This window comes from Eretmochelys imbricata, chromosome 1 (genome assembly GCF_965152235.1).
Source record: "Eretmochelys imbricata isolate rEreImb1 chromosome 1, rEreImb1.hap1, whole genome shotgun sequence".
Lineage (NCBI taxonomy): Eukaryota > Metazoa > Chordata > Testudines > Cheloniidae > Eretmochelys > Eretmochelys imbricata.
The window spans coordinates 252,872,866-253,161,223 of NC_135572.1; the positions used below are offsets into that span (position 1 = coordinate 252,872,866).

At 43.6% G+C, this 288,358-nt stretch overlaps 4 protein-coding genes across 12 annotated transcripts; 2 read left to right on the top strand and 2 right to left on the bottom strand.

Annotated features, from left to right (window-relative positions):
• The first annotated feature begins 566 nt into the window (after positions 1–566).
• On the top strand, positions 567–64,533 carry DNM1L (dynamin 1 like). 4 transcript variants are annotated; one of them, XM_077827887.1, is made up of 20 exons: positions 567–788; positions 19,557–19,704; positions 26,097–26,135; positions 27,390–27,436; positions 28,954–29,025; positions 30,460–30,546; positions 31,837–31,999; positions 34,481–34,601; positions 35,945–36,076; positions 36,621–36,827; positions 37,067–37,187; positions 38,338–38,493; positions 40,225–40,314; positions 45,257–45,349; positions 46,753–46,809; positions 47,950–48,027; positions 55,025–55,192; positions 55,845–55,954; positions 59,374–59,533; positions 61,131–64,533. In XM_077827887.1, the coding sequence occupies exons 1-20, from the start codon at positions 687–689 to the stop codon at positions 61,185–61,187; spliced, it is 2,208 nt and encodes a 735-aa protein (XP_077684013.1). In that variant the 5' UTR covers positions 567–686; the 3' UTR covers positions 61,188–64,533. The 4 variants fall into 4 exon arrangements, with proteins under 4 accessions (XP_077684013.1, XP_077683987.1, XP_077684004.1 ...); XM_077827861.1 differs by lacking the exon at positions 26,097–26,135; XM_077827878.1 differs by lacking the exons at positions 26,097–26,135; positions 47,950–48,027.
• Positions 64,534–72,102: 7,569 nt separating this feature from the next.
• Positions 72,103–79,655, bottom strand: YARS2 (tyrosyl-tRNA synthetase 2). Its single transcript, XM_077827901.1, has 5 exons — positions 78,774–79,655; positions 75,750–75,917; positions 75,064–75,219; positions 74,084–74,254; positions 72,103–72,459 (listed from the first exon to the last, which is right to left on the bottom strand). Exons 1-5 carry the CDS (start codon positions 79,553–79,555, stop codon positions 72,300–72,302), a joined length of 1,437 nt encoding a protein of 478 aa, XP_077684027.1. The 5' UTR covers positions 79,556–79,655; the 3' UTR covers positions 72,103–72,299.
• A 147-nt stretch (positions 79,656–79,802) lies between these two features.
• Positions 79,803–156,059, top strand: LOC144270937 (uncharacterized). 6 transcript variants are annotated; one of them, XM_077827909.1, is made up of 22 exons: positions 79,803–80,343; positions 84,155–84,247; positions 89,315–89,415; positions 90,874–91,060; positions 91,831–92,259; positions 94,730–94,782; positions 95,940–96,079; positions 105,249–105,390; positions 110,175–110,216; positions 110,935–110,962; positions 113,052–113,126; positions 114,270–114,394; positions 116,678–116,864; positions 118,660–119,136; positions 120,791–120,840; positions 122,190–122,311; positions 123,066–123,186; positions 127,247–127,280; positions 130,503–130,598; positions 131,036–131,151; positions 148,953–149,088; positions 155,500–156,059. In XM_077827909.1, the coding sequence occupies exons 2-22, from the start codon at positions 84,238–84,240 to the stop codon at positions 156,012–156,014; spliced, it is 3,186 nt and encodes a 1,061-aa protein (XP_077684035.1). In that variant the 5' UTR covers positions 79,803–80,343; positions 84,155–84,237; the 3' UTR covers positions 156,015–156,059. The 6 variants fall into 6 exon arrangements, with proteins under 6 accessions (XP_077684035.1, XP_077684053.1, XP_077684062.1 ...); XM_077827927.1 differs by having other exon boundaries at positions 155,503–156,059; XM_077827936.1 differs by having other exon boundaries at positions 148,956–149,088.
• Positions 156,060–222,238: 66,179 nt separating this feature from the next.
• Positions 222,239–277,108, bottom strand: PKP2 (plakophilin 2). Its single transcript, XM_077807521.1, has 13 exons — positions 276,892–277,108; positions 268,757–268,869; positions 266,698–267,407; positions 259,322–259,460; positions 249,027–249,234; positions 243,180–243,357; positions 233,444–233,561; positions 230,767–230,928; positions 230,082–230,255; positions 229,250–229,403; positions 227,415–227,604; positions 225,309–225,396; positions 222,239–222,307 (listed from the first exon to the last, which is right to left on the bottom strand). The coding sequence occupies exons 1-13, from the start codon at positions 277,106–277,108 to the stop codon at positions 222,239–222,241; spliced, it is 2,520 nt and encodes an 839-aa protein (XP_077663647.1).
• Between the last annotated feature and the right edge of the window lie 11,250 nt (positions 277,109–288,358).

Sequence of the window (288,358 nt, forward strand, 5' to 3'; positions counted from 1 at the left end):
GGTGGGGCCAAGGAGGAGCTTTGTGAGTATTGTGAGGAGCCTTTCATGGAGGGAGTGGGGAAGTTGTGTGTAAACCTGGGGGTAGTCAATACACACTGTACAGCAGGGGACGGCCTGGTGGTTTGGCTATATTTTGGTTACTTAGTGCAGGGACTTTGGGATTAGTACAGCAGAGGTGCTGGAACAATATTTATAGCAGGGGTGCTGAGGGCAGAAACCCTGTATTGGGGCTGTTACTACTTCAAGCCAGGGGGTGCAGGAGCATCCCCAGTTCCAGCACTTCCGCAGTACAGTATCTGTTGTTCTATTAAGCACAATAATTAATGACAGTTCAGGGCTGTGGTTTGTTTACTCCAGGGTTGGGGGGGCAGAGCGGGCGCTGTGGCTTCTGCGGCACCACTTCCCCCTGCTCCAGGGGCGAGGCTTGGCAGCCTGCTCCACTTCAGCCTGCCGGCGCCTCTGGGAGCCACTAGAGGGCGCGGCGGGGCGCCTGGCACTACAACTCCCGTCGGGCCTTGCGGCTGCCACCGCCCCGGGGCAGAGCGCGCACAGCCTGCTGGGGCTGGGCTGCGCGCGGGGCCGGCGCCCATGGTGGATAGTGGCCGAGGGGCAGGGAGAACCGTTGGCTGCCGGGTCCATTCATCGCCGCTGCGTCCCCGCCGCGCCCGGCCGGGCGCCCCGCCGCCATGGAGGCGCTGATCCCCGTGATCAACAAGCTGCAGGACGTCTTCAACGCCGTGGGGGCCGACATCATCCAGCTGCCGCAGATCGTGGTGGTGGGGACGCAGGTGAGCGGGGCCGGGGCCGGGGCCGGGGCCGGGAGGGAGGCGCCCAGGGAGCGCGGGGCGGCAGCCGCCCTTTTGTGAAGGGCACCGGGGGACGCGGGCCTGGGAGGGGCGCTGGCTTCGCGCGGGGCCGGGCCCCGCTCCCGCCTGGTGCCCGAGGGCTCTGCGGGGCCCCTCCGGGGCCTGCCAGCCGGCGCGGGGTGGCCCCTAGGGAGACCCGCCGGCGCCCTTCAGCGGGAGTCCCGCACGGCTGCGCCCAGCGCCCGTCAGTGACTGACTGCGCCTCAGCCCCGGGAGGCGGGGGAGGCTTGTTCCCTCTTCGGCAGGTGGCCTGAGCGAGGGGGAGGCGTGAAGCGACCGGCTCCAAATGCCCCTGTCCCGCTGAAGGTGACTGCGCTGCCCACGCCAGCATCTTGCCGTGTTGGGCCACCAGCGGGCCCCCGTTTTATTCTGGGCTCGACCTTCCTGACGGTGCTTACGCTGCATAACGCTGGAAAGGGGGTATAGTAAGAGAGGGCTGGGAAGGTAACTCCTAACACTGCATCTTTGTGACCCTGGCCCTCTGCTCTCATGTCCAGTCGTTTAACATCTCTGGCAGTTACTTGGATTGATTTCTGTTAAATGGCAATTTAGTGCAACAGCTTAAAAACTGCAAACCTGTGTTGGTTCAAAATAATTGCAGCAAATGACTGGTTTAGTCTAGCCGTGCTAGTAGGTTTTAAAAACCAAACTGATACCATATTGTTGTTTAAAGGGATGATCTCAACTTAAATGGTTTCAGAGTAGCAGCCGTGTTATTCTGTATCCACTGAATGCATCCGATGAAGTGAGCTGTAGCACACAAAAGCTTATGCTCAAATAAATTGGTTTGTCTCTAAGATGCCACTAGTACTCCTTTTCTTTTTTCTCAACTTAAATGTGACCCATAATTTTTTTTAAACCAAGTTATAAATCCATAAAAAGGTTTTACCTATCAGACTGAAAATAGTTCTTAAACAAAGGTTCCTGTGCAGTGTTTGAAACCCAAATGTTGAGCACTAGGACGCTGAAAGTAAAATGAATTAAAAGTAGTAGAACTGAATTTTTTTCTGTTGTCTACACTTGGAGAAATGCACAAAGTAAAGCGCATAAGTAATTACCAACTAAATTAGATTTTTAAAATTCTTTCATTTGTAGTAGTGTAAGGCAGTGTTGTTCTTGTAGATAAAAAAAAGTTTACCATAGCTACTTAAGGTGACCATATGCCTATGACAATAGCAACTCAAATGGAGATGAGGCCGAGCCTATGTATTTTGGCTGCACTTCTGCAGGTGGATCTACATGAACAGGCTATTGAGTCCCCATTGACTTCAGTGGAGCTTTCTGCAGGTACATCAGTCTGTCCACATGGATCCAGCTGCACAACTGGTACTTCTCCATAGCAAGCAGGATCCCATGGCAGCAAGTCTGAGCCTGTGTCTATAGACTTGGGCTTGAGCTACGGCGTTAAAAATAACTGTGTAGACATTCAGGTTCAGGCTGAATCTCTGGCTTTGAAGCTGCCTCCCCTCCCTAGGCTTCAGAGCCTGAGTTCCAGCCCAAGTCCTAATGTTTACAGCTATTTTTAGTGTCGTATCATGAGTCTGTTGGTCTGGGCTCTGAGATTCACTACTGCAACATTCTGTGTAGAAGTACCCTTTGTTAAAAATTTTGGAAGAAAGAATTTGCTTAATTTTTAGGGTTGATGGGTCTTTTTTTTGGTAAGTTATACCAAATCCAACGCAATTTCTGGATACTTGAGGATCAGTTATATTTATGTATGGGGCAGATGGGAAATAATTTTCTGAGCTACTGATATTCTATTTATTCAAGAGAGCGCTATACATTTTGAACTTTGAAATACTTGTAGTACAAAAGCAGCTGTATTGCTGAAGCACATAATAGGTCTGCTCTCTAAGCCAGTTAGAATGTAGTGGTCAAGAGAAGTACAGGAAGCAGCTGTCATTCTGTTTTACCAACATTCATCAGATAGAATAATAATACATCAGTCATTTAGTATAATAGACATAAAATACTTGTAATAGAACACTGTCAAGGGTATATTTCCTGCTCTTAGGGAAAAAGTCTATTTTGCATTTACAGTTAAGTGCCTTACTATTTTTGTAGCAGAAAGGACACCATTATCCTCTGAAAACATTTAATCTCTTCCACTGATATGCTTATTCTTAATGTAAAAGAATTGTAAAACAATAGTTACAGTATTTTTCAGGGTAATTCACTTCCCAAAACAGTTGTAATTGTGGCATTCTTCCACCTGACCCTATGTTTGAAACTTTCCTTGCTTAACTTTGTGCATTTTATTGACATGGCAGTTTGGGGGCAAGAATCTCAAAGGATTAACAGCTTTTCCTAGTTTACCATTCATAAATGCATAGAGCAAATAATGGTCTTAATATCCTTCCGTACAATGCATGTAATTTGAATAGTCCACTGTTATAAATATTCTGTTTTTATATTCTAACAGCTCTGTAGTCAATTTCATGATGATCCTACTTACCTTGTAGATAGGGGTCTCATGACACTGTATTAAAGGGCTTTGTAAAGTCCGAATAAATTGTATACTTCCTAATATTTTAACAGTAAAAATAATCATATTTGTTAGCTCTGATTGCTGTGATGTGAATCTGTGTTGTCTGCGCTCAGTGAAATTATAGCCTTTTGGGTGTGTGCTTGTTTTGTTCCTTTATTAAGGTTGGTTTATGGTTCTACAGATTTCTGGACACTCCTTAAATTTCTTCTTGAATTGTTACATTAGCTTTATTACCTTATTTTAAGTAAATTTTGAAATGAACCTCCTTCAGATTCTCTGTGTAGGCCAGTTACTTCAGAATTTTGTGGTTAAATGCCATATGGCCCTGGCATTCTTATAAGATGTCTAATTTCCTAGTAGTTTGCTGGCAGATGAAGACTTCCTTTAATATTTTGCCTTTCTTCCTTTTGACTTTTCAAATCTGTTTCTGTATTCTTCACCTGCCTCATTCGTTGTGGAAAACGGACACTGTCAAATGAAAGAGAATTTCTCTATCTACTGTCAGTGAATTGTTCTCGTTCTTTCCTTGTGTCTGTTTCTCTCCTTAAATTGCCTTTATTTTTTTTTATATACATTCTATGTGGACAGGAATATTGTTTTAATCTTCTGTAATTTCAATTTCACACTCATCACTTTTGTTCTTCTATATTATAATGGTTCCACTCTTTCTTTGTATATAATATTTCATACCTTGCTTATGCCTTCTCTTATCCATGATATATTTTGTGTTTTTCTGCATGCTGTGTGGATTCTATTTATTTCTACAACATTTTTAGCTAGAAATTGCCCATATCCCATGGGCATGCATTTAATTTATCTTTGAACGCTTTCTATTTCCCCAGTGTGCTCCTTTCCTCCATCGCTTTGTGATTCAACATTTCCTGCATTCCTTGAAAATATGCTCTGCTGAACTTCAGTGTCCTATTTTTTCCCTTTGTAAACACATTTTAGTCCTAATTATAAAATATTTCCTAACGGGCTTTGGGCACTATTATTCAGATGCCTCTGCCTCTCTAGTCATGTTCTGTGTTACTCCAAATAGTGTGAGAATTGTTCATTTTTCAGTTTTCTCTAGGTATTGCCCAGAGCAGCAATTCTGTGTCATAGTATAGATATTTTGCTAGCATTCTTGCCAGCCTTGGCAAAAGGAGTTGGGAGTTGTTACTACTGGTTTCTGCCCTTTGAACCCTTCCCATTACACTAATCTTGTGTCACTAATTCTGGTTATTCTGTCATTCCTAGCGGTGAGTATGTGGTTCTGTTTCTTCTTTGGTTTTATATGTTAGCTTTCTGCATTATCAAATTTTATGAAAAGGCACAGGCTGGAAATACTGTATAAGCAACACACGCAATACAATAGTGCAATAGCATCCAACCACTCTGATGTCTTCATCTTATATCTGTACTTTGCTCTCTGGTTAAGACTTGTTACTTATAAAGCTTTATGGAATGGCCTCAACCTAATAGCACAAAACACTACAGTAAAAAGAAAGAAGGTGTAATATTTGATTGTTCCCAAAACAATGAGTCTATTTGAATGTATATACATACAAAATACATGTGTGATAGTTATTGCTGTGGTTAATTGCCTACACTACAAAAGCGTCTGGGTTCAAGAAGCGGTCAAACATGCGGCTCATTTATACGCAATGAGAATATTATCATATTTGGCCATCTCGGTAGGGCATTAATCCAAATGGCTATGAATGAGGTAGCTTTACTCTTCCAGGTTATTGTTTGCCTTCTGCAGGGTGTTCCTAGAAATCATTGCCTCTCCCATTGATTTAAATAATGACTAGTTTAGTAGTAAACACCATTACAGAAATGCATTATGGGCAACCTATGCTATGTGTAAAATTGTGACTTTACTTGTGCATCCCAGGCATGGCTTTGGGATGGTATTTTAGGTGAGGTATTGTAATACTTAGCTGCACATATGCTCATTAGTAGCACTTCTGAAATTGCCTCTCAGACTTATGTTTGTCTTCTGACTTATTAACTATTGTTTTGTTGCTATTTTGGGGCTTCCTATTGGAAAGTGCCTAAATGTACTTCCCACTATTTAACATACAGCCTTCCTGCATGGATCTTTCAAAGAGAACAGCTGTTTTATTCTATTAATGGCTGTGAGTGTCACACTGATTTGGGATTGCCTTAAATTTATTTTACTTTCTATTGATTTTCTAATCTTGCTGAGTGGATGTGGTGTGCTTAGTACCCTAATGGTAGAACCATTCTGAATGTCATAATGTGGTATGTCAGGTTCTGCATAACAGCTGTCCTGCACATCCACTGTATTCTGTTAGATAAAGTTAAGATTATAATTCTCACAGCAAGATACTGTTGGGGGAAAAAAATGTTTGTGAAGCCAGGTGTACGCTGTCAACTACTGGGATTCAGGGGCAAGTGTACCAGATGTTATATCGGGATATCCTCCTGGAGAGTTGGTACTTGTGCTAGCCATGGTTTAGTTTGTTAAATTTGAGTTCTCCTGCTTAGCTGCTAAGGCCTTGTCTTGACTGGGGATTTGTCCCAATTTCAGCTCTCAATTATAAAACAACGTTGTGCTTGCACTGTGTTGGTGTAAACCTCTGCTTTAGATAGGTCAAGCTGCAATCTGTCATTTACCCAGGTTTCAAGCAGGGGTATGCTCCACTTGGGAAAGCTCTGGTTTTCATGTCTGTAGAAGAGGTTTGCACCTGTGCATCTACACCATTGGCTGGCCACTGATGGGATAGAACTGCAAATGCATAATGCAGACAACAACTGGCAAGGAGTGTGCGTTTGTCTCCGCAATTCCTTCCAGACCCATTGGTTTTTATCTGCTGTTCTCTGTGTCTGGTTTTATGTGTAGTTGTCTTTCTTCCTCTCAAGTGTCTCCTCCCCATGGTTCATACCCTGGCTGTTCTGGTGCCTGCTTTGAGCAGGAGCAGTGATGTGAAATTGACATTAATTAGCTGTTTATTTTACACTTTCAAGACACTGTGTAATCTACTTCTGATGTAGGTTGGATTGAGGAGTACTTGATGGTATGCTGTACTTGTGCCTCTCTGGCCCTATCATTAGTTTCTGCAGAATTTTTTTAGGGCCTTTAGGTTTGTGAAGAAAACCTTCAGAATGTGATCAATGCCTCACTGAGTCTGCAGATGGATGAATGAAAGGATAGTTGTAACAGAAGTATGAACTGTGTCCCCTTCATCTAAAGCAGTGCTACTCAAAGTGGTGGTCCGCAGGCTGGTGCCGGTCTGCGAGCCATCGGCTGCCGGTCTGCGCGCACATTGGAAAAAAAAATTGCCGGTCCCCCACATCAGATAGCTTGAGAAGCACTGAACTAAAGGATTTTAATATTGAAGCCGATGACAGTGTTAACTATATTACTGCTGATCAGTTTAGTGGATACATCTAGCTAGTTAGAGTGTGTGGGTAGAGCTGAGCATAGATAAACTTGGAAGGATTAGATTTTGATTGGTAAAAGTCAGCAAACATCAGTTTCCCCACGAATGAATGAAAAGATATTTCCATTGATGATGATAAAAATCTGTGGATAGGCAAGAGAGAAGAATGGTGTTGAGAAGTTATTAGAATTGGCTTTAAGGCAGAGTGGATAAAAATCAATGATTTAAAAAAAATCGGATTTTTTTATTTAAATCTGATTTTTTTTTGATAAAATGCTTTTTGAGGAAAAACCCTGTCTAAAGATAGTTTTAATTAAGATACGTTATAGCTCAAAGATATCTCATCATGGAATAGGGATTATACATTCTAATTCTATAGTATGAGGCCATATATTCATGTAATGTTTAAGAAAAGTTTTGTAAATGACTTCCAATAGTTCATGGATTAGGGACCCAATCTTATGGGGTTCCACAGGCTTCTGTATAGATTATTTAGGTTAATCTTTCTATCTACACAATGGGATTCAGTGCTCAGTCTAGAACAGGGATCGGCAACTTTTCAGAAGTGGTGTGCTGAGTTTTCATTTATTCACTCCAATTTAAGTTTTTGTGTGCCAGTAATACATTTTAACGTTTTTAGAAGGTCTCTTTCTAGAAGTCTATAATATATAACTAAACTATTGTTGTATGTAAAGTAAATAAGGTTTTTAAAATGTTTAAGAAGCTTCATTTAAAATTAAATTAAAATGCAGAGCCCCCCGGTGGCCAGGATCCGGGCAGTGTGAGTGACACTGAAAATCAGCTCGCATGCTGCATTTGGCATGCGTGCCATAGGTTGCCTACCCCGGTCTAAAAGATGCCATCAGAGATGCTTAGTTTTGCAGTTCTCAAACTGGATTTGTGTCTCCAGAAATAACATGCTTGTTAACAGCAAAAATGTTTTAAAATAAATAAATAAATAAATAAAATATAGAGGTGAGAAATAACAGACCTCAACCCTATTATCCCTCTGCAAATTTTGTGTACACAGATTCAATCCCTTACCTCTTTCTAAAAGTGCAAAGTTTCAAAAAGTTCAATGAATAGAAGATTGTTGGGGGGTGGAATAGATCTGGACAAGGAGTAGAAGTCTGGAGATAAATGTGGGAAGGGAGTGACAGGCAAGAGAAACAAAAATGAAACTGAGCAGTATATTCCCAAAGTCTTGTCTTTCTGAGTGTAGCCTTCATTGATTTGAGATCTACCATACCATTCTCTCACTAGAAGGGAAGACCTATAATGGCAGCAGGCCGTAAAGGAGACCCAGTTTGGGAATAAGAACCATTCAAGAAATATATGTTTGATGATGATGTTTTAAAGAAAGTCACACCAGTGAACTGGTAGAAGTCACTTAAGCACTTGGATTCAGAGACTTGAAGTGATGATCTCACTTTTAACAGCAGTAGCTGCTTCTGCCGGTGTAGAAAGAATATTTTCTTCCTTTGGATTACTTCATTCCAAATTGAGAAATTGTTTGGGTCCTGAAAAAGCAGGAAAGAGTGTTTTTCTTTTCCAGATTATGAACAAACAGGAAAATGAAGGTGAAGACAACTGAGTTAGCTGCAGAAGCCAATATTTTAAATTTCTCATATTGACCTGGCTGACAGTCAATTGATTTTTTTCTTAAATATTTCATTTAACTATTTGAGTTAAAAAAAATTTTAACAAAAACCTGATTAAAAGAAAACTTGTATGTTTAACTAAATTCAAAAATTCATATGCTTGTTTTGTTAAAATATTATGTTTGCTGTTGAAGAAAAAAATCCAGAATACATAATGTTGTGTTTTAGTTAAATAAAAAAATGTAAATGTGTGTCTGGTGATATTCTCCTCCTAATACAGCATGGCAAGAAAATCCTCCAAATATTAATCATTAACCTGTTGAATTGGAGATAGTTCACCTCCCAATGACTTCATAAATATCTGCTTCAATTACCTTTGGCCAGTGAAATAACCAAACAATCATTCATTTTCTGATATAGGTGCAAAACTAATCAGAAAAGTTTTCAAAATAAATCACTTAAAAATGTATAGTGTGTACCTTTTAAAAATGAAACCTACATCTATCTCTGAGTTGAAAAGGATATGTATTAAGGTTATAAGAATCAACAAGAATGCACTTTTATGTAGAAATCCATGATTAAATTGAGTCTTCCTGACTAGTGATTTAAATCAAATTCACCCTGCTTTAAGGATATTTACTTTCATTCCTGAGGGCATTCTGCGCCAAAAAAATAAAAATTCTGTACACAGTATTTTAAAATTCTGCGAATTTTATTTGTCAAATAAATGTGGAGGCTCCAGCATGGCATTGGGGAGCATAGGCCACTGGCTGCGCAGAGGTGGGAGATCACTGTGCATTTCCTCCTCCCCCCCCCCCCAGGGACACAGACTCAGTGGTGAGTCTGCACCCAACCCTGACATAGTGTAAGGACCGGACCTGCCCCAGAAACAACCCAGGTCCCTGCCTCTCCGGGTCAGGTGCACCAGGTGTGGGCAGGCAGGCTGAGCAAGGCAGGATCCAAGTGAGGGGGGGGGGGATCCAGGTGTGGATTGAGAGGGTTCTGTTTAGGGCATTCTGGGTGCGGGTGGCTCATTGGGGGATCCAGGTGCGGAGGGGATTGGATGCACAGGAGCTTGTTGAGGGGGAGGGAGGTTCTGGGTGCAATGGCAATAGGACTGTAGGGGGGTCCAGGTAAAGGTGGTTGGAGCTCAGCTCGGGGGAGGGTGTCTGGGAGATAGAACTTTGCAAAGGGGTCTGGGTGTGGGGGGGTCAGTGTGGGGTCCAGATGCTGGGGAAGTGGGGCTCAATGGGGTGGGGATGCAGGTGCAGCTGGTTGGGGCTCGTCAGGGTGGTCCAGGTTCAGGGGGAGTGGGGCTTGGCAAGAGGGTCTAGATATGATGGGGTCTGGGTATATGGGGGTTGGGCAGATGGGGGAGCAGCTCCCTGTACAGGGATCCCTCACCCTACAGTTGAGGAATGATAGGTTCAGGGAGCATGAAGCGGAGGTGGAGGAGGGTTGCAGAGCTTCCTGCAGCTGGGGGGGAAATCTGGAGGTGGGTCTGACCTGGCCCCAGATGCCGTGCAGGGGAAGAGGAAGTCCCATCCTCCCCAGCCCAGCCAGGACTAGCAGCCGAGCCTGACGCAGGGTAGGAGCCACCAGCCCGGTCTTCCCCAGTCCTGCCTCCTGCCACAGTGATTTACCTCTGCCGGCTGCCCTGGGCACCGAAAACATACTACTGGGGAGGGTTGCATGACCACTCTTGTGGCTTCCCTTTGTTTCCCTGTCAGAAAGTCATTTTTCTTCAAGGAAGCAAAGAAAACTGCAGGGGATGTAAATTCTGTGTATACGCAGTAGCACAGAATTCCTCCACGCGTATACTTTGTATATGTTGACATAGATGTGGACAATTTGTGTTTTAACAGTTATGAAAATTTAACTTTTTGAACTGCAACATGTCATTAAATAATTCTGCCCCCCAATTTCCTGCAACTTATGAAAATTTAAATTGATAAAAATAAAAGCTTAAAACCCATAATTTTGTACAACTGTGAAAGTTTAAAATCAATAAAGTAAAATACTTAAACATTGATATTTTCTGTTGAAATTATTTAAAAAAAAAAAAGTTCTGCCAAGCCTAAGTTTAAAGTACTGCCATTTTTTCATAAGAACATAAGAATGGCCATACTGGATCACACCAAAGGTCCATCTAGCCCAGTATCCTGTCTTCTGACTGTGCCAATGCCAGGTGCTCCAGAGGGAATGAACAGAACAGGTAATCATCAAGTGATCCCATTTCCTGTCACCCATTCTCAGCTTCTGGCAAACAGAAGCTAGGGACACCATCCCTGCCCATCCTGGCTAATAGCCATTGATGGCCTATCCTCCATGAATTTATCTAGTTCTTTTTTGAACCCTGTTATTGTCTTGGCTTTCACAACATCCTCTGGCAAAGAGTTCCGCAGGTTGACTATGCGTTGTGTGAAGAAATATTTCCTTTTGTATGTTTTAGAGATATTGTAAAAGCATTTTTTTTGTAGTTTTTCAAAACTGGAATTGTCATCTGTGAAGCTAACAAACCGAAAAGGATTATCACAATGGACTGCTCCACTAAGGATCTTCATGCTGTACCAAAAGCATTGTTAAGATTCCAACTGCACTAAGAGGCTGTGAAATTTACTTGTCTTGAATGCCTTGCATCAGTTGTGCAAAACTTTTGATTCAAGGTCAGTATCAGAGATACAATACTTGTAACTAACTGGCATCATACCTGGCAGACAGAGACTAGGGATGCCATCCCTTCCCATCCTGGCTAATAGCCATTGATGGACCTATCCTACAGGAATTTATCTAGTTCTTTTTTTGAACCTTGTTGTAGTCTTGGCTTTCATAACATCCTCTTGCAAGGAGTTCCACAGGTTGGCTGCTTTGTGTGAAGAAATACTTCCTTTTGTTTGATTTAAACATGCTGCCTATTAATTTCATTTGGTGACCCCTAGTTCTTGTGTTATGAAAAGGAGTAAATAACATTTCGTTATTTACTTTCTCCACACCAGTCATGATTTTATAGACCTCTATCATATCCCTCCTTGGTCGTCTCTTTTCCAAGCTGAAAAGTTCCAGTCTTATTAATCTCTCTTCAGATGGAAGCCATTCCATAACCCTAATTATTTTTTGCCCTTTTCTGAACCTTTTCCAATTCCAATATATCTTTTTTGACTACATCTGTTCGCAGTATTCAATATGTGGGGGCACCATGGATTTATATAGAGGCAGTATATTTTCTGTCTTCTTATCTATATCTTTCTTAACAATTCTCAACATTCTGTTTGCTTTTTGAACTTCCGCGGCAAATTGAGTGGATGTTTTCAGAGACCTATCCACAATGACTCCAAGATCTTTCTTGAGTGATAACAGCTAATTTAGACCCCATCATCTTATGTACAGTTGGGATTATGTTTTCCAATGTGCATTACTTTGAATTTATTAACACTGAATTTCATCTGCTATCTTATTGTCCAGTCACCCAGTTTTGAGAGATCCTTTAGTTGCTCTTTGCAGTCTGCTTGGGGCTTAACTATCTTGAGTAGTTTCTGCAAATTTTGTCACCTCACTGTTTACCCCTTTTTCCAGATAATTTATGAATATGTTGAATAGGACTGGGCCCACTGCAGACCCCTGGGGGACACCCTATTTACCTCTCTTCATTCTGAAAACTATTTATTCCTACCCTTTGTTTCCTATCTTTTAACCAGTTATCAATCCATGAGAGGACCTTCCCTCTTTTCCACTGACTCCTGCTTGCTGCCAGGGCTCTGTTCACCTTCTGAGTGGCAGAGTGCCTTTTCCAAATACTTGATAACGTTTTTTTTGGTTAATCTGTTTTACCCTGGTGCCTTAATCCTGCCCACACTTAAAAAAAATTGTTTCCAAAAGAGCTGAGGGGGAAAAAAAAAGTCAATTTGACAACCACAAACATACTCTCTAAATCTAGAGAAATCTGTAATGTATGTTAGAAGCTGTTGGAGAAGATTCCTACACATGATGATCAGAAGGCACAGGCTTAATGTTGTCAAATGTCTAAATAATAAATCTCTAGCAATGAGTTTTCTTGTTTGGAATTTAGAATCAGTTTAAGACTACAGTAGAACCTCAGAGTTACAAGCATCTTGGGAATGGAGGTTGTTCATAACTCTGAAATGTTCGTAACACTGAACAAAACGTTATGGTTATTTCAAAAGTTTACAACTGAACTGTGAATTTAATATAGCTTTGAAACTTTATTATGTAGAAGAAAAATGCTGCTTTCCCTTTATTTTTTTTAATAGTTTACGTCTAACAGAGTACTCTACTGTATTTGTTTTGTTTTGGTCTCTGCTACTGCCTGATTGTGTGCTTCCAGTTCCAAATGAGGTGTGTGATTGACTGGTCAGTTCACAACTCTGGTGTTTGTAACTCTGAGGTTCTTCTTCAGCTATTTTTAAGATACAAGATGGCTTGGGTTTTTTTGCTATATTGCAAAGTGGGATTTTATTGTTTTAAAAAGGTTGAGCACAACTATTGTAATATGTTTGTACAGTACTACTTATGAGTGTGGAAAGGCAGATCCATACCTTCCACTGGAACTTGTTTGAATGGTCAATATCCAACATCACTGTTTCATGACACGACTTGGAAGAATTGCAGTCAGCTGTAGTACTGAGTTGAAACTCCAGCAAAGCAGAAGAGTATACTGGCTCAATTTGTTGTTATAGAATGTATTTATTGATGAAGGATTTGCAGTTGATACCTTTTTGCTGTATCTCACCTTTCTGCCAAAAATCAGAGGGCTGTGTGTGCATATGCACAGGGGATATAGATATGGGCTACCCCTTCTGAAGCCTGCTTGGAGTGCAGTTCTACTGTAAAAAGGAACTATATGAAAACTCATGGGTCCAGCTTCCTATGTTTTTAAGAGTCCACTCTGCTGCCTTTATTAAATATGCTTTACTCTTGTTAGCCCTGTAGAGCCAATGCAACTTAGGTTTGTCTACGCAGCAAAATTGACTGGAATAGCTATTGTGTACTTAGCTATTCTGCAATACCTATTCCATAATAGTTTCCCATGTGCATACTTTATTCCAGAAATATTAATGCACTTCCAAAGTAAAGTAATTATTCTGGAATAACATCCATGTGGGGAGCTGTTCCAGAATAGCTATTGTGTAGCTACTTACTCTACAGTAGCTACCCCAGTCAATTTCCCTATGTAGACAAGTCCTTAGAAAAAGTGAACTAGATTCTATTCCTCCCTATGCATCAGCTATGGAATTGCTTACTAAATTCGGAATATGGGGCCAAATAGTTACAACAGTGCAAACTGCTGAAAGATGATGGGTTTTACACAGGTGTTACGGAGAGCATAATCTGGCCAGCTGAACTTTTACTACTGTATTTGTGATTGTATGTAAGAAGGAAAGAATGCAGCTTTGCAAATCCCACATGGAATCTCAAAGCAGGGCTGGTAAGTTAGTTTTAAGAAAATGTTGAGGAGATGATTCTGTCCTATAGTGAAAGGTTTTGCTATTTCCGAGTTCTCATTGCAGTTATCTCATATTGTAGGGAAAACTCTGATATTGACATCATTGCTTTGCTAAATCAGGGCTATAATGCCTCTGCTTTGCTCTGTGGTCCTACTTTCAGCCTAAGTTATCTCATGCATCAATTCTGTACCTTTTCCCACTACTGCAGTTGTGTGTAACTCTGCAAAAGACGATGCATTTACAAATTATCCTTATTGAGGAGTTGAAATTCCTCAATTGTTGCATTTGACAACTTATCCCTTACTGGAAACACTTTTTAAAATGAGAAACTTTATCTTGGAAGCTACAAAAGGACCTAATGATAAATTTAAAGAGCAACGATCAATTTAAACTGTTGTTTGACAATATCTACAGCTAGTACAAGTTCATTAGTGTTAATGTCTGAAATTAGGTGAGGGTGCAGTTCTTGTCTGAAAATGACTGTAAACTGATATTGTAGGGTTTGTTTTTTATGTATCATTAGTTATTGATTGAGAATGTTTCGGTCTGAGAAAAAAGATGTCTGCAAACTCATAATGGAATCTGAGTAAACCTGAGTTTATTCCTTCTTTTGTAGTCTCACTCATAATAAAGATTCTGCAGAAGAAATTCTTCTGAACCACTGCAACCCATCTGTATTGTACAAGTGTGATTTAGGAAAGAATTTGGCCCTATTTGGAACTTATGGTATGGGTACATCTACACAGCAACTGGGAGATGTGATTCCCAGCTTGGATAGACGTATGTGCACTAGTGCTGCTTGAGCTAATGCATAAAAATAGCAGTATGGCCATAGTGGTGTTGTCAGTTGTTGGCTGCATGTGTTCTCTCTGTGTGCTGCAATGGGTCTGGCCAGATGGCCCATACAGCAGACTTTGATGGAATTGTCCAAGAAGACTACAAACTTGGTTCAGTGGCAAAGGCGCTCCACCAGATTTATTGTTAAGGAAGCAGAGTCCTAATGCCCTGGCTCAATGGTTACAGGTACAATAATTAAGGCTACGTTTTTTCACGGATATTTTTAGTAAAAGTCATGGACAGGTCATGAGCAATAATGAAAAAATCACAGACGCCCGTGACCTGTCCTTGACTTTTACTAAACATACCCCTCACAAAATGGGTAGCCTGGGCAAGGGTGGTAGGGACTGGGAGCTCCAGGGTCCCCCTCTGCTGGAGGCTCCAAGTTGTGGGGGACCCTCCTGCCACCCACAGCATCCAGAAGCTCTGGGGGTCCCTCTTGCCGCCTGCTGTCTGCTGTAGATGGGCAGGGAGCAGTGGAGTCCCCTTTGCGGGTGGGGAGCAGTGGGGTCCCCTGCCTCCCATGGTGGCCAGGAGCGGTGGCAGCGTGAAGCTGCGGGGGTCCCCCCTGCCACTCTGCAGGTGGCAGGGGATCCTGCAGCTGGCGCTGGCTGAAGTCATGGAGGTCTTTGGAAGTCACGGAATCCATGACTAAATCGCAGCACTAACAATAATACATGTATGTTTGTTACAATGAACCAGCCCAGTAAGGGATGTGACTTTCCGCTCCCCCCTCAGCCAAAGACACCTCCTCTGTGACTACTCTTTTATACATTGATACAAACAAGTTACATATTGCCCCTCTGATGTGGTTAGTTACCACCCTTCACATTGTACATGTTGGTTCAATCAAACCATCTTTATCCATCACTTTGTAATCTTTAGGAGGGGTCAGTGTGTCCCCATATCATCTTCGGGGAGTGTATTTACACCATAACTTTGTATTGGGGTGTTCTGGCATGATCTTCTGGAATATGTTTTTGCAAGTGTCCAGCGCCCAGCACTTTTTAGGAGTGTTTTTGCAACACCAGCCGTGTTCTTGCCAAGTTCATGTTCCGGACAGTGAACCTGCAAGCAGGCATGTTTTGTTACAGAGCTCAACTTTTGCTCATAGCCTGACTCTTGCTAACTTTGCATTATATAAGCAGGGCCTTAGGCTTTAAAGGAGGTCTTATGTCTCCGGGCTCTCTTTTTCTACTACAAATGCTATGGGTGGCAGTTTGGGCTAGCAGCCTGAGTATAAGCTCTTCTGACCCCCAGCTACATACTTTGCGGCTTGTGTGAGCTGTCATCCATGCCAGCTTAGCCACACTGCTACTTGTAGGCACTAATGTGAGCAGAACTTGTGTGTGTGTGTGTGTGTGTGTATATATATATATATAGGTGTACCCTATATCTTTACCTCAGAGTTAATGTAAATTATCTATGCTCAAGTTAACTCCTCTTGAGTTAACCTGGTTTGAGTGAGAGCATCCATCCTGCAAAATAACACTGGAGCTACACAGAGTGCGGGATGTGAGCTGCTGATGAGTTCTGCTAACTCCAACTGTGTTCTCTTATCTCCTGGTCAGCCAGCCACCTTGAGGTAAAAACATCATCAGACTCAAGTTACGGATTTTTGTGTGTGGATAGACTTAAGCCAAGAGCTGCCTGTAACTCAGTTTAGCAGTGAAGACATCAGTTGTGGATGGACGAAGAGAAATAGAATCAAGCCCCATTTTCTAACTGTTGGCTCTGTAGAGTTGCTTGGGTAGAAAGTAGTTAAAATGTACAAATCAGAAGATATGTCCAAAATTCACACAGGGAACAGGTCTGTGGAATGAGTGCCACATTTATGTAGTTATTTTTCAGAGTGGTTCCACATTCCTATTCAGATTATTTAGGTGTGATTATTTTGGACTTTTTTTCATCATAACGTAACTCCAGCTGTGGTTTGCAAATCTGACAACAACAGCATAACTTTTAGTATGGTTTTTAAGTCTTTCTCAATTTTTGGTAAAATAGCTCTCTCCCAGAGCATGAAGCTCTTATTTTTTTTATTTTTTTTTTTAAATTAAAGTTTAGGCTGTTGAAATTCTGAGTAACGATTGAAGGTTTTGGCCCTGTATACTTGAGAAGGAGATAAATTCTAAGGTAGAAGTTGTATTCATAAATATTCTCTTTAATGCTCTCTTGCTGTCTGTTTTCTTTAGTGGGGCAGGTAGTGATTTGGTTGTCTTGTCCCATCACATCAATAAAAATCTGTTACTACTTTGCACTTTATAATTTAACCCCTTAGCAAGTCACTTTTTAATCCCATTCTTTTATCCTCCTTTCACTGTGTCCATCTCTCTCTGTGGCACCTTAATCTGCTTTTGTAAACAATGATATGGTTAGGTTCATGACCTCCATATCAGTTCTTGACTTTAAACTATTGTTAAAGAAACAGCTTTCTATGCTGAAGATAATGAAGGGTAGCAGCAGTTTATTTTGGGAATAAGACAGTTGTTACCAAATTTTATTTACTATTTTGATTTAAATAGTACCCCCGTGACAGTGTACAAACCCTGCACTGGAAAGGAAGGGGCTAAGCAGCTACTTTGGACCAAGGCAGCCCTGACCCCCCTCACCTGCAAAGCATGCATGGGCTGGAGGAGGAACTTAAAAGGGGAGCAGATCAGCTCAGTAGCTGGCTGGTGGAGAGCTGACCTACATGCTGATCTCTTGGGAAGGAGCACCGCAGGAGCTGCTACTGGCTGTACCACCTTTGCCAAACCCACAGAGAAGGGACTTGCAGCTCTCAGAAGATCTGAGACTTTTTGATTTCAGTTATTTCATATTTTTACTTTATCCATTGGGAAAAGAGGGATTTGGTAGGAAGTGATCCAGGGAGGCGAGACAGCAGGCTCGCACTTTGAGACGCAGGACTTAGCTTCTTACTACTGGGCCCTGGATTGGAACCCAGTGGAGAGGGTTCTGTAGAGCTAGTGTGTAGCAGGTAGACTTGTCAATATGCTCAACGATTATTAAATAACTACCATGATGGTGGGTGATAATTTGGGGACTCAATAATTCACTGCTTGCCAAAGAGCTTTTTAGCTCCCTGTCCTCTATTCTTATCTCCTTAACTGCAAACTACAGAGAAATTGAATAGTGTAGTATGGTTGTATTAAAACAAAACAACTCGCAAAACCAAACCCGTCAATCCAGAATTGTAGTGAATTTAGGTGATGTACCCAGGCCTAGTAAATCTTAGATGTTTAACAAGGTATTTCCTCAAACCTCTGTATATATTTGGGGTCGGGAAGGAATTCTCCTCCAGGCAGATTGGAAGAGGCCCTGGAGGTTTTTCGCCTTCCTCTGTCGCATGGGGCACAGGTCACTTGCTGGAGGATTCTCTGCTCCTTGAAGTCTTTAAACCACGATTTGAGGACTTCAGTAGCTCAGACATAGGTGAGAGGTTTTTTGCAGGAGTGGATGGGTGAGATTCTGTGGCCTGCGTTGTGTAGGAGGTCGGACTAGATGATCATAATGGTCCCTTCTGACCTTAATATCTATGAATCTATGAATATGATTTTATTGCCGATCTAAGCAGAACTCCTTTGTTACACTTCTACCAACCCCATACACAAGTTCTGCAGAGGGAAATGCCACTCAGATGGAATATAGGATTGTGCAGTCCTAGTGAAAATATTTCTTAACTGCTGTGTTTTGTCAGCTGCTGCTGGTTGATTTTCCTATAGACAAGATGCATCAGGTTTGCAGTCAGTGGAGTTATCTGCCAAAAAGTGTACAAATAGCCTTGCAAAATTCTACTTGGGATACTCCTTTTCATGTGTAAAATCCTAGTATATCGATGTAGAAAGGATAAGTACCCAGATCCAAACATCTTTTTTGGTGACACTTGTATGTTTCCATCATGGTGTAGCCAGGAAAATTAACCTTCTACTATACTGTTACTCATTGTAGTGTTACTGTGAGATGTTTAAAATAGTCACCTCAAAAGATACAGAGTTGCTTTATAGAAGTTAAAGTACAATTAAGCAACTTTTCAGTTCTTTCCAAAAGGTTGTTGTGAAGATTAACGTTCTTAAAGTGCTTTGAGATCTGTGGATGGAAAGTGCTAAAAAAGTGCAAAATATTTTCTTAAACCCAGTAAGTTTCCCAGGGCTGACTATAGGATTTTTGCCGCCCCAATCAAAAAAATGTTTGGCCGCCCCCACTTTTTTTTTGCCCCTCCCCCCCTTCCCAACCCCTTCCCCAAATCCCTGGCCCCTCCTCCTCCCCCGGGCATGCCACATTCCCCCCCCCCCATTGCTTCCTGCGGCTCCCTGCAACCCCCCGCCCTCGCTCACCTCTGCTCCGCCTGCTCCCCTGAATGCGTTGCTGCTCCGCTTCTCCCCCCTCCCTCTCAGGTGAGGGAGAGGCAGCGCGTTCAGGGGAGCAGGCGGAGTGGAGGTGAGCGAGGATGGGGGGGGAGTGCAGGAAGTAATGGGGGGGCAGAAGAACTGCTCCCCGCCCCAGCTCACCTCCACTCCATCACCGCCGCCACCTCTGAGCGCGCTGCCGCTCGGCTTCTCCCCCCTCCCTTCCAGGCTTGTTGCGCGAAAGAGCTGTTTGGCGTGCAGCAAGCCTGGGAGGGAGGGGGGAGAAGCGGAGCAGTGGCGGTGCACTCAGGGGAGTAGTCGGAGGCGAGCTGGGGCGGTGGGGGCTGGAATGCCGCCCCAAGCAACGTGCCGCCCCAAGCACCTGCTTGTTCTGCTGGTGCCTAGAGCTGGCCCTGTAAGTTCCTACTTCAAGGTTGGTGAAATAAATGAATACAATCTGTGGAGGCATTTGTTTTCCTTTAAATAAAATATAAAATATTAATATTACAGCATTGCAGTAATGGGTATATAAGAAAGTCATGGATGTGTTTCGATTTTCAGAGCAGTGGAAAGAGTTCAGTGCTGGAAAGTCTTGTGGGGAGGGATCTGCTCCCACGAGGTACTGGAATTGTCACCCGGAGACCCCTTATCCTGCAGCTGGTGCATGTCTCACCAGAGGATCGTCAGAAAACATCTGGAGATGAAAATGGTAAGAGTGATCCAAATGGGATTTTAATCTTCATGTGTTTATGTAGTTCTCCTTAAAAGGAAACACCTCGGGATATTTCTATCCTTTTTGTGCATTCAAACCAAGTGGGAAAAAATCACTTGAACTTTAAAATGTATTTGCTCATTTTTTCTTATTCCTTTGAGGCTTATTTTATACATATATTGTGTTGAAAAAACAGCCACTGTAATCCCCTTTTCTACCCATACAACAGAAGCTGCAAAAACTCTGGCAATTAGGAGAATTGGTTCTTTCAATAGCTTTTCTTCTTTAACAGTTTCATATTTGTAGTCTTACCTCTGTTCTCTCCCTTGTATTCAGTGAGCACCTTTTGAGAAGAGAGTATTCCAGTATCTGACCGGTAGTGATTGCATAGGGTGTGCAGAGCATTTTTGCTTATGTTCTCTGTTCCTGATGATAAATAAAACCTCCCCAATAAGTGCATGACTGTGGAGAGGAGTTAAAGAATGTATGTACACTGGAAAAAATAGTGGGCTGGGGAGTACAAAAACAAGCCTTTATTGGTTTAAACCTTAATTGGAACCTCCAGTGGCATATTGATATCATTTACTAAGCTGTATTGAGAAATTCTAAGCCGTGTGAAAGTAGGATGATTTAGATTATTCTAAATCTCGTCTAGTCTAAAGCGTTAGTCTCTTTTAGCGACTCCTTCTTATCCCTTGGCAGATCAAGCGTGTCACCTCAATTACCAGTTGGGAGTTGGAACAGTTTCACTTTGCATTAAGTAATACTTTTGGTCTATGTGAGAATGAGACCACTAGAATTAATCAGTCATAGCAAAAAATATTTTCATTTGACAGTGGAACCACATACACTTCTGATAGCATGATAAACTTAAATATAAATACTAGAATTGTTAGTTTTCCCTGAATTTAAATAAAGCTCCTTTAAAAACCTTTAGTTCGAAACAGATTCCTGAAAATATTAAATCAAGGCTCTAGAAGTCTGTTACTTGTTATAACACGCAGCACAAGAAACTACTCCACAAGCATGGGCTCTGATATGGATATTAAAATAGAACCACAGAACACATTTGGTTTCTTTAAAGTATCCATAAAATTTAATTTCACGTTATTTGTGTTTTATCTGCACCTAATGTGTTGGTACCCTTTCAACTGCTTTGACCTTGCGCACTGTAGAATGAGATACATGATAATTACTAGTTTGTTTGTCGTAGTCTGCAAGTTTAAGGGTAGAAAAGATGGTTTTTTAGACTAGGACAGATTATTAGGAGTTTGTAGGCATCTCTTCTGTTCTCAACTCTGTTACAAATTTCCTGTGACCTTGGGCTTCAGTCTTTTCAACTATAAAATGGGGATAATGGCACCTACTGCACAGAGATGGTAAGTTAAATAAATATTTATAAAGCCCATTGAGATCTTTGAATGAAAGCCACTACATATGTGCAAAGTGTTATATCTACATTTTTAATTTTCAGAGTAAGGTAGGCTCATCTGATCGGAATGGACAGAGCTTTATGGCTTCTATCAACAAAGTTAAAATTTCTTTACTGAGGTGCAAATAAACTGCACGGATGCTCCAAGAAGCTGGGACAAACTAAAGCAAAATACACAGACGCTTTTCAATAGATACCTTTCTTTATGTGTAGGGCCCTGCCAAATACATGGTCCGTTTTGGTCAATTTCAAGGTCATAGGATTTTAAAAGTAGTAAATTTCATGATTTCAGATATTTAAATCTGAAATTTCACAGTGTTGTAATTGTAGGGATCCTGACTCGAAAAGGAGTTGTTGGGGGGTCGTTGTACTGCTACCCTTACTTATGTGCTGCTGCTGACGGCGGCACTCCCTTCAGAGCTAGGCAGCTGGAGAGCGGTGGCTGCTGGCCAGGAACCCAGCTCTGAAGGCAGAGCTGCCACCGCCAGCAGCAGTGCAGAAGTATGGGTGGCATGGTATGGTTTTGCCACTCTCACTTCTGCGCTGCTGCCTTCAGAGCTGGGTCCTCAGTCAGCAGCTGTCCCTCTCTGGCCGCCCAGCTCTGAAGGCAGCAGCACAGAAGTAAGGGTGGCATGGTATGGTATTGCTGGCAGGGCACTGCCTTCAGAGTTGGGTACCCAGCCAACAGCTGCTGCTCTCTGGCCATCCATCTCTGAATGCAGCAAAGAAGTAAGGGTGGCAATACCGTGACACCCCTGCTTCTCCAATAACCTTGCAACCCCCCTGCAACTCCTTTTTAGGTGAGAACCCCCAGTTTGAGAAATGCTGGTCTCCCCCATGAAATTTGGTCTTTTGTGTGCTTTTACTCTATACTATACAGATTTCATGGGGGGGAGACCGGGTTTCACGGTCTGTGACACATTTTTCATGGGCGTGAATTTGATAGGGCCCTATTTGTGTGTTAGATGTAAGTACACAAACAACTGTCTGTATATAAACCTATATGTAGCTAATTATGATGATCAGATGTGTCTCTTTCATTCCAGCCTCAAGGACTAAAATGACATGAAATAAAGAATAACCATATGAACTTTGTCCTTCCATAGTAGCTGATGTGACGCATAGTTGTCCTATGATAATTTTAGGGATTTAGAGAATTTTCTTGTTTGGAAAAAATAACTCATTTTACTTTCTTTTGAATATTAACAAAATTATATGCTGCTGAGTTTGGCTGCAGTATTACTGACTGTTTCTTAAATGAGTCAGCATGGTCTGTTTCTCATACAATGTCAAAGCTGCATGCTGTCAGAGGGTCTGTTTTGCTGATATTATAAAGCAAACACTGTTAAGGAGATGAAGTCCAGAATTTGACCTACATTTAAAAAACAAAAACAAAACACTTTGGCAGGTAAATACCCTCTGCAATTTGAATTTTATGTGTAATTTTGTCACCAAACCGAGAGTATTAATATGAAGCTGAATGACAACACAGGACAAATACCAGTGGGAGAGAGGAGTGCTTAATCTATTGGACCTCTAGTACTGTTCCCTAACAAATGCTATTCTCAGAATTAAATATGTTCCTGCTGACATCATTGTGCTAGTGCATATGTAGAATTATAAAAACCATTTTAGCTTTGAAATGTAGTGTGAAAGTTTTGCCAGATGAACTAGGACTACTTGGTAGTTCATTATTAAGATTCCAAGAATAGTGCAAATAATGGATTATTTTCAAAATAATTAGAATTATATTCCACTTGCTAATAAGATGAAAGTATATGTTTCTAAAACTGACGTACAGTAGTTGCATATGGTGGCCATACAATACAGTTTGTAAATAAATCTAAGGACAGTTGCATATCTGAACTCTACACCTCTAACTCTGAAGTGCATTTCATGGAACTAACCCTGTGGCACTTGACTGTAGTTGATTAAGTTGGCTACTAGTTAGAGTGCCAGGTAATGTCACAGGCTAGCTACCAATTTTACTAAAGTTGTTAAAGGCAACTTACTAGACTTGAGAAATCTTATAATTTTTTTAAGTCCGGCCCATAATATCACAATCACCAGACAGGGCACTGGATAGCAACATATGCCGTTTTTGCAAGAATGCTGGATAATCAGGAATGCTAGACATTTATTGTATAATAAAGAAGAGTTTCATATTATCCGCAATGTTATAGCTGCTCCGGTTATTCCAGTTTAGTAAACTTGGTTTCTGTTTCAGAACTCTTGGGAATATCTGTTCTCTCAAGCATATTTTAGCATCTGGTCATTAAATAAATTGACATATTTGCTTTTACTTCTGTTTTTAAAAAAATACACGAAACTTGCAAAATCTCCAATAAAAATCAGTAGCTTGGGCAAAAAATATTATGATGCACCCCTAATTAGAGTGAATTAGAATTTGGAAAACAAACTTAATATTTGCCCGTCAAACTGACAGTGTCTTAAGTGAGGGAAGATTTTTCTGCTAGTTGAATCTTATACAAGAAGTCCTCCGTTTCTGCACCAGTGCACTGTACTATTCTGAACATACTGTTAATGAACTCTTCATGCTCATAAATGTACGAACACATAAAGGTTCCTTGTGCTTTCATTTGAATGCCTCCTTGTATTGTGCTGATCTTGACTTAACATTTTAACACCAGCTTTAGCTTGTCTATAAATCATATACATCTTGGTTCCAAAAGTGAGGCTTTGTACATGATGTTTTTATAAACAGAAATTTATCTTCAGCATGGGTATATTCACCCAGAAAATTCCTCCCTTGTTTTGTAGTTTAAAGACTTCAGAATTGTCACCTATTGTACTTGATTTCGGATCTTAATATTGTTGTGCAGAATAATTGTTTTTCAAAAACAGTTGAAGGTAAATACATTGATATAACGACTGTGCAGGCAGTTGGAAATAACCTCTACTTTCCAGTGATTCTAATTTCATCTTGATATCCTTTGACAAGAGTCAGTGTGATTTACCTGAGGAATGAGCCCATATAATTTTTCTCTGGAAGAAGCCTACCTCCTGTGTTTGAGTTTGATCCTCAGCACTCTGGTAGGGAGGATAAGTCTAAGGACCATGTAACTGACAGTGTTTCTGATTTTCTTTTGTGCCAGACCAAAGAGCAACCATTTTTTGAGTCACTTTTGAGCTTTCCCTGACATGATAAAATCATACCGCTTCACTGAAATGAAGGGATAGTAAATACGATTGCTCTTCAGTAGAGCAGAATTTGAAGCTTCCGAAGAGCTTCTAACCCAAAATACAGAAAATATATTAACACAAAGGGAATAGTCTACTCCATTAGAAGTGAGGGATTAAGCACTGCATTTTCACATCACCATATCTGACAGAGAGAGAGTGTCTCTGTAACTCTCATTTACACTGAGGTCTGAGAGAGAGAGACCCTCAAATAGTTCTGTTTGTTGACCACCATATGACTGTTTGTGGCAATAGCACACTGCATTGTTTTCTATTGAATTATAGGACAAGAAAGCAATTGAGAGAGCTCTGTGAAATTTCTGCCCCCCTTAATTATTAAATTGGCCTTGCAGCTAAGAGTCATTTTTATAATTAAACTTCATCCATTTTGTGGGAAGATGGGATGGGGGAGAGGACGTATGACAGATCAGTTTAGTAACCTTTACTGTTTGAGTATCTGAGATGGGACGTTAAATGTTGCAGTCTTATTGAACAGTTAATATGGAGCCAGAAGATAGGAGCCAGAGTCTGAATCTAGAATCTGAAGTTTACTTAAGCAACATTATTTTATCAGCTTTTCACATGAGTACCTCCAAACACAGGATGTTGTGATATCTGAAGCAAGTGCTGTTTGTATCTCAGTAGCAGGCAGAAGCCCCAGTCAGGTTTTGGGGCCCCCTGATGTGCTTGGTGTTGTACAAGCACAAAGGAAGACAGTTGCTGCTGCAAAGAGCTTACCATCTTAAAAGACAAAGTGTGGAGTAACTGGCACATCATCATCAGAGTGGGACTGGGCATGTGTCTCTTCAGTTTCATTTCTTTATTTTTATTTGTTATAGGGTGGAATGAAGGGATGAGTAAACAGGAACAATAATGTCTAGATTTCAGATTGTAATAAGTGGTCTACTGGTGTTTAGGGACTGTAAAGTACTGAAGAGGGAGAGCAGGGAGACCAGCTGGATCTCTTCATGCACCAGTGGTGCTGCTCCTGACCGTTTTGGGAAGTCCTTGCTGTCCCTGTTTCAACCTAGAAGATCTTGGGGTTCTGATGGTAGCCTTTTATGACCCTAGTGGGCTTCCTCCGCTCCCAGTAGAGGTTGGTGTGAGGAAGTAGCCTTCTTAGTGTAAAGGGAGATATAGGGTGAATAAAGTTTGTTTTTGAGATCTACATTTTTAAAGTCTAAATTACCTGGCAGTCTCTTCTTAAATAGTCTCAGATTTCTGGCCATTGTATTCTGCTTATTTTAATTTTCATGAGTTTCTCATTGATGTGCAGGAAGTTGTCATGCAGAAAAAAGTTAATACTCTCTACAGCCCATTAGCCATCTCCAGCAATACTTCAAAAAAATGCACCGATATTAAAACCTTGTTTTCAAATAGGTTTTATAGCTTATCCGGGGTGAGAAATGCCCTTCATCAAGGGAAGTTCTAGATTGCTCTGTTGAACCAAAAGGGCATTGTTCTGTGTGTTTGAAATCAAAGTACTTCAGAATAATAATTCTGAGGTGAACAGCTATAATAAAGACATGACATTACAATATATTTGGTTAATGTGTATCATTTAGTGATCAGGATCTGTTTACGGTGTATTGTGATAATGCATTAAGCATTTTCATTAATTATTGAATAGCATGCATGTCTGTATGCATGCTTTTATAATCCCTCTAAGCCTGGTACAGAAAGGTAAAGAGAATGCTATGTAAGACTTAATGGCAAATACTAAACTTTATTCGATGCTGTTTCTGTTTAACTGCAGACCCTGCTACATGGAAAAATCCAAGACACCTTACTAAAGGTTTCTTTTAGCCACTTGCTTGTTGTCCCTACACATTATCTGCATGTTTATGTATTCTAACTACCTGCATTTCATGCCACTTCATTGCTGACTGCACTTTTACTTTGACACACTGGCTACTATATTGACTGATGGTTGTTTTGGTCGGTCTTGTGGCTTTTTTTTTCAATTTCAGTCATTTCTGTCTTTGCCTGCATTAGCATCTAAGGGATGAATTTAACTTTTCTTTTGTGATGTGTTGCTTTATCATATAACTTTCATAATTTTTTAATTTACGAAATGTGTTTTTAATATGTGTTGGCGAGTGTCTTTTGGGACTCCTACCAGAATGAAATAGTTTGAATGGTACTTACTTTTAGATAAGCAGTATTTGGATGAGCAAATAGTAAGCAGAGTTCTTGTTGGTTCCTTTCTAGAACTGATTTCTATATAGAGAAACTGGGAATTTGAAATGCCACATGACTTAAAAAATGGAGATCTAGTTGAAGGAATAGAGGTGTCTACAGATATGACTAAAACTTACTTTTTTTAGTAGGAGCTTGTCATCAGATACACTCAATAACAGAAATGGCCACTTCTATATCTCCTGTTCTGTTTTGGGGCCTGATCCTAAGAAGCACAGAGTATTGTCAGCCAACATGGAAGACTTTGTGACTAAGGATGCTTGGCTGCTGGCAGAATTGGGCTTTATAAGACTTATGCCCCAAAGTTTCATTGTTAAACAGTACATAAGTGTTCTATCTGGTTTTTTTGCTTGAGCAGATTTTTCAGCTGTAATCTGATCTCGCCTCTTATGAAAAGACCACTTTTCAAAACCTACTCTGTGCACACTGTATGTATACTTAATTGTGTATATAAAAGGATGTTGCGAAAACTGTTTTTTTTTTTTTTTTGGTCACAAACTGATCTTTAAATAGGCAAGGCATTTCTGGGGACTGCTAGGATAGGGAAATGAGTCATTCTTTTAATCAAATCCATTATTCAGAGACTGGAAATTAGGCAATGGATCTACAAATTAAAATTTGGAATGAGATGCAGAGAGTTAAATATATGTATTTAGAGCCATTTAATTTCTTACAGTAGGAAGTAGATTAACTTTTGCGTTTCTGCTGCTACTTTAAAAGAAAATGTATCTTGGTTTTCAACAAACTGTGCAAGTGAAAAAGACACCAGGATACTTAGGCTCTTAGTAGGGTGTCCTTGAAAATGAAACTTTTTTTTCCTCTCTAACTCAAGTAATGGTTTTGTTTTCAGGAATTGATGCTGAAGAATGGGGTAAATTTCTTCACACCAAAAATAAGGTATGTTTATTGTGGAGTAACAGTAGCTCATTCATAGTTAAAGTGAGCTAGCTTTCCATTATAAGCCTGAAGTTCAGTCCCAACCCTTTCTTCTCCACCAATTTCCCCTAAAAGGGATGAACTCCACATGCTACATTTCATGCCAAGGTAGAATTTTTTTCTTGGGAAGTTTGTGCAGTTTTTAAGTTCAGAAAAGGAAGTTTAAAGTTATGGTGTCTCTGGGTTTTTTCTCTTCTACAGTGCTTGTCCTCACTGTGTTGGCTTGTATTGCCTGAATGGCTAGGCTTTAAAAGTTCCAAATTTGTATGTATTTTCTTTTAGTGTTTTTTGGGGAAGCATTGAGTGGAAATGGCAAAGATAAGTACATATACCATCACAAATTGTTTTTATTACTCCACGTTAAGATAGTCAGGGAAGGAGTTAACTAGAGACTTATGTGAGCAGAGATACAAGAGGAAAGTAGTGGAAGACTGTAGGAGGGGGATTGAAAGGAATAGAAAGAGCTTCCTCAGCCCTGTGGTGAACACTGAAGGACTGTAATGCTTAAGAGTCTTTCTATGTTAAGGACAGTTTGTCTCCCTTGGTTGAAGCAAGCCATCCTTGATTTGATGACTTGCTTGTTCATTTTGATTTTGATTTTTTTGGACTGGGTTGAAGAGGGCCCCAGCTCTGACTCCCTGTACTTTGGGTCAGGGAGAAGAAATTTGTTGTGAAGAGGAGTGGCAGAATGCAGTTTTTTGTCATTGTGTTTTTGCCCCCTCTTTGTGTATTGCTTGAAGCTATGGCTTAGGCCACTCATGTAGAGGTGTTTTTTCACATTTATAGAATGCTGCTTAGAAAATAATTTCATAAGTGTTTAACTATTAGTTGATTTGCTGTTGACTCCAAACTGTTTCTACAACTTCTGGCAAAGCCAGAGATGGAGAAAGATGGAGAAAGATGGGGGATACATACAGAGATGGGGAACCAGGAAGGACGGAAAACTGGATGACATAGTTCTGTGCTGCCTAGTTTTGGACTGGGGGGTGTTCTGTTTAAGGAAGGAAGAGTGGTTGCAGAGTATGGAGGCAGACCAGGGAAGATTTGCAGGGTATGGTGAAGGGGACTGGAGAGGGGGACGAACAGGGTACCTGGGAGATGCACTAACATCATGTCGCCCTCTGTATCCTACTCACATTAAAAATTCAAAGACAGAATTTTATTAGCTATAAAACTAATATAGTTTAAACACTTTATTGTGGATAAATCTTTCCCCTTGATGAGATCTTGGTATCCAGTAGTAACTCCTGCTGCCCATTGTAGCCAAAGGTGAATGTTATTACTCAATAATCAGTTAGTTTCCAGCTATTAATGTTCACTCTGATAGCATTGTAAAATAGTGCAGAAGATTATTCTTGCTTTTTATGTGCATACTTACAGTATTTATCACTTTATGTTGGCAAGAAGAACATTTTGGTGATATATACAGTAAGTACATTGCTGTCTGACTTTCAATTACTTTTGCTTCTGTATTTCAGCTCTATACAGACTTTGAGGAAATTCGACAAGAAATAGAAAATGAAACCGAGAGGATTTCAGGAAATAATAAGGTTGGTACAAGATGAACTAAACTCTAGTTCACAGAATATCATAGTTTCTGAAATTTCTTACTGTCATGGGGTCATCACTGTTGGTGGCACCTTTTCCTGGCTCTTCTGGGGATTAGCTCTCTTCCAGGTCTGACACCTCTCTTTGTGGGGTCTCAGCCTGTTGTCTTCTCTCTCGCTCTGCTGCCCCTCCCTCACTCCAGGGACTTCAGCTTCCTCTTTGTGACTCAGCCCTCCTGCCAGGTCACTGTTGTTTGCCTTTCTGGGGTATAGAGTCACAGTGGACCAGCTGTCCAGGCAATGCCACTCCATCAGTGTCTGGTAAGGGAACCTGGGCCCTCTCACAACTTTGGATTCCAGCCCAGGGACTCTACAACATGCAGTCAACTTCTGCTCAGTCCCTTCTCTCCCTGGAATGCTTCCTACTCATCTCCAACAGGCTTTCTTCTCTGCCAGTCTCTCTGCTACGTACACCCTTCTCTCGGGGCCAGGACCACAGGATCCTACTATTTCCTTAGATTCCCTCCTTTCCTCTCTAAAGCAGTGGGCTCCAAACTGGGGGTGCACTGTTTTTTTCCTTCGGCAGCAGCTCTGCATGTCCATGGCTGGTGTTCCCATCCGGCGGTGCGCCTGCAGCAGGTCTTCCAGTCCTGTTCCGTCGGTGGCATGTCTATGGCAGGTCTTCCGGTCTTCGTCCTGGGGGTGCACAAGCCAAAAAGTTTGGAGACTACTGCTCTAAAGCACAGAGGGTCGCTGCAGCCATTTTCTGCTCAGCTGAATGCCGTCTTCCAATCAGGGATTGCTTTGCCAGCCTAAACCTCTCGTGTAGCCACTAATGGGCCCTTTCTCAGCTTCCATGGCCCTTTTGGAGCTGATGTGGGGCAAACACCCTATCCAACTTGCAGAAAATCTGGGGGCTAAATGTTGGGAAGGCCTCATACAATTCCAGTGTACAGTAAATAATGTAATGGATCCACTAGCACATGTAGTTCACGTAGTTCTGAGGTGACACCAGCACTGCTATGAAATGATTGTGCTGGCAGAATTCTGGGTATCAGACTTCGCTTCAAAACTTGTTTTTTTAGTAGTTCCACAAGAAGTAGCCTCCACCTCCCTAGGTTGAACCCATATGGTGTTTATATATACAGCTTGGTGTGTATGTATGACACTTTGTTTAGCTTGTAAAATCAGCAGCCATGTTTATGTGCATATGTGCAGTTTCTGAAACTTAGTTTTATCCATCAAGTAGGAGAAGGCAGGATTACACACACAAAGAAATTGGTTGGTAAACTGATTGCTTTATTTCTGGACAAATTCTTGTGTAGAGGTCTCTGGTTCAGGAGTTTAATTTTAATAAAGAATTGGCTTTCTGAGGGGTAAGTCTAGATAAAAAAAATCTTCTAACTCTAATTCTTGGTTATATTAATGTATTTCTAGGGGATCAGTCCTGAACCTATTCACCTTAAAATTTTTTCACCGAATGTTGTCAATCTGACTCTTGTGGATTTGCCAGGAATGACAAAGGTAAGTGACTGAATTTTACCTTTTGATTTGCTGCAGGTAGGTTATTTCTGAGAGGGGTAAAATAACGTTTGTTTTGACCATTTTGTACCGTTTGATAAATCATCTAAGGTTCCCTTTAAAAACAGAAAACGTTGTTGTTCCTCAAGTTGACCAGCAATTCTGTATGGCTTTGAAATTAAGTGTCCCCACCTTGTGATTCGAATTTGGATTTTTGGTAGTGCTGTACACTGATGAGGGGAGAGGGTTTTCTTATAAAGGTTATGTCAACATTGCAGAAAACAAATGACAGCAGCGAGTCTCAGAGCCCGGGTCTGCACGCTTGGGCTTGCACTACGGCTCTAAAGATAACCATGTAGACATTCTGATTGGGTTGGAGATTGGGCTCTGAAGACTGGGGAGGGAGTTGGGCTTTAGAGGCCAAGCCAGAATGTCTACATGGCTATTTTTAATAGTGTAGTACAAGCTCCATGAGCTCATGTGTGTAGGTCTGGGCTCTGAGATGTGCTGCTGTGGGGTTTTTTTTTCCTTTTGCAGAGTAGACGTACACTAAGGGGCTTACATGACGAGGAGTCCTTGTGGCACCTTAGAGACTTCAAATTTATTTGGGCATAAACTTTCGTGGGTTAGAACCCACTTCATCAAATGCATGGAGTGGAAAATACAGGAGCAGGTATAAGAGGCTTGGAAATGTTGTGGAGGTAGCATGCTTGGCTAATAGGAGAGGTGGCACTTTAGTGTCACCAGTAACGCCTGTAGCTAATTTGGTAAATATTGACCAGAATCAAAATGACACCTCCCCCTCTTACAGAAGTGGCAATACTTGAAGAATTGCGTAAAGCAAGGAAACAGTGGAGGAAACCCTCTGAGCTCTGAAGGACACACAGGGTGCCCTGAAAGGGAGGAAATATTCAGGTCCCACATGAAAGTTTTTATTGAACAGTGACTTTTTCTAGAGGAAGGGGCTATTTTCTGGCTCCCCAATGGCAGTTAAATGCCTAACTTCCCTAGACTTGCAGTGCAAGTTAGGGGCAGAACTGCCATTTGTTCTTTTGAAAATCTCTTCAAAATTAACACGGTAAGTTGGAGTATTTGGTTTGGTTCTCATTGTGCACTGTTTTCATGTTTTTATACCTTTCTTATAGTATCTTCATTAACCTGGTTTCAAACTTGATTTTTAGTCCAGAGAAATTTCATTTTATATTGTTGTGTATTTTAATAGAGAGAAGTGTGTGATTTGGATTTGCATGATTCACTCCCCCCTTTAGTTCTGTATTGTTTGTTTCCCTTCAGGTACCTGTGGGTGATCAGCCTAAGGACATTGAACTTCAAATCAGAGAACTAATCCTTCGATTCATTAGTAACCCAAATTCAATTATTCTGGCAGTCACAGCTGCCAACACAGACATGGCTACATCAGAGGCACTTAAAATTGCACGGGAGGTAGATCCAGATGGTAAGCAGCAAGACATACTGGCGTCTGCATTTTAGTATTTCTCTTAAAATGGATTTTCCTAGGAAAAAATAAGAATCAAATTAAAGTTTTGGAGAAAATGGTACTTGTTTTTCATACTAGTGGATTTTCTCTGGAAACAGTTGTATTTTAACAAATAACATTTTCCAGTTGTAGCTTGTGCGATTCGGAAGCTGTTAACAATGCTAACATGAATTAGTGTCTAATTAAGGGCCTGCTGGCTGCCAGGCAAGGCCAGTCCAGATCCTGTTACTCTTCTAATATGGTCCTGTAATCCACTGCTGTTTCCAAAGCAATATAATTGCATTGAAGAAGGCTGCTTTCACGAGAGTTGTTATTGAGTATGGCCTGCTTACGTGATTACACATTTTATTCCTCCAAAATTGTGTCTTGTAGCAAGGAAAATGCATACTTCTATCGTTAGTAATTGGCTGTTGCATGTGGTTCTGTTCTAGTCTCAAAAGGGGAGAAAATGCATTTGGAAGCATTTGGAGTTCAGATATTGCCCACTTCAGTGCCCTGTATTTGTCTGGCAAGTCTGCTGATTTGAACTTCTTCTGCGCAGTGGATATATACTAATTTTATATTTATGCAGTGACTGATCCAAATGAGTCCTAAAGCACTCTACATACTTGCTGACTGTATTTATGTGAGAATCATTTTCACAACTGCTGAAATAGCTAAAAGTATTTTATTTATTTGAAACTACAGAAGAAATATTTAGACAGTGAATGTAGTTACTCAAGTTAAAATTATCCCAAGACACCGGGATTAACGCCCTGTCACGCAGTTGTCTTACCTGCCTTGGTTTCCCTTCTTCTTCAGGGCCCAACTCAAAGTCCCCAAACAGAGTTGAAGTTCAAAACAAAATTCTTCTCCCCTCTCCCTTCCCTGTTCTGGGGTTTCGTTTATTATTAAACAAAATATATTCAGTGCTTCATCCTTCTAATGTGGCTTCCCAAGTATTTTTCTCCTTGGTGCATGGGATTTTTTCCTCTCCATTGTGTCAGGCACAGGATCGCAGTCTCTTCTTGGGCTTCTTCAGGCAAAGCCTCTCAAGGTATGTCTACACTGTGATTAAAAACCCCCATCTGGCCTGTGGCAGCTGAGTTGGGTTTGTGGGAGTTGGGGTAAAGGGCTGCTTAATTGAGGTGTAGACATTTGGGCTCTAGGACCCTGTGAGTTGGGAAGGTCCCAGAGCTTGTGTTGCAGCCCAAGCCTGAACTTCTACATTGCAGTAAAACAGCCCCTTAGCCTGAGCCCTGTGAGCCTAAGTCAGCTGACATGGGCCAGATGCAAATGTCTAATTGTACTGTAGATGTCCCCTAAGGGGTTCCATTTCCAAGCTCCACCTTCTTAACCCCTCTGGAGAACCTCCTCCTAGGTCTTTCCTCGAACCAGGGCTGACTGACGGGGCAACAGATTCTGCTTTTTATTTATTGCCTTGTTCATATGATCAGGCATATAACCCTAGGACTACTTTCCATAATTCCCAGCCTTAAAGGTCTGAGGCCTGTAACAGGTATGCTGGTCTGCAGCTATTATTATATTTGCATATTATTACATTTGCAAAAAGTTCTATAGGTTTTTTTAATGCCTGTCGGTGGTCAGGATCTCTGATCTGCGTCCATTTGAAAGGTGGCACTTTCAATAACAGCTCAGCAACAGCTAACGGAGGGCTGAGATCCTGGCTCAGTATAGATTTGGGGACAGTACTGAATACTGAATTCTCTTCCTGCAGCACCCGGTTTGTCTACAGGAGCCTTCTATCCCAATACTTACCCAGTCAAACTCTGCTTAGTTTACCAGTTGCTATTTAAGATGTTAAGGCTCCAAGATAGTCTAAGTTTTATTTGTTTCTGAAGCATTTCACGAAGGAAGCAAATCTATTATACCGACACAGGTTTCTTTCCACCTTTGGGTCTAGAGATGTTCGTATCCAAGTATAAAGTTCTTATTTTCCTTGAGAAACATCTGATCGTATACTTTAGAAACTGGTTAAATCTGTTTCATTGTGCACAGAAGAAAATTAATAGGTTTTTTTTTGCCTCGCCATTCATATAGTGGTGGTATTGCAAGTGTAGCCCTTGTACAACTACAAACAAGTCAGGGCTAGCCCTAGGTATATACCAGGGCTCTCTTCTTTCAGCTCACACTTAAAACCTATAAGCTTGTGAGCCTAGTACTTTCTCGTATCTCTCACTCTAACCCCATCTCAGCTGACACAGTGCTTCTGTCACTGCCGTCAATTATCTGAATTTCCAGCCAACCCAGCAGTCAAACCTTTTTTTCTATGCAGGTTACTGGAGCCCCGTAGGGCCTAGAATCTTGCTCAAAGGTCTAGTCATCTTATTCTGACCATTGTGTTCAGCTAAGGACCTTCTTGAATACTCTAAGGCCTTACTAAACTGCTTGAGGCTGACAAACATCTTGTAAATGACAATTTTCCTGCTGTTTTGATAGGGCGAAGAACGCTTGCTGTTATCACAAAGCTGGATCTCATGGATGCTGGCACTGATGCTATGGATGTACTTATGGGAAGAGTGATTCCAGTTAAACTTGGCATAATTGGGGTCGTGAACCGGTGAGTGTAGGGCAGTGGTCTCCAACCTTTTTAGTACAAGATCACTTTTTGAATGTAAGTGCAACCCAGAATCTACCTCAAAGAAACTGCAGAAATAACAGTATTCACACAAACCCAAACACCTTTGCCCCGCCCCTTCTCAGAGGCTGTGTCTTGCTCACAGAGGGGTTGGGAGTGTGTGAAGGGCTCTGGGCTGAGCCTGGGGTAAGGGGTTGGAGTGCAGGAGGGGGTGCAGGGTGCGGGAGGGGGTTCAGGGCTGGGGGTGGGGTTGGGGTGCGGGAAGGGTACAGGTGCGGGCTTCAGCCAGGCGCTGCTTACCTCAGGTGAGGCATGACTAAAGCAGGCTCCCTGCCTTCCCTGGCCTTGTGCCACTCCCGGATGTGACTGGTTCCCCAGTTCCCCATTCCCGGTCAATGGGAGCTGCAGGGGTGGTGCCTGCAGGTGAGGGCAGCGCGCGAAGACCTCCTTCTCCTCCCCATCCCCCCAGGAGCTGCTGCTGGACATGCCGGCCACTTCCAGGAGCGGTGTGGTGCCAGGACAGGCAGGGAGCCTGCCTTAGCCCCCCTGCACTGCCGGGCTCTTAGCGGCTGATCTCCTGGTTTGGCTGCAGGACGGTTGGCAACGCTATCGTGATTGACTGGTCAATTGCAGAGCCTCTGACAGTGGATCTCAATCTCAATGACTGAGACTGAGATCCACTGTCAGAGGCTCCACGATCAACCAGTCGGTGACAATTAATATGTTCTTTTGAAAGCTGGATCTTTCCTTAATACGAAGGAATGCTTTGGTTTCTTAAGCATATGGGTGTGGGATTTAGAGACAATAAGAGCATCTGTATTTAATTACAGAAAGAAATAAGCAGTCGGTGGCCTAGTTTCAAAATGTTGGCTGCTGTGTGGGTACCTGGATTCAGGAGCTTACTCTTCTTCCCATCTGCTTTACCCCTCACATCTTCCATGTGAGAGCTGATACCACTTTGATGTGGAGGCTGCATGCTTAGTCTGCTGGGGATGGCTACTGCCCATACTGCTTTCCTACTTACTGTACAACACCAACCAGTCAGTCCATGGAGTAACGTTTCTAGTACCTTCAAAAGAGATGACATGTCTTCATCCCCAGCACCGAACTACCATCTTTTTTACTGTCAGAGGAAAATGTTGACCAAACTTTGGGTAAACGTGGTTAGTGAAAGAGAGAAAATGGTTGGGGAAATGAGTTAAGAATGAAGGCAAAAATGCAGATGTTCTGATGACTTAGGGATGACACTGTCAAGAAAAGTGGAAGCATGAATAAAATAATTGCACCTTACGTTTATTAACTAATAGTTCTCTTTTTTACTCTAGGAGTCAATTAGATATTAACAATAAGAAGAATGTAGCTGATTCTATCCGTGATGAATATGCTTTTCTTCAAAAGAAGTATCCATCTCTAGCCAACCGAAATGGAACCAAGTATCTCGCTAGGACACTTAACAGGTACCACAGATTAGAATCATAGAATATCAGGGTTGGAAGGGACCTCAGGAGGTCATCTAGTCCAACCCCTGCTCAAAGCAGGACCAATCCCTATTTTTTGCCCCAGATCCCTAAATGGCCCCCTCAAGGATTGAACTCACCACTCTGGGTTTAGCAGGCCAATGCTCAAACCACTGAGCTATCCCTCCCCCACAATGATTAATTGTCATGCAAAATGCAAAAAGTAAATGACAAATAAAAAGATCTAAAAAATAAGTGTGGTGGTAACACACACAATGTTTTAAAAATTATTTTTATCTTTAGCATCCCTTAAGTACTACTGCTGTACAGTGAAACATTAGGATGTCTCCCTTTGAAATTTGAAACAAAATTTAGTATCTGTGGTTACTGTACTCTTTCTTAGCAAATGTCATCTTTTTGTTCTACAAGAAGATATTTGTTTGATCATAATTGTTTATATTTTAAGTTGTGCTGGAGATAACAAAGTTTGAAGAGGATTTCTTCCCTTTTCTAACAGAGGAATTTATACTTTCTCTATTTTTAGGTTACTAATGCATCATATCAGAGATTGCTTGCCAGAACTGAAAACCAGAATAAATGTGTTAGCTGCGCAATATCAGTCTCTGCTGAACAGCTACGGGGAACCCGTAGAGGACAAGAGTGCCACTTTATTGCAACTGATTACCAAGTTTGCCACTGAATATTGCAACACCATTGAAGGAACTGCAAAATATATAGAAACTTCTGAGCTGTAAGTTTAATTGTTTATTTATAGAATCTAGATTGTGATAATTGGCATGAAACACTGGATCACATTACTTTAAAATGACACTAGTAGTATAAAAGCAAATCATAATATATTTAAAGATTTTACACTCTGATAATGTTAACTTTAAAATATTCAGTGTGTTTAGGCATAGAAAAACCTTTCAGTTAATATTTTCTCCTCTTCCTCATTTGTAACCTCAATCTTAATTTTATTTTTTTCAGATGTGGCGGAGCTAGAATCTGCTATATTTTTCATGAGACATTTGGACGAACTTTAGAATCTGTTGATCCACTAGGTGGCCTTAACACTATAGATATTTTGACTGCTATTAGAAATGCTACAGTGAGTATTATCTCAGGTTTCCTAAGGTTTTTGCTTGTTGGATTTAAAATGGGATTTTAAAAAATCTTGTCTTGATTCATGTTTGTTGTATTATGTAATTAAGGTTGTGCTTAAAGCAGGAATTCTTTATTTTGTGTGAAGAAAACAATTTATCCTCCCCACGTTTTCTGAGACCATACAAGTTAAATTAATTTTTACTGAAATTAATTAAAACCAGGTCCTTCAAGAAATGTAAAGGTGTCAGTTTTTTCTTGGTCTCAAGTAATCTTAACAGTGGAATAACACATGCACTTCAAACTTTCCTAATAGTTACAAAAATAATCAGTCTTGTGCATACTTTATAAAGCAAAGAAACTAGACTGGAATTACGATAAGATTAATGATTGGATCTCTCATGACTATGATTATTTAGGCTACAGACAGGTTCAGGTCAACAACACAAGCAACTCTTGAGTGGGGCCATTGTGGCATCAGAGGTAACTCAACCACTCACCACCTTTACAGCTAATTTGCATGCAGCAATTCTGTGGGGAAGACTGGACATCTGTCAAGAGTTTTCACTGATAGAATATTTGATACAACGGACACTGGTCTTTAAAGGTTCAATGGTCACATAATAGCTTTGACATCCCCAAATACTTGAAAGGCGCCCCGTAGCAACTCCTTTACCAGAGGAACTGAGGTATGAGCGCAGGGAAGAGACCTTAAAGCACAGAGATGTTGGGACTTGGGGACTGGGTTCTCCTTGCTTCCCCCTTCATAGTACAATTCTCACTAATCTACCCTCTGAACCTATAAATCAACTGCAGATTGAGGGCCAAATTAATCATTGGATGTTTTTTGTGCAGCGTTTGTGTACTAGTGAGCTTCTCTTTTAAAGTGAAAATGGGTTTATATTGCTTTGGATACTTATAACATCTTCCCTGTGCTGTTTTGGGGTTATTCTGTTTTTTTTTTAAACCCTTAGGTTACTGGTACATACTCTCAACCTTACCTTCAGCTGAACATAATATTTTGTTGTGAGAATAACATGATTTAATTTGGGGATTCATCAGCTAATGCCCCTTTAGGGTTCGTGGAGCACCTAGCACACTTTGGATGCTATTATCATACAAAAAAGATCTGCCCTTTTCTTCCCTTTTTCGACTAGGGTCCCCGACCTGCCTTGTTCGTGCCTGAGGTTTCATTTGAGTTGTTGGTGAAGAGGCAAATCAAACGTTTAGAGGAACCCAGCTTGCGCTGTGTGGAGCTGGTTCATGAGGAAATGCAGAGGATTATCCAACATTGTAGCAATTACAGTACACAGGTAAAAGCAGAAGTTGACTACTAAGTTTAGAAATGTGTACAGGTATTTTTTAGAAATATCATAAACTCTTAAGATCTGGCTTCAGTGCATTGCGACTTGTCTAACAGTATTGAGCAACCTCTTTTATGGTAAAAATTCAGTATCCACATTATATACCCCCCCCTTCCAAAAAATGTCAGAGTTACTCTGTCAGTGTACATAAAAATCATTCGTGAACTTGTGTAAACAGCCTTGTGAAAGTGTATTCTCTGGGAAATGTGCAAAGGATCTTATTCATAAGGTCAGACTGTCACGGTGGAAGGTATTCATTGTTGGCCTAATAAGGCACTAATGGATTTGGGCATAAGGTTCAGATGCTCTAGTTTTGATAGAAGAGATGCAGATACAGTACTATTATTGAATGCCAAAAGTTAATACAATGGTTGAGATTATTTAGACTGTGATTTTAAATGGGGTGGTCTGAAAATTCAAAGTTGTCATTCCCCACACTAGACAGAATTCTGTGTTCTTGTAGCCCTGCAAACATTGATTCTCAGGTTTTGCAGTCCTCATGAAAATGCCGTTCTCATCTCACTGATTGCTCAGAATGAGCATAGCTTTTATCTTCTTTCCCTCCACATATATCTATGCTGAATGTGTTGAAGAAACTTTATTGGAAAACTTTACAGTGTTGCTTTCAAAGACTCTCTTATTCCCTTAGAAAAAAGTTTAAATGGTTAGCAATGTGTAAGACACTTCCTGTTTTCAGTATTTTGTTGTCTGTTAATAAAGTGTAATGAAGTAAGTTAATACACTTTTGAATAATTTATTAAGCAACGAATTGCTGATGGCAGGGTTTACAGCAGATCACTAGAAACTCATGCTGTTGTGGCTTCAGAAAAATCTCCTGCTTACTAGGTCTCTTAACCTTGATAGGTTAGCCGATGTGTTGAAATTTCTCATATTCTGAATTAACACAACACGAGGGAAGGGCTGAGACTTGCAGGAAAGTGCCTAATTAAGAATAACTATTCTTCCTCCCTCTTTCATTGCGGCTTATGAGAGAAGGCACAGCAGATTTGTATGGGAGATAGGAAGGAACTTGGAGGCACAATCAGTTCGGTGGTAGGAATCAGTGTATTATTTTTGGATGAGACATAAGCGAGGTCCAAACTACTGTGCATGTGGCTATAGAAGATCTCCTCACAGCGCTATTCATTAATGGAAGTGTTAACCCCAGCATCTTGGTATGTCCTGGTTGGGTGCTTTATTCTGACTGTCTACGTTTCTCACCAATTTTAATTGGATACTGTAAACTCTGGTAACTTCAGCATCTCCAAATTGTCTGCATGTAACACTGATTTAAATTTACATTGCGGGAGACTTTCAAACACACAAATTGTAGTTAGGTGACTGCCGTTTTTGTCTTTGAAAATCTCCCCCAAATGTGCCTAGTGGGACAACAAAATCAAGCTATAGCTACAAAAATTATAAACGATAGTAGCGCATTCCCTGCTGTTAACTCTTATTGCTCACTGACTCAGTATTAACCCTGCTTTTGATTGAAATCAACAAGAACTGTAATCTGCAATTCCAACTTTAAGGGCAATTTAAGTTGTTGGGTTTTAGTGTATGAGTGCTAGGGGGTGTTGGTGGCCAGTAATATAAAGGGGGTCAGACTAGATGATCTGGTGGTCACTTCTGGCATTAGACTTTAACTCTGTTACATTGCTTTTCCTCCTTGTATTCTAGGAATTGCTGAGGTTTCCCAAACTACATGATGCCATAGTTGAAGTAGTGACCTGTCTTCTGCGTAAGAGGCTACCTGTTACAAATGAAATGGTAATTAGTGGTGTTACTTACCACCTTGTATTCCAGTCCTGCTTGCTAGCAAACCATTGTTTCTGTTGGTGGTGTACTTTCTTAGTGCTTTTGTTTACCATATAATCTTAGTTTCAAAAACGTTAGACTAAACCAAAATTTTCAAAAATAGAAGCTAAATCCATATTTAGGCACCTAACTTTAGGCTCCTGATTTTGAATACCTTGGCCTAATTTAAAAAAAAAATCCCCCTCCCCTCCAAAAAAAGTTTTACCTAGAATTCACATTTTAAACCTCTTAGCCTTCTCTTATATTTTCTTGCTAACATGGAAGCTGTGCTTTATCAGACTCAGAGATGCACAAAAATACGTTACTAAACTTACTCACTTCACTTCATAGTTGATTAGTATGCAGACACTGACGCTGCTGCTGTGGAGTGCTAATATAGCATGTACCACCATACATCTGATAGAGAAATGAAAATTCACTTTCTAGCTTCAAACAAGTCAGTGCTTGGAGAGTGTTAATGTTAAAGACTGGTTTCTTTTTGAGATTTTAAAGCAGTTTTTGGTCTAAGAGGAGGGTATTTAAGTCAGTGTAGTTAGCTATGTATGTCGAATGGCATCAGGGTCTCTGTTTCTCTTCCTTGCTGCTTTTTTGTAATTTTTTCTGAAGAAACATCAAGAAGTATAGCTTGAGGTAGGAAGGAGAAGGGAGAAGCAGAATCAAAGCAATTGAATGAGAAATTGAAGTAGTAATTGCTGTCTGAATCAGTGTACTGTTTGACCAATACAAAGCTCCAGCTTCTAAACTTCTATTCTCTTCATAGAATCGTAGAATATCAGGGTTGGAAGGGGCCTCAGCAGGTCATCTAGTCCAACCCCCTGCTCAAAGCAGGACCAATCCCCAACTAAATCATCCCAGCCAGGGCTTTGTCAAGCCTGACCTTAAAAACCTCAAAGGAAGGAGATTTCACCACCTCCCTAGGTAACGCATTCCAGTGCTTCGCTACCCTCCTAGTGAAAAAGTTTTTCCTAATATCCAACCCAAATCTTCCCCACTGCAACTTGAGACCATTACTCCTTGTTCTGTCATCTGCTACCACTGAGAACAGTCTAGAGCCATCCTATTTGGAACCCCCTTTCAGGTAGTTGAAAACAGCTATCATATCCCCCCTCATCCTTCTCTTCTGCAGACTAAACAATCCCCGTTCCCTCAGCCTCTCCTCATAAGTCATGTGTTCCAGTCCCCTAATCATTTTTGTTGCCCTCCGCTGGACGTTTTCCAATTTTTCCACATCCTTCTTGTAGTGTGGGGCCCAAAACTGGACACAGTACTCCAGATGAGGCCTCACCAATGTTGAATAGAGGGGAACGATCACGTCCCTCGATCTGTTGGCAGTGCCCCTACTTATACATCCCAAAATGCCGTTGTCCTTCTTGGCAACAAGGACACACTGTTGACTCATATCCAGCTTCTCGTCCACTGTAACCCCAGGTCCTTTTCTGCAGAACTGCTGCCTAGCCATTTGGTCCCTAGTCTGTAGCGGTGAATGGGATTCTTCTGTCCTAAGTGCAGGACTCTGCACTCCTCCTTGTTGAACCTCATCAGATTTCTTTTGGCACAATCCTCCAATTTGCCTAGGTCCCTCTGTATCCTATCCCTACCCTCCAGCGTATCTACCACTCCTCCCAGTTTAGTGTCATCCGCAAACTTGCTGAGGGTGCAGTCCACGCCAGCCTCCAGATCCTTAATGAAGATGTTGAACAAAACCAGCCCCAGGACAGACCCTTGGGGCACTCCGCTTGATACCGGCTGCCAACTAGACATGAAGCCATTGATCGCTACCCGTTGAGCCCGCCAATCTAGCCAGCTTTCTATCCACCTTATAGTCCATTCATCCAGCCCATACTTCTTTAACTTGCTGGCAAGAATACTGTGGAAGACCGTATCAGAAGCTTTGCTAAAGTCAAGGAATAACACGTCCACTGCTTTTCCCTCATCCACTGAGCCAGTTATCTCGTCATAGAAGGTAATTAGATTAGTCAGGCATGACTTGCCCTTGGTGAATCCATGCCGACTGTTCCTGATCACTTTCCTCTCGTGTAAGTGCTTCAGAATTGATTCCTTGAGGACCTGCTCCATGATTTTTCCAGGGACTGAGGTGAGGCTGACTGGCCTGTAGTTCCCCGGATCCTCCTCCTTCCCTTTTTTAAAGATGGGCACTACATTAGCCTTTTTCCAGTCGTCCGGGACCTCCCCTGATCGCCATGAGTTTCCGAGAGAATGGCCAATGGCTCTGCAATTACAACTGACGACTCCTTTAGCACCCTCAGATGCAGTGCATCTGGCCCCATGGACTTGTGCTCATCCAGCTTTTCTAAATAGTCCCGAACCACTTCTTTCTCCGCAGAGGGCTGGTCACCTCCTCCCCATGCTGTGCTGCCCAGTGCAGCAGTCTGGGAGCTGACCTTGTTCGTGAAGACAGAGGCAAAAAAAGCATTGAGTACATTAGCTTTTTCCACTTCCTCTGTCACTAGGTTGCCTCCCTCATTCAGTAAGGGGCCCACACTTTCCTTGACTTTCTTCTTGTTGCTAACATACCTGAAGAAACCCTTCTTGTTACTCTTAACATCTCTTGCTAGCTGCAACTCCAGGTGTGATTTGGCCTTCCTGATTTCACTCCTGCATGCCTGAGCAATATTTTTATACTCCTTCCTGGTCATTTGTCCAATCTTCCAGTTCTTGTAAGCTTCTTTTTTGCTCTTGATATAGCCACAGCAGTTGTCTTATTTTCCTGTTCCTAAAAGTGAGCAGAAATATGTCCGTTCTGCAGGGAGTGGTCTCCTTTACTGAATTACAGTGTCAAAGCTAAATGTGGTACTGTGCTGTTACAAATCACTGTTTTATCATTTATACAAATCTAATCAGGTGTTTGGGTAATTCAGCTCTAAATAAATGTTAGGAATTGACAGACATTTTTGTGCTAAAGACAGCCTTTTAAATCTTGTTCTCTTGTACAACTATGTGTTCCCTCTTCTTATTGATTTACAGAATTGTATAAATGTTTGTTATTAATAATTGGAATTATTAATATTGATATGGGAAATCACCAAACACAAGTTTAATCATAAATTCCTTTATTAATTCCACAGGCCAAATAATATTTATTTAGTTGCTCTAAACATGTCTAACAGCCTAACAATAAGCAGTTACTACATCCAATACAGTAACAGTATTTATAAACTTGTGATCAGGATACTTACAAATAGGCTACACCTAGGGATGACCATCACACTCTGGTATGCTCCAGCATGATCAGGTAGGGTCTGACAAAGAACCCCCAGATTCATGGCCGCCTTTATACCCTCCAGCTAATGTGCTAGCTTTAGCAAAAACCTAGTTTGAAGCAGTTTCTCCTTGCTGCTTTCCATCCTTCAGGGTCTCCCCTCTCTCCCCCGCCCCATCCTTTCTTGCACAGCAGAACAGTGGGAAGGTGTGGGTTTGTTTCTTTTGAGACAATTTCCCTTTGTCTTGTTACTGCAGCACTTTTACTCTATTTGTTACTTTTCAAACCATACATCCTTTCCTAACACTACTTCTTATTCTGACGGCCTTCACTTACTTGCTGATTGGGGCCCTTTCCCTACTGGCACAAACTAAAGTGAATGGTATTTTGTTAACCAAACTTAGGCTAACTAATTGTGTTTTTATTATCCTATGATAAATGTAAAAGATAATGCTTGGGTTGGCTTGGATTTGATTTTGTAATTTCATTTAATTGTTTAAACCTAAATGTAACGGCAGTTTTGACTGATCAAGCTTCACAATAAAGAGTGACGTAGTCAGTGCTAATGTACAAAACCCTGTTGGGCTGTTGCGCCACTGGATGGCATCAGCAATTCTGGGACAGTCTCTCAGGTTACTGGTTCAAATGTGGCGCAGATTGCATGTGATTGAAAGTTCCTATGTGGCAGCTCTTAGGTGGACAGTATGAAATGAGCTGGGACTTAGTCCAATTCCTAGTGGGCAGATGTCTGCCTGAAAGTGCCATCAAGAGTGCCAGTTTGTGGGGAGCAGGGGATTCAATACAGGGAAAAGATTAAATATGTCATGATCCGTGTTCCCTCTAATTTTTCCCATCCATGTGCGGAATGAATTTTATTATGTGCAGCAATATGGAGGTGATGTGTGGGAGGGGGCTCCGGCTGGGGGGTGGGGCCGGGGATGAGGGGCTCAGGACTGGGGCAGAGGGTTGGAGTACAGGGGTGTGAGGGCTCTGGTTAGGGTTGGGGGCTCTACAGGGGTGCGGCCAGGGATGAGGAGCTTAAGGCTGGGGCAGAGGATTGGGGTGAGGGCTCTAGGATGGGGCTGGGAATGAGAGGTTTGGGGTGCAGGAGGGTGCTCAGGGGTTATGGTGGGGAGAGAGGACCCCCCCCCAAGCTCTCTCTCCCCACTGTAGCAACTCTGGGGTTGGGGCTGCAGGATAGGTGCCCTGACCCCAGCAGGCCTGGGCTGGGGGAGGGCTGCACCGGCCACGCCAGGGACCGGGACGCCCAGCCCACACTGCAGCAGAGCTGGGTCCCGGGGTGGGGCGCCGTGGCAGGTTGGGGGCCAGGCTAGGCGGGAGCCGGGAGGGGGCGCCCCTCCCCCAACTGTGGCAGGTCCCCAGGAGGGTTCCTTGAGCACCTGTGTGGTGCTAAATACGCTGCTGCTCGGCCGCGCAGCTTACAGGGAACTTAGGTTATGATGGATGAATTACCTTCTTGCCCTAAGAATTTGTCCTTTTGGGTCAGAAATGAAATGCAGCCGCAGGGCAGTGTGGGCAAAGCCTGTGCTGTGGGTGTTTATACAGTACTGTGGATAATTAGACTGCAGTTTCTAGGGTTGCCCGTCCAGCATGGTTTCCTAGCAGTAAATTAACTCATAAAATCTTAACTATGAATGACTTTTCTCCCTGTAGGTTCATAATTTGGTGGCCATTGAGCTAGCTTATATCAACACTAAACACCCAGACTTCGCTGATGCCTGTGGGCTAATAAACAACAACATAGAGGTAAGGAAAACAGCCTTCTAAGCGATGCACTGATTATTTAGAGGGGACTTAAGTTGAACCTTTTTTTTTTTTTTTAAAAATCTGAGCATAAATTGACCTGTGCCTTTATATACTTGGTGTGAAACCCTTTGATTACAGCCCATAAATATAAACTTAAGACCATTGCTTATATGTTTGTTTGTCAAGGCATCGCTTATTCTTTCTTAAAACAGCATGTTTTTAAAATATGCAAAGCAAAATGAACTCTGATAATACATTGTAAATACTAATTCCACGTGTTTCAAAACAAAACTGATTGACAAGACGCAAACTGCACAGAACACAGACCAATACTAACTAATGTACGTTGTTTAGCACAAGTGATTGGCATTTTTCTCCCCTAAATATCTCTCTATTTCTGAGAGAGAAAATAGCCTTATAGATGTTGAGAACTGACCACTTCTCCCTACCCTAACATTCATTTCTTCTCTTACTTCTCCAATCGCATTTCTCACCGACCATTGACTTCTTATAGTCTTATCTTGTCTCTTACGTTTTGATGCTCTTTATTATTTATTTTGTGTTATATAAATGGTAAGCTGGTTTGGGGGCAAGTCTTTTACCTATGGCCCCAATTCTGCCATCAGATTTGCGCAGGTGGACTCCCACTGACTTAGTGTGGGAACAAAGTCTGTCTGTGATGATCCGATTGCAGGAATGAGGACTCTGTAAGTGCATGTAAACTTCTATGGCATCTTATACAAATTCTGAATAGCATACAATACCCCCTTTTCTAACATTTTCCTAAAAGAAATACTGGGTCTGAAATCTTTTGTTTTTTCTAAGTTTGTAATGTTTTGTCCTTACTAGTGAGAGATCTATTCTTAATCACCAGAAAAGTCCAGTCTTTCCCCTTATTCACCTTGACTTGCTTCAACTGCTACTTTGTTGTTCTATAGCTAGTGCAAGTTCTCTCCTTTTCCTGCCGTCTTTTGGACCAGTAATTATCAACCTGACCATGCTGCTCTAGTAGTCAGTTCTTTATGGATATTATTTCATAAACACACTTCTTAATGAAGACTATAGGGAATCCATCCTGATCCAAGCTGTATCTTGGTTTTTAAGGGCTGTGGCTTAGAAGCTCAGTTTCTTGAGTGTACTGCAAAGATCTGTGCCTTGAATACTTTGTTCAGTTCACATTTTATATTCCACATTAGATCTGGCCACTTAATCCTTCAAAATTGTCTTGTCCACCTAACTGGTTTTGATTTAAAACATCATAGTGTGGGATACAAGCTACTTTGCGATAAATATGAGACATGTTGCTAGCATCAATCTCTACAATTTACGTGCTTATCCCTGAAGCAAAAGAGCTTGACACAGAGTGATAGATAATCAAGGTTTTTGCTGGCTTTTTTTTAAAGGAGCAAAGGCGTAACAGGTTAGCCCGAGAATTGCCTTCTTCTGTGCCACGAGACAAGGTGAGTGAATATTGATTTAAAAAAAAAAAAATTGTTTAATGCACCATTTTTGATCCAAAGCATGAGAACTGTATTATACACTTATGGTGCATGAGCATCTTGTTAAGTAGGTGAGATTTAATGTGTTTGCAAGTGTTAAAGAAAAAGTGGGTCATAACTTGTATGCTTAAATGTGACTTGAGAGACAATCTGGAGATTTTAATCCGTCTCTATGGTGTAGTGGTGGTGGTTTTTTTTTTTTTTTTTTAAAAGAGATCTGAAAGCCAACATGATTCAAACTCTTAAAGCCACTTTTAGAGCTACAGCTGAGAATGCAGCATTTTATTCTCTGTAAGAAGAAAATTAAGCTGTAGCATGAGTTTATTCTCGGGTTTAGACATAGATCCTATCTATTCAATTTCAACCTTTTGACTAGTACTATTACATTACTGCTCTTTCAGCTGTATCCATCAGCTCGTTCAGATTTGCAAGGCTCTAAGAATAAGTTGAGTAATTGGTACACATGAGGCAGCACTAAGTGACATAGAAAAGTGCACTTAGTTGTTCAAATGGGCAGTCTGTCATTATTTTAGTGTATTTCATGCACTCTGTTTGAAATTATTATAAGCCCAGATTGGTGCAAAACATCTTTTTTCATGAGTCTCCAAAATACTGTTTAAGCTTTGCAGGAATTGTTGCAATTTGTAATGTAAAAAACAGTTAATGAACCAAACTTTAAAAAAGTGAGAAAAGCTTTCAAAATATATCCAGTATTAGTTTATAGGATCAACCTAGGATCTGTGTGAACCAGTTGGGAATGTTAAGCAGCAGTACAGAGCTTGCTTTGAATGCTGTTTGATCATGCCCATTACATCATGCTTTTCTCTGATTTCATTGTACAGTCAAATTTAAATCTGCAACATGGGAATTGGCGATGGTTTTGAGGCCAAACAAGCCAGAGGTGTTTAATTTTTAATTGGCTGCTTTTTAAGGCCTTTGGAATTCTTCTCCTGTTCATGTGGGGCTGCTTGTAAATCTACAAGTTAAAAATGTCTTTCTGGCTAGCTAAAGATGTTCGTAGAGAACAATGCATGAATGTATTAGGCACATTCAGTGTCTGCCCTTAGTTGATTTTTTTTCTGCATTTCTTACCTTCTTTAGTCTACTAAACCTGCAGGTGCATTGACACCTGCCTCCCAGGAGACCTCTACTGCTGCTTCTGCTGAGGCTGATGGCAAGGTCTGTCCTGATTCTTCCTATTAGCACTGCATGCTCATTCCTGTTGTGGTGCACCTTGGATAGTACAAAAAGTAGTTCACATGCATTGTGTTTTGTCATTGACGCAGTGTCCTCTGGGTGTGTCAGATCATGTGTCCTGTAGTGCTGAGGTTGCCTAGCATTAGTCACATTCATTAGATTGTACAGGGCAGGTAATGTGTGAGGTACACTTGGATAGAAATTTCATTGCTTTCAGTATCTGTGTATTTGTTTGCAGTGAATTGTGGTGCGAATGTGCAGAGCCATAATTTGCAGGAAATTGTTTCACCAAAATAGTCTATTCAACTGCCATACTGTAATCCAACGTTTTAAGCATTTTTGTCAGATTACGTGTTTTAATATGTCTTAACGTTTAATGGAAGAAAGAAGGTAAAATAAAAATGTGAGTCTCCTGCTGCCTTCAGGGAATCTCTCTAGGCTCTGTTCTAACTGAACCCCCTTTTTGTCATCTTAAAAATAATCCCTGCTAACCAATTTATTTGTATCTGTACAATACATCCTGCAATGGCTCTTTAACATTTCTGCTCCAGTGTTTTGCCTGTTTTGTTAAATTCACAGCACACCTGTGTGAAAAGCCTTTTTTTTTCTAGTCATCTTTATTTTACAGGCAGAAACATTTGCTGTTGAATATTTATATCACAGGAGCACCTAGAGGCTTCATCCCCCATTGTGCTAGGTGATGCACGTATATATGCAAAGACATTGTCGTGTCTCGTCCTCTCCGCCCCCCCCCCCCCCAACCCCGCTGATTAAGGAGTTAGAACCTAAAATAAATTCTAGTTGAAACTGGAGTTTTATCTGTACGCTGTAGCAAGTGATTTAGGGGATCTAATCCACCGAAGTCACCTAAACAAAAGCTGAAAACTGCTCTTCTTACACGAGGCTTTGTGTACTAGTGATGATGTGTGTTCCTTAGGCATTATGATGGCAGGATTGGTTGCAGGGGAACTGCTGAATTTTAGTATGTTCCTGTTCACTGTATAAAGTTTGTATTTGTAAGTTTGATAAGGCTATGTGCTAATCTTAATACTCTTTCTCAGTGTGTTTAACAGAATGTAGTCTTGGAAATTGTTTCTGGAATATTTTGGACAGTGATATATGTGACTGATTCTGGGCTGAAAGGGTATGGGGTGCGTTTAGAGATCACTGTTATGGAGCAATATTCTGTGTCATAGCACCTAACCTGATAGTAAAGTCATTTTTGGCAGAAGTCCTACCACTAGCAGAAAATGTAATGAGCCGCCTTAAGTCTTGTTCTGTCTTAATGTCTCCTGTTTTGTTAGCAGTTAAGATTACAACTGTAAAAATTCAAATCAGTGTGTTTTATGTACATTGACAGTTAATAGTTGTGTTTAAAAAAAATCCCCCAAACACATGTTTGAATCAGACAGTTGAGTTGCTCAGATATAAAATTGGGTTGTCTTCTGGTTAGATTGATTCATCATTAACTTGTTGAGTATATATGCCATCTTTTTTTTTTCTTTTGGCTTGTAGTTCTCTTTTGACCCATGACAAGCTTTGGTAATTAATTTTTTAATCATGAGCACAGTAGGTGGGGTTTGGCTTGTTTTCCACATGCACTTGAAACAAGATATAAGAAGTATTTCAAGGCTGTCAGTGATTCAGCTATGAGATTTAAATTTATATCTCTTCGCAGACAGTAATCGCTTTGTCAAAGGTATATGAGCAGGGTGAATAAAACCGATGGTAGGGTTATAGAGTGGTGCAGGATGGATGATCAGGTTCTGTGAATACAAGAGCATCTAGCAATGTGGACTTCCAACTAACAGCCTTCAAAGTAATGTAACAGTATTACCTACTAATAGTTTTTCATCCAGCGTCCCTAATGTGCACCCCAGAGTGGTGTTACTGGGAGATGAAGAAGAACAGCGTGCTGTCCCTTCTCTGTAAGGGAAGCTGTGCTTCCTGAGAGTGCCAGTTCTTTCCTGTCTCCCAATGGGTGGAGATTTCCTTTTGTTTTAGTGATCTGGATTATTTAATTTTGGCTTATGTCACAGTGTATGCCAGGTCTTGCACAAGGAAGGGCTGGGCAGTTGGTCCCTTGGAGACAGATCCCTAAAGCTTTGTGGCGCACACACAAGCTTTTAATACTTGGGAGCCTGAGCGCCTGGGGTTTTACAGCTGTTATTGTAAGGGACTGTTCTTGCTTCTACTTGAATTGAGGCACTAGAGAAAATCTGTTCAATAGTTTCAAGCCCTTCAGAGTTGTATAGAAATATACTTACCGAACCAAATGTGTTCAACAAAAGCTGCTCCTTTCAGGTTTCATAGGTGCCTACTGCTACAAGATAGAGGGTTACATTTTCCAAACTGTCTGAATGATTTAGGAGCCTAATTCCCATTTTCAAAATGAACTAGGTACTTAAGAGCCTAAGGCTGATCTACATGGGAAATCTTAGGCCTTGGCTACACTTGCGAATTACAGCACAATAAAGCCGCTCAGAGTGCTGTACCTCACTCCCTGTCCACGCTGACCAGGCACGTAGAGCACTCTGACTCCACAGCTACAGCACTGCTGGTACTCCACCTCGGCGAGTGGAATAACGTTTGCTGCATCCCCCGCTGGAGCACCGCCGCGCCAGTGTGGACACCCTGGCCTTACATTGCGCTCTGATTGGCTTCCAGAAGTGTCCCACAATGCCTGTTCTAGCCTCTCTGGTCATCACTTTGAACTCTACTGGGAATTCTCTGGGAATTTTGAAAATCCCCTTCTTGTTTGCTCAGCCAGGCGTGGAGTGCTCTCAGCGAATCTTTCCAGGTGACCATGCCTCCAAGCGCCAGGGGCTCCCCAGTATGGAGCAATGGTGAGGTACTGGACCTCATCAGTGTTTGGGGAAGGAGGCTGTCCAGTCGCAGCCGAGCTCTAGCCGTAGGCATTACGATACCTTTGGGCAGATATCAAGGGACATGATGGAAAGGGGCCATGAGCAGGATGCACTGCAGTGCAGGATAAAAGTGAAGGAGCTGCAGAGTGCCTACTAGAAAGCCCACGAGGCAAACCGGTGCTCCAGTGGTGCCCCCCTGACCTGCTGTTTTTACAAAGAGCTGGACGCGATACTTGAGGGTGACCCCACCTCCACTCCGAGTACCACCACGGACACCTCAGAGGCCAGTGCAACAAGGCAGGAGGAGGGGGAGCAGCAAAGCGGGAGCGAGGGTGCTCCGGCAGAGGAAGACACCCCAGAATCCCTAGATGCATGCAGCCAGGGGCTGTTCTCAAGCCAGGAGGAAGGTAGCCAGTCATGGTGGCCGGTGCTTGGGGAAGGACAAACACCAGAGGAGGTTCCCGGTAAGCGGCTTTTATTTTGGGAAGGAAGTTATTCGGTGTGGGCTCTTGGGGCGAGGAGGATTAGGCCGCATGCGTGCCTAGATGCGGAATAGGGCATTGATGTGCTCTCTCACATCGCGGTAATCGGCCTCAGTGATCTCTTCAAAGGTCTCAGCCAGAACTTGGGCAATGGGCTTGTGTAGGTTTCCTGGGAGAGCCACTGTGGACCTCATCCCAGTAAGGATACAGTGTCTGCGCCACTGTGCCCAGAGGGGCGGGGGGACCATTGGTGCACACAGGCAAGCTGCATATGTGCTAGGGCAGAATCCGCATTGCAGTAGAAGACCCTCCCTTGCTTCCCAGGTCACCCTCAGCAACAAGATATCTTCCAGGACGAACTCCTGTGGAAAATGTGGGGACAGTGTTCAGTATAGGGGCCCTCTGCCGCTGTTGGCTCTCCCCAAGGCACGGAAACCCAGAGGACAGTACAGCCATGAAACAATCAGTCACGCTTGACCCCGTGCTTACTCACCATTTTGGGGCTCCCATGGGTTATGTGCGCTCGCTTTGGGATGGCCAAATTATGCTATTGTGTAGACTGTGCTTGCCCTTAAGTATGGAGGAAGCATTGCTCTGTCTGGTGTGAACAATGCTGCCTCTGTTAAGTGTTGCATTTTGCCTAACAGATGCAACCTTGAGATCTCAGCCGTCCGTGTTATCACTGGCCAAAAGACTCCAAAGAATCAGAAAGAGGCCACATAAAAGCAAGGAAGACGTTGCATGAAGTAATGCAGCATTCAAGTAATGAAAATCGAAAAGTGCAGGAGTGGCGGGACAGTGAAAGAAGGATCTGCCAGCAGAATGTGGATTGCTGGCACCAAAGCACAGAGCGGCTGATAAGCATAATGGAGTGCCAAGCGGACTCTATCCAGGCACTCATAGCCATGCAGGCGGAGCACTACTGACCCCCCTCCCCCGCAGCCCTTGTCCCAAAAACTCTTTCCCTTGTGCCCCCATGTCACTTCCAACCCACTTTCCCCAACATCTGGGTTCTTACCGCCACCAGCTGCCTCCAACATCTGTAGCTTCACCACCCAACCCTGAAAACTACAACCCTTACCTACTGCACTCAACCCCCATCACCATGCAGTATAGCCATCCTGAAGTGCAGCACTCATTGCACAGCACTCCAGACAGGATATACGCAAATCTGTGATTTTACCGTTCACCACTCAACCCCCTTGCCCTTTCTGTTTCCCAAGCAGTTGTGTTTCTTTTCAATAAATGAATTTTCTTTTCAATAAATGGATTTTTTGGCTTTGAAAAGATTCTTTATTATTGCATAAAGTAAAAGATTCCTTAGCCCAGGAAAGAAACAGGCACTGCAAGTCAGCTTAGCAAACACAGGTTCCTATTAACATTGGAACCACTGCACTTCACTCCCGTGCAGAGCACCAGACATTACTGGTGGCTTCAGCCTCAAATTGCTGCCTCAAGGCATCCCTAATTCTTGCAGCCCCAAGCTGGGCCCCTCTAATAGCCCTGCTCTCTGGCTGCTCAAATTCAGCCTCCAGGTGTTGAATCTCAGAGTTCCATGCCTGAGTGAATCGTTCACCTTTCGCTTCACAAATGTTATGGAGGGTACAGCACGCGGATATAACCGCAGGGATGCTGTCATTGGCCAGGTCGAGCTTCCCATACAGAGAGTGCCAGCGGCCCTTTACACAGCCAAAAGCAAACTCCACAGTCATTCTGCACCGACTCAGCCTGTAGTTGAAACGCTCCTTGCTGTTGTCAAGGCTCCCTGTGTAGGGTTTCATGAGCCACAGCATCAAAGGGTAAGCGGGGTCTCCAAGGATCACAATGGGCATTTTGACGTCCCCTACAGTGATCTTCTGGTCTGGGGAAAAAAGTCCCAGCTTGCAGCTTCCTGAACAGGCCAGTGTTTTGCAAGATGCATGCATCATGCACCTTTCTGGGCCAGCCTGTGTTAATGTTTGTGAAACGCCCACGGTGATCCACAAGCGTCTGGAGAACCATAGAGAAATAGCCCTTCCAATTAACATACTCGGAGGCTAGGTGGTCTGGTGCCAGAATTGGAATATGCATGTCATCTATCGCCTCTCCGCATTTAGGGAAACCCATTTGTGCAAAGCCATCCACAATGTCCTCCATGTTACCTAGAGTCACGGTTCTTCTGAGCAGGATGTGATTAATGGCCCTGCAAACTTGCATCAACACGATTCTAACGGTCGACTTCCCCACTCCAAACTGGCTAGCGACTGATTGGTAGCTGTCTGGAGTTGCCAGTTTCCAGATTGCAATAGCCACCTACTTCTACACCGTCAGGGCAGCTCTCAATCTCATGTCTTTGTGCCGCAGGGTAGGGGCGAGCTCCTTACACGGTCCCATGAAAGTGGCTTTTCTCATCCGAAAGTTCTGCAGCCACTGCTAGTCATCTCACTGCTAGACTTGCATGACGATGTGATCCCACCACTCGGTGCTTGTTTCCCGAGCCCAAAAGTGGCGTTCCACGGTGGTGAGCATGTCCGTGAATGCCCCAACCAACTCGTGTCGTTTGCGTTACTCACGTCAATATCATCGTTAGAGTCCTCACTGTCACTTTGGATCTTAAGGAGTAACTCGACTGCCAAATGTGATGCGCTGGCGAGACTCATCAGCATATTCCTTAGCAGTTCGGGCTCCATTCCCACAGACCGAAAGGGAAGACAGAGCGTGCAGTACAAAAAACATTGAAAGATGGCGCCAAATGTGGACGGAAGCACAGGGAATGCTGGGATGCGAAGCGATGCATCCCGGGGCGTTGGGACAGGACCCAGAATGCCCCGCCCCCTTCCCACAAGCCACAGTGCCAGAATGGGGAGAGGTGCTCTGTGGGATAGCTGCCCATAATGCACCACTCCCAGTGCCGCTGCAAGTGCCGCAAATGTGGCCACGCCAGTACGCTGTCAGCTGTCAGTGTGGACACACTGCAGCACTTCCTCTGCTGCGCTGTCCGAAGGCGGGTTTAACTCTCAGCACTCTACATCTGCAAGTGTAGCCACGCCCTTAAAGTGCTATAAGAGAGAATGAGTTTAAGGCACGATAGCTATACTAGTGTAACTCCTCCTAGGGACACTCCTATTCAGAATTCTGGGGTCACTTATGTCACTGGGAGCAGTTTAAGCTAAAACCAAAAGAATATCATCCAGGCAGGGTAGTTATACCAGTATAACTATAGCTCTTCAACTGTAATAATACCTTAATATATTGGAAAAGCTTCTATGTACACAAGCTCAAGTCTCAGAGGCTTTTGTGGGATTTAGGCTCTGAAGTGCCTAATTCACTTTTTAAATTGGGATGTAGACTATTATGCATATTTGCAAAATGGTACTCAGTTTGTTTACTCTGACACTACTCAACATTGTCACATTGAATTGAACGTGTCCCCCCTACTCCATCATCCAAGATGAAAGGAGGGAGGGAAAAGTTGTTGGAAGCAAAGAATGAAATGAAGGAAGGGGCTGTACACTCGAAGTTGCAACTCTTGCCAGTGAGCCACATGTGATTGCTCAGTGGTGATGGTAGTAGTGAGCTTCACAGGAGACTGCCATGCAACGCCTGACTTTTGGCTGACCAATATTTCTTTGCATTGTCTTGTTTCTGCAGGCTGCTCCTGGGGTGGGAGATGTGACTCAAGAACCCGGAACAGGCAATTGGAGAGGAATGCTGAAACCCTCAAAAGCTGAAGAGCTATTAATGGAGGAAAAATCTAAACCAGTTACAGTCCTACCTGCCAGTCCTCAAAAAGGCCATGCTGTAAACCTGTTGGATGTGGTGAGTTGTGAAAGAGATGATACAGCGGCACCTCTCCTGATAAGCTCAGGCACAGGAAACAGGATTTTAATCTGTATGAATTCTGTACCTGTAGAATATGAAACTATTGGCATATGGACAGGTAGGTACCTTCTGAGGTCCTCTTCCATTAACACTTCCTTTCCCTGTAGTTTGTGGAACAGAACTGGGGGAACCTGACTTACTTCCACATCCATCTAAATGAAGGGATTATTTGCCTACTTCATTAATGCTATAAAAATATTAATCTCTTGTCAGAGTAGCAAAATCGCCCTAGACTTCAGCAGGATCAAGTGGACAGTCACTTTCACTGTCAGTAACCATGAGCTATTGTAAAACCTAAAGTCACTTGATTAAATTAAATTACTGCTGCCTTTTTCTCTGAGAGGTTGTTTTTTTGAGAATTTCCTGTCCTTTGTACTACTTCTCAGCTCAGTTTCAGAGCTCATGTTTTTGACTTGTCAAAACAGCTGTAGTTCTGTTTTGGGGAGAGTAAACACTTGTTGCAAGACCAGTTGGAATCAAGCTGAAAGATGAATGGAGTATCCACTCTGCCATCCAAAGTAGGTAAAGTTTTTTAAATAAAATCAACCTGTAAACATTTAAATAAGTTTGTCTTTATTTTTTCCTGTAGCCTGTACCTGTTGCACGCAGACTCTCTGCCCGTGAGCAACGAGACTGCGAAGTGATTGAACGACTTATCAAATCCTATTTCCTTATTGTCAGGAAGAACATTCAGGACAGGTAATAGCTTGCGAAACTTTGCGTGATATAGCCATGTCATTTGTTGCTGAATATAACCGTGCGTTTATATTGCTTTATCTCTCTAGGCAGAGTTTAGTAGCTCTACAAGGAGGAGCTGTGAAATTTGATTCCTTATAAAATTGAAGTCCACTTGATAGGCAAAAAGAGCACTTTTTCAAAGCCTCCCATACAAGTTCTTCTTTTTGAGTACTCTGTTGTATTGCACTTTAAACTTCATTTATTTTTAAAGAGAATGTCTGCTTTTGTATAGGATACTGCAATCTGTATTGATGGATTGGAGCAAATAATTGGCATACATCCAAGGTCCAGTCAAGCAGTCAAAGGACTTAGCTTTGCAGCCACCAGCCTTCCTTCTGAGGAGGCCCATATAGAGTTCTTTTGACTGGTGTGTTCCAATTCTCAGCCATAAGGCTAGAGGTAGTAATGCCAAAGCATGCTGCCTCTGCTGCGTAGACTGTCTTTAAAGTTGCTGTTGCCCAGTTTTGTTTTGTCATTTGGTAAGAAGAATGAAACAAAGAAGAGACTAACGGTTTTATTACTGAAGGCTTTACAGAAAAGTCAGCAATTTATCCCTTTTTTTTAATAGGCAAAGTTTTTTAATAGGCAAAGTTGGAGCTTAGATCAGGTTGTTTAACCCACACAATGACAACTGCAAGCATGTTCTCCAGTATTTAATTTTAAATGACTCAGATGGTGTTTCCTCATTTTCCATTGCAGTGCTACCCAAAAGTCCTTTTACTTCAGATGTTCAACCTTAATTTACCTCTTACTTCACTTTATCGTAGTACTCCAAGTTATATACCCTCTTATGCTCCCCTAAATAATTTTTCTCTCCCTTGTTCATGCACTTTTTTCCCCCATAGGCTCACATACTGTGTGTGTCATGGCTGTTTACTTTTGTACTGTGTAACTTCACAACATGTAAGAGCTTCTGTGTGTTCCCATGCAAAGATATCTTAGGAATTGGCCATTGAAAAGAGTACTCTATGCCGTGCGTTTCAAGTGTAGTTGCAGAGTTAACTCAGGCTCTTACTTGGATGTTTCCCCAACGCCCTATCATCCACCAATTCGCACAACCATCTGACCTGAGTTTAGTGGTGCTTTCAACTTAGGTTAGCTATCTCATCTGTGGCTGTAGGCTTAAAACCTGTTTGCACTCAGGCTACCCGCTTTGCAATGAGGACGCAGACTAAATCACTTGATTGCTCACAGTCCTACAATGTCTTCCCACGTGCCCAGAAGGACAGACAAGTTCTCCCACAATTCACTGGGAAAGAATCAGAGTAGCTTGTCTTACTGCCGCACAAAAAACCATGGGAGATGCCCCCAGAAAGTCCTAGTGACAGACACAGTATAGTGCCAGTGAGGACACATTAACTTGGGAGTGGAGTGCCCCAGGGGTCGGTCCTGGGGCCGGTTTTGTTCAATATCTTCATAAATGATCTGGAGGATGGTGTGGATTGCACTCTCAGCAAATTTGCGGATGATACTAAACTGGGAGGAGTGGTAGATACGCTGGAGGGGAGGGATAGGATACAGAAGGACCTAGACAAATTGGAGGATTGGGCCAAAAGAAATCTGATGAGGTTCAATAAGGATAAGTGCAGAGTCCTGCACTTAGGACGGAAGAATCCAATGCACCGCTACAGACTAGGGACCGAATGGCTAGGCAGCAGTTCTGCGGAAAAGGACCTAGGGGTGACAGTGGACGAGAAGCTGGATATGAGTCAGCAGTGTGCCCTTGTTGCCAAGAAGGCCAATGGCATTTTGGGATGTATAAGCAGGGGCATAGCGAGCAGATCGAGGGACGTGATCGTCCCCCTCTATTCGACATTGGTAAGGCCTCATCTGGAGTACTGTGTCCAGTTTTGAGCCCCACACTACAAGAAGGATGTGGATAAATTGGAGAGAGTCCAGCGAAGGGCAACAAAAATGATTAGGGGACTGGAACACATGACTTATGAGGAGAGGCTGAGGGAGCTGGGATTGTTTAGCCTGCAGAAGAGAAGAATGAGGGGGGATTTGATAGCTGCTTTCAACTACCTGAAAGGGGGTTCCAAAGAGGATGGCTCTAGACTGTTCTCAATGGTAGCAGATGACAGAACGAGGAGTAATGGTCTCAAGTTGCAGTGGGGGAGGTTTAGATTGGATATTAGGAAAAACTTTTTCACTAAGAGGGTGGTGAAACACTGGAATGCGTTGCCTAGGGAGGTGGTGGAATCTCCTTCCTTGGAAGTTTTTAAGGTCAGGCTTGACAAAGCCCTGGCTGGGATGATTTAACTGGGAATTGGTCCTGCTTCGAGCAGGGGGTTGGACTAGATGACCTTCAGGGGTCCCTTCCAACCCTGATATTCTATGATTCTATGGCTTTCAGTGTAGCTACTTACATCTAGGTTAGGCTATCCCAAGTGCTCCTACCTGGATGCTGATCACCTGAGTTAGGATATGTTTTCACTGCACTTATCGCTCCACAGGAAGTGCATGGTTTTTATCTTGCCAATTCCTATCTATATTGATTTTTCCACTTTGTCAGAAGAGCTCTGCTGTGCTCTGATCCTGTCAGATTCCATAAGTAAGGCAGGGACAGTACTTCGAATTTACTGCAGGAAGTTCAGGGCACATGTAACTGTGGAAATCCATATTAAACCAATGTTCCTTCTTGGTATTTCAAGTGACACATAAAACTGAAATCTTGACCACTTGTGATCATTAAAGATTTAATGGCTTCCTTTTCATGACTAGGAGTCTTGACGCTGGGTCATGGCCAAACTGTGTTTTGGGTAATTCTATTCTGTTTGTCTAAACTCTCCTTGCATTTTGAAATTCCCATCACTTCTTGCTGTGTGGTGCCTTAGAAGCAGCATCGTCCAATGTATAGGGTACTGGCAGGGAATTGGTAGACCTGTGTTCTGTTCCTAGCTCTTTCGCTGACCTGGTGTGTGACCATGGACAAGTCACTGCACTGTGCCTCCATTTCCCTTTTCATCCTTTGTATTGTCTATTTAGATACTAAGAGACAGAACCTGCTGTGAAGAGCTTAGTGTTTTTACAGTACCTAGCACAATGGGGCCTGATCTTGATTAGGGCTTCTAGGTGCTACTGTAATAAAAATAATTTAGGCCTAACAGTTGGTATAGAACCTTTCGGGGTTGTACGTATGGGATTCAGTTGTTCACTTTGAAGTGTGGCCATTTTACAGGCAATAAACTCAGCAGCTGTTGGACTTCACACAGTCACTTCACAGCTGTTTAAGACATATGGATGTAAGATTCCTGTCAACATTCTGTATAATTGCTTACACTGGAACATACAGATTTACTCAAACTGCATGTTGACTCTAGAATAGCTAATGCCCTAGCTTTATGTGGCTTGTTTGATATTTTATTTTTTGCTTGCAGTGTGCCAAAGGCAGTGATGCATTTTCTGGTGAATCATGTGAAAGACACTCTTCAGAGCGAGCTAGTTGGACAGCTGTACAAATCCTTGTTGTTAGATGACCTTCTGACGGAATCTGAGGACATGGCACAGCGCAGAAAGGAGGCAGCTGACATGTTAAAGGTATTGAAAATCAAAACACCCGATGAACAGTTAATTAAACTGAAGCATATTAAATCTGCTGGGATTTCAGGTATATAACAGTCTTCAGGTTTTTGCATGCTTTTTGGATTCAGGTCAGTTTTGTTTTGATCTAGTTCATTCTCGTATAGAAGCCCTGCATGAGCAAGAAAGCAATAATGAAATACTAGTAATGTTCACTATACATCATTAATCTAGCTTCTGGAGTAAACCCCAAACACAGCTTTGTTAGATTGGTATTATCTTTCTTTTATAAAGGAGTTTTAGAATAATGAACTTTGTTAGGTTTTCCAGCATACTCTCTTAAAGCTCTGTAACCCTCCCTTGACGGAATTTCCTTTTGAAGGTGGGGTTGAGTCGTCCCCCTCGTTTCCCCCTGCCCCCCAATTCCATGCTTATTTCTGTGAGTAGTACCAAACTATTCTGTCCTAAAGTATCCTGTCCTAAAGGTTTTGATTAGGGACATACTGCTGTGGATTTGGCTGTTACTGCAGATGCTGCACCTGTTTTTCTTGTATTGCAGTGAATTTGAACTAGTCATGAAAACAGTGAAATTGTTTTTTCCAAAGCTCTAATTTTGGGGTGTACCAAATACTGCCAGTTCCATTCCTCTGCACTGAATTGGCATAGAGAAATATGCTTTCTAAAAGATCAAATCAGCACAGTGAGGGAGAAATAGTGTGGGTCAGTTCTCTCATAGAATGCAGCAGGCATTGACTCTGGATGTTTGAGATACCAGACCCCCTAACCTGTCACTGTTCCAGGACTGGATCTAGCAAGTGTAATTTTAAATCTCTGCTCTTTCCTAACCCACATGTTTGAGTCAGAGAGAGAATCTTGTAGAGGGTAAACTCTTAGGTGAATAAGTGATCTGTCTTGTACAGTCCTGAGTGCATTGTTGGTACTTATCATAAACTGGTTTATTTGTTAAGTTTGTTTCAAATGACAGCTGTTTTAAACCTGCCAGGATTTGGACATAGTCCAGTGGTGCATGAATTAGGCAGAATGTAAGTGAAGAGGTTTAAAGGTACAAAATAAGTGCAATTTATACTTTAGTTGCAGAAAGAAACTATTTTATTCTTTATTATGATATGTGGTGGCAAATATCTTTGTAGCTTACCTAAAGATTTATTTATCCACATGGAGTGTTAATACAAATGTACTGGGGCCTTTGGGTAGGTGAGAACATCTTCAAACCAAAAGAAAAGTCTCAAAAAGTTATGACTGGAACAGAATCTTTTTGTTTTAAACTGAGATCTGTTTTGCATGAATTTCTAACACTTTCAGTTCTTGGATGAGAGGCTGGCGGGGTGACGTGGCACAACAACTGTGGGCTACAATCTTTACAATACCTTTGTGTTTTTGTCATATTTTGCACTTGTGTAGTATGCTCCATCTGGGGATCTGAGGCCTCGACAAATGTTAGTGTTGGAAGGCTTAATTCACTGTCACAATGATCTTGTTTTGTAAAACATTGCTGAATTAACATTGTCTTCCGTAGAATGATCTCCTGGTTGTCATATGAGAAGCAAATAGGGAAAAATTTAATATTTTTTCTTGTGTTTTCCCCTCTGTGCAGGCATTGCAGCGAGCCAGTCAGATTATTGCTGAGATTCGAGAGACGCACCTTTGGTGAAGGTTATCTCTACCAGCCACACTGTTTATATGAGTGGAGAATCCTGATGACTTGAAAATTTGCTAAGCATTGTATACTTGGTAGAATTTTATTTATGAACTCTTATCTGTGTACTGCAACTATGTGTAAATTTGCTCATGTAAAGACAGTTGGTTTGGCTTATGGACAGAAAAGTATGCTGTACTTCTGCAAAACAAGTCCTATTTAATCCACATAATAAATGGCTCTAAATGTTTCCTTACCAGTTTTCTGGTGCAAATAAAACAGACCAAGTTTACTGTCCTGTGACAGTCTCATTTAAACTTAGGCAAAACCATTAAAGTTCCAGTGTCTGGCTTGCTAAACAAGTTGCCTGTGGGTTAGATGGACAGCGTAGTCTTGTTGCATAGTTTTAAGCTGCTTTTACAATAGAGGTTTAAATACCATGGAGAGGAGAAAGCACCAGGTATTCTTTCATGAGTATACTGCATGCACCATGGCAAACGGAGATCTGAATTTGATAACTGGCACAGTAAAAATGTCTTCTGTATAAGTACGTGTGCACCCATTTTTTTCAGAATTTTAAAGAAAGCAGCATTATAAAACAAATTTTTGAACTAGATAAATGAATTTCACTTTAGGTGAGTTAGCCTGGAACTTTAAAAAACAAACAGGAGGACTTACTAAAGAATTGGTGCAAACCAATGAATGTGCACCAGAGTTTGCATTTCATTGCTGGAGATGATAATCAAGTGCAAGAACCCCTTCTGGGACCAAACCTCTGGACCATCCACTAGCAAAATTGTTCTCATATAATTTAAAAATAAAATGAATTTCAAAACTGTTGTGGGATAATAAGTGTTTCTTTTAAAATTTAGTTGGACAGAAAGGTGGGATTTTTTTTAGTTCTTTTAATAATTTTAGTTCTTTTCAAATAATTTTGGGATGTATGAAGGCTAAGAGTATCTGTGGAAGAGACAGCAGGACTAGAATGTTTATACCAGAGTCTACTTTAAGTACTGCTGTCTGGGGAAACAAATTTTACTGTGCTGTGAGGAATTTTTCTAAGACAACCCAATTTGTTTTAAGATAAACGTAAGATTGGGAATGAAGTTGATGGTTATTCTGGCCATATCGAGCACAGTGCACATTGATCACACTAGCCTCCTTAAAAGTTAAAATCTTGTTATACATTATATCTTCCTACAATTTGAATTTAAACTCCAGCACACTTGCATGTATTTTTTTCACACAGATTTATTTATTTGATAAAGTTGAAATGTTCACGATGCTGTTCCTGATGTTGTTTCTCTCACGTGCACATTTAATTGTAGAAGAATTAAATAGACATCACTGTCCACATTTTTATGGCTCTTCTCTGTGCATCAGGTATATAGTAAAACTGGTTTCTTCTCCCACACACACAGTTCCTTCACTATTTCATCACTTAACAGAAACTAAATTCCTGTTTGAGCTGCTAAAATTTTAAATGTACAAACCTGATCATTTGCAAACATTTAAGGGACTAGTTTACAATAATGGCTAATTCCCAGTTTTCATTTATCACTGATACATTCACACTGAATTAAGATCAACAGATGGAAACAACATTATTTGGCTTAAGAATCCTGTCTCCCTAATATGCCACCTTTAAATTCCACATTTGTAAGCAGTCTAGAACTTTACATGTTAAATACCCTATTTAATCAACATATAGAAATCAATTTAGCATTCTTAATTACCAGGGAAAAATGCTTTCTGTGGTTCTGGAAACATGAGGCCAAAAGAGGAAGGGTGTCAGACTTAGTTTTCTTACTAATTTAAGCAACAGTTATTTTAAATGCCTTAAACTTCTTTTAATTGGAATCCAATTTTAATACAGTTCAGCTCTCTCCAACTGTGCTTCTTTCTTGCCTGTGTCTCCCCATCCACCCACCTATATACCCTCTTGGTTCAGAAATGCTACTTTTCAACATGTTAATGGCTGACAGAGGTTAATCAGTGATTAATTGGCAAATATAATTTAGTCTCACATTAATCGTGAACTTTCAGAAGGTTGCACAAAGCAAATGAGTTCAGCTTACTCAAGAAATTCTCACAAGTGAAAGGTAAACTTCACAAGAAATGATACAGTTGATTAAGTGTTAATTAGCATTGGTGACCTGAATTCTTTTTGGAAATGCTGTGGTAATATTTTGGTATCACTGTAACTTGTAAATAAGCTGAGGATATATAATGATTTGAAAGAAATGAACTTGGTCTGCCATAGTCACTGCATATTTTAAAAAATCAATCCATGCTTTAACATGACTTCATCCTTTGATTAAATAAGCTATAGTGCAGTGGTTCTCAAACTATGGGTCAGGACCCCAAAGTGGGTTGCGATCCCATTTTAATGGGGTTGACAGGGTTGGCTTAGACTTGCTGGGGCCTGGGGCCAAAACCCGAGCCTCACCGCCTGGGGCTGAAGTCCAAGGGCCGTCCCACCTTGGGCGGCAGGACTCGGGCAGGCTCAGGCTTTGGTCCCTGTTCCCACCCCCCCGGGTCGTGTAGTAATTTTTGTTGTCACAAGAGGGTTGCAGTGCAATGAAGTTTGAGAACCCCTGCTATAGTGTATTGATTATACCAAATATGCAACTGTGAATTTTGAGGAACTAGGTGACATACCCATCCCTGTCTGAACTTTCGGATTCTAATGTAGCTATATTTGTACAGCTTTTTCTATATTGGGGTTTGCTCTCCCAGGATTTCCCATCACTAGTTCTAGTGCAGCAGTAGGAGTTTGTGTCAACAGGACTCGGGTGGTTGCTTATGTTTTTAGCAGTCTACAACTTGTTTAAGCAGTGCTAGATAATGGGATGGTTAAAATGCCAATAGTCACTGGCACTTTGTCTATGCTAGCACTCTGGTTGTTACTTACATCGATGGAAGAAATGGCATGGAAATTTTAGGGAAAGAAACCTAGTGTAGGCCAGGCTGTAGTTCTTTGGTTTTATTTGGTGGGGAGTAGGGAGGGAGTTTGACTTCATTTCCAACCGTTTCTATTTTTTGCTTTGTGCACATAAACTGTTCTAAGTTTTCTTCCATAGAAACCTAAATCTGTGGAAATGAAAGTCTAACACCTCTTGAGAAATGTAATTTAACATTTGTTCATCAAGAACAGCTACTATTTTTGCACACCTTGAACAAATCCATTATTCAATGAAATTACAATACTGGCATAAGCGAGTAATCAAGGGAGAAAAGTTAGAGAAATAGAAATTTGACATTTAATACCTGATGTATGTATGTTACTACTGTAAATAAAACTGCTAGTGTGAAAGACTTGCACATAGCTTTCATATCAATAAATTACTTTTTTTAAGTGGTCAGTTTTAAATTTTACTTATGTGGGGGTAGGTGGGAGTGGGATGTGTGTGTATACTTAAAGGCATTATACCCAATCAAATGGATTTTTAAAATACATGTGGTAAACACATCTGAAGTCCTACTTACGTTTATGGGAGCTTTTGCTTTTGAAGTGAGGTGCCAGTTGGGCACCACTGGAAACTGAAGTTCCTGATAGACACAGCCATATTAAAAGCAGTTTACCTGTCAATATCTGTCTCCATTTTAATTTAGAGGGACCAGCTCTAGAGGCTGTTGTTTCTGTGCCTAGTAAATCCTTGGTATTTGTTGAGACGAGTGCTAACTGGTGGCTTTTATAAGGTGGATAATAACACTTTCAAACTGGGTTGAGACCAGCTCATATCACAAACTACTGTAACTAGATGTTACCAACCAAGGTCAGGTCACTTTGAGAGGGAAGGGTTGGGATGAATTAAATTCTGAAGTCTTATAAGCCAACCTAAGAATTTCCAAATCTGTGCTTCATGTTCAAATAGTTTTGCCATCATCTTACTTCCTCTTGCTCCTCCATTGCAATACCTATACGAAGTTGAGCACTTCAGCAATTGTAAAGGTTAAGTTGGAATTTCATGTTTTGGATAGCTTAAAAATAAGCAGAAGATCAATGATTTTTCCAAATATTGAGGCTATATTACAGGCCAAGAGAACCCTCCTTTTATTGGGGCTGTCAAATCCCACTCCAAGGAGTTATCAGGGTGGTCAACTGCTTAATTAGTCCTGAATGCCTACAGTGTGCATCAGAGCTGAGCACCAAGTACTGTGAAGAGTAAGGCTATGTTTATCATAGAATCATAGAATATCAGGGTTGGAAGGGACCTCAGGAGGTCATCTAGTCCAACCCCCTGCTCAAAAGCAGGACCCATACCCAATTAAATCATCCCAGCCAGGGCTTTGTCAAGCCTGACCTTAAAAACTTCTAAGGAAGGGGATTCCACCACCTCCCTAGGTAACCCATTCCAGTGTTTCACCACCCTCCTAGTGAAATAGTTTTTCCTAATATTTAACCTAAACCTAAAGATAGATTCAGGGGAAAGGATATACAGAGATTTAAGCTTTGGGATATTTGCTGTAGTTGTTCAAAACAGCTGCCAGTTCTAACGACGCTTGATGTCACAGAGGTCATGACTTCAAGAGACCTCTATGACACTTCCTGCTTCAGTCCCAGGGGGAGGGACTGGAGCTGTAAACCAATGCAGGGACCATGTGAGGGTTCCAGCGACTCCTTCCTGAGAAGGCCCCTGCAGGGTTCTGGTGACAGGCAACAGTCTTGTGTCGGGGGAGAAGAGTGCTCAGGCAAGTGGCTGGGGTGTCCCATTTTCTCTTTGGGAAATATGGTCACCCTGCAGTTTCGAGCCACCTGGGGTGCAGGGGGAACCCTGCAGCTCCCTGCCACCACGATGGTGGGGGAAACCATGGAGTCGCAGCAGCCTTGTGTGCTGGATTCTCCCACTTCCCATTTTGTTGTTTTTTTAATAAAAGTTATGGACAGGTCACAGCTTCTGTGAATTTTGTTCATTGCCATGACATGTCCGTGACTTTTACTAAAAATAACTATGACAAAGCTCTTCACTAAGGCTAAGATTACCATCATACTTTGCTGAGAAGACCATGCACATTTGGGAAGGCTTCTCAAATAGTAAGGATCTGCTTCACCTCCACCAACCAACAGCCCACCCGCATTCACAGAGTTCAGTACAGTAACACATCAAGGAGTTCTGGACACCCTAAACGAGTCTCAACCCAAGACTTGTGAATCCAACCCATGTCCTTCCTGTCTTGTGAAAGAATCGTGAACAGCGGGCGCCACTCCTGACCAAAATAGTCAAGACCTTTTTCAGAGAATCTTCTCTTCCTCCTTCAAACACTCACTGATCCAACCAACACTGAAGAAACCCACCCTGGATACTTTAGTCCGAGCCAGCTGCCACCCAATGTTAAACCTCCCATTCCTGAGCAAGCTCATTTAAAAAAAAAAAAAAAAAATCTAGCAAAGGGCAAACTACAGGCTTGTGTAACTGAAGTTAACATTCTAGACCCAGCACATTCTGGATTCAGGCCAGGACATAGAACTGAAACTGCTTTAGTGGCACTGATGTACGATCTCTGGTTAATGGGACAGACATTCATTTTCTTCTTGCTGGACCTCTAAAGCATTCAACACTGTTAAGCATGAGATTCTGCTGTCTTGCCTGAGACAGATGGCAGGGGTCCAGAGTAATATGCTAAAATTGTTTGAATCCTTCCTAGAAGAACAGTCCCAAGAAGTAGTGATGGGTAACTGCACTTCTACCACTACACCCCATTTGTGGAGTTCTACAAGGATATATTCTCTGTTCAGTCCTTTTCAACATCTACATGCAACTACAAGGTGAACTGGTCAGATGAGACTAACTCAAGTGGATGATACACAGCTCTACGTGTCTTTCAGCACATTTCACTACATTACTCCCAGTGCTTGGATGAGATCAGCTAGTGGATAATGAACATTTGCCTGAAGCTGAACCGGAGCAAGACAAAGGTGATGCTGGTGGTTAGAGGAAAGTATTTTCAAGAGCTCATAGCCATTGTGCAGTCTCTGTTGGTTGAAGATTTATACCCACTATTGGTCAGTTCAGGAGTACTGCAGTCTAGGAGCACTCCTGGATTCCTTGCTGATGCTGAACTCTCACATAGCAGAATCTGCGAGTAACACTTTCTGCCATCTCCACTTGGCTAGAAAATTGTCCCATCTTGGCAGCTGAAGACCTAACCTCAGTTATTAGTACCTTTGACACCTCTTGACTGAATTACAGGAATGCAATATACTTGGGCATAAAGCCTTCAACATTTAGGAAACTCTAACTAGTACACAAACCTTGTAGCATGTCTCGTCAGCAATACAGGCTTCCAGGAACACATCAAAGATGTCCTATGCTCCCTATGATGGTTTCCCATAGAATCTCAAATCAAGTTCAAAGTCTCAGTCCTTATCTGCAAAGTATTCCATGACCTGGGCCAGGACATATCTAAAGCTCCAGGAGGAAGAGCGTGGTCTACAACTATGGCACAATGGAACTTTGTGTAATAAGAGTAAAGCTCATCTGTGCAAGAGACAGCTTTCTCTGGGGGTGGTGTGAGACTGCAGAATGAACTTGCCCAGGAACAAATGTCACTTTCCACTCCAAGTGCAAGGTGCATTTCTTTGACTGTGCCTTTTTGAATATAAACACACAACAGGTACATTTTATATATAAAAAGACATCCACTACTAAACTCAACCACTATTCTACACGCACGTTGCCCTCTGAGAAGACAATGAGAGAACAAACCCGTGACAGAGAGCTCAGAGACAATGGCACTGAGTGTTATAAAAACCTATATTGAATATAGGGGTTAGGGTAAGAGAACTTTTTTTTTAATTATGGCTCTTACTATAGGCGCAAGTGAGTTCAACTGTATTAAAGTCTAGAGAAAAATTAGAGGGAAACAGGTAATGGAAGGCTCAGCAAACATCATCACTCTCTAGTACTAGACAAAGGAACACTAAGGAACCTGCCCCAGCCACCAGAAGACACAGTCTCTCCCACAAAATTGAAGGAATTATTCAAACCTGCAATCTCTTTTTTCTGTAGCTATACCAAGTACAAACTTCTTGTTACCTGATTTTGAGGACTGACCTGTTCCCCTATCTCGACTATTTGTGCTTCCTCTGTGCAGGTACTGAAGGTAGTTCCAACCTGGGATGGCAGCCATCATTCTTATATTAATATTTATAATGTGGTAGCAGCTAGAGACCAGCCATACCATGGCCCTATAATCCTAGGCACTGTACAAACTAAAAAACCTGCCTCCCCCCCGCCCCGTGTTTACTGTTGCTTCTGCCCTTTCAAAGAGTATTTCTAAAGCTATATTAAACACTGAATTAGTAGAACAATTTCATTTTTTAAAAATTTATCTAACTATGAATTATACACATAGATCAATTAACCAAATTTTGAGCTAAGAAGAATATAGTCAGGATGAGATGAGTCCCAGAAAGGAAATTAGATTTCCATTATATTACATTCTGACTTTTCCACCAATGCATGCCAAACCAATCAATGAGAATTTAGATGAAGGAAACAGTGAAGGTGATTTCCTGAATTGGTCTATTTTAGAGTTCTTCATTGCCCTCAAGTCTGGTGCTATTTGCTTTCTGATGTGGCAAAATGACAGTAGTATGACTCCCATTTTGAGGCGTGAAGAGATGTGTTGATTTTGTGTAGGAATGATTCTTGAGTGCAAAGCACAACTTTTGTCTCATGCAATATGCAGTAGGGTAAAGGTCTCAGACTCTCCTTGCTGTTATGCTTACTACGCAAGCAAACGTTAACTGACAGAGTTGAAGAAAAACAAACTTGCATCGACTCCATGGGGTGAGCTGTGGAGTACTTTGTAGTATCAAGGGCAAATCTTAAGTGTGGGAAAGATTTGGCTAGGACTGCTCCAGGAACCTCACAGGTAGGGAGCAGGCAATTAGTGATTTATAATGTTGAAATCTGAAATGATGGCATGGACTTTAATGCTAAAGTCCAGACTATCCTAAAGAAAATAGAACTAGAATGTCTGCTTTCCTAGCATTATTGATTTATGTAATACACATGGGAAAATTGGAAAACTTTTTTGTTCCATGTTTATAGAACATCTACCACAATGGAGCCTTGGAACATGTCTGGGGCTCCTAGGTGGTACGATAATAAATAACTGAGTTCAGATTTTTATATAGATAATGCAGGTGGATGACCTGTGAGATGCTAGAACATCATGATGTACACTATCTGGGTTAGAAGTTGTCTACTAATTATCAGGTTCAGGTAGAGTAGGGCTATAAGAGGGTCTCTGTATCACTGCATCCAGGCTGCTTGCGATATGTACCATGCTCTTTGAGAGCTCCATATTAGCAGAAACCCATCTTCTCTTTGCCTGTTTGGACTCAGAATACCACAGAATTCACTATTTTTGCTACAACTATTCTTTGCTGCAAGTAGATGACTGACTTTTTGTCTCTTATCCTGTTACAGTTTGCTTCTTACACTCAAGCTTTCCCTATTAGTGCGAACAAATTAGATTACCATACATGCTTCCTATACTTTTCCATGGTAGCATAGGTTCTGGAAGACAAGAGTCCAGTTTATAACTATGGAATGGGGAACTGAAATCATGGGCTGGGTTTTTGGACCTTCTAGAAAACAATGCAATAGCTGCTACTCTAGGAGATGAACTGCTGAATCTGACAATGTGTTTGGTGGGAAAGAAGATGTTAAGCTACGCCATCTGCAGCACACTGTAGGAAGAGAGGAGCTAGTCTTGAGAATACAGCAAAAACCTTTCAACAAGTTTTGTCAATCATGGATCACATTCAAAACTACTCAGAAGAAACTTCACCATAATTACTTTCAAGGTTTTGTTGTTCTCCACACAGCCTAGCTATATGAATCTTGGTTACTGCTATGTTGTTCAACTCTAATTGTTATGTGCCAGGGTAGGGGGAAGCTTGAAGTTGGCTTCAGTGTCTAGAAAAAGCCCTGCATGGGACTATTTTTTAAATCCCCCTTCTGCTCCTGCATTGTTTCTTGCATTTTTAGCCCACTCCCACCCGCAAAAACATTAGCTCCCCAAATCCCAGGAGACAGATTTCCCCCATACTATTAAAAAAAAAAAAGTTAATATAATTAGAATTAAAACAAAAAATCTTGCCTAAACCATGTAAAAAATACTTTAATATAATAAATTGCAATGAGGGATAAATGTGATGTCTAAGTACTAAAACTTTTATTTAAAAAACAAAAAAACCTTACTTTACGTTGCTAACATTTTATTTATGACAAACTGCTGACGACACAGTACACTTTACCTGCGCCTTCTCATAAGGCAGCGGTACGACAGCAGCCACGGGATCCCAGTCCTGCTGCAGAACTCTAGTGCCTCGAAGTTCCTTTCGATCTGCCATGCAAACTTAATTCCCTGTGTTAAAATCATTTTAATTCCCTAGGCAGTGTAGCCAAGCCTATGCCAATGGCTCTCCCTTGCTGACGTAGGCGACACAAACTCAGTGGAAAGAGGCTGGAGTATGGGAATGAAAAGTATTTCATGGTCCTAGAGTTCTGGGTCTTTGCACTACAGGGTCTAATTACCTCCTCCCTTTTTCTTATCAACATTACTGGTAAGTGAACTGGAGGGAAGGCACATGCGTTTGCTTATGGGATCTGTCATGTGGGATAGCTGGGCTGCTTCTTTTGTGCAGAAGTGTTGCTTTTGTGTGTTGTCTGTATCCAAAGAGGCCAATTTATGGGGTCCACAATGCCACTGCTCCTGTGGAAAACATGTCTGGACAGCTTGCTTATTTGCATTGCAACAATATCTAGAGGCTCAGGTACTATAATAGACAGTACATACACAGAGATGGTCCCTGCTTCAGGCAGCTTACATTTTAAGTGAGGCTCAGCCAGTCTGCTTTTATGTTGCATCTCTTATGTAACTTGCCTGATGAAAACCAGATCTGCCCAGGAAAAGAGCTCTATTGTCTTCAAGCTTGAGCTTGTTTTGCCCTGCCAATTTACATAGACTGCTCTCTCAGGGTGAAGTCAGCTTGGCCAAGGATTGCTCATTCTGCAAGAGGACTCTGGTGGCTCTCACTTCCAATAGGTTGATGGGCTAGAATTTCTCATTCCTTGATCATGTTCCTAGGTCACGCACAAGAGCCTCCATTGGTATTCATCAGCATCTTGGGATCCAGGTTGTGGAAGGAACACATCCACTATTACATACATGGCTTCTGGCTGCCCCTGAGATCAGCTATCTTCATAAATTGGTATTTTTACATTCTTATACATATCCTCTTTACAACTGTTCCAGGAAAGAAGCAGTAGGAACCGCTGTAATTTCTCCAGTGGGATAACTCCTATGCAATCGGGTAGAAGTTGCAGGTGGTAAAGACAAACTACATCTAAGCGAATCCAACATCAGATATTTCATTCTATCCTTTACCCACACCTCTTCTCTCCAATCACCAAATACTCCATGAGTTCAGGCTTCTAAACATTTCTGTAATTTAATGTTTCCTGATGGGCTGAACAGCTACCTTCATCTCTTCACAGCTCACCTTTTTGGATAAAAGTTGATTTGCACTGGTTGAAATGAGAGCCATGTTTAAACTTTCAAATTCTGTTACTATTCAAAAACATTAAAGTCTCAAACTAGAACACAAAACACAGCTTTTCTGGAGGGGATAAGGTGGGGCAGGGAATAAATGAGTTTTTCATAACCCTGACAGCAAATGAGTAGACTGCCTTCTGGGACATATTTATTACACTGAGAATTCTGTTTTGGGGAACTGGTTCTGTGAATGATGACTGCTCTATCCCCAAAGGAATCCTGGGGTAGAATAGATGGAATATTTTGCTCCGAGTTTCTTTACTGTATTCTTCACTCCATGACTCATAGTATGTAGCAAACCTCTCCCGTTTATTAACAGTCAAAATTAAAACAAATACAAAGTTATTCATCTTCATAAATTTAGCTGCTTTTATTTGAACCATGTGTAGTAGGTAGAATCTCACATTGTGAGAAGAACGAGACAAACTACTCTCCTGTTGTGCTGTTCTTGTGAGAAGTGCAATATGCACAATATAGAAAAGACAAGGTAAAACAGAGGCTTTGGGAAATCTAGTGTGACAGTATGTTGTTTTAATTTGGTATTTCCTTTTGTCACAACTGCAACCATTTTATAATGTAGAAGTTTTTCTTTCCAATCCTAAGTAGTGACACTCCATTCTTGAGGATATGCTGCCCAATGACAAGAACAGTTTCAGGATTAGTTACTTGAATGTAGTTTATAGAGACTCCACCATCTGTAATCTTCCGGTACCTTGAAATAAAACAGTAATTACAAGATGAAACTGATTGATTGTTGCTAACTCTCAAACATTCAGTTTAGAAAAAAAATTACTGTATTAATGTTGGTGCAGGAGACTGGACAACTTGGGTAGTTCATAATGGAATATGAAACCATTTGCCTCTAGGTCACTTATTCAAGTTCATTTCAGGTCAACACTGACTGGTATCAGTCATGTTCCTAAAGGATGCACCAATCCCCACCTCTGGCAATATGCTTTTGTTGAGAGATGAGGTAAAGGAAGAAACTGACTCTACTGCTGTCTTTACATACATATACAACTCTACAGATAAAATGATGGGGTCTAAATTAGCTATTACCACTCAGGGAAGATCTCTGAATCATTGTGGATAGTTCTCTGCAAACATCCATCCAATATGCAGTGGTAGTCAAAAAAGCTAATAGGATGTTGGGGATCATTAGGAAAGGGATAGATAGTAAGAAAGTATCATATTGCCTGTATATAAACCTATGGTATGCCCACATTTGAATACTGCATGCAGATCTGGTTGCCTCATCTCAAAATGATATATTGCAATTGAAAAAGGTACAGAAAAGGGCAACAAAAATCGTTAGGGGTATGGAACAGCTTCCATATGAGAGGAGATTAATAAGACTGGGACTTTTCAGCTTGGAAAAGAGACGACTAAGGGGAAATATGAGAGGTCTATAAAATCATGACTGGTATGGAGAAACTAAATAAGGAAGTGCTACACAAGAACTAGGTATCCCCAAATGAAATTAATAGGCAGCACGTTTAAAACAAAAAAATGGAAGTATTTCTTCATACAACACAGTCAACCTATGAAACTCTTTGCCAGAGGATGTTGGGAAGGCCAAGACTGTAACAGGGTTCAAAAAAGAACGAGGTAAGTTCATGGAGAATAGGTCCGTCAATAACTATTAGCTAGGATGGGCAGGGATGGTGTTCCTCTGTCTGGCCTCTGTTTAGAAGCTGACTCTATACCAGTTCTGTTCATTCCCTCTGAAGCACCTGGCATTGGTCACTGTCAGAAAACAGGATACTGTGCTAGATGGACCATTGGTTTGATCCAGGATAGCCATTCTTATGTGCCCTTCATCATTCATGGCTCTTAATCTGGTGCATTGCACCAGCAATAAATTCACTTATTTCAATATTTTGCTCTAGCAAATCAATTCTCTTGATGACTCTTTTTCACTTCTTAGTGCATTTGGAATTCATGCATCATTCCTTTAGAACTCTAGAGAACTTTGTATGTTCTGGTGCACAGTAAAACCATACCAGACTTAGTCATTTAATGAAATTTAGCAGATAGGAACATTCTACAACTCAGATCAATAGTGTGAAGGTATTTTAGCAGCACAGTTCAGACCTATCAAATTACTTTAGATTAATTTATAAGTTAAAGTGACAGTAGTATGTTGTACAACTTTTACACCTCTGCTTTTCTCCCACCTCAGTCTGTAGTATCAACACCTCACTAATTGATTTCTCAGATGGATGACTACTAGGCGTTTTGATATAACTGAGGACTGAACAAACCAGAAATTCATTTCTAACAGAAGGTCTGCAAGTGTACAACTGCAGCCCATATAACAAACAAGTGGAACATACCCACTAGGTCCATCTGGAATGGCATTGGCTTTGTGACACAGGTCAAGTACACTCATTCCAGGTTCAAGCATCAATTCAGCAAATGGAGCTTCTCTGAAAAGTTCCTGTAATTCTTGGTCAGACATAGCCTCCAGTGCCTCCACATTGCTGTAATACAGTGCTTTCGTACATCTAAAAAAATTGTGGTTAACTAAATTAGGGTTCTCCTGTTTTCTTAATTAAAATTTTCTCCCCACACATCTTTTTACCATAGTAGCCTACCTTCCTACCCATGCCCCCCCACCCCCCCTCAAGTGAACTGAAACCCTTCAAACCTTGTCAATGCAACTCAAGGGTAACAGTATCTGCAGAATTACATAACATATGCCTTTCTCCATTTTGTTGTCCTCCCCTCCCCCACTCAACCGTTCATGAATAAGGCTACGATTTAATCACTGGTACTTTTACTAAAGTCATAGGTCATGGGCAAGAAACAAAAAAAGTCACAGCCTGTACCATAAATACCCTGACTGAATCTTGGGAAGGTGGGGGTGAGTCTGGAGGGCCCACAGCACCAGCTGCCGGGGGTAGGGGGGGAAGGGGAGTGGGGAAGCATCCTGGGGGGCCAGCCGCCGCTACAGATGCCTGGGGACTGCTGGTGGGAGTCACTGAGCTGTGACAGCCCCTGCTGCCCCCAGGTCCAGCCACAACAGCCACTGCTTAGGCAGTCCCTGGGGCCAGCTGCCTGGGGCCGCCAGAGCAGTGGCCGGTGCAGCTCCCGGGCCGCTCCAGCAGTGGCTGGCTGCAGAGCCGCTCTAGCAGCGGCCAGTGTGACTGTCCCCAGGGCCAGCTGCTTGGGTGGCCCTGGGGTCAGCCACTGGCCGCTGCTGAAGTCCCAGAGCCCTATTCATGAACGATCCACACAGTGCCTCCCTCTGGTCATGAAGAGCACTTATCCTAAATAAGCCCGTAACTGGACAGACAAATTAGTAAAACTTTACCTTTTAGCAGATTCCAGACCTTCTTTTCCATGAACAAGCTTAGTTACTTCTGCAGCAAGTCGTTTTTGGGGTCCCCACTTTTCAGGTTCTTTAGCATGCATTTCCATCATATGCTCAATCTCCGGAAGAGGAAGGAAAGTGAAGAGTTTCAGGTACCTAAGGGCAGGGAGGGAATTCTTTCATCTCTACATTGGTCAGTATATTAGATTTCCTTTCTATCTGCCATGCAAACTTAATTCCCTGTGTTAAAATTATTTTAATTAATCCAGATTGTAGATATTCTACTTTTTCAGACCTTTATTTCTGTTTGCAAAGTTAGGACAAACCATATGTTTTCTAGATTATTTCCTCAAGTGCATACTCATACACTTTCATGGTGGTGTCCCCAAGCCACTTAAAACTCAATGGTCCACTTTTCTGATGCTAACTTGTGATGCATCTACCAGTATGTGTGAATAAAGGAAGTGCTAATGTCATGTACATTTATTAATCTGATGTACGTTATTTAATCAATAAAGACATTTTCAAAAGAGTAACTTGCATGATGATAGTGGAAATCCATCTTACTGCATGATCTCATACTGTATCTATCTGTATAAAACATAGGCACATTTTCAGTGCTGCTGTTATATAGCGTTCTCTGGAGCAAATTTTGTGAGAAGTGAGGTTTAAGAAGAACTACTTGCCTTTCAACAGTGCTATCTGGCTGTCTAACAAAAAACTGATACAGCTCAAATGGAGAGGTCCTATCTCTGTTTAGCCAAACTGCATTACCAGCAGACTTTCCCAATTTATCTCCAGTGGTACTGGTAATAAGAGGCACGGTGATTCCAAACACATCTTCTCCCGTCACTCTGTGGGGAAAGAATCACAATGCATTAAAATCATATTGCTTGGTAAGCTTAAATGTAATTTGTACTTGGAACTACTGGTCCTTTTGAGCTGCTTCTAAGCCTTTCACAAAGTAATTAGATTATACTAAAGTACATTTTTAAAAAAATCTGTCTTGTGAACTCACTGCCACTAAATGTTTGAGGCGACAATATAAGCTATAGTTTTATATGTAATAATGAGACTATCCACTTAGGTTTTTAAAAAATTAGAAGTGATATATATAAGCCTCAAGCTTCAGGGTATAAGACAACTAGCAGCTAATAAGAGGTAAGGAAGAAACTTTCTCTGTTGGCAGGTTATTCCATAACAGGGAATTTGGCAGGTTCTTCTGAAGCATTTGGTTCAGAATACTACATTAAGATGCACTGAATGTCAATTTTGATGTACTATAGCAGGGGTGGCCAACCTGAGCCTGAGAAGGAGCCAGAATTTACCAAGATACATTGCCAAAGAGCCACAGTAATACGTCAGCAGCCCCCCACCCTGCTCCCAGTGCCTCTCCGTCCCTCCTTCCCCATGCCTCCCACCCGCTGCAATCAGCTGTTACGTGTTACGTGGTGCGCAGGAGGCTCTGGTGGGGAGACAGCGAGGGCATGCCAGGCTCGGGGGTAGGGGGTTGAGCACTGAGCACCCCCCGGCACATTGGAAAGTTATCATATATAGAGTTAGCATATATAGGCTTAGCATATATAGGCTCCAGCCCCGGAGTCAGTGCCTTTGCAAGGAGCCGCACATTAACTCCTGAACATCTGCATGCGGTTCCAGAGCCACAGGTTGACCACCCCTCTACTATAGCGTATTGTAGATGTTCTTCTATGTTCAACGTAACTTGTACAATAACTTTGAATGTTGTCTAGCTTTTTGAGAAGTGCCATAGCAGCCTTTATTTCCATTTCAACTACCAAGACAGGCTAGACCAAGCAGTCTGTTTGCATTTCACTTATTAGTACAGCAGCAACACTCCACCACCATTGGTATTTGCAGTTGTTCCTTAAAAGCATTTTTCAGCTGCCTTTTCTCCTCTACTTTCACTTATCTATTGCAGGGCATGCTGCTATAAATCTCACAAACAGTCTTATATCTTGGAGACAGTCAGAGATGTTTAGAGGCCTCTTCTGTTCTTAACAGGCTAGTTGTTGCCATGATAAAGATTGCAATACTGAACGTTAAATGCCTCCTGGTCTTTTATTATAGATTAGAGACTAACCAATTTATTTGAGCATAAGCTTTCGTGAGCTATAGCTCACTTCTTCGGATGCATACTTGTGGAAAATGCAGAGGATGTTTGTTTTTATACACACAAATCATGAAAAAATGGGTGTTTATCACTACAAAAGGTTTTCTCTCCCCCCACCCCACTCGGGTGTCTTGGTAGTTGAAATGGAAATAAAGGCTGCCGTGGCAGTTGGGGTAGGGGGGAGAGAAAACCTTTTGTAGTGATAAACACCCATTTTTTCATGATTTGTGTGTATAAAAACAACTGCATTTTCCACAGTATGCATCCGATGAAGTGAGCTGTAGCTCACGAAAGCTTATGCTCAAATAAATTGGTTAGTCTCTAAGGTGCCACAAGTACTCCTTTTCTTTTTGCGAATACAGACTAACACGGCTGTTACTCTGAAACCTGTCATTATTATAGATTGTGACTTTAAAAAAAAAAAAGTCTGAGCAGCATTTCAATGCTGCTCCCTCAAAGTCTCTATATCTCAGGCAACCTGACAATGGAGGGTTGTATTGTCACCCATGCACCCAAGAGTTGTTACTACTTATATATTAGAGATGTTAAAGAAAAATTATCATTTTTCGTTTGGTGGAAAACTTGTTGAAATTTTGGAAAATATTGACCACTTTAGCATTACCAATCCTTGCAATTTTATCAAGTTTCATATATGCTAGTTTACTTAACACCCCAGATGCTGGAACCAAATAAGTGTGAGACTCTCGGCTTTCATTTAAAAAATAAAAATTTCTAGCCCTCATGGTTACAAGGAAAAGCTTGAAAGTGTGATCCGTGTGTCCCTAAAGACAAACACCCACTGTCTTTTTTTCTTTAATAATTTAAGCCAATATTAACTATTTGAGGTCTGACTCATTATTTTTGAATACTTGAGCCTGGCCATCCTGAGTTTCTTGCATTACTTGAAGAAACAATAAGGGAAAAAGCTTGACCCCTCCAGTATTTTAATATCACCCTCATCACTGTCACACCTGTGGATTAGCATGTGTGAAGCAACAGGCTTGAGCTTGAGATAGCCACCTCCTCACTTTTAGATGACAGGTCCCAGCCTGCTAGGTGCCACAGGCCACTCGGCACAAGATGGCACCTAGCAGGCTGGGACCCATCATCTCTCAGGGGCTTCCAGTGCCCAGCCCTATGAGAGGAAGCAGTCAGCTATGCTTCTGCAGCCCAGGGCAATCTGGGACACGTGGTCTCTCTGAGGCTGCCCGTCTCTGAGAGAAATGAAGTGGGAGGCCACGGTGATGCAGCTTGTGCTGGCACCTATCAAGGGCTGTCGAGCCCAATGAGATGAAGTGGTTGGACATACTAGCGTAGCCCATGATGGCACCTGGCAGGCTGGCCTATCGTCTCTCAGGTTGCCATCCCTGTGAGCGATGAAGCTGGTGGCCACAGTGGGGCAGCTCACGTTGGCACCTCAGAGGTTGCCAATCCTGATGAGATGAAACATGTGACCATGCTGGCGCGGCCGGTGGCAGGCCAGCCCCCCTCATCGCTCAGGGGCTGCCCATCCCTATGAGAGATGAAGGCGGAGCCCGCTGGTGCAGCCCAGTCACCCCCCTTGTCCCGCCGCCCGTACTTGGTGACGAGCTCATATCCGGACATGATGTTGCCCATCTGGTCGGCTCCCCCGAGCTGGATGCGACAGCCGTGGTGTCGGTGCAGGTGCAGGAAGTCGTAGGCCTGCAGGGCCGGGTAGAGGAACTCGGCCAGGCTCATGCCCTCGGCGCTGCGGAGCCGAGCCTGGCAGCTCTGCCTGCTGAGCAGGGTGCCCATGCGCAGGCGCCGCCCGACCCCGCACAGGAAGCCCACCACCGGCTCGCGCCCCAGCCACCACGCGTTGTCCTGCAGCATCACCTCGCCCAACCGCGCGCCGCCCGCCGCGGGCCAGAACAGCAGGCGGTGGTTCTCGAAGAGCCTCCGCAGCCCCTCGCGCAGGCCCAGCGCGTGCGCCCGCGCCAGCTCCTCCGACAGCGGCTCGCGCTCCTTGGTGCGGCCGCTGGGGTCGCCCAGGCGGGCGGTGGCCCCGCCTACCAAGGCGATGACGTTGTGCCCCGCGCGCTGAAAGTGCAGCAGGCCCATGACGGTCAGCAGGTGGCCGACGTGCAGCGAGTCGGCCGTGGCGTCGAAGCCGCAGTAAACGGCCTGCGGGGGCCGGCCCGGCTCCAGCAGGGCGGGCAGCCCTTCCTCCGCGCCCTGCGCCGGGAACACCTCCTGGAACAGGCCCCGCTCGCACTGCGCCGCCAGCAGCCTCTTGGCGGCCGGAGCCCGCTGCGGCTGGTGATGGATCCGCCGGGAGAGGAGCCCGCAGAGACCCGCGGCCCGGCGGCCCCCCACTCGCCGCAGCGTGGGCGCCGCCATCTTGGCTGGCGAGGGCGGTGCGCGGGACGCTGGGGGCGAAGAGGCTGACGGAAGGGGGGCTCCTCCCCGATTGTCGCCGGAGCGGGCACGGCCGCGGGGCCGGGCTCCCGGGGCCCCGCCCTCTCCTGGGCCCTGCGTAAGAGCTGGGTACAGCAGCCCCGCCTCCGCCCCACCCCGTGTTCCGCGGCTCCTAGCACCGCCCCCCCCTCCGGGGCCGGCTTCCGCCTTTTTTTTTTTTTTTTTTACAGCCCCAAGCGGGGAAAGTGGCGGGCGCACGCTGCGCGTGATCAAGAAAAAAATCCCGTTGTCAGAGAACGACCCTGTGCGCCAGCTCGGATTTGCAAAGCCCCCCGCCGTGATCCCCTCGAGCCCGCTGTTCGTCAGGCCCGCCCCAAGGGCTCCTCTTCTCAGGACTCGCTCCCTGGCCAGTTTCATTTTTCCAGCCCCACGTGTTGTTAGTTACATACGTTAAAATTACTGGCGTTTTAAACGCTTTCCTTTTTCTTAAAATGTGTGTTTTTGTTAATATTTGGATTCAATGACACCACAATCTGATTTGATGAAAGTGGTTAGACATACCGGACAAAGTGGTTGGCTGCTGTTACTGGGGAACAAAAGTGCTGGCTGAACCTGCCAAAGGTGAGAGAGACTCTGCTCCAGCTAGAAAAAGAGAAACTAGGGTCCCCCCTCCCGCCACTGGGCCATACCTAACCAAAATGGCATGCTTCTGGTTCAGCAAAGCACGTGCTTATTTTTAAGTTCGTGAGTGACTTCCTTGACGTGATTAGGTAAGTGCTTATGCGTGTGCCTAACTTTAAATTGGCGTCTAGAAAAGGGCAGAGGGGTTGCAGACTCTGTCCCTATAGGTACCTTGAGTGGCAGGTGAAATTCTTTACCTACATAAAAATACATTTGAGGTACTGGGGCATGACGACATGTTAAAGAGTTATATTTGTGACAATGAGTTGAAAAGGAAGTATGGAAAGACTGTACTAATATAAAATAACTCTGTGCTAAAAATGTTGCAATTTTTATGTATCAAATGATTTGTTATACTGCAAAAATAAAGCAAAAGCAATTTAGCTCAGTGGTTTGAGCAGTGGCCTGCTAAACTCAGGGTTGTGAGTTCAATCCTTGAGGGGGCCATTTAGGGATCTGGGGCAAAAACTGGTGATTGGCCCTGCATTGAGCAGGGGGTTGGACTAGATGACCTCCTGAAGTCCTTCCAACCCTGAGATTCTATGAAATTAGATGTAATTTGTGGCCTTGGGATGCCTTGTGAATCCTTTCCAGTATGTCATTGTAGAATACTGTGGAACTGCAATACAGTTTCCATAGGAAATCAGATCAGCTTTAGGGAGTCACCTCTACTCCTGAATTTATTTAAAGTGTAATAAGATTTCACTACAGTCCAAACCTGGTTGGTGGGCCATCTTTAGATACACAATCCCATGAAATAGGCTTCACTTATCCCTGTTTCGGTTATCTTCCTGATCACTTTGCTCCCACTTCCCTTGCAAGACATGCTTCAAGTACCCTTTTCTTTACATTCCCTGCACATTTCCACTGGTTTCACTCTATTTCATCTGTCATGTGTTCTTTCTACACCTACCACATTTCTGCCCAGGAACTCAGGTCTTTTAGGAATGGTTCTTCCTTTTTTTTTCCCCCCATGGGAATTATTTCTTTGCTTCTTGCTAGGTGACTCGCACTTATTCTACTCGGGTATCTGATTTTTTTTTTTACACCACTTGTCAGCTCAGACATTAACTATAACATATTGGAAAGTTCCTTTTAAAAATTCAGACTTTTAATTAGGATCTTAGGTATTCTTTCTTATGGATACCACAGTCACAATGCTCTATTTGTAGCTATAAGGTTCTTGAAAGAGGCTTCCATGTCTTCTGAGCCTTGGCACCTTTTTGGTAAAAGCAATTTCATTCATATATTACATATGTGGAATGGAATGCTTATCAGACTTAAAGACTGTAATTATTCTTAATCTCTTTTCTGAGGGAAGGCAAATGATTTATAATTTTTTGTCTGCACTACCAGTTATATGAATTAATGAACTGAACTTTGCCATGCTCTGTGTTAAGCTTTATGGCAGGTCTGAATCAGGTAACATACTCTATCCACTCAAGTCATTCTGTGGGCTTATCAGATTGAAAATTTGATTGAAGGCTGAACTTTAGTATTTACTTTTTTTCCTTATGTTGGTTAGAGCTGGGAGGGAGTTTGGGTGCAGGAGGGGGTTTGGGGTGCAGGATCTTGGAGAGAGTTTGGGTGTGGGAGAGGTGCAGGCTCTGGGCTGGGAAGGAGGGTTGTGTGCAGGATGGGCTGTGGGGCATGGGACTGGGCCAGGGATGAGGAGTTTAGGGTATAGCAGGCAGTCTGCCCCAGGGCTGGGGGCCAGAGAGAAGGACTCCGCCCAGCCCTCTCCCCACCAGCAGTCTCCACAGGAAGGGGGCCCCTCCCCAGCACAACATTCAACCAAGCCCCCCAGGCTGCTGATCAGGAGGTCCAGCCAGGATAAACCTTCCTCCACCCCAGAGTTGGCTCAGTCACCTGCTGGGAGCGGGGTGGGGGGGGGGCACAGCTGCCATGTGCCTCCTCCCCACCTTCCTCTGCAGGCACAGCAAGCTGCCTCAGCCTGCCCACGACACCACTCCCTTGTAGCAGACTGTAGCAGCGGCCATCGAGGGAGCGCAGCAGGGAGCTTCAGGGGGCAGCTGCCCACTGCCGAGGGCTGGCAGGGACAGCCAGGGGAGGCAGGTGGGGCTGGGGGGAGAGCCCTGGCCCTGAACATTGGTGGAGCTAGGCCCTGAATTTGATGAAGCCTGGGCACCATGGGCCCATACAACTCACCAGCCCTGCTGTCCAGTTCATCACTCTATAGTCAGAAGTGAGGAGCAAGTCACTTACAAATTAACATTAGGGGGGGAGGGAGGCAGAACTTTTTTGCTAGAGATGCGCAGAGTACAAGAATAAAGTGCCCTCTGGTTCATCATTTCAAAGGGCATTTTTGGGGCTTATCTTCATACCCTGCACTAATCTGGTCAACTTCCATTATTTCAGAGAATTAATCTTGTTTAATTAACACTATGTATTTTAAATAGTTGTGACAAAGCTCTGTCCTTGTCTCTGTGGGTCCCACATTCCCTGGCAGATTTTGCTAGCCTCAGAGGCTGATTGTGACCCTCCACGTAGCCCTTCTCTTTTTAGGGGCAAGGGTCACAGCCTACTGAGTCATTTTCATCACAAGCCAGCAAGGGAGGTGAGAAGAAGCTATCCTCCCCTCACACAGTCTCTGCTGTCTCCCTGTCTCAGTGATTAATCAGGGGGGAGTCCAGGCCTGCCCTCTACTCCGGGCTCGAGCCCAGGGACCCTAATAGTATCAGCTAGGATAGCTGACTTTTTTGAAACAGGACACACAATTCCCTGAGCTACTTCCCCAGAGCAGCTTCCCCACTTCTTTGAGATCCACTTCACCCTTACCTCAGGGCCTCCTTCCTTATGCCTGATATGGTTTGTACTGCTCAGTCTCACCAACAGTGCAACTTCCTCCTCCAGCTCCTGACACCCCGACTGGGAGGTTTTTAACTAGTTTCAGCCAGCCCTGATTGGCTTCAAGGGTCCCAATCAACCTAGCTGTCTCCGCTGTTTTCTGGAAGGATCTTAATTGGCCCCAGGTGTCTTGATTAACCTGGAGCAACTGCCATTTGATTACTATGGTAACAGGGATTTGTTTAGCCTGGGGCTAATATACCTGTTTCTTGCTACTTTCCGATAGCCATCTGGCCTTGCCCCTTCACATAGTACACACAGCATTATGAAATAGGATTGACCTATTACAACATCATAAGGAAATAGTTTGTGATCACGACAAACAAATGAACTGAAAGTAGTTTTTAAGTTTCACTTCTGCTCTTTAAAAGCCTTTTAAATGTCTGTGAAGCAAATGCTCTTAGTAATAGAGAAACAGGTAAGAAAAGCATAAATTTACTCTGATATTAAATGGCTTTTTATTTAGGTGTTTAGAATATACAAAATAAAGTTTCTTTCAGTCACCAATAGTTAACAATTCCGTTAAAAAAAAAAAAAGTAGAAATCGGTGTTAATTACACAGAAGAAAATGGAGACGACACACCAAAATGATGGTGCAATATTTATTGAATGTGTTTCTTCTGCTTTGTGAGAAGTTGAAACATCGATGTTATTTTTCAGAGTAGCAGCCGTGTTAGTCTGTATCCGCAAAAAGAACAGAGTACTTGTGGCACCTTAGACTAACAAATTTATTTGAGCATAAGCTTTCGTGGGCTACAATCCACTTCACTGGATGCAGTATACTTGAATTAATCCAATTACAAGGAAGGGCTCAATTCTCTTATTTTTTTGAAAGTTTACTTTGCTGGCGAACAGTATGAGGCTGTGATATTACATGTCAGAATTTTCTGTTCATGTACCTTTCATTCATATGGAGGAAAAGCGTTTATTATGCTGTTTTAGAACACATTTGTAAGCACAATGAAATTATATTTTTTCATATATGTATGATTTTGATTCTGGACATAATGATATAATCTTTCTTTACCACAGTGATATCAGATGAAAGAAAGAGGAAGGACGGAAGGAAGAAATTGTTAAATATTTTCCAAAGGAAGAGACTTTTACAGTCAGACATGGAACGGGGTTTGTATTTCTCTTGGCTTACATTTTGAGCTGATTAGTAGAAGAAACTGGTACCCAGTTAAACATATTTACACATTTGACAATTGGGCTCTTCCTAGTAGATCTGATGTGCAGATCCCAGCTGCTTATGGATGTGCAGGACATTTGTGGCAGCCCAGGTCTATTATTATTATTATTTTATTGATTGTTTATTTGTATTGTGGTAGCACCTAGGGGCTCCAATCGTAGATCAGGATCACAATTCCTTCTTCTTGCTGCCCACCTGTGAATGGTGGCTGCAGAGGAAATAATAGTAGGGATGTACAACCTCATGGGAAGGGACCCACAGGTCAAGGCCTACACGGTTCTTAATAGAAGACTGGGGCCTTACTATTTATAAAGCAATGTACACAATATGGGGTCTTAAAATGGGTAAAATATGATAAACAAAAGATAGTCCACGAGGCCTGAGAACTATGCAGTTAACGAACAAAGTGATAGGTACCATTGGTAAGTTTGATGAAAGATGTGGAATATTTGTAAGAATCAATTTCCAATGTAATTTAAAGGAAAAAGTGGGTGGAATAGAAAATAAGTTTTTAACCACTTGCTCTTGTGTGAACAAAACTAAATCACTAATCCTTATCTTTCTTTAATTTCTTTATTATATCTGGCGTGTGTACCTCAATACTCAGAACTGCACTTACTTAAGACCCAATCCAACATCTGTTGAAGTCATCTGAAAGACTTCAACAGTGTTGTGACTGGGCATCAGCTGAGGCAAGGTTGCACATCTTGGACCTGATTCCCTACTCTGTTACAGTGGTCTTATCCAGTGTAACTACATTCTGGTCCGTAAAGTTAAACGGGTAAAACTGATGCAGTGGAGTGAGTATCAATCTTGTGCAGAACAGAGCATTCTATATCTAGCAAATTGTCCCACATAATGGATTATTGATGTTTTGGTAAATATAAGAAATTCCATATAAAAATTGTTACAAATAACGTAAAGGTTGTAATGTGAAGTACTCAGAATTCAGCAATGGAGCTATGCCAATTTACATCAGTTGAGGATCTGGCCCAATATTTTTTCTGTAAGACCCCGCCTCATCCAAAGTATAGGCTGGTTGGTGAGCAGTGAAGAAAGCTGGAGGCTTTGTTTACGCTGTGTGTTTGTTTTTTGCATACATCTGTAAAACCAAAGAACTCCAAAACAAAACAAAACAAAAAACCTGGAAGGGTCAGCAAGTCCAGCTTCCTGTGCTGAGGCAGGACCAAATAAACCTAGACCATCCCTGAAAGGAGTTGTGTCCAGCCTGTTCTTAAAAACCTCCAATGGTGGATTGCACAGCCTTCCTTAGAAATTCTCAGGCTACCCGGAGTGGTTCATGAACATGGGTGCCAACCTCAGGGAAGACTGTCAAGAAGCAGGCCTACAATCCCCAAATTGGTTGTATGTTCTATACTTAGATTTCACAAACCAAGTAACAAGTGTGAACTCCACAAGCACTATAATAGCCCTAACATGGTAAGACTAGATCAGTGGTTTTCAACCAGGGATACGTTTACCCCTGGGGTACGCAGAGGTCTTCCAGAGGGCACATCAACTCATCTGGATATTTGCCTAGTTTTACAACAGGCTACATAAAAAGGACTAGCGAAGTCAGCACAAAGTAAAATTTCATACAGACAATTATTGTTTGTATTGCTCTATATACTATACATTGAAATGTAAGCACAATATTTATATTGCAATTCATTTTATAATTATATGTTAAAATAAGAAAGTAAGCAATTTTTCAGTAATAGTGAGCTGTGACACCTTTGTATTCTTATTTTTGATTTTATAAGGCAAGTAGTTTTTAAGTGAGGTGAAACTTGGGGTATGCAAGACAAATCAGACTCCTGAAAGGGTACAGTAGTTTGGGAAGGTTGAGAGCCACTGGACTGACCCTTTGTGGTCCCTTCTAACTCTATGGTTCTATGATTCAATGTTAACATGGAGTCACAGACAGTCCCCTTGGGCACTCTGGTCTATCTTTTCACCCAGGCAAGCCTGCCTTTGTGATAGATGGTCCCATACACCAGAAAGCACAACAAAATTCAGGTTACTCTCAGTTCCAAAGGACCTGTCACTTACCCCAGGTCAGTTGCACCTAGATCTCTCACCAAAGGCAAGCTTGTAGCTAATCCTGTAATAAACTAACTAAAGATTTATTAACTAAGAAAATAAATGAGTGTTATCTACCACAGCGGTTCTCAAACTTTAGCAACCTGAGGACCCCCATTTTGATTTAAAAAATTTTGGGCATCCCCAAGCCCTCCCCCCGCTCAGCCCTGCCCCCTTTGCCAAGGCCCCGCCCGCTCTCACTCCATACCCCCTCTCTCCATCACTGGCTCTCCCCCACTCTCACTCACTTTCACCAGGCAGGGGGTTGGAGTGGAGGAGGGGGTGTGGGCTCTGGGAGGGAGTTTGAGTGTGGGGGGTGGGCTCTGGGAGGGAGTTAGGGTATGGGAGGGTATCAGCATGCCTTCGTGAATCACAACTGAGAATACCAAATTCAGGACAAACTGCTGAGAAATATGGCAGATACATCTCAAAACTGGTGGTTTGGGATGTATCTGATATACCAAATCAGCAACACAAGTAAACTTCTGTTTCACCACACTGACTAATACGTCAGAAAAGCAGTTTTTTTAGGCATTCCAGTCCTGGATTCAATATCCAGACAATAGACTTAAAGATGCGTGGTTCTTTAAAACCAGTTTCATCAAACAAAGTGTTCTTCTGATCCTAAAGGACCAGCCACGTACCCAGGTCAATATATCACTCAGATATAACCCAATAATCAAGCTGTTGCTAATCATTTAGTATCTAAAATCTAAAGGTTTATTTATAAAAAGAAAGAAAGGTAAGAGTTAAAATTGGTTAAAGGAATCAAATACATACAGCAATTGCAAAGTCCTTGGTTCAGGCTTGTAGCAGTGATGGAATAAACTGTGGACTTGTTAAGTCTCTGGTTGCTTCCAAATCATTGGAAGGGCCTCAGCCCCTTGGTTAGAATGCTCCCATTAGTATAAATTCATAGGCCATAGGTTTGAGTAGGAAAGAGGCAAAATTGAGATGTTTCCAGCACCTTTTATAGCTTCTGCCATGTGGAGGGAAATCCATTGTTTCAAACAAAGACATCAGGCCAGCTAGTGGAGAATTACAGGTAAAAGATGGAGTTTGGAGTCCCATGAGCAAGTCACATGTCTAGGCATGATTTCGCTTAGTCATAGCAGGAAATTCTGTTAAGAGTAAATATGCGTCTTCCATTGTGAGCTAAGTGTTCTTTTGATGGGCCACTTAACTTGAATAGTCTCTTCAAGATGTACAGGCTAAATACCTTGTGGGCATTGCCACAGGAGCAAGCATATTTGAAATCCAGATATAAAGCCAATACTCATAACTTTAAATACAATAATGGTACATGCATACAAATAGCAAAATCATATTCAGCAAATCATAACCTTTCCATAGACACCTTACTTGACAACCTTTGTACAATATTTGTTGCAATTATATAACAGTGGTAGCAACAATAATCTACATGGTTATATTTTAATCAGATAACTTCACAGAGGGGATGTGGGCTCTAGGCTCTGGGAGGAAGTTTGGGTGCGGGGGGAGGGGTATGGGCTCTGGGAGGGAGTTTGGGTACAGGGTGCGGGCTCCGGCCAGGCAGTGCTTACCTTGGGCAGCCCCAAAAGCAACCTGCATATCCGTCTGGCAGCGGTTCCTAGGCGGGGAAGCCAGGGGGTCTCCGGGCGCTGCCCCTGTCAGCAGACACCGCCTCTGCAGCTCCCATTGGCCATAGTTCCCAGCCAATGGGAGCTAGGAAGTCAGTGCTTGGGATGGGGACAGTGCACGGAGACCCCCTCCTCCTCTTCCACCCCAGAGACGTGTCATCTTCTTCCAGGACTGGTGTGGAGCCAGGACAGGTAGGAAGCCTGCCTTAGCCCTGCTGTGCCACCAGACTTTTAGCATGCAGGAGGCACTGGGAGGGAGGGGGAGGAGTTGAGTTGATCAGCGGGGCCTGCAGACTTACTGGGGTACCCTCGGGGACCACCCAGGGGTCTGTGGGCCCCAGTTTGAGAAACACTGGTCTACAAGGTTAAAGCAGTTAAACATACATACACAAATGAGTTACTGTCTTCGGTTTCAAAATATAATAGTAGTTGCTGTAATGTGCAAGCTTAATATGTCCTTTAGGACTAACCCAAGCTACGCAGCTGGGGGAATCCCTTGTTTGTTAGAATTACTGCCCTCTCCAAATTCCAAGCAGCATAGTGATAACAATTTCTCCTTAACAGAGATTTTTATTCCCTTACCCCAGCATTCAAGCTGTGACGGGAGGAGGGTTTGTGCATGTATCCGCTTCCTGGGTGTGGTGAAGCAATCAACAAAGTCATTCATCCATTGGTGTTCCACAATTTGTCTGGTGTCTATAGGCCTTGTTTTGTTGGAGAGGAAATGACACCTCTTCCGGTGAACTAGTATTTCACGCTTGGTAATTCTTCTCTCCTGACTGTGGGGGTTTTCAGTTTCATAGCAAACACTTTCGTAGTACAAAGCAAACACTTCCATATTACCTTATAACAAGGGACACAGATATTAACAAGATTGAGATTGAGATTAATGCACGCAGCAACTCACAAGCATTCCGCTAAATACGTTCTTATAACTTTAACATCTCTTGTAACAATGGTAACACGCAGGTGAGTCAGACTGGTTTCCAGCTATGCATTTGTCAGTGTTCAGTGATGTCTAGGGGCCTTGGCAAGAGCTGGCACCTGTCTGCCAGCGTCACAGAAGCCTGTTCCAGAGATTAACTGTCCTCATAGTTAAAAGGTGCCCAAAGGTTAAATTTTAGCCCCATTTACTTCAGTGGTGCCAAGTTTTCACCCCAAATGTTTTTTTTCATGATAGATGCTCAGTAAATTACCTGCATTACAACAGTTGACAATGTTTTTAACAACATAGATTGGGGCTCTTTTTGAATATGTCTATTGAATATGTCTTTTTCTTTCTTTGAAACTATGTAGGTTACAAGATTGCCACACGTTTAGGAAATAAAAAAGACATGTGTATGTTTCTAGCCCTTCATATGGAGAAATCTCCAATGTGTGTTAATCCATCTGAAAAGGTATGCAATGAGAGAGATGTCACTGCAAAGAGGTGTTTCTTTCCAGTAAAAGGGGATGAACCTTTAAAATCACTGATAATATCAATTAATAGGTACCAACAGTAATCAATACCATTTAGTTTTCAGTCGGCAAGCAGATGAACAGTTACATAAAGAGCTCAGTTCCCTAATTAGATAACAGCTGAGATGTGATCATTCACAGGCACTATATCATATCAATATACCATAATCCTTAACATACCTAATGGTAGGTAGTACAGTGGTAGGAGATTTCTGGAAAAGGCTAGTGTATACAAGTCTTCTGTTTTAGTTTTCCTATCTGTTAAATGGGGATCGTAAAGCTTACTTGCCGGGGTGCTTTGGAGATTTGTTCATACTGTATAGAGATTTTAAAATGTAAAACATTTTATGTATTAAATATTATTGTTATTGATCACTTTCCATCCTTCCTGTGCATAATGGGCCAGATTAACTACTGTTCTTTAAGATAATTGAATAACATGTGAAACCCCCTAGTGTAGATTATTCCAGTTACTGCCTCCACAGAGAAGACTAGAATTTTACCTTTAAGAGTGAATTTGTTTGAGCTTAAGTTATACACTAACTTCATAAGAAAGCTTTGTCAGATAATATCATCTATTATTTGAATCCAAAGCCACCCAGAAGGATTAGGTCTTTATTGTGCTGGGCACTGTATAAACATAAGAACGTAAGAATGGCCTTACTGGGTCAGACCAAAGGTCCATCAAGCCCAGTATCCTGTCCTCTGACAGTGGCCAATGGCAGGTGCCCGAAAGGGAATGAACAGACAGGTTATCATCAAGTGATCCATGCCCTGTCACCCACCCCCAGTTTGTGGCAAACAGAGGATAGGGACACCATTCCTGCCCATCCTGGCTGATAGATTCATGGAAGATAGCCATTGATTAACCTATCTAGCTCCCTTATACATGGACATAGTTTCTCATCCAAAAAGCTTGCAATCTAATCAGTAGCACTGATGTTTCTCTGCCTTACTGTATCCATCACAGCTAATGTAATGCTGACAAAAGATCCTGATAGAAATGATTTAGACCCCTCACAAAGTCACGGTTCCTTTTTCTTGCTCATAAATTTCACTTGAGGGTGTTTTAGAAAACTATGGGTTGATTTTGCTTGCTTAAGGTCACTTGGAGTTTCATCAGTGACTTCAAAGGGAGACTGATTGGGTCCATTCAGAAACAGCATACACATATAAAGATAGTGAATTAATAAGAATAATGAACAAGTAAATAAATATGCATAGGGCTGATAAAGCAGAAAGACAAATTAAGAGCCAAAGGTTATTAGGACTCAAGAATCAATGTACTTATATACAGTGTGGCTAAATCTGTAATACATTGAAGCTGCTTTTTAAAACGTAGGTGTTTGTAAAATAAAATTTGCAGACAAATAGTAAGTCACAATGTTTTCTTTCAGTTCAATAAAACTGGGATTGTTGTGTGTGAGTCAGACAAAATACACAAAGTGGTAGCAATGAGCTGCTCCAGAGAAAACTTACATGCTGTGCAACATGTCATGCTGAACGTTCCCTGTTCTTTGAGTAACTGCACTGTGTATTTGTCCAGGAAACCCTGCTCCATCTGTACTACATTTCTCATTCAAGGTAAATAATAAAAACTGACCAACCCTTGAAGTCAATGGGAGGTTTTTTCTTTTTCTTTTTTTTTTTTTTTTGGGTAAGGAGATCAGAAATAAGCCCGTACTGAATATCGGGTATGAAAAAATCATGTTATCTTATGGAACTCTGTCCTGCAAATCCTGACTCTCACAAGTGGTCCTTTATTCATGTAAGTAGTCCCTTTGAAATCAGTGAAACTATTTGCCTGGAAAGGATTTGCAGGCTAGGGTCATAAATTGTAGTTCTCAAGTCATGTAGTGTGAGTTTGTGTCAGGATCCACTTATGAAGCAGGTCCAAAAATATATAACTCTCAGTTTTTGGCTCCCCTGTCCCCAAGGGCCACATGCTACAGCTCAAGTTGATGGTGCAAAGCTTGCTTTTATGCCCTCCCACTACTGAGCTGTCTGGGCACCAGCCCAGCCCCTAGCAAAAGTTAGAATAGCTGGGTGTAAGGCTAACCTGGCCCTGGCTCCTTTTCTCAGCCATGCTCTCTCTACTGGCCTCAGGTATGACGGTGGGATAGTAGCTGTTACAGTGATTCTACAGCATCCAAGGAGCCCTCTGTACTGGGGTGTGGATATTCTCTGTGGCCAGCTGCATTAGTTTTTCTTCACTAGAATGCACCAACAGCATTGCACACACTGGCTGCACTGCAATAGAGAATTAGGCCCACCATTGTTATCAAGAAATGTAGGCATTAATGGTCCTGTCTGGTTGAATTGTACTACAAATCAGTCTAAATTTTCATCTTTAGGATCAGTTTCTTCAGTCTATTACTGGCCAATGTCTCCAGAAATAAAAGGGGAAGATTCAGCAGTTCAGGAAGATCTCAAGCAAGTTGACCAAATGTTTCTCAGAAGTAATATAAGTAGCAGTGTTTTTCTACCAATCACAGACTCTGACACTGTATTTAAGATTTCATCTAGAATCAAAATATACAAGTGCACAGAATGCAGTTCCCATTATGCTGAGGCTGTCCCTAAAGACATGGAAAAAAATAGTTCATTGCTTAATATGCAAGGCCATATAAGGATATGTGCAGAGCAGATGAAGAATGCATTGTGTTGCCTTGATAGTTTACTGCATTGTCCCCATGGAGAATTTGAAAAAAAAGAAAAGATTGAAGTGGAAAAAATGCACACACATGCATTGCAGCTTTGTTATCTTTTAGCAGCAAGATCTGGTAAGTATACTGAAAATATAGAAAAAATAGCAAACAAATATGAAAACGTATTTTTTCCTAATAAATTTAGTTAGAGCTAAGCCAAATATTTCATAACTCATGCTGATAACAAAGGAATTGGCATGCTTTCCTCACCCAGGAGCTAAATAAATAATTTTTCATTTAAATAAGTAGATATGTTTATTGAAATCATATCCAGTACTACATTTGAGTCAAAGTAGATTTAAACTCAGATCAGTACAAGCAGTGATGAGCTGCCAAAATCTTAACAACCGCTTCCCTCCTCACCCTATGAGGGGGTCGTTGCCCACCCCCGCGCCCTGGGACTCCTGCCCCATCCAACCCCCCGCATTCCTTGACGCTCCCCTTCCAAGGACCCCTGCCCCATCCACCCCCTTCCTGTGTCCCCTGACTGCCCCCAGAACCGGGCAGGAGGGTCTCGTGGGCCGCTGTAGTGGGTGCCCACCCACCCCTAAGAGCCAGAGGGACCTGCCGTGGGGGTGAGGTGGGGAGTCCTGGTGGTGCTTACCTGGGGCAGCTCCCAGGAAGCATCTAGCAGGTCCCTCTTGCTCCTAGGGGTGCGGGAGTGTAGCTAGTGGGAAAGCAGGGGGAGCGGCCGCTCCCCGCACTGATCACATCAAAAGGAGCACCCATGGGGAAAATTTGGTGGGCCCAGAGTACCCACCGGCAGCTCCCCCCCCTGGGCCCGGCCCCAGCTCACCTCACCTCCGTGCCACCTCTGCCCCTGAATGCACCACCCCGTTCTGCTTCTCCGCGCCCCCACCTGCTTCCCGTGAATCAGCTGTTTGGCAGGAAGCCTGGGAGGGCTGAGAAGCAGGTGGTGGGTTTGCGCTCAGGCTGAGGGTGGCGGAGGTGAGCTGGGGCAGGGAGCGGTTCCCCTGCGGGCCCCCCCCCCCCCCCGGGTTACTTGCTGCGGTGCGGGCAGCCCTCCTCACCCCCCCCCCCACCCAGCCTCAGTTCACCTCCTCTCCACCTCCCTGGGCCTGAGCGTGAAGCTGCCGACTTCTCAGCCCGCCCCAGCTTCCCGCGTGAACAGCTGATTTGCGGGAAGCCTGGGGGGGGGCGGAGAAGCAGAGCAGGGTGGAGTATTCAGGGGAGGAAGCAGAGGTGGAGCAGAGGTGAGCTGGGGCCGGGGGTGGGGCAGGGAGCTGCCGGTGGGTGCTCTGCACCCACAAATATTTCCCTTGGGTGCTCCAGCCCTGGAGCACCCGCGGAGTCGGCGCCTAAGGCGCCACTTTTGGTCAGTTGTTAAATTTAGAAGCCCTTTTAGAACCGGTTGTCCCTCACGGAACAACTGGTTCTAAAAGGGCTTCTAAATTTAACAACCGGTTCTAGCAAACCGGCACCGGCTCCAGCTCACCACTGAGTGCAAGTGAAATTGCAACAATTTATTTTGAATCACACTATCATATTTCAAACCCAAAAAGCTTTGTTTAAAAACAATGAAGATTACTAAGTGACAACCATGTCCTTATCTAATATCATTTATAAAACCTAAGCAATTAAAAGCAAGGAAATGATAGTAAATCTTATAATGTCCACCTAATAAACATAAAAGTTTTTTTATCAAGTACAAAGAAGTGCACATTTCATCAAAACACAGCACCCATAATTCTGACTCTCTGGATTGTGTGTATGTATGAATGTTTATATTTAGATATTTTTTATTTTCATTATTTTGGCCTCTGAACATTTTCTTGTGATAATGTCAAACGAAAATGATCAGTTAATATATTTATCCACAGACACATTTTTTGGTAAAGTACTTATAATTGCAGGTTTCAGAGTAACAGCCGTGTTAGTCTGTATTCGTAAAAAGAAAAGGAGTACTTGTGGCACCTTAGAGACTGACCAATTTATTTGAGCATGAGCTTTCGTGCGCTCGTGTAGCTTACAGCTACAGCTCACGAAAGCTCATGCTCAAATAAATTGGTTAGTCTCTAAGGTGCCACAAGTACTCCTTTTCTTTTTACTTATAATTGCTCATTCTTCTTTTGCATTTGTAGTTTACCAGGAAAAGTGTGTAAAATTGTTTGTTTATGGTAAAGCTATGTATGTAAATGGCCTTGCATTTGGAGTTCATCACCATACCCAATTAATGTGTACATAAAACATTTTATGTTCCATTTTCAGGGTTTTGTATTGTGTTTATATTTTGAGATTACTAATCAAGGAAAAACTTTACATTGGGTTGTTGTGTTGTGATGAAATATGCTTTTCTTTGTATCTGATTATAATAATGCCTTTCCATAATAACAGTGTATATGTTGCTATCTAGATAATGTATTAATATAGTGTATGCTCTGTAGGGGAATTTGTGATAGTTTAGACAGATCAGTCTACGTATACATTCTGTTCCAATATTCTAAAGTGTGACACCTTAAGCCACAATATAATATTTAAAATCTAACCACTAAAGTGATATAAAATGCTCTTTTTCTTATAAAAGATGATCCAGATCGAGGTGTGGGTTGCATATTATACAATCAGAATGGATATTTTGTAAGTATGGCAAATGCTCCATGAACTTCCTTTAATGTTCACTCTCTCCAGTGCATTAACTAATGAGTATACTAGTACTGGTACTTCCAGCTTTTGCCACTGTTACCTGGCTGCTCGTTGCTACATTAATGTATCTACCTTACAACTAGATAATGCCTTCAGTATTTAGCCCTTAGTAAAGTGTATAAGGCACAGTACCCCATAGGAGCACAGGGCTTTTTGGCTGCACTCTCAACCACTTCTGTAACACAGTGATAATGCATACCCTAGTATTGGGCCTTGAAGATGAGATTTTAATCTAATCTTAGTTACACTAGATTTAATTTTACATCAAGATAACTGAATCAGAATCTGGCCTTGAACCTTTCTCACCTCTTTGAAAACCTAAAAATTCTTATTAAAACACCTAAAGTTTCTAGAACACCACGTACAGTTCATTTAAAGAAACACATCTTCTTTTTGTGAAATTGCAGCTAACAATTCCTGGCACCTCCTTCCTCTGATATTCTGGATTTCACTTACAGCCTCCTTTCCCTCAGAAGGCTAGCTCCTAATCACTTAACTATAAACACAGTAACAATAATGATATTGAAATCCAGGCAAGTGATTCACCATGGCCCAGCAAAGAAGCTGGCCCTAACTATATTATTAAGGTAGGGAGGGAAAGATATTATGGTGGTGGAGGAATTTTGAGGTCATTGGGTGCAGGAAAAAAGTATGTATAGTAGCTAGTGGTTTTGAATGGGATAGTGAGAGTGAGAAGGTTATTTGCTGGTGTAGTTGAGATATTTTAATCTGGTAAATTGGAAAAATTGCCTCAAAACTTTGGGAAGCAGTATATAACAATATACAAAATAGTGTATATTGCATTCATTATAGGGCTCTCAGACTGTTGTATATATGTAAGAAATAATTGGTCTTGATACTAGACAGTGACTGAGTATTTGAGTAGAAAAATACCTGAGAAGTAAAAGTGATGTAACTATTGTATATTACAAACTTTTCTCAAAATGGAAATTGTGTGTGTCTAAAAAAAAGGCAATTTCATGTATTTGTATTTATCTTTATTTAAACTACAGAGATATGTGTCTTCCTTTTTTTTTAATCATTCTTGTTATCTTACAGCTCTGTTAGGGTCTACTAATTATTTTTCTTAGTTTGGGGCAGGTTATAATGGATATCCTATTGGTGCAATATTTGCAAACCTGCCTTGTGCAGGTAGAAACATCAAAAAAGAGTCAGGAACAGCAAAAGGACCAGTCCTTATCCATGCTGAAGCAAATGCTCTACTATTCAGGTTATTATTATTATTTTATTTATTATTATTGTATTATTATTTGTTTAAAAATAATTCAGTGGTTTTACATAAATTCCTTATGATACTATATATCAATGCAGTTGTAATATCCATGTGATTAATTGTGGAGCCGTGGTATAAATTGCATTCAGCATGCACCTTTGATCACCTCACCTGATATCTGCCCAGTAATTTATCTCCCCCTAGGACTACTAATATTCTACACTTCTGGGCACAGTAATATGCTGTCAAAATTTTAACAAAGGCTTTTTCACAAATTTTTCACCATAACACTGTTCCACTCTTCAGGAATAGTTACCCAACATGCCTACCTCCTCCCCACAACATGAAGCTCCAAACACCTTTTGAAAGATTTACCTGGCAGCATCAGCTGATCCTTAGAACAGCAATAGTAGTGGGAGGTGGATTGACTTGAGGATTCTGGTGGCAATGGTAGTGGCTGGTGAATTATTTACATCTGTATGTGTGGGGAGCTGATGAGGGCAGCACTGGTACTATCGACTTTGTTGATAGCAGAGACTGGCCATTTTGGGATGAAAATGCTCTGCTTCCATTGCTTAGCAACAAGCAAATGGCACTATTCCCTGTGCAGGCACTTAACTGTGGTACTGGAGAAGAAGGAGAGAAGATGCTTTGGCTGGCATTGCTGCTGCCTTAGCAATAGGCAAGCAGCTGTGTTCGGAGCAGATTAAGGCTATCTGAGGTTCAGATACACTAGAATTCCAGAACTCTCCTGCCCTTCAAAACAGACACTTCTTCTTTGAGTCGTGTCTCTATAGGTGTTCCACTTCAGGTGTGCATGTGCCACTCCTGCTCTTGATAGGTAATTTTCCGTTAGGAGTGTCCGTTCAGCCCATGCGTATACTCTATACAATCTTGTGCTATGCTGCAAAGGTATATAGGGCTGCGTGGGTGAACCACCCTCAGTTCCTTCTCTATCACCTTGGCTTGAGAAGGAGCTCTAGTATGTCTGCCTCATGTGTGCCTCAGCGTGTTTTGTAGTTATTTAGTTAGTTTAGTGTTTCTAATTAGTATTAGTTGTTGCTAGTATGGAAGTAGTTAGATAGTTGTGAGAGGTTTCAGTTTTTCCTCTCCTCCTTTTTCTCTCCCACTTTTTCTGGGGAGATTATTTGGCCTGACTGGGCATGCTTGGCTCCCCATGTTTCAAACTCTGCCTCTCTCATCAGGAGGCTATCGAGATCAGCGACAGCCACTCTACGTGTATCTGTAGCTTAGGAGATTCCAGCACTATAGACAGAGAATCGTAGGACTGGAAGGGACCTCAAGAGGTCATCTAGTCCAGTCCCCTGCACTCATGGCAGGACTAAGTATTATCTAGACCATCCCTGACAGTTGTTTGTCTAACCTGCTTTTAAACATCTCCCATGATGGAGATTCCACAACCTCCCTAGGCAATTTATTCCAGTCCTTAACCACCCTGACAGGAAGTTTTTCCTCATGTCCAACCTAAACTGCTCTTGCTGCAATTTAAGCCCATTTCTTCTTGTTCTATCCTCAGGGATTAAGGAGAATAATTTTTCTCCCTCCTTCTTGTAATAGCCTTTTATGTACTTGAACACTGTTACATGTCCCCTCTCAGTCTTCTCTTCTCCAGACTATACAAACCCAATTTTTTCAATCTTCCTTCTTAGGTCATGTTTTCTAGACCTTCAATCCTTTTTGTTGCTCTTCTCTGGACTTTCTCCAATTTGTCCACATCTTTTCTGAAATGTGGTGCCCAGAACTCACATCTCCCAAAAGTGTAACTTTTGCCTGGTTCTAAAATCTAGAGCTTGGAAGAATCAGGAGACCAAACTGAAGCTGCTGCTGATGGAGCAGTCCCTTTGAGTTAGGTCAGGATACTCCTGTCCCACACATTTATCTCCAGACAGATCCAGTATCCTTTTGACTTTGGCTAAGGTCTTGTCTAAGAAGGGGAGGAGCTCAGAGGACTCAAGGAATGCACTGAAGAAGAGGCACTCAGTCTCTCATCACAAGGAGCAGCTCTCAAGAAGTCCCAATCTCCTGCCAGGTTTTACAGTGTCAGAGGCTTTAACCTTTGACTCAGTCCCATGGAGGCTAAAGACTTCTTCCGGTATCAGATTGTGGAACACTTTGGAGAAACATGGCACTGGCAGAACCCCGGTACCATCCTCCTCAAGATTGGGACCATCTATTTCAGACTTACCAGTGGTGCCTTTCCACATTGGTACTGACAACATCAAAGCATATACCTTCAGCCCCGACACCTGTGGGTTCCAAACCAATGGTACTGCCTAGTCAACTGCTGTATCATTGCTAACCCAGTCAGTACCACAGGAATGCCATTACTCCAGGGACTTGTAAGTGTTTGATGAGTCAGAGTCTCCATTGCTTATGGATACCGAACAACTGTCAGTACTGAGACCCCAATCTCCACATTACTGGTGCTTCCTGGTACTGCAGGATTCTCCACCCTTTTCTACTGGGCCCCCCCCTTTGGAGGACAATGAGGAGGATGAAAGAGACGTTCAATTAGTTGCCTCCTTATCAGCGTGGGGTTCCATTTCACATCACTAAAGAAACCCATGGTTTGACGTTAGGGATAGTGGGCTCAGTCTTGGGTATCACCTGCTCTCCAGCATGGGCCTCCCCAGTGGCATACTGGGATCCTTGGGCAGCACATTAGCTGCAATTTGCCAGATCTCCAGCTCCACTGCACCAGGAAATTAGGGTCACATAGTCTCCAGCACCAAACCCCCAACGTAAGGAGACCTTTGAGGAACAGGAAGTTAGGGCAGACAGAGAGGTTCCTTAAGCCTCTATTTTGTCTGCATCTCTGGAGGAGGCAGTAATGCCTGCACACCATCGATAGCCAGTGATTTTTGTCAATTCCAAGACCTTGTGAAGGGGGTGACAGACACCCTCCAGACATCTCTTGAGGAGATTAAAGGCTCACATTACAAGCTCCTGGACATTTTGCAGTCGGTGACACCCACTTGGGTTGCGCTACCCGTTAATGAAGTGCTCCTGCATCCAGCAAAAACTGTGTAGCAAACTCCTGCCACCAAATCATCAACTTGTAAATGGGTGGATAAGAAATATTATCTTCCCTCTCAGGGACTCAGAATTTTAGTTTTCCTATCCCAACCCTATTTCCTGATGGTGGATGCTGTAAATGAGCAAAGTAGACAGCATTATTCCAGATCTACTTCTCATAACAAGGGCCATAAAAGGTTAAACCTTTTTGGATGGAAGGCCTAATGATCCGCAACCCTCCAATTTTGGATCACAAATTATCAGGCGATCATAGCCAACTATGACTATACGAATTACAAGTTCACATCCTTTATTAAACATCTTCCACAGGAGCATAGAGAACATGTCCAGGCCATCATTGAGGAGTGTCAGTTATTACCCAGAACCTCTCTCCAAGCATCCTTGGATGCCACAGACGCTGCTGCTAGATCCATCTCCATAGTTGCTGACATGCACAGGGCATCATGGCTCCAGTTGTCAGGATTCCTGAGAGAGACTCAGAATACAGTTGAGGACATCCCATTTGATGGTCAGAAACTTTTCTCAGGAACTACAGATGAGTCATTGCACATGCTGAAGGACTCCAGGCCCACGTTGAGATCTCTGGGTGTATACACCCCTCCAAACAAGAGGAGATTTAGCAGGTCTCAAACTGCCCAGAGATTGTGCCAGCTCAGTTCTCTGGTTTTCACATAACTACCGAACCTGCAAGAAAAAGACAGATTTCAGCAGAAAAGAGCGTCCCACCTTCAGCTAGCACCCAGTCATCATCAAAACAGTAATTTTGACAGTTCAGTTGACTGCTCAACTCCTCCCTCAGCTCTAGTTTGCAAGCTGCAACCTTTTGTCTACCTTCCCACTTTTGGAGACTACTTTCCCATTTCCAATAGGCTTGGCAGCATATTACAACAAGCAAGTGGGTCAGAGAGGTTATAACATTGGGCTACACCATCCACTATAGGTCTCGCCCAACCCCCCTTCCCTGTTCCTCTTCAGGGACTCCTCTCATAAGAGAATACTGAGTGAAAAAGTACACTCCCTCTTTTGATTAGGAGCAATAGAATCAGTCCCATCCATCCCCTCACAGGGGGAAAGAGTTTTACTCAAAGTATTTTCTCGTGCCAAAGAAGGATGGAAGGTGGAGAGCGACCTTAGATTTAAGACAACTGAACAAATTTGTAAAATCTCAGAAGTTCCAGATGGTGACTCTGGCATCTATAATTCCTTCTCTAGAGGCAGGAGATTAGTTTTCAGCCCTCAACCTACAGGAGGCCTATTTTCATATAGCAATACATCCCGCACATAGGACATATCTGTGGTGCACCATAGGCCAGGATCCTTTTCAATACAGAGTACTTCCCTTTGGCCTCTCTTTGGCCTCAAGGGTGTTCTCAGAGGTTTTAGTGGTAGTGGCTGCTTACCTTCAGTGAGAAGCAACTTTAGTCTTCTTGAATTTTCTTGTAGCTTGACAACTGGCTGCTCAAGGACTGATCTTACAAAGCAATACTAACTTTCACCCAAACAGCTCTCTTCCTCTTCCAGGAGTTGGGTCTCCAGCTATACCTAAAGAAGTCCAAGTTAGTCCCTGCGCAGAGAATACAATTCATAGGGGCATATTGGGATTCGTTGGCAGCCAGGGCCTCCCTTTTCACAGACAGATTCATAACTTTGTCGAATCTGGTCGGGACAATTCAAGGAAGTCCCCATACTACTGTAAGGAACTGTTAGGAGCTCCTGAGTCATATGGCAGCTTGCACCTTTAGGATCAAGCATGCAAGAATATGGGCATGTCTACACTAGAAACATAAGTTGACCTATGTTAAGTTGACTTACAACCACCACAGTAATTACTGCAGTGGTGCATGTCCACACTACCCTCCTTGGGTTGGTGGTGTGTGTGCTCACCAGGACCACTTTCACTGACCTAAGAGGGGCAGTGTGGGGAGATGAGAGTCAAGTGTCTCAGCTCAACAGGCAGCTCCCTGCCAGAAGCTCCTGATGCGTTGCCTTCTCTCGCCTCCCTGTTCCCTGCTGGGAGTGAGGGAAGCCGCCCAGAGCGTCTCACCTCCCCTTTCCCCACTTGGGGGGGGGAAGCTGCCCTGGGGTTCTCACCTCCCCATTCCCTGCCAGGAGCAAGGGGGAAGCTACCTGGAGCTTCTTGTCCCCAGAGAGCAGGGTCCAGCTGCCTCAGCTTCTCCCCCTGTCCGCTCCCTGCTGGGAGCTGGGCAGCCTTGTCAATTTCTCAGAGCCACGAAATTGACAAGACAGCCAATGTTCCCAGCTGGGAGTGGGGTCTAGCTGCCCAGCTCTCCAGGAGAGCAGAAGGCAGCTGGGCTCTAGCTGCCCAGCTTTCTTGTCAATTTCACAGCTCCTGCTATCTACACAGACACTGTGTCGCCCTAACAACAACGACATAACCGCACCTCTCTTGGAGGTGGAGTTATTATGTCGGTGTAGTAGGGCACTTAGGGTTTGTCTACACTACCCGCCGGATTGGCGGGCAGCAATCAATCCAGCGGGGGTCGATTTATTGCGTCTAGACGCGATACATTGACTGCTAAGCACTCTCCCGTCAACTCCAGGACTCCACCAGAACGAGAAGCTCAAGCGGAGTCAATGGGAGAGCGTCAACTGTCAACTTACCGCAGTGAAGACACGGCGGTAAGTAGATCTAAGTACATCGACTTCGGCTACACAATTCACGTAGTGGAAGTTGCGTATCTTAGATCAACCCCGTGCGGTAGTGTAGACAAGCCCTTACATTGGTGGGAGCAAGGCTGAAGTGTATACACTGACATAATTAGGTTGACGTAAGGCAGCTAATGTCAATCTAAACTGTGTAGTGGAGACCAGGCCTATGTCTTTGCTGCTATCAAGGGCTGGTTCAGGAGGACCTATTACTCTGCCAGTAACAGCTTGGACAAACTGGTTACAGTTCTTTTCAAGGTGAAGAACTCCCTGGATTACTGGAAAGATCACGCAGTGTCTGCACGGGCATCCCAGCTCCAACAGTAACTGTGAGAATGGATGCCTCGCTGTTAGTATGGGGAGCACACCGTAACATACTCACAACTCAGGGCACCTGGTCACCTCAGGAAACTGGTCTTCATATCAACTTGTTGGAACTCAGGGCAGTCAGAATTGCCTGCCTTCAATGCCTACCCCTCATCAAAGGCAAATCAAAGAGTATCATGATGGACTATGTAGCTTATATGTTCTATATCAACAAATAGAGCTGAAAGATTCCCCCTCCCCATGCGCTGAAGCTATAAAGTTACAGAACTGGTATATAACCCATCAGATTCAGATCTCAGCCTTTTACCTTCCTGGAGTCCAGAATGTCACAGTCAATATGCTCAGCAGATGCTTCTCCCAGAAATACAAATGGGAGTTGGACTCTCAGACCCTTCATTGGATATTCTAGAGGTGGAGACTTCCACAGGTGAACCTATTGGCCACGTACAGCAACAGGAAGTTCCCCTCTCTTTGAGAGATGCCTTTCTCCTTCCTTGGACAAACGGCCTGTTCTACACGTTCTTTCCAACACCGCTAATTCTAAAAGTGAGGAGGAAGATCAGGCAGGACAAAACCAGAGTTATCCTTATAGTACTGACCTGGCTCAGGCAAGTTTGGTACCCTTATCTGCTTCACCTGTGTATCCAACCACCGTTCAATCTTTCAAATGTCCCTCATCTCCTCTCCCAGGAAGCAGGTCATGTGCTTCACCCTAACCTAGGGGTCCTCCGTCTCCAACCATGGCTCCTAGATGGCTCATGGGATTAGAATCCACCTGCTCAATAGGAGTACAACAAGTATTATTAAACAGTAGAGGGGAGTCAACTTGAATTGTTTATCTTCAGAAATGGAAGAGCTTCAATCACTGGTGTCACCAGCACTGCCTTGTGTCTGAATCTTCTCTGCTTTCAGCCATCTTGAATTATCTGCTCGACTTAAAAAAAATCGGATTTATCAGTTAGTTCCATTAAGATTCTCCTTGCTGCAATATCAGCTTTTCATTCCCCACTAGAGGGATATTCTGTTTTTGCACATCCTCTGTCCTTAAGATTTATTAAGGGTCTGGGGAATCTGTATTCTGACTTGGGATCTCAACCTGGTACTTAGATACCTTTTGAGACCTCCGTTTGAACCTATGGCAACATGCTCCTTGCTTCACTTATCTATGAAGATGGCCTTTCTAGAAGCTATCATGTCAGCTGGAGAAATGGAAGCCTTGACCCATTTACAGTATTTTTCAAGGACGAGGTCTCCCTGCAACCACACCCAAAGGTAGGTGCTGTTGGATTTTCATCTTAATCAGTCTATTAATCTACTGGTATTTTTCCCTAAACCACATAAATCTCAGTGAGAGACTTCCCTTTGTATGTTAGACAGGCATTGACCCTTTATCTGGATGGACCATGCAGTTTTGGAAATCACTGAGACACTTTGTCTCCATTGTGGAAGGATCAAAAGAACCTATGATCTCTTCACAGACACCGTTGAGATGGATCTCTGAGTGTATTACTGCTTATTATGGTGTAGCTGGTGTTTTGCTCCCTCAAAGGATTACAGCATACTCTACCAGATCACAAGCAATTTCCACAGTGTGACTCAAAAACATCCAAATGCCTCAGATGTGCAGAGCTGCTACATGGGTTTCCGTGAACACCTTTTCTAAACACTACGCCTTGGTCCATGCCATCAGATCTGATGCAGAACTTGGTTCTGCTGTGTTGTCTTCAGTGTTGGACTTGATTCTGAAGCTCCCTGTGAAAATACTGCTCAGGAGTCACCTGAAATGGAGCACCCATAGGGACACTACTTGAAGAAGAAAAGGCTACTCACTTTGTGCGGTAACTGTGGTTCTTCAAGCTGTGTCCCCCTATGGGTGCTCCACTACCTGCCCTCCTTCCCCTCTGCTTTGGACTGTTCTTGTTGCATGTTGGGATAGAGAAGGAACGGAGGGCAGTTCACCCATGCAGCCCTCTGTACCCTCTGAGTGTGGCACGAGGTTGTATAGAATGCTTCCACGGTCTGAGCGGACACTGCGTACAGAAAATCTGCGATCAAGGGTTTGAAAGGTGCATATGTGCCTGAAGTGGACCACCCATAGGGACACACATCTTGAAGAGCCACAGTTACTGCACAAGGTGAGTAAACCTTTCTTCTAGCTAGTACCCCTGAGTCCAGCAGACTGCTCTTTCCTCTCCAACCTACAGCATTCCCTGGCCAGGTTGAAAATGTTCACTGTCATTTCATTTTCACATTCCTTTAAAATATGCAAAAATTAAATAACAGTATTCCCAGTACTGCAGTATGAGCCTGATTGTGAACTCACAGCTGTTTTACACTGAAGATGAAGTGAGCTGTAGCTCACGAAAGCTTATGCTCAAATAAATTGGTTAGTCTCTAAGGTGCCACAAGTCCTCCTTTTCTTTTTGCGAATACAGACGAACATGGCTGCTACTCTGAAACACTGAAGTTTGTAATTACCATTAATAATACTTAGCATATAACTGTTTAAAATTATTTTGGGGCATTAATTAATTAATCCGTAACATTCCTGTGAAGAAGGCAGATATTATCCTCATTTTACAGATGGGGAAACCGGTACAGATAGAGTTTGTGTGACTTACCCAAGACTACAAAGGGAAGCAGTGTTAAGACCAGGACTAAAATCCAAATTTCCTGGCTTCCCTTCCACTAGACTACATTGCTCCAACTCCATTTTCAGTGAAGTTACTTTTTATTCACAGCTGAGAGCACACTGAGAGTACAAGAAGACTATACATCCAGCGGTTGAGGGAAAGATGGTAGTTATAACTGGCCTAGCAGCCAGTTTATGGACATTTTCTCTGTAGAGAAAAGACAGAATACTCCAACAAGATTGAAATGGTTTCAGTTAAGACATAAATATTTTACTGTTGTAAATAATAAGTGTAAATGTGTATGTATAATGATGGGAAGCTCAAAGGCAGAAATAAAGTGAGATGGGAAATCTGGGACAGGGAGAACTAACAATAAATAAGGTTCTTCAGGGAAAATCCTAGGATTTATTTGAGGGACACCTCACCATGATCTCTTGTTTTGCTTTTGCAGAGAATAAATGCTGCTACTTTATCTTTTTCAGATCCAGAAAAAAAATAGAAGAGAACGATGTTCTTTATTGCACGAAACCTCCCTGCTCTGAATGTCAGAACTATATACAGTTTGTGGGCATAAAGAAAATTGTTTCTGTACAAGAATCAACACAATCGTCATCAAACCAACAAGTAAGCTAATGTAATGCAATTACCTTATTTTAATTATTTATTTATACATTCATTTGGTGTTCAATCAGGTTATAATCAACATACTCAATTTAAAAGACCCTAAGCATCTATACATGCCTGCATCATGTAGTAGAGGAACCTTCACTATACAAAACACCTTCAACATACTTCAATGTTCATAATTATACAAATGCATGCCTGAAACAATATGGCTTTCACTGTGCCCTGAAAGCCTTTAAATCCAGACTTTTCTGGAGCCAAAAGGGAGTAAATACTATATTCTAGGACCCTCTCCATTGAGAAAGTACAGCCTCCTGCAGTTTAATCTTAGGGATTGACAGCAAAAGCCTCCCTAGCTGAGCTCATCTTTCTTTCTTCCACTTCCCATGCTTTTGTCTACTTTGACATTCACTCTGTCAGACCATGTATATTTTCAGATCCATCAGTATGGCTCACTGGCCTAGGATCATTGAAGCACAAGGAGTTCTCTTTCAAGTGACTATCTGATCATTCCATTAAAGGTTCATGAGTGCTCAAATTCAGAGTCTTTTGGACAGCAGCATCTGCTATCGCTGCGCATGTATCCTGCGATTCTTCATTGAGTAGTGTCCCTATGGGTGCTCCACTGTAGTTGTGCCTGCACCCCAGATCAGAGATTTTAGGTAGCAGTGTCCGTTAGGTCTACACATGCATCCCCTGCAGCCTTGTGCCCTGCACCGACGCTATATAGAGGTGCCCAAGCGAACTGCCCTCAGTTCCTTCTCAATTGCTGTGGCCTGAGATGGAGCCTCAACAGCGTCTGAGTTGAGTTTACCTCAACTGTATTTTTCTTTCATTGTTAATAGTTAGTTAACATTAGTTCTTAGAGTTTTCTTTGTGTTAGTTAGCTGTAGTAATTTTTATAGTTTAAATTTTTAAAAAAAAGTAAACAAAAAATCTTTAAAATAAAAGATTTTACTTATACTTTTAGGATAAGGACCATTGTTCCTCCATCTGTTTTTCTTTGTTTTTTCGCATCAGGGGAATTGAAGCCCTAGGAGGGTATGCCCAGTTTATCTGGGTTTAAATGTTGCTTTTGGGCTGAGAGGCTATACTGATCAGCATCCATTGCCTTGGGGAGTTATATGTTTCCCAAAAGTGTAATTTCTGCCTGAAATTAAAATTGAAGGCCAGAATGAACTGGAAACTTAAACTACATCTTCTTATGATGGAGAGTTTGCTCTGACTGGCTTCTGACCTCAGCCAGGGCCCCCCCACCCCAACCCTGCGTACAGTTGTCTCCGAGCAGGTCAACTGCTTCAGCTTCCTTGGTGCAGCTCTCCCCTAGAGCATTGAAGAGGAAATTGCTCTAAACCTTCCGGACCTGCTGCTGGCCACTTCTGAGGTGGAGCGCAGTCCGTGGTGCCAGGATAGGCGGGAAGCCTGCCTCTGCACCCCGGCTACACTGCTGACCGGGAGCCACCGGAAGTAACCCTGCGCCCCAATCCCCTGCCCCCAGCCCTGAGCCCTCCCTCAAACCCAGAGCCCTTTCCTGTACCCCAAACTCCTCATTCCCAGCCCCACTCCAGAACCTGCACCCCCAGCCCAGAGCCCTGACCCACTCCTGCACCCCAACCCCCTGCCCCAGTTCTGAGCCCCCCACAAACCCAGAGTCCCCTCCCACACCCCAAGCCCCTCATCCCCAGCTCCGCTGGGTCGCAGGCATCAACAATTTTCTTCAGCTGGGTCATTGGTAGTGACAGCTGCTGATGAAAAGTCACATCTGCAAAATAAGACTACACCAAAAGAACGTGATCACTTAACACTGGATTTATTTGGCCATAAATCATATTAGTTGGCTACTTTACACTTTAGGATTGCAAATGATCAGGCCCTCATGGCCAGATATGATTATTTGAACTATGAGAAATTTGCAGCATTCAGGGCAAATTGCCTCCAGATGCAAGGGAAAGAACGTAAATGAAGGACAGCTGATTGCCAGAACCATCCTTCAGGCTGCTTTGGATGCAGCAGACACCACTTCACAATTGATGGCCACCACAGTCATGATGAGAGTGGCATCTTGGCTGTAGGGGTCTGGCTACTATCAGGAGGTTCAGTCTACAGCAGAGGATTTGTCCTTTCAAGGATCAGAGTTGTTCACCTCTAAAACAGGTGGAGCCCATCATACAGTGAAAGATTCTATCGTGACTCTTAGCTCTCTCGGGTTCTATAAACCTGCCCCTAAAGGAAAAAGCCATCAGGCAGCAATTTTATGCCCCACAGAGCTCAGCTCCACCTTCTTTCTTTCACCAAAGATCGACTGAGCCTTCCAGTGGTAGCATTACCATCAGAGAAGATAGGGTACCTCTGATGCCTACTTATCACAGTCTGCATTGGAGCCAAAATATTCATTTTGATAGGACTGTCAAGACATGCACCTTACCCCTTTGGATCCAGAGCCACCGACCCTTCCTTTGTGACCATTTGCCTCTTTTCAGGTATGCCTGGTCCTCCATAACCCCCAGACCAATGGGTCATGATATGATTACAACAGGATAGTCTATCCAATTTCACACTGTGCCTATTCCCATCCCACCTTCCCTGGCCCTTTTCAGGGACCCATCTCATGAGGACCTATTACACCAGGAGGTCCTCTCGCTTCTTTCTCTTGGAGTAATAGAAGGGGTACCTTTAAATTACCAGCAAAAGCATTCTACAGCAAATACTTCCTTATTCCAAAGAGGAAAGAAGGATGGTGACCCATCTGGGATGTAAGAAAGCTCAATACAATCATATGCAAGTTGAAGTTCAGGATAATTCCCTCTCTGTATCCAGGGTACTAGTTTGCATCTCTTGATTTCCAAAATGTGTACTTCCATATATCCATATGGGGTCGGTCCTGGGGCCGGTTTTGTTCAATATCTTCATAAATGATCTGGAGGATGGTGTGGATTGCACTCTCAGCAAATTTGCGGATGATATTAAACTGGGAGGAGTGGTAGATACGCTGGAGGGCAGGGATAGGATACAGAGGGACCTAGACAAATTGGAGGATTGGGCCAAAAGAAATCTGATGAGGTTCAATAAGGATAAGTGCAGGGTCCTGCACTTAGGACAGAAGAACCCAATGCACAGCTACAGACTAGGGACCGAATGGCTAGGCAGCAGTTCTGCGGAAAAGGACCTAGGGGTGACAGTGGACGAGAAGCTGGATATGAGTCAGCAGTGTGCCCTTGTTGCCAAGAAGGCCAATGGCATTTTGGGATGTATAAGTAGGGGCATAGCGAGCAGATCGAGGGACGTGATCATCCCCCTCTATTCGACATTGGTGAGGCCTCATCTGGAGTACTGTGTCCAGTTTTGGGCCCCACACTACAAGAAGGATGTGGATAAATTGGAGAGAGTCCAGCGAAGGGCAACAAAAATGATTAGGGATCTGGAACACATGACTTATGAGGAGAGGCTGAGGGAACTGGGATTGTTTAGTCTGCGGAAGAGAAGAATGAGGGGGGATTTGATAGCTGCTTTCAACTACCTGAGAGGTGGTTCCAGAGAGGATGGTTCTAGACTATTCTCAGTGGTGGAAGAGGACAGGACAAGGAGTAATGGTCTCAAGTTGCAGTGGGGGAGGTTTAGGTTGAATATTAGGAAAAACTTTTTCACTAGGAGGGTGGTGAAACACTGGAATGCGTTGCCTAGGGAGGTGGTGGAATCTCCTTCCTTAGAAGTTTTTAAGGTCAGGCTTGACAAAGCCCTGGCTGGGATGATTTAATTGGGGATGGGTCCTGCTTTTGAGCAGGGGGTTGGACTAGATGACCTCCTGAGGTCCCTTCCAACCCTGATATTCTATGATTCTATGATTCATAATTCCATAGCACAGGAGGTATGTAAGGTTTGTGGTAGGCCTTCTAACTATCGACTGCACTGAGGGCTTTTAGCAAGGTTTTAACAGTCATCACTGCACATCTAAGAAAAAATCCTTCCCTGGACAACTGTCTAGTTCAAGGAAGGACTCCTCATCAGGTATCAGATGCCATAGTTATGCCATTACCTGTTCCAGAACCTGGGCCTAAAAGTGAATGTGCAGAAATTCAACTTAACTCCCTTTCAGAGACTTGAGAGGAGCAGACTTCTGGCTTGTTTACACATGACATTACTGTGTGGCAAGCTAGAGTGTGACTCTGCAGCGCACTAGTTTTGCTGTGCAGTGTGACATCCTGTATGCACACTGCTGCAGCAGAGTAAAAGTCCTGTGGCTGCTCTAGCTTACTAAACTTTCCAAGTGCTTTCTACATCTCACTTTAAAGACTGTTGGACACAAGGAAAACAGAGAACTGAAAATTTGATCATGCATGTGAATGTGCTTTCTTGAACCTTCCATATTTGACAGTCTGGCCTTCCCTTGGAGCATTGTATTGTGTCCAGAGTTTTTCTGGCCATTACTCACTTGCTGAGTAACTTGAAATGGAGGACCATTTCCTTCAAGGAAATACTTATGTTTCTTTCCTTGGCTCTATTGCAAATGGCTTGAGTTGACTTGGTAACTTTTATATAGTTAGTATTTTTCAGTTTTGGAAACTATAGTTCTGGAGTATTCTTTGTGGGGGGTTGTCCTAAGCCTGGCTTACATCCAGATACCTGGTCTGCCTCCAGTTAACAGGAGAAATGAGAATATGCATATTGTAAAGACTACCAGACCTGGAGAATTCTGGAAAGAATATTCACAAATAAGACCACATTTTTCTATCAGCCAGAGATAATATTTGTATTTTTAAAAAGGTTTTTTTTTTTTTCATTTTCAGTACTCCACAGGCTCTTTAAAGAGCAACTTTGAATATTATCAGGTATGTATCCTTATTGAGGAGTATAGAGCAAGGAAAATGTTGCAAAAAAGTATTCACAAACATTCATTTAATAAAATCAAGTTCACTTTGATGTTGCTCAAGACCACTTCAATTTTCTTTTTTTAAATGTTTACCTAAGCCAATTTTGGTTTGTAAGAAAGTTCACCAAACAAGAAACTGTGGACCATACTTAAGTAAATATGTATTCACACTAGTGTTCACAACAGAGGTGTTTGGTGGCTTTCTTGAAAGCTTATTTGGGTTTGGGAGTCATCCTGTCAGGGATAGAGTGGGAAACAAAGCACCAACAAGAAGAAATGTCAGGAGTAGCACCAGAGGAGGAAAACAATGTCACTTAAAGAATTAAGATTTATTAAACATGTTTGATAGAGGTAAAAGGATCAGAGTTTGGGGGAGGAAAGAGAAATGGGAGAGACAGAGGTAGTGACGAATTAGACAAATTTTGATATAAAGGTAGCTTTTTGACCTGGAGTTTGCCTTGCCCCAATAGACTGAGAGTTTTAGGAATGAAATAATGACACAGATGGGATGTAGGTTTGGGTAAAGGTACCTGGAATTGTCTGATCTCCCAAGAAATTCCCTGGACAGATCTAGTGAATAGCTAGGATGAATAAAGGCAGCTGTGCTCAGAAAAAGAGCTATGCAAAAAAATTATTTGGGACTGTGCTTTGCATAAATTCCTTCTGTTTTTCAACAGTGGAAACCTCAATATGCGGAATGTTCTGGTAAGATAACTACATACAATTGAACATTGTGTCTTAAGGTTGCTAAATTCGGTATTTTATTATTACTCAATTTATTTAAAAACACTTCTGGCATGTCATAACATATTGGAATAGGCCCTTTTATATAACAAACACAATTTTCAGTTGTGAGTCCTTAACTTAGACCTCTTATCTCTATTTTGATTCAGGGCCATACAATTCAAATATCTGCATCCTACCACTCTACTTGCTGGTTTAATACTTCTGACTGAACAACAGGCTGACATGTACAAGAATCCTGCTCTCTGCACCATAAGTGGCCCTGTTTTCTGCATGTGTTAATGGGCCTTAGATTAGCTGTAGGAATGTGCAAAATGAATAATAAATTTACAAAATAGCAGGTGTCTTTCAATCACCAGTCTTTGGCATCCCTTTTGGTCTTTAGTCTTTCTTTGTGACTCAAATGAATATGAAATGAAAATTTCATTTTGGACATAGGCTTCTAATTCCCATGCCTTTGATGTGTGTTTAGGTGGTTTCCTCTGGCGCTAAATAAGCTGATCAGAATCCTGCATTTTGTTTTTCTTTTATCTGAGAACAGTTTGGATTCCTTAGGCTTGATTCTTCAGCCTACTACATCCATTTTATGCTGGTATATAAATCCACTGATGTCAGTGGAGTAACACTAGGGTAATGGAATGAATCAGGCCCCTTATTATAAAATAAGAGCCAATACTAAAATTGTCTTACATAAAACTTTGTTTATTAGAGTTAGAATACCAATAAAATATAAATGAGGATAGTGTATGCCTATTCTAAGAATACACAGTCTTCCTTAGGTATGATACTTGTTATAGTGTAGTCCCTTTGATTTAAGCAAGAGCAACCATACATCCTGAAATATGCTTAAAATTATAAAAAATGCCTAAGTCCCATTTTCAAAAGTGACATAAATATTTAGAGTCTAAGTCCTGTTGCCTTTTATGAGGGTGGAAACCAGACTTGAGAAGAACCAAGAATGGAATTGGAAGAAAGAAGCTCCAGACAGCAGTTGTGGACAGCATGGTCAGTGTATCTGGAGATGAAGGGAAGAAGAGATGTTGGGTAATAGTATGAGCAGGAGAAAGGTCAAGTATTTTAAGATGGAGAAGATGATAAAAGTATGTTTATATAGGGAGGGAAAGGAAACTGATGAGAGTGAGATGCTGAAAAGAGTGAGAGAAGGGGTGACAGCATGAGAGCTGGGCAAGAGAGGTTAGAATAATAAAGGTATGGGGTCCTTTGGGCAGGAAGAGAAGTTGGCAAAGGAAGACAGGCCGTGTTTCACAGTCTGTGACAGGAGGAGAATGTACTGGGGATAAGGGGGGAAAGGAAGAGAGACTGGCCATTTTGATGAGTAAGGGAGTTGATCCATAGGTGCAAATCAAACAAAGAAGTGAGGGCAAGGAGGCAGGAGGCTGGAAGGTGAGATGGGACATGAGTATGGAAATTAAAGTAACCAAAGATGAGGGTAGGGGATTCCAGTGTGAGGAGGAATGAAAGCCAGGAGTTGAAGTCAGAGGGGAAGGTGGATGAAGGGGAGTTAACTGGTCAATAGACAGCAGCAGTATGGAGAGGGAAAAGTAAAAAGAGTTGGCTGGGTTGTTGTTCAGAAGAAGAAAATGACTGACAAGGGGGAGGATAGAGGAGCTAGAATTGACAAGATTGGGATAGGAGAAGTTCAAGGCTCCCACTATGATCCTTTGAGGATGACTTGGTCTGTCTAAGGTCTTTTCTGTGCAGTGATGATGATGATCTCACTCCCCTGCATCTTGTACCATGGTTCACATTTTTGTCTTGATTTTTTCATGATAAGCTTTGACAAATCTGAATTTTGCCTGGATACAAGGACCTTTTGGATCCAAATATCAACCAGATTTTAGTGTCTTGTTTATCAAATATAGTAGTAAACTGATCCTGAGATACCCCACCTGCTCCCTTTTGTAGTGAGCAGGGATCTGGTGCCATTCATGGTAATAGATGGGATCCCATCCATTACTAAACCTCTTCAGAGCAAATCTGATACATCATTCCTGATTTAAACTTTTTTTCTTTTTCTTTTATCTTCCAGCTTCCCCCTTCAGTAAGCAAACAGAGAATTCAGAAAAAAGAGATGGAGAGGAAACAGAAAGAAAGAATGATAAAGGCAAAAACTATATATTCATCAAACTTGCTCATGTATTCTTATTTCTTGGTTTACATAATTCTTTTTTCTTTAAGATGTTTGAATAAATTTAATTGTTCTGAAAGTCATGAGCCATGGTGCGTGCAGGCAATTTGCATACTTCTAACATCCATCTCCGGCAACATACCTCAGTCTTAATTTGAAATTTCCATGCTATTCCACTTCTGGGCCTCTCTTCCTATAATAATAGAAATAAAGTTATTGTCCTGATAGTATGGGTTGTTATTTGTACAGCACTACTGCTGTGCCACTGGTGCTTTACAGACATGTACGGACGTAAAGTCCCTGGGATCTTACAACCTAAAATACACAGGTAACATAATGGATAGTGATAACAGATCATTGTGTGGAGGGGGATAAACACAACAGTAATGGATAGGAAGGGAATATATCTTTTGGGAGAGTGTTGTTTTTAAGTAAAGCTGATTGTATAAATTGTCTTATTTTATATTATTTGTATTAATTATGAGTTATTTATTTAAATAATGTTCAGGTAACAGAGAAGGACATATAGCATCAAAGAGAAGATAAATGGCAGTATGCTAGCTGAAATAAATGAGTTTTGGAGAGGAACGTGAAGTTGAGTGAGTGAGAAAAGGCTGTCCCAGGTATAGGATATCTTGTTTAGGCCTGATACAAAACCGGTTGAAGTCAATGGAAGTCACTCCTTGTGGCAGCCAAAGGAAGGGGCAGGCATAGGAATTACTCTCCCTTCAACAGATACAGGCGGAGTAGCCAGAGAAGGGAGCAAGACTAGGGTATCATTGCACATTGGCAATACCCATCTGGTGGAATGGCCAGTGTAATTTACAGCAGGGACTGAAGAGGCACAGATTGGTCTCGGGATTAGGAAAGTTCAAGAATAAGGATCCTCACAGAAGGTCAGGTAGACCAAATTTTAATGTGGTTTTAGGATATAGTTCTTTATTTTAATACACATAGAAATGAAAGGTACAGCAGTGTTCATTTTAACCAGAGACTGCATAATTTGGGAATTATTCTCTGTAGCTCAGTCCCATTGGCTATTTTACATTTACTCCATTTGCTGCTTTTGCTCCATGCTTGTTTTGATGAGCTAGCTTCTAATTCCACTTTTTTCTTCAGGTCCTCCTCCTCGTCTACCAAATAAAGAAGACCTGTGCATCTTCTTAGCACTCCATATGGAAAATTCACCAAACTGTCAAGAGCCAAGTTGTAAATATGTGCGTAACAAACAAAAAGAAACAAAAGTGAGTTGAGTGAATTCAGGATATATTATGCAGAATAAGAGAGGCCATGATATTAATTAGGATTTTGACTGTTACATATTGCTGATTATGATTTTGACTAGTTAGGATTTTAACCTAAATATGCAAAATGTCCAAGACGTTCTGATAAATCAAAAACTCCTTTTATTTTTCCAAACTGCATAAATACTCGGTCCCTACGCCAGCCAACAGTGGTGGAATAGCCTTTACCAAATAATGTTGTGATACTTTTAAAGATTTCATATGGGTGAAGTGGTTTCCAAATCTTAGTGTTTTCACATGGTCATGTAATGTTTAGTCTTACATGATCTCATCATAGTCCAGATATGGTATATCATAAAACAAGCACACAGCACAGCTGATAGTGTCTGTTTTAAAGTGGTTCAGGACCAGATGAGCAGAGATTTTGCAGGTTGGAGTTGAAGCGCACTGTCACTTGTGCTTGCAGAGAAAGTGTCTGCCTCAAGCCAACTCTGATAGTTCCTCATTTTCACAAGCACAGAATTCAGCCCCCCCGAAATCAGGAATTCTTTATGTGATGTTGTCTAGGATGTTCTGATATTGTTTAACATAGCGCTGCAGAACTAGGAGTAGTAAGCAGGATAGTTTGGTTATATTAGTACTAAATCATTGCAATTCCCATCTATCCTTTTGGATATTGATGGATCTGTGTGTCTATCTGGAGAAGAATTTCCAGACAGAAGGACTATTTTCCTTCCTTCTCACTAATTCTCCTTATTAAAAATGTCCAGGATAAGCTCTTTGGACTAGGGATTGACATGTGTTATATGTTCGCACAGTGCCTGGTGCAATGGAGCTCAACTTTGTTGAGGTCTTTGGGTACTACAGCAATATAAATGTTAAATAATACCAATGATATATATGCTAACATTTGGCTCATGGAAGACTTAAGTTTGTAGCATAGTCAGCCTTAGTTTTCAAGGACAGAAATATAAAAGCAAGACTTTCATACTGAAGAAAGCGTTAAAATAAGTAATACTAAAATATATAATTCTTACCTATATTTTTAATCTCATAACTTTTTCTACAATTGTTATTAAATATTAGATACACTTACCTCTGTTTAAAATATTGTTTCTTAGCCAATATTTTCCTGTTTGGTCCTGCAGTGAAATTATTGTGCTTGTTTCATCCCTGCAGTTGCAGAGGATGTAAATTGCATCTCAAGGGGCAGTTGCTCTGGGGGAGGGTTCACCGTACTGGAAGGTAGTCAGTCATACAACTTTTACATTCCTGCATGTGATTCACCCTGGGGAACAAGCATAATTCTAGCTAGGACTTCCTAGGAGCCTCGCTGAGGGTGTGTCTTCACAGCACATTTAGCTTGAGTTATAACTTGAGTGATACCCCTTACTTGACTCCCATTCACACACCAGGCTCTTGCTTGAGTTAAGTGGTGCTTTAAGATTAAACTAGCTGGTGTATCTAGCTAATGGTGGGTTGAAGCTCAAGTGATGCTGGAGTGAGGCTCAAACTAGTAATGCAGTGGGGGTGCAACCCCGTGAGTTATAATAACGGATCAGTAGCTAATCCAATTATCTGCACTGCTAATCAGATCACTTGATGTAACTCTAGTGTTGTTTTGAAGTGTGGTCGCTTGCACTTAAACTAGGCAAACTCGAGTGCAGTAATTTGAGTATACTAGAACTAACTGTTTCAGTGAAGACAAGCCCTAGCAGAGATTTCCCCGGAGATGCACTGAATCAGCAGATCTCCTGAGTGCATTAGACCCACCGCCTTCCCAGTCAATCCCCAAAACGTTTTCTGTGTTCTGTTTAGCTGGCTGCACATGCCCTCACTCAGAAGGAAGTGTTGCAAACAGTCTGCTTTGGTGAAATGGATATTTCCATCCCCTGTTTTAATTGGCAGGTTTAAACATAAGAACGGCCGTACTGGGTCAGACCAAAGGTCCATCTAGCCCAGTTCCTGTCTTCCGACAGTAGCCAATGCCAGGTACCCCAGAGGAAATGAACAGAACAGGTTATCATCAAGTGATCCATTCCCTGTCGCCCATTCCCAGCTTCTGGCAAACAGAAGCTAGGGACACCATTCCTGCCCATCCTGGCTAATAGTCATTGATGGACCTATCCTCCATGAATTTATCTAGTTCTTTTTTGAACCCTGTTATAGTCGTGGCCTTCACAACATCCTCTGGCAAAGAGTTCCGCAGGTTGACCGTGTGTTGTGTGAAGAAATATTTCCTTTTGTTTGTTTTAAAGATATTGTAAAAGCATTTTTTTGTAGTTTTTCAAAACTGGAATTGTCATCTGTGAAGCTAACAAACCGAAAAGGATTATCACAATGGACTGCTCCACTGAAGATCTTCATGCGGTGCCAAAAGCATTGTTAAGATTTCCAAATGCACTGAGGGGCTGTGAAGTTTACCTGTCTCGAATGCCTTGCATCAGTTGTGCAAAACTTTTGATTCAAGGTGAGTATCAGAGATACAATACTTGTAACTAACTGGCATCATACCTGTGAAAGAGTCACAGATTGATAAAATAGTGATGTCCAGGGTTACTTCCTTTCCCTCTCTACTCTTTTCCCATTCCCTCCTGCCTTCTGCTGTATAACTCATCCCATTGTTGAGTGATGGTTTAGCTAGAGAGGTAAGTCATCCTAAGTCATCCTGTCCTCCGCAATAAACTTTCATACCACAATCCTCTTATTGAAAATGAGTGAGTAAATGCGTCAAATTAAAACAGAAATTGCAACCTTAACTCTGACCAGAGGTGGCCTGCTGGAGGCTCAGGTTAGGAAAGTGTTGTCTTTCTTTTCTTTTTTTTTTTAACGTTTCCAGTCAGGTTAAAAATAGAGAGAGATTGTATGGGGATAAATGTTGTAGACATTGTGGTGACAGAAGGATTTTATGCATATATGGTGGACATTATGACATACAGAGAGTATTAGGATGCAATTTGTAACCTGATAATAGTTGGATATTATTACCAAATGATCCTTTGGCAAGCCTTCTGGGGCTTCCTAGAAGAAATGATCACACTCAAAGAAATGAAAATTCATCTCTCATGTGGTCGCAGCTGCTAGACTACTGATAACCTCTGACTGGAAAAAGAAAAATAATACAAAGCTGGAGGAATAATTCTAAAAAGTTAAGGGAGGGTGTTGCTATTGAAAAATTAATGTACCAATTATGCCCAGCAAAAAAGGCAGAAGACAAATAGATAGTTAGATATTTGATTACCATTTGTTCAATACTCAAAGTACATTTGCCTGCAAAAAACAAACAAACAAACAAACAAAAATTGATCAACAGCAACAAAACCCAAAACCATATAGAATCAGTTTAATATTTTTGAATATTAGCATTTGATAGTTACACGTGGTTTGATAAATATGAGTAGTCTGTAGTTTCACTCAGTTTAATCACATTACCTGAAACAATGCTTCCTGGATGGTATAAAGAGATTCACTCTGTAATATGGTAACACCTTGCTAAATAGAAAGGAATCATTTATATCCTTAGTCCAGGCACAGTTAAGTGATCTCATTATAAACAAATAGAAACATCAAGATCTACTTGACTAAGCTGAATTTTAAATGAGTTATGTTTCTAAGATTTATAGTGGTGAAATTAATTTTAAAATGTACCTTTATGTGAGCATTAAAATGGATTATTTATATGTGTGGGCAGTTCCGTCTTTAGGGTTGTATTGGGATTTCCATTTACAGTGGCAACAAAGCTCTTAAAATAAATATGACAAGATAAGTACCTGGCTTCATATTATATATGTAATTCAAAAGATGTAAATTTTTAAAATTTCTATTAATAATAATTCGTTTTGCTCCAAGGGTGAAATTTCTGTTTTATTGTTGATTGAGCTATGTTACCAATTTATTGAATGTGTTCAGTGAAGAGGATGTATTATGTCTGAGATTAATAGGTAGATGTAGATTGTTAATGACATAGCTGTTAATGTCTCATTTTTCATGTTTGTGTAGCTGGTGCAGTACATAGAGGGTGATTATTATTATTATTTATTTGTAGTGTGGTAGCACCTAGGAACACTAGTCATGGATCAGGACCCCATTGTGTGTATTAACTGCCTCACACTGCTGTTCTCATGAATAATAAATAATAATACATGAAAAACTATAACAAATATAATTACTTCCAGTACTGCTTTAATTTTACTAATTAAGAAGGTGTGTCCACTTTATTATATTTCTTTTTAAATATTATCTTACATATATTTCTCTTCATACAGCTCAAGTTTCTCAAGTGTATTACTGGCCTAATCTTGAAATACAAACAACAGAAGTAAATCTGAAAAACATTGAAATGGAAGCTGAACATGTTGATAACATCTTTAGGGAAAGCTATATCACTGCAGCAGTCTACATACCAATATTAGATGTTGAAACGGTGAAGCAAAGGATTTTTCCACGAACAGGATCACCACCAGATACTAAGAACACCACTCCAATTACCTCTGTATATGATCATAAACGATCACCTAAACTTTTAGAAATACTTAACCTGGCGCATATTACAAAAGATAAATTATTCCAGGAATCATACAGAGATGATATTGTTAAAGCAATCCAATCTTTTCAGACACTGGCAGGTGGCATTGATACCGAAATAAAGGAAAATAATTTTCAAGAGGATAAACATGCCATTCAAAGAGAACCCAAGTATATTCATGCATTGCAGCTCTGTAACTTACTAGCAGCCAGAAATGGTAAGTGAATGATTAGTATTAAGGTAAAGTCAGTAAGTAATATGGTATAGGAAAGATATGGGTTCAGGATTTAGAGTCCTGGGTAGAAGAGAATTATATGTATTTAATACGTGATATAGGAAGCAGCTATGAAGCTGTAACACTGAGTTCTGTGAGCTTATTCATGGTAATGACTTTCAAGGAAGTTGTGCATACGTTTAGCTAACTTGCTACATTAGAGGTGAAATATCACAGTGGTATCGCCTATGTTAGAAAATTAGCCTTTTTGTATGCAGACCAGATTAAATTAATTATACCTCAATATTACAGAACCAATACAGGTTATCTGAAAAAGATACTTTCAAGGCTGGTAGTAGAGATCGGCAAAAATATCCATAACAAAGGACCAGATTGCACCTTTAACCCTAGACCAGCTTGCATTTGGTGAAGAGCCACACTGCACTACCAAGAATTCCATGCAGAATTATGCCCCGAAGAAGCACAATGCTTCCTAGAGGTCCATGGTGAGCAAAGGAATAACATCCATTTCACTAACCTCTAGGAGGATGGCTCACATTTTATCTCTGACTAGCCAGCAGGGACATGACCCTACCTTCACCCCCACCCCTTTGCGGTTTCTAGCACCTAAGGGGGTGCTGTTAGACAGTCATCCTTGTGCTCTGAAAGCAGACACTACAGTTATGGCTGGTCCCTTGCCCGCTCTTTTGCTCCCACTCTTGTGCGCTCACACAAGATGTCGGACATATTGATCCAAAATATATTTTTTTAATCAGATTTGCCTGGTTTTTAGTTCATTAAACATTTGTGAATTTGGAGCAATTTTATAACAGTTTAAAAGCAATTCTGGGATAGTATTCCATATTACTTTTCTTGCATTTCAAGCTGGGTTGTGATTGGTCATACTCATAGACTTTAAGGCCAGAAGGGACCGTCATGATCACTTAGTCTGACCTCCTGCACATTGCAGACCACAGAACCTCACCCATCCCTCCACTAATAGACTCCTAACCTCTGGCTGAGTTACCAAAATCCTCAAATAATGATTTAAATACTTCAAGTTATACTAGTTTAAACCAGCAAACCATGCCCCATGCTGCAGAGAAAGGCGAAAAACCCCAGGGTCATATTGTATTGGTTTTGGTTCACTAAGTGGATGAGTTCACCTTTTGTAGTCAGAAGGCTTAGCAGAAACCATTATGACTCGCTTTCTCAGGTGGAGGTAGTATTTTTTATGCTTTTTCTGAGATACCAGGAGATATAGTAACTGTTGGAATGAGCAGCAAGGAGTGCTACAGGAATTTAACAGATCATTAGCACTTCCACTCAAGAAGACACCACCAGGTGGGGGTAGAGGTGGGTTGCATAGGGACATAGGGCTGTGTGGGCTGAGGTCTTCCGTTCAGGTAAGTCAACTGTGGAATGTGCTGATTCACCACATGCCTGGGTAGTCTTCACTGCTGGTGCTGTTATGGAGCCCTCACTGCAACTTAACACTTTCTTTCCTTGGTTAAATCCCCTTTGGAGGGCAGTAGTAGTAATAGCAACCTCTTCTGGCTCAGGGAAGTGTACTTTGCATATCTTTGCACCAACAGGGTGAATCAAGTCTTGAGACTTTGTTGGTAGCTTCACTGTTTGATTTTTTTTTTCATGCCAGACAGTCCTAATACTGGAGTGGGGACGCTGATCTACAGAAAAGAAGACATTGTAAGTTCAATATATGCAGCCCAAGAACTATTAATATTAGTCTGGATATCATTTGAAAATGGCGAGGAAAAGCCCTCAGTCTCACAGTCAAGTGTTCATTTTTGATACAAACATTAATCTATTATAGCTGATTGTCACATTAAACTTTTGCTTGTAGGATTTTTGTGCAATATATTGTGATTCATAGAAATATTTAAAAGAGCTCACGTCTGCCATAGATACGCACTGCATTTCTGTGGGTTTTCTCAGTATTATTTACATAAGTGAGCAAGTTAATTCAACTGACATAAATAATGATTCTTAAAAACTCTTCTACACCACCCCTCCCCATGCAAGTCAAAATCTGAAAGGATTTTAAAGACAGTGAAACTTGCACAAGGAGAAAATTACATCATATTTCCACAAGACTTTTATAACAGAGTATAAAAAATAATCAAACGTTCAAATAGAATATAACAAGGCTAATAAAATGTGCAGCTGCAATCTTTCGTAGTCCTTAGAACTTATTGTCTTAGTACGTCCATAGCCCTACTCATATTTCACACAATTGCACATGCCGAGACGTAACATGGTGTAGTTGACTGAGGATGGGGCTAGGACTAAGGAATGCACTTTTGAGGTCCATTACTGAGTCAGTGGAGTCACAACACTGTGAGATCAGAATCAGGCCCTCTGTGTCTGTTTCTCCTTGTGAAGAATGCAGATAAAAGTACTTCCTGGCCTACTTCCCAGGAATGTTGGGATGATTAATTATTTAATATCTACACAGTGCTTGGAATGTGCAAAGCCCCCTCTATTTGATACATATTATTACTAATCAGCTGACTTCCCTGCATTCCAGTCCTACTACACTCATGCAATCTCTACAGTATAAATACTTGCAAAATGAACAACTAATTCCACCTCAGCTGGGCAAACACTTCAGTCTTGCTCAAATTTTTAAATTATTTCACTGCATGCACCACAACCTTTTTTGCATTTGTCTTCATGACTAATCAAGTTTCACTGAAACATCTGTTCATGGAAAGCAAATTTCAAATTTGCATGAACAAGATTTCATGGAAATTGAAAGAAAAATTGTCCTAAAAACAGGATTTGCTGTTAGGGACTATAACCCTAACTGGGACTTCAGATATATTTAATATTCATGATTCAAAATCCAAACATTTCTGGAGATGGAAATCTACATGCTCAAAGAATAATAATGAGCTGATCAAAGTGCACAACAGTACAGCAACTCCCATGGAAGTCAATGACAATCTTTGGGAGTTGAATTGGGCCTAAATGTATCAGGATCCTGGGAAAGTATTCTTTTTTGTTTTGTTTACTTTTGCCTGGTGTTATTATAGGTTGCTGTTGGCTACAATGGATTTCCAAAAGGGACAGTGAATAGTCTGTTTTCACAGAAGGATGATGGTAGTTGTGACCAGCATGCAATCATCTGTGCAGAAGCTAATGCAATTATTCTGAGGTAGGAAGTGTGAGGAATAGTGGCATGAAAGGGGAGGGAGGTGGTGGCAGAGGGTGTGGATGTGGGAGGTAGAGAGGGTGGAGGAAGGGGCAGAATGGGGGCAAATGTCACCAGAGGTGAGGAGGAGGATGCAGATGTGGAACCTAAATTTGTGCGGGTGGGAGGAGGAAGGAGATAGAGGTGGGGAGGGGAAGAGGAGTAGGTAGACCTGATGGGAACTGTAGAGATGTGAGAGTAACAAGGAAGAGGAGATGGAGACCATGGGGAAAGGGGGAGGGAGGATGATGATGGATACTATGATGTAGAAGAGGGGTGTGGTGAGAGCCATGGGTGAATGGCGGATGGACAAGATTACAAAAAGGTACACTAGAGTATGTTACCTCACCCTACTAGAGAGGGGGAGGAAGGCAGCTGGGCTAGGACACTGGGAGGATCTGGGTGGTGGTGGGCAGGGATGTGTGTGTGAGGACAGGAATATTATCTCTACAGTGCTGGGACCACACAGCTGAAAGGAAGACCATACAGACTTCTCCTTGGATAGAGTCTATGCAACCTCATTCCATCACTTCCCATGGCAGTGAGTCCACAGTATATCCTGAGTCTTAGCCATGGGGCTGAGGTTCTTTACTAGTCTCCTTTGGTCAGTGGCAGAGGAAGAGAAGGAAGAAGAACTCGCTTTAGATATGCTAAGAGAAATAACTTCAGCCTAAAAATAGCTAATTTATAAAAATGACAGTGTTTTTGTCTTTTACAGAACTGAGGATGATCTGAGTGATACTGAATTAATCACCACATGTGAGCCCTGTAGTGTCTGTGAAAACCTAATTAAAGCAATGAAGATAAAGAAAATCATTTGGCCTAATCGAGATGAAAAAGTAGGTAGCAGAAAGTTTACAGCAAAAAACCATGTGTCACAGTTACAGGGCTAACTGCAACTCTGCCCCTACTCTGAGGGCACCACCTCAAGTCTCAGACCCTGTGACTACCTCTCTTCAAGTGGAATCACATGATTTTCCCACTCGCAAATGGCCCTAGGCTGCAGTACCCTGTTTGCCAAACATGTTTACCCAGCAGGTCCTACTGCGTTTAGTATCTGCTGTTCTTCCCTTTGGAAGCCTATGACCTTCTGATTACAGTGACCTTAAAAAAGCTTTCAGAGTAGCAGCCGTGTTAGTCTGTATCCGCAAAAAGAAAAGGAGGACTTGTGGCACCTTAGAGACTAACCAATTTATTTGAGCATAAGCTTTCATGAGCTACAGCTCACTTCATCGGATACATTCAGTGGAAAATACAGTGGGGAGATTTATATACACAGAGAACATGAAACAATGGGTGTTAGCATACACACTGTAACGAGAGTGATCAGGTAGGGTGAGCTATTACCAGCAGGAGAGCGGGGGGGGTGGAGGGGGACCTTTTGTAGTGATAATCAAGGTGGGCCATTCCAGCGGTTGACAGGAACAGCAGGGGAGGAGGGGGAATAAACATGGGGAAATAGTTTTACTTTGTGTAATGACCCATCCACTCCCCGTCTCTATTCAAGCCTAAGTTAATTGTATCCAGTTTGCAAATTAATTCCAATTCAGCAGTCTCTCGTTGGAGTCTGTTTTTGAAGCTTTTTTCTTGAAGAATTGCCACTTTTAGGTCTGTAATCGAGTGACCAAAGAGATTGAAGTGTTCTCTGCCTGGTTTTTGAATGTTCTAATTCTTGACGTCTGATTTGTGTCCATTTATTCTTTTACATAGAGACTGTCCAGTTTGGCCAATGTACATGGCAGAGGGGCATTGCTGGCACATGATGGCATATATCACATTGGTAGATGTGCAGGTGAACGAGTCTCTGATAGTGTGGCTGATGTGATTAGGCCCTATGCTGGTGTCCCCTGAATAGATATGTGGGCACAGTTGGCAATGGGCTTTGTTGTAAGGATCGGTTCCTGGGTTCGTGGTTCTGTTGTGTGGTGTGAGGTTGCTGGTGAGTATTTTCTTCAGGTTGGGGGGCTGTCTGTAAGCAAGGACTGGCCTGTCTCCCAAGATCTGTGAGAGTGATGGGTCATCTTTCAGGCTAGGTTGTAGATCCTTGATGATGCGTTGGAGAGGTTTTAGTTGGGGGCTGAAGGTGATGGCTAGTGGCGTTCTGTTACTTTCTTTGTTGGGCCTGTCTGGTAGTAGGTGACTTCTGGGTACTCTTCTGGCTCTGTCAATCTGTTTCTTCACTTCAGCAGGTGGGTATTGTAGTTGTAAGAACGCTTGATAGAGATCTTGTAGGTGTTTGTCTCTGTCTGAGGGTTGTGGAGCAAATGCAGTTGTATCATAGAGCTTGGCTGTAGACAATGAATTGTGTGAAAGCTGGAGGCATGTAGGTAGGAATAGCGGTCAGTAGGTTTCCGGTCTAGGGTGGTGTTTATGTGACCATCGCTTATTAGCACTGTAGTGTTGTTTATTTAATCATATAAGCGCAAAGCATTTAAGAGAAAAGGATCTTAAAATAATCAAGGGGCCCTTGAAAGGTCTAGCTTGCCCCAGACAGCCCTGGTTCACCTTAGCTCTCGCTCCCACTGAGCGCATGCCTTTTAATCAAGAACAAATCCTGTTGTCCTCCTGTGGTCGCAGGCTTGCCTGAAACTGGTGTCTCTGCTGCTGCCACCTGTGCAGCTATGACTACACTGCCATTTAAACTTGCACTAGCTCACTGAGAGCAAGTGCTCGTATGCGCATACAAGCAGGGGAGTCACGCTCCTAGCTCAGAGTGTAGGCGTAGTCCCAGTCAGCCATTGGTTCCCTGACTGCCTCCCCAATCTTGGTAATCCATCTTTCACCTCGTTTCCTTTAGAAATCTCCTCCCACTCCTCCTACTTTTACAGTGGCATTAGGAGAGGCGTAACAGGACTAGCAGCTTTTTTGATGGAGTGTGTCATGGCAATTTGCATGAGTTCTGTGCCCCAGAGAATATTGTGCCTTATAGATAAGCCCCTTCATTTTCCGTTTAAACAAATTTTTACCGAAAATTTCTGGGTTTTACAAAAAGTATTATTCAGTTTTTTCTGATTTTCACCTTACTTTTGTATCATTCAAATATATAAAAAATAACTTGTTTTATTAGGAAAATACAATACATTGCATGAGATATATGTTTTATGATAATACATTAATCTGTGTGTTTATGCCAAGCTGCCATTCATGTAAGGCTATGTATTAGTCTAGAAGATGCACACAATAAACAGACACACACACAAGCTCACATTACACACAAGCTCTGAAGTGCGTGTGCATCTGAACGTACTGATGAATCTCATGCCTACCACGTACACATTTCAAGCTATTAGCAGATAATGGTTTAAAGATTTGACACATGAAAATGGGAAGAAAAGGAAAATCTGTATTGGACTACATTTCAGAACACAAGGAAGTATTTGAAAGTTTTTAAAAAAAACAAAAACAGGAGAAAAGGATGAAGTTGAGTGTATGCGCTGCAAAGGGAGTGGCCCAATTATTAAATGTAAATATTTATAGGCTAATAGTTCTAAGTCTACAACTGTAAATTGTTTATTCAAATGAAAAGCGTTATTTGGGGATTCCAAAGACATTGTTTTCTTAAACTCAGAGGTGGCATTGTGTTTTGAGTTCTGTTTTAGTTCTGCAGCAAACCACATTGATGAACGGAATTCAAAGCATTAATCTACTGAATACTTTTTTCCCCTGTCTTTCCATCCACCCAAATAAATCCTGATATTTACCCAGAAAAATTATGAATAGTTTTTTGCACTGATTTTCACTTGTTTTTGTGGTAATAAACACTGATAATTTCCTGGGAATTAATTACATTAAATTAAAACTGAAAATTAAAGGCCCCACCTATAGAATAAATGAAACTGGAAATTTCCAGGGGTAATACCTAGCAGAATGCCTGGCAGATCTCTCCTCTTACAAGATGGGGAAATTCAAACAAGGGCTGCCTGAATATATGTGGAAAGTTTTATTTTAATATTTAATCAAAGGCTCCAGTGCATTTATTTGCATATGTAATCATAGTGCATTAAGGACCGGATCCTGCAATATTGAGGTTAATTTTACCATTGACTTCAGTGGTTACAGGACCAGGTGCTATGACTTCCATTTCATGGTGTAATTATTTTTAGCTAGCCAGAGAAATTAAATTCAAACAAAAGCATTATAACTGAAATTACCCAGGCACAAAAATCAGGAAATTCCATGACACAGAATGTGATTTTGCCCTGCACACCCTCTCCATGGCCAGCCACCTTGCATGATAAAACCATGGAGGTTTTGCTGTATTTTACAGTTTTCTGCTTTGGAAGGGGGCAGGGTTGATCCTGTATATACATCTGGGGCTCAACTGCAGCTGCTGTGTGAAACATAACTGAATTTTCTGACCTTGGTGCTTGTTAAATATGTGTCAGCTGTGATATTCCATTAACAGTGTTTCATTTAATATTTCATAGAGAGAATTAGGACTGTTATTTGGAGTCACAAGCCTCAATTTTGCAGAGATTTAACTCAGTGGGACTATGTTCACAAATCGTTCCATGACTGGGGCCAGAGGGCCTGACTCTGCAGTCACTTCCTATATACGGATATTCCTACAGTATAATTATTAAAGTAGAATGAGGACTTCTTTTTTCTGAAGATAATGCAGCTCATTTAACTAAGATCCTTTTTTAATGACTATATAAATGATTCTGTAAAGTCATTTCAGCACAAGAATTAATGTACCTGGTTAGAGTTTGAAATAAAATTATTTGACAGGCAACAACTCATGATAGTTACTATTATGCCCCACTATGAAATGAATCCAGAAGATTATTTAAAAAATTCCCGTCAGCACAACAAACTACTAAATAGTGCCACTTTTCATTAGAAAAGTGAAATGGTCAGTATTTTCCACTCATTTATTTTCTTTTTGTTTTCTTCTAGAAGCAACCAGAAGGTGCAACTAAAGATCCAACAGGTAGGCAACTATATAAAATATGAGTGAATATTAAATGCATGAAAATACTGCTTTTGGCCCCGATTGGCAAATACATAACTTTACATATGCGAAGAGACTTGTCACATATGTAAAAAGAAAAGGAGTACCAATTTATTTGAGCATAAGCTTTCGTGAGCTAAAGCTCACTTCATCGGATGCATTCAGTGGAAAATACAGTGGGGAGATTTATATACATAGAGAACAAGAAACAATGGGTGTTACCATACACACTGTAAGGATAGTTATCACTTAAGGTGAGCTATTACCAGCAGGAGAGCGGGTTGGGGGGGAATAAACAAGGGAAAATAGTTTTACTTTGTGTAATGACCCATCCACTCCCCGTCTCTATTCAAGCCTAAGTTAATTGTATCCAGTTTGCAAATTAATTCCAATTCAGCAGTCTCTCGTTGGAGTCTGTTTTTGAAGCTTTTTTCTTGAAGAATTGCCACTTTTAGGTCTGTAATCGAGTGACCAAAGAGATTGAAGTGTTCTCTGCCTGGTTTTTGAATGTTCTAATTCTTGACGTCTGATTTGTGTCCATTTATTCTTTTACGTAGAGACTGTCCAGTTTGACCAATGTATATGGCAGAGGGGCATTGCTGGCACATGATGGCATATATCACATTGGTAGATGTGCAGGTGAACGAGCCTCTGATAGTGTGACTGATGTGATTAGGCCCTATGCTGGTGTCCCCTGAATAGATATGTGGACACAATTGGCATCGGGCTTTGTTGTAAGGATCGGTTCCTGGGTTCGTGGTTTTGTTGTGTGGTGTGTGGTTGCTTTTGATTATTTTCTTCAGGTTGGGGGGCTGTCTGTAAGCAAGGACTGGCCTGTCTTCCAAGATCTGTGAGAGTGATGGGTCGTCCTTCAGGCTAGGTTGTAGATCCTTGATGATGCGTTGGAGAGGTTTTAGTTGGGGGCTGAAGGTGATGGCTAGTGGCGTTCTGTTATTTTCTTTGTTGGGCTTGTCCTGTAGTAGGTGATTTCTAGGTACTCTTCTGGCTCTGTCAATCTGTTTCTTCACTTCCGCAGGTGGGTATTGTAATTGTAAGAATGCTTGATAGAGCTCTTGTAGTTGTTTGTCTCTGTCTGTGGGGTTGAAGCAAATGCGGTTGTATCATAGAGCTTGGCTGTAGATAATGGATCGTGTGGTGTGGTCTGGATGAAAGCTGGAGGCACGTAGGTAGGCATAGCCGTCAGTAGGCTTCCGGTCTAGGGTGGTGTTTATGTGACCATCGCTCACTACCACTGTAGTGTCCAGGAAGTGGATCTCTTGTGTGAACAGGTCCAGGCTGAGGTTGATGGTAGGATGGAAATTGTTGAAATCATGGTGGAATTCCTCAAGGGCTTCTTTTCCATGGGTCCAAATGATGAAGATGTCATCAATGTAGCGCAAGTAGAGTAGGGGCATTTGGGGACGAGAGCTGAGGAAGCGTTGTTCTAAGTCAGCCATAAAAATGTTGGCATACTGTGGGGCCATGAGAGTACCCATAGCAGTGCCGCTGATTTGAAGGTATACATTGTCCCCAAATGTGAAAGAGTTATGGGTGAGGACAAAGTCACAAAGTTCAGCCACCAGGTTTGCCATGACATTATTGGGGTTACTGTTCCTGACTTGGCTTGTAGTCCATCTTTGTGTGGAATGTTGGTGTAGAGGGCTTCTACATCCATAGTGGCCAGGATGGTGTTTTCAGGAAGATCACCGATGGATTGTAGTTTCCTCAGGAAGTCAGTGGTGTCTCAAAGATAGCTGGGAGTGCTGGTAGCGTAGGGCCTGAGGAGGGAGTCTACATAGCCAGACAATCCTGCTGTCAGGGTGCCAATGCCTGAGATGATGGGGTGTCCAGGATTTCCAGGTTTATGGATCTTGGGTAGCAGATAGAATGCCGCAGGTCGGGGTTCCAGGGGTGTGTCTGTGCGGATTTGTTCTTGTGCTTTTTCAGGGAGTTTCTTGAGCAAATGGTGTAGTTTCTTTTGGTAACCCTCAGTGGGATCAGAGGGTAATGGCTTGTAGAAAGTGGTGCTGGAGAGCTGCCTAGCAGTCTCTTGTTCATATTCCCACCTATTCATGATGACGACAGCACTTCCTTTGTCAGCCTTCTTGGTTATGATGTCAGAGTTGTTTCTGAGGCTGTGGATGGCATTGTGTTCTGTACAGCTGAGGTTATGGGGCAAGTGATGGTGCTTTTCCACAATTTCAGCCTGTGCACGTTGGTCGAAGCACTCTATGTAGAAGTCCAGTCTGTTGTTTCGACCTATGTAAAGTTACTCCCGTGCATAAATGTTCACAGCAGAGGTGCCTTTTCAATTTAGCCTTTTGTTCTCTTTGTGACAGTGGGACAGTCCTTTTATCTAACATCAGTACATGAGCCCTACCAAAAGTTATTTAGGAGACTTTCTATTTTTGTATCCTATTGTTTCTTTCCCAAATTGTATCCTATCCTGTTGCTCCACCAATGAACTCTCTCCTGAGAAGAGAGGAATATACACTATACATCAAGGATCTGCCTCCATCCTTTCTCTTAAAAGCAGAAATCAGTATATGGAAACTAGAAAGTTGGTGCTAACTTATATGTTCAAAAAAAGTAAAGAGGACCCTGAGAATCAGAACAGTTTAATCTTTCTGTAGGCACATGAGTTCACGAAGTAAACAACTTGAACTGCTGCTCCTCCTCATTTCAGATGCACATTAACTTCTACCCTACTTGTTATAGTCTGACTCTTATTTACTGTGATTTATTGACATACATTTGCTTAATCATGAAAGCAGTGATACATAAAATAGTCAAGTTAATGTAGAAACACCGAGTCATATAGAAAGATGAAGTAGTTTATACCTTTAATAAATATTCAACTCCTGTTAACATTAGTAGGTTATGCTTAACATTAACGAGAACTCCTCATATACATCAAGAGAAATCACTGATTAGCAAAAATTGTGCAACTGTTTCTGCAGTATTTTGTAGAACTACTGTTTTTCTGTGCTATCTTGATACACATTTGCCTTATCTTATTGTATCTCCATATGTTTGTAAAAACGGTACCAATTTAAGGAATTATTTTGAGTAAAAGTATCAGACTCTTGAGGTGGATGGACTCCCTGGCTTTGGAGACTGACACTAAACTGCCTTCTGAGTGCATATTGCCTAAACATACTAATACTTTAAATTTTCCCCCACATGGAATCCCACATTCAGAAGAAGAAAATAATCCAAGAACTGAATCCTTTCAAGTAAAACGCAACATCAAAAAAGTCATGAGCATTTGTGATGAAAAGATTTTAGCACTCCAAGGTGAGTTTTCTGGCTTTTTAATACTTTCTCTGAGATCTGCTGAAGACTCTAATGACTTTAAGGTTTAATTCAGCAGGAAGTTTGATCAGTGTTTTTAGTCTTTCCCATACTGGCATTAGTTTAATCCAATTTTAAATGCAGTTTGAAAGTGTATGTTAGTCTAATCACTTTCAAAATCAGTTTAGTGTATCCACACTAGTCCTCCAGGAATTATCAGGTGTGTTAAATCATGTTAAGACAAAACTCTGGTCAAGAGCCCACCATCCACCAAAAAGGCCTTAGCGTAGTTCTGAAAAATTGTTGCAACCCATATTTCCCAGACTTACAAATTTACTTACATAAGAATGTACTTTTCTTTTAAGGAGGAGAGGAAGTTGTGTTTCTGTTTAGTTCTAAGTTTCATCAGGCAGTATTTATAGTTGCAGTTTTACTTACAGCTGATCGAGAGAAATGTAATAGAAAGGATACTGAAGGAACTCCAGTCTCAGGAGAGAAGGAAGGAAAAACAATGGAAATACAGTCACCAGCAGATGAGGGACATGCTTCTGGTCAGGTAAACACATTAAAAAAAAAAAAGAAAAACGGATAAAACCAGAAAAATATGGCTACATAATGCTTTAAATATTTATATTAGAATGGTTAAGATAGTAAGCTCTTTGGGCAAGGAACCATCCTTTAATTTTGTGTTTGTACCGTACCTAACACAGTAATGTTCAGGTCCATGCCTGGGGCTTCTGTGATACTATAATACAAATAATAATAATTAATAATATGGTAAAGATAAAAACTCACTAAATTGGCCTGTGAGCATTGAGTAAAATTTTTAATGCCAAAATTTTTAATTGGTTGGAGATTATCCCTTTGACTTTAATTGTAGTTAACTTTTTGAGAAGTATGCTGGTATGAGACTGACAAATTTACCATAATTTCGTTGGCTACTGTAGCTGAGATTGCTGGCTCCTTTAATAGTAGACACTGTTGGTCTGCCTATTAACGGAGCTTGGCCCTTTAAAACTCAGGATTCTTTTTTGAGTGCTGTCCCTGTGGGTGCTCCACTCCAGGTCACAGTGCGTCCCGGCGCTGTTGATCGGAGATCTTCAGTAGCAGTGCCTGGTCGGGACGCACGCGCTCAGCTACTGTCTTGCGTTGTCGTTAGGGTCTGCCTGAGCGCGCGCGTCCCGCACCCCCCTCAGTTCCTTCTCAACTGTCGTCGGCTGAGGATGGGACTTGGGGCAGTGCTCATCTCTTCCCTGGTTACTGTGAGAAATAAGCAGAGAAAAATAGAAATAGTTAGCTAGCCATTTCCCAGTTCTCCCTTTCCTTTAGCATAGTTCGTTAGTTTAAAAAAAAATATTCCCCCCCCTCAAGTTAGTCTCTTGTTGAGACTTCCCTGGCCGCTCATACTTTCGTTATGCTGTGGTCGCCAGGGTTTAAGAAATGTGGCTCCTGCAAGGAGTCTATGCTGCTGTCTGACGGGCACTTACTCTGTGTTAAATGCCTTGGCGAGACACACGTCTCTGCCAAGTGTTTCCACTGCACCAACTTAAAAACTAGAGCTCGCCGTGACAGAGACTTGCGGCTAAAAACGCTCCTCATGGAGAAAGCTCTGCAGTCGCCTACGAAGAAGAGCAGTAAACCCTCTCCTTCACGCTCCCCTGCCAAGTCAGAACTGACTGGGAGCACGGCTTCACCCTCTCATGCGAAGAGACAGGAAGCCCTAATGGCTCCTCTCAGAGACATTCAAAAGGGTAAAGGATCTCCCGTAAGGTCTTTACCCTTGGTGCTGACAGTGCCGAGAGCAGGCAACTCTGGCTTCCCCAGCACCTCAGCAGCAACTCACGCAGGGCGCAAAAGCAGGGACCTAACTTCCTGCAGGGGGAACCTCTCCTCAGCACCAGTCCTGTGCTGGTAATGCATTCCACTCCGGTGCCGACAAGAATGTCAGCACCGAGCCTGCCTGCAGCCCTTGGAGGAGGTTCATACCCCCTGCGGGGCTCTAACAAACGTTTCGTGGCTCCTACAAAAGTGAAACTAAAATCACTCCGGGCTGCCGCTCACACTTCACGCTCTGCAGCACGCCAGCCTAGGGAGCAGCAACAATTCCTGCATCAGCAAGATATCTCTGGCCCCTGAGCCTGACTCTCTGCTCCTCCATATGGAGCACTCACTGTTTAAACAGCAGCTCTCACCACCTGACCTGGCTACTTTCACTGATAGAGAACAACACACAGCAGCAGGCGGAGTTCTCCCTGCCTGAGTCTCCCCCTCCACCGGAGCCATACATACCCAAAGACATGGCGCATCATCAGAATCAGCCTCAGTTTCCCTACTTTGTCCTCCAGTGGCTGGGACCCAACTTTCCCTACCTGGTGCCCTGGCCTCAGTGGTACCCGTGGTCGGCTCCTGGCACTGCTCCTCCTTGTACCCCTTCTACTGGACCGCAAACTCATCCTACGCCTGTATCCCCAGCTCCAATAAACATCTAGAGCTCCTGAAACCCCTCTTGAAGAGGTGGGCTATGAACCCTTCCCGGATTTACTGGCTCCTATCTTGCCATCAGCCACAGAAGATGCCCTCATGTCTCCACCTCCATGAAACGTGGATGACTTTAAGGAATTCCAGGAACTTTTCAAGAGCGTGGCACTCAGCCAGGAAATCCCTTTGGAGGAAGTCCAGGAGACAGAACATAGACTCCTCAAAATCCTCTATCCCTCTGCACCCTCAAAGATCGCACTACCCATAAATGAAGCTCTCCTAGAACCAGCTGATACTCTCTGGCAGACCCCTGCCCCCATCCCACCAACAGGCAAGAAAGCTGAATGTAAATACTACGTGCCTGCGAGGGACGTCGATTTCTTATTTTCCCATCCACAACCCAATTCTCTTGTGGTGGATGCAGCGACGCAGAGAACAAAGCAGCCACGCCACTGGCCCACTCTGCAGGACAAGGACCTCAAATGCCTTTACCTCCTGGGTTGCAAGGTTTATACCTCTTCTGCTCTGCAATTTAGAATTGTAAATTATTCTGCCCCCCTTGCAAGCTATGACTATGACAACTACAACAAGCTCTTTGATTTTGCCTCCCATATACTGGAGGACATGAGAGTGGACTTCAAGTTAGTCCTCGTCGAAGGTCAGTTGGTGTCTAGGATGGCACTATAAGCATCCATGGACATGGCTGATCCAACAGCCTGCACCACTGCAGGTGATCTGCAGGTCTACCTGGCTCTCGGCATCCGGTATCCCCAAAGATTTGCAGACCAAAGTGGAGGATCTCCCCTTTGACAAAGATAAACTCTTTTCCAAAAAAACCAATGAAGTCCTTCACACCATGAAAGACTCTAGAGCCACTTTGCGCACATTGGGCGTATACCCATCCATCCCCAGGAGACCACGGTATCAATCTTATCAGATGCCCCGCGCACAACAATATCAATATCACCGACCCCAGTATGACACTGGGAGAAACCACAACAGACCTCCTAGGCGCAGGCAAAACCAGGCGCAACCAACTACTTTCCACCTATCAGGTAACAAATAACAATTTTGAAGTGCTGGTCAGGGGTTCTGCGCAACCACCCCTTGACTCCGCCACCTATTTGCTCATTGGCTACCGCCTCCAGGCTTTCCACCATGTCTGGCAACAGATCACGCAGGACCGTTTGGTCCTGGAAATAGTTCAGTCAGGTTACTCCATCCCTTTCTTATCTTCCCCCTCCCATTCTTTCCCCTTCCCTGTCCCTCTTCAGGGACCCCTCTCACGAGCACCTTCTCCGCATGGAGGTGGCTCATCTTCTCTACCTAGATGCAGTCGAACATGTACTGACGCAACATCGGGGGAAAGGGTTCTACTCCAACTACTTTTTGACCCAAAAGAAAGGCAGGGGGTGGAGACCTATTTTAGACCAAATTAGTGCCCTAGTTTGTGTACAAAATGTACACAGCAGTGTACAAAAATTCAAGATGGTCACATTGGGCACAATAGTACCTGTGCTGGAACAAGGGGACTGGTTCACAGCCCTCGACCTACAAGATGACTATTTTCATATATTCATTCATCCAGCACACAGATGCTTCCTGCGATTCATACTCGGACACAACTACTTTCAATACAGAGTACTTCGACTCGGACTCTCCATAGCACCATGGGTATTCTTCAAGACCCTAGCTGTAGTTGTAGCCCACCTCCGCAAACACAGCATTATATTTTTCCCCTAGTTAGCTGACTGCCTTATCAAAGCCAGCTCCTACGACGAGACGTTAAATGCGACAAACTTTACCCTCTCCCTTTTCCACAGTCTAGGCTTGCTAATAAATTTCCAAAAATCCACCCTAATACCTACACAGCAGATAGAGTTCATTGGAGCGCACCTGGACTTGATTCGAACTAGAGCCTCGCTTCCACACAAGAGATTCCTCACTATTACACATCTCATACCCACGATCTCTGTTCGCCCCAGAATACAGCCACGGACCTGCCTTCAGCCTCTTGGTCACATGGCAGCCACCACCTTTGTGGTCAAATACGCCACGCTGCACATGAGATGCCTTCAGGGTTTTCATAGATTCATAGATAATAAGGTCAGAAGGGGCCATTATGATCATCTAGTCCTACCTCCTGCACAATGCAGGCCACAGAATCTCACCCACCCACTCCTGCGAAAAACCTCTCCCCTATGTCTGAGCTACTGAAGTCCTCAAATCGTGGTTAAAGACTTCAAGGAGCAGAGAATCCTCCAGCAAGTGACCCGTGCCCCATGCTACAGAGGAAGGCGAAAAACCTCCAGGGCCTCTTCCAATCTGCCCTGGAGGAAAATTCCTTCCCCACCCCAAATATGGCGATCAGCTAAACCCTGAGCATATGGGCAAGATTCACCAGCCAGATACCCAGGAAAGAATTTTCTGTAGTAACTCAGATCCCACCCCATCTGACATCTCAACTCCAACTACAAACCCAACAGAGACAGTTTCTGCAGAACACTGACTCCGCCACCGAACTTATTGGCCTCCCTACATTGGTGGACAAAACCAGAGAACCTATGCACGGGTGTTCCCTTCCATCCACACTCCCCAGTACTCATGCTTACCACGGACGCTTCTGTCAAGGTTCCTCCCCCACTCTGAACTCTAGGGTACAGATGTGAGGACCTGCATGAAAAACCTCCTAAGCTTATCTTTAACAGCTTAGGTCAAAACTTCCCCAAGGTACAAAATATTCCCCCTCGTTGTCCTTGGACTGGCCGCTACCACGACCAAACTAATACTGGTTACTGGGGAAGAGCTGTTTAGATGCGTCTTTCCCCCCAAAATACTTCCCAAAACCCTGCACCCCACTTCCTGGACAAGGTTTGGTAAAAAGCCTCACCAATTTGCCTAGGTGACTACAGACCCAGACCCTTGGATCTTAAGAACAATGAACAATCCTCCCAACACTTGCACCCCCCCTTTCCTGGGAAATGTTGGATAAAAAGCCTCACCAATTTGCATAGGTGACCACAGACCCAAACCCTTGGATCTGAGAACAATGAAAAAGCATTCAGTTTTTTACAAGAAGACTTTTAATAAAAAATAGAAGTAAATAGAAATAAAGAAATCCCCCCTGTAAAATCAGGATGGTAGATATCTTACAGGGTAATTAGATTCAAAAACATAGAGAACCCCTCTAGGCAAAACCTTAAGTTACAAAAAAGATAGGCAGAAATAGTTATTCTATTCAGCACAATTCTTTTCTCAGCCATTTAAAGAAATCATAATCTAACACATACCTAGCTAGATTACTTACTAAAAGTTCTAAGACTCCATTCCTGGTCTATCCCCGGCCAAGACGACTACAGACAGACACAGACCCTTTGTTTCTCTCCCTCCTCCCAGCTTTTGAAAGTATCTTGTCTCCTCATTGGTCATTTTGGTCAGGTGCCAGCGAGGTTACCTTTAGCTTCTTAACCCTTTACAGGTGAGAGGAGCTTTCCCCTGGCCAGGAGGGATTTCAAAGAGGTTTACCCTTCCCTTTATATTTATGACAGCTTCCCTGATAGTTTGGGGAGTGCACCTAGGCGACCACAAGGCATAGGGCTGCTGGTCCCTATCAGAGACACGTCTGCACATCAATCTCACGCTCAGCAGACACTTCTCCGAGGAACACGAATGGGAATTACATCCCATGATACTCCGACAGCTCTTCTCCCACTGGGGCACTCCATCGATAGACCTGTTTGCCACTTCTCAAAACCGCAAATGCCATCTGTTTTGCTCCAGAGCAGGACTCAGAAACGCATCTTTAGGGGATGCATTCCTCATTCCTTGGAACAACTCCCTCATGTACACTTTTTTCCACCGATTCCACTGATACACAGGGTTCTATGCAAGCTCACAGAGGACAAGGCCCGGGTCATACTTATTGCCACAGCTTGGCCCAGACAGACATGGTATCCCTACCTGCTACACATGTCCATCCGTGCTCCCGGGACTCTCCCTGACAGACCAGATCTCCTCTCCCAGAACCGTAGTTGGCTTAGAATCATAGAATATCAGGGTTGGAAGGGACCCCTGAAGGTCATCTAGTCCAACCCCCTGCTCGAAGCAGGACCAATTCCCAGTTAAATCATCCCAGCCAGGGCTTTGTCAAGCCTGACCTTATGGCTTCTTCATCCGCAGCTCTGGAAACTCCATCTGATGGTGTGGTTCCTTCATGGTTTCAATCCCATGAATTAGCCTGCTCGGAACAGGTCCAGCACGTCCTCCTGCACGGTAGAAGGGACTCTACTCGTAACGCTTACCTGCAAAAATGGAAACGCTTCTCCATCTGGTGCTTCCACAGATGCCTAATACCCCAGACTGCAACCCTCCCTGACATCTTAGACTATCTTTTCAAACTAAAACAGGATGGGCTTTCGCTCAGTTCTATCAGAGTACACCTCGCCGCCCTTACCACCTTCTGTGACACTCTGGATGGCTATTCACTTTTTGCCCACCCCACCATGAAACGCTTCCTCACGGGCTTGCAACATCTCTACCATGGAATTCATTCACCAGTAGCCTCCTGGAGTCTCAACCTAGTTCTCCACACTCTTATGAAACCTCCTTTTGAGTCCCTGGCTACCTCATCCCTGCTCAACATGTCCATGAAAGTGGCTTTCTTGGTTGCCAGAATGTCAACGAGAAGGGTTAGTGAAATAAGCGCCCTGATGGCCTACCCTCCTTACACCATTTTCTCTAAAGACAAGGTTGCTATGTGACCCCACCCCAAATTCCTCCACAAGGTGGTGTCTACCTTCCACCTTAACCAGCCAACATACTTACCTGTATTCCATCCCAAGCCTCACACGACTCCACAGGAAGCGGCGTTACATACCCTTGATGTCCGATGGGCTCTTGCATTCTATCTTGACAGAACTAAACCATTTCATAAATCCCCTAGGCTATTTGTTTCTACTACCAAGAGATCAAAGGGTGAGGCTATCTCTAAGCAAAGACTCTCCAAGTGGATCTCGGACTGCATCAGATCCTGCTATCAGACCCAGAATGTTCAACCACCAGAGACTGTTAGGACTCATTCTACTAGAGCAATGTCAACATCCATTGCCTTCCTTCACAAGGTACCTATTACAGACATATGCAAGGCGGCCACGTGGACATCTGACCACACATTTGCCAGACATTATGCCATCACATGGGATACCATGGCAGACACCGTAGTCGCCCATATGGTACTGTCTACCATTGTCCTTCAGTCCAAAAGCCCACCAACCATAGCGAGTACTGCTTCAAATTCACCCGGAGTGGAGCACCCACAGGGACAGCACTCGAAGAAGAAGAGAAAGTTACTCACCTTGCAGTAACTGAGGTTCTTCAAGATGTGTGTCTCTGTGGGTGCTCCACTACCTACCCTCTTCCCCCTACTTTGGAGTACTAATCAGATCACTCTGTGGTAGAGAAGGAACTGAGGGGGTACGGGACACGTGTGCTCAGGCAGACACTAACGATGCCGCAAGACAGCAGCTGAGCGCGTGCGTCCTGACCAGGCACTGCTACCGAAGATCTCCGATCAATGGCGCTGGGACACACCGTCACCTGGAGTGAAGCACCCACAGGGACACACATCTCGAATGACCTCAGTTACTGCAAGATGAGTAACTTTCTCTTCTGGGAGATGTAGTTCTCACAGTTGCTTGGTAATTGTGGGCAGAACTGCAGTGCATGGTGGGAGAAAAAGCAGGCCCTTTAAAGGGCAATCTTTCCTTAAAGTGCCTGGAGATGTGCGGGAGGGAGAAAGGAGAGAGGGGAGCGTGTACTTGTTGGGGAGAGTTCTCTGGAAAGACTAGGCCTTGTGTGGGGCTGATCACTTATAGAACCGGGTAGGCACTGAGCCCAGGAGGGTCTGTGGAAAACGTTGGTGAAGATGCAGGAACCCTGAGGAGGAGTAAGTTTCTCAGGGCCTGAGGAGACAAGACATCAAAAGGACCCAGGAAGAGGTAGAGTAAAAGAAGGAAAAGGCCTGCCACAATAGAGCAATGGTGTATGCTGGAGGTGCAGGATTGCCATCAGTTTTTGTCTAAGTGCTCAGGCCGGAGCTTCCAGTGAGGATTGGAGGAAACCCCACTTCAACCCCTGAATGGGGCTTGCAATCCCAAAAGGGCCAAAAATCATGAGTCAGGCCCTAAAAAATTAATCATGCAATTGGCTTAAAAATCATGTGTTTTTTAAGTAGGTGCTTTCTGTTTGACTTCTGAGTTTTGAGCCTTCGTTTCATGTTTTCAGTCTTTTCTCCACAACTGGAAGGGCTAGAAACTTACCCTTCTGTTTAAATGAAAGCTGAGATTCTCATTTAATCACACAACTCTAGGAGCTGGGGCTTTACGAAAAACACCAAATATCCTGAGACTTGTGATAAAATCCTGGGGAAGGGCAAAGGAAATTCTTTGTTTTGTGCTTGGCCTGCTTTTGTTTGTCTTGGAAGTGAGGCCAGAATCCAAACTAATGTAGTAGAAAGGAAACTGAGTACTGGTGGGCAAATTGAAGTAATGCTAGGCCCATAAAGAACCTGTTATAGCTAGCTACAGGTATAATGGAGTCCATAATGTAGGATTCGACTCATTCATTTTCTTTAGGCATCTCCAGTCATGTGTCATGCGACTCTTATTAGAAAGCAATTGTAAAATTTCTGTAAAATTTCTTATAATGTAACTATTGTTTCAGTGGTTAATTGTATTATCTTTGTGATTATCAATAACTGGGGCAGAAAAGCTCCAAATATGAGTGATTCCTTTCAAAGTTTTGAAGTGGCAATATCAATAATTCAGAACCAATCATTCACATAACAAATTTTCTGTGAGCAGTCTGATTTTCTTGAATGTCTTCATTATTTGAAATTCTTTACTTGTTTGTTTGAATCATTCTTGAGCTATAGATTGTTCACTAACTGTTCACTGTGAAAATTTAATATCTGAAGTTCAAGTGGTGTTGATTAGTTCTGAGGGAGTACGTAAGTCACATGGTAAATTTCTGTTCCACGACTGGAGGAACATAACTTCTAGAGTCAGGTTCTTCATTGAGTGGTGTCCCTGTGGGTGCTTCATTTCAGATGGCGGTGCGTCCCAGCGTTGTCGATCGGAGATTTTGCTAGCAGTGTCTGGTTGGGGCGCGCTTGCGCAGGAGCTGTCTTGTGGCGGCGCTGACGCCACTTCGGGCACGTGCATGCACTGACCCCCCCAGTTCCTTCTCAACTGTCCTCGGCTTGAGATGGAGTCTGTTAGCAGATTTTAGTTAGATTTTAGAGATTTAGGATAGTACTTATAGTGTTAATAGTTAGTTTAAGCTTGGATTTAAGTAGATGTAGCTTTTACATTTCTTTCTCCCCATCCTCAGAACCTTGAAGAGGGACAAAAACAAAAATGCCTGGATCACCAGATTTTAAAAAGTGCACATCTTAGAAGGATGCCATGCTGGTCTCAGACAGACATTCACTCTGTGTCTGCTGCCTGGGGGAGTTGCACATCCCTCAAAAGTGTGCTCACTGTAGTAACCCAAAGGCAAGGGCAAGGAGAGATAGGGATCTCTTCCTAAAATGCATCCTAATGGAGAAAACATTGACCCCTTGAAACGGAATCCACAAGTGGCTCCCCTGGGGCCATGTCACTGGACAGACCTAGTGCCTTGTCCTCAGAGAAATCAAGGAAGAGAGCGTTATCATCTCAAAGCTGGGAACCTTTAAAAAAGAAACAGTCTCCGGCGAGATCCGTGCCCTCGATGTCAAGCTTCTCTAGAGTGAGCACCTTCAATACACCAGGCACCTCCAGCACCATCTGCCAGGGGACCTCTGCCGGCAAAGTTAAGGAGTCGAGCAGCAGGCACCATTCAGCCTCCTCCTCCTACTCCACGGCATCCTCTACCCCAGCAAAAGGAATGGCACCGCAACCGATGCTGCAAACCGTGGCACCCCCTCCAGCACTGATGATAGTGGCACAGAGCATAGAACAACCTAGTCAAGACACCATGGTGCCGAGAAAGGCCACACACAAGTGATTGGCACCGAAAGCAGTGGCACCGCAAACAGTAGCACCAATGTCTGCCGAACAAACTTCAACAACTCGGATTGCATCTGCACTGACTCTCCTCTACTTGGCACGGCGGATTCGCCGGTACCTACGGCACCAGACCAACCCCACTCTCCCATCGCACCACCATTTTCAAGAGATGAAGAAGATGAAGAAAAGGAAGCTGTCTTCTTTGCTGACCATTCTTCCCCAACAGCAACCAAATACAAAAGAAAATCAGATCCAAACAAGGGTCTACCACCAGGGCTGGCTAACCCCTGGATATGCATGCCATTCCAGTTACAGTGGCCACAATGGGACCTATGGGCAGCTTTTAGGGCGCAATTCCGACAGCCTACATCCATGAACAGAAAAACCATAAAATCATCATCGACTTCAGTACCCGAACTCTCTGAAGCCACAGAGGAAGGGGAAGAAGAAAGAGATATCACATTAGAACATGGTGAGCCTCTAGAATACAACTCCTCATGCTCTACGGATGAAACAGTTATACCCACAACTACAATAGCCCCGATGACTTCAAAAACCTCTAGGAGCTCTTCGGGGAGTGGCACAGAGCCAGAACATCCCTCTAGAGGAAGTACAGGAGACACAACACTAACTCCTGAAAATACTCCATACATCAGCTTCCTCCAAGATCCCCATCCCCATCAATGATGCCCTCCTGAAACCAGCAGACATTATGTGGCAAACACTGGCCTCCATCCCACCAACCAACAAGTGCACGGATAGGAAATACCACATGCCAAATAAAGGGATGGAATTCCTATTTGTGCACCCACCACCAAACTCCTTGGTGGCGGATGCAGTAAACCAAAGAAACAAACAATATAAATCCACTCCTCAAAACAAAGAATGGAAGAGACTGGATCTTCTAGGCCAAAAAGTGTACACATCAGCTACACTGCAATTCCTCACTGCAAATTACACTGTGCTACTGGCAAACTATGATCATAACAATTATAACAAATTCACAGAATTCACCCAGAATATACCTGAGGGGGAAAGAGAACAATTCCGGGCCATTGTGAACAAAGGCCAGCTTATCTCCAGGACAGCACTACAGGCCGCCCTCAACGTGCCAGACACAGCAGCTCACATGACGGCAACAGCCATTATAATGTCAGGGCATCATGGCTGAATTCATCAGGAATCTCCAAAGAACTGCAACATAAAGTGGAAGATTTGCCTTTTGACAGAGACAGACTATTTTTGCCCAAAACCAATGAAGTTCTCCAGTCCATGAAAGATTCCAGGGCGACCCTCCGAACATTAGGGCTACACACAACACCAAACAGGAGGCAACTTAATCAGCCATACAACAGAAACAGGGACAACACATCTCAGCGACAGCAGAGACCATACAAATAAAGGGGACAAAGAAATAGACCACAAAGATACCAACAGAATCAACCCCAGAACTCAGCGTCTCAACCACCACCAAACAAACCACAATTTTGAAGTATTGGTCAAGGGTCTGCATGACCTCCCCATAACACCAGCATCAGCGGACAACACACAAATCTTTGGGCACTGGCTCAGGCCATTTTACACCAACTGGGCTGTCATCACATTTGATCAGTGGGTTTTAAAACTAATTCTAATGGGCTATGCCATCCCTTTTACATCTATACCAACTACCCACCCTCCTTCCCGGTTCTTCTGCGGGGATCCTTCTCACAAGCATCTATTGAGACAAGAGGTGCATCACTTTCTGCAAATAGGTGCAATGGAACTAGTCCCAACACAACACAGAGGGAAGGGATTTTATTCCCATTACTTTCTGACTCAAAAGAAAAATGCGGGGTGTAGACCCATCCTAGACCTAAGAAAACTCAACAAATTCATCTGCCCACAGTTTCAAAATGGTCACCCTGAACTCGATCATCCCTATGCTGGAAGAAGGGGACTGGTTTGCAGCCCTTGACCTGCAAGATGCATACTTTCACATTACAATCCATCCAGCTCACAGATGCTTCCTAAGGTTCACAGTAGGACAAGAACACTTCCAATACAGAGTGCTACCATTTGGCCTATCGACAGCATCGAGAGTGTTCACCAAAGCACTGGCGGTAGTAGCAGCACACCTGCACAGACAAAGGATACTCATATTCCCTTACTTAGACGACTGCCTAATCAGGGGTTCCACAAAGACAGAAAGAGAAAGAGGTGTTCAATTAACCATCTCCCTCCTCCACTCCCTGGGGCTACAAATCAATGAAAGGAAATCCACCCTCACTCCAGTATAACAACTGGAATTCATAGGTGCTCGCCTGTACTCACTCCCTTCCAGAGCCCCGCTTTACCATGATGACCTCCCTTATATTGGGGGTCTCGCACAGCTCATGGTGCATGCATGCACCTGCTTATAACTACTGGGACACATGGCGACCACCACGTTCATGGTCAAGCATGTCAGGCTACATATGCGGTGCCTATAAAGATGGCTAAATACAGTCTACAACCACAAAGGCACAGCCTAAACAAGAGACTCACACCCGCCGCAGAGGTGATTCAATCGCTGCACTGGTGCACAAACCCATCAAACGTGTGCTCAGGCATACCTTTCCAACAGGAAGAAGAACAGGAGTACTTGTGGCACCTTAGAGACTAACAAATTTATTAGAGCATAAGCTTTCATGGGCTACAGCCCGTTTCATCGGATGCATAGAATGGAACATATATACACATACAAATAAGTTGAAGTTACCAGACAAACTGTGAGAGGCTAATTAGTTAAGATGAACTATTATCAGCAAGAGAAAAAAACTTTTGTAGTGATAATCAAGCTGGCCCATTTAGACAGTTGACAAGAAGGTGTGAGGATACTTAACTTAAGGAAATAGATTCAATATGTGTAATGACCCAGCCACTCCCAGTCTCTATTCAAACCCAAGTTAATGGTATCTAGTTTGCATATTAAATCAAGCTCAGCAGTTTCTCATTGGAGTCTGTTTTTGAAGCTTTTCTGTTGCAAAATTGCCATCCTTAAATCTTTTACTGAGTGGCCAGAAAGGTTGAAGTGATCTCCTACGGGTTTTTGAATGTTATGATTCCTGATGTCAGATTTGTGTCCATTTATTCTTTTGCTTAGAGGCTGTCCGGTTTGGCCAGTGTACATGGCAGAGGGGCATTGCTGGCACATGATGGCATATATCACATTGGTAGATGTGCAGGTGAACGAGCCTCTGATAGTGTGGCTGATGTGATTAGATCCTATGATGGTGTCACTTGAATAAATATGTGGACACAGTTGGCATCGGGTTTTGTTACAAGGATAGGTTCCTGGGTTAGTGTTTTTGGTGTGTGGTTGCTGGTGAATATTTGCTTCAGGTTGGGGGGCTGTCTGTAAGTGAGGACTTGTCTGGATCCCAAGATCTGTGAGAGTGAGGGATCATTTTTCAGGATAGATTGTAAATCTTTGATGATGAGCTGTAGAGGTTTTAGTTGGGAGCTGAAGGTGACAGCTAGTGGCGTTCTGTTATTTTCTTTGTTGGGCCTGTCCTATAGTAGGTGACTTCTGGGTACTCTTCTGGCTCTGTCAATCTGTTTTTTCACTTCAGCAGGTGGGTATTGTAGTTGTAAGAATGCTTGATAGAGATCTTGTAGGTGTTTGTCTCTGTCTGAGGGATTGGAGCAAATGCGGTTATATCTTAGAGCTTGGCTGTAGACAATGGATCGTGTGGTGTGTCCTGGATTGAAGCTGGAGGCATGCAGGTAAGTATAGTGGTCAGTAGGTTTCCGGTTTAGGGTGGTGTTTATGTGACCATCACTTATTAGCACAGTAGTGTCCAGGAAATGGACGGCTTGTGTGGATTGGTCTAGGCTGAGGTTGATGGTAGGATGGAAATTGTTGAAATCATGGTGGAATTCCTCAAGAGCTTCTTTTCCACGGGTCCAGATGATGAAGATGTCATCAGTGTAGCACAAGTAGAGTAGGAGTGTTTGGGGATGACAAGGAAGCGTTGTTCTAAGTCAGCCATAAAAATGTTAGCATACTGTGGGGTCATGTGGGTACCCATAGCGGTGCTGCTGACTTGAAGGTATATATTGTCCCCAAATGTGAAATAGTTGTGGGTGAGGACAAAGTCACAAATTTCAGCCATCAGTTTTGCCGTGCATTATTGGGAAACACCATCGGTTCAAATCACAACAGACAGCTCCGTGATCGGATGGGGGGCCCCCCTGAAACAATATACTGTCCTGGGCAAATGGTTACCAATAGAGACGCACCTTCTCATAAAGCTACTGGAACTACACACTGTCCGCAGTGCATGCTACCGCTTCCTTCCATTCATAAGAAACAGAATGATAAGGATATTAACAGACAACATTGCTTGCATGTTCTATATCAACCTCCAGGGTGGAGTGTGATCCCACTCATTATGTGTGGAAGCTCTAAAGTTATGGAACTGGGAAAGTATAACATCACTATGACAGCTTCATATCTACCAGGCTGTCTGAATATCATGGCGGACACACTAAGCAGACAGTTCTCCCAAGAACACGAATGGGAACTGAATGACAAAATGACACAACTCATCTTCGGAGGTGGGGAAATTCATCCATAGACCTATTTGCCACACAAGCAAACAAGAAATGCCCAGGATTCTCCTCATAAGAAGGACAGGGAACACAATCACTGGGAGACATGTTCCTGATAAAATGGAACGCCCATCTCTTATATGCTTTCCCTCCAATTCCTCTAATCTCCAGAGTCATACACAAAATACAAACCGACAGGGCCAAGATAATCCTCATAGTGCCAACATGGCCCAGACAGACTTTGTTCCCTTATCTGAATCGCATGGCAATATGCACTCCATTCAGTATCCCTTGATGACGTGATCTCCTCTCACAGGACAACGCATAAGTCCTCCATCCCAATCCAGGGAAAATCACCTCAGAGCATGACTCCTTCATGGCTCTGAGGGAACGAATTAACTTGTTCGGATCAAATACAACAGATACTGATTAACAGCAGGAAACAAAACACACGACATACATACCCCTAAAAATGGAAGAGATTTTCCATTTGGTGTCAAAACAAACAAATATCAGCAAACCAAACCCCACTCCCATTGATCGTGGAGTACCTACTATCATTAAATAAATCAGAACTGACTACAAACTCGATCAAGGTCAACCTCGCGGCAATAACCGCCTTCCACCAACAGATAGAAGGGACATCAGTATTCGCCTGCCTGATCACAAAGAGATTCATAACGGGCCTACAAAACATGTACCCGGACATTTGTGAACCTACTCCGGCATGGGACTTAAACCTAGTGCTCAAATGCTTAACCAGAAAACCATTGAAACCCTTAGCATCTTGCTCTATGCTCCATTTATCAATGAAAGTAACATTCTTAATAGCCATCACAACGGCACAAAGAGAGAGTGAGTGAGATTGGGGCGCTCATGGCTCACCCCTCATACACAATATTCCACAAGGACAAAGTGACTCTGAGGACTCACCCAAAATTCATGTCCAAAATATCGTCCTCATTCCACCTTAACCAGCCAATTCACCTACTCACTTTCCACCCTAACCCACACAACAACCCACTAGAGGCGGCATTACACACATTAGATGTCTGCCACGCCTTGGCCTTTTACCCAGACAGCACAAAGACCTTTTGTAAGTCGCCCAGACTGTTCGTATCAACAACAGAAATGTCAAAAGGCACAGCTATATCAACACAAAGACTATTGAAGTGGATATCAAACTGCATCCACTTGTGCTACTCCTTATGAAACACTGAAGCCCCAACAGGCACCAGAACACACTTGACAAGGGCTGTAGCAACTTCTACAGCATTCCTGCACAGCGTGCCCATCCTTGACAAATGCAGAGCAACTATAAGGGCATCCGAACATACTTTCACCAATCATTATGCAATCATGCTTAGCTCAAGCGCAGACACTAAATTAGGCTGTAGAGTCCTAGCAGCAGCTACACAATCAACTCCAAAGTCCCTTCCATCTGCATGAGGGCACTGCAATACAATCTCATGAAGTGGAGCACCCACAGGGACTCCACTCGATGAAGAAGAGAAGGTTACTCACCTTGTGCAATAACTGAGGTTCTTTGAGATGTATGTCTCTGTTGCTCCACTACCCACCCTCCTCCCCTCTACTTTGGAGTAAGAATCAACTGCTCCAGGGTAGAGAAGGAACTGAGGGGGTCGGCATGTGTGCATGCCAGAAGAGGCGTCAGTGCCACCATGAGACAGCTATTGCGCATGCGCATCCCGACCAGACACTGCTAGCAAAATCTCCAGTTGACTGCTCCTGGGTGCACTGCCAGCTGAAGTGGAGCATCCACAGGGACACATCTTGAAGAACCTCAGTTACTGCACAAGGTGAGTAACCTTCTCTTTCTAGTGAAAATACACTTATGAGTTTAAGATTTATTTTCCTCAAATAACCTCTGATATTCTCTTAAGATACGTTGTTTCCATGAATGAATATCCCCGGTAGTGAGCTCATTTAGTAGCGTAGTCATGGAAAGCAGACACACAAGGGGTGCAAGCTCAACCAAAATACATCATTTGTTTACTTAAGTGAACATTCATGAACATTTCTTGGGGTATTGCCATCTCTTTAGATTTATGTACATTGGTCATTGTCCTTGTGTCTGAGCTGCTCGTCTCCATTACTTCCACTTTCTGTAAGGAGTGTTCTGAGAGATTTCTCAGATTTCTCCTTGTATAACTTTTAAAAATTAAATTAATAACACAGCAGACAATTGTCTGTGAAACAAGAAAGACTAAGGTTATTTTCCATCTCTTCAGCAGTTCTAGAACATTAAGGTCAAATTATATCCACTCCAGGATGGGTGCACTGTGGGGCGATGGAGGCACTTCTTCTTGCTAGTGCAGTTGACAGTGTTAGTTTCCCAGAAAGTGATGGTAATGGGGCCAGGGCTTCACATTGGCCAGCAGAGCTAGCGTGGTATGGATGGGAGAATACACTGAACTGTTTGAAAGTGTGCTGGAGCTGCTGATGCATTGTGAGCTACGCCAGAGGACATGGGGAATTCCTCTTCAGGTGCCTACTGGAGCATGGATCCTCCCGCCTTCCCCTAATGTAGGGCTTCTCAACCTTTTCCTCTCTGAGGCCCCCCCAACATGCTATAAAAACACCACAGCCCACCAGTGCCACAACTGTTTTTCTGCATATAAAAATCAGGGACAGCATTAGGTGTTAGCAAGTAGAGCAATTGCCCCAGGCCCTTACACCACAGAGGGGCCCGCAAAGCTAAGCTGCTCAGTCTTTGGCTTCAGCCTCGGGTGGCGGAGCCCCGGGCTCTGGGGGCTTGACAGGACTTTGGCTTTCCGCCCTGGGCCCCAGTGAGTCTAATGTTGGCCCTGCGTGGCGGCCCCCCTAAAACCTGCTCATGGCCCCCCAGGGGGTCGCCGACCCCTGGTTGAGAACCGCTGCCCTAATGTACAAGCAGTGGTTTAAAGCCGTGGGATAGTTGCAAGATTTTTTTTATTAGACTCAAGTACCTTATAACAGCTTGAAATGTTTAATATTTAATGAACTTCTAGTTCTTCAACTACATTTTGTCTACTATATGCAGACCATATGTTCTTCGACTCCTATTTAACAGAAAATTTTGTAATTACTTTTCCCATCATTGCCTATGAACAAGTATTTCTATTCAGATAGTCTGTATTTATTATACTCTGCACTGTATACAGACAATCACAAAACTTTATATTTATATTTATTTATAATTTATTTTTATATTTTATTTATTTATTTATTTATTTATATTCTATTTATATTTTAGCAGGCCATTTTAAATTCATCAGCAGTGTCTGCATCCCACAGAGATGACATAGTGAAAGAAGACAGAGAAAAAACAAATCCTTTATTGACTGAGACTGAATCAGAACTAGAAACTGAATCCTTGGACAAGCCAAAAGGTACATAGCATAGACCAATAAACTAATATTTCTGTTTTGTCTGAGGAGTTCAAATGGGGAATCCTGTACTTTCTCAATTGACAAGCAGGAAAATCTAAATTGTAGTTTGACACATAGTCCTCTTCTATCACATGGGAAATGTCTTAAGAAGAACCCCTGCTAGCTCTTGGCTTCTTAAATACTTCGTCTCACCAACTGAAGGAATTCATTACACAGATTCAGGTGAGTCCATGGTAGATACTAAGGTCTGAAGGGACCATTATGATCATCTAGTCCGACCTCCTGCACAAAGCAGGCCACAGAATCTCACCCACCCACTCCTGCGAAAAACCTCTCCCCTATGTCTGAGCTATTGAAGTCCTCAAATCGTGGTTTAAAGACTTCAAGGAGCAGAGAATCCTTCAGCAAGTGACCCGTGCCCCATGCTACAGAGGAAGGCGAAAAACCTCCAGGGCCTCTTCCAATTTGCCCTGGAGGAAAATTCCTTCCCGACCCCAAATATGGCGATCAGCTAAACCCTGAGCATATGGGCAAGATTCACCAGCCAGATACCCAGGAAAGAATTTTCTGTAGTAACTCAGATCCCACCCCATCTAACATCCCATCACAGGCCATTGGGCCTATTTACCATGAATATTAACCTTGTATCATTTTAACTCATGATTCTGGAAGTAGCTAGAGCCAGAGTAGCATTTATTTATTTATTTATTTATTTGTATTACTCTAGTGCCTAGAAGTCCCAGTTATGGACCAAAACTCTATTGTACTAGGCATTGTACAAACACAGAACAAGGCAGTCCCTTGAAGCATGACCAACTGTGAGGAGGTCTGAAAGTGACTAATTGACCCCCAGTAGGTGGGCCATTGCATTTAATAAGCAGGAAACCAGTGCCACAGTGACATGATTGTGTAGGTTGTGCAGGGCATTCTGTAAAAACAGGGCCTTGTGGAATTGAGAAGTGCTCTGTGTAGAACTACATTAACAAACTGAAGCACGTTAATATGGAAGTGGAAAGAATACCTGTGATGATTTCAGAATAACAGGTGTAAGTCACTGAAATGACATGGGGGTGCAGATTAGTGAGTGATAGCCTCAGTTGACCCATATCTGTTTAATTCAGTGACTTGCAAAGTATCAGCCAGGAATCATCTTACCAATGAATTATTTTTAATATGTCTTATATTTTTGCAATAATTTCAGAATCACATAATGCAGAAGAGCCACCTGTAAATGCTGCAGATGATGAACCAGCATAAACATCAGAACAATCAGAAGAGTTTTAGGGACATGGCAACCCCCCCAGAATATCTCAGAGAGTTAAGTATCAGGTTTTTAATCTTGAGATGCCTATGCATTTTAATTGTATAGGTACCTCTTTCCATAAGTCTCTAGGCATCTTAGCAAAAATAACTGAAAACATAATATATGACAGTTCCACACACACAGCTCTAGTAGAGCTTCCTAATCTGGCTGGGCATTTCCTAGACTGTTGTGTTTGGGATCCAGTGATATGGGCCCTGTGTGCTCTTTAAGTCTCCTGAACAGAGTCCAGACCTTACCCCTGTGACAGTGAAAGCCAACAGACACACAGATAAACTTTGCACAGCATTCTAAAACACCATTACTCTTTACTTAGCAACACAAGAGATATACAGAGAACATAATAAGCACAACTCAGTTTCCTCACCACTCTGGAGAGTTCTTTGGACTTGGGCTTCCTCTGGGATGTCCAGGATCCTTCTTTTGCAGCTCTTGGTTTCTTTTTAGAATCATTGAGTACTTCTAAGTTAGCTAGGTTTCTCTGACCTTGGCTAGCCCTGAACTCCCTACTAAGAAAGCATGCACTTCTCTTCCTCTCTCTTGCCCAAAGCTGCCTGTGTCTTAATCTGTGAGTCTTCCCTCACATTTTTATGGCCACTACCAACTTCTAGTTACTTTGTTCTCCTGCTGGGTATTTTCTGATTCCCCTTCCTTCAGAGACACTTGGTTGAACTGATTTCCCTACTTGGGCAATCTCCTTAGCATAGCCTTTGGTCAGAGAACAGTCATTAAGGTTCACAACTCCCTGGTCTGGTGGAATCCACATCCTCACAGAGGTGTTTCCTGATACAACAATTTCATAATTTCATAACATCAAACAGAATTCATAAGTTGTACCTAGAGTCCCCAAATAATCACAAAAAGAAAAGGAGTACTTGTGGCACCTTAGAGACTAACGAATTTATTTGAGCATGAGCTTTCGTGAGCTACAGCTCACTTCATCAGATGCATACCGTGGAAACTGCAGCAGACTTTATATATACACAGAGAATATGAAACAATACCTCCTCCCACCCCACTGTCCTGCTGGTAATAGCTTATCTAAAAGCCATTTCCAGCACAAATCCAGGTTTTCTCACCCTCCACCCCCCCACACAAATTCACTCTCCTGCTGGTGATAGCCCATCCAAAGTGACAACTCTTTACACAATGTGCATGATAATGAAGTTAGGCCATTTCCTGCACAAATCCAGGTTCTCTCACTCCCTCACCCCCCTCCAAAAACCCACCCCCATACACACACAAACTCACTCTCCTGCTGGTAATAGCTCATCCAAACTGGCCACTCTCCAAGTTTAAATCCAAGTTAAACCAGAACATCGGGGGGGGCGGGGTAGGAAAAAACAAGAGGAAATAGGCTACCTTGCATAATGACTTAGCCACTCCCAGTCTCTATTTAAGCCTAAATTAATAGTATCCAATTTGCAAATGAATTCCAATTCAGCAGTTTCTCGCTGGAGTCTGGATTTGAAGTTTTTTTGTTTTAAGATAGCGACCTTCATGTCTGTGATTGCGTGACCAGAGAGATTGAAGTGTTCTCCGACTGGTTTATGAATGTTATAATTCTTGACATCTGATTTGTGTCCATTTATTCTTTTACGTAGAGACTGTCCAGTTTGACCAATGTATATGGCAGAGGGGCATTGCTGGCACATGATGGCATAAATCACATTGGTGGATGTGCAGGTGAACGAGCCTCTGATAGTGTGGCTGATGTTATTAGGCCCTGTGATGGTGTCCCCTGAATAGATATGTGGGCACAATTGGCAACGGGCTTTGTTGCAAGGATAAGTTCCTGGGTTAGTGGTTCTGTTGTGTGGTATGTGGTTGTACAGAACCACTAGCCCAGGAACTTATCCTTGCAACAAAGCCCGTTGCCAATTGTGCCCACATATCTATTCAGGGGACACCATCACAGGGCCTAATAACATCAGCCACACTATCAGAGGCTCGTTCACCTGCACATCCACCAATGTGATTTATGCCATCATGTGCCAGCAATGCCCCTCTGCCATGTACATTGGTCAAACTGGACAGTCTCTACGTAAAAGAATAAATGGACACAAATCAGATGTCAAGAATTATAACATTCATAAACCAGTCGGAGAACACTTCAATCTCTCTGGTCACGCAATCACAGACATGAAGGTCGCTATCTTAAAACAAAAAAACTTCAAATCCAGACTCCAGCGAGAAACTGCTGAATTGGAATTCATTTGCAATTTGGATACTATTAATTTAGGCTTAAATAGAGACTGGGAGTGGCTAAGTCATTATGCAAGGTAGCCTATTTCCTCTTGTTTTTTCCTACCCCCCCCCCCCCCGATGTTCTGGTTTAACTTGGATTTAAACTTGGAGAGTGGCCAGTTTGGATGAGCTATTACCAGCAGGAGAGTGAGTTTGTGTGTGTATGGGGGTGGGTTTTTGGAGGGGGGTGAGGGAGTGAGAGAACCTGGATTTGTGCAGGAAATGGCTTAACTTCATTATCATGCACATTGTGTAAAGAGTTGTCACTTTGGATGGGCTATCACCAGCAGGAGAGTGAATTTGTGTGGGGGGGTGGAGGGTGAGAAAACCTGGATTTGTGCTGGAAATGGCTTTTAGATAAGCTATTACCAGCAGGACAGTGGGGTGGGAGGAGGTATTGTTTCATATTCTCTGTGTATATATAAAGTCTGCTGCAGTTTCCACGGTATGCATCTGATGAAGTGAGCTGTAGCTCACGAAAGCTCATGCTCAAATAAATTCGTTAGTCTCTAAGGTGCCACAAGTACTCCTTTTCTTTTTGCGAATACAGACTAACACGGCTGTTACTCTGAAACAAATAATCACAGTGACACGTAATGCGGAAATATTTGGACATAAGCAGGAAAATTGTTTGTATTATTATAATAGTGTCTAGAGGCCCCAGCTGCGATTGTGGGGCCCCATTGTGCCAAGTGCTGTACAAACACATTTAAGAATTTTATTAAGATGATAAAATAAAAAGAAAATGGTACAGAATTTAAGTGTAGAAGTTTCTGGTTATCAGGGAATAACGTACAGATTATAAAACAATCCCTGTCCCAAAGAGTTCACATCTTGAGGCCCTGAACCTGTGAACACTTGCAAACATGCTTAATTTAAAAAAAAGACCAACACAGTTTTTGAGAAAGTTTCCTTATGCCCATTTTAACTGGGGCACATAGAGACTCGAGGCCTGGTCTACACTAGAAAGTTTATGTCGGATTTAGCAGCGTTACATCGAATTAACCCAGCACCTGTCCACCCAATGAAGCCATTTTTTTCGACATAAAGGGCTCTTAAAACCGATTTCTGTACTCCTCCCCAATGAGGGGATTAGCGCTGATATTGACATCGCTGTTTCGAATTTGGGTTAGTGTGGACGCAATTTGAAGGTATTGGCCTCCGGGAGCTATCCCATAGTGCACCATTGTGACCTCTCTGGACAGCAGTCTGAACTTGGATGCACTAGCCAAGTGTACAGGAAAAGCCCCGGGAACTTTTGAATCTCATTTCCTGTTTGGCCAGGTGAGCTCATCAGCACAGGTGACCATGCAGAGCTCATCAGCACAGGTGACCATGCAGTCCCAGAATCAAAAAAGAGCTCCAGCGTGGACCAAACGAGAGGTACTGGATCTGATCACTGTATGGGGAGAGGACTCTGTGCTATCAGAACTACGTTCCAAAAGACGAAATGCCAAAACATTTCAAAAAATTTCCAAGGCCATGAGGGACAGAGGCTACAGCGGGGACACAATACAGTGCTGCGTGAAACTTAAGGAGCTCAGACAAGCGTACCAGAAAAACCAAAGAATCAAACGGACGCTCTGGGACAGAGCCCCAGACATGCCACTTCTATGCTGAGCTGCATGCAATTCTGCGGGGGGGCCACCACTGCTACCCCACCCCTGTCTGTGGACTCTGATGATGGGGTACTCTTCGCCATGCCTGAGGATTTTGTGGACGGGGAAGATGAGGAGGAGGAGGAGGACGAGCTTGAGGAGAGCACACAGCACCCCGTTCTCCCCAACAGCCAGGATCTTTTTCTCACCCTGACTGAAATACCCTCCCAACCCAACGAAGCTGGAGAAGGGACCTCTGGTCAGTGTACCTTTAAAAATATAATACATGTTATAAAAGCAAGCGTTTTTTAATGATTAAGTAGCCCTGAGGACTTGGGATGCATTCGTGCTCAGTATAGCTACAGGAAAATTCTGTTAACATGTCTGGGGATGGAGCGGAAATCCTCCAGGGACATCTCCATGAAGCTCTCCTGGAGGTACTCTAAAAGCCTTTGCAGAAGGTTTCTGGGGAGAGCAGCCTTATTCCATCCTCCATGGTAGGACACTTTACCACGCCATGCTAGTAGCAAGTAATCTGGTATCATTGCATGACAAAGCCTGGCATCGTATGGTCCCAGTGTTTGCTGACATTCAAGCAACATCCGTTCTTTATCTCTCTGTGTTATCCTCAGGAGAGTGATATCGTTCATGGAAATCTGGTTGAAATAGGGAATTTGATTAAGGGGACATTCAGAGGTGGCTAGTCCCACTGGGCTGTTTGCCTGTGGCTGAAAAGAAATCCTCCCCGCAGTTAGCCACGCTGTGGGGTGAGAGGGGAGGCATTGGCGCTGAGCTGTTTGTGTTTGGCTAGCAGGGATCTTCCCTGATACCAGCCGCGCGGTGGGGGGAGGGGTAAAGTGATCATCCCAGAGAATTGGATGGGGGCAAAGGAGTTAGTTTGGTTTCTGCTGCTGCACGTTAACAGGAAAACTGCAGCACTAAATGGCCAACTCAACGTGCTTTGCTTGGTATGGGAGAGGAGGGGGCTGCTGTTATGAAGGTTGCAGAAGCCAAAAGACTCTGGCTTACCCTGGCCATCTGCAAGCCGAATTCTGTTGCCTGGCCCTGCGTGTGCGATCTCTAACACCAAAGCCACAGACACTCAATATAAGATGCAAAATGCGACCTTGTACCAAAATCACATGTGCTATGTAATGTGAATAGTGTTGTTCACCGTGAAAGAGTATAGCTATTGTTCTGTAAAATGTATCTTTTAAAATACTTCACTACCTTTTTTCGCTCCAGCAGCTGCAAATGTTTCAAGCGTCCCTCCACTGTCCCAAAGGCTCACTCAGATAAGGCGGCGAAAAAAACGCACGTGCGATGAAATGTTCTCTGAGCTCATGCAGTTGTCCGGCACTGACAGAGCTGTGTGGAGGGACACAATACCAGAGTACAGGACAGTGACCGATGAACGTGGGGAGAAGTGGCTGCAGGAAGATCAGAGGAGGCATGATGCAATGCTGGGGCTACTGTGGGATCAAGCGGACATGCTCTGGCGTCTGGTGGAGGTTCATGAACGGCAGCGGGATCACGGACTGCCACTGCAGCCCCTGTTTAACCGCCCTCCCTCCTCCCCATGTTCCATAGCCTCCTCACCTAGACGCCCAAGAACTCGGGGTGGGGGAGGCTCCGGGCACCCAACCACTCCACCCCAGTGGACAGCCCAAGCAACAGCAGGCTGGCATTCAATAAGTTTTAAAGTGGCCTTTTCCTTCTCTCCAACCCTCCTCCCACACCCCACCCGGGCTACCTTGTGAGTTATCTCCCTATTCTTATAATCAATTAATAAAGAATACATGTTTTTTAAAGGATAGTGATTTTATTTCCTTTGCAAGCAAGCTGTGATCGAAGTGGGGAGGGCGGGTGACTTACAGGGAATTTAGAGGCAACCGGGGGGGGGGCGGGTTTTCATCAAGGAGGAACAAACAGAAGTGTCACACAGTACCCTGGCCAGTCATTAAACTGGTTTTCAAAGCTTCTCTGATGCACACCGCTTCCTGCTGTGCTCTTCTAACCACCCTGGTGTCTGGCTGTGCATATTCAGCGGCCAGGCAATTTGCATCAACCTCCCACCCCGCCATAAACGTCTCCCCCTTACTTTCACAGAGATTGTGGAGCACACAACAAGCAGCAATAACAATGGGAATATTGGTTTTGCTGAAGTCTGAGCAAGTCAGTAAACTGCGCCAGTGACTGGAGACGTGCTGGGGAAGGGGCCTTTAGTAGTGGGTGGACTTGCGCCCACCCACTTCCTAGGTTTTTCCAATAAGACCCTTTAAATGTCCAAATGCACACTCCACCACCAGTCTGCACTTGCTCAGCCTATAGTTGAACAGCTCCTTACTACTGTCCAGGGTGCCTGTGTACGGTTTCATGAGCCAGGGCATTTGGGGGTAGGCTGGGTCCCCAGGGATAACTGTAGGCATTTCAACATCCCCAACAGTTATTTTCTGGTCTGGGAAGTAAATCCCTTCCTGCAGCCGTTCAAACAGACCAGAGTTCCTGAAGACATGAGTGTCATGAACCTTTCCCGGCCATCCCATGTTGATGTTGGTGAAACGTCCCTTGTGATCCACCACTGCTTGCAGCACCATTGAAAAGTACCCTTGCGGTTTACATACTGGCTGCCAAGGTGGTCTGGTCCCAAGACAGGGATATGCGTTCCGTCTATCACCCCACCACAGTTAGGGAATCCCATTGCAGCAAAGCCATCCACTATGACCTGCACATTTCCCAGAGTCACTACCCTTGATAGCAGCAGCTCAATGATTGCATTGACTACTTGCATCACAGCAACCCCCACAGTAGATTTGCCCACTCCAAATTGATTACCAACTGACCGGTAGCTGTCTGGCGTTGCAAGCTTCCACAGGGCTATTGCCACTCGCTTGTGAACTGTGAGGGCTGCTCTCATCTTGGTATTCTTGTGCTTCAGGGCAGGGGAAAGCAAGTTACAAAGTTCCATAAAAGTGCCCTTATGCGTGCAAAAGTTTCGGAGCCACTGGGAATCATCCCAAACCCGCAACACTATGCGGTCCCACCACTCTGTGCTTGTTTCCCGGGGCCAAAATTGGCATTCCATGGCATGAGCCTGCTCCATTAACACCATGATCTCCAAATTGCTGGGGACCACAGTTTTAGAGAAATCTATGTTCATGTCTTCATCACTGCGCTGCCATCGCCTCCTTGCCTGGTTTTTCAGGTGCTGGTTCTGCATAAACTGCATGATAACACGCGAGGTGTTTACAATGGTCATTGCTGCGGTGAACTGAACAGGCGAAACGATTGTCTGCCATTGCTTTCACGGAGGGGGGGAGGGAAGAGGGGGGCCTGACGATATGTACCCAGAACCACCTGTGACAATGTTTTTGCCCCATCAGGCATTGGGATTTCTACCCAGAATTCAAATGAGCGGTGGGAACTGTGGGATAGCTACCCACAGTGCACTGCTCCGGAGGTCGATGGTTGCCTTGGTACTGTGGACACACTCCGCCGACTAAATGCACTTGGAGCATTTGTGTGGGGACACACACAATCGACTGTATAAAAACGCTTTCTACAAAACCAAATTCTATAAAGTCGACCTAATTTCGTAGTGCAGACATGGCCTTAAGTGACTTTCCCCAGGTCACACCGGAAACTTGTAAGGCTGTCAGGAACTGAGCCCACTCCAGAGTCTGAACCATGAGACCATCCTTCCTGGTGAAAATATCTGGAAACTTGTGTTGGCAATAGCTTCAAAGAAACCAAAGTATCCTAGATAGTTAAAGAAACTCCCTCTTCAGGTAGCATATATATAAACAATTAGACACTACTAGAATTTTGAAATAATTGCCCCGTTTCAGTGTGGGGATATATATATATGCATGTGTATCTATAATACCTTATTTTTCATTTGTTTAGTGCCCAACAGCTTGCTCAGGCCAGGCGGACTTCATTTAGGGCAGGTCTACATGACCACTTACACCATTCAGGGGTGTGAAAAAGACGCCTCCCCCCGCCGCACGCAACGCAAGTTACAACAACCTAAGCGCTGTTCATGCTGGCATGATGTCAGTGGGAGACGCTCTCCCACCGACGTAGCTTGCGGAGGTGCAGTAATTATGCTGACAGGAGAGTGCTCTCCCATTGGCATACAGTGTCTTCACCAGACACACTACAGCAGTGCAGCTGCATCGGTGCAGCTATGCAGATGTAGCGTTTCTAGTGTAGACCTGCCCTTACTAGCATAACAGCCTCTTGTGACGTTAGATATCAGGCTTTGGTAACAGCTTTTTACATGTTTTTTTTTCCATTTTTTTTAATGCTATAATTGTCAAATTACCTTGTACTGGAAGCCGTTTAAATAAATGAATCAAAACAAAGCTGAGGGTGGCATTGTCTATATCTTTCCTTTAGAAATTGGAACAGAACCAGGGATACATTTGAAGGGTAGTGTGGTTATCATGGAGTTTTGGAGGATAGACTCCAGACATGACATTATTACCCACTGATTAGTTAACAGAGCTGAGAATAATAAAGTTTTATTGTTTTTAATTAAAAACTTTATATTTATTGGTGAGTCATATGATAGCTCATGACAAAGCCACCATGAACGGACGCTCTCCAGCTGAGCAACTGATTGAGTCTTACTCTGAGAATATTATTTTGCCTGCAGTTTCCTGTGCATTTGTATAGTTTTAGCAATGAACGCCATGTCCCAGATGACTGACCTGGGCCCCTTTGGGACCCTTGATGGTACTGTCACTCTCTCAAGAAGAGGAGGAATTGATCCTGTTTCGTGCCTTTAGCCTCACAAAAACCCATACACGAGCCTCCAACTCTGTTTCATTTACACAGCCAGTGAATGGTGATATATACATGTCATGGTTAAAGTTTATATTGTAAAGAATTGAGAAAAAGACAAATTTACAGGTAAAACAGAATTGCCTCAATTCCAACTAAATTCAGAGTCACTCCCTGGCCTCCTGAACTATTAACAGGAATTTCCCAGAAGGATCATAGTAGAATAATTCTGTAATCAACTGCTTAGCGATGGTGACATGTTAGTTTTCTGGGATATGGTACTCTTTTGTTGGCCTCACCAACAAAATAATGCCAGGGTGACTAAGTGAAGTTTCTGCATGATAGAGAATATTGATAGATAGCTAAGTAATGGATTCTTATCTGATTTACACTCTTCTTGCAAAGGCTATAACTGGCATAACAAAGACTGTATATCAACATTCTGTCATGTTTTTAACTCTCTCTTTTTTAAGAAGGCAGATAGTAATTCCACAGAGGTGTATTTACATTACACACAAGTTGAAATTTAAAATTCTACATTGCCTTGTGCCAGACAGTAAATTGCTAATCACTGCAAGAAATTCTTTATATATGTTCTGAGCACCGTAGATCAAATTATCTAGGTTGAAAGTGGAGTTGGTAGTCTGGTCCAAATGTACATGCAATTAGTTTGTTTTTGGCTGCTACTTCATTGTATGTAAATTTGACTGGCCCACTAATTGATCTATGGACTGAACACCAATAGGGGAAGTTTGATACGTGTGACACCTTATATTATTATATTATATTTTATTTATATTTGAGGGGCCTACTCATGTGAGTAAAATTACATGTATTTACGTCTTGTCAGGTCCATGATCCCATTTAGCACTGAGTTACTGGCTTTAAAGATTTTTATTGGGGCTCACAGATTTTTTATGGGGGCACCCTGAGAAAAATAAACTTATTCTGAGAAGCTTTTTCACGTGTTAAAAATATGCTTAATATATATGCTAGGATTGTATTCTAGGTGGGTGTTAGGCTTCTCATAAATGTTAATACTGGAACATTTACAGTTTTGGATGACCAACAAAGGATGGGGTAATCAAGTCAGAAACTGAAGTGTTACTGAGAGGGAGTATTTCAGAACAGGCTCATTTTTCCTTTGAGCCAGACGGCTGGCCACATTTGAGTGTCAATATCTTTTGGCAGCATAATTACAGGTTTTTCACACCAGCAGGATACGAAGCAAAGTGGCCACCAGGTGAACCCTGTACAACCAATGAGCTGACCTGCTGGCCGACACACAGTGATATGGCATTGTACATCCCATAAATAAGTCTTCCCTGAGACAAATACTCTGATCTAATTCACTTGCCATGATGATAGTTAGGTGCCCTGCCTATGGAAACAACAGGTACAACAGGTACTCAGATAAAATGGTGGACAAAGGGCTTTCCTATCACAAGTCAAAAAGAAATTGATTCATATCTATGTTAACCACTGGGTGGTAGTATAACAGTTTTATCCACGAAGTGATAAACATTCATTCGCTGACGTTGTTACATTTATTCTCAGTTAACTGAGACAGATATATTTTCAGTGTCTCGTGTTGCTGTTGTGTTTGACTATTTATTTTGTCCTGCCAAATAATAATAAACAGTTATCCCACATTATACATCATTGACTTCTTTCTGTGTACAAATTGAGAATGGTCAAGTGTTAATCCATACAAATTTAAGTGCAACTTAAGTCTAGTCCCTATTATGCAGCTGGTAACTTGGTACCTACATTTAGGAAGCTAAGCAGCTGATAAAAGGTTCAGGGCTGAATACTCACCTCTAGCCTAGGAACACACAGCATAGCTCAGGGGAGAAGGTATCAAAGTGGCATAAAGCTGCTCTAACTCACCCTCACTCTATTGTTTATCTGGGCTTTTAAAATTTGGTCTGGGATTTTCAAGAGAGTCTAATGTCAACTCTCATTGAACTTCCAGAGCAGCTAAGTGCCTAACACCCTTAAGTTCTATTTGAAACCCAGTCTTATTTATTTAATACTTTTTATTATCCAGGTTGCTGATTCACTTATCAGCATGTCTGACTCTTATCACCATTAGTTCTTTGGACAGTGTATTAAACCAAATTAAAATGGTAATCATTCCTCTCCTTTCTTGTTGCTAAAAACAATTCATATCAGTTGCAGATTCCGGAATATTAAGAGCATCGACACCATCTTCATTAGCAAGGTCTCATTTCTCTGACCCTGTGAGGAATAAAATATGTAAGACATTGTTTAGTTTTCAGCATTATGCCTTCAAGATTAATTTAAATCTAGTGTTAGAGCATATACTATTTCTTCCTTAAAGCAGATGCACAAACACCTAATTATGTAGAGCCAGGACTGGATCTTAGTCGAGATATGTTGTTTAACTCTGCAGCATGTGTCACATGTCTACTGTAGCTACCATTACTATTTACAAATTAGTAATACAAACTGATGGGGAACCCATCAGAAACCAGCGCGTTGCTGATTTGTTCAAAGGTATAGCGGCTTGCAGAACTGTTGCTATTCTCGCTTACCAGAATTTGAATTGTCCTGCATTAGAGAGAGACTATCTATGACTCTAATCAAGGTAATTATGTTGCATTGTGCTATATAAATCCTTAAACTTGGGAAACTTTTTTGTCACGTGTTTTTGAGGGCTATACTATGATTCATTGTGATAGTGCATAACTCTTCTTGTTGGTACTAAGTGTGTGGTTATGTAAATGAATAGCAGCACCAAGGAGCATAAAAAGATAAGAAACCTACAAGCGGTAGAATTGTTTCTCTTGAGATGACAGGTTTTTTTAACAAGGAACCATTAGCAAGCCAACTCAGAGTGTGTATTGGCTGTGGTCAGGCTCTCTGATCTGTTCTGGACACAGCTGCAGGAGTACTGTGTACTTACAGTAAAATACAGTTAGTTTTACAAACCCAATTCCAGATTGTGTGTAGTGTACAGGAATTGGGGACTAGCCCTTTAAATAGTCTGGGTGCTCTCTAGTGGGCCTCCCTGTTGTCTATTGCTGAACCCATCAGGATCCTGCCAGAACAGCAGTGTCGTGGGTGGTGCATGACTCCTCTATTTGGGAGGCTGTGCAGCCCCACACCATGGCCCTGTCCAGAGGCCTGCTTCCACTCAACTCCTCTGCTTGAAGCCCCATCCAGGCTGAACCCCTGGAGCCACTTGGCCCCCCTCCCCGAGGCCCACTGCTTACGCCTTTTTGCCCCCTCCCTGGACCCCCGCCACCTGACCGTTGGCCAGCCAGCTGACCAGCCAGTCGCTCGCCCCTCGTGTGCACCTCTTCCCATGAGGTCCCCATGCAGGGAGGAGCAGGGCTGGGAACAGGCGGAGCCTCAGGGGAAGAGGACAAGTGGGAGCAGGGCCTCAGGGCGGAGCGCAAGTGGGGCCCTGGCCAGGGCGACCACCCTTTCAGCGGCGGCAAGCTCCAAAGGCAGCGGGCTCCCAGCTGTTTGGGGAGGCTTAGCCTCCACTGTCCTCTTATACCTGCTGCCTTTGAGCAGTGTACACACGGAGCTAAGTCTTGTATAATTGTAAATAGTTAATAAACAAATTTTTTTTGGACGTCCAACTGTGCCCATGTGATTTTCCACATACTCTTGATCTCGTGTAGAGAGCAAGGACATGACAGACTGTATTATTCCAAACAGTTTTCAGGGCAAGGAACTTTGAACTAACGAGCTGTCTAGTAGCACCCCTCTCTCATGTTATTTACTGTGGTTCCACTTGCTAGATATGTTTCTCTGCTTTCTGTCATCAAACTTAGTTACATGCATGCAGTACGCTAAATACAGTTCTCGGTAAAAGGCCCTTTGGCTTGAGTTGCTGTGCTGCCAACTATCAGTAAACTTATGAACGTCCATTTATCTGCCTGTTTAGATAGCTGGTAAATCAGACATTGCCCTAAAAGCTGATAAAAGGAGCTTTCTTCTGGGAAATGGTGAAAGCCTCCCTCAAGGATGGTTCTGTTTCTGGAGGCAAATGGTTATACTGATCCCTGACTTAGCCTTCTTGTAAGTGTGTATTAACTGTTTGATTGTTTACAGCACTGTGTGGCCTGCAGCCATGCATCCTTAGGCTATGCTCTTGACTGATTTCAAAATGTATGTGGTGTGGTCATTATTTGGATGGGTGACCTCTGTGAAAATAAAGAGGATTCCATAATGGGCAGTCTCCTCTGCAAGTTAGTACTGAGCCAGTACAATAGTGGAGCAGTGTGTGGCCGAAGATGCCAGATCTGGGATTAGGTGGAAAATGGAGGCCCTGACCTTATGTGGTCTATTTAGATCACATGCCATACTTCATAAAAGACAGGGGGTTACCAGTGCCAATTCCTGGCCAAATTACAAATCCAGTAATGGTTTTGGTTACCTAAATTTCCTGTAGTTTACAACTGAATATAGTATTTTGCTATTTCAGTATCCTAACAAGCTGAGGCTCTTTACTCTTTTTCCCAGGCTATAGCTTAGTGCTGCTATAAACTGTTACATAAGGGCCATGCGCCATGCCAGAGCTGGCTGCATTTTGGTGAAGGGTGAAGTGTCAGAAGTTCTCAAAACTTTAGGCCTAGTCTGAACCACATGGCTAGGTCAACACAAGGCAGGTTACATCGACCTAGCTGTGTATGTGTCTACACTTAAATTTCACTCTTGCTGATGTAAGCGCTCTGCTATGCCATCTCCCTGAGCGGTGTAGAATCAGGATTGATGTAGTTAGGTCAATGCAGTGATAATGTAGCCACTGTGTTCCTTAGATCGACTGTTACTGACCTCAAGGAGCTGCCCGCTGTGGTCACCATTGTGAACTCTGCTACCCAAGGGACAGGTACACAGGAAACCGCCCCCTCCCCTTTAAAGCCTTGTGAATTTTTGAAATTTCTTTTCCTTCTGGCCTGGCTTGGTGAGCGTACGCCTAGCAGCTCTCCATTGTTACATTAAGTGCCCAGCTGATCATGCACTGCAGACGTGCTCCTGCCATTAGGAATTGGCTCTCACAGGACTGTGGGGAGAAGAGGCTGGGCAGGCACAGCTCCAATCCAGCTGTAGAAATATCGACATCTATGAGCTGATTGCTTGGCGGATGCCGGAGAAGGGCTACAAGAGGGACCAGCAGCAGTGTTGCGTGAAAGTCAAGGAGCTGCGGGCAGGTGTACCAGAAGGCTTTGGGAGGCCAACAATCGCTCTGATTACCATGAGCTGCAAGCCATCCTCAGCGGAGACCCCTCTACGCCCCCCAAGAACACTGTGGATACTTCCGAGGGGCTCAAATCACAGCCCCCTGCCATGAACAACGAGGAGGAGGAAGTGGACGAGGATGATGATGAGGAGTTTGGGGGACAGGTGACTGGGGTATCCAGCTGTGCAGCAAGCCAAGACATGTTTTTGACTCCACCACAGTCCAGCCAGTCCTGGCAGTCAAGCACAAGTGAGCCTGATGCAGGGGAAAGGAACCTCTGGTAAGTATGCAGTTTACTTTGACGTAGCAGGATACATCTGTTGATTTACTCTTTTTTACTTGTCCTAAAAGAGGTAGTGGGGCAAATGAGAGAGGTCGAGTTGCTATCTGCTTTCATTCCTCTCTAGAATTAGGCAGAGCGGGTCATGCAGAGAGTTTATTTATGAGCACCAGGATGTCCCATGAATCCTCCTGAGAGATCTCGATGAAACATTCATGGAGGTAGTTTACAATCCTCTGCCAAAGGTTTCTGGGGAGGGCTGCCTTATTCGTTCCGCCATTTTCCCATGCCATTCACCGATCACTTCAGCAGGCACCTTTGCAGTGCACAGGCTAGCAATAGGCAGGCCTGGGCCGCATCTGGACACCAGCAACCCATGCTCCCTCTGCCTCTATTGCCCTCGGGAGTGAGCTATCAGCTAAAATAATCACCGCCTGTGGAAAATGGTGTCAGTATTCAGTTCCATTGCTATATGCAGCTGTAATCATGCCCGTGAGCTGTTCCCCTCCCTCGTTTCTCCAGCCCACCCAGGAGCCATACTCACCATGGCTGGGGCTGTGACTGCTGCTGTGCCCTCTCACTTCCAAGCAGAAGTGAGAATGTGGTGCTTACAACTTTTGGGGCGCAAGGGCAGCGAGTTCTTGCGTTTCAATTTTCGTCATGAATACACTGAAAATGGTACCGCTGTACTGCTGTTGTATCTGTAGCTGTTGTCACTGTGGCTTTCGGGTCTCTTCCTTCACACTTGCGGAGTGCCTGGGATGCCATGTTCCAGGAGTGCCTGCAAGCCAGTGCTGCATCAGAGAACAAGCACAGGGCCTGGAGGATCACCCTTGCAGGCAGCATGGAGAAGGATAGAGTGGAGAGCAGAAAGGCGCAGGAAAAGGAGAGAGATGTGCAGCAAGAGATGCTTGTGATTCTTAAACAGCAAACTGAGCTGCTGCAGGCTTTGGCAGACCTGCAGGTTCAACAAGCCCATGCTCACCTCCCTCCGCAGCCCATAGAGAACTCAATATCAGGAACTCCCTGTATCCCACCTCCACATCCCACAAGGCATCAGGGGACCACTGCACTACCCCAACCACTCTACCCTGGGGGACATTAAAGACAATCACAGCTTCCCGTACACTGATCTGTGAAAGTCACAGTTGGTGTATGTGTACCTGAAATGGAAATGTGTGTTCTTTTCCCTTCATAAATTCTGTTTCCTTAATTTGGTAAAAAAAAAATTTTTTTTTAATTTCTCAGTTCCTGGAACAGAATAAAATTCTATTTTTTGGAACAAAATTCATCTTTATTATTTCACAGCACATGCTGTCTGCTGATGGACAGGTCTGACACCCACTAATTTGCTGTTACTGCATTGTGTCACAGAACCAATAACATCATTCACAAACTATATTAACCGGTGCATTGACAGCGTTATGTTCCTACATACAGAGCAATCGCTACACGATTCATGCCCAGCCGCAAAAGAGCGAGACCAAACAAAGCACACTACAGCAACACACACTTCTCTGGCTCACTGCTGAAATAGTCTTCCAAAGTCTTCCTGAGCCCTAGAACGCCACAAGGAGCTCTCCTTATAGCTCTTACATCTGGCTGTCGAAATTTAGCAGGCAGCTGCTCCATTTCTGCCCTCCTCCCCAGCGGAAAATTTCCCCGCCTAGCTTCACGGTTATACAGGACACAGCAGGCAGCTATAACCATTGGGATATTTCTCTCACTGAGGTCCAATCTAGAGGGTAAACCATGCCAGTGACCCCTTCAAACAGCCAAAGACATAGTCCATTTTCATTCTGCACCTGCTGAGCCTGTAGCTGAAGCACTTCTTGGTGCTGCTGAGGTGCCCATGTAAGGCTTCATGAGCCAGAGGCGCTAAGGCTAGGCTGGGTCTCCCAGGATCACTAGGGGCATCTCAACATTCCCAATGGTAATCCCCCAATCAGGAAAGAGAGTCCCTGCTTGCAGCTTTCTGAACAGTTTTATGTTTTTAAAGATGAGCTTGTCATGCAACCTTCCCTGACCCACCTAAACTGATGTCAGTAAAACGACCCCCGGTGCTCCACCAGTGCTTGCATGACCATAGAAAAGTAGCCCTGGCTGTTGATATACTGTGTGGCTGGTGCTAAAATAAAATGTGTGCCATCTATTGACCCACTGCAGTTTGGCCCTGGCCTCACCCCAAAGCCACTATTTCATGCACATTGCCCAGAGTCACAGTCCTGCATAACAGAAGGTAATTAATGGCCCTGTACACGTGCATTAGAACCACCCCTGGGATGGATTGCCCAGCTTCAAATTGATTCCTAACTGACTGGTAGCAATCTGGGGTTGCAAGTTTCCACAGTGCAATTGCCACTTGCTTCTCAACTGTCAGCTCAAGTCTCATTTTGTGTCCCTGCACAGAGGAGCTGGGGAGAGTTAGGTGCACAGATCCAGGAATGTGGCCTTGCACATCTGAAAATTCTGCACCCACCACTCATCATCCCAATCCTGCATGACAATGCGATCCCACCAGTCAGTACTTGTTTCTTGGGCTCAGAACCAGCTCTCTCTCCATCATCTGCAGCTGCTCTGTGAATGCTACCAACAACCTTGACGTGTTTCTTTCTATGTCGCAAAGCAATCTTGCCTCCAAACATAGATGACTGGTGCTTCCCCATACTGGGGGGGGGCACAATCTAAACGGGAGGACATGTGACCACCCCACGTGTCTCCCTGCCCAGTGATCATCCCCTTGTGCCCAGCCTGGGGCTGCTGTGCTCTCCCTGTCCCCTCATTACCTGGAGGTGGGAGTGTGTGTGTGTGGGGGGGGGAGAGATGCTCTGTCCTTCTCTGCCTCTGCTTCCCCTAGGGTTGCCAACTTTCTAACTGCACAAAACCGAACACCCTTGTCCCGCCCCTTCCCTGAGGCCTCGCCTCCACTCACACCATTCCCCCACCCTCTGTTGCTCACTATCCCCCACCCTCATTCACTTTCACTGGGCTGGGGCAGGCCATTGGGGTGGGAGGGTGTGCTGGTTGGGGGGGTGCGGTACAGGCTCTGGGGTGGGGCCAGGGATGAGGGGCTTGGGGGGTATAGGAGGGGGCTCCGGTATGGAGCCAAGGGGTTAGGCCTGCAGGACCAGGCTCAGGGCTGGGGCAGGGGGTTGGGGGGTGATGGTGTGGGCTTCAGGAGGGAGTTTGGGGTATAAGAGGAGGCTCTGGGCTGGAGCCGAGGGGTTCGGACTGCTGGAGCAGGGCAGGGGGTTGGGATGCGGGGGGGGGGGGAGGTGATGGTGCGGGTTTCAGGAGGGAGGTTGGGTGCGGGAGGGGGATTGGGGATGGGGTGTGGGAAGAGGTGCTGGGTGTGGATTATGGGAACGGGCTCAGGGCTGGGGGTTGGAGTGTGGGGGGGTGATGGTGTGGGCTTCAGGAGGGAGTTTGGGTGCTGGAGTGGGATTGGGGCTCGGGTGCGGGAGGAGGTGCTGGGTGCGGATTCTGGAAGGGGGCTCAGGGCTGGGGCAGGAGATTGGGGTGTAGGGTCTGGGAGGAAGTTTGGGTGTGGGAAGGGGCTTAGGGCTGGGGTCGGGGTGTGGGAGGGAGTTTGGGGTGCGCTCCAGGAGGGGGTTCCAAGCTGGGGCAGGGGGTAGCGGTGTGGGAAGGGATTCAGGGTGCGGTCTTCAGCTGGGCAGCATTTACCTCAGGCAACTCCCACTGTGGGGAGACCTGGACCCTCCACCTGACCTGGGTGGGGGGCAGGGCCATGTGCCAGGGGCTGCTCTTGTGCACTCCAGGCCCCTCTCAAGGCAGGTGGAGCGTCTGGGGCTCCCTACAGCTGCCTGGGCTCCCTGGGTGGCTCTTACCACAGCTTAGGGCAATGGCCCCAAACTGCGGGGCATGCCCCCCCCCCGGGGGGGCATGGAGGGACATTTTGGGGGGGTGGGGGAGAGCAGCTGGGCCCAGCCCTGCCCTGTCCCCAACCCCAGCTGTGGCTCTGCTCCCAGCTGTGGCCCCACGCCTGGCCCCCAAAATCTGGCCCCGGCTCCCAGGTTGGTGGGAGGGCAGACTGGGTAAGGGTGGGAGGGCATCATGACCAAAACAGTTTGGGGGCCCCCTGGCCTAGGGTGACCATATGTCCCATTTTGGCCCCGGACATCTTGACTTTTTTGGCAAAACTGGGCATTTGTCCCTTTTGCGCTTGCCAGCTGATCACCAGTTGGCAAGTGCAGACTGGCCAAATGCCCAGATTTGCCAAAAAGGGGCTGGGGGGGGCTGGGGTGAGTGGTGGAGTTTAGGCCAGCCCTATGTCAGGGCGGGGACAAGAGGACGGGAGAGGGGCTTGGGCCAGCTCCACACCATATGGGATGGGAGGGGGCAGCCCTGGGGCCAGCCCATGCCTCACAGAGGGGAAAAGGAGAGGGGCTCCAGTGAGCGGCTCAGCTCTGTGCGGGGGCGGGCGGGGTGGGGGGAATAGGCTCACCCTACCTCAAGCTCCATCTTCCAGCTGGGCCGGGGGGTGGAGCCTCAGGGGGGAGCGGAGGCGCAGGGCCGGGGCCTGGCGGGACAGAGCTGCTTCTGCCTGAGAGAGCCTGGCTGGGGCGGGGGCAGCGGTGGCCCGCTCCCTGCCCAGGCTCCTGATGACAGGTGCCAAGCATGCCGGGGCAGGCTCCAGCTCACAGCCAGGCTCCCTCAGGCAGAAGCAGCTCCATCCCGCTCCCTGCCCAGCTTAGTGTGACCAGATGTCCTGATTTTATAGGGACAGTCCTGATTTTTGGGTCTTTTTCTTCTATAGGCTCCTATTACCCCCTCCCCCCCCCCGTCCCACTTTTTCACATTTGCTGTCTGGTCATCCTAGCCCAGCTGCCAGGGAGAGCAGCCAAACATGTGGCAGGAGAGGCGCTGGGAGAGAAGGACAGAGCCCCTCTCCTCCGCCGACCCAGCAGGCCAATCTGGGGTGGTGGTGGGGAATTGACATCCCGCCATCACCCTCCCATGTGTCGCCTCTGCATAGACGTCTGATGCCTCCCTCTCCTGGGGGGGCACAATGTAAAGGGGAGGACATGTGACCACCCCACCTGTCTCCCCTGCCCAGTGACACCCCTCCCCCCCGTGCACCCAGGCCGGGGCTGCAGCACTCTCCCTGCCCTGCGTTACCTGCTGTGGGGGGCTCTCTGTCCCCACACGTTCAGCTTTTTGCCCTGGCAGCCGGGCAGGGAGCCTGACGGAGTCACTTCTGCCTGAGAGAGCCTGGCTGCAAGGTAGCAGCGACCTACTCCCTGCCCAGGCTCCAGGTGGCAAGCATGCTAGGTGTGTGTGCGGGGAGGCTCCAGCTCACTTAGTCCCTGTCCCTGGTAGCCGAGCCCAGGCAGGGAGTAGGCTACTGTTTCCTCGCACCCAGAGTCTCTCAGGTAGGAGCAGCTCCGTCCTGCTCCCCGCCAGGCTTCCAGGGAAGAGTGTCTGAACGTGCTGGTGGGAGGCGCAGGGAGAGCAGGCCAGGGCCCATCTCCCTCCCCGCCCCTGGCAGGCCAATCTGTGGGGGCACTTGACCCCCTATACACATCACCTCTGGATATCTGGTAGAGAGCTTATTTACTACATACTTTACCTTGCGGAAGAGATAAGACTCTCCCTATTTTCCTTCTTTATTTAGCTTCATCCTCCGAGATGCCCAGCTGGCTGTGGTTGGTGACTGTCTATAAGCAGGTTTCAGAGTAGCAGCCGTGTTAGTCTGTATCCCCAAAAAGAACGGGAGTACTTGTGGCACCTTAGAGCCTAACAAATTTATTTGAGCATAAGCTTCCTTCTGTGTTTTGCTTTCAGCATGTCATTTGTTTTCTTGCCTGGAATTTGGTAATGACTAAGACACTGTAGGATGGGGGTAGGGAGAAAAGGGCTCTGAAATACGCAGAAGCAACCTTAAAATGCAGGATCTTTGTTATTATAGAAATATATTTTCCTAATCTTGCTAGGAGTCTGAAATAGCCTGAAAATCTTCTTGGAATGTCTTCATAAGCTGCCTGGATTCTTCATGTTTTGTTTCAGTCAGGCGGAGGGTGGTTTCACTGGTAAGTAATGGTCCATACACCATTCAGAACATCAAATGTAATTCCTACTCCAAACTGTGTGTCCTGCTGGTCTTTTGTATGTCTTCAGCATTCTATGCACATCTGATCCAACTCCCTCTGAAGTCAATGCATCTGTTAACCGACCTCAATGGGCATTGGATCAGAGTTAGTGTGTGTTTTTCTATGCATGGTGTTTTAAAACCTTCAGTAAACATTCCATTGAAAAAGCAAGCATCTGCTGACCACATCAAAGAATCACCAGAGCCATAGTTGACTGCTAGAGAACAGCTCATGTTTTCATAATAGGGTGGAGGTAGATATTAATAATCATGTTTTTATTTATACAGCACCATAGGTGTCCCTGATACTTCCCAGATGAACAACATGGAATACTGATTCCTTTACCCAAAGGGGATACTCTTTTTTTCTTCCTAGGAATAGCCAGTCAATGCACTTAGTTCAGGCTGTTCATTACTCACTTTTCTCTCTACCTCCACATGATTCAATGGCAAATCAGACAACAGGAGTCCATTTAGAGTCCTTTAAGCCCATGAAACATCCCCAGAAACCTCCCCAGCTGCAAGAAGCTCCAACCACCACACTTCTTGCCCCCATCACTCCTCAGCCATGGCCGAGGATGTGTGTGTGGAAGAGGTCACTGTACAGGGAACTTCTCCCCTTTCCACCCACCCCTGTGCGTCTGGGCACCCCCCCTCCCCGATACCCAGATCCCTCCCACCAAGCCTCACCCCCCTGCCCCCAGAACTGCCCCACCAACCCACCTGCCCTGGAACCCCTTCCCCACTGCACCTCACACCAATCCCTGCTGAGCTTACCACACTCGAACCCCCAGTGAGCTCCCACAGAACCTGGATCACCCTGATGATTTCCCCCACCCCCTCCCACTGAGCCCCAACCATCTGCACCCAGACCCCCCCCAACCCCCCCCAAGCCCCACTCCCCCAGCACCCAGACCACCCCACTGAACCCCTCACACCCAGAGCCCTCCCTGCCAAGCGCCACCCCCACACCCAGATCCCCCTTGCTGAGCTCCCAACCTGCAACCTTCACCTGCATCCCCCTGCAGCATCCCATTGTCCCTACACCTGGAACCCAATGAGCCCCTGTGCATCCAGATCTCCTTGCATCTGGATTCCCCACTGAGCCACCCACACCCAGATTGCCCAACACAGAACTCTCTCACCCCACACCTGGATCACCCTAAACTAAGCCCTTCTATACTTGGATCCTGCCAGACTGAGGCTGCCTGCCCCACACATTGTACACCTGGAGCAGAGGGGCAGGGCCCTGGGATGTTTCTGGGCAGGCCTGGCCCTTCTGCTATGTCATGGTTTGGTGCAGCCTCACCACCAAGTCCATGTCCCTGGTGGGAAAGGGAGGGATGCAGGGTGACCTCCCACCTCCATGTAGTCAGTGGCCTGTGGTCCCCACTGCCATGCTGGAGTCTACACATTTATTTATTGACAAATAAAATTTGCAGAATTTTAAAATATTGCATGCAGAATTTTTATGGCACAGAATTTTTAAATTTTTGGTGCAGAATTCCCTCAGGCATAACACAGGTATGAAATTCACCCTAACGTTTGTAAAGTGCTTTGAAAGCCTTGGGTCACGTAAATACAAACAGTCTTAACAGGAAGTGCCTTAAAAACCTTTGGGTGCTATTAAATAATTTATACTGAACACCAGCCTGCGCTGTGTAGAAGCATGGACTTGTGCTGGAGTAGCAGAATCAGTAGGAATAATATGTGCCACAGAGAAAAGATGCTATATAAAAGCAACATTTTATTTTAGAATGTAACTTTGATGGTCAGAGGCCCTTGATTTTTCTGGGCAGGATTCTTTCAGGAAGCCATATCATTTGTGTGTGGAGATGGGATACAGTGAGTTTGAAGAGTAGCCTAAGACTGAGGCAGATCTATCTGATCCAGTTTTAAGGCTGGTCAAGACACAGAGCACTTGCTCCCACCGGAGTGTTTAAGAAGTATGAAGCCTCCACTATGGGAGGGTGGATAAAGCTAACTGAAGAGTTGCTGATGAACTGCAGGTTTTATGAACTTCATCAAAGGCCAGGCATCAGAGATAACTTTATAAGAGAGCCTACAGTAGACTTCCATTCCTACAATGCTCTCTCACAGTAATACTTTCCCAGATCTTGGGTTAGCACTGAGAGATTAGATTCAGTCTTCGTGGGGGATGTTTACATTTGGGTGTAACTGCAAAGCTGCCAAAATATTAGTTCCAGATCATATTCATTACTGATTAAACAGATGGTTCCTTTCACAGACAATGCAAATAGCACTTAAATATAATGAGAGTGACTAATATAAAAACTAAGTGCAGACAAGCGTAGAGCTCTGTTTTCACATGCATAGTTTAATTAGGAACCAACTTGTCACAGCAAACTAATTTAAAAGAAATGGTTTGGCCCAAAGAAGAAAAAAGAAACTTTATTATACAAACTGTCTCTTTTGTTTTACTGTCATTTGTCAGATGACTTTGCCCAACTGTTGTGAAAAGATGTATTTCTTCCTCATGATAAAATAGAGAGGGGACTATTGAAAAGTGAAAGCTAATGCATTAAAGCACCTCTGAGATTCTGCAGGGACACTTTTGCATTGTAATTTAGAAGCCATTCTTTCCCATAGTTCTCAGGAGGGAGAAGGTGCTCTCATGAAAAACACTGCCTGTTGCAGGTGTCACCAATAGATCAGCTGGACAAACTCACTGCAGCTCAAAAACATCACATCATGCTGCAAAGGCATGAAGTGATAACATTGCATCAAACCCAAAAGATATTTCAGAATGCTTTAATCTAATCATGTTTATAGAATGCCCATCACTGCAGTAACATGGTGCCATAGTATCTAACCTGGTATGGAGGATATTAAGGAGACACAGCAAAACGATGGCTATCCTATGAAGTTTGTGATTATCAATTATCACTTGGTGCTTAAGATCTGCTTTATTCTATGTCCAATTCTAATTGAATGGGCATAACAAGAGCTTCACAGTACCCCATCCAGCTACACTGCCTGGGAAACCCTTAAAGGCACAGTCCCCAGTCGCATAAAGTTCAAGATGGTGAGAACCCTGAAAAACTAACATTCTTGCTGGATTTGCAGAAAACTTAGTGTTTTCACCTCAAAGGTGGTATTTTCCACTAAGGAGAAAGCAACTTTTCCACAGCTGAAAATTCCTTTTTATCCTAAGAAATGTCTTGCTGCCAAGATCACTGTGGCAAAAACTGTTATTCACTGGTGAAAAATATGCTCTGGCAAAAAAGAGGAATAGTTCTTAAGAGGGTTCAAAAAAAAATAAATAAAAGTGACTGTGACTTTAGTACTGTTGAAAGGTCCTGTATACTAGAAACTCTACTAACCAAACAAACATAACATGGCAGGCACAGTGCAAAGCATCCCCATGCTGACCTGCCAACGTGCCTCCATCCTGATCTAGAAAGCCCTCTGGTGGGGCTGAGAGCGGAGTTTGGTCTCCATGGCTTTTCATCTTTCAGTCTCTCTGTTGATGATGCCAACAGAGGGGCTGGGGGCAATTAGGCCAAGATCCTGAAAGGTATTTAGGTGCTTAGTACCTGTTGAAATCAATGCAAGGTAGGTGCCTAAATACCTTTGAGGATCTGGGCCTTAATGCCCATTTTGGTGGGTAGGGATTTGTTGTGGAAACCTGTCCATTAGGAATGACAGTGAAGCCACCAACTCATTTCCATGGGAGGACAGCAAATACAGATGACAACATCTACTTTACGATGCAGCTTCACGCACAATTTGGTCTCCTTTGGTGGGAGATAATGAAAATTAGTGCAAACTTACGGAGCCACATTTTTGCAGGGAGGTATAAATCAGTGTTTTCACAACAAGCAATTCAAGAAGCAAGTATTGAGTGTTTTACACAACGCTGCTTGTTACAATATTGCCAGATATGACTGCAGTGTTTGACTGCCCATATCAGTGAGGATTAAGATGTGACCTAGTTCACCTATTGAAGTATTTTGGATAGAGTGAGAGAACAGAAAAGCATGAGAAATCTGCTGGTAACAGCACAATGTATGTTCCTATCCTTCCAACTAAAGCAAAGTTTTAAGTGATAAACAGGCTTAATACAGCACACAAACGTCTATCGAAAACAAATTGCAAGTCACATGGAACTTTTTCAACTCTATTCTTCTATTTTTATCACTAAAATGTCAATCCCTTTCCCATTCCCACCACAAGTTGAGTTTAGTTGTAGCTGGTACTACTAAAGTTGTGTGGAGTTTGTGACATTGTCATATGACAATGGCAAAGAATCACTGAAGAATCTACTTTCTTCTCACAGTGAACAAAGATGTTAACTGAAGTACTATTACTCTGTCTCTGTGTGTGTCTCTCTCTCTCTACTTCATTGCAGACTTCTGCTAGAACCTTCGTCAACTCCTCTTCCAGCTACACACTTTAGAGAAACAGTACTCAGCTCCTCAGAGATATCATCTAGTTCCTCTGTGAGGCTGATTGTGAACTGACAGCTGTGGTTTTAAGTCCCTGACCTGTTATAGGCTCCATGTGTGACCTTGGGCAAGTTACTGAGGGCTAGATCTACAAAATATTTTGGTGCCCATATCCAAATTTAAATCCTCAAAACCCCTGGTCAGCTGCTGTCTAACCTCAAGGTGTCAAAATCCATAGGTGCCGGTAAAATCCTCATACTGTTCAAATGTCTGCCAGTAGGTGGTGCTCAGGCACCTAAATCTGGGTTCCCAGCTCATGACTAAGCCCCAGCAGGATCTTCAAGTGAAGTGTTGTCTTGCCTGCTGAATTGGACCACGAACAAAAGATACTGGAGGAGTAGGTGGTTGCCCCCTGATACCCTTTAGCCCAGGGGTTAGTATACTCACCCAGCCTGTGGGAGAGCCAGGTTCAAATCCCCATGTTGCCTGATTTGGAGCAGCAATTTGAATCGAGGGCTTCTGCCTTCCCAAAGGAGTGCGCTAGCCATTGGGCGATAGGGGAGTCTGGGATGGGTCTCTCAATCTCTCCTGTTAGAGCTGTCCCATTTTGTATAAATGATTAAATAGTCAGACAGAGAGAGCAAGAAAAAAAATGACCCTGCAGCTCAGTAATTAGGGTCCTCACCTGCAATGTAGAAGATCCAAGTTCAAATCTCTGTTCCAAAGGATGTAGCAGTGAGGAGATTCCCTCCCTCAGAGTCCAGTACCCTATAAACTGAGGGCTCGGATCTTGGGGCTCCAAGTAGCTTGCCTAAATCCATCACTGACTGAGTTCCCTATGTTGGGACCTAGAACCAGCACATCAGTCACTTGTGCATGTGGGGATTTTTTTTCAGCCTCTCGTTGAGTTGAGAGCCAAGATTTCTCAGGAGCCTCTTGAAGGGGAATCTTCAGAATATTCATAGAGTCAAAGACCAGAAGGGACAATTAGATTATATAGTTTGATCTGCTGTATATAATAGGCCCCCAAAAGTTCAACCTATTGAGCCCAATAACTTGTGTTTGACTAAAGCATATCTTCCAGAAAGGCATCTAGTCTTGATCTGAAGACATTAAGAGATGGTAAATACACCACTTCCCTTGGTAGTTTGTGTCAAAGGTTAATCATGCTCACTGTTAAAAATGTGTGCCTTATTTCTAATTTCAATTTGTCTGTCTCCCGCTTCCAACCTTTGGTTCTTGGTATGCCTTTCTCTCCTGGGTTAAAAAAGACCTTTAGTACTGGGCATTTTCTCCCCCAGAAGGTACATACACTATAATCAGGTCACCTCTAAATCTTCAGATTGAGCTCATTAAGTCTCGCGCTATAAGGCATTTTTTCTACTCCTCAAATAATATCTGTGGCTCTTTTTTGCACCCTCTCCATTTTTTCACAATTTTAACATGTGAACACCAGAAATGTACACAGTATTCCAGTATTGGAGTTCACCAATGCCTTGTACAGAAGAAAAATCACCTGTCTACTCCTACTGCCATGTAAGGGTCACATTGCCCCCCACCCCCCTCTTTTTTCTTACCACAGCATCACACTGAGCACTTATGTTTAGATGCTTGACCACTATGATCCCTAAATCCTTTTCACGGTCCCTGCTTTCGAGGACCCAGTCCCCCATTCTATATGTATGGGCTGCATTCCTTGTTCCCAGATCTGTAACTTTGCATTTGGTTGTATTAAAAGGCATTTCATATAAATGGGCCCGATTTACAAAATGATCCACAGTGCTCTGTATCTTTTGCATCCTCTGCAGTGTGTGTGGCTTTGTTTTAGCTGTAATGTTGCCAGCTACACAAACCAGATCAACCCAAGAGAGTCTGAAAAACAGCCCAAAGTCTTGACCACTGAATGGTCAGTCAGTTCAGACAATCATTCCTTCAATCAATGCTAAATGTAAACACTCCCACTGGCTCTTAGAGCTTTGAAGCTGCCGAACATCCACTCCCCTTAGCAACTGGATTTATGGCCATGGTCCCCAAGCTGTAAATTGATGCTTATTGGATTATTTTTGAAAACCAAAGCTCTGTATAGTAACAACGCAAATTATGGCTACCCAAGTCCTGTAACCAACCCAATTCCACAAAGCCACCAAAGACTGTGAGAATTCCATGGAAGTCATAAATGTGCTTAGTCAGTATTTGACTAACCTCCATAACAAGGATTAGTCATTGAAATATATTGCAGAAATGAACAAACTGCCCTGTTACTTTAGGACTCATAAATTGCCTGAAAACCTGATACAGTGTGTGTGTGTGGGTAGAGGGGAATGCCAAGCAAGGGAAATGTCTTTCTCCTCCTGCAGTTACTGAATTTTGCCCGAAAATGGGTGCAAATACCATTTCCTTAGTGATGTTAGCAGCTCAGCATTACTGCCTGCTATGGTGTTACCATTAACTGCTTACGTTCCTTAGATCCAGTATATTTAAGGATAAGTGGATAAGGGGAAATGCTATTTCAGAACCCAAAGTAAAAACAGACAGCTGCAGAATGCAATAGAGCTCATTGATTTGTATGGGCTTCATAAGGCCAGGTACAGCTGGGTGAACAATTTGTTGCATGTGAAACTATTAGCTCCGTTTAACCTACCTGGTATGAGGACGTTCAGCACTTTTTCCAGATAATGCATGTGTTCTCTAAACAAAGATCCCATTAACGGTAGAAGGCGAGGAGCTGCCTGAATTTCTTGACTTTCTACTGCAACTGAGTACAATCAGATTAATAGTTATATTTATCATAGTGCCCCCAAATTGTGCAAGGCTCTTTGCAGACTATCAAAATATTTTGGCCTAGCTCAAAGGGAATTCCCTGGTGGTGTAAAGCCCATGGCGCTGACTCTATGCCACCTGATCTGCAACCCAATATAGGCTGGCAGAAGAAGGTGGAGCTAAAGCACACGTTCCTCTGACAGTTCCCAGTTGGTGAAACTGTCCCTAGGGGACCACTGTAGCAATAGTAACTTTGAGCAACCCTTAGCCTGCTCTAAAGTGTGCAAGGGGCCAGGGATCAGAGGAGAGGATGGATGGCTTAGATTCACCTTTCCACACCAATATATCATGAGCCCTTGCTCCACATTCAACATAGCTAGACCTGGTGTGCTGGCCCATCACCACCTTTGCCAAGGGCTGGACTTAGGGAAAATGGCACCCTGGGTGAACTTGTATTTTGGCCCCCCTGATCCCCATGGGTGCAGTGTCCCCCCATTGCCCCTGGATCCTGTGGGTGCCCCTCAGCCCCCATGGGCTCCCTAGGCTCCCAACCTCCCCTTCACCCCAACCCTTGCAATTCCCCCACCCTTTGCCCCAACCACTACCCCCACTTCTGCCCCCAAAACCTGCACTATTCCTCTTCACCCCTAACTCCTGCACTCCCCTCCTGTGCCCCTAACCCCTGCCCACCCCCACCTTCACCCACGTGGGAAAATTGACCTGGATGCACAGAGTACCTGGCATTAGTGCTTGGTCCCCCCGAAATGCTGCTGCTCTGCCCCCTCTAAGGGGCTATGGGCGGGGGGCGGGGAGTGAGGCGCAATGTCAGGGGTCCCTGCATCCAGGTCACTTTCCTCACCTGAGCTGCATAAAGACGGGGCAGGAGAGCAGCAGTTCCTGATGCCTCACAGCACAGCCCAGGTGGGGAAAGTGGCCTGGATGCAGGGAGCGCTTGGTGTTGCTCCTCGCTCCTCCTCTCACAGCCCCCTAGGGGAACACAGAGGAACATGGGTGGGAGGGGATAAACAGTATCTGTGTGTCACTGCTTGCCCCCCATCCATGGTCTTCTGCTGGAAGGAAGCAGGGAGAAATTTGGGAGCACCCCCACATGTGGCACTCCCCAGGGAGCAGTTTCTGGCACTATACTGGCATTGCGCACCTCTGAGCTGCTGTACAGTGCCCCCTTCATTACCAGGGGCTCTGGGCGGCTGACCGGGTGGCCCACCCCTAAGGCTGGCTCTGTCTTGGCCTTTAAGATCTTGCAAGCTAATTTCAGATGTGACATGCTAAATGGGGGTAACAAAGAGATGGGCGGGACTGGGGAAAGAGAGAGAACGAGTTATAGCAATGACGACCCTGTGGTTTAATGTAGACATACCTTGGCGGCCCAATCCATTTTCGAAAAATAATTGTTATCAGTGTCAACTCACTTTTTGTGGTGCAGAAGAGCGTGTTAAGGAGAGACCTGACTGTGGGGAGGCGCATGGGACAGGCCAGATCTGGGACGAGTGTTCCAGGCTTCATGTGGAAGGAAAGCGTGGCGTGGGGGATGGCTGGGAGGAGAGACCGAAACGGGCATCCAGGGTGGTAACGCTGGCTGCACAGAGGGTGATGGGGCAGGAGACACCGATGGGTTGCCAAGCTTTAAATCAACACTGGATGTCTTGCCAAAAGATGTGCAAACAGAAGTTTTGGTCTTGATGTAGAAAGGATTGGATGAGGTTCTCTGGCCTGTGATATGCAGGAGATTAGGCGAGATGATGCTCATAATGGGCCCTTTTTGGCCTTAAAAACCTGTGACTCTTTGTGGACAGAGACAGCGTAAAGGCGTGATGGGGCACTGATAAATCAAGCCTTTCCAGCATGGGCTGCAGGCTGAGGCAGGGTGAAATCAATCTGAGGGGTGTTAAGAAGAGCACAGGAAAAAAAGCAACAGAAAAGCAGAGACGCCCTGAGAAAAACATGCATTACTTAAAATATTTTAACAAAAGGATTTGGATTTCTCTCTGGGTTGGAGCTTTTCTTAGCCCTTCTTTCACTTGTCTTTCTTCTTTCCTTTGTTTTATGTGGCTATTGTCTCAGCACATAAACCACTGAATAAACAGGGTGGACATTATTTTCTCTGCCTGCCCTGGACCAGCTTCTTGCTGAGCTTAATAAGGAGCCCTAGAATCTCTTACGAAGGGAGGTCAGACTAAATGAAAGTGACCTCCCCACTTTGTTGTGGCAGCTGAATTCCACTCTGGGTGAAATAATAAAAAACAAAGTAGAGTAAGGAGGAATAAATAAACTGATGTGTAAGGGAGAGAAAAGAATTAAAACACATTGCCCAAAGCTCAGTGTAAAGCTTCTGATTTAATTTTTATCAAACTTATTAGACCATTCAACTGTAACAAATGCTAGCATAAAAGACCAGCTTAATGAACTGTGCAACAGCCATCAGGACACAAAATCTGAACTAAGAAAAAATATATGCACTCGTTAGCCAAGAGGTGTTTGCAGTGTGCTCCATGGCATGAAGGTGTCCATCATGGAGACAAAAAGAGCCTCATGCAGCATTTGTTCTGTCTGAACCTGGTCAGAAGTTGGGCTGGATTTTTACAGAGTTGCACTCGGACACATAAGAGCCCAGCAGACCGATTCACTTCTTTTAAATCACAGTAGCCTTTCCAGGTAAGGAAGATGTTCTTCTGCAAATGCCTTCTTCTGGGATTATTTGTTGTAATTGCTTATTGAATGATATATAGTAGCACAAGTCTCATACTTCTTGGTTAGGGTTGCCAACTTTCTACTCACACAAAACTGAACACCTTTACCCCACCCCCTGCCCTGCCCCCACTCACTCCATCTCCCTTTCCCTCTGCAACTCACTCTCCCCACCCTCACTCACTCATTTCACCAGGCTGGGGCAGGGGATTGGGGTACGGGGAGTGAGGGCTCCGGCTGGAGGTGCAGACTCTGGATGGGGTTGGGAATGAGGGGTTTAGGGTGCAGGAGGGGGCTCCAGGCTGGGACTGAGGGGTTTGGAGGGCAGGAGGGGGATCAGGGTTGGGGCAGGGGGTTGGGATGAGGTGAAGGCACCAGCTGGGTTGTGGGCTCTGGTGTGGGGCCAGGAATGAGGGATTTGGGGTGCTAAAGAGGGCTCCAGGCTGGGGGTGAGGGATTCAGAGTGTGGGAGGGGGCTCCAGGCTGGGGTATGGGGGGGTGAGGGCTTCAGGCTGGGGCATGGGGGGGGTAAGGGCTCCAGCTGGGGGTGCAGGCTCTGGGGTGGGGCTGGGGGGTTTGGAGAATAAGAGGGGAGTGGGGGTGCAGGTTCCGGGTGGCGCTTACCTCAAGCAGCTCCCAGAAGCAGTGGCATGTCCCCCCTCTGGCTCCTACGTGGAGGCGCAGCCAGGTGGGTCTGTGCGCTGCCCTGTCCTCAGGGGCCACCCCTGCAACTCCCATTGGCCGTGGTTCCCAGCCAATGGGAGCTGCAGAGCCAGTGCTTGGGGCAGGGGCAGCACGTGGAGCCCCCTGGCTGCCCCTACGCATAGAAGTTGGAAGGGGGATATGCTGCTGCTTCCGGGAGCTGTGCAGAGCTATGGCAGGCAGGGAGCCTGCCTTAGCCCCGCTGAGCCGCTGATCAGACTTTTAACAGCCAGTCAGCAATGCTGACCAGCGCTGGGTCCCTTTTTGATCAGGAGTTCCGGTCAGAAACCAGACACCTGGCAACCCTTTTCTTGGTTCTTCACCAAACCAAGAATGAATACTGCAACTCCTGAAAATTCAGTTCTTCTGTGATACCCATAGTAAGGGAGTCAAGTGTTTTCCCAGCGCACGTTTTACATGTGCACATTAAAACAATAAGCCAAGACATGCCCATTCCGTACACTAAGCAGCAAAGTGATCATATGGCTTTACTCTGGTCCATCCTCAACCGGGTCTATAGTTTGTTACCTTCACTTCTTGCGTTGTGTCTAATTTTAGATTGGAAGGGGCTGAATGTCGTGTGTGTAGTGCTTAGCACACTGCTGCAAAATAACAAAGGAATAAGAATGTATCTTACAGGCCTGGATACTGAAAATTCTACCGGTATTGCAAGCAAGGAGCATCTTTCTAATACGAACTCAGGGTTTTTCTGTGGTGCAGTCAGGAGGTGTGATTGCAGGACATCTAGCTAGATCAAAGTTAGCTTGAGTAACGATAGCCATTAAATTGCAGTGGCATGGGCAGTGCCTGCTCCTGTGTGTGGGAGCGTGGTGGGTAGGCCATGCAGCCTCCTTTGTTGCTTTGACTAGACCGCTATTGTTACTCGAATGAGCCAGTGTTATTCCATGTGGTTCATGCGCATGATGGGACGTCCTCGCCAGGATGGACTGAAATTTAAGGCACCCAAACTTTCCCGTTGTGACTCTGAATCCATCACTTTTTTCATTTGAGGAGCTAATGATACCAAAGAGCAGTTCAGTAAGCACAGGCTCAATACTTCGTTTGTGCATCTTTTCCGCTTACACAGCCCACCAGCAAGTGGTTGCCGACCAGCTTCATTGGAGAAGGACCTGGAAGCTAAAAATGAGGCATGGGAAGGGAAAAAAAGTGAGGCAAACTCCCCCACTCTTCTTCTACAACACTGCCCCATGCTGATGAGGTTTGCTTTAGTGGCACTTCATAATAATAGCTTGCACAACCAGAACTGCAACTCATTATCAGAAGGTGTCTCACTGTGCTCAGGAAATAGACATTTACCTAGGTGCTTAAAATGGCAGCCGTTACTGGAGTATCCAAGTGTCTGAATAGGTGACAGAACCTGATGTTCTCTATGCTTATATCCATCATAAAGAACATCTTGTGTTCCCTCCTCCCCTGTGTAACCAAACAGTTCCTTTCGTCAGAATATGGTTACATAGAAATACACGGCAGTGCTGCTTGCTGGTGAGCTCCAGCAGCCACACCCAGAACACCGAGCCCCACCCTCCATTTCGCGATTGACTCCTGCCTGGCGGTTCTACTCGCTCAGCTTTCCACTCTACGTGCTTTAAAGTGATGTGTGCCTTACAGAAATGCAAAGAGCCAAATCTCTCTCTGGCGTAGCACCACTGATTTCAGTAATAATGGAGTTACACCAAGGATGAATTTGGTCCAATGTGTATAATCTCCACTGTGTTTATAATGGGTTTTCTGCATTGATAGGGAAAACCACAGCAATCTGATTTTACACTTGGTGTCACCCGAATTGTTAGACTCCTGTGATACGTGACTAATCCTAAACAATTGCATTATTAAGTACACTTTACAACGTGTTCATTTAAAGGATTGTATTTCATTTCTTATCTGTAAAGGGCTGCTGGACAACTGTTACATTTCAGATATGATCACATATTCTAGGATTGGTGATGCTCTCTATTATTCAAAATACATTGGTCATCAGCACAAGCTCAGAATGTTCCTAGGTGGGTGAAGGTTACTAATATGAATCTCAGTTTAATAGTGGCATATATCAGATCCAAAATATTTAATGTATATTTCTTTAAAGTGCCAAATTAGAAATATTCCTTTGTTCATGTTTTCAACGTAACACCAGGTAAAACATAGCAGTTGCTAGGGAATTTTGCCTTGGGTTTTTGGATTCAAATCCAAACTCAAGAAGGCTTGAACCTCACATTGATGGAAAAGGAAAAAAAAATAAATTTATCATTCCTCAAGTATAGTAAAAATAGAAAATTAAAAATACATTAATCTTAACTATTTAATAGAAAGGCTGTTCTTTGAATGTGTACAATGATCCATGCAAGCCAGAGTCAATTTGCTGTGTGTTTTGCTGCTTATAGAAGTTGAGGAGAATGAGAATTAGAATAAGAATTTTCTTCCATTATAGCTACACATTTTGCCCTGCACAGGCATCTATTAAAGTGATTCCTGCTATCTGACGATGGAATTCTGGTTGATCCAATATTGCAAACCCTGACTCACACAAGACTTTCCTTTGCCGTCCGCTGAGACTAGCCAAGGGCCTGATCCAACTCCCGTTGAAGTTAATGGAAAGATTCCACTGAGTGGGAGTGAGATCAGGGAGCAGCAAGGACTGCTCCCATGAATAACAGTTTTCAGGACCAGACCCTATGTAAATGCAAAATCATAAAGGGCCCAATTCTGCATTCCTTGCACACTCAAATTTCACAGTTAGGCCACTGACGGTCTGGAGTGCACTGGGATTGGGGCCCAGGAGTATGAAGGTTTAAATGCTTGGTATAGTCAGGGCAATGCAGATTCCATGTTTGTTCTTGTACAGATACAGCAGTAGACGCTCCATTCAAATCACTACCATGATTCTCACTCAACACTCGTTAGTGCCAGTCTGGCTGAAGGTCTGGCAGCAGTTCCATTATGAAACCTGCTATTCAGCACTTTATAACCTAGGCATTAAAAAACAGAGCAGTTTGAGGCTAGAACTCAACAAAAGTTCTGATCAGGAAAGCAACCACTTCTAAAAAGAGCCCAGGGTCTGTGACTCCAAGACAGCCCTGCCATGCAGACTGCCTGGGGGCTGGGAACCACTGGGGCTTCCAGGCTCCCTGCCATGCAGCCAGGAGCTTGGTAGCTCAGGAAGCCAAGGCTCTCAGGGCTTCTAGACTCCCTGCTCTGGGACGGGAACTTCTCTGTTTCCCAGGAAGCCTTTGGGCTGCCCCTGACTCCCTGGCTGCCCCTAATTCTGGGCAACTTCTTGGGCTGCCTCTGACTCTAGCTTAGGGAGTCCCTCAGTGCTGGGGCAGCATGCAGAGTTCCTGAGAGTTGGGGCAGCCAGCTGCTCCATTTCATTTCCGAAAAATTAAATCAAAATATTTTGATTTTTCCAAACTAAACTTTCTTTTGGAATTTCCCTTCCGTGGGAAACTGTGACTGTTGACCAGCTCTACTTTTGACCTGCCAAGGCCCAAATGTGGGACCCAGGTTTTGACAAACACCCAGAAAGAGGGCTCCACAAAAGCAAGCCATGCAGGAAACTTTACATCCTCAGAAAGTCCTTCCTTTCATGTGGATAATTCTTTCTGTACCTTCAGTTTTTATTAGTGCTGTAAACCTTTTTCAGTAATATCAAGTAAGAAGAGTGTAGGCCCTGGTGCTACAATTGTGAGTGCAACCGTCCACCCATCATGCAAGAAATTACAGGACTGAGACCCAGATTTGTGTGGAACACCAGGAACTTTGGGTCCAGAAACTGAGTGATGTCCCACAGAATGAGGTACAGCTGAGGTGCGTGGCAGTGCAGTGATAATAACAGAAGTCACACGTTTCATTAAAAAAGCAACAGCCCTCTGGTCTCTGCAGCTGTGCACTGCTGCTGAGCCTGAAATGCTCTTCTGCATTTTTGGTCACGTTGTTCTGCTGTGTTTTAACACAGCTTTGGGCCTAGCCAGACATAGTGAGGGAAGAAATTTAAGAGTCCGGAATAGGAAGCAGGAATAATGAGGATTTGTGGGGTTGTGCAAAGTTCTGTGCTCTAAGTTGCCCAAGGTGGAAAAAAGACCAATTTGGCTGGTTCCATAAAATTGTTTATGAAAGTCAGCAAAAGTTGGAGACAAACAGATTGATACAAACTAGTTTGTTTAAGTTAAAAGAACTATGATAAGAGATTTTCAAGGCTTTTGGTAAAGTCATAGTTGGCATAACAATAAACTAAAAGACTCTAGGAATGAGAGGAAATATTTCAAGTTGAAACCAGTGAAATGTGTTTTGATTGGTTAATTTTAATTGGATGTTGTTTATGTCAGGGTTGCTGATGGGAAAGTCAGGTCACAAGGTCTGGAAGACACAAGCTTTACCATCATGGCTGCCACCCCCACTCTCTCCTGGGACACTGGGATCCATCTTGACCCTTTGAGCCTTCATTGTCCTGTTCCTGAAAGGCATCCTGACCAGACCAGGCCAGAGAGGGAACCAGATATCACCATCACCTCCAGCAGCACCAGCTAACTCCTGAACACCACCTGGGATGTGAGCTATAGATCATTAACCCTTCCCTTGTGTCATTTTCCTTCGTCACCTTCTTTCTTCTCTTTCCTGTCTCCTTTTGTCTCTGTCCAATAAGAATTAGGCTTAGCAGGCCAACACTTTATTAGGCTTTGCAACACTGCTGTAAGCCTGTGACCAAAAAGACAGTTACAAGTAATGCCTCACACATCCCAGTGCTGGTATCAGTTTGCCAGGTCTCAGAGACTGTGTGCTGTTTCTTCAGCAGTAAGGTTGCAAGTTAAAGAAATCATCAGAAGCTGCATTTTCTACCATTGCTAGTCTTTTCCTCTCTCCTTCCATGTGTGTTTGGCTTGTTTTTTCTTAAAGGAAACAGAATCAAACTCCAACAGTCAGTCTGGACCATCTAAACTAACTGTTCCTTCTCCCCGGCCCCAAAGGAATATTTAAGATTCTATAATACCAGCTAAAAACAATGGCGGACAGGGGTTTTGCCTATAAAAGCTGCTAGACAGCTAAAGGGAAAAGGAATAAGGGGAACTGTTAAAATGAAAGCTATACTTAATGCTTGGACTGCTTTTTAAGAAAAGATTTAAAAGATTTTGAATGGCGGTTGTTACAATGGAAATAAGCCATTGATAACTTGACAAAAAAATCCAGGACACACTAACTGTGCTGTGGGGTAACAGTGAATAAGTGTTCCATTCACATCTTATCGTTGTTGGGCCCAGAGACCTCTTTATCAGGAAAACAGTGAACAGAGGGGCAAAAAATCGCTAGGCTGTTATTTGTGTATATGCCGTAACCAAAAATATCATTGATGTCTATTGGAGTGTTGTTTCTTAAATCTGTTTCAAGTAGAACCATGCTGAGTGCCTCTAACATTAATTATCTTAAAACACTGGAGTCAATATAATGTTGCTGGCAAAGCAACATACTCTTAATCCAGATCAATAATATAGTAAAATTGCTCTTTGGGTACTACATGTCCCTCTTGGAAAATTCCCGGAAAATAAGAGATAAACTGCTGAACCGGCAATGAACTCCACAATAATGTGGTTTACATTGATGTTATCCCATTGTCCTTGAGACACAGTGACCAGTTCAACTGAAGATGGGGGCTGACAAGTACTCAAACAAATAAAGCCAGAGGACAGCTGATAAAGCAGTATGTGAGTCCTGAGCTTTGACACTCAGAGGTGCTGGCATACTGGGTTAACCATTTGTAAACAGTTCTGTTGCACCCATGTGAGAAACAGAGATTAAATTACAAGTCATCCTAGAAGCTCTTTCAATGGCCAGAATGTTTCCATATTTTAGTAAAAGATTCAGAGTTCTTGCCTTAGGATCTAGGCCTGGGAAGTCAGTGGGAGTTGTGAATGTTCCATGCTTCTCAAGTTCAGATCTTAACTTTCCAAAACAAGACCATTAAGTGTCTGTTGGAGTCAGTAATAAAAGGTCAGTTACTGGCTCACAGAAGGGCCAACTTATACAGGCACTATGTGTGAATAATAACATCAAGGTTTGGAGGTAGTAGGGACCAGCCCGAGAAGGGATTTCGCTGCACACACAGTTTATCAACACTTCGTAAAATGAATCACAGACACACAAATGTAGAGCTGAAGGGACCCTCCAGAGGTCATCTAGCTCATCCCCCCAATGGAGGGACTTTCCTTTTTGGAAATACATATCTTCAAATTAAATATATACATACACGGTGGGTGAAATTCTGCACTGGGCCTCTGAGAGGCACATCACAGAACTCAGAGCCCAAGTGAAGATGCGTGACTAAGGTAGTTTTAAGCCACCATCCCAAGTCCTGGGTTGCTGTAGGGACTGCTGAGGTCCAGACACAACTTGTTAGAGTATGGCTGCCTCTCTGGGCTTCCCTATAGATCACAGTAATTCCTGGGATCTCCACAGAGCTGCTTGCTGCTGCCCTACCCCAACAAGTGCATGTGCTACACTGGGGCTTGCAAAAGGTTCTGGCTGTCTCTGCAACGCTTGCATCAGGGAAATCCTCCCTATGCCACATTCACTGTTTTTTTGGCCTCTTTATGCCACTCCAGCCCTCTCATACAGAATAAAGGGGCCAGAGCAGGGATAAGGCTCTCACCCAGTCTGTTTCTCCTGCAAACATGGATTTTTAATAAAGTAGGCAGTAGCTGGTTGTGACCAGGGTCCCAGTGGGGGCCAGCTATGGTCACTCAATTAGGGTGAACTGCAAAGAATGGGGAAGACAACCCCCACAAAGCTGGTAGATATTCCAGTACTTAGATTTGCCAAGCCAGCATAAAACAGCTTCTTTATTACCTTCCTGGTCACTCAGAAGTCCAAACAACACAGTTTCCTTAAAGTGATACAGCCTCAGGCCTCCATCCAGGTACCCACATTAAATATGATGAAAATTTCTGTAAATCTTATTTCATCACATGAAAGAAAAGGTTCTACCAATCCCAAAAGATCGGACACATTCCCTCCCAGGTTACTGCATATTCCAGATCTTACCCACGCTACAGCCAATTCTTATTAACTAAACTAAAATGTATTAAAAAACAAACAAGAGAGATTATGGTTAAAAGATCAGTATACATACAGACATGAGTTCAATTCACTGAGGTTCAGATTTATGGCAGAGATAGTGTAGTTGCTAAGAGTTCTTTCAGAAATAGTTCATAGGTTATAGTCCAATATTCAAATATCATATTCAGGGCAGACCAGCATAACTGGGACCTCAGTCTTGGAATTCAAACTTCCCCGATGAAGCCTAAGCAGACCTGAGATGACAGAATCAGGACCCAAGGATCTTTCATATAATTTCATGTCTTTTGAAAAGTTGGAATTCCTCAGGGAACAAAAAGTAACTACCGTGACTTTGGAGGAGGTCCATCACTGGCACTTAGCTATACGATTTAACATAAGACCATTTGCTTGTTCCTCCACCATTCACAATACATTTCAAAGAGAGACAAATACCGAGATATCCTGTGTTTACAATTCATGTACATGATAGGATATTCCTTTGACCTCTGAATTATCAGAACACAGCATAGACCGGGACTATTGATTACATTGTTCACCCTTCTCAGACATACGTAAATACACAAAAACACAAACATCATCTCTCCACATGTCTTTTGAGGGTTATTTATTTTTCAGGATGTTTAACCCTTTCTAGCCATGCATCACACTGGTGTATTGGCAATGTATAAACATCTCCAGACACAGAGTTAGCATCACCTTTTCTTCCCAGGGTTGTTTCTTTGGTATTATCACTCACTATTTGTTTTACAGTAGGCACACAGAGACTCCAGTCACACCTGCCAGAACTGGCAAACCTTGCATTCAGGGGAATGCTGGGTTGTTCCTGTGTTGCTTGCCACAGGAAGTACAGTGACCCGAAAGGGGCAGGAAGGAACTGGGAGACGGTGGAGCCATAACTCCCCATTCCCCTGCCCCACACACTAGCCAGTAGTGCTGCCTGGCCATGCTGGGGTGAAGCATGCTGCACCTTGGAGGTGCAATATTGTGTAGGCTTTCTGTGGGGTTCTGGGGCACCTCTCTGCAGCAAAATCTCTTTAGTGTTTTCCATAGGCTAGTGCCGCTGTGCATGGTCTGCAACGTAGGCCTGTGCCTGAATGGCATGATCTGGCTGGGCATTCGGCCACAGGGTCCTCTCCACTTCCTCAGGGATAAAACCCTTGTGGATTTTCAGCTGGCATTGTGCCACCTCTGTAACAGCATTCCCTGCGTAAGCCTTTCACAAGGTTATGGATCTGTGTCTCGAGAACAGGCACCCCTGGGCAGGAGAGGCTGGAAGGACACCCATGACCCTCCACCCCCGTCAATCCCAGTAGGCTTTGCAACATAGAATGAGAATACAAAACCCAGTCAACATTGACTGTGCTCCGGAACCTAACTAAGAAGAGACTTCTGGGCCTGTAGCCAGCAGGTATCACTCGACATGGCAGCTAGACTGGTGCTGTGCACTAGGGAGTCAAACTGGGTAAAGGGGCAGTGGGCCCCAGTGTGGTTGCAGAGGCAGAAGCAGAGTGCAAAGCAGGCACGGAGCTGCAGAGGATTGCACAGAGCGTGGGAGGATCCCTGGGGTTCCAATATGTAAATAATGGCTGCAGTACCTTTGGTGAAAACACTGCAGGGGAAACTAATGCCCAGAGTCAGAGTAATCCAGTTGAAACTGAATTTGAGGCTGGGTGTGGTTTTCCTGGCTGGACTACAATCAGCCAGTCACCAGAGTGAAGTCTTTCTTATAGCCTGTTACTCACACAAAGAACCAGTTATTACTTATCAGCTACAGATAAGCTGGTAATTACCATACTGCTTCCATGTGAAAAGTTGCAGACAAAAGGGCCATGAAGGCTCAATGAAGGCGGACCCTTCAATCCTGGTGAGTGCATACGGTGCAGAACTCAGGCCTGGTCTACACTACAAAGTTAAGTTTCAGAGTAACAGCTGTGTTAGTCTGTATTCGCAAACAGAAAAGGAGTACTTGTGGCACCTTAGAGACTAACCAATTTTTTTGAGCATAAGCTTTCGTGAGCTACAGCTCACTTCATCGGATGCATACTGTGGAAAGTGTAGAAGATCTTTTTATACACACAAAGCATGAAAAAAACACCTCCCCCCACCCCACTCTCCTGCTGGTAATAGCTTATCTAAAGTGATCACTCTCCTTACAATGTGTATGATAATCAAGGTGGGCCATTTCTAGCACAAATCCAGGGTTTAACAAGAACGTCTGAGGGTGGGGGGGGGGAGGAAAAAACAAGAGGAAATAGGTTACCTTGCATAATGACTTAGCCACTCCCAGTCTCTATTCAAGCCTAAGTTAATTGTATCCAATTTGCAAATGAATTCCAATTCAACAGTTTCTCGCTGGAGTCTGGATTTGAAGTTTTTTTTGTTGTAATATCGCAACTTTCATGTCTGTAATCGCGTGACCAGAGAGATTGAAGTGTTCTCCGACTGGTTTATGAATGTTATAATTCTTGACATCTGACACCACCCAATACCGGAAACCTACTGACTGCTATTCCTACCTACACGCCTCCAGCTTTCACCATGACCACACCACACGATCCATCGTCTACAGCCAAGCTCTGCGATACAACCGCATTTGCTCCAACCCCTCAGACAGAGACAAACACCTACAAGATCTCTGCCAAGCATTCTTACAACTACAATACCCAACTGCGGAAGTGAAGGAACAGATTGATAGAGCCAGAAGAGTACCCAGAAGTCACCTACTACAGGACAGGCCTAACAAAGAAAATAACAGAACGCCACTAGCCGTCACCTTCAGGCCCCAACTAAAACCCCTCCAACGCATTATTAAGGATCTACAACCTATCCTGAAGGATGACTCAACACTCTCACAGATCTTGGGAGACAGGCCAGTCCTTGCCTACAGACAGCCCCCCAACCTGAAGCAAATACTCACCAGCAACCACATACCACACAACAGAACCACTAACCCAGGAACCTATCCTTACAACAAAGCCCGTTGCCAACTGTGCCCACATATCTAATCAGGGGACACCATCATAGGGCCTATTCACATCAGCCGCACTATCAGAGGCTCGTTCACCTGCACATCTACCAATGTGATATATGCCATCGTGTGCCAGCAATGCCTCTCTGCCATATACATTGGTCAAACTGGACAGTCTCTACGTAAAAGAATAAATGGACACAAATCAGATGTCAAGAATTATAACATTCATAAACCAGTAGGAGAACACTTCAATCTCTCTGGTCACGCGATTACAGACACGAAAGTTGCGATATTACAACAAAAAAAACTTCAAATCCAGACTCCAGTGAGAAACTGTTGAATTGGAATTCATTTGCAAATTGGATACAATTAACTTAGGCTTGAATAGAGACTGGGAGTGGCTAAGTCATTATGCAAGGTAACCTATTTCCTCTTGTTTTTTCCTCCCCCCCCCCCCCACCCTCAGACGTTCTTGTTAAACCCTGGATTTGTGCTGGAAATGGCCCACCTTGATTATCATACATATTGTAAGGAGAGTGGTCACTTTAGATAAGCTATTACCAGCAGGAGAGTGGGTTTGGGGGTGGGGGGGGAAATGAGAAAACCTGGATTTGTGCTGGAAATGGCCCAACTTGATTATCATACACATTGTAAGGAGAGTGATCACTTTAGATAAGCTATTACCAGCAGGAGAGTGGGGTGGGGGGAAGTATTTTTTCATGCTTTGTGTGTGTAAAAAGATCTTCTACACTTTCCACAGTATGCATCCGATGAAGTGAGCTGTAGCTCACAAAAGCTTATGCTCAAATAAATTGGTTAGTCTCTAAGGTGCCATAAGTACTCCTTTTCTTACTACAAAGTTAGGCCAACATAAGCAGTCTTGCGTCAACCTAGTTGTGCATGGGTGTCCATTTAAAATGGTCTCCAAACCATGTAAATACCCTGTTATGCAAATATAGTAATACCACCTCCCCGAGGAGTGTTGAGCCAGGGTCAATGAACTTAGGTGGACGCAGTGTGAATGCAGACACTGCATTATCTATATGGACCCTAACTGTCCTCCAGCTGCTGTCCCACAATGCCCGACACAGACGGCTTTGGACACAATTGTTAACTTCACTGGGCAGGGGTCACATAGACTGGAAGCCTCCCCTCCCTGACTTTAAAACCCTGTAAATATTTGAAGTGGCTTTTCCCGATTGTCCAGCTGAGCAAGCCCACCTAGCCGCTCTCCATTGTTGTGTGCAACTGCCCAGCTGACCATGCTGGCTATATGCTCCAGACGCGCTCCTGCCTGGAACAGACAGGAGATATTGGATCTCCTGGGCCTTTGGGGAGAAGAGGCTGGGCAGGCACAACTCTGAACCTGACAAAGAAACATCAACATCTATGTGCAGATTGCTCAGGGGATACAGGAGAAGGGGTATGACAGGGACCAGCAGCAGTGCCTCGTGAAAACCAAAGAGCTGTGGCAGGTGTACCAGAAGGTCATGGAGGCCAACAATCCGTTGGGTGCAGAGCTGCAGACTTGCCACGTTTGCAAAGTGCCATTCTTGGTGGAGACTCATCACGACCCCTGCACACCACCGTGGATACCTCCGAGGAGCCCGAGTCACAGGCTCCTGCTGTGAACAGTGAGGAGGAGAAGGTGGATGAGAAAGAGGACTATGGGGGACAGACAATTGGCAGGTCCAGCTGTACTGCGAACTAGGACCTGTTTTTGACTCCACCACAGTCCAGCCAGTCCTTGCAGTCAAGCACAGGAGAGCAAGAAGCAGGGGAAGGAAACTTGGGTAAGTGTGTAAATACATTTCCTATTACACTGATGGCACCCCCATCTTAACAGGACACAGCTATAAAATTTCCATTTAATTACTTTTACTAGAAGAGAGAGAGCAGGGATCGGTGACCTTTGGCACGCGACTGTCAGGGAAATCCGCTGGCAGCGGTTTGCTGCTCCAGGCCAGTGGGGGCTGCGGGAAGCGGCACGGGCCAAGGGATGTGCTGGTCACCACTTTGTGCAGCCCCCATTGGCCTGGAATTGTGAACTGCGGCCAGTGGGAGCTGCGATCGGCCGAATGTGCGGACACTGCAGGTAAACAAACTATCCCAGTCTGCCAGCGGATTTCCCTGATGGGCCATGTACCAAAGGTTGCCGATCCCTGAGGTAGAGGAACAACAAAGAGATAGAGTTGTTACCTGCTTTTCATTCCGCTCTAGAGTTAGGTGGGGAGGGGATATGTGGAGCAGTTTGTTTACACACACAGGAATGTCCTTTCAATCCTCCTGAGAGATCTCGATGGAGGTACTCTGCAATCCTTTCTTGAAGGTTCCTAGAGATGGCAGCCTTTTTTTCTTCCTCTGTGGTAGGACACTTTCCCACACAATTCGACGACCACTTTGGCAGGCACTATTGCCTTGAACAGGCTAGCGACATACGGGCCCAGGTGATTTCGGGACGCCAGCTGCAGCTATGCTCTCTCTCTGCCTTTGTCACCCTCAGGAGTGAGCTGTCAGCTAAAACCACGGCCTGTGGAAAATGCCACAAGTATTCAGTGCCAGAGCCCTATACTCATTGTTTCATGCAACCGAGTATTTCCCTCACTCCTGGCGGGTCATGCTCACCACGGCTGGTGCAATTAGTGGCACCTTGAACAAGAACGTTGAAGCAGAAGTGTCAATAAGCATGTCTTGTTTAACTCCTTTTGGGAGCAAGGGAAGGGGGTAGTTCTGAATCGGAAGTTTTGCTTTCTGTACATACTATCCTGACATTGTTACCTCTGCGTGTTTCATCTATAGCTGCAGCCTCTGTGGCCTTGAGGGGTACCCCCTCCACTTCAGCAGAACGACTGACCCAGATAACTAGGTGGAAAAAGAGTACGTGGGAGGACATATTCTGAGAGATCCTGCAAGCCTTTGCTGCATCAGACCACAAACAGAGGGTCTGGATGGTGAATACTCCAGACTGTATGGAGAAGAAAAGAGTGGAGAGGAGAAAGTCCAGGAATCCCAGCAAGAAAGGGAGAGGGAAACGCACCAGGAGATAATGGAGCTTCTCTGTCAGCAAACGCAGATGCTACAGACTCTTGTGGACTTCCAGGTTCAACAGTCTTGGGTTTGACTGCTATTGCAGTCTGTGGAGTACTGCAGCAGAGTGCCTCCCTACATCCCCCACTCTGCACTCCCCATTGCTTCAGGGCCAGCTACCCTGCTACTCCTCACCGGGACAACCACAGCTTCACATATACATCAACCATGGCTCTCGCAGGTCCGTGTGTGTAGCTACAGAGGACACCAATGTGCCTTTCCCTTGTTTAGTTATTAAGATTCCAAAATTCTGACATTATAATGTATTTGCTACTATGTTCTTTAGATAGTATGGTAGGTGTTTCCGTAACTCTTATTTTGAAAGTGACTCATCTTTATTACTTTACAGCACATGGCATACCATGCCTACTGACAGTAAACATAATGGTCTTGTACACTCACAATCCACAGGATGAGTGGCAAACAGTATACTTGTCAGAAATGTACAGCAAGATCTGGCAGGGATATATGCACAGCTGTGCAGAAAGCAAAACATGATTCTTAACAGGCCCCCAGACTGTGGCACCAGGTTGAGCACAGTACACCACAGAACATTGCTGTGCCTGGCTATTAAAGTGCTCTTTCAAATCCTCCCTAAGCCATATAGCTCCTTGCTGAGTTCATCTGATAGCCTGTGTATCTCGCTGTTCAAACTCAGCAAACAGCCATTTCACCTCTGCCCTCCACCCTGGAAGTTCTCCCCCTTTCCTTCACAAGTATTATGCAGGACAGACCAGGTAGCTAAAACCATGGGATATTTTTTGCACTGATATCCAATCTGGTGAGTAAACAACACCGATGTCCTTTCAGTGTACTAAAAGCACATTGAACTGTCATTCTGCACTTGCTGAGCTCGTATTTGAATCTCTCCTGGGTACTGTCAAGGTGACCAGTGTATGGCTTCATGAGCCAGGTAGGCAGGATCACTACTGGCATTTCAACATCACCAATGGGAATCTGCCGGTCAGGAAAGATAGTCCCTGCTTGTAGCTTTGTGAACAGTCCTGTGTTCTTAAAGATGCACACATCATGCACCTTCCCTGACCAGCCAATGCTGATGCCAGTGAGGCATCCCTGGTGATCAACCAGTGCTTGCATTACAATGAAAAGTAGCCCATTCTATGGCAAGGTGCTCTGGGGCCAAAATAGCGATGTGCCTGCCATCTATTGCTCCACTACAGTTCGGGAACCCCATAGCTGCAAAGCCACCCGCTATGTGCTGTACATTGCAGAGAGTCACGGTTCTGTGTGGCAGGAGAATATTAGTGGCCCTGCACACTTGCATGGCTACGGCCCCCACTGTGGATTTTTCCAACTCCAAAATTATTTCCTTGCTTTGAAGTGTAGACATGACCTCAGTGTGCACACTCATACTCCAGACCTTTCAGAGTGCTCCTAAGGCTCACGCATCTTTAGTGCTGCTACAAAATAGCTGGAAGCGCCTTCAGGATATGGCAGGCAAAGAAGCACATCAGGTATCCCCAGTTTGTATCTGGAATGTCCATAACCTGCACAGCCAGAGCATATTGCTTTTTCACTGTAATTTCTATTTCATTGTTATGTACCATAAATCTTGTTCAGTAGTAAGAGAGCACAAAGAAATCCCACTGCATATGCATCATAGTTCTAATACTTGGCACTTATACACAGTCCCTTTTATCCAAGCCCACAACAATTAATGATGGTAAAGCCGCCCCTCCCCTCGGTTATGCTTATGTCCATTTTGTAGGTGAGTAAACTAAGGCCCAGAGAGTGTAGCCACTAAAGATACCCCCTCCAAAATGGAGGCAACCACAGGTAAACACCCCTTTTGAAAATTTGCCCATAAATGACTTGCCCAAGGTCACTGGGACAGTCAGCTACAGAGTATAATCCCTCCTCACCACATTTTTCAGTGGCATAAAATGAACAAAAAATAGTTTTTTTGGCCAAAAAGATTTCAGTTTTCAGATTTTTGGTTTTCTGATGAACATTTTAGAAGAAAGCAGACGCTTTCTCTGAACAAAATTCATTTAGTCAAAGATCCAATTTTTTGTTATTAAAAACAAAAAGTTTTGACAGAAAACATTTGACCAATCCTAGTGCTGATTCCCAGTCTCCTGCTCCAAACAGTCACCTACAGCTCCTCCCGTATGTACCGCTCAAATATCTATGTAACTCAGCTAAGACTTACTAGTGGCATATGGTTAGAAAGCCCTAATAGCATCTTTCAGCAGAAGGAGAACAGCAAAATAATTTAAGTAGGATTGGAATAGTGTTTTCTTTCAATGAGTTCTGATTAGTGACACTTTGTAAAACTCCTGATTGATTTATATCTCTGAAGCAAGCAAATAAACTGAAATCCAGCCTTTTCTCCTATAGCCTCCAATACATTGCCATTACATCTTCTGCTAAGGAACTGAGACACTGTTATATGTAATATAACTTAAACCCTAAAAGAAGTGATATTTATCAGTCAAAAAGTGTTCAGGTGCCCTTTGGTACATCGTATTTATATCTGTAGGACGTCTCAAAAGAGATGCGGTATTTGGGACCCATTCCCCCAAACCCTTTTGAATACTAAAGCTCTATTGGCTTCAGTGGCATGGCTAGTATGAATAAGGACTGATATTGGTTAGTATGACTGGACCCTTGGTTTTCACTGAGCTCCATCTTTAGGAACCAGTCCTACAGCCCGTACTCACATGAGTCACTTGAGTGGTCCCAGTGAACACGAGCAGGCTGCTCGTGTCAGCATTGCAGGACAAGGCCTTTAATTTCTACATCAGTCTCCAATAATTTATGTGTCTGGTGTATCCTTCACAAGAGCCCCAGGATGTCAAACTATATAAAATATCAGGAAATTAGACCAATTAAGAGAAGCAGCAAACATGTTTCCTTTGTCTTGTTTTAAATATTGACGCAGATGAGAATCACAAGGAACTCACAAGAGCATTCCCAGTCTGGTGACTGAGATGCGAGCTCAGATGGCTAGCCCTAAAATTACATAGAAGTTGGCAGCTAAATCCAAATTACCACACAGAATTCTCCTGCTCCATATTGTTTTCTGCCTCTGGCCTCTCAGCCTCACAATTATTTGTGATCAATTATCTTCCAAACAAAAAGTTGAGATTTCAAAGTTCTCTCTTAAACTACTGAATGCTTCTGCTGTTGATTAGTGCTCATTAAGTAAGTAAATATTGCAAATGTTTGAAAGTTGGTCAGCAATACATTCAGATTGATAAGGCATCAAATGTAAAAGAGAGTCAACCAGCAGGTAAAAGATGGTCAAACAACCTGGTGACTGCTTAAGGAACTAGCTTAAGGAAACCTGGGTGAGGTTTTTTAAATGTATAACCAACACCCCTATATCTCACCTTAAACAATTAAACACTTCTTCTCTAGACTGGCTTCCGCTTTCTTTTTCTGTTGGGAAACAAATTGGTGATTTAAAATTAAGGAGTCTATGCCCCAATTCTGCTCCCATCAAGGCCTCCCATTAACTTCAACAGGGGCAGAATTAAGTTCTTGATTTTCAGAGATGCCGATTTGGGGCATTTTAGCACCATCCTGTGTGAGGATTGAAGACCCAACCAAATTTGCAGTTGTCAAGGTTCCTCCCCCACTCTGAACTCTAGGGTACAGATGTGGGGACCTGCATGAAAAACCTCCTAAGCTTATCTTTACCAGCTTAGGTCAAAACTTCCCCAAGGTACAAAATATTCCACCCGTTGTCCTTGGATTGGCCGCTACCACCACCAAACTAATACTGGTCACTGGGGAAGAGCTGTTTGGACGCGTCTTTCCCCCCAAAATACTTCCCAAAACCTTGCACCCCACTTCCTGGACAAGGTTTGGTAAAAAGCCTCACCAATTTGCCTAGGTGACTACAGACCCAGACCCTTGGATCTTAAGAACAATGAACAATCCTCCCAACACTTGCACCCCCCCTTTCCTGGGAAATGTTGGATAAAAAGCCTCACCAATTTGCATAGGTGACCACAGACCCAAACCCTTGGATCTGAGAACAATGAAAAAGCATTCAGTTTTCTTACAAGAAGACTTTTAATAAAAAATAGAAGTAAATAGAAATAAAGAAATCCCCCCTGTAAAATCAGGATGGTAGATATCTTACAGGGTAATTAGATTCAAAAACATAGAGAACCCCTCTAGGCAAAACCTTAAGTTACAAAAAAGATAGGCAGAAATAGTTATTCTATTCAGCACAATTCTTTTCTCAGCCATTTAAAGAAATCATAATCTAACACATACCTAGCTAGATTACTTACTAAAAGTTCTAAGACTCCATTCCTGGTCTATCCCCGGCAGAAACCAGCATATAGACAGACACACAGACCCTTTGTTTCTCTCCCTCCTCCCAGCTTTTGAAAGTATCTTGTCTCCTCATTGGTCATTTTGGTCAGGTGCCAGCGAGGTTACCTTTAGCTTCTTAACCCTTTACAGGTGAGAGGAGCTTTCCCCTGGCCAGGAGGGATTTCAAAGGGGTTTACCCTTCCCTTTATATTTATGACAACAGTGCACAACAAACGCTGCCCAAATGTGTTGAAAATGTGCTTAGGCGCCTGACTCAGCCAGTCTGAGCTTTAATTACTGGCTACTGTCAATGCAGGTAGTCAGCTCAAGCTTAAACCAGAGTTCTTGCTAGCCCATCAATTTTCTTCAGTAGCATTTTCTTCATTTTCACCCCGAAAAAGGGGCTATACAAGCCAGGAAACACAAAGGTATACAGATAGTTCTTTGGAGCACAACTGCCTTAAATAAACTCTTCGGAAAAACCATCCACATGAAAGAAAAATAAAATATTTTCCTTTTAAACGATCAGTGAACAGAGCTAAGCTTCTGCAGGTTATTTCCTGTGGCATGGCAAAGTAAGGAGTTCAAATGCAAAATGGAGTTTCAACAGCAATCACAATAAGATCCACATGAACATTCAGTCACCTTAACTCAGCTGTCCTCTTTGATTTTGGGTATTGCAAATACAATTGCGTCAGAATACCCAGTAACACAATAGGTTTCAGAGTAGTAGCCGTGTTACTCTGTATTCGTAAAAAGAAAAGGAGGACTTGTGGCACCTTAGAGACTAACAAATTTATTTGAGCATAAGCATCTGATGAAGTGAGCTGTAGCTCACGAAAGCTTATGCTCAGATAAATTTGTTAGTCTCTAAGGTGCCACAAGTACTCCTTTTCCTTTTGTAGTAACACTATAATTACCCTCCAACATTGTTAAAGTTAGGTTCCATTTTCTGAAGTAGACAGGGCAAAGCTATGTTTACGAGATGTGCTACAGACTTGATATGTCTTGGATATACACTGGGGCCCTTCAATCAATCTTCAAAGCTCTGGTGGACATGTCATGGCTTCAGCGCAACTATTTAAACACAGTTAACCCCTGTCTACACTGGAAAACAGAACCATGCTTTAACCTGATTGCAGTGTAGACAAAGCTTTAAACAGGGAATCACCATTGCAGGTAGCGAAATTGGACATAGATGCTTTGGGGGCGAGACCATGACCCTTGCCTGCCTGAGTTTTGACTTTTGCACTAGGAAATCCTCAAAAAACGCTCTCTCTTAGGCACCCCCTGTTGCAAAATTGCTTTTAGATGGGTTGGAGGGATGTTTTTGACACAAGTGACATTTTCATACACCTCATACACACCCAAGTCTTTGAAAAATTTTTCCTCATAAGGAAGTCTCCCACAGTGGAAATGTTGGAGAAAGTCATAACTTCCTAGGACTGTTTGAATGTTTAATATAAAGAACCAGCTTTCTTTTGTGATCAGTTTTGTTCTAAATCTGTGATACAAGTACATTTAGGACAGAAAACTTAAAGTGTTGTTATGGTCAGAAGAATACTGTATCTCTAAAAATGGTAATTTTGGATCTTCATGGCATATCTGCTTTCTTTACCAACAACCAGAAGTTTGTACTGAGAAGCCCAAAGCACTATGGCAGAACAAACAATTTTATTGGCCTCTGTCATTCACTGACACAATTTTCAACTAAATTCTCCCTGAATAATTTTTATTGCTTGTGATAATTAGGGACCTATCAAATTCACCGTCCATTTTGGTCAATTTCATGGTCATAGGATTTTAAAGATGGTAAATTTCATGATTTCAGCTCTTTAAATCTGAAATTTCACAGTGTTGTAATTTTAGGGGTCCTGACCCCCAAAGGAGTTGTGTGTGTGTGTGTGTGTGGGGGGGGTCACAAGGTTATTGTAGGAGGGGTTGCAGTACTGCTACCCTTACTTCTGCGCTGCTGCGAGTGAGGGCACTGCCTTCAGAGCTGGCCAGCTGGAGAGCGGTGGCTGCTGGCTAGGAACCCAGCTCTGAAGGCAGAGCTGCCATCGCCAGCAGCAGCGCAGAAATAAGGATGGCCTGCTGTGGTATTGCCACCCTTACTTCTGCTCTGCTGCTGGCGGGGCGCTGCCTTCAGAGCTGGGCATCCGGCCAAGAGCCGCCGCTCTCCAGCTGCCCAATCAGCGCAGAAGTAAGGATGGTAATACTGCGACCCCACCTAAAATAACCTTGTGATCCCCCTGCAACTCCCTTTTGGGTCAGGACCCCCAATTTGAGAAATGCTGGTCTCCCCCCTTGAAATCTGTATAGTATAGGATAAAAGCACACAAAAGACCAGATTTCACAGAGCAGAGAGACCAGATTTCAGGATCTGTGACGCATTTTTCATGGCTGTGAATTTGGTAGGGCCCAAGTGATAATGTGAGGGAGAAGGAAAAAAGCTTGATTTTTCAGAGATCCAGGAGTGAATTTGCAGAGCTGGCAGACAGAAAAGCCATCTTTTCCCTTGTAATCCGAGCAAACTGGAATCTGAAAGAGACTGAGTGAATATACATGGATCCCCATGCTGCCATTTCCCCAGAGCTGCTTTTCAGTATAGAACCTCACTCTAAGAAAATCGGATGTACTATTAATATTGGCAAGATATGTTTGTGTTTGACAGCAAAATTCTAACTATATCAAGTGCTTATCCCTAAAAACATATTTGAAGTTTGGCAAACTTGAACTCCTCCCTCCTGTGCCCTGGGGATGCTCTACCAGAGTAGAGTTTGCTTAGTCATTTTCCTATACATGCTATTGCCATGGGATGGGCCCAGAGAGCATAAGATGTTTGAGTCCTGACTCATCAAAACACTGAAAAGGCAGACATCTAATAGCTTTCTGCCAAGCCAAATTTGGGATTCATGGGTTAGATGTAAATGTGGATGGTTCAGGCAGGCTCAGATTTCTGCCCGAGCTGTTCACCCAGCACTAATTGGCTTTTGCAGTTTTAGTGACCCTGAGAAAAAGGGTTGCTAAAGGCGTACTAAGGCTGCGTGAATTTGCTGAAACGCACTACTATAGTTATATCAGCATCTAGGTGGCATGAAGTATCCACGGAGTACTGGGGAAAGGGGAAGATTCAGTAATTATTACCACCACATTCAGAATTTACTTCTAAAGTGCTCATGGTCCCCTTGTGCACCCACATTATGATACACTCTTTAATTGCATCATCTCATGCTATATTTCCCAGGGGACCCCTGCTTCATTCAGTGCATAGGATGGATGCACAAGAGGGCAGAATTAAGGTTACATGGTCAACCGTAAATCTAGCTGTGACGTTACACCCCCTATTCTTTATGGAAATATGCTTATGATATGAATACAGTATCATTAAGATATACTTTATTCAAGATGGGTCATGTAAGATATCATTGGAAAGGTTATAATTTACTGAATGTGTTTATCCAATTTGTATGCATGTATCATTTTTGTATCTGAAGCTGGGAATATTGACCATGTCTCTGTATTTCAAATGTGCTACATTGGATGAGGCCAAACAATGTTAGTGGCTTGTTGAAGAAATGCACACAAGCACAAGGATTACCCCAGGAACTGTGCACAATAGAAACCTCTCAGAGATAGCTCTACACAATGGGAACTGTTTGACCCAGATCACAGCAAAAAAGCTTTCCAGCAAGTGGGGGGAGGGAGGGGGAAGATATAAAAGAGGGACAATGACAAGATGAGGGGAGCTCTCGCTCCCTACAACAACACACCTGAAAACATCTGAGGAACAAAGACTGAACTGTGGGATGTGATGGTCCCAGGATGGAAGGATTTTTAGCCTGTGTAAGAAAACCTGGAAGAGCCAAGGCAACTTGCCTTAAAAATCTGCCAGCCAGTTTATCACTCAGGGTGAGAATTTGCTAATTTGCATCCTACCTATTTAGTGTGTTAAACTCAGTTTGCGACTTTTGTTTATTTACTAAGGTAATCTGCTGTGTTCTGTTTGCTATCTCTTTAACCACTTAAAATCTACCTTTTGTAGTTAATAAACTTATTTTGTTTATTATTAAACCCAGTTTATGTAATTTCTGACTGGGGGATCAAGAAGTCATGCACATTTCTCTTCACATTGAGGAAGAGGGTGGATTTTTATAAACTTGCGCTGTGCAGATTTTTCTGTACAGTGCAAGACAGTATAATTTTGGGTTTATCTCCCAAAAGGGGTGTGCATGTGAGTGCTGGGTAAACCCTCTCACACAGAGCTAACTTCAGTCTGTATCTGCAGCAGAGTGTGGCCCTATCTCTGTGTGTGTACTGCAAGAGGCCAGAGAGCCTAATTCAGCAAAGCAGGGAGAGGGAACCCAGGCTGGCTGAGCAGGAGAGGCTCAGTGAAATCCCAGTATTTCGGGGGTGGGGGGGGGGGATCGTCACACTAGCATTTTCTAACTTTTGACTGCTTGAGTTTGGAACCTAAATAACAGTCTGTTAGGGTTTTATTTTGTATGTAAAGAATGAGGGAGCAGGTGAGAGCTGAGGTCTCTATCTATTTTAATTCTAACCCTCTCTAATAACTGCCTTGGGATTGTGGGAACTCCCTTGGTAAAGTGTGCCCCGGGCTAGCACGATGAATGAAGAATCTTACAGTCAAATGTGTGGGATTGCCTAAATATATTTCATATGGAATTGTCTGTCAGAAGGGATAAATCTGAATGTAAAACACAGCAGGTAGTTATTTGACCTTGAGGGTGGAGTATTTTCCAAAAGAAAATGCCAGCTATATTTACAGGCAGTCAGAATGCTCAGATTCTGCAATAATGCCATCTGGTCTTCTGTTGTTTTTTTTGGATATGGGTTTATTTTAATAGTTCTGAAAATTTAATATGTCAGGAAACGTTTTACATGGAGGGATGTGTTTAGCACCTGTCAAAATACTTCACATGATCAGATTCTCCAGAATATGAGCTGACGAACTGTATTGTGGTCCTGACCCACTGGCTCTCACAAAAAAAAAAAAATCATGCTGTACTATTTGCAAGGTAAATCTTGGAGTGTAGTGTAGTGTGTTGCAATCTGGTTTTCCCCAAACTACTGCTGCCTCTTTTGAAAAAGAGTTCCTTTTAAATCTTGTCATAAATCTTTCGATCTCCTGTGTCCAGGGGTCTTTCCCTGTCCTGGTCGAAACCAATTTTGTACATTGGCTGGAGAAGGAGGCAAAATCTTTAAAGCTAATAGTCCTGTCATTGTCACGTAACTGCTCTCAAGTGTTTGCTGAGAGTGGCTATCTTGTGCTGTTCTTGTCCTTTCAACTATTTTTTTGAGACAGTTGTGTTAAGCCAATATCTTCATACAGTGAACATTCCAGTGATCAGGTCAACATTCACTATTCATAAATTATTGCAGAGCACTCCATCATGTTCCTGCTTTTTCCCCCTTTTTCTCAGTCTTGTTTCCTTTACGCATTCAGCAGCAGTGAAAAGTGGATGCCTGGTGTAATCACCTGTACCTTATCCCTATTCAAACACTGTTCTTCATCGTCTGTTGCTGTTGCTGGACTGCCACATTCAGCTAATGAAACCCATAATTTTAACATTTTTAAAAAGGACACTTTTGTAATAACATTTTGTAGACTTGGGATATAGTCAGACAAAAGCGTGCTTTAAAAAATGCATGCTATTGTTACCGCCAGGTTCTACCTCAATAGTGACATGTGACTATTTCTTGGAGTGGAGGATTTTGACTAGTAACATACTGCTGTGAATGAGTGGGCCCAAGGAGCTGCCCTCTCTCTCTGATGGTGGGGGTGCCTCGGGGCACTAGCCCAAGGCTCCGCCCTCTTTCCGGTGGGAGTCCCACACAATGGCGGAAGTCCCAATACCGCTGTAGCTAGTGGCAATATTGCCTAATGGCTAGAGTCCCAGTAGGCCACTTTCCTTAGTGGCAAGGTCACCAAGTGGTGAGTGTGGGGGTTGGGGGGGGGAGGGATATGAACAGATATGAGTGTGGGGGTTGGGGGGGGGAGGGAAACCAGGCCCACTGTACTCCACTGGGTTTTGACCCATGGCCCTTCAAAACCAGTTACCTTGTTATGGGGCTCTGGTCTCCATATTCCCAAGAGCATTTCCTGGGTCGCTGCCTGCCCTTTGCTCCACCTCTGGTATCTCCTCTGCTGGTTGTGACTCATCATCTCCTTCGGTCCTTGCGATTGGCTCGCTGCACTTGGCGCAGCTTGGATACCTGGCCTCAGTGGTCTCTCAGCAGGAATCTGCAGCACATGTCCATGCTCCTCCTCAGCCTGCCTGGACTGAGCTGATCTGCTTCCTTTTATATGTTCCCTCCACTGGAAGCATGGCCTCTTGAGCCCAAAGCAGTTTGTTAACCCCTGCGCTGCCAGTGCGGGTTTGATACACCCTCTCACAGTTTATTTATGAGTTTAAGGTGGATGCTAGTGTGCAGAGACTGCTGCCTACCCTGCAGGTCAATACTGTCTCACTGTTTCCTTATATTCCCCCTCTGGCTGTATCCACTGCTGTCTCTTGTTTTATATTAAGATTGTAAGCCCACTGGGGCAAGGACCATCTTTGTGGTCTGTGTTTGTACAGTGCCTAGCACAACGGGGCCCTGATCCAGGACTGGGGCTCCTCAGCGCTACAGTAGTACAATTAAATAAGACTAACAACACATAGTTCTCTGTCCCAATGACATCTATCTCACGAATTGAAGACCCCCTCATTTGGGATAACGGATCCAACACTGTACTATCTGATGCCAGTGAAAATTGGTTTATGAGACTGTGCTGGACTTGGAAGGCATCAAGTCAATTATAGATTTTGACAACAGAGCTTTTGTAAATAGATTAACTATGGGCGTGGGAAGATTAAGTACAGTGCGCAAAGACAGGTAAAACCAGTTGGTCTGTGTCTACAGTACATTCTGAACCATATTATTTCTCTGCAGAGTGAGAGATGGGCTCAATAGTCAGTTTATTGCAGCAGCTATTTTCGGTGTGCGCTGACATTCAGCAGCCTAACATCGGAGTGTAACCCTTGCCCCCAACGGCCCGAGCCTAAATTCTTCAAAAACATAGAATGCTTTAGAAGTCAAGGGGCTTGCCTACATTTACAGCGCTGCAGCAGTGCAGACAAGCCCCTCACCTCTTAAGTCTCTCAGAAATCACCAAGCAACGACTTAGGGGTAACATTTTCTAGTGCAAGCTCGAATGAAATCCTTTGAAACTGCTTTGGAGCAACATAAGATTGCATGCAATCCCATAACACCTCACATTTAGAAGCACAAGGCTAATTATTCTATATATGTCTACACCCATCCATCATCATGGTGTCTGGGCACTTGGGATGCAAGGCAACTGTTCACGATCAGAATATTTCTCAGGCAGGATCAACAACTTGGGGACAGACTTTCTACAACACCTTCTTCAGAATCTACTTTCAATAGCAAGGGAACCCAGGAGTTATCTTGTGGCCAGCCTACCTTCATCATAGCGAGGGCAGCAGAGTGATATGGTATTCTGGCCCGGAGGCATAACAAGCTAACTATTTCTGTGTGAGGTTCTTTCACTTGATGTCCTTAAATACAGTCATTTCATTCCATACCACGGTACCTCTCTCCATTCCTTCTGCTCAGTGTCCAGGATTTGCCAAGTGCCAGATGCAACGTCAGCATCATTCATTTATTGTCTGTGGCACCTAGTCACTGTGGTTGCTTTAAGCAAACTGGAGGTTGCCTTTAATCCTTACAATCACCGATATTAAGTTTCACAGGGTGGGGTTAACATCTCCCATTTCAGAGTAACAGCCATGTTAGTCTGTATTCGCAAAAAGAAAAGGAGTACTTGTGGCACCTTAGAGACTAACCAATTCATCTCCCATTTGACGCTAGAGAAAAAGGAGAGCAATGCCGATCTATCTTTCTGGTTTATCGTAAATATACTGTGTATTATCAACGGAAGGTCTACAATTTCTAAACTGATTAATAGTTTTCATAGTAAAATTTTTGAGCACTAAGGATTATAATGCCTTTCTCTCTGAGCAATATAAACCAGTGGGGGGAGCTGAGGGCCAGATCCTCAAAGATATTTAGGCAGCTAACTCCTACTGAAATCAATAGGAGTTAGGCATCAAAGATATTTAGATGATCGTGGCCTAAAGCCTTTACTAATCCTGTAAGAATTTACATGACCACTCAGCACAATGGTTTGCATTTGCAGAAAAATAAGCGCAAAAGATGTGGACTCCACTGATTAATTTCCAGATGTTGGGATCTTTAATAGAAATATTAAAGTGGCTTTGGGGTTAGTTCTTGAAAGCAATCTGTTGATTAAAGCAGCCCAGAAAGATTGCATAGACATGTTTAGCCTTCATCTTTATCTCAGTAGTCCTTGACATTTGGCCGATGCTGTTCATTCATCAGCTAAACGAGACTCTTAACGAGTTCTTTAAGAGATTTGGATTCTTCTTGATGTGGGATTTATGTCTGATTCTCTGATTAATGAGATGGTTAAAAGAAGGGTGACAGCTGTCCCAACCTGCTTCTCTGTGGCTATTGGAGCTGTAATATGAGAATTATAATGATGGGGGTGGAGAAGGGAGGAATGAAAGGAAATACAGGCAGGTGATGGTGTTGGAGAAATCAAGAACTTGACAAAATATAATAAATTAGATACGGCGAGCCCTTTGAAGCTATTAATTTTAAGACTCCTTTGAAGGGACACTGACAAGTTGTTTTAGTCTCAACATTTTCATTCTTTAAAGAAAGGATTTTACAAAGACTCATATCAATGGAAATGGTTTGGTTCAGTTAAAACAAAAGTCAGTGGAAACATTCAAAACTGTAAACATTAACTTGTGGTATTGTGAATCCAAACACAACAGCTTTATTCCAGGGAATGAGAACCAGAAGGAGAAACTGATTGAAATCAAAGTGAAACTGAGCATTCTAGTTTCACTATCCAAGCTGAGTTATGGCTCAAGTTAGCTGGAACAAGTTCTGTTATGGTATTCCTCACGTCCATTGGGCCATGATTAACCTGAAACCCAAACCACTGAGCTAGGTTATGTTCAGCTGGAAAATACTCCACCATACCCAGGCCACAATTAACTCATAGATTTTCTTTTTCTCATCCTTTCACACCTAAAATGGCCCATTACACCCTTTCAGCTCCCTGCTTTATGCCAGAGAATTTTTAAAATAATGTAGAAATTATATACAGCTATTTCATCTAGAGTACAATTGGTACCAGTTAAAAAATCAACTCAATGGCAAAAATCTACTTTAATGCAGAGTTAAGGTTGCTTGGTTGTCTGTCATCCTTTTGCAGGATGTTGAGTTGGGTGACAGTGAATGGATTGTAAAAAGAGGTAAAACACTCATACATTTCCGCAACTCTGGGGAACCAGGCTAAAGGGATGTCTGTTGATGGGGCATACTGAGCATTGCTGAAAGCGGGCAGAGTTAAGGTTGCATGGGCAACCTTAACTGTGCATTTCCCGGTTTTCAGAAGCTTGAGTCTTGCTCAACTCAGAATTCTGCACGGGGACGACATCCCACCAAGTAAGCTTAACTCTGCATTAACCTAGTTTTTTTTGTCATTGAATTTTCCGCTTTTAAAAGAAAAACAGATATTGTTGGTAGGATTTAGTAATCATTCAGGCAGTTGTACATACTTCTTACTATTTGCATACCAAGCCAGTCAGCCTTTCCTCTGATGAGCTGGCTCCACCATTCCTATTATAGCACACCTCCCTTGCCATACCCCTGACCCATTCACTGCATTCCCATTCACTGGTATATAAATGCATCTATTGCCACTTCTTTCTCCCTCCTGTAACCCAACTCACATGCAGTGCCTCAAGCGAAGGACAATGCAGTAGAATGGTGTTTCAGAATGGAGTTTGTGGTAGGGCCAGTGAGAGAAATCACAGATAGCATTTCTGTTCCAAATGACTGACAGTTTTATGTTTGAGAGAAAGCTCATCTGACCCCTGTCCAATGTACCCCATCTACAAGAAACAGGGGATGTCAGAGCTTATAATGTTTCTATGCCATACGGTACACATTTTCCAGTCAGCCATGAACCCTCCAATTTCCTGATTACTGTTTTTCCAACACTTATTAATAGATTTCATACTGTCACTGTAGCAATTAGTCAGCTGTTCAGCCAAATCAGAGAAATCTATTGCAGCTCCCGGACACAAATCTCTGATGCCATTTAAATCTGCTCTCATACACTGAGGTGCATGAGGTGCACAGTGGGAAAAAGGCCCAGATCACTTCTGCCTGAGTGAATCACCACAATGTCCGGTAGATCACAACCTCTTAAGTCACCAGCTAGACACTGTAGCATGGGCAAAACATGATCCCCACACAGGCCGCCTCTCTCCACCCAAATCAGCCTGTTGTCAGCAATCCCCATGTCATGGTGTACTCCTTGCTCTTCCGCAAACTTCTGCAACTTTGTGATCCAGAAATTGCCCAGAACCGACACACTGGCAGAGCGCACATTTCATTTTCCTGAATGGTCAAGGTACCTGCACTGTCAGTTCCAACCCCCTGCATTATGTGTCTTTGGAAACATCACATTTATCTGCGCTATCAGGAAGAAGCCACTTGTCCCTTCCTCCCCATCCCCTCAGAGGCTAGTAAAATACAGATTTATCTCAGACAACCAGTAAAAGGCTTCTTTACCACCCATTCTCATTTCCCAAACCCCTCTATGGTTGCAACCCCGTCCCTGTCTTTATCTTCCATCCCCACCTCTCCACACACACAATCCTGTCTCCAGCTCCTCCTCACTCAATAGGACAACAATTTTGGTTAGACTGGCTGCTGACTATTCTGCTGTGTTCACAGTAAGCCTCCCCCTAAAATAAAAACATGTTATATTATGACAGAGGCCACGTGTAGCAAGCAGAATGAGCTAGCAAATCTTTATTGCACAAGTGTACAAAGGTTCCGACTAGAGACATTAATGGCAATAGCATCAGCACATTCCCTGCTCGTACTGCCCACCCCTCCCACTCATCCTCATTTATCCCCCTCCTCATAACTCCCCTCTCCTTGCTGCAGCCCCCGACCCATTTCTCCGCTGCCTAAGATCCCTCCCCTCCCTGGAAGCAGTCAGATGTCTGATTGGTTTTCCCCAAAGACTTTGATTACATTCCCCCAAAACAAATTTACCACCCATGACTCACAAATTGTAGCAACCTCCAGACACTCACTCCCAAATTCCTTTTATCTTAAGTAGGGGCTTGTGATTAATTTGTCCTTCGTTATGTTAATTGAAGGGTGAATTCAGAGCCTGTGAACTCACAGAGGTCTGTTATTCAGTTAGTCATTATTTAGTAGCTCTCAGTTTAGTAGAACAAGGCAGCAGAAGGAAGCTGTTTTTTGGGGGGGACCTGTAACTTGGGAACCCTTTGGTCAAATGATCCCAAATTTGGATCACTAATGCTGCTCCATGCTCCCCCAAAAATGAGGCACACCAAATTCCCAAGTAATCTGCGAAACTGTATAGATTTTAGAGCATTTACAAGAGTCAAGTTTTATAGCATAGCAAATAGTGGGAATGGAAACCTTCTGACTGTTTTTCTTTATTGATGCATGTACACTGTAAAAAATGTACATTTTCTTAAACACCATTCCCAGTTTGGGTTCTTCAAAGATTTAGTGGGTGCCATGCACGACCTTGAGTAAAACGTGACAGAGTGAGACCAACTGCCTGAAGAGGGCTCCAAAGAGGATGGAGCTCGGCTGATCTCAGTGGTGGCAGATGACAGAACAAGGAACAATGGTCTCAAGTTGCAGTGGGGGAAGTCTAGGTTGGCTATTAGGAAAAACTATTTCACGAGGAGGGTGGTGAAGCACTGGAATGGGTTACCTAGGGAGGTGGTGGAATCTCCTTCCTTAGAGGTTTTTAAGGCCCAGCTTGACAAAACCCTGGCTGGGATGACTTAGTTGGTGTTGGTCCTGGTCCTGCTTTGAGCAGGGGGTTGGACTAGATGACCTCCTGAGGTCTCTTCCAACCCTTATCTTCTATGAGTCTATGCTTCATTTTGACCCACATCACATAAATAGCTTGATCTCTAACTCTGCAAAAAATAATCCCCACCGCCCCCGAACCCACCTAGAAACTTTCTGAAAAATGGCTATTTTTTCCAGGGCTTATATTTCTGGAACCCCTGACTCAGATGATCTGAAATTTAATTAATTAACTCTATCCTTCACTCACCTGAGGTGTACCAAATTTCAAAGGAAGCATGACAATTTTAGATGACTTAGAAAGATTGATTTTTAAACAGAATTTGTGATACAGCCTGAAGGACAGTGGTGTTACTGCTCACTGTAATGGTGTTGAGAGCTGCCATACAATGATATTAGAGGTGATAGAGTTTCCACCTTACACTCAGAACAGGAAACAGCTGAGTATGATTTGTATTACAATAGAGGCCAGAGGCTCCAAAGAGCCTCGATCCTATTGTGCTGAACATTATTTTTCCAACCTGGTTTGGTCATCCCTGACGTGTGGCTTTATTAGTGCACTCACATTCAGCAAAATAATGTAGAATTTAGCTTCCTGAATTTTGCTCACTCTAAAAAAAGCTTTGGGGTAGAGGTCAGTTAAGTTACTGACTTTTCCCCCCACTTCTATTTCTGGCCATGAAGAAAGCAGAAGTGCTAGTCATATGACAAGAAAATCTGTTTGCACAAGATTTCCATCTTGTTTATTTCAGAACTAAAGACTTAATTTTCTTATCCAAACCTGAACTCCTATTTTTGGTTTCTCAACTGTAATAGAGATAGTTGCTTTTTGTATTACATGGTACCTGCATCCATCCACAAGTTTTCCCACTAAACATCACATACTCCATAGTGTCAGAAGCAGGCTGAGAGTCCCATTTATGGGGATGAACAAGATTTTCAAGTAGAATCACACCACCATGTTACATTTTACAGCATCTTGCATTAGAGGACCTCTAATGATCTATGGCTCCATGTCTAGTTGGCAGCCGGTGTCAAGTGGAGTGCCCCAGGGGTCGGTCCTGGGGCCGGTTTTGTTCAATATCTTCATAAATGATCTGGAGGATGGTGTGGATTGCACTCTCAGCAAATTTGCGGATGATACTAAACTGGGAGGAGTGGTAGATACGCTGGAGGGGAGGGATAGGATACAGAAGGACCTAGACAAATTGGAGGATTGGGCCAAAAGAAATCTGATGAGGTTCAATAAGGATAAGTGCAGGGTCCTGCACTTAAACGGAAGAATCCAATGCACCGCTACAGACTAGGGGCCGAATGGCTAGGCAGCAGTTCTGCGGAAAAGGACCTAGGGGTGACAGTGGATGAGAAGCTGGATATGAGTCAGCAGTGTGCCCTTGTTGCCAAGAAGGCCAATAGCATTTTGGGATGTATAAGTAGGGGCATAGCGAGCAGATCGAGGGACGTGATCGTTCCCCTCTATTCGACATTGGTGAGGCCTCATCTGGAGTACTGTGTCCAGTTTTGGGCCCCACACTACAAGAAGGATGTGGATAAATTGGAGAGAGTCCAGCGAAAGGCAACAAAAATGATTAGGGGTCTAGAACACATGACTTATGAGGAGAGGCTGAGGGAGCTGGGATTATTTAGTCTGCGGAAGAGAAGAATGAGGGGGGATTTGATAGCTGCTTTCAACTACCTGAAAGGGGGTTCCAAAGAGGATGGCTCTAGACTGTTCTCAATGGTAGCAGATGACAGAACGAGGAGTAATGGTCTCAAGTTGCAGTGGGGGAGGTTTAGATTGGATATTAGGAAAAACTTTTTCACTATGAGGGTGGTGAAACACTGGAATGCGTTACCTAGGGAGGTGGTAGAATCTCCTTCCTTAGAGGTTTTTAAGGTCAGGCTTGACAAAGCCCTGGCTGGGATGATTTAACTGGGAATTGGTCCTGCTTCGAGCAGGGGGTTGGACTAGATGACCTTCTGGGGTCCCTTCCAACCCTGATATTCTATGATTCTATGATTCTATGATTCAAAGCATTTTACAAGCATTAATTCATAAATCCTTACAAAAGCCCTGTAAGGCAGTTAAGTATTAGCCCCAATTTACAGACTGGAACACCAAGGCACAGCTAAGTTGACTCACTCAAGTTCACAGACAGTCAGTAGCAGAGGCAGAACAGAACCTGATTACTAGTCCTGTACTTTAACCATAAGATCCCAGTTCCTCTTTACTACCGCAGTGCTTTTCCTCTCTTGGTTGGGAGGGTGCGCATGTTCAGAAGTCTCTGTGTCTTTGAGGGGCGTTCCGGTGATTTCTATAAATTATATTTAATATTGACATGTCAAATGATTAACCAATTCCTCTCCTTCCTAATGTGCCTGGATATTTTAGGGCAGTCTTAGGGGCATATCGCTAGGAATAATGGGATAAAACTAAGGACATGAGAGCTTAGGATAACTAACAGGTTAATTTTGTAACCACGCTATTAAAGCCCTTTAACATGAATCATTTCAAAGTAGATTGGGTACAGCACTGGGAGATGCATTAGAAGAAAGAATTCAGATTTACGATACTGAATTAGTAACTCTCCTGCTATCTGCATATGGAAAAAACTTTTGCAATCAGTGTGTGAAAGAAATGAACAGATTGTTTCTCCCCGGAATTGTGATTCACTGGAAATAAACCTATAAAAGTGCAAAGTACACAGAAAAGGGTAAGGAAAACATCAACTTAAATTTATTGACTGCTATAAAAAGGCTGGTTGTTCTCTTTGCTGTGTCCCTGACAGAAGCACTGCACTCTACCGGCTAACGCTACCCAGAAAGTCACACCCTTGGGTTACCTTGTTTGCTTCTGTAAGCGAGCCGAGCCGTGCTCAAGGATCAAAAGATTCTTCCTCCTGCCCAAGGTCAGAATGAATGGGTTTTGTTGGTAGGATTTAAAAATGTGGAGCGGGGGGGGGGAAAAGGAAGCAGTCCTGGGTTTACAATGGTGCCAGTGGTTCCATGGAGCCAGGCCCATGCTCAGAAGGGGCCCTGTCCTACTCCACTTGCACTGTGCCCTGAGACTCCACCAGCTCCCCTCCCCCCGTGCCCACCACTTGCTCCTCTTGGCCTGCCAGCCAGCCAAGGACTCCTCTCCACCCCCTGGCTGGACCCCAGTGCACCTCTGGCTCTGGCAGTCTCTGCTTCCCACCACCTGTGGGGCCCTGCCTGTCTCCCCGGAGCTGAGCTGCCTGGGACTGGTGCAGAAGCCTGGCCAGTCTCGGTCGGTTAGGGGTTAGGTAGCCACATGCATAGGTTGCCGATCCCTGGGTTACACAATCTCTCTTGGAAGCTCCATAGAGCCAGATTGTTTTGGTATCAGCAATAGACTGAGGGCATCTGTGTGGGCATATAGACAATCCTATCAGTGACTAAAGTCAAAGCATGACAGTCTAGTTGGGCAGCTGCCATGGCCAGCATGCTCTTGTTTTCACTGAAAAGTCTCACAAGTAATTGGTGATTTGTCCAAATGGTGAAAGGTTTTCTGTATGGGTATCAAAGAAATGTTTTTATTCCAAAAATAATAGCTTGACTTTTTTCTCTAGCTGAGAATGACCCAGCTTGGTTTCAGTCAGTGACGCGGAGACATATTCACTTGACTGTTCTCCGACATCCCTCATGTTATGCGACAAAACTGGCCCTATCTCTCATGATGAAGTATCACATGACAGGATTCTTTGCCAAAATGAACAAGGAGCTCAGAGGATTTTTAGACTCCTGTAAAGGTCTCTCTTGCCTCTTTCCCCAATACCAGCACGTCTCCTTTCCTAGGAGTTGATGCAAGGGCTCTTAAAGGGCTGAAACATTTGGGAGAAACTCGTGATGATAACTTAGCATATCTAAGCATGCTTACAGCTCAGTTGTGTTCCGAAGGTCAGGAGCCTGTTCAATTGCCATGACCTGTCCGCCACAGAGTGAATCCCTTCCTTGTCTAGCTGGCAGCCCATATACGCCACTGCTGGGCTCATAAAAAAACATTTACTTTGTTTTAAGCAAAGTTCTGCTGCCTCCAACCTTTGAAGGACTTTCTCCAAGCCTGACAGATGTTTGGTGTCATTTCTTCCTGTGACAAGGGTGTTGTCAGACCTCACTACAACACGCAACACCTTCAATTAAATTTTCCTTGGCCCTCTGACAATATTCCACATGGCAATCTACTGTACTGGCATAAACCCTTGTGGATATTTAGAGGCATACATTTCTTACAGTCCTCCTCCAGCCTCACCTGCTGGTATGCATGCAACAGGACCAGCTTACTGAATTTTTGATGCCTGCCTAACACAGCCAACAAGTCTTCCCTTCATGGAATGGGGTAATTGTCTAACTTTGAGACTTGATTCACCGTGATTTTATAATCCTTGCAGATGTGGATGATCTTGTCTGGTTTCACCATTGGTGCTATTGACAGGGCCTGTTCAGAAAACAGCACTGGTGAAATGATACCCTCCTTTTCCAGCCTGGATAACTCGGTCCCAATCTTTTTCTCTGCAGGCATAAGGAACGGGTCTTGCTTTAAGGTATTTTGGCTTGAGCCAATCCTAGATACCCCTGTTACATCCTCCAGGGTCACCAGCCTGTCTTTAAACATGGCTGGTTGAGCGTCCAAGTCTTCTGGAATGCTGCTATTTTGCTAAGTTCTAATTTGAAAATTTCCTCCCAGTTCAGTTTTCATGGTTGCAACCAATCACTGCCTAAGAGATTTTGCCTTTGTCTCTGGATCACTAGGATCGGTAACTTTTTCTTCTGGTTTTTATATTTTACAGGAAAAAACACAAAATCTACCTCCTGTAGAGGTTCCCTGGTATAGGTACGTGGGCTGCTGCATTCACTAGTGTGCTCAGTCCTGCTTTGCACTAATATACATGTTCATTGATCACAGGATCTGAAGCCCCTTTACCTACTTCAATTTGTACAGATTGATTATTTAAACTCTACCATTACTTCGTACAGACCCACTTTCTTGCTTTTTAGATGGTACATATTGTGTACTTCCGTCTCCGTGTCTCCTATCTCCCCAAGGTAAAAAGCCCTCTGCTTTCTTCTTTTTGACTGGCCTTTTGGACTCTACCCTCCTGGACATGACAGCTGTTTGAGAGTCACCTTTGCATTTTCTGGCCAAGTGTCCAGTCTTGAGACATATATGACACCAGGCTATTTTAAGTTTACAAAGGGTGGCAAAATGAGCTTCTCCAGAATGGAAATACACCTCAGGAGTCTGAATTCCTTGCAACTGGATTTGTATTTTGTTTATTGAGTCAGTTGGATTCTAAGCGCAAATTTTGTAAGTTTTTCACTGCTGCTTCCATTGCAATTGCTAAGTCTACTGCTTTGGGCCAGGTTAAGTTCCCTTGTGGCCAGTGTCACAGAGTCACTGGGCGATGCTCTGGAACTACTCCATATGAAGCCATCAGGACTCTGGGGGAACATGCCTCCTCTCTCTGAGCATACTGTCGCCAGGGAAGGAAGCTTACACAGCTTTGACCTTCTTGGGTCTGACCTTGGAGCATTCAGCATCCCCTTCTACACTGTGCGCTTCCCGCAGCAAGTCTGTCTGGGCGGGGCTCCTGGGGAAGCCAGAGGGCCCTGCACCCCAACTCCGCAGTCAGATGTGACTCTCAGCCAGCCAGTAAAACTGAAGGTTTATTAGTCGACAGGAACACAGAGTAGGACAGAACTTGTTAGCACAGAAATCAGTGACTTTCAGCCAAGTCCATCTTGGGGAGTCCTGGGCCAGAAGCTCTGGACTCCCCCTATTCCATTTCCCCCAAGCAGACTGCCAGCTTCCAGCGACATGACCGCCGACCCCCTGTTGCTCCTTCTCCTTCTCTTTGTCTTGCTTCCCAGGCAAAGAGTCACCTGGTCATCACCTGGTTGCATCCCCCTCCTGGATCTCAGGTTACGAAGGGCACCGGTCATAGTATATGTGCAGGCAGCTAGAGCAGCCTCACCTGCCCCAGAGGTCTCAGCCAAAGTCTCACACCCCTATTCCCACCACCGAGGTATTGGTGCAGCACACAGGGCAACTGAGGCACACACAGTATTCATGCAAAACAGTAAAACTCATAGGCTCCACAGTAAGACGCACATACAACATAACAAGGGAAACCCCCCCCACTTCATCACAGCCAGCAATCGCCTTTGAATTCTCTCGTTCATAATACCACAAACGAATCTGTCCCTCTAGGACGTTTCCAAAGAAGCAATATTCAGTTAATCTTTTTAGCTCTGTCGCATACCCAGCTACAGCGTCACCCTGCCGCCTCATTCTACTATGAAACTGGAAACATTCTACAACGATGCTTGGCTTTGATGGGTAATGCTCTGGTAGGGTCATCTGCAGACCTTCCAAATTTGTATCCCCTGGTTTCTGAGTTTGTAACAAACACTGTAAGAGGGAGGAGGTTTTACTGCCACAGGCACTGAGGAAAAAATAGCTCTCTGGCTGCCCTGATCTATCATCTCATTTGGAAGAAAATAGTTGCCGGATTTTTCAATGTATTGCTGCCATTCCTCATTTTCTGTACTTATCGCCTCAATTTTCCCATTGTACTCTGAGTAACTCAGTTAGCTCCTTGATGACCACTTTACTACACCTTACATGAGCTGCCATGACCTGTCCCAGCTTGTAGCACGACGGTAGCACTTTCATTGTGTTTAGGAAGCAGAATGTGTCTCAATCTAGGCAATGAGGAGGTGTGTGAATTCAGGCTGCTGGTCTCTGTCCTACAACCCAAGGGACAGGGAAATCTGAAATTCTTTGGGCAAGCTGAGATAACCCTTGAGACACACTAATATCCAGACTCAGGGTGATTGAAGAAACAGAAGAAGCAATCCCTCAGCTTTCATAAGCTGCTTTCTTTAGGGCACACTACCAGGCTAAACGCTTCTAAATGTTGCAAGGGCTGGAGCTCTTGTAGTCTCAGGGCTCATTATGGTTGCTAACTCTTCTCCCCCGCTGAGCTTTGCATGGGCCCAGAAGCAGTGGTTGGGTTTAACTTAATACATACCTCATCATTTCTATCCCAAACTGGAAAAAAAATCATATACGCAGTCTAATAAAGCTATTTTGGCTATGATACATAATTGTGGATGGCTGCAGCTGAACTCATATTGGCAAGGGAGAGAGAGATAGAGAGCCCTGCCCCTCACTTACCAGCCATGACAGCAGAGAGAGGAAGTTAGATGGGCAGAACAAGGAAAAGAATGAACCACTCTCTGGCAGCGAATCCACCTCAATATCCCATGGTCCTAGCACAGCATTATTAACTATTAATTATTTCTGCTAAAAGAGAATGGAGGTTCTTCTGGTTAATACAGCAGCCCAAGACTTAGGAGATCTAGATTCAATTCCCAGCTCTGCCACAGGCTCCCTAGATGACCTTGGGCAAATCACTTAATCTCTCTGTAACTCAGTTATCCCTCTCCAAAATGGGGGGTAATAATGTTTCCCAGCTTCACAGGAACATAGTGAGGATAATTTTATTAATGTTTATGAGATGCTCAGATACTACCAGGGTGATCAGCCTGATAGAAAACACCTCTCCAAGGCTAGTGAGAACTCAGGAATGCCAAGTGTTTGGGCAGATCATTACTGCATCTGCAAGAAATGTTGTAACAGGCACCCTCTTGCAAACAGATTAATACAGGAGTTCTTTGGTATAACCAGAAACAGCTAAACTGCATCACTACATGGCCCTTTTACAGCAATTCTGTTTCTTCATATCAAGATCTAATAACAAAAATGGACTTACCCTCTTTAAGGTAGATAAGGCTTGAAAGCAGGAAGTTTTCACTCAGAACCAATATTTCCATTAAGAGCAATCCAATCCAAAGGCAGATTTTCCATTTGAGCGAGTGCTTTATTATTTCTCCAGTTAACAGTTTTTCCCCCTAGGAGTCCGGTTGAAATGTTTTCGATTTCATATATACAAAGAAGCTCAGCTGTAGTAAGTTGCCTTGGCAGAATTTGATTTTTATCAATTTAAATGTTCTGTTGCACAAAATTATGAGTTTTAAGCATTTTTTCACAGTTGCAGGACATTTGGGTGGGTCAGACAGCACTTACTTAATGACAGCAGATACTGAGATTCAAAAAGTTACAGCTACCTAAATGGAGTCCCAGCCCCAGCTCTGCTAATGCCGGCATTACAACACGTTTTGCACACATTAAGATGGGACTCTAGTAAGTTCTCAAGCAGCGTTTTTCTTACTTTGCCTATCTGTACATTTTGATTGTCATCAATGGAAGTATTTTTTCACTGTTTTGTACGTGTATGTTGGTAAATGTCAATTTTACCATTTACCGATAGAAAACGAATCCTCCCAAGCCTAATAATAAGGTGTGTCCCTATATTTCTTCCCAAACATCCCTATTTATCACTTTCAAATGCTGGCTGCTCTGACTTTTCCTGCTTACAATGGCAAAATACATTTTGAACACTCATGATTTAAAGGGACACTGCCAACATAAAAAAACCCCATTCTGTACTTGCTATAACTAGCACCATAATTAATTCAATCTGACTTCAAGAGGAGCAGAGTTAGGCCAACCTTGAGCACTTTTGATAGTCTCCCTCTCAATTCTTAGATCTTCTTCTCTGTTTCTGTGGTACTTGGGTTGGTTTTCATTCTTCACTTTCACCCTTTATGCTCTTTGTAGACGTTTTTGCATTTCACTCATTTCAAGGCAAGTGCAACACGGTTCAGTGCCACTTCCTGGTGTCCATTCATTAGTACAATGTAGCAGGGTTTGGTTTCACAACACCAGAGAGAAATATTCAGATTTTAAATACCTGTTTTCAATCGCATTTAAAAAATAAAGAAAACATTTTAACACACATGAGGTTGTATCCTTGTCTTCCCCTTGTAGTTTTTTTTTTTTTAGCAACATCTATATTTGGGAATGGAACTTGTTGCAAATGCCCCTATTTTAAGAACCTCCCACTTGATGCATTTGGTGTTAGTCATTCAAAGCAAAGAAAAAGCCTCAATTAATACATGAAAATGATCTAGGGTCGGAAAATAGTGATGTTTGTTAAACTTCCTGGGACAAATTCTGCATTGGGTGCATATATGTGGCTCCCACAGAAGTCAATGACAGCAACGTACATCTGAGAGCAGAATTTACGTCCCAAGTATCCAGAGATACATTTGCATATGCTACTGTGCTGTCCTTCGTTTGGTTATAGCTTTAGGTAAGGTAAGATCTGAAACTTTGGTGAGGACTATTAAAATGCATGGGTACAGCTCTTGGCCCATTAAGTCTTTGCTCCCAGTCATAAAGCAGACTCTGCTGAGGATTTCCATAATGTGGAGGAATCCTTGGGTGGATCAGGGCTACGGTAATAGCTCCTGTGCCAGAGGCTGGTAGTGAAGGTGCTGTGAGGGTGAAGGCTGGGCAGAAGAGGGCTATAAATAAGTATGGCCAGATTCTCAGCTGGCATAAAATTAGCATAGCTCCAATGCCTTCAATGGAGTGCCATCGATTTATGCTAGTTGATAATCTGGCCCATCGAGTTTTATACATTAAAGATCAGCTGCTGGCTCAAAGAAAGCCGTGAAAAATTTATGAAGAGACAGTTCTTTTTTACAGAGGGCATTGCATGTTTTCTGTAATTTAGCCTACTTCCCCTCCTCCAGATACAGGACCATGTCATAAACCCCAAGTGTCGTATTACTTAGAATCCTTAGAAATTACTTAGAATCCTGCTGTTACCTATTCCTACAGCTGAAGTCACATTCCTCTGATTGTCATATTGCAATTAACTGCTGCGGAGAGACTATGATTTTCCGAAGGATAATTTATGTCTGCAAGTGAAACCATATAAAGCAGGATAAGATGAACTCCTAAGCAACAATGTCCCTAATCTCTCACTTATATCCTTAGTAATAAAGATAAGGACCAATCTCCACTCTCGTTACCATTAAATTAAAAAATTGGCGTACAATATTTTAAAATTCTGCAAATTTTATTTGTCAAAATAACACTATATAATCATTTTAGTTTCAATTATTTTGGTACTTTATTTCAAAATACCAGCAAGTATGTCTGTACCAATATACACACAACATTCCCCCAGGGGTAGAGAAACCCCTACGACAACCCAGTTCCTGTTTCTCCCCTCCCAAAGCCCAGCCAGGGGGCCAGACATTCACACCGCTTTCCCCCCAGAGCCCAGCCAGGGGGCCCTCCCTGGCTTAGACACTCAGATCTGCTACTCTCCTAGAGCCCAGGGATCCAGAGGGAGAAACAGCCTGATGTTGGATCCCAGGCTTGCACGGAGTTTCCTGCATGCTACCACCTCCTTCCTTCAGGGCATGCTGGGAACTGCAGCTGCTAGGAACCCTCCAGTTCCCTCCCCCTGACCTTGTTTTCTATTTTTTGAGCTGGGCTCTGATGGGTCCAGTGGCCCCTAGTGGCAGCCAACATCTTTGCAGCCCTTTTTTGTGGGGAAAAGAAGGAAACTCTGCGCACACAACATTGATTTCTGCAAAAATCTGCATTGGGCAGTGGCACAGAATTCCCCCCGGAGTAACTTGCTGGCACTTTTTAAAACTCCTTCTGGGACACAGCCAAAAATTCTGCCAGCAGCGAAAGGGAGGTGGGGAGGAAAGTGAGCTGAAGCTGTATTACTGCTTGTCAATTTTGCTGTTGCTGCTGAGATCTCAAAGCAAAAGAGACTGGTGAGCCATTGAGCACTTGAATACAAGAAATAGAAAAACAAAAAAAATAAAAAGAAACACTCCCTTCCAAAAAAAAACCAACCTTCTAACTCTCTGGGTGCTTTTAAAAATGCACATGATAAAACAACTTTTTGTATCTTCTGTTCCATTTCACACGGTGTGGAGATAAATGTTTAGTGCTATGCATGCATGATGAAAGGAAGACTACAATTGCGGCTAACAAAAAGTTATTATTCCCTGAGCAGCACACGTGAAATTTATTTCCTGGAGAATTCCATCTTTAAAAAGTAGCCTATAAAGAATTTGTTGCAGGTCAGAATTTCAAACCTCTCTGTACACCTATTGTTTGAAACACTGACTAGTATAGTAAGCTTAAAAAAAATTTGCACTAAGAATCCCTAACACCACCATCTTTGACGATTGATATTTTGAAATACACTGAGAACAGTGTGATATAGGGTAAAGGCAGAAGACAGCATCAGCTGTCATACAAAATCAGTCTCTGTTTTGTCAGATACTTGACAGCACTTTATCAGGTTGCTGATGTTGCACCAGCCCTGGCTGGGGACTGTTTACTGGTAACAGCTGCAGCAGAGCTGAAAATGAATAGATTGCAAGCAGCAGGCGGCTGGTTGTGTGCACAGAGAAGGGGGAAGAAGGACCAGGGACAGACCTGAGCATGGTTGGTGGTGTTTCTCTCAGGTCCAGCCAAAATACCCTCTAAACACAGAAAGGAAGAGATATAACAGGACATTATTTCAAAAGATGCACTTGACAGTTCATGGTGGCCAGGCTGATATGAGTAGATAATTATACAAAACCACACACAGTCTCTATATATTTGTAGCCTGCCTTAGTCTTTGAGTGAGTTGTATGCTCTCGTTGTCCGGTTATTGATGAAATCTGTCTTCTTAAATTGAGCCTTTGGAATGAAACAAAAAGATCTAATTACAGTTAATGACAAGTCTGAAAACAAAGGGAATGCATAGGACAAAAGCCAACTGCCAGCCACAGACAAAGCATATGAAATGTTACTGTAAAAGGATGATCTAAGATTTTATTTGATATTATTTGGTCAAGTAATTCCTCTTGCTTCTTTGTCAGCCTAATTTTTCAAAAGTGAGCAGTGATTTTAGGTGCCTCAAATTTTCATTGCCCAATCTTAGACACCTTAAAAAGGTTTGATTTTCAGAAGGACAGCGCTCAGAAGTTTTTGAAAACCGGGCCCCTTTAAAGGAGTCTCAATTTGAGCACAAAAAAGTGCCTCTAGTGACTTTTGAAAATTCAGGCCATCAGCTTTTATCTTAACTCTATGACACTGTAATGAATTTGTGGTTGTACACAATGGAGACTAATGCTAAAGGTGATTCAGTTACAGCACCTTACTTTACAACCTAGATTTCTGGTTTGCGTATATACTGCTGTGTATGCAGTACTGGTAACAGAATGTTCTGTATACTGTGGTGAAATGCTATTTTTTTATTATGAAAACTCGAGCTCCAATTTTGCATTTTGTCTACTTTAGCTTTGCTTTTTGCTACTGTGATGGGAGGCACAATGTGCAGTAGACTTGCTTGCCAGACCTTAGATGACATGCCATTACTTTTAAGTCTGCCTGGAGAGCTGTGACAAATTAAACCAACTTATTATATCTATGGTTGACTGATGCTCTAATTTCAGACAGGAAAAAACATGCAGCACCAACTCAAAGATCTGTTCTTTTAAGTTACCGAGGGTTTTAGAAGGTGAAAGTCCTAAACAGCAGGAAAAAAAGAATGAGGAAATTTTTAAGAAATTCAGGGAAGAGGCACCCAACTCATCAACCAGATTTAAGTGATCCCCCTTGTGGGCTGAAAAAAGCAATTGCGCAGGCTCCAAGTGGAAAGACGAGAGCCGGTTTGCTGGCTAATTCTGGTTTGACCATTTCCTGTTTGTTTAATTTGGCCAACACTCCTTCCCCTGCCACTTCCTTTTGTCGGTAAAACTTATGTCATGCAGGGGCTTGAAAAAAACCACACCCCTGACTGACATAAGTTACACCGACAGAAGCGCATGTGAGGACAGTGCTATGTTGGCAGGAGACGCTCTCCCACTGATATAGCTACCGCCCTCATTGGGGGTGGTTTAATTATGCCGACGGGAGAGCTTCCTTCAGCACAGAGCAGCTACGTGGGTGACCTTACAGGGGCGCAGCTGCAGCAGTACAGATGTGCTGCTGTAAACTCTCTAGGCCTTGTCTACACTGCATAGTTTTCGCAAAAAGAAAAGGAGTACTAGTGGCACCTTAGAGACTAACCAATTTATCTGAGCATGAGCTTTCGTGAGCTACAGCTCACTTCGCTCACTTCATCCGATGAAGTGAGCTGTAGCTCACGAAAGCTCATGCTCAAATAAATTGGTGAGTCTCTAAGGTGCCACAAGTACTCCTTTTCTTTTTGCGAATACAGACTAACACGGCTGCTACTCTGAAACTACATAGTTTTGTCGGCAAAAGGCAGCTTTTGGCGACAAAACAGTGGAGGTGTACACACTACAATGCTTCTTTTGTCGGCGAAACTCTCCTGTTTTGCCGACAAAATAAAACCACCTCAATGAGAGGCATAAAGTGCTTTGTGGCAAAGATAAAGTGACAAAGCATCAGTGTAGATGCTGCCGTTTGTTATGTCAACATAATTGGCCTCCCCCAGTATCCCACAATTCCCACCGTGACTGCTCTGCACATTGTTTTGAACTCCACTGCCCTGCATTCCAGCTTCACAGGCATACAACCCTCCCCTTTCAAAGGTCCGGGAAGTTCTGACAACTGAGCACGCCGCTCCGCTCCAGAAGCAACCAGAAAATAATTAAAGTGGAATCCTGCTCTCTCCTGCACTAGGAACACAGCGGCAAGCAGGCTGCTGCTGTGGAGGGGGCTGATGTGTGTGAGGGTTCCCCCTCCCCCTAATTCAGGACTGGTTGCTTCCAGCTGCTCTCTGAATTTAAAAGACAGTATGCTAACCCACTCACACTCGCCCAACACACACTCACTCCCCCAACACACACACTGTCTCTGTCTCCCCCTTCCCCCCACACTCTGTCACACATTCTCCCCCGCTTCCATTCCCCACACTTCAATTGAGAAGCGGCTGGTAATCCAGTAGGATGCCTATGGAATTATGGGATTGAGAAACCTGCATCATGTGATGGTGCACCTGCTCCCTGAGGTATTGCAAACCGTTCCTAAAGCACCCTGCGGCCAGTTGCACCGTGGGATAGCTATCCACAGTGCACTGCTCTCTGTGTCAATGCAACAGCTGCTAGTGTGGATGCACTCTGCTGACACAAGGAGCATAGTGTGGACATGCAACAGTGGTTTAATTAAAGTGGTGGCTGCAAGTCAGCGTAACTTTTGTCAACAAAACTTTTTAGAGTAGACAAGGCCCTAGCATAGACATAGCCTAACACCTGGGCTTTAAATAAACAAAGAAAAAAACCCAGCACACAACTGCCTTGACGGTGGTATCCTGTCCTGCCTTTGTTTTTGTTGATGTCTTATTTCCTCCATTTCAAATTAGTTCAGCAGGTGCTGGATTCACACCTGCTGATGTACAGCCTACCACCACCACTACTGCAACAACAAGCAACAGCGTCTACAGCAACTCGAGCAGCACATAGGAAGCCCAAAACAGAGACAATTTGAGTATCCAAGGGAGGGTTGAGGGCACTCGTTACCGAGCAGGATCCGGCACACAGACGCCAAATTAAGCATACAATTCTCCCCAGTGTGATCCACACTACGGATTTGTTACCACCAATGCAGACCTCCCAGATGTTCCACACGTGTTCTGTATACAGGACATCGCATTCCATGAACTGCACAAAGAAACCCGCAAAGCAGTTTAATTTGAAGGCAGATTCAATGTTTGCAATAACCCAGATCTTACCTTTTTGTAGGCATTGTGGAGATCAGTATGTGACCACAAGGAGTACAAGAGGACTGAGGCAGCTTTGCTAGCTTTGCTGAGCATATTACTGCAATTTGTAAAAATAAATATAAAACATTTAAAATACCAATTTGTGAACACAGTGTGTGTTCAGACTTAAAAACATGATTGTTTATGATCAGCTCCTCCTTCATTTCCCTGACAAGAGTTGAGTTCATTCTCCCAGGTTCTCCAATACAGCTCATGACATCCCTACCACCTACAGTAGCATAGGGGACACGCTTCCTTGCTTTAGCTATTAGTGATGATATTCCCAACAGAGTAGCCTGAACTCTCCACCTCTAAGGGGTATTCATTAAGGGTGAAAGACACTGCAGCACAGTGGGCCCATTGAAGGCCCTCTGCACTAGTTAAACCCAATATTAAGGGTTAAAGTGGGGCTTTAGTTTATGGACAGTCCTGGGTAAGCCCCCTGCACTGAGGTGAATTTCACCCATATGAGAGAAGGGCTGGCACAAAGAGAATTATTCATATAAAAGACCTAATCCTCCAACAGATGAATTTCCTATAATATAGGGTACGCCTACGCTGCTGTGGGGGAGGTTTAGATTGGATATTAGGAAAAACTTTTTCACTATGAGGGTGGTGAAACACTGGAATGCGTTACCTAGGGAGGTGGTAGAATCTCCTTCCTTAGAGGTTTTTAAGGTCAGGCTTGACAAAGCCCTGGCTGGGATGATTTAACTGGGAATTGGTCCTGCTTCGAGCAGGGGGTTGGACTAGATGACCTTCTGGGGTCCCTTCCAACCCTGATAGTCTCTGATTCTATGCTCGCTCCTTACAGTGGCTGATAGACTACATACGTTGCACATCCCCCTAGTACAGGTATAAAAAGCAGTATAGATAGTGAGACACTGCTTTAGGCAAGCAGAATAAAGATACGCCTGAACCCTGTGGGTATGTACCTTACTTACACAGCTCTCTACATGCCCTAGCAGTGCCTCCCCTGTCTACACCACCAATTTTACCAGCAGAGTGTCCCGCTGCCTCCCTGCTGCCGGAGCCTTTCCCTGGTGCGTTTCCCCTGCCAGAGCCTTTCACTGCCACATGCAGCAGTACACACTGCACGTGCACACACGGTACACACTGCAGGTGGACACTGCTTGCTTTTCACTGCTGTGGGTTTCTACACATGCCCTACATGACGCCATCAGTGGTATGCAGTGGAGACACAGCCCTAGCATATTACTAAGGCTATGATTTAGTCATGGGTATTTTTAGTAAAAGTCATGGGGTCATGGCAATAAACAAAAAGTCACGGCCCGTGACGTGTCCATGACTTGTATTATAAATACCCCGACTAAATCTTTGGTGGTCTGGGGGGCTCCAGGGTGCTGCAGGTGCTCGGAGTGGGGGACGCTCCGGTAGACACTGCTGCTGCTCTGACACACCACCGCCGTTGCTGGGAGGGTTGGCCAGGGCCCTGCCCTGCTGGGGGGACAGCCCAGGACCCTGCAGCTGCTGCCGCTGATGGGGGGTGGCCCGAGGACCTGCTGCAGTTTTTTGTGGGGAGAGGGATGGCCTGGGGCCTCACCGCTGCTGCTCTGGGGTGGGGGAGGAGGGAGCGGCCTGGGCCACAATAGCTGCTGCTGGTGGTGCGTCGGCCCGGGATGCCACTACTGATCCCAGACCATTGCTCCGGGGCAGCGCCCAGGACCAGTTGCCTGGTGCATCCGGAGCAGCGGCCGGTGTGGCTGGCCCTGGTGCCGTCCGAGCTGCAGCTGTTGTGGTTGGCCCTGGGGCCACCTCAGTTTCAGGCAGCCCTGGGGTCAGCCACACCTGCTGCTGCAGAAGTCACGGAGGTCCCGGGAAGTCACAGAATCCGTGACTTCTGTGAAAGATTAGCTGCCTTACCTATCACCTTTTGAGGAGCCATTAAAAAAGACAGGGTAGAGCAGTTATTTAAAAAGGCTTCGTTGTTTTACCCAATGTATTTGATTTGAGTCACACTACAATTATTATTTAGGCTGTCTATTCCTTTAAGCTTTATTCTTTCCAATGGTGCTGCTGCTCTTTTATCTTGGGGGGAACTTGAAAATGGCTTACTTGTCACTCATGCTGATGTTCATTATTTTTGGTAGGCCATCTGTATTTAGGAGAAGCCGTGCATTCTGGGAGCTGTTCTGGGTCAAGTTGTACAAGGCGTAGCAGACAGAAGCTATGGTCTCATTGGTAACATCTGACCCTTGGACAGAGTCAGGAAGTACGGAGACCAAATCTGGTAAGACGTTTCTGGCTAGAGGATGAAAGGGAAACAAAGAATTCAGCTACAAATGTACCATATATTCTGCTTTGTATAAGCAACACACGAATACCAGGTTTACTCCACCTATGTTACTGGGTGTCTGCTAACAGGTGGGCTGCCACTTCATAAGAAAGTTCACGGTGGTATTTTATAGCCAATTGTGGGTATAATGATGTCTAGCTATAAATATTGTTAGGCTGATATTTCCTCCCTACAGTGTATTTTGCAGCCCCCCAGCCTGAGGCAGAAACATGTATTATATTTTACTCCAACCCATCCAAGCTGGGAACACTTCACTAACTTTCAATTAATTCATGTAACTTATAAAATATTTTTGTACTAACTGTGCAAGGTGTGATGAATATAGCATAAATGTTAGCGTAGCAATTCTGAACTGTGAGGTATATATATTATGGGCCTGATCACAGGAGCTACTGAGCTTTCTGAACTCCAATTCAAGGCCCTGATTTAAGAATGTACATAAACCAATCCTGATTCAGGAAAGCACCTAAGCATGGGCTGAACATTAAATGTGCTTAAAGTTATGCATGTGCTTAAGAACCCTTTTAGAAAAATGATACTTGAGACCAAATCCTAACTTGAGACCACATCAGTGGGAGTTCTGGATACTCAGCACTTCTCAAGAGATGCATAGCAATATGCAGCATGGATCCCTACAACAAAATATACTCAAGTTATTGGGTTAAATGCTGCACTGGTACAGTGGGTAAGGAGCCTCCTGGGTTCGTGTTTCTAATCATGTCTATTACAGTAGGGCCTCAGTTATTCTCAGTGACTGAGAATGGGGCCCCACTGTGCTAGACACTGAGGAAACACAGAGCAGTAGATGGTCCCTGCCTGAAAAGCTTCCGATCTAAATAGACAAGAGACACAGGATGGGGGGAAAGGATAGAACACACAAGTAGCATGAACAACGGCCTGATTCTACACACACTTGCATAGATTTTACACAGTGTAATTCTACTGTGCCGCTCTTAGAGTGGCGTTATGAGAGCTCTCCCATTGACATAATAAAACTAGCTCAACGAGCGCCAGTAGCTATGTCTCTCGCCGACATAGCTCTGTGCACACTACCACTTTTGCTGGCAAAACTTACGTCACTCAGGAGGGTGTTTTTTCACACTCCTGAGTGACAAAAGTTTTGCCAACATAAGTGCTAGTGTAGACATGGCCTTACACTAGTGCCAGTGGGAAGAGGCTGCAATGCCAGCATACTGTGAACTTGACAGCTAGTGGCTATACTCAAAGCGCCAAACATAGGGATTAATTACATCATGGTAAACCTATGAGTGTGTGAATTACTTTAAATGCAAGACTATATTCCCTCTCCAAAACTGGACTGATTTAAGTTCTTTCATTTACCTTTTCTGAAAAGATATGTTGAGAAATACAGAATACTGTTAAACAGAGAGAATCTGAGCCTATGTTCCTCACTTGGGCAAAACCTATATTTTAGTCAATGGGACCTTTACCTGAAAAAAGACTGCAAGCATTTGGCCCTAAATCTGTTAAATCCACTAATCCAGTCTTTTCTTAAAAAAAAAAAAAAAGGAAAACTGAAAATAGAGAAGAAACAGAGATAAAATCTGAAAGAAAACATGAGTCCTTTGCTCACCTATTTCACTCTGCAGAGAGGCATTACGAGATAAGTTCCTGAGCAATGAGACAGCAGTCCTCCTTGTACTTGGATTGCTTACATGCAGCATGTATCGAATACTCTGAAGGCCATTTGTCTTGTGGACAACAGTATGAGCGGCTGAAAATGGCATCTGTCATAAGGCACACAACTCTAATGAGCAATTGTTATGACTCTACTGCTGTATAAATAAACATCACATTAAGTTATCTCATCTTTTGAAAAGTGCAGGCAATGCAGTTACGAAGGTCCCTATATATCATTTTCAGGAATGTTTGAGATATTAGCCCAGACCCTGAACTAAGCAGAAGCTGGGACAGAAGAGATGGGTGATGTAATAGCAGCTTTAAATCACTTTTGTACCACCTGATCCTGGGATTGTTTGGCCAGTCGGTGGCGTACACTAGAAAAGTGATGACACTTTAAAAATACTTTGGCTGTGGGTGTGCCAGAGGGAGTTCTCTGCTCTTTGGGGAAATTCATAGAGAAATAATTATACTATTAGAAGAAAAAATGTGTTACATCCTAATTATTTTCACCCATGTCTTCCTCCCTGTCCCAACGAATTAGCTTGTTACATAGAAGGAAACACATACAGAGAAGGAACAGCCCCTTAATGTGCCAAGCAGAACGTATCCACAATTCTGAGCCTGCTTCCCCACGTCCATAGTCTTAGATTCTTTCTTATTGATCAATTCTGTGAACTTGTAACTTCACAATGGGGGTCTGAGCTCAAAGCTGTAAACATCTCATATTGCAGCCCTAGTCTCCACATTTCTAAATTAAAGAAAAAAGAAACAGGATGACTCACTGGTCCACTGCCTGCTGTGAGGTTCTGGAGAGCTCCCAAAGATGCTTCTTGAGTGTAGTCTCTTGTACTTTTTGCTATTAAGGAGATATAGATCCTAATAAGTGTGGAATGCCAGAGTGATTCTACACCTTTGGGACTGCTCTTTTCCTCGGGTAGCAGAGTATCTTGTTGCCTCTAAACATGTAAAGAGATCCAACTTTTAGAACTGAAGACCTTATATGATCCAGCGCTCCGCAATCTAGAGGAGGCATTCTGTAACTGTAGCCTGATTTTGCTTTTATTTTTAATAATGTCAATCAGGAGTAACCCCACCAACTGAAATCAACAAAATTAAATCAGTGTAAAACTAGTGTACAATCAGAATCAAGTCCATTGCTTGGATCTTCAGACACCCAGATATAACAAACTACAATATGTTGTGGACTCAAACAATGGTTTATAAAAGATAAGTATTTAAAAATATTGTGACATCAGACTTTGTAATACTAACAGCAGTGGGTCAGAAACCTACATGCTTCTAGTGAAGTGTCATTCATCTGAAATGAGTTTGGCTGGCTCACCCTGCCAGACAAGTCATTAACCCTGAAGAACCCCAGGTCTATTGCAGCTGTCATTAGATCACCATTCGCCACCAGCCACACTAGATCTGCCTAATAATTCAAAGTATAATAAATTCACACATTACCACTTTTGCTTTCCTGCTGCGTGTTCCAAAGCACCCCAAGATTTTATCATTGGTAGGAGTATTTTTTCTTTGTATATAGATGTTCTGGGCATAACTGCTAGGCAGCTCTGACTCTAGCTGGTAGGAAAGGTTGTGAAGAATGCACACGCAGTTCTCTGTGGCCTAAAATAATGAAGAAGTAAATGTCATTATAGCTCTCTGCATGTGTCAAAGAGACAATACAGACATGGGAGGAATGTTTGATTCAGGATCTTACATGACCAACCTTTAGTTTCTGGTCGCCTAAAGAAGAACTAGACAATAGTGATTAGGCCACCAGAAACCACAGGTGCTTTTGAAAACCCCACTAAGTACCCATCTACATCTTTAGGCTTCTAAATACATTAAAAAAATCTAGCTCTAAATCACTTTTTAAAATATGGGACATTTTAATATATTCACTTAGGCATTTTTGAAAAGTTTACTCTCTACCTATGTGTTATCCTCAGAGGACACAATGATAAATCCCCCTATGAAAAGTGTCTTATCTGACATTTCATCTCTGCTAAGTGAAAATGTGGTAGTTGCTTCACAATCATTTCTGCATACAGTAGAACCTCAGAGTTACAGACACCTTGGGAATGAAGGCTGTCTGTAAGTCTGAAATATCCGTAATTCCGAACAAGACATTATGGACTTCAGCCACTGAGGTGCGGGGGAGGTTGGGGCTGCAGCTGCAGGGTGGGTCAGGGCTCCGGACAGGGTGGGGAGGGTCAGGGCTTCGGACCCTTGGGAGCACCAGGTCTCAGGGCTTTAGATGTGGGGGGAGTGCTGGGGCTTGGGGCGTCAGCCCGTGGCTCCATTCCCGGCTTCTGCTGCAGGGGTGAGGGCGCTAGGGGTTGGGGCTCCCCACGGCTCCACTCCTGGTTTCTGCTGCAGTGGGGGGGGGGGGCGCCCTGAGCCCCAGCACCCCGAGCCCCAGCACCCCCCGCTGGGCTGAAGCCAGGAAAGGAGCCAGAGGGCTGAAGCTCCGAGCCCCAGAACTCCCCCCAGATCTAAAGCCCGGAGCCCTGGTGCTCCCCTACTGTGACGTTCTATACCCAGCACCCCCACGTTCATTCTTATAAAATGATTGTGTGGTATCCAATGCAAAGTTTGTCAGGTCGGGTGTCTTTGGAAGGCTCATGATGCACTGTGCATTGTTGTTATAGGCTCTGTCTATACTACCGTGGTAAGTCGACGTACCTTAGGCCTTACTCTTAGTACCTTACGATATCTTACTCTTCTCGTCAGGGGTAGAGTACAGGGATTGACTGAAGAGTGATCTGCTGTCGATTTGTCAGGTCTTCGCTAAACCTGCTAAACTGACCACTGGAGGATCGATCTCAGAGCGTCAATCCCAGCTGTAGTGTAGACCTGGCCTATTTGATGATGTTATAGTAACTGTTGTTATAGGTTGTATTTTCATGTATATAGTTATGAGGCTGAAAATGTGTCCTCACGGCTTAAAGCAAGCTCAGGCAAAAACTCCCCAAGAGCAGAGGGGCAGTTCACACCTCATCAGGGCATATATGGGACAAACCCAGCCCAACCTCACAGGAACAAAGGACACTGGCTTAGGTAGCAACAAACCATCTGTTGGACTCTTGAGTGAGTCACCCCGCTTCCTTTGGTCAGTTTGGGACTACCAATGCTCACCTGACTCTGAAGGGGGTAGGGGGTGCAAAGCCAAGGGGGAAGAAAGGACATAATAAAAGGGAGAGATGTTTTCCATGCTCTTCCTCTCTTTTCCACCTCCATTTACAGACACCACACCAAGCGACTGAAATGTCGATCAACGGGGAGAGCCTGGCTGAAGAGCAATCAGCCAGCCTGTAGTGACAAGCATCTAAGTTTGTAAGAACACTGAAAGTGTTAAGATCAGCTTAGAATGCGTTTTGTTTTTATTTCATTTGACCAAATCCGACTTGTTATGCTTCGACTTATAATCACTTAAAATCTATCTTTGTAGTTAATAAATGTGTTTGTTTATTCTACCCGAAGCAGTGCGTTTGATTTCAAGCGTGTCCGAGACTCCCTTTGGGATAACAAGCCTAAGACATATCAATTTCTTTGTTAAATTGATGAACTCACATAAGCTTGCAGTGGCCAGTGGGCATAACTGGACACTGTAGAAGACGTAGGTTCCTAGGGTGTGTCTTGGACTGGAGATATTGGCAAGTGTCATTCGGTTACACAATCTAAGGGGCAACTTACATGCCAGAGACTGTGCGTGAACAGCCCAGGAGTGGGGGTTCTCACAGCAGAACCGGGTAAGGCTGGCTCCCAGAATCAAGGATTGGAGTGACCTAGCAGATCACGGTCCAGATAACACCAGAGGGGAATGTCACACCCGCCCAGAACCCTGACCTCCTCACCACCCTGGAGCTGCAGCCCTAACCTCCCTCTCCCCAGCTGAAGCCCTGAGCCCCAGGGCTAAAGCCCCAAGACAGTAAAGTATCTACTTTTGTTTGTTTGTGTGTGTCTCAGCTGCTGCCTGATTACTTCCGATTCCACAGGATGTCCAGTTGACCGGTAAGTCCGGAACTCTGGTGTTCGTATCTTTGAGGTTCTACCGTATCTCTATGAATTGAATGGTTTGGTTGTTTTTCACTCCCAATTAGTTCTGGTGCAGAATCCTTTCATTTTGAAGAGATACCTTATCATCAGGCTTGTAGTCTGCAGTGGTTCCTTGGATGTAATACACAAGAGAATCAATCAATCCATCACATTCTCTCATCTTTTTCCTTCCTTCTGGGCCAGCAGAACTCATGTTTCTGTCCAGAAAGGAATACATAGGTAAGAAGAGATTTATATTGGTCACTTCCTTGTCTTCCTCCCACCCACTGGCTAAACAGTAGAAAAGATACTGAAGTTGTGGGGGCATGACTTGACTCCTCTGCTGGGTGTCACCAGATGTTGATAATCAAAAAGTCATCAGGTAACAAAAGACTCTGCTAATTAAGGTTGCCATCTTAAAACCCTGGAAGTACTCCCAGACAATATAGCATACTGTAGAAGGATAGGTGAATCTATTTGTATAGAATAAGACAGGTATTAAACCTTCGCCCAGAAGCTGGACCAACACTTTTTTTAAAGTTCGAACAAGTTTGATAGACTTTTTCCATTATTTAATTTCCATGTGCCACTGAGATTTCTAGTTCAGTTCAGGACTGTAAATGGATGTGTCAAAATATCAATGGAAAGATTATTTTAAGATTTCTGCCACAGTATGGCAGACCCCAAGTCTTGATAAGAGCATCCATACTTTGGGGCAGTTATCTCAACCAATTAAATCCTCCAAACCACGATCACTCATCTAGAGTTACACGTGATAAGAAGTTCTGCAACCTCTGCACATTAGTTATAAAATGTAGGTGTTGAATAATGGAAGACGACTCCCTTCTCCATACCCTGCATTCTACATACGTATTCCCCAATTCCACAAATTGACATAAAACAAGTTCATACTTCTTCAGCTCACTGCAATTTAAAGTCTTAGTTATGAGGCCAAATTCAAGTAGCCTTTCTATAGATTTTTTTTTAAAAATCCTATCATATAGCACTTAATAGAGAACTATATTCCAGCAACAGAATTTATTAGGCTGATTTAAAAAACCTATAGAATTTAATAGAGGATTCTATAGATTATTTGAACCCTATTGGCTTCACTCCTACTATATTCTAATTTCTATGTGTTTGTTCAAAGGGGTACCAACTTGGTTGGTGTCTAGATGCCACTGCAATACAAACTGCAAATTACATTAAGACTTTTCCATAAGGGTTGCCAGGAATCAGTAGTTCCTTTGGAGCTGAACTCCAATTGAGAGTTTGTTCTTCAAATTCACTTTCAGAGTTAATTCCATATTGTATTTCCTCTTTCCCCAGCCTCTCTTTCTACTTCCAGGTGGCTGAAAGCAGAGACCAGAGGCAGTGGTGGAGTCATGCTCTGTTCTTTTTGGGGTTTATTTTGGTGGCCCAGACATTATCAGAGTCCTTGTCCCAGCTCCTGTACTGGGACAGTGAACAAATGTATATTTCCCTCCTTTTTTGTGACTGCCCTTCACCGCACTTGGTGAGCAAACGAGAACCAGAGATTAATTCTGCTGCATAAGCAACTTCCCAAACTTAGTGAGTGTTGAAGAGAAGCCCACATCTCCTGTGAGTGTAAGGAGAGCTCAGTCCAGGAGGGAAAAAGGCCCAGAGCTTCTTTACAGCAGCAGCAGTGATAGGAATGTGGCATGAGGGAACAGGAAGTAGGCTTTCGCTGGAAGCGACAGCAGCAGTCTTGCCTCACCTCTTGGAGTGAGGAGATGAGCCACTTTTGCTGCTGCATGCAAAAGGGAAGCAGGAGAGGTGACTTTTGCTAGATCCATTGGGAAAGGCTCCCTTCCCTCCCCTATAGTCCCCACAGCGATGCTATGAAGAACTGATGGACAGGTCAGTGGCCAAGCACCTCCTCCTTGCTCACCTCACCTCCACGACCACCTGGTGAGTTTGTGGGCCTATCTCCTCATCAGCTATAAATCTTTAGTACCCCTTTGCTCCCACAGGTGAAAGAGAGGTGGGGGGAGATTTACACTCTCCTGGTGTCCCAATATAGGATCCTAGCCCTGATTCCCTGTTTGCTTCAAGGCCCCTTTACATAAAAGGGGCTTAAAGGCAACAAGTAGGTGTCTCCACCCCAGGGAATGCCCTCTGTGTAAGGGGCTTTGCTCAGAGGTGTACAGCTGACAAGGCAACTTTACACTGGCCTCCCCTGCTATCTCCAAAGGTAATTTACCGAGGGAATGGAGAGGTAGGGGACATGACCAGAGCATACTACTCTCTGGCTATTCTCTCCTTTCCATGGCCCATAGAAGCCTACTGGCAGTTGGACTCTAAGTCAGTCAAGCCCAGAGGGCTCCTGAAGAGTCCCAGAATATAGGAGTGCAAAGGCAGCTTAAAGCCATCTTTCCCTCCCTCCCCCATTCCAGCGCAGACTGCCCCTGAATCTGTGCTGCATGATTTCTTCTGCCTCAGAGATGACAGCTTTCAGTCAGATCTGTGGTTTGTGAGACAAAATCTTAACATGAACTACAAAAGTGATTTAAAAACCAAAAACTCCCCTTGAACCTGAGCCCCGAATGAACTACCAATTTATGGAGAGAGCAATGAGGCCAATAACTTTAAGATATAGAAATAAATGTAATGTGATCTGAATTTCAGACTGCTGGCATCATAAATCTAAGCCTCACTATTTAGGCCTCAGGCAGTTCTGCTGGGGAGGGGCCTGCATAATGCACCACATTTCAGGTTCTTTGTTGGAAAACAATATAAAATACAGTCTGATATCACAGTTCATCACAAACAAAGTAGCAAAATTTCCCTTTAAATGAATCCCTCACAATAAATTCATCAAAAAATGTTTACACAACCAGGTGGCAAATTACAATAGTTTAAAATTTTATTAATGCCATAAAGCTGATGAGCTATCACTTTAAAAGTTCCCTATTGTTTACGCATTGTAAAACAGATGTGGTGTTTTATATGTTGCCAATGCAATTCTCATGTTTTTTTGCCTCTGGTGGTATTCATACAGTTTAAACAAGGACACACTATAACTGCAGTTTTCTTTTCAGTCATGCTTTGTTGTTAGTATGCATAATTCTGAGTTCATACATTCCCTTGTGAAATTATACTGAGTAGAATTAATGCACTTGGAAATCAAGCTTATTCACATGGTGTCCATCGGTGTTGCTTTGCAATTTTAATTTTCCTCAGACGCAACACACTTGAAACAAGTCCTTTTGTCAGTTTACAGTTATGTCAACAGAGGTGTGTGTGGGTGTAACAGCCTTGCTTGTGCATATCAAAAATAGTTTCACTAGCACATAAGAGCTAAAAATATCATGAATGAGAAGCATGGAATTTCCATTACCAGCAAAGACACACAAGCTGATATGGAATTGCTCTATGCCACAGCATACTAGTTTAAAATCACTGCACAAAAAACCATCCGAATGTATGAATTTTTGACAGCAGCAGCCATAGTGCATGGATATGTAATACTGTCAGATCTTACAAAGGGCTAGAGTGCAGCCTTACAATTGCTGGCCAGGGCTGGCACATGGCTGCACTGCCTAAGGAGCAGAACCGAGAACAAATTATGATTCAGAGGCACAACTCCTCCTCTGATCTAGGGAGAAGTAAGTTATTTCATCCCTCCCTTTACTCTCCACTGTGTGCCCAGCTGTGTGTGCGCGTGTATGGCCATAGCTCTTTTCGTTCCCTACCACAATTTGAGCAGGGGAGTAACAGGGAGGGAAGAATTACTCCCCTGTACATGACCAAGTAAGGGCTGCGACCATCTGGCCCTAAGCAGAGTCAGGCCAGGTCAGAAAGTGGATGAGAGTCCTTCAGGGAGCACCGTGAGGACAGAGGATGTTGTGAATCAACAGGTGGTGCTTTTTGTTCTGAGGCTGTACTGAATCAATGCTGCAGTGTGCTGGCGAATTCAGGGATGAATTTAGTAACCGACTAAGGTGGTGGGCTGCAAGCTGCTGAGCTGGAAAGAACAGGGAGGAAATGAATGGGTTGTGAAGCTGGGTGGGAGACCAGAAAAAATAGCGATAATTGGAAGGAAACTTCAGAGGATGGAGATAATGTAAAAAGGTCCTGCTGCAACAGGGGTCAAAGAGGTGTAATATCATTACTAATTTATATTACAGTAGCACCTACAGGCTCCAGTCTGTTGAGCACTGTACAACCACATTTTGAGAGACTAAGTGACTCTTCCAAGGCGTGTCAGGAATTCTGAGTCACAACTGGGAACTAAATCCAGATGTCCTAAGCCCTAGGTCAGTTCCTTAAGCAAAAGGCCATCCGTCCTTTCAAAGAACTGGGATACATTTTGCTGTGGGACATTCCAGTTATAAAGCGACCCATAGGAATGATTTTAAAAAGCCAGGACTCCTCTGCTGAAATAAGAAAGATTGGCGGCTGTGGTATGCTGAGCACTAGGTCCTACACCCTAGGTCTGTGTTGTTTTAAACAAAGAATGAATTGGTATGGAGAAGGAGAAGTGGACAGTGAAGGGGGAATGAACATTCCAGAGACTATTAAGGTCAGCACACAGCTCTGATAAGGAAGCAGCCTTCCCACTCTGCAGTTAAGGAGCTCTGCCTCTTGCCTGGTTTGTGTAAATCTGCTTCTGCAGCAGCTCGGGCAGAACAAATCATCTTCTGTCCAATGCAAGGCATTCATCTGTTATTCATGAAGAACCCTTCTGAACAGGTATTTCATGCCAAAAGGGAGATCACATTCTCATCCGTGTTCAAAGTACAGCAAAGAAACACATGAAGTCTTGTGCTAAGAACAGGGTTTTGTTTTTTATATTAAAGGCAGAGCCATATCAGCCATTCACTGACATACCCAAGACCAGTGGTTCTTAAACTTTTGTACTGGTGACCCCTTTCAAATAGCAAGCCTCTGAGTGCAACCCCCCTTATAAATTAAAAATTCTTTTTAATATATTTAACACCATTATAAATGCTGGAGGCAAAGCGGGGTTTGGGGTGGAGGCTGACAGCTCGCGACCCCCCATGTAATAACCTCGCGACCCCCTGAGGGGTCCCGACCCCCAGTTTGAGAACCCCTGCCCAAGACCATATATTCAGTGTGTAGTGGCTACCATAATATTTCAGGCTGTGAGGCTACCCAACCCATCTAGTTCCACTTGTGGAATGAATGAAGCCAAAGCAGAGCAGAGTGCAGTACTTTCAGATCAAGAGAAAGACATGCAACATTACCTTTAAAACCCACAACAGTTTTCCTGGGTTCAATGCCAGGTCTGCAGCACTCCTTTCACTAACTCATCAAATAATAAAGCCAATTTTATCTATTTGCTTGGTTGTTAGGCAACACACCCTTTCTTTTGATTTACTCTGCGTGTTCAGGACACAATGCAGAAGTTGCTCTCAGATACAAACAATGCCATTGTGTCAGAAGCTCAGTGTTTGACAGCCACTGAAACATGCCTGATCATTTTCTAATGTTCAGCTTTATAACCAGCAGTATTTGCAAAAGGGAGCACACAATTGGAGGGGGATCACAAATATCACAGTAGGAAGGGATTTTGAAATTCTTCTAAAATCACAACCCACTATCACTCATATCACTTGCTCAGGGTAAACAGTGCCAATATTTTAACACTCAAAGCAAAATATATGAAAATCAGTTCAACCTTCATCCTCTGCCCACTCCCCACTCCTGCTCATGGGCCTGATCCTGGCCTCAAGATTGGACTTCTATGTTTCTCCTGCAATAATTGACCAAGATCATATACACACTGGAACAGAGGTGGTAAGCATTTTCCTGTATTCATTGCAGTGTTCTAGCTATTTGCAATGTTATCAGCTGTTGAAGGTGAATCTTGAATTTAGGACTTATCTTGTAAGTAAAGAAGTAATAAATTTTTAAATATTTCAATGTCAATTTTTAAAAACATTTTTCTTACTTATTTTTTGGCCTGCATTTATCTTCTGCAGCTATTCATCAAGAATATCTTCATGAAGATATCATGAAGAGTGTGTTAATTTTTTGAAAAGCAGCTTTGCAGTTCACCTTTAACACGAGAAATATGCCACGCATAATTTTTAGACTTCAAAGCACAGCTTTCATGCTGCAATACAGGCTGCAGGCTACAGACTTTAACAACATGAGCAACAAACATAGCAGTTATTACAAAAGAAAGGACTAATTACAGATTTATATTCTGGCAATGTATATACATTAAAACAAATTATTTGCCAGCATAGCACCTTCTGTGCCCTGTTTTTCACTGCATGACTTTTTTGTAGCATTTTCTTTTGGATTTCAGTGATCCTTTGAGCCAGATTCTCCTATATTTAATACAGACACACAGCAGGGGTAATTCCACTGTAATCTATGGGACAACAACAATGTTGAAGTGTGAGAGAAAAAAATCAAGACCATTTCTCTTTATCCTTTATTGAAAATGGACAATTTTATAAGGCTTGGCTTGGCAAGGATTCTAAATCTTATCAGAATCTTTTTTTTCCACTAAGAACTGGGTTACACAATGTGACAGGTCAGCCTTATTTGTGAGTTCCTCAGTACTTCTTGATCTCATTTTGGTCAGAAATACATCTTCTCGTGGTATTTCATTACACAAAAGTGGGAAGGGCAGAAGAGTGCAAACAAAAAGACTTTTGAAAAAAAGTTAATCAAAACACTTTTGATTCTGTGAACAGGTTTTGTAATTCCACTGAACTCTGTGGAGCTACCCCAGCGACGAGTTTGGCTCAATGTCCATTTTTATTTGATCCAAAACAGTTCACATTGTAATTCTTTATCCTTTACTAAGCAAATATCAAGGTTTGTTAAGTTGCCACAATAAGCTGTGTAAGACTAGTACCCGGCCAGAACTGGGAATAATTCTGTGCCTCTGCAACCTGGCTATGAAGTGGCTGTTCTGGGCTATATATGTAAGCAAATAACTAATCGAGCCTAAGATGACAGATGCCCATTGTAAAGGGGCACAACTAACAGGCATATCTCTTTGCATACACAAAGCTTTGGTACAGTTATAGGTGCCAGGATTATCTTTTTAGTTGTATGTACAGTACCCCATAGTAGACATTAACTAGGACACAAAAGTTTATACCAAGTAGTTAATATTTGCCTCAGTTTGGTTTTATAATCCTTCAAATAAAATGTCTTGCCTTTTATATTGGTTTATTATTCCTTAGAGCAGAAGTTAATTAGTAGTTAGGATATCTGTGGCCTTGCAGTGTTCCTACAGGAACAGAATCTTCATTGTTGAACATAAAAAGAAAAGGAGGACTTGTGGCACTTTAGAGACTAACAAATTTATTAGAGCATAAGCTTTCGCGAGCTACAGCTCACTTCATCAGTGAGCGTTAGCTCATGAAAGCTTATGCTCAAATAAATTTGTTAGTCTCTAAGGTGCCACAAGTCCTCCTTTTCTTTTTACAGATACAGACTAACATGGCTGCTACTCTGAAACCTGTCATGGTTGAACATGTGTCTGGTATAACCACGACTGCATGTTTGCTGTAAAACCATGATGTTTGACAAAGGAGAATGGCTTATGCAATACCTTTAGCGCAGCAGCAGTGGTTTCTGCAATATATATGCAACTATTCCACTAAAGGAGATCTGTATGCCAAAGCCAAAGAATTTGTTAACAAAACACACATCTGCAAGCTGATTATTTTCAATTAAAGACAAAGGAACATTTCTGTAATGTCTCCACCACGAAGGTGTGTCTCAGTGTATCCCATATCAGATTTAAAGAAAAAAACCAAACGCTGCAGACTGAAAGGACAGAGAGGAATACAACTGTGTTCACTGACTGTTCAGTTTTAACCTCCAGTTCTGACACACCTTAGGCTTCCATGGGCTAATTTTGCATCTCATCCATGCTCTCAATAACAAGTAAAAAGTCAGTGGCACAACACTTATCAGTAAGTAAGTGAGTAAGTGTTTGGTATAAAATTACTATAACTGAATAGTGTCTGTTTTACAATTCCTGGGTGAATAGTTTGTAAATTACTCATTTGGTTATTCAATGATCCTGACTCCTTAGAGTCCATGGAAAGACTTCTTTTACTTAGTACTGGATCAGAACCTAAACGCCCGATAGCTGAGTTCACAAACTAAATTGTTACCTATGGTGATTCTTTTCAGTGGGCTAGGTGCTTGGGGACCTCTGGAATCCGGTCTCACTCAAGCAGATGCAGTACAGCAGCATGGAATAGAAATATTTTGGCCAGCTCGAGGACCATAAATAATGCAGCTGTGTATTTGACGTCCTTCCCCTTGCTACATCACCGCTTCACAGCACTGTTACAACAGCTGGGAAGGCAGAGGAGCAAATTCTGCATGGGACTGATCCCAGTGTCACAGACTCACCACAGAAGCACCTGCATTGCTCATGTACCTGGAACCTCCTCTCCAGAGGCTGCACAAGCCGTTGTTTTACAATACCCTAAGCTTCATTAATTATAAAGGTAACCACGTTGCTGAAGTCTTGCCTGTGAGCAGTCAGTGAACGCAGAATTTCAGAAAATACCCCCACAACAGTGAAATCAATAGAACAGGCAGCCTTCTGCCTTGTTTGACAATATCTTAAGAAACCACCCCAAAGTAGCTATACGTGTACACAATACAGCTCTGCTTCACCTTTATTAGAAGGCCATGTTCTAATCAAGGAATCGATATATCAGTCACTTGAATGCTTAAGACAGGTTTCTTTGTATGTATGTATGCACTGAGGATACTTACTACAATTTGTAAGTACTTTCCATAACAATGTTTCATTCTAGCACAATAAAAAAAAATAACTAAATAAACTTTCTGGTTTAACTTTTATTCTCCAGCCGCATCAATGAGCATTGCAAAATTACTTTTCAAATAAGAATGCTTCATTTATTGCAATCCTAAATCCACCCGGCTGCCCAGAGGTACTGACAAATATCCAAGCTGTGTGTGAGTATGTTAAGTATTTAGGGTGTGTATGGGAGGGAGAGAACAAAGGGGCAGACCATGTTTTTGTGAGACTACCAAATGTACAGCTACTATTTGAATGAGAACTTCACTCTTCCTATAAATTATACTGAACAAAATTAAACAGGTATTGATTTTGCAAGTGATGTGACAACTGTGTCAGAGGCAGTATTTTTGTGGATGAGATACATGTGCTCTGACATCTCTTCCCCGTGGAGACGATCACTACCTTTCACCATCCACAGTTTAGAGCAGTAGGTGAGAGAACTTTGCTACAACGGCCCCAGGGTTTGGAAAACCACTCCTGTTGGATACTCAGCTTCACCCATCCCTCTACGCTTTACAACACTGACTGGAAAAGTATTTTTTCAGGGGTTTTTTAAATGACTGTCTTCCCTTGTATTGGACTAAATGACTCTCCCCACCCCCGCTCAGACTTTGTAATGGTGCACCTGGGATTTTTTTCAAAGACCTTTAATATTATAATGTATATTTAGGGCCTAATCCTGCAAGCCACAGCAACAGTTCCTGCTCACATGTACCTTCCCCTTGATTTCAATGCGAATAAGGCTTGCATACCTGGATCCTTGATTACTGGTCATTTTTACTGAAAAGTTTTAGCTGTGCAGCACCCCTTGGAAAGGGTTGTAGGAACTTTATAGATAAAGTTGTTTTTCTGATACTGATCAGCAGCTCTTCAGTTCAGATGCATTCTAGGTTGGCATTTCAAAATCTGACCTACACATCAGCCTGAAAACAAGACATTCCCCTCTGTGCTTGGAAGCATATGAAGTTCAAAAAAGAGTGTTCAACCCAGCATTCTCATCAGTAGCATTTAGGGTATTTGTAGATGGAGAACTCACCTCAGGCATCCTGTGGCATTGTAGAAGACATCAGGGTCAGACACAATAGTCGATTTTGGGTAATCTCTATCTGGCCAACCAGAGTAGGGGATAAGAATGGTCTCTGTCAGTGGCTCCAGGGTGTTTCTGATCAGCAGGGTCTTCAGCTGGTCATTGGAGGACAAGTTCCACAGCAAACCTACAATAGCCAAAATAAATTAGAATGGCAACAAGAACTCAATTTACAAGGTCTAATCCAAAACCCACTGTAATTAATGATGCACATTGACTTCAGTGGGCTTTGGATCAGAGGTGAAAATTTGATAACTTTTAAAAGAAGATTCAATCCCCACTATCCTCAGTTATATTAGACCCAAAGCATCAATATGATGGAACAGATATTACGAATTCTCAGTGTTGGCAGGCTGAGAAGCATGGCAGTGCATCATGCACAGAAGGAAAGGCACAGTGATTTATGGCAGAGGTTCTCAAACTGTGGTCCACGGACCACCAGCGGTCTGTGAGCTCCATTCAGGTGGTCCACAGATAGTTCCCTCTACGGTGCGCATCTGTGCAGCTGCACACGAGAGAATGAAGGGCCACCACCTAATTAGTGGAGTCGTGCAGGTGTGGCTCCACTAATTAGGTGCCTGGACCCTGGAGAAGATGCACATGTAAGGTGAGGTGGTGGTCCTCCTTCCCAGCCTCAGCTCTGTGACTGCTGTGGTGGGGGAGACACCCCAGCTCGGGGGCTGCCATGGTGGGGGAGAAAGGGCACATCGATTGCATTAGAAAGGTAAGACTGCTGATTTTAAAATATGAGTTGTGTGCTTTTATTTGTAGAACAAAAAAATAATTATTATTAAGTTTTTTTTAATATAGTGCTTTTATCCAAAGCGCTTTACAATAGTTAGCTACTGGTACAAACAATGTTTGGAAAGATCATTACGTGGTCCACAGAGACCCTCAGCAATTTTCAAGTGGTCTGCGAAAAAAAAAGTTTGAGAACCACTGAGTTATGCTTTTTAATGCATATGTTTAAATTTAAACAGGAATTTTAACTGAGCAAGTCAGATGTTTAATAGTTCATGTACTACTGGTTTACTGGACAAGTATTACATTGTTGATCTTAGTATGTTTACAAGCCATAGCTTTTAATTCTGAAAGTACTGACAAAGGACTTAAAACAATTTTAATTGAAGTCCGCAAGCTAAGGTTTTGTCCTTAAAGACAACCCTGTCTTTTTTCTTTAAAACCAAGTATAGAAGAACTTCTCCCCTATACAGCAGTGACCAATTAATGAAAAGCAATGCCAAAAATCAGGAGACAGGCAGCTAGTGTGGAACAATGATCAAAGAACTCCATTTGGCATTTACTGTACCTGCACAAGCAGGTAAGAAGTGCCCAGGGGCCTACAATGGTAACAGAAGTGACTGCATGTTTCTGAGTTTTTGCTCATAGTTGATGCATTTTTTTATTCACTTTCCTTGCTCTCTCTCATGATATACATTTTAGCATTTAAAAAGAGTTCCATAATGTAATTAAACACACAGATCAAATGAGTGAGAGCTCCCTTTCCCCACCATGGAGCTATTGTAACATAGTATACGCACTATGTCAAAGGATAAAGACAAAAGGATCTGAACGATATGGTGGGTGGAATTTACCTGATCAGTGGGTGGAATTTTAGCTCACCAACAATACTTCACTACAGAATATTTTGCACATCACCATCATATATTACAGACACGAAGATGAGAGATTCCTGTTACCAAGTTTCTTCCACATTTAACAGAGAATTCCTCACAGGAGTGAAAAATAGTAATGTTTGGAATTCTGTTATCTTCCAGCCAACCAGCCAGCCAAAGGAACGCTTTGGAAGAGGTGCTGTATACTGTGTATGTTCACAGTCTAAATAGCTAGTTTTAACTAGTTAGAATAGTGTAGGGGAAAAACTAACAGACTAAGCCAAGGATTTTAAAGGTACTGTTCTGAGTGAAATATGTAAACTGCTGCTCTGAACTACAAAGAGAACGACTGTTTTTCCAGCTTGCTGCTCTGATTTTCATAAACCTCGTCCTTTAAAAAAGCAGCACAGTGCAGGGCTGATGTTCCTCTCAGCTGCTCATGGATAGTCTCCTTTATAATGCCTAGATACAGCATGTGTTTTAATTTCAATAATTGCCAACAGTGCGGAAAAAAAACACTTAAATTTTGGGAATGCTGACATACCTCTGTATTATGAGAACTTTCTTCTAGGAAAAATGAAACACTAACAAACAAACAAAAATCAGTGCAGGAAATAGGAATTAAAATGGAGGGTCCAAGTAAGATATGTTGTGAATTGGCTTCTGTAAAACAAAATTCATGTAACAAAACAACATCAGTTTGTCACAGGAACATAGGTGTTATATAAAAACAAGAAAAAAAAAATAAAAGCACCTTGAACAAAAGACTCACAGCTGCCAAAATATTATTTAAAAATGTTGCTGATACTGCAAACACTCCCACACACACTTAATTTTATCGATGTGAGCAATCCCACTGAGACTATAGGCATGAATCAAGTTACTCACATGCAAAAAATGTTTGCAGGATCAAGCCCTTTACCTTCAGATATGCTACACAGTATGCTAGTAAAAACAATGAGGAGTCCTTGTGGCACCTTAGAAACTAACACATTTATTTGGGCATAAGCTTTTGTGGGCTAAAACCCACTTCAACAGATGCATGGAGTGATGCATCTGATGAAGTGGGTTTCAGCCCATGAAAGCTTATGCCCAAATAAATGTGTTAGTCTCTAAGGTGCCACAAGGACTCCTCATTGTTTTTGCTGATACAGACCAACATGGATCCACTCTGAAACCTGTCAGTATGCTAGCAGTGGAATACCTTTCTCCCCTTAGAGAGCTGATTTGTGCAAGATGGGAGGGTTTTCCTTTTAAATTATTATTTCTTTCTATGACAGCTCGGCCTGTCTGTGCTGTAGTCCGGCCTGCAGGAGAAATTTTCTCTAATTTTTTAGATAAATGTTGCACAATAACAAGATCAATAGGTTAGACACTCCCCTGCAGGCTTACCTGGCTCACCTTCAAAAGCTGATTTTTCTTGTTGTTCTGCGTGTTCTACTTTCTGTTCCCCGCTGAACTCTCTACATAATCAACAAATATCTGTTTGATGCAGACACGGCAGTGAAACGAGGACAGACCCATGCATGGAATTAAGCAGTAGGCCGCAACTTTTATTTAACTTTTGCATATGGGAGGGTCGCTACCTGTCCATCACCCAGACTCTCCTGAAGAAGGCATTTAACTGGCTCCAGTGCAGGGGTTACAGGGTTCCTTACCATATAACCCATAACGTGGGGTAGACTCTCCTCAGCCTATCCCCCAGGACTCAGCTCTCTCCGAGTCCTAGCACCTTCCAAACTGCGAAGGGCATAGGCATGGACTCCGTGGGTGCTCCAGGGCTGGAGCACCCACAGGAAAAAAATGGTGGGTGCTGAGCACCCACCAGCAGCCCTCCTACCAGAACCTCCGCCTCCCCCCAGTGGCTCCTGCACGCTGGCGGGCCCCACTGATTAGCGCCTCCCCCTCCTTCCCAGTGCCTACTGCATGCCACAGATCAGCTTTTTTGAGGTGTTAGGAGGCGCTGGAGGGAGGAGGAGGGGGGGGCGCAGCATACTCAGGGGAGAAACTGGGCGGGGCGGAACGTGGTGGGTTGGGGGTAGAGCGGGGGTGGGAACAAACAGGGCAGGGGTGGGGCCTTGGGGGAAGGGAGGGCAGGGCCGCCCCGGTAGATTAGAAACCTGGCACCTGTGGCGAGGGGGACATAGGGTGCAGTGCAGCAGAGTGGGGACCTCAGCCCGCGATGGCCACAAAATCTGACCCTAGCCCACAAATGCCACAAGGTCTCATCTTATCACATGAGCCCAAGGCCCATCACCAAAATCCCAGATCTTTCACCTCTGGGAACCGTTCATTTATCCTTTTAACTGCACTGGAACCCGACTGGAAGCTGCGACAAATTAACAACTCAACCCAAGTATCCGAGTTAGGTACTAAGTGCATTCCTACTTAATCCACTGTAGCTTGAAGGTGCTGAGAGGAAGGCAAATAACACTCTGATCCATGGCCAATTGGCCCATGAGAGGAAAAAAATTCCTTCCCGGCCCCCAAATGGGCAGTTGGCTAGACCGTCAGCAGCTGTCATGCAGGGTTCCCATTCCTAGTTCAGGGTGGGTACGGTGGGGCTGCTGGAATGGAGCCAAAAGAGGCTCTACATAGCCCCTGCACCGGGTTAAATCCTGGGAGCTGTTGAATAGTCCCCTCCCCGCCACTGGCCAATGGGTGGCAGAGGCTCCCAGGAGGGGAAGGGCTACCTAGTGTCCCTCAGCGAGTGTCTCCTCCTTTGCTGCTGGGACTGGCTCCCCTCGCCACCGGCCTCATCAAATTCCCCCACTCATTGAAGCAGGTGGGTGGCATTTCTCTCAGCTCATCCACTCTCCCAACCAGACATACTCTTCTCCTACAATTAATTTGCAACTTCCTTCCCTGCCTAAAAAGAATCTGCAGTTAATTTCTATAACTTGGAGACGTATCAGTTGGAAGTGACAGAGGAGAAGAAAGATTGGGTGTATTGGTTGACCACAGGATGACTATGAGCCACCAATGTGATGCAGCTGTGAAAAAGGCTAACGCAGTCCTAGGATGCATCAGGCGAGGTATTTCCAGTAGAGACAGGGAAGTGCTAGTACAGATGAGGTTTCACCAGTATCCACATGGCACAGGCATTTTTACCACCATGTCTTCTCACGCTGGGATTGGACCAATGGTGATGGAAAGAGTGAACATTCCCAGAGTGAACATTCCCAGTGTAAATGCACCACTATACACAGAGAGAACGTGTTGCATATGAAAGGACCTGAGGGACCTGATTTTGCAGTTGCTGCATGTAAGGAACGCTCATGCATTTTAATGGTGCTGTGGCTGCTCTGCCAGGCCAAGACAGATGATAACATGAGGCTTCGTTTCCAGTCCTCGGGAAGCACAATATTTCAAACACTTAAAAAAGACATCTTCAAGTGCTATCATTTTAATAGCTTTTCAATTCAATATTTTTACTCTCCTCTTGTTTGAGAGTAAAAATATCTTAACATAAATCCCTTCAGTCTCCCCATTTTGTCTTCCTCCATTTGTGAAAGAACACAGACAATTTTTTCCTTTGTGCATTAAAGAGCATTAACATGGCTCCCTGTTTGCTTATTTTCTAGTTTGTACACAACTGCCATAGAGAAGTATTGGGGAAAGCGTTTGTCCATTGACTGGGTGCTGTGGAGCCAACAGGCAGTGCTCACAGAGTGATCTTTTTCTCTGTGTGAAATGGTGACTTAAGTTCTCTCACAAACTGGAGTTAAGCTGTCAGGAGGTCAGGGCAGAGCTGCAGGGGGCCCAAAGCTGCTGCAGAGATACAGGGCGTCTGTGCCAGAGGCCCTCTGTCCCTAGTGGATTTCTCAGCGCAGCATGAGTCTGAAAGGTCCCCGCACTGTCTTCTCCGGAGTTATAGATCACTGAGCCCCTCCAATGTAAGGAGTCAGAAGAAGATCAGAGAGGGGAAATTGCAGTTTCCTGGCCCCTATGTGGCTATTACTCCCTAGGAGAACAAAGTGGCCTTGAATAAAGACTTCAGGGTTTGGTTGAGGACAGGAGCCCTAACTAGTTGACAATGTCCCTTTAAATTCTTGTTCCTCTCCTGGTTATGCTTGACCCATCAATCATCCAGCTAAATAAACAAACACATATATTACAGCAAGCCTGTGCACTATGTAGAACACTGCAAACTTGCATACAAATACTCTGCAAGTATTACCTGTTATCTGCTTTTTAGTTTCCACATCCTTGGTTTGTCTGAGTACATGGAGCAGGACTGGGATCCCGTTCTGCTCAGACACTTCTAGTTTGTTGTCATTGTCCTCATATACCAAGTTCCTCAAAGCTCCGCATGCCACACGCTGAACATCCTCATTCTGCGTTTTCAGAAGCTGTAGAAGCTTGGGAATGCCACCAAGTAAATAAACCTGGGTAAGGAAACCAAAGAGAAGTGTTTTCATTGTTTACATACAGGGAAAAAAATGCCTTCTCAAATATAGCTTCTGTGCACTTTTTCATTTTCTTAGGTCTAACAATGGGCTGAATGATTTGAAGCTCTGATAGTTAACAGTTAGGGTTGTGAATTGGCCATGACTGTACCTAGAGCTGAGTGAATAACTGAGTTTTTAGCTCAGTGGCGGAACTGCAAAGTCTGGAAGAAAACTGGTTAGTTTTGAATGGAAAGTAATTTTTTTCAGGTTTTCCTATTGAAATGAAAAACCAAAATTTCAAAATCAAATAGGTCATTTAGAAAATAAATGTCAAAACACTTTGTTTTGAAAATGTTTTTGGCTTTATAAAATTTCCCTCCCCTATATTTTGTATCTAGCCTAAATTATTCATCAAATGTGACTCAGATTCCTGAGTGATTTCAGTTACCCCAAAACTGCATTTTTCAAATGTGCTATTCATCTCCCCCGAATAGAAGATTATGCCCAGCTCTAATTGTAAATTTTGTTATGGAACTCATTATCTTAGGGCTTCTGTATAAATCACAGTCAAAATCCACAGCTCAGGGCAGTAACATAGTTTAAAGGGTGGGGCTGGAATTAAAGAGAGCAAAGTTCTGTTCCCAGATACGCCACAGTCTTGTGCAACCTCAGGTAAGTCATTTAACCTCTTTGTGCCTTAGCATCTACATCTATAAAATGAGGATGATGATAATTGTGCACCTCTCAGGGTTGTCCTTAGATTTAATGGAATAATATTTGTAAAGTGCTTTGAGCTTCGTGGATGGAAGATGCTACAGAAGTTCAAAATTATTATTTTCCTATGCTAGCCAGCCTGCTGGAAAGGCTGCAGCTTTCCTTCTTGTCCCCTGCTGCATGAGCTGAAGGCATAATAAATAACCCATGTTACTGACTAGGCACTTCTTAGCAGTAGCACACTATACAAGACTTTAATAAAAACACAAAACAAAGCCTCAGAGTACATACACCTATAAATTAAATAAATAAATCAGACAATTCTTAAGTCACTGCAGTACCTATAGAAGAAATCTCTCTTCAATCTCTTTTTAGAAGACCAGGTACTGAGGATCTCACCCAAAAAGAATGCAAAATAAAAAGAGCATTTTATACCACAGCAGCAGTAGGGAAATAAAATATTTTTCAGGGATTATATGCTGTGGCAACTCTCAGTATCCCAGTTATCCCAAGATGTGGTATAAATGAGTTTTGTCTTCTTTAGGAACAAGTTTCTTATTCAGTATGTCTTGCAGTCAAGCACAATTAGGAATGGTTTAATCCAATATCCCATAATGCAATCGGGTCTTTTGGACAAACTCATTCTTGTGTAGCAAGGGTTGTACATACAAGACTTAGAAACGTGATATAACTATTATGGGTAGCACGGAGCCGTATGATAAAAAGAATATAATCTAACTGGCAGCTGCTGAGATCAGGAAGAAATGATATGCAACAAAGCCTCCTGTTATCTTCAGGCCCTGGCAAAGTAACTCTGCACGCCTGCCTTTGCTTTGACTCAGCTGCCTAAAAGGTAAAGTTTCCTGCTAATACACTACTGACGTGGTTCCCTATGCTTTCAACACTCTGATTCTCATAGAGTGAACTAGAGAAATAGCCATCTCTCATGATAAGTGGAGCATAAACACTGAAGGCCTATTTGTTTCCTGCTACAAAACTGACACGTCCTTTTGACATTGGTTTCTTAGTTTTGTTTCAGAGTAACAACCGTGTTAGTCTGTATTCGCAAAAAGAAAAGGAGTACTTGTGGCACCTTAGAGACTAACCAATTTATTTGAGCATGAGCTTTCGTGAGCTACAGCTCACTTCATCGGATGCATACCGTGGAAACTGCAGCAGACTTTATATATACACAGAGAATATGAAACAATACCTCCTCCCACCCCACTGTCCTGCTGGTAATAGCTTATCTAAAGTGATCATCAGGTTAGGCCATTTCCAGCACAAATCCAAGTTTTCTCACCCTCCACCCCCCACACAAATTCACTCTCCTGCTGGTGATAGCCCATCCAAAGTGACAACTCTTTACACAATGTGCATGATAATCAAGTTAGGCCATTTCCTGCACAAATCCAGGTTCTCTCACTCCCTCACCCCCCTCCAAAAACCCACCCCCATACACACACAAACTCACTCTCCTGCTGGTAATAGCTCATCCAAACTGATCACTCTCCAAGTTTAAATCCAAGTTAAACCAGAACATCTGGGGGGGGGGGGTAGGAAAAAACAAGAGGAAATAGGCTACCTTGCATAATGACTTAGCCACTCCCAGTCTCTATTTAAGCCTAAATTAATAGTATCCAATTTGCAAATGAATTCCAATTCAGCAGTTTCTCGCTGGAGTCTGGATTTGAAGTTTTTTTGTTTTAAGATAGCGACCTTCATGTCTGTGATTGCGTGACCAGAGAGATTGAAGTGTTCTCCGACTGGTTTATGAATGTTATAATTCTTGACATCTGATTTGTGTCCATTTATTCTTTTACGTAGAGACTGTTCAGTTTGACCAATGTACATGGCAGAGGGGCATTACTGGCACATGATGGCATATATCACATTGGTGGATGTGTAGGTGAACGAGCCTCTGATAGTGTGGCTGATGTGATTAGGCCCTGTGATGGTGTCCCCTGAATAGATATGTGGGCACAATTGGCAACGGGCTTTGTTGCAAGGGTAAGTTCCTGGGTTAGTGGTTCTGTTGTGTGGTATGTGGTTGTTGGTGAGTATTTGCTTCAGGTTGGGGGGCTGTCTGTAGGCAAGGACTGGCCTGTCTCCCAAGATTTGTGAGAGTGTTGGGTCATCCTTTAGGATAGGCTGTAGATCCTTAATAATGCGTTGGAGGGGTTTTAGTTGGGGGCTGAAGGTGACGGCTAGTGGCGTTCTGTTATTTTCTTTGTTAGGCCTGTCCTGTAGTAGGTAACTTCTGGGAACTCTTCTGGCTCTATCAATCTGTTTCTTTACTTCTGCAGGTGGGTATTGTAGTTGTAAGAAAGCTTGACAGAGATCTTGTAGGTGTTTGTCTCTGTCTGAGGGGTTGGAGCAAATGCGGTTGTATCGCAGAGCTTGGCTGTAGACGATGGATCGTGTGGTGTGGTCAGGGTGAAAGCTGGAGGCATGTAGGTAGGAATAGCGGTCAGTAGGTTTCCGGTATAGGGTGGTGTTTATGTGACCATTGTTTATTAGCACTGTTGTGTCCAGGAACTGGATCTCTTGTGTGGACTGGACCAGGCTGAGGTTGGTGGTGGGATGGAAATTGTTGAAATCATGGTGGAATTCCTCAAGGGCTTCTTTTCCATGGGTCCAGATGATGAAGATGTCATCAATATAGCGCAAGTAGAGTAGGGGCTTTAGGGGACGAGAGCTGAGGAAGCGTTGTTCTAAATCAGCCATAAAAATGTTGGCATACTGTGGGGCCATGTGGGTACCCATAGCAGTGCCGCTGATCTGAAGGTATACATTGTCCCCAAATGTGAAATAGTTATGGGTAAGGACAAAGTCACAAAGTTCAGCCACCAGGTTAGCCGTGACATTATCGGGGATAGTGTTCCTGACGGCTTGTAGTCCATCTTTGTGTGGAATGTTGGTGTAGAGGGCTTCTACATCCATAGTGGCCAGGATGGTGTTATCAGGAAGATCACCGATGGACTGAAGTTTCCTCAGGAAGTCAGTGGTGTCTCGAAGGTAGCTGGGAGTGCTGGTAGCGTAGGGCCTTAGGAGGGAGTCTACATAGCTAGACAATCCTGCTGTCAGGGTGCCAATGCCTGAAATGATGGGGCGCCCAGGATTTCCAGGTTTATGGATCTTGGGTAGTAGATAGAATATCCCAGGTCGGGGTTCCAGGGGTGTGTCTGTGCGGATTTGATCTTGTGCTTTTTCAGGAAGTTTCTTGAGCAAATGCTGTAGTTGCTTTTGGTAACTCTCAGTGGGATCATAGGGTAATGGCTTGTAGAAACTCGTGTTGGAGAGCTGCCGAGCAGCCTCTTGTTCATATTCCGACCTATTCATGATGACAACAGCACCTCCTTTGTCAGCCTTTTTGATTATGATGTCAGAGTTGTTTCTGAGGCTGTGGATGGCATTGCGTTCCGCATGGCTGAGGTTATGGGGCAAGTGATGCTGCTTTTCCACAATTTCAGCCCGCGCACGTCGGCGGAAGCACTCTATGTAGAAGTCCAGTCTGCTGTTTCGACCTTGTTTTTCTTTAAACATTTTTACCTGCTTTCTTTTTGTAATTGTCAGTGACTCTAGAGCTCATGAAAGCTACTGGCCTATTTATATCCACCAAACAACAGAAGGCCATGCTCTCAGACGAAGAAGGGGCCACAGGACCTAACAGATTACAGGGAACGAAGAATAAAAATATGGGGACAGGTGCAGGTGGAAGGGTTAAAACAAGGGAGCTCGAAAGGAACACCAAATAGAGAACCCCAGACAACATCCACTGCTTTAAGAAGGAATCCAAGGAGTCAGTGGACACCATCCAGAGGAACTCTGCCTGGGTGCGTGAATGGACCAGGGAAAGGTAAAAGGCCCCACAGTCAAGCTGCCAGACCCGGGGGCTGAACTCTTTTGTTAACCCACACAAGTACAACACAAGCAGCAGCGATACCAGCTTCCTTAAGCTCTGGTCTGCTGGGACCGTCCTTCACAACCCCTTCGGAGACTCTCTGCGAAGACTGAAAATAAGGGTGCTAGTTATGCCGGTAGTTTTTAAAATGCAGACATCAGTCCAGCAAGAAGTAGATGAAGACCACCAAAGAAGTGAACAAGGTTTGGTCTCTGCTAACCTACATTTTATTTAGGGTTTCTGATTTTTGTTTTTAACTGATCAACACCCCCACTACCAAAAAAAAAAAAAAATCAGTGTTTGTCTAATAAAGACTGGAAATGGTAACTTGCAGCTAAGGCTTGTCTACACAGAGCAGTAATGCAGACTGTAGGGGGTGTGATTTCTAAAGCTCACTAGTGTGTGCTGGTGCACACTGGTTCCTGAGTGTGCTTTGATATAGTGCTGTTTGAATCAGAACTACATTAAAAGCATAATTGACACATTACAAAGAGATTATTCTTCACAGCAGATACCGGGTTCTGGTTTTTGGGAGTTTATTAATTTCATTTTTTTATTTATTTTTAGCAATTTGTGAGTTTTATGTAGATGTCCAAAAACTGGGTTTTTTTGAGGCTCTCTCTGGGTATAAACTGTAAAGAGTAATGTATACTTAATATTATATGTTATAACGTAGTATATACTATAATGACTAATCTCTTTGTAATGTTCCCTAGTGCGCTTTAACATTGTTCTGTTTCAAAGAGTACAACGTTAAAGCACAGCAAGGAATGTTTAGGGCACAATGTTTAGGTGAGCGTCTATACAAGCCAATTAATGCACAACATGTTAGTGTGCTTGAGAAATCACACTCCTGTAGTCTGTATTACTGCTCTGTGAGGACAAGCCCTTAGATCCAAGTAACCATTTCTGGTGTTTTTTCCAGTGTTTATTGGATAAATACTGACATTTTTTTAAAATCAGGGGCATTTTATCAGTGTTTATCAGTTAAAACCTAAAATCCGAAGCCCTAAGTATATACTAACATAATGTAATATGCATTATTTATTACCATATATACAAGAAGAAAGCCCAGAAACATGCTGATTTTTTCACATCTACATAAAACTCAAACTGCTAAAAATAAACCCAGAGAATGGAATGAATAAACTCAGAAAAACAGAAGCCTAAGTGTATTTGAGCTGAGACCTAAGAAGGAAAATGCTCTGTAGCATGTAACCAACACAGTAAGCCATATAATCCCTTCAACATCTGGCATTTAATGAAAGAAGTAATAATCCATCCATACATAAGATTAGTATACATAGCAACATAACATGTTCCCAGAAAAAGACTACATTAAAATGGAGTTAAGGTTGAGAGTATATATCAGTAACTTAGGGTAGAGTACACTACAAGGCTGTTGTAATTATCTCAAAACCAAGGAAACCCAGGAAATTCACACTTAGAGATTAAATTTAAAGGAAATCCAAACACGTTATGGTTTGGTAATGCACAGTTTAGGGCACCCAATCAACCTTAACTCTGCCCTGTACTGACACCATAAAAGGGGGAAAAATCAAATGTGTCTTCAAAACTCATTTAATCTAAGCAGACACGAACAAGCAGTCACAAACACGAACAAGCTTTAAACATTATTGTATTGCTCTTGCATTGTTGTCATTTCAGAGCAGAATTAAGATTTTTGCAGAAAGAGAAACTTTCAGTTATGAAGAATAATGGGGGGAAATAATAAGTATTAATCTGGAAAAAATTCAATGTAGCTTATGAGTTTTAACTATATGAGAAGATTGAAGGGTCTGTGACAGGGCAGAGTTAAGGTGGTCCAGAAATTTCCTTGTTTATTTTTCAATTTAAAAAATTCACACATGAACCCTAAACCAGAAATTCAAAGGGAATGTTGCCCTGTAATATTTCTAGTGATTTGAAGATCTAAAATATCAACCTTTTTTATATGTAGATAGTAATTTTAACTTTTATGACCAGATTCTTTGACACACTCTGACTGCTTTGCCCCAATCTGGAGCAGCAAATAGCAGCCAAAGCATATGGGGCTAGTTAAAATAGGTTTACAGCTTCTTTATTTAGCCAGAGCAATGCAAACCAGCCAGAGCGTACACCCTGTTTCCCCCTCCCTCTGATCCTCCAAATGCCCCTGCCTCTTCCACCCCCCCCCCGCACCACAAACCTCCACCCATCCAATTTCTCTCTCCCTCCTGCACCTTTGTGCATTATCCTGCACGTACATACCTGCTTACTTCTGCCTCCTGCACCCCTTACATTTATAGATTCATAGATACTAAGGTCAGAAGGGACCATTATGATCATCTAGTCTGCCCTCCTGCACAAAGCAGGCCACAGAATCTCACCCACCCACTCCTGCATGCACTTGCATTACTTTTCCCGCTCCTCCCAGCCTACCAGTTGAGTACATCTGGTGCAAAGGACAGCTTTTGAAAAGATGGTTAGGATTAATGGCAATTTTTTGCCATTATTTTCCATAACTGAAAGTTTGTCACAAAGAACTGCCCCTTTCAAAATGGCTACCACCTCCCCTTGCTCTCAGTGGGACTGAGGACACAGCTGTCCTCAGGGAAAACTCCTATGCTGGCCCCCTATGCTGTGCGGCGGTAGAGAACCATTGAGAACAATGAGAGAGAGAGAGAGAGAGAGAGAGAAAGATCATACAATCATAGAATATCAGGGTTGGAAGGGACCTCAGGAGGTCATCTAGTCCAACCCCCTGCTCAAAGCAGGACCGATGCCCAATTAAATCATCCCAGCCAGGGCTTAAAAAGGCCACCAGTGGAGGTCAGCAGTAATGTCAGTACAACTGACACCAACTAGAGAAAGCAGCCATTTTGAACGAGGGAGGTTCTTCATGGTATTCTCTGTAGGCCATTTTAACCTTTCAGCCTCTACTGCAGGAGAAACTTTCAGTTATAAATAATAACAGGGAAAAATGATCCTTATCATCCATCCATCCATCTATTCAAAATATCCCAAAATTTTAACTTTATGGGACGCTTGAAGAGTCTGTGTTATTGTGTCACTGAGTTTTTTTGGGGGAAATGAAAAAACAAGTTTGATACTAGATACTCGCTTTCTTTAAAGGACCCATTTTTAATTAGTTTTAATTCCTAAACAAATTAACAGATTTACTTGTAAATTCTCAGAAAATTCATTCTGTATTAATTGCAGTAATTTTGGGGAGGATACATTGTATTTCTCTTATAATAATAAAAAGGTTGATTCTCTGCTTTAAGTGCAAAACTCAACTCAGCCTTACCTATGGAGTTACTCCAGACACCTCCACAGTTACATAAGATCATAGTAAAAAATAAAGCACTCAATAGCATCCAATATACTGTGAAAATTGATCACACAAAATACTCAGTAGCTTGGTTCCAGATGTCCTAAAACATGGACTAGAAGGAATGGTGTGCATTCAGTCTACATTCTCCCTGCCCCCCCCCCCCCTTCCAACTGTGGGACACTATATTCCTGAGACAGCTGCTGATCCAAGGACAGAAGAATTTGTTAGGGGAACATTCCACAGTTCACCATGATCAGCATTTTTACTGTATGACAAAAGTGGTTTCACAATCAACAGAGATAAAAATGCTTATATTGTAAGTTAATGCTTCTATTTAACACAAAAAGAAAAGGAGCACTTGTGGCACCTTAGAGACTAATCAATTTATCTGAGCATAAGTTTTCGTGAGCTACAGCTCACTTCATCGGATGCTGTAGCTCACGAAAGCTTATGCTCAAATAAATTGGTTAGTCTCTAAGGTGCCACAAGTACTCCTTTTCTTTTTGCGAATACAGACTAACACGGCTGTTACTCTGAAACCTATTTAATGCAGTTTTCTATGTAATTCAGCTTTTATGTAAAATAACCTAATAGGGCTCTTTAAAATAAAGAAATCTGTGTCACTTATCTATTTGCTATTCCAATGGCTACAAGTCTAGTAAGAGCAAACAAACATTAATATACAAAGCAGACAAACCCAGCACACGTAATAGTCTACATAATGACTTCATAAGACAGCATGCTGAGCAGTAACAAGAACTATGTATAACTATTCTTTCTACTTTGTATGTCTTGGGAGGGTGTACAAACACTTGGGTTATTTAGGAGGAAGGTGGGCATTACCAGATTTTGTATTTTTTTCAGGCTTTCATTCCATTAAAAACAGCAAGACCACCTCCCCAAATCTAGGCTTTCCTACACTATCAAGATTTGAGATCATCCGGTATAATTCTTACTACAATCCCTTGCTGAGGGTTTTGCCTTAATAAAGATTTGTTAGACCCATCTGCTGAGCAAGTGAATCTCAATCCAACACAAACACTACTCCTAAACCCCAAAAAGGTACTGTACAAATCTAGGTCTTAACTTTGCAGTTCAGGTCCATATCACCCCAACTATAAACAGAATACAGTCATAAAAGGCTTAGTTTTCAAACTTGGGTGATCAAACTTAGATGCCCAAATTTGTATTTAGGTACACAAATACCTGTTTTAGTCATCCAAGTACTGGTTTAGGTATCTAAAATGGACACTTAGTTACTAAATGTAGATTTTGTCCAAGATCTTTTTTAACAATCATGTCTAAAGTAAGGCTTTTAAGTTCATATTTAGGCGCTCCTGGGAGCTGCTGGGTGCTCAATAGTTTTGAGAATGAAGCCACTATTTAGATGCCTTAATATGAATTTAGGAGCCTAACTCTGGGCACATATCTTTTAAAAAAATATTGGAATTAGTGGACCATAATTGATCATTTTCTTCTCAAATGAGGAATCACACTACTCACTTTACTATATATGTATATGTAATTTGCTGTGCTAGGTTCAGCAGGTTATGTGGGGGTTTTTTTTGGTTTTGTTTTTTAAATTATTATTTATATGCCCAATCCTCAGATATTGTAGTGCTAAATAACCGGGTAACTGATTTCTCAACTTAAATGAGAAAGACCCTTAGATAATTTTGCTCTTTCACATTATCCCACAGTGTATACTCCTGTCCAAACACCACAGCACACTTTGATTTCCACTGGCACAATGAAAGTACCCTATTTTCTTTCTACCTAGGTATTTATCAGGCTGCCATCTCCACTGTAACCGAACATATATATTAATGAAATTGTCCCTCATTTTTAAAAAATGAAGAAGGGAGAAGAGAAACAGAAAATACATATTAATTGTATGGTAAGCACAACTGCTTGTACATACTACATAGAGGGCCAGATTTTTTCCCAGTGTAAACTGGAGCCACTCTATTGACTTCAATGATGCTGGAGTAAATTGCAGCAGCAGAGAGTCTGGCTTAGAATGTTATTTATTATTTCCCATGATGCTTCTTAAACTGTCATTTTCTTTCAGTGGCAGACAACACAGTACAGTAAATGCAGAACATTCCTTGCTCTACTAGCATGAAGTTGATATGAAAACAATTACTCACTTTCCTTCTGGCTTCTGCTTTCTGGAAGCACTCACGCTGTATAAAATTAACTGCAGCAAGGATCTTGGGTAACGAGGATGTCTTTTCAGTGTCCAGAGTGTTCACTGCAAGCTCCAGAGTCATCTCCCCTTCTGGACTCCTAAATATACAGCCATGGAAGTTATGGTGAATCAAGATGGCAGAATACCAGCATTCAGCCAGTGTTTTTTTACCAGGCAATTCATAACTATCAACACTCTATAGTTATGCTTAGACTATGATGCTCCTCCCAGTAACTGGAGAGTTGAGAAAGGTCATGGTATCCATAACTGCCTAACACATGCTTTGGAAAAAATCCCGACAAATGGAGTTGTTATAACATGAAGTGGGTCAGCACATGATAAATCCTGCCAGAATTATGCAACCACACCAGAAGGTCCCAAGTCCCCCTCCTTGTGAGGTGCAGCGCAATCTCCACTCCCACTGACCTTAGGAGGTGCATAGCACCATGAAGGATGGGCCCCATGGGAGGCCAAATTAGAAAGAGTGGTCGTTTGTAACTGTCAAGGTTCTCTGATGTTTATTTTTCTCTGCAATACTATTATGATGGCATACACTCACCATGTCCTATCCTTTCTCAGCTGCTCTGTGCATGGAACATCTGCTGCATTGGCCCTTGGGTTTTTTGGGGGGGCTTGAAAATTGCTTTTGTTTCAGACAGACAAAATTATTTTCCACTCCCTGAATGAAACATAAAATTGCCTCACAGGAGCATTCAAAAGTATGTTCCCATTTCCCCCCTAATTGCCACCACCTTTGCCTGAATGATGACTACGTCAGGCAAAATGTCAAAAGCTGGAAGAAGAAGTCACCAGGCCCATGTGTTGTCAATAAAATGTATCTACAGGAGATGTAAGCCAATAAAATGCATACATGTGCATGTGTAGAATTAGGACAGGTAAGGTACATCTCTCATTCCCTTTCACCCCCAGCACATTTCTCTACAATGTAAGCAGAGCTGGCCAGGAAACTGAATTTTAGTTCCATGAAAATTTTTGAGTTTTCAGAAAAGAAATTCATTTTGAATTGGGACAAAAAAAACCCAACATTTTCATGGAACTGAAATCCTGCAATAATTTATTTTGGCAACACCAAAGCATGGTGTTTCCAAAACAAAATATATTCCTGGGATCCCTGGTTGCTTATCTGATGGTCTGCAGCTGAACCCAGGACTCAGGAAACCCTGGCTGTTCTTGACTGAAATTAACAAGAATCTCCTCAGATTTGCTTGTGCCCACCACTGAATAACATGGTGAAACTGACCAGAATCTTGTTGTTAAGATAACAGTGGAAAGTCAGTTGCCATAGGAGCCTGGATGCCTAGAGATCACCAAATAGTGAGCTGCCCTGGAGCTGCAGACCCTGGAAGCTCTGGTGTTCCCTGCAGCCTGTGAGCTGAGTGAGGTGGCAGGAAAACAGGCAGGTTTCCAATGGAAAAATGTTGTGTCAGAGTTTTTCTGACCAACTCTAATTGTAAATTATAATCTGTCGCTGCTGGAGGTTCATCAGAAGGCATAAGATGCGATGAGTATGGCTGCAAGAACAGCAAAGAGAAGGAAAACAACCGTGACATCGTAAGAATGGCCATACTGGGTCAGACCAAAGGTCCATCCAGCCCAGTATCCTGTCTTCCGACAGTGGCCAATGCCAGGTCCCCCAGAGGGAGTGAACCGAACAGGTAATGATCAAGTGATCTCTCTCCTGCCATCCATCTCCACCTTCTGACAAACAGAGGCTAGGGACACCATTCTTGCCCTTCCTGGCTAATAGCCATTAATGGACTTAACCTCCATGAATTTATCCAGTTCTCTTTTAAACCCTGTTATAGTCCTAGGCTTCACAACCTCTTCAGGCAAGGAGTTCCACAGGATGACTGTGCGCTGAGTGAAGAAGAACTTCCTTTTATTTGTTTTAAACCTGCTGCCCATTAATTTCATTTGGTGGCCCCTAGTTCTTATATTATGGGAACAAGTAAATAACTTTTCCTTATTCACTTTCTCCACGCCACTTATGATTTTATAGACCTCTATCATATCCCCCCTTAGTCTCCTCTTTTCCAAGATGAAAAGTCCTAGCCTCTTTAATCTCTCCTCTTATGGGACCCGTTCCAAACCCCTAATCATTTTAGTTGCCCTTTCTGAACCTTTTCTAATGCCAGTGTATCTTTTTTGAGATGAGGGGACCACATCTGTACACAGTATTCAAGATGTGGGCGTACCATGGATTTATATAAGGGCAATAAGATATTCTCCATCTCATTCTCTATCTCTTCTTTAAGGATTCCTAACATCCCATTTGCTTTTTTGACTGCTGCTGCACATTGCGTGGATGTCTTCAGAGAACTATTCACGATGATGCCAAGATCTTTCTCCTGATTAGTTGTAGATAAATTAGCCCCCATCGTATTGTATGTATAATTGGGGTTATTTTTTCCAATGTGCATTACTTTACACTTATCCACATTAAATTTATTTTGCCATTTTGTTGCCCAATCACTTAGTTTTGTGATTCATCCATATCACAAATGAAATACATTCTTATGTCCTGATGTCTCCACTATGTTTTCATTTATTATGGATCATGCAATCTCCTGTCTTCTCTGAATTAGTGTTTTGAACTGATCTATTTAACAGACAGGTGCCAAGGAGTGCTCTTGTAGGACATAGACATCTGCTAGGCATATCCATAATACCTTTTAAAAGGATAGGACAAAAATGAAAGCTGAAGTGAAGGAGAAACTGGAGGAGGGTGTCAAATAGAAGGGACAAATAGAAACAGACTTATGAGCAAAAATAATATCAACATGGGTTAGCTTCTCTTATGCAACAAACTGTGCTTGGCGCCAATTACAGCACCCTGATTCTCGTGACTGGCCCTGGCACCAGTGCAATTTAGTGCAGCTGCTGAGGTACTCTAAATTGCAACATTGGTGTAAGGATCTTACAATTGATCAAAATCATACATAATGAACCTGAACAGGACTGAACTGAATCACATCCCTTCCTCTTACTCCCCTTAATGTGAGCCAGAAAAGTACACCCTTTCCCACTCTTTTTGCTATAAAAGTAGGCCTGATAGCAGGATATGTACATCAGGAACAGCTAATGAATGGCACTGAGATCAGTCAAGAAAGACAAGGTCATGTACTACCCAAAATGAATACACACAACTCCCACTGAAGTCAGTGTAACTCTGCAAGGTGATCTAGAGCAATATGTGGTTCACTGAAAGTCTTTCTTCATGGCTGATATCTGCATTCACCTGTCATACCCCAAAGCCTCCATCCTGTTGTTGTGTACTGCAGTCCTTGCACTAGTCATCATAGAGTAGCTGCGATGCACCATTTTGTCTGATAATTTTAAGGTGGCACTCAGCACAAGTAGAATGATGACTCCAGAAGGAACTGCTCTCTAAACAGCTGTGTAACATCAAAGGGCAGCAGCACTCCAGGAAATCTCTAAACCTTTGATATGAGAATGGTTCTGGTGCATCATCCTATTGGCACGTCCAAAAGATAGGGCTAAGTGTCTCTGTGCCCTGTGCTCTGAATTCACAGTGTTAGCTAAATATTCTGTAAATGTTTAAAATGCTTATATATTATATATAAAGAGTTTAATGATTTTATATCCTCTCAGCTAATCTTTAAAGAGACCGGAGTAGGATTAAATCCTTAAGTTTTAAATAACTTCCTGCACACAGCTGTAAAATACAGTTTGTGCCTTATTATAAGGCTAACTGCTGAATTGTTCTAAGGCTTAATGCTGAAGTTTTTACTCACGTCTTAGATTAAGAGATATTTGGGGAAGGGGATTGCTTACTCTGCATGAAATCTTGCCTCCACTGAAGTCAATGACAAAACTCCAATAAACTTCCATGGAGGCAGGATTTCATCCTCTGTGCCTTACATGAGTAATGCCCTGATCCTACTCTCATTTATTTAAATAGTGCAGAATCAGACCCCAAAGAGTCAATAAAGTACTACAGAATTGGACTCATAACATTTAATTATCCAGCATTTACTGGAAGAGAAAGACCTATCTGATTCTTCTTCATCTGTGGTGATTACTATTACAGAATAACATTTGTAGGGCCAAATTTTGTTTTTGGTATCACTGATGTAAACCCAGAATAAATCAATTTATGCTCACAGTTTATTGTCTTGACTTCAGTGTAGTTACACTACTCAGTTTACAATGGTGTACATCAGAGCACAATGTGTCTGGTATCTCTTATACCTAATTCTACTTTATGTTGTGCAGTCTGTAAGAGTAGATGGAGCATGTTAATATGGAATTGAATGAACTGTAAAGAATACTGTACTTAAATGTTATTCACATCTAGAGATGTTTTTTAATAAGGGGGAATTTGTAGAGTTTGTAATTACCATTTTTGTAGGTGCCTGAACATAACACATCTGCAGAACACGGGTATCTTATTATACACCAGCACCTGTAACAAATCTATTCTTAACTCACTATTTAAAGACAGTTTACATGATTATAATTTATTCTTTACTTTTTGTCTAAGATCAAGTGTACTATCAAATGATACATCTCTTTTCAGGGACTATATCTTGACTATTGGTCTTTTCCAATCTCTAACTAATATGACCCATCATATAGGTTCTTATACTTCGAGTAAATGCCATATCCTTATGGAAATTTAAGGCTAGATTTTCATAATATGGCTGTAATTCAAAATTGCATTTGAACATCTAAACTTGGAGCATATAGGTATTTAGATACTCAAGTGACCTATAGGCTTCCCACAATAATTTGTGCCCATAATTTGCGGGTGCAAAAATATAGAGTACCCACAAAAGCTAGGCTGAAAAAATTGGCTGTTAATTGCTACATTTTCAAAGAGGGCCTCAATCTGGCCACTAATTTTGCCTCTGTACTTGAACATGGTCACAATCAGTTATAGGCACAACAACAGAATACACACTTGTAGGTGTGAACAGCAATTTTGCCAACAAGCCTTACAGTCTGACATCTAAATTCTAGTATTTGTGCCCACAATTAATTGCAAACACAAATGCTATTCCAGCACAAAGCTAAAGGATTTTGTTTTGTTTTTAAATTGTGGCCCTTGAAGTGTTGTTACCTGTGGGAGATACAAGCCAAGTTGTTCGCTAACTGGATTTTGGCATTTACTTTTGGGCGCTGCCTTGAAAACTCACCCTCATGTTGTCTAATTGTGAATCATTTCTGTATTTTGTTCTATGCTGCTCCTCTAATTTTATAAAAATACCTTCTCTATAAAAATATACTGGTGTCTGGGTAAAGCACTCCTCTTTCCCTTGAATGAGTTTAGTTTGAAACAAGTACAGAGTTAGGTCATGATTCTGGAAAGCACTTACGCACGTGTTTAACTTTAAATACATACTTAAGTCAGTGGGACTTAGGCATGTGTGTAAGTGCTTTCATGAATCAAGGCCTTAGTGGAGAAACAAATCCACTTAAATTACCATTCAACAGTTAATAGTAGCTTATACAGGAAAATATAATATGAGGGCCTGATGCGTTCTGCCTGTAGAATCCAAGATGTGGGCTTATGCAGTAGAAATTTCCTCTGGTGTTGGGAGCAAATGATATAAACATGTCCCCAGCCTGTGCACTGCTGGGGGACCTGGAGTCAACTGACACTGCTCACATAGTGAATAGAGTCAGCCTGAGAGAGCATGGGATCAGGGTACCCAGGAGATGCTCTGATTTACCTTATCTTCTGGGAAGTCTCAGACAGTGGCTGCTTCCCCCAGCAGGACCTTTGAGGGAGGGCAGCAATGGGACTTGTGTCTGCCTTATCTCCGGGATAAATGTCTCTGCTGGAGCAGCTTGACCAAGGGTGAACCAAATCCAACATTTAACACAACTGAAAGTCATACGATGGAGAAGTGAACTGGCATGGATAAAATAAGAACTGGCCTAAATCTTGAGCTAAAACTTGAACCAACTCCTTCCTCCGCCCCTCCCCCCAAAACACACTTGTTCTGAGTTTTTTGTTTTTTAAAAAAGTGTGGCTAATTTTTATTCTGATTCTTTCATTTTCCTGTGTTTCTGTACTTCCTTGTTCTGACTAGGACCAGAAGTGCCATAACACCTCAAGGCAGACCATTCTCAGAACTGGCCAACTGGACACAGGAAGTAAGGAATACTCATAAGAGAGGCTCTTCCTGAGAGTTTTTTAGGACAATTTCGCTGACCAACCAAGGTTCAGATATTTCTTTTCAGGTACAAATAAAATCTGAACTTTTGCATGCATATCCCAACTGAAATGAACAGCAAAACCTTTTAAGTTTCAACCAGTCACTTCCTCATACCTAGTCAGAGGATACATACAGAAATTCAGTTGTCAGCACTGTCTGCTCCATAGCCTCAGTCAGCTTAATCCCTTAACCTTGCCTGCTTTAAAAGAGCATCAGAATCATATCAGGAATTCAGTATTTTTGTTTAAACAGGCTGTATTTTGACTGGAATCGTTTTACTGTATGATAACGTGTCCTGACCTGACAACACACAGAACAATGCTCTACTCTGATACTGCAAACCTCAATGGTCTGTACACTTAATTTCTCAGAAAACAAATGATGCTGTAGCTATCTGATCAGAAATGTTCAAGCCCCACAGCAAAATTCCATCAAATAGAATAGCAAACATAAAAAACAACAACAAAATACAAAAACAAACAAAGCTTTGGAAAAAAAAGGAATTTGAAGGCTACACGTTTGTGGGGAAAAAAGGAAATTCTCTAATTACACTGTTGGTGCTAGCAGAACAATTAACATTTAAATTACATGTACAATAAACCATGAAATAGGAATGTGAAGTATAGTAAACTGTGTAATATTCTTCTGGTTATTAAACCGTTCAATCTATATAAGAACTGCCAAATGAACCAGAGCTGAAATGATCTGATCTACCCAACAGCACAAGGCCTGTCAATATGTCATTGCAAGTTAGACTGTAAATTATTCAAGGCAAATAACATGTCTCCCTATATGTTTGACTAGTGCCTAGCACAATGAGACCACAGTCACGAGGCTTTTGGGCACTACAGTATATATAGTTCACAATAATAGTAATAATAGTAATTTTCCCTTCTTCCGTCCATTCATCCAAAATAAGAGTCCAAAAAGAAATCATAAAATGACTCTTCCACACTGAAATATTTTAGATTGAGTCGGCTGTTAAGCCACTGGCCAGAAATGCATCTATGCTTTGTGAACTGATGGACTAGGATCATTTCTTTTTTTACTGGGAAACACGTGGGATACAAAATCCGCATGAAAATGTCCAGGTATCTGTGAACTGGAGGAGATTTAGAGTCAGACTTACCCTAGCTGAGATCCACTGGAGACTGCTTTCCCAGCGTGTAAGAGAACATTTTCTGATGATGCTGCCGCCAGAGCTGCAGTCATTGCCATCCTCTTCCCACCTGTTTCGGCAGTAGCACTGGTCCCTGCAGCTGGCTGGGGAGTTTCCCTCATGGACGGTGTGCTTCTGAAGGTACTTTGTTGCCAGCTGGACTTCAGAGACTGCCTGTTCTGAAATCCAGGTTGGGAAGCAACAGGTGCTCTGACTTGTCCCACAGCACTACCTGTAGTCAGGTAGTTCTCTTTCTCTAAGAGGTTGGTCATACTGCGACTGAATCCAGTTTGTGGGTATATAGATATACTTGGGCTGGTGGGGGCACTGTCAAAGACTGTGTCATTAAAAGGTCCTCTATGGAACTGGGTTTGATAAATGTGCTCTCTGATTGCAGAATCACGATTACCATGACCAACAATCTCAGAGCGAGCATATCTTGGTGGGGCAATAACATTGGATCTCCTGCTATCACCATGCCTTGGAGTGAATCCAACTTGGTTTCCCCTGTTGTAGCGGAAATCATTGTATACATATGCCAGCTTCTCAGGACCTTTCTGAGGAGAAACTTCTAATCTCTTCAGAGGCTGCCTTTGGTACCTTTCTTCCATGGTCTTGTATGAATTATATTGTGTGGCTGTATTCCCCCAGCCATTTCTGTAAGTGATTGGTAAGCTCATCTGTACAAAACCAGCAAAAAAAGGGACAAAAGTCACCAGAAGAACAGAGCTTTTTTTGTTTTCTTAACTATTATTTTATAATTTGGGTGGATAAAATGTTTTGCCAGTTGCTAGTAGAATAGTACAGTAAAACGTGAACTTCAGTCAAAGATGCAGATGATAATGGGTTTTATTGCACTTCTTCATTAACCTCCCACTGAAACGAGGAGGGAGTGCATTCTAGTGCTTAGGAGCCCTGGGCTAGGAGTCAAGACTCCTGCGTTTTAGTCCCTGCTCTGCCACCATCTTGAAGTGTTATCCTGGGCAAGTCACTAAATTGAGAGATATTCAAAAGGGCCTCTACATTCTGGGTCATCTCCATTTTTAGGTGTTCAACTTGACACGCCCAGAGCTTGATTTTCGAAGACACTGAACACCAACATCTCAAGCTGAAGTTAAACCCTCAGACAGATGAAAGAGGCTATGTCAGTGAAGAGCATTAACAATGATATTCTAGTCAGGTTTGTACATGCAGTCAGCTTATCTGACCTTGCACTGGAGCAGTGATGAACAGCTTTTCTGGCATCAATGGTCATACTGGCAACTTGTCATAATCCCTAAACCACACCTTATTTACATACACATGCATTAAAAAGTTACTGTGAATTATGAATTTAGGGTGGAGGCCATAGCATCTAGGGGCCAGACTGCAAACTCCTTACTCTTACTGGTGAGGAGCTCGCTCCTCACAGGGATAGTCTCAAAAATGGGAATGCTCACCAGTGGAAGGAAGGGGTGCACAATCTAGCTGTAGGACTGGGTCAGGCTCGTGGGGTTGGTTGCATTTGTTATTGAAGAGAGATACATTTTAAGGGCAATGGAAGGAACTGCAAGGGGGAAAAGAATGCTTCATTTCAGGAGTCACAGTCCCACACTGTGGTATAGGGAAGCTGCAAGCCATTGTCCCATGCCATCCACTCTCCCTGGTTCTTCCATTTCTACCATCAAAACCATGATATCTCCCTGAGGTTCCTGTGTTACCTCCAGTTCCTTCCCTCAGTGCTCCCTCCTTTCCAGAGATGATACTATTCATTCTGTAATGTGGAGTGGGTGACATGCTGCCTGCAGCTCCCATTGGCCGAGAATGGCGAACGGTGGCCACTGGGAGCTGTGCCAATGTAAACAAACAGTCTGGTGGCCGGCCAGCGGATTGCCTGCATGCCACAGCTTGCTCACCACTGGTTTAAAGAGATTACAGTGTGAACATTTAACATGATAGAAAAAAAACCTGAGCCACTGTTTGTGGCAGCAAACAAAGTCATAAATTTGCAATTCTACATATTTTCAGTTATTTCCTACATTTTCCTCACCTGGAGAGAGGGATAATATGTGACTCCATGTGCAAGTCTTGAAACAAAAGAATTATCAACTGTGTCCAGGTTATAAACGTGTTCTGGAACACTGGTGGCTCGATGGAGACCTCCTGTAATTGAAACAAGACTAACGTAAATACAATCTTATTTTATAACAAATTATTTTATAACAAAAGGACAATATATGTCCAGCCTAAAACCTTGTGGAGCCAAGAAACCCAGCAGGTCTCAATATAATCACACCCCAGCTAGTCAGAGTCCGTTAGTGGTCATGATCTTCTCATGCTGCTCTGGTTTTTCACCTCATGAATCTCTGTTCCCCACCCTGTCTCAGAGTGGGTGAAAGTGTCCCCTATAGGTAACCTTTGGAGTTCTGGGTTCCTGCTTTCTTCCTTCTCCTATTTCATATTCAAACATTCATGAAACACAGAAGCACTTAGATTTCTACCATACTGTATCAGCCCTTCGCGGAATCACAGATGCTCGAGATGGACTGAATGACTCTATCTCCCTGCCAATGGAGGAGTGATCTCTACAGTATACTTCCTAATGTTTTATACTTTACATTTGTCCAGGCTGGAACAGTTGCACAATTTCTCATAGTTTAAGAAAAACAAAAAGGCTTTATATTTAGGAAGAAGTAGCAAAAAATTTAACAGGAAAAAATATGAATGGAAGCCTTCAGCAAATGTTCCTTCTACTTAATGCCTCTCTCTACTACAATAATTTTAAAAGGGAATGATTTTCTTTGTTTTTAAATGTGAGATTGAGTATGATCCAACTTCTACTGAAACATCTACTCAAACTAGAAGAGAGAAAGTCAGCTAAATGCAAGGGAGAAAAATCCCATTAAGACCTTGTCAAGGTTCCTTCCCCACTCTAAACTCTAGGATACAGATGTGGGGACCTGCATGAAAAACCCCCTAAGCTTATTTTTACCAGCTTAGGTTAAAACTTCCCCAAGGTACAAACTATTTTACCTTTTGTCCCTGGACCTTATTGCTGCCACCACCAAGCGTCTAACAAATATAACAGGGAAAGAGCCCACTTGGAAACGTCTTTCCCCCCCAAATTCCCCCAAGCCCTACACCCCCTTTCCTGGGGAAGGCTTGATAAAAAATCCTCACCAATTTGCAAAGATGAACACAGACCCAAACCCTTGGATCTTAAGAACAATGAAAAATCAATCAGGTTCTTAAAAGAAGAATTTTAATTAAAGAAAAAGTAAAAGAATCACCTCTGTAAAATCAGGATGGTAAATACCTTACAGGGTAATCAGATTCAAAACATAGAGAATCCCTCTAGGCAACACCTTAAGTTACAAAGAGACACAAAAACAAGAATATACATTCAATTCAGCACAACTTATTTTATCAGCCATTTAAACAGAATCTAACGCATATCTAACTAGATTGCTTATTAACCCTTTACAGGAGTTCTGACCTGTATTCCTGCTCTGGTCCCGGCAAAAGACAACACAGACAGAGAGAACCCTTTGTCCTCCCCCTGTTACAGCTTTGAAAGTATCTTGTCTCCTTGTTGCTCATTTTGGTCAGGTGCCAGCAAGGTTGTCTTAGCTTCTTAACCCTTTACAGGTGAAAGGGTTTTTCCTCCGACCAGGAGGGATTTAAAGGTGTTTACACTTCCCTTTATATTTATGACAGACCTATACAAATGAAGAAACGTAAGGGAGACATAAAAGGGAACCTAATCCATAACTGGCCTACACCCAAAACTGTCCTCCAAAACCTCAGAAGATTTATAGGTCTATTACTCATAAAATTGAATGTGACTTCTTCAGTGAAAGTAATTATATAGTCAGGGCCCTTTTTGATAAGCTATGGTGCCAGATTCACCCATCAATAAAATTGTTAATAACGTAAAGGAGTGTGGACTTTTGTCAATCACTAAAGGAATGGAAATGCGAGATACAGAGTTAAGTAGCCAGTAAAGACACATCAAAGAGATCCAGATTGGTGAAAAGGAGAAACAAAAACAATACAACCGCATTTGCTCTAGCCCTTCAGACAGAGACAAACACCTACAAGATCTCTATCAAGCATTCTTACAACTACAATACCCACCTGCTGAAGTGAAGAAACAGACTGACAGAGCCAGAAGAGTACCCAGAAGTCACCTACTACAGGACAGGCCCAACAAAGAAAATAACAGAACGCCACTAGCCATCACCTTCAGCCCCCAACTAAAACCTCTCCAACGCATCATCAAGGATCTACAACCTATCCTGAAGAATGACCCCTCACTCTCACAGATCTTGGGAGACAGGCCAGTCCTTGCTTACGGACAGCCCCCCAACCTGAAGCAAATACTCATCAGCAACCACACACACCACACAACAGAACCACTAACCCAGGAACCTATCCTTGCAACAAAGCCCGTTGCCAACTGTGTCCACATATCTATTCAGGGGACACCATCATAGGGCCTAATCACATCAGCCACAGTATCAGAGGCTCGTTCACCTGCACATCTACCAATGTGATATATACCATCATGTGCCAGCAATGCCCCTCTGCCCTGTACATTGGTCAAACTGGACAGTCTCTACGTAAAAGAATAAATGGACACAAATCAGATGTCAAGAATTATAACATTCAAAAACCAGTCGGAGAACACTTTAATCTCTTTGGTCACTCGATTACAGACCTAAAAGTGGCAATTCTTCAACAAAAACACTTCAAAAACAGACTCCAACAAGAGTCTGCTGAATTGGAATTAATTTGCAAACTGGATACAATTAACTTAGGCTTGATGGGAGTGGATGGGTCATTACACAAAGTAAAACTATTTCCCCATGTTTATTCCACCCTCCACCCCACACTGTTCCTCAGACATTCTTGACAACTGCTGGAAATGGCCCACCTTGATTATCACTACAAAAGGTTTCCCCTCCCCCCTCCTGCTAGTAACATCTCACCTCAAGTGATCACTCTCGTTACAGTGTGTATGGTAACACCGATTATTTCATGTTCTCTGTGCATATAAATCTCCCCACTGTATTTTCCACTGAATGCATCCGATGAAGTGAGCTGTAGCTCACGAAAGCTTATGTTCAAATAAATTGGTTAGTCTCTAAGGTGCCACAAGTACTCCTTTTCTTTTTTTGAGAAATATAATGGGTTCTAATTTGTTGAAGAGCACATGAAATCACCACTACTGTTAAATTACACATGTGAACTGAAGGGAGGAATTCCAGACCCATTATTGCATAACATTTTTGATACTGCTATCTCTCTCTGTGATTATAAACTCTCTGCCACTTGGTCTCACTGCAAAACAGAATCTGTTATTTATTTAGACAATCAAAATTTTCATTTGACTGCTTTAGTGCTCAATTTTATTTCTTTCTGACCAAACTTTTAACTTAGAAAGTGACAGCAACTGGTTCAACAGTAGCTGGAACTAATGCCACTTAGTATCTTATATTTAATAATAATATAATAATTTGACAATGGAGATTGTTTATGGGTATTTATCACTGACCAGGTGTTTTTCTTTTAAAATAGAACTGAAACAGCACTTAATTTTAATCGTATAGCAACTGGAGCAATTCTCATTTGAAGACTAACTATAAATTTTTTCAAGGAATAAAAATGCACATATTTCAAGATGGATTTGAACTTGTAACAAACAAGCAAAAAAGAAGCAGAAAAACACCCACAACAACAAAATGCTTTCAGGATTCTTTATGCATTATGAAACAGCAAAAAAGGGCACAAACCCAATCTGTTTCTCTTTGTAGGTCACAGTTAAGGCTGAGCTGGAACAATTAGTTTGATGCCTTTTATAGAAAATATACTGTTTGATGCTATACTCCTTGCACACCCAAAACTTCCAGTTCAGTCAATGAAAACTATTAGGGCACAGGGACAATAGGATTGGGCCCTTAGTGCAGTATGTACCATTGTTTCCTCTTGACACATGTAGAAACAAGTGCTTATGTGTTTGCCTAACTTTAAGTGTGTGAAAGCTGGCTACATTGTCGGGCTCAGTGGGTAGTGATCAACTGCTCGATGTCTAGTTGGCAGCCGGTATCAAGCGGAGTGCCCCAGGGGTACGTCCTGTGGCCAGTTTTGTTCAACATCTTTATTAATGATCTAAGATAGGGGGAGAGATAGATAGGCTGAAGGGGAGGGATAGGGTCCAGAGTGACCTAGACAAATTGGAGGATTGGGCCAAAAGAAATCTGATGAGGTTCAACAAGGACAAGTGCAGACTCCTGCACTTAGGATGGAAGAATCCCATGCATTGCTATAGGCTGGGGACCGACCAGCTAAGCAGAAGTTCTGCAAAAAAGGACCTGGGGATTACAGTGGATGAAAAGCTGGATATGAGTCAACAATGTGCCCTTGTTGCCAAAAAGGCTAACAGCATATTGGGCTGCATTAGTAGGAGCATTGCCAGCAGATCAAGGGAAGTGATTATTCCCCTCCATTCAGCTCTGGTGAGGCCACATCTGGAGTACTGCGTCCCGTTTTGGGCCCCCCACTACAGAAAGGATGTGGACAAATTGGAGAGAGTCCAGCGGAGGGCAACGAAAATAATCAGGGGGCTGGGGCACATGACTTATGAGGAGAGGCTGAGGGAACTGGGCTTGTTTAGTCTGCAGAAGAGAAGAGTCGGGGGGGGGGGGGGGGAGATTTGATAGCAGCCTTCAACTACCTGAACAGGGGTTCCAAAGAGGATGGAGCTCAGCTGTTCTCAGTGGTGGCAGATGACAGAACAAGGAGCAATGGTCTCAAGTTGCAGTGCGGGAGGTCTAGGTTGGATATTAGAAAACACTATTTCACTAGGAGCGTGGTGAACACTGGAATGGGTTACCTATGGAGGTGGTGGAATGTCCACCCTTAGAGGTTTTTAAGGCCCAGCTTGACAAAGCCCTGGCTGGGATGATTTAATTGGCGTTGATCCTGCTTTGAGCAGGGTAATGGACTAGATGACCTCCTGAGGTCTCTTCCAACCCTAATCTTCTATGATTCTATGCATAGTCCAGTTATGTGTATGCTTAAGTGGCTTGCTGAACTGGGTCTGCAATGCTTACCAATAAGGCATTTATATCAGAGGGGATTGGGCATTCTCCTTTTGAAGTGCATGAGAGTTTTCCCATTGACTTTAAGGGATGCAGGATTAGGCATTTGGTGCATATTTAGCCAGTGGTGTTAAAGCAAAGTTTGAAAGGCTTTATAATTTAGGAAGATGGGTGGTTTTTTCCATCTAAAATAATAGCAAATCTCTGTGGAGGGGGCTTGCCTAAGTATAAAAATTAATATGAAGCAAATCCAGTTTTCTTGGGTCTTTCTGTGTTTTGAGTTGGAAATAACCCAAAGAAGTGTGATAAATTGAGCAGATAAGGAAGAACAACAGTGGTTAAAGTCCTTAGTGGCATAACTAGTGCACATATCACAGGTATTTTATGTATAGGCTTCTTGTTTCTGAAGCCTATTTAAAAAAAAATATTGGCATTTCAAAAATGCAAAATGTCTGAAATACTTGAATTTTAGATAAACAAAGCAAATACACCCCCACACCCCAATATCCCAAATCCACCAGAATTGCAAACAGAGGAATTAGAGAAAGTAGTAGGTCTGGAGGTCTCTTTCAGAGTGTTTTTGGTGTGTTGACATTTGCGTTGTCCTAACTCACCCTCATTTGTCAGCTTCAGTTTAAAGAAGCATTTTTCCAAGTCTCAACTCTATTGTCAGCCATAATATAAAGTAAAATAAAAATGCATTTCAACAGAACAAATGACAATTGTTAAAATCTTTGGAAGCTTCTTTCATACTCAAGCTCAGAATTTACATATAAACTGTTCTGTCTAGAGCTACTGACTAGTTGATTGTGAAACCAAGGGTACGTGATTTTGATGGATGTCTTGCAAAGTTTTTTAACGAAGGTACAGTTATGACTGCATCCGATTCATTTTTAGTGAATTTTTTTGAGCTGGAAGCCACCAATAGCACTAGATCAGATTTTTTTTTTTTTGCTGGGGACAAGACAGCTGGATGAATTATATTTATCCGTAAGGGGTACTTTCTCTCATATTTTTATGAGAACAAAAAGATGATAGCTTCAGTACTTAAAACTCAGCTTAAGACTCTTCACATCAATGGAGCATCAGACTATAATAAAGAGTGAGTCAATATTTCTCATCTTTTTACTTAAAAAAACAGGATTAAAGCTTTCATGATTGATCCTTATACCCTAGCTTTGGGATGCCTCTGTTTTAAAATAAAATCATATTTCCAACACCAATTAATACGAATATAAGGCCATATTGTAAGAAAAGCTGAAGGTATCCAGCTCTCAGCGCTTTAGAGGATCAGGTTCTTAGGCCCTGGATCCATGTGGTGTGTAAAGGGTGTGGCTGCATGAATCCAACCCATAGGTCAGAGACTCCTAAAGGTGGGGATTGATACCCTTTTATTTAACTATAAAGCACTACGCACACCAATACGTAGTGTAAATAATAATCTTCTATGGCAGGGATCGGCAACCTTTGACATATGGCCCATCAGGGAAATCCGCAGGTGGGCTAGGGCGATTTGTTTACCTGCAGCATCTGCAGGTTCATCCGATGGCAGCTCCCACTGGCTACGGTTCACCATTCCAGGCCAATGGGGGCTGCAGGAAGCAGTACAGGCTGAGGGATGTGCTGGCCGCCGCTTCTCACAGTCCCCCATTGGCCTGGAATGGCGAACCACAGCCAGTGGGAGCTGAGATCGGCCAAAGCTGTGGACACTTCAGGTAAACAAACCGTCTCGGCCCGCCATTGGATTTCCCTGACGGGCTGCGGGCCAAAGACTGCCAGTCCCTGTTCTATGGTATTATCATTTCCATGTCTCCTAATCGCTCCTTTCCCATGTGTATTTTATTATGCCTCTCCTTTGTTTACTTTTTGTTTGCAGCCTGAAGGCAGGCAAGACATTATTTTCTTTATTCTTTCCATTTTCTTTAGCAAATGGGGACAGTTAGAAAAAATAGTTATTAAGAGAGGATTAAAACAAACACACTGGAATGGTTACAGGATGGCAACACAAGACACAGGGAAGGGATAGCTCCATGGTTTGAGCATTGGCCTGCTAAACCCAGGGTTGTGAGTTCAATCCTTGAGGGGGGCCATTTGGGGCAAAAATTGGGGATTGGGGGTTGAACTAGATGACCTTTTGAGGTCCCTTCCAACCCTGATATTCTATGATTCCACACCTGATAAACCAGGAATAACTCAGCTAAAGTCAGTGGAGTTATACTACTGTGAACATACTGTAAGAGAGGAAAATCAGGGCTAATTTATTTAATTAGAAAGGAAAGAGAGAGAGAGCATTAAAGAAAAAAGAAGAAACACAACTATGATCTTATGGTAAATATTGTAAGAGGCAGGAAAGGCCCATTAGATCACCTCAAGGCCATTTCCCCAAGGACCACTGCAGTTTACAAACACTAAGACAGAGAACATAACCGATACTGAGCTTAATCAAAAGGCCCACGATCTTCAAAAGCACTGATAGAGCATAAATCCCCTTGACTTTCAAATCAGTATTGCGCTCCTAAATCGTTTAGGTACTCCTGGTTACATTTATATAGCGACAATTTCAACTGGAGACATGACACACAGTTGAAAGAAGCCAGAAAAATGGAGAACCTCACAGCTGGTCTTAGCATAACAGCTGATAAGGGGGAAGACAGGCAGAATGGTTTCGACAGGGGGAGGAAAAGATTTTTAAGGGAAACATTTGACTCCTGGAGGTGACTGATTCAAACTTTTCTGTAGGCAAGATGAGAATACAGAGAGCCATGGAATATCAGTGTCACCTTCAGGAGGAGCCTTCCTACAGGATAAGGCTGCCTTGTGAGAGAACTGTAAAGAAGAAAGCAAAATGTACCAGAGACTATTGGTATTGTTGTATTAATCTTGGTAAGGGGGAGGGAGGAAGAATCAAAAGAACAAGGAGAATGAGGAAGAAAAGAAGGCGGGGGGAAGAAGTGGTGAGGAAAGCAAGAAGAATGAGAAGGGAGAAAGGGAGTTGGGGGAAGAAGAGGAAAGAGTGGAGAGAAGGGGAGAGTCAGAAGGGGGGGGGGGGGGGGAGGAATCGGGTCCTGCTTGGGGCACTCACCATTTGACAGGGAGCCTCTACTTTTCCTGGCCAGCGTTTGCTGGACCTGCTGCTGGATGCGGAGACTTTTCTCCTCCCCGGCGCGGTTGCCCACGAGCTTCAGCCTGGCCTCGGAGGGCAAAGCCAGGGTGGAACTGTCCAGCTCCTGCATGGTCTGGTGGCCCAGGACGGTGCGGATGTAGCTGTGCTCGACGGCGGAGGAGCCCGGGGTGCCCATGGTCCAGCTGGGGGAAGAAGCTCCAGCGGAGGCGGCGGTGGAGCCTGCTCCCTACGGTCCCTGGCTGAGCAGCCGCCGCCCAACTCCAGCGCCCACGGCAGGAGGTTACGGGGCTGGGCAGCCGGGGGCTCTGCCACGCCCTCCCGCCAGCGCAGGTAGCAGCTGGCTGCCAGGAGCCGGCCGCCGCGCTCCCTGCTCCTCCCCCTGCCTGGCGACGGCAGCAGGGAGGAGCGCACCCTCCCCGTCGCCCCGGGGGCAGGGCTGCTGGACTTCCCGGGCGTGGGCGCGGCCCCCTCCGATCCCGCACGCCCAGCCGGCCTCGCCCTGCGTTTGCTCAGCGGCAGCTCGGCGTGGCAGGAAGCGCCCGGGTGTGCGGATCAGTGACCGCTTTGCTGCAGCGCCCGCAGGGGCAGGACACCAGGCGGGGCGGGCTGAGCCTCTGGCGGGGAGGCCGTGGGCGCGTTGTAACAAGCGCTGTATAGCAGGGGAGGGGAAAGAGCAACTTTGCCATGAGTTTTGGTCAGGGCAGAAAGGAGAATTCCCCTCCCCCCACAAAGCGTGTAGGTAACTAGGGTGGCCAACTTTCCTGCCCCGCCCTCTCTGAGGCCGTGCCCCAGCTCACTCCATCTCCCCTCCCCTGTCGCTTGCTCTCCCCCCACCCTCGCTCATTGTCCCCCGGGGCTGGGCAAGAGGTTGGGGTGCAGGAGGGAGTTTGGGTTCTAGGGTGGGGGTGCAGGCTCTGGCATGGGGCCAGAAATGGGGGTTCAGGGTGCAGGTGGCTCTGGGCTGAGGCAGGAGGTTGGGGTGCAAGAGGGGGTTCAGGCTCTAGGAGGTAGTTTGAGTGCAGGACGGGGAACAGGAATTCAGGATTGGGGTACAGGAAGGAGTGCGGGCTCCAGGGTACAGCTCAGGGCTGAGGCAGGAGGTTGCAGGAGGTCGTTTGGGGTGCAGGCTCTGGGTGGCGCTTATCTCAGGCGGCTCCCGGAAGCGGCCAGCATTTCTCTTTGGCTCCTAGGCAGAGGCTTGGCCAAGTGGCTCTGTGCACTGCCCCAGTCCGCAGGCAGAAAGAAAAGGAGGACTCGTGGCACCTTAGAGACTAACCAATTTATTTGAGCCTAAGCTTTCGTGAGCTACAGCTCACTTCAAGTCCTCAGGCGTTGCCCCCGTAGCTCCCACTGGCTGCAGTTCTCAGCCAATGGGAGCTGTGGAACCGGCACTTGGGACAGGGACAGCATGCAGAGCCCCAGCGGCTGCTCCGATGCTTTGGGGGACGCATGGACATGCCAGCCACTTCCAGGAGCCACGTGGAGCCAGGGCAGGCAGGGAGCCTGTCTTAGCCCCGCTGCGCTGCCGACCGGACTTTTAATAGACTTTTAACTAAATGGCTCTGGAGCCACCAGGGTCCCATTTCGACCAGGCGTTTCAGTCGAAAACTGGATGCCTGGCAACCCTCTAGGCTGCAGACTAGCTCTTCTGGCCCAGTAGCACCCAGTGTGCCCCCACAAGAGCAATACCTGAATTATGCCCAATAACAGACCTCCGTCAAAGTTTGTAGTGTAGATGGGGCCTAGAACAACAGCTTGAATTACAGATGTAGAAGTTTTGACATACACTGCCATACACCCGTGTGGCTGGGCTGCACCAATTTATCTAATCTGGTTTTAACTCACACCTGTTGTTATTTTGGTAAAAGTCTGTGGCCTAATCTACATTTTAAAAAGTTATGCCAGCATAGCTATGTCTGTTAGGAATGTGAAAAAAAATAAATCATACTCCCAATCAACATAGATGCTAGCAAAAGGCCAGGTGTAGACACAGCTTGTACCAGCAAAAAAGACCTTTTTCCAGTGTAGTGCGTGGGCACATATGTTAGAATAAAAGTGTCCTAGTTTGATTTCAACATAAAACCACATCTAGTAATACAGACCTACACTGTCACATGCGTTAGTGCAGAGGGCTGGACTTGATGACCTCTGAAGGTCCCTTCTAGACCTATGTTTCTATGATTCTATGCTCGCTCACACATTCAAACAACCAGCCATCAAGGCACATTTGCAAATGCAAATACTGCTAGGCACGCCCATGCGTACTCATAAACACACCCAAGCAACCAGCCATAAAGGCACATAAAAGATAGGCACACAAGCACACATTTACAGAGACAGCCCCCTCCCCCAACCACACACATGGACACAAAATTTTACTTAACGATCAGCAGAAGGCACAGGGTGCTGGGCACTATCCATACAGGAACGAATGTATAATCCACATGGGCAAGGGGCACACAGTCCAAAGCACATCTAGATATGCCCACACATAAATACAGGACTTGTACATCTTTTCTCCCTTGTTAACTGTGGTGCTGATCCTGCCAACTCTTAGGCATACAGGGCAGTAAAGTTCAGCACTAGCCTAAGTGTTGGCAGCATCAGGTCCCTGTGTGGGGGTGGTTGTGTTCCTACCATGTTAAGAGGTATTTATTATTTTTAGTTCTTTCTTAAGACACAGTGGTCTTAGGGTGTGGGTACTTAAAATGATAAATTATTATTATAAATAATGACAATATGTACTACACTAAAAGTTATGTTAAAGCTATAATCATTTCCTTATGGTGAATATGGGACACCTGGTAAAATTACTCATATTCAAGCGAGTTCAATGGCAATCAGTCAGAACTATGCAGTTACAAACATTAACATTAACACATTGACTGAACCCCTGTTAAAAAGAAATATTGCATAGTTGGATTCCTTTTATTTACCTTCTTATCTTTAAGGCTGTAGGGTTCACACAAGGAGGGGTGACACGTACCCTTACCCAACCCCCCCCACAGAGGGAGAGGTGACACACACACTCCCGTACACCTCTCTCACACAGGGAGGGTGGCTGACTGACCCGACCCTCCCTGCCCGGTGCTCTCCACCCTCCATGCCTGGTTAGGGCCCCGGGATGGACCCGCCTCTCCTGGTACCTGGCGCCATGTCTTCCAGAGGCAATACATGGAGGGGGGAGTCACATAGGTTCACATGCCCCCCTCCCCCTGCACGCTGGAGTCCTGAATCCACCCCCTAAAAGGAAAAGCCCTGAGGGCCCCCCCCGACCGGAGAAGCCCCGGCCTGCCCGCCACAGCTGGCCTCCCCGACCCACCGTTGGGCTGGGCCGGGCTGAGCTGAGCTGCTGGCCACCCCGAGCGCTGGGATGACCCCAGTGGCAGGCTGAGCCACCGGCTCTTCCCCCACCAGAGTCGAGCCGGGCCACGGGCAGCCTCCCTGAGCACCAACTCCTCCTGCCCCTGAAGGGCCTCTCCCCAGCTGATCCGCCAGCCCCAGCAGCGCAGTGAGCAGTGGGGACCTTCGTGGGTGGGTGGTGGAGTGGAGAAGGCAGTGGGGGTCTTGGGGAAGGGGGGGGGCATCATGGCCCAGTTGTCTGGTGGCTGGTCAGCAGCTGCACCAGGGAAGGCAAAGCCTATTATGACCCAGCCATCTCTGGCTACAGTGCTGGCAGGAAGGGGTTAAGACAGGGGTTGGCAAACTTTTTGGCCCGAAGGCCACATCGGGGTTGCAAAACTGTATAGAGGGCCGATTAGGGAAGGCTGTGCCTCTCCAAACAGCCTGGTCCCTGCCCCCTATCCACCCCCTCCCACGTCCCGCTTTGTCTTATATAGGCACCTATTACCCCCCACCCTCTGTCCCGATCTTTAATACTTGCTGTCTGGTCAGCCTAGCCCAGCCACAGGCTGTGTGGGAAGGAAGGAGCCTGCCGGCCAGGCTGTTACTGAGCTGAGCACTCTGATCAGGGGCTGGTTCAGTGGGGCTGGGGGGGGGGAGGGGGTGAAGGGGCAAAGCAGGGAGAAGACAGCAAGAGGGGGAACATGTAAAGGGCTGATGGATGGGCAGCAGAGGCTACATGTAACGGCTGCCACCTGGTGCCTGCCCGCACTCACCAGCCACCGCAACTCACAGCACGCACCCAGTGCTGGGAGGAAACGGGACAGGGGGCGGGGCCCTGCTGGCCAAGAGCTGGCAGGCGGTGGGGGCTGCGCTGATGGACCAGCCAGGGGAGCGGCTGGCCCCACGCGCTGTATCTTATCCCCATCACACACTTACCTCCATCATTAGCTGGTGGGTGGGCGGCTGGCGAGCAGGAATCCGGCCAGCAGCAGGACCCACCAATACTGCTGGGGGCAGGGCGTGCGGGGGGAGACAGAAAATATAGGACAATTTGCCCCTTTTTAATAAAAATTCAGGATGTCTGCAGGAGGGCTTAAATACGGGACTGTCCCTTCAAAAACGGCACATCTGGTCACTCTAGCTATAACAGTGCTTTAATTGCTTCAAATGCAAGTTTGAATCCAAGTTAGTAGATTTACGAGAGCAACCAGACAATTAAAAAAAACACATTTTTTTCAAAACTAGAAGCAATGACACATTCCAAGACATGTGATACTGTAGTAGGAATGATCAGAGCTTCATGCACTCAGACCTCAAAACATAGCTAAAATATGTTATTAGCCTATAAGGCGAGTTTTGACATGTGTAATAGCATACATATATCACAACCATGAAGTATTGTGAAGGCTACACTTCGCAGCTATGACTTCACAGAAGCAATATCCTTTTCAGAATGTGAGGAAGTCCAAAGGAAATTATTACAGGCACCATTTTAACCGACAGAACCATATGCAAATAAAATAAAGAAATCAGCATAATAATTTTCGTTGTTATCTCTGATATAATCATCTTGCTGTTTTTTTGGTTTTGAAAAGAAACAAATGTGGGGGTTTTTTTACAACTCCCAAAAAGTTTCATACCTTCCTTCCCATGTTTTCAAGAAACTGAATTTTAAAAATAGGAGGATATATTGAATCTGATTTTAATAAACACATTTTAAAATACAAAATATTGGACAGTTCTTTAACTATGACACTTCTAATCTGTGAATAAGTCTGTTTATGCAGGATTCTGACAACTTTGAAAATGAAGTCCTACTGATTTCAGTGTTTTCACTGTGTAACAGATATGGCAATCATCTGGGAAGACCTTGTTGTATTAAATTTATTAAGGTGGGCCGGGATTGTATGTAACTTCCCTGAGGGGAGAGATGTGACAGATGTGAGAACTGGGAAGCATAAAGGAATTCAAAAGACTGTATTGAAAATGTGCCAGACAAGTATGGGAGAGACAAAGTGAGTGAGGGAACACCTGTTGTTGGACCAACTTCTGTTAGTGAGAAAGACCAGCTTTTGAGCCACAGCAGACAAGTATGGATTTTTGGGACAATAAGCATTACATGGATTCCTAGTAAATCCCTAGGGAGAGGTTTCCCCAGCTCCGGTTATGCAAAAACACAGCCTTTTGAAGTTATGCCCTGAGGAGATAGTCATTGTCTGCTGATTACCTGATACATAAGGCCAAGTTCAAAAGCTAGAACTGTATAAAGAAATGGCTGCTCTGCCCAGCCTTTGTTCTGGTTCTAGATCAAAGGCAGATATGAACTTGTAACCATGGGGGAAACCCCAGTTGTGGGTTTTGAGGGACTAAAATCTCCCAGAACCCTGTGCTGGAGTTGAACTCTGATAGGCTTTCTAGCATCTGTCTAGCAGCTTCTTTTATGGTTGTAGTATTTTGTCTGAAGTGATTTTATATGTGCTGGCTCAGAGGGCGCTGTATGGTAACTTATTAACTACGGGCAAGGCAATACACTAGTCATGTTCGTCAGAGAGAGAGCAAAATGCAGCTGCTGGCCTTTTTAAGCAGTTTGTCTTGCTGGGGATATCACAGTGTAAGGCAGGGAGCTGTACAGCCTTAAAATCCCCAGTCAAGAGGAAGTGAGATGCTGGTCTCCATCCAAGAGAGGTGACCTCTGGGAACCACAAGCATGAAGTGATGAGGAGTCCGGTGGCACCTTAAAGACTAACAGATTTATTTGGGCATAAGCTTTCGTGGGTAAAAAAGAAGTGGTTTTTTTATCCATGAAACCTTATGCCCAAATAAATCTGTTAATCTTTAAGGTGCCACCAGTCTCCTTGTTTTTTTGGATACAGACTAACACGGCTACCCCTCTGATACTAGGTAAGCATGAAGTGGGTGCCCTTGGTGAACCATGCAGGGGAAATATGGGTGCAGTTGCCCTGAAACTGTGACATTGACATTATCATTAGAACTTCCTGAGATGTGTAAATATATACGTTCATTATTAAAAATAAGAAAAGAAAAAAAGAAAAGAAAAAAGTTGAGGTTGAATGATTTACTTAAAAGTCAAAAAATGCCAAAGTTAAGGCTCAGATACTTATGCATGTGCTTAACTATACTGCTGGGGGTGAAAGAATACATGTGCAGAAGAGTTTTCTGGATCAAGGCTTAATTTTGTGCATGCAATCTCAAAACCAAGTGTTGAATTTCTGTTTCCAGCCAATTTGGCAACTGAGTGGTTAAAACCCCACAGGAATTTATTTAGAATGGGAAAGTGCATACTTCCACTTTTCCTGTTCTAAAAAAAAAAAGGCACAGAGGAGCCAGTGTTGCTCAATTTAAAAACAAAACAAACAAAACCTTTGGACCAGCTTTGGGGAATTTTAGTTAAAAAGGTGACTTTTTTGAAAATTAGGAGCAAGTGAAAAAGGGTATTACTCCAACAACAGGTAACTGTGAATTATGGAGAAATGAGGGCACAAACTGAGCTGGTATAGCCAGTATTTCCTCTTAGTGTTTTTTTCCATATTGACATACCAGCTACACCAGCAGTATAGGTCCCCTCCTCTGGGCTGATTCAGCCTATTCATCTCCCATTTTTCTTCACTGCAACTCCCTGCCTGTCCCTAATAGCTTCCCTTTCCCTCCCCTGGCGTTGGCCCAATACTTTTTCAGCTGCCATTTCCTGTTCTTTGAGGTAAACTGTGCTACTACTACGGAGGATCAGACATGATCTGGGAAGTCCCTTGAGGTAATGTGGCTCATCAAAGAGTCAGTGATATGTGAGGATAGTTTCAATGTAAGATAAGAAGAAGGGAGACCTACACTCAAAGTAAGTGACTTTTCTGCTCAGGGGGGAAAAGGAAGAAGAAATCTGGGGGTGAGTTAGTGTGGAACCTCATGGGAACAGGAGATATGGAGATAACTTGCAGGGCAGTGGTTCTCAAACTGACTTGATTAGACCCCCCCTTCTTTGTGTCTGTAATCGTTTACACCCCTTCCCTCCCAGGGCATAAACCACCACACAGCTCTGAAGACAGAGTGGAGAGCAGCAGCTGCTGGCCAGGCGCCCAGCTCTGAAGGCAGCGCTGCACCAGCAGCAGCACAGAAGTAAGGGTGGCAATGTAAAGAGTGATATGTTAATATCACTTCTCACAGCAGATTTAGCCCCTAATTGCCACCCTTACTTCTGTGCTGCTGCTGCCAGCCGGAGCCCTGCCGTCTCCCGGTGATGCATTGTGGAAAGGAGGGAAGGAGAGTCTGAGCCTGGGATGCCTCCCAGTGAGGGACTGAGGAGGTGGGCAGGGAAGGAGAGCTGAGCCCGGGTTGGGACACAGTCTGTCAGTCCCCGCACGGCGGGGCTCCATCTGTCCCCTTTATCCCTGCCTCCCGGGTGTACACAGCCCTTCTGCACAAGCCCCAGCCACCCAGGGCTGACAGCCCGAGCTCCTTAAATAAATAAATAAATAAATAAAAAGCACACAGCTCGCACCTCTCTTGACACACTCCTGAGCCTCCCTTGGGAGGCATGCTCCAAAGTTTGAGAACCGCTGCTGCAGGGGTACCTAGAGAGAAAGAAGGACCAGGAATTTGTGGAGAGGAGGGAACCAGAGATATGGGGCAGTCATGAGGTAAGGGAGGACTTGTAGGTACAGAGGGGTGAATGGCCAGAAAACATCTCAGGAAAATGGAGAAAAAGAAAATGTAAAGTGGGGGGAAGAAAGATGTTGGATCATATTAAAAGTTCTGTGAGTTTGAGTCCCCATAGTTTAAATTCCAGGGTATTACTAATTAAGAGGTCTCTTGGTTTTTGGTACTGTTTCTCTCCCTCTCTGTGTGAAACTTGCAAGCTGCTAATTGTGTTAGTACATTCTAAGACAGAGTCTGTTCTCAAAGCAATTCTTTGTAACAACAACTACTCACACAGAGAGAGACTCTTTAACAACAGAAACAGCACCCAGAGACTCCCCGCCCTTTTGTTGTATTCATCTCGCTTTGTTAACAATTGTGATTAAAATAGAGATAGAGGATGTATGTGAATGGATGCTTGGTGTGGATAATAACTGAATGATCAGGGAGGTGCCAGCCAAAGAATCCAGTGTTCATCGGCTGAAGAAGGCGTCAAGTGGAAATAACCAGAGGACTCCCGGAGGGCAGACTGGAATCCACCCAACAGCCTCAAGAATGGGAGAACCAAAGAACACGATAACATCTGGCAGCATGGAGCTGTCAGGAATGTGCCATCTGCTGATTGATTCAGCAACAGCATGATGAAGCAAGCACTGATTGGTGGGATCGCAATGTCATGCAGGTGTGGGATGAAGACCAGTGGGTACAGAACTTTCGGATGCATAAAGCAACCTTCCTGGAGCTATGTGCTGAGCTGGCCCCCGACCTGCAGCACGAGGACACCAGAATGAGAGCTACCCTTTTGGTAGAGAAGCATATTGCAATCGCTGTGTGGAAGCTGGCGAATCCAGACTGCTACAGGTCAGTTGCAAATCAGTTTGGAGTGGGGAAGTCCACTGTTGGGACTGTATTACTCCAAGTGTGTAGGTGTGTATTACTCCAAGTGTATTACTCCAAGTGTAAGTGTGTATTACTCCAAGTGTATTACTCCAAGTCCTCCACCCTGCTGCGGAGGACTGTGACTTTGGGAAATGTGCTTGAAATAGTGGATGGCATTGCAGAGATGGGTTTCCCTAACTGTGGCGGGGCGATTCATGGTGCACACATTCCAATTTTAGCACCAGACCACCTTGCCTCAGAATACATCAGTAGGAAGGGATACTTCTCCATGGCGTTGCAGGTGCTTGTGGATCACTGGGGGCATTTCACGGACATCAATGTAGACTGGTCTGGAAAAGTGCATGATGCATGCATCTTCAGGAATAGTGGCCTGAACAGAAAGCTGCAGGGAGGGACTTTCTTTCCAGACGAGAAGATCACAGTGGGAGATGTGGAAATGCCCATAGTAATCCCGGGAGAGCCCGCTTAACCTGTACAGCCCTGGCTCATGAAATCTTACACAGGGCACCTGGACAGCAGCAAGGAACGTTTTAACAACAGGCTGAGCAGGTGCCACATGGTAGTCAAATGTGCCTTTGGCCATTTGAAAGCTCTCTAGAGGTGTCTCAATGGCAGGCTAGACCTTACTGAGGATAATATTCCCGTGGTCATAGTCACGTGCTGCACTTTGCATAATCTGTGTGAATCTAAGCGTGAAATGTTTGCTCAGGTGTAGAGCACGGAGGCAGAGCACTTGGCTGCACAGTTTGAATAGCCAGATGCTAGGGCTGTCAGAGGAACCCAGAGGGACCACTTTGACAATGAGGGGCAGTAACACATGTCTGCTTTGGAGTTGCTTCCCTGGTGCATCCATGTACAATTTTGGGGCCCAAGAGGCATGCAACAAAATGCTTTAGAAGCCTGTTCCTGAGAGTGAATTGATTGCTGTATGCTTTTGTAGAACACAGAATAAAAATGCTCTACCATTAAACACCTTAGCCTTTATTTATTATTAAAAAGGGTAAAACCGCACAACAGTGTGTAGCTCCAGCTATCATTGTGCAAGCGGTGAGCGGGGGTGGAGCGATGGGGAAACTCAGGAGGGCTGTGAAGTGAAAAGGAATGTGTGGGCATAGAGGGGGGTGGGGTTGGCAAAGAATTGTGCGTGTGCTGCAGTGGAGGTCGACCACGGATCTGCTCAGTCTGCAGCTGTATCAAAGACTTGAGCATCCCTGTCTGATCCTCCATCACTTTTATCATCCGCTCTGCTGCTTGCCTAGCAAATGCTGCATTCTCTTTTCTGTCCTGCCTTTCGGCTTCCCAGCACTCTTTGCATTCCCTGGTCTGTCTCTCATCGCGCTGCAGCACCTCCCGGAACATGTCTTCTTTGCTGCGTCTCAGCTTCTTCCTTATTTGCGGAAGCTGGTCGGCAGGGGTGTGTGGTGTGTTCATCAAGGTCTGGGCTGCACAGAAGAGGGATCGCTACATTCCAGCAAACGATTGAAACACTCTAGGCAGGCACAGAGCTCCACGAGCACCCCAATCATGGTGAGTGTCGGGAATGGGGGGAAGGCAGTTGTGCGTATGGACAAAATGGTCATGGCTTGCAGGGCAGCTTTGCAGGGAACTCATTCTAAAATTATCCCACACTTTTTTCACAGGCAGCCAACCTGCTGGCTGACAACTCACTGCTGTGGTTAACCAGGGACACCAGGGCCCAACTACTGCATGCTTGCAGCTTTCACCCTGGTCTATATGCAGCTCAGCTATGTGCTGCTTTGGTCCCAGCTCCAGTGATTGCTAGATGGCATGGTACAGTTTCCTAAATGGGGGAACTAATAAGGCTGCAATCCCTTGGAATCTGCTGCAGAGGATTAACAAGTACCTCTTGGAAACTTTCCAGAGCCTCTCTCTGAAGGATTCCCTGCAGTTCTTGATGTCCATTGACACCCTGCTTGGCCATGCAGATTAGCTACACAGGGCAATGTCCAGCTCACAGAAAACACTACCTGCCTCCCACTTTTTGATTCCGTACACAAGCCACAGCAATTTACCTGGTGTCTCATCTGCTTCCTGCTCCCCGTAGAGCACTTCTGGAGTGGAGAAAAGTTCCTGGCTGCCTGCCCCACCAGGTGACCCCACTGGGAGCTCCACATCCTCTTCTAGCTCAACTTCTTCATCCAGCATTTCAGCCACCGAGTTACCCCCTCTTTCTGCTGCCTCCGAAGTGTCCACAGGGCTATCGGCGATGGAGGTGGGGTCACCACCAAGGATAGCATTCAGCTCCTTATAGAAGCAGCAGGTCTAGGTGCACCACCGGAGATATGGTTCGCCTCCCGTGCCTTATGGCACTCCTGCCTCAGCTCCTTTATCTTTGCTCTGCACTGCTGTGTGTCCCAATCATAGCCCTTTTCGCACAAGCCTTGAGAAATTTGCCCATATGTGTCCCGATTCCTATGGGTCAATCGCAGCTGCAACTGAACAGATTCCTCTCCCCATATACTGATCAGATCCAACAACTCAGCTGTGGTCCAAGCGGGAGTGCGTTTGG

Bases quoted from the DNA above. Each gene is read 5' to 3' on its own strand.
- YARS2 (XM_077827901.1), bottom strand. From the start codon at position 79,555: ATGGCGGCGCCCACGCTGCGGCGAGTGGGGGGCCGCCGGGCCGCGGGT. The intron at 75,918-78,773 runs GTACGGGCGGCG...CTTTCCCCACAG, and splicing joins GGATATGAGCTCGTCACCAA to AGTGACGGGAGAAGATGTGT. The intron at 72,460-74,083 runs GTATGTTCCACT...TTTTATTTCAAG, and splicing joins ATTCCAGATGGACCTAGTGG to GTACCGGAAGATTACAGATG.
- PKP2 (XM_077807521.1), bottom strand. From the start codon at position 277,108: ATGGGCACCCCGGGCTCCTCCGCCGTCGAGCACAGCTACATCCGCACC. The intron at 233,562-243,179 runs GTGAGTTCTCCA...CTTTCTGGACAG, and splicing joins AATGCCACAGGATGCCTGAG to AAACATGAGTTCTGCTGGCC. The intron at 229,404-230,081 runs GTGAGTCATCCT...GCCTTATGACAG, and splicing joins TCACAGCAGGCAGTGGACCA to ATGCCATTTTCAGCCGCTCA.
- LOC144270937 (XM_077827909.1), top strand. The intron at 94,783-95,939 runs GTAAGTATGGCA...TATTTTTCTTAG, and splicing joins ACAATCAGAATGGATATTTT to TTTGGGGCAGGTTATAATGG. The intron at 110,217-110,934 runs GTATGTATCCTT...GTTTTTCAACAG, and splicing joins GCAACTTTGAATATTATCAG to TGGAAACCTCAATATGCGGA.
- DNM1L (XM_077827887.1), top strand. From the start codon at position 687: ATGGAGGCGCTGATCCCCGTGATCAACAAGCTGCAGGACGTCTTCAAC. The intron at 38,494-40,224 runs GTAAAAGCAGAA...CTTGTATTCTAG, and splicing joins GTAGCAATTACAGTACACAG to GAATTGCTGAGGTTTCCCAA. The intron at 46,810-47,949 runs GTGAGTGAATAT...TACCTTCTTTAG, and splicing joins CTTCTGTGCCACGAGACAAG to TCTACTAAACCTGCAGGTGC.